The sequence below is a fragment of the Nyctibius grandis genome, chromosome 2 (genome assembly GCF_013368605.1).
Source record: "Nyctibius grandis isolate bNycGra1 chromosome 2, bNycGra1.pri, whole genome shotgun sequence".
NCBI classification, from domain to species: Eukaryota; Metazoa; Chordata; class Aves; order Nyctibiiformes; family Nyctibiidae; genus Nyctibius; species Nyctibius grandis.
The window spans coordinates 57,487,739-57,776,096 of record NC_090659.1 but is presented as its reverse complement, the minus strand read 5'-3'; the positions used below and the strand labels follow the sequence as shown (position 1 = coordinate 57,776,096).

General features: G+C 39.9%; 2 protein-coding genes across 4 annotated transcripts; one reads left to right on the top strand and one right to left on the bottom strand.

Annotated features, from left to right (window-relative positions):
- Nucleotides 1–30,630: 30,630 nt before the first annotated feature.
- On the bottom strand, nucleotides 30,631–92,002 carry TUBGCP3 (tubulin gamma complex component 3). Of its 2 annotated transcripts, none has more exons than XM_068420321.1 (22): nucleotides 91,845–92,002; nucleotides 79,419–79,526; nucleotides 77,506–77,573; nucleotides 74,084–74,161; nucleotides 73,235–73,452; nucleotides 66,494–66,666; nucleotides 63,838–63,956; nucleotides 60,483–60,608; nucleotides 56,643–56,711; nucleotides 51,729–51,861; nucleotides 50,330–50,496; nucleotides 48,201–48,311; nucleotides 47,690–47,798; nucleotides 42,596–42,785; nucleotides 41,171–41,306; nucleotides 40,300–40,368; nucleotides 39,367–39,502; nucleotides 35,521–35,609; nucleotides 35,255–35,386; nucleotides 34,735–34,875; nucleotides 34,037–34,153; nucleotides 30,631–31,775 (listed from the first exon to the last, which is right to left on the bottom strand). In XM_068420321.1, the coding sequence occupies exons 1-22, from the start codon at nucleotides 91,918–91,920 to the stop codon at nucleotides 31,617–31,619; spliced, it is 2,724 nt and encodes a 907-aa protein (XP_068276422.1). In that variant the 5' UTR covers nucleotides 91,921–92,002; the 3' UTR covers nucleotides 30,631–31,616. The 2 variants fall into 2 exon arrangements, with proteins under 2 accessions (XP_068276422.1, XP_068276432.1); XM_068420331.1 differs by lacking the exon at nucleotides 30,631–31,775 and adding an exon at nucleotides 32,519–32,577.
- A 46,801-nt stretch (nucleotides 92,003–138,803) lies between these two features.
- ATP11A (ATPase phospholipid transporting 11A) lies at nucleotides 138,804–273,961 on the top strand. 2 transcript variants are annotated; one of them, XM_068420528.1, is made up of 30 exons: nucleotides 138,804–139,319; nucleotides 200,410–200,532; nucleotides 211,242–211,331; nucleotides 212,469–212,549; nucleotides 213,393–213,500; nucleotides 219,313–219,441; nucleotides 219,924–220,027; nucleotides 222,875–222,925; nucleotides 225,166–225,230; nucleotides 231,361–231,442; nucleotides 232,732–232,882; nucleotides 234,077–234,274; nucleotides 236,892–237,065; nucleotides 238,495–238,658; nucleotides 238,946–239,017; nucleotides 240,745–240,818; nucleotides 241,067–241,170; nucleotides 242,902–243,083; nucleotides 243,781–244,032; nucleotides 246,539–246,713; nucleotides 247,949–248,051; nucleotides 248,309–248,454; nucleotides 249,433–249,492; nucleotides 250,860–250,987; nucleotides 252,756–252,891; nucleotides 258,681–258,746; nucleotides 259,070–259,173; nucleotides 261,020–261,185; nucleotides 263,145–263,233; nucleotides 268,398–268,463. In XM_068420528.1, exons 1-29 carry the CDS (start codon nucleotides 139,281–139,283, stop codon nucleotides 263,220–263,222), a joined length of 3,405 nt encoding a protein of 1,134 aa, XP_068276629.1. In that variant the 5' UTR covers nucleotides 138,804–139,280; the 3' UTR covers nucleotides 263,223–263,233; nucleotides 268,398–268,463. The 2 variants fall into 2 exon arrangements, with proteins under 2 accessions (XP_068276629.1, XP_068276620.1); XM_068420519.1 differs by lacking the exon at nucleotides 263,145–263,233 and having other exon boundaries at nucleotides 268,398–273,961.
- The last annotated feature ends 14,397 nt before the right edge of the window (nucleotides 273,962–288,358 follow it).

The window sequence follows — 288,358 nt, the reverse complement described above, 5'->3', positions numbered from 1 at the left end:
CTCCTCCTGGTCTTTGTTCAGCTAGACTAAGCAAGCTCAGTGCTTTAGGTCTCCTCTTAAACACACAAATTCTTTATCATCCAAGATCCTCCCTGGTCATATTTTAAAAAAGTAGACATAGAAACATTTGCAGTTACTGCATCTTGTTTCAGCAAATGTGTTTAGACCACAACCACCCATTTAGGTGTTCCAAGGGATTTGGACAGAGCTTTCCCTTGAGTTAGATCAGATACAGGCAGGTTACCAGGACCAGGGCAGTTCTGGGTGATACGCAGCACAACTGCAGGTGTCTAGACAACCTTCAGGACAAAGACAGATCTAAGATTTTGATGAGGAACAGGATTATTTTAGGGTTTTTAAAGTAATACACCTCGAGTCTGCTTAGAAGTCCTGCTGACGTGGGCAAGACAAGAGTGGGCAATGTTGTCATCATCATCTGCTGAACTCGCAAATTCCCAGGGCCCAGCTTTGATTCAGAAAAGCATTTAACACATACTGGAAACCATTTCTATTCAGGAACTGGCAAGCAAGCTTGCCCCAAGTACAGCACTGCAAAATAGCATCATCCAGCTGAAGGATGTGGCTCACAGAACTGGTCCCTCCAACCCATTACCTTTCTTCCGAGGAGACGGGAAGGCTGCTCAGAGCCACAGGCTGCCTGACATCCTCTTCTATGCCCACATGCAACACGGTGGTGAGGCAGCTGTGGATACCTCCCACCTAACTGCAAGCTTGAGATGCCCTGCATTAGAAACCCCCCAAGCACATCCCTCCTCCTGCGCTGCAGCCCTACCTCTGTCCAGCTGTACGGCCGTTGATCCACACTTGGACCCCAGCCTGTGGGCTGACGTTGGCCTAGCCTCATCACCACAAATTTCCTGATGACCTGGGCTCCGGAGCAACCACTATTTTACCAAGCCCTTCTCTCACTCTGCCAGCACTATTGAGCCCTGGAATTGACTGAGGATGCCAGAGGTTCTTCAGTTTCCCAGGGGAAAGCTGATAGAAGCTCAAGGTACCAGCTTGTAGCTGTGGTGCCTTCCAATAAAACAAGACAGGAGATATGATTAATTCATATAATGTATCAAAAAATTCCTGATTTTTGACATGGCTAATCTGCCCTAGTGACCCTTTACAAGCCTTTGCACAAGGCAAAAGTAGAAAGGACACTTACATAAACTGCACGAAGTCAAGAAATAGAAACTAAAAAAGCCAACAACAATATATCACAAACAGCTCAGTAAATAATAGTGCAATTTTCCTAGCTAATAGAATGGTTTAACACCTGAATACATTCACACGCCTGATTAAACACTAACAACATAAAACCTTGAAAGAAGATTATAAGTTGTAATATCTCTCTGCAAATAATAGCATATTAGCCACCATTGCATACTTCTCTAATTACGTCCCTTTAATTCTTTTCATCTGGAAAACAGTTCACATTATAATAGTCAGCATCATTTGTGTTTTAAAACAAGCGATTACTTTACATGCAGTGTATACTGCCAAATTGCAGGTCTCTTTCTGTATATATCTAAGTCTACTCTCAAAGTTAATAAAATCAGTAATTGCTAATGCAAGCTATCTTTAACTTGGCTTTCTATGAAAAAATGTTTAAACTTCAACAAACTGTTACTCCCTGTCCATTGGACACTTTTCCCAGGCCTTTTTCCTTTTTCTTACCAGATGTCGCCAGGAGCATGAATTATACCTAACAGTGGCGTGCTCACGTTTACCAAAATGCATGAGCCTGCCCAGATCCACGTCCATACAGCTTCGTTTAGCTTCTGTTCAGTTGACTTCAAACAAGCTTGGGGTGGCTTGGAAAGAAATGTGGGAAGCCATAGCCTCTGGTTTCAGTCACAGCAATCTCCATTCACCACCTTTTCTAACGAATCACCTCTATCCCTTCTCTTTTCTATCCACCTCCAGCTAGGCAGTTCACTGTCTCTTCTTGCTGGGACATTCAACATCTGTAATTTACTGACCTTCAGGCCTGCCCTCCTGCTTGAGTTACCTGGAAATCCCCAGCTAACTTGAAAATCCCCGAGTGAAGCAAGAGAAGAGAGCCCCTGCAGATTATTCTGCTCTGGAGATTTAGCATAGTAAACAAACTTTCCAACCCAACGGCAAAACACTGGAAAGGTGTAACTCAGTGCACGGTAGCATTTCTACTGCTGGAGCTTTTTAAGGACAGGATAAACAAGCATTTCTCAGGAACGGTCTGGCCATACTCCATCCTGTTTTAGTGCGCGGGGTGAGACTCCATCATTTGCTGCATTTCCATGATTCCTTCAGAGCACAGAGTGCTGTGGTAAATGAAGCCTGGGGCTGAGTTAGTACAGCAATTTATGTGTTTCAGAAGGTGTTCAAAGTGAGGAGGAAAATCAGCCCGATGTTTTTAAAGCATGCTGTTTGAAAAGGTATGATACCCATTCACAAAAGGTAGCCTAGGTGGAAGTATCTGTTAAGAACAAAGGTAGTCTACTTTGCAGATAACTGCTTTCTCTTTTCTTCTTAATTTTGTATTCTAGCTATTGAGGCATGTAAAATTGTGGTCATGATTTATACACCATCATAGAGGGAAGACTGTATTTTAAGATTTCTCCATGCTCTTCTAAAACACCATGTACTGGCTATTTACTAAGACAGACCAAGGATGTTCTGGACTAGTCTTCATAATCAATATGGCTAATCTTAAGTTTCTTATCAAGAAAGTTCAGATAGGTTTGATTTATATGACTTTTTCCCTTTCACTTTTTTGACTCCTAAAAGTTTACAATTTGTAGGGTCTTTATTGTCAATCTATCCACTAATATACCACTAGTTCATTTACTAATTTTCCAGTGGGTTTCACAGCAAGGTATTTTTAAACTACTCCCATTACTGAGCCAAAATCAGAAATGACATCTCTACTGTTTCTAGTGATCATTTTTCCTAGACTGTAAACTCTGTCTGGGGTGGATTATCCAGTATTATCCTGATAGCACCGCACACACCTCTTACCAAAGAGCTCTTCATTGTCTTAAAAAGCCCTATTGGACAAAGTTTCATTGGAGATAGATCAAAAAAAAGACAGAGGAGGAAATGTAAAGCTTGACAGATTCATGAAAGAAGTTAACACATTTTGGTGGCCTGCAAAAGGGAATTGAACCTGACTCTAGTCTTCTACCACCTCTACATGAATGTGAACAATTATCAAGGGAGACAAATTAGCTAGTTTTTCTCTCTTTCTTACAGAGAATGATGGATAACTACTGCTAGTTTATTTTGCATTTTTGTTCTCTTGTGCAGAGCTATGGGTCTGTACAGAGATGGTGTTAGAATTGAAAAGCAGGCAATACAAAAGTACGAATGAAAAAAACAATTGAAAATGTAGGAGAAGGCCTGAAAATAGTTGCCTGGTATAAACTCACACCCAGCACACACCTCAGGAGTAACAACAATAGCTAACTGAGTGCTGACGCTGTCTGCCAGAAAGCTGGTCTGCCACAAACTTGCAGATGCTCTAGATTAGTAGGTGAGCATTTTATTGTTGTTATTATTAAAATAGGTAGGTACAAAGATAAGACAATTATACCTACAGGACCCAATGAAAATGTACATTTTTTTCACCTTTTGCTACCTGCTCAGTTGAGATCTGTTTTAAGCTTCACATTTCTCTTAAAAGCTCTGGATGAATTTATGTTGACTGCAACCATCTTAACATTTATCAGAGTAAGCATAGACTATGTAACAATGTACAGACTTCTTATTTAGTGCAGTAACTGAGGACGGGGAGAAGGATGTTCTAGAAATGTCAGTGTTGGGCTGGAAGGTGCCTCAAGAAGTCATCTAGTCCATTTCCCGCGGACTGCTGTGAGATCAAGATGGGAATTCCAGGCGGACATTGCTCAGGCATGGCCATAGCATATACAAATGAAGCGACAGTAGGCAGGAGTTTGAGATCGAGTGACCTACACCACTCCAGAGCAGGGTTCAACTCAGCTGTCCTCACCAGCAGTCCACAGTTTGCCAAGCTGGTGTGTTCTCAGAAAACTAACTTACCTAAATTATTTTAGGAATCTTTTCTTTACAATTAGCCTACAAAGCTTTTATGGCAAACTAACTTCTTGACAACTTCCCACAGGACAGGACAGGACAATCATCTGTCCTTTTAAGTATCGCAAGACCGCTATCATGGTACTGTTCCTTGCTTACCTCTTTCTTGAAGTCCAGGGTGCAAAGCCAGTCAGAGTATTCCATCGCTATCTTCACCAGCATTTTCCCATGTCTTACAATCGATGTTTCTTCTAAGACAACCCAGAATTAGGAGCTTCTGGAAGAAGATCATGTCACTGATTCAGATTAGGCTTCTGATCTCCTGGAAACCCATGATCCCTCCGTATGATGTTGCTACTTCAAGAGGTAATCCCTATTCTCCACATCTGTGCATTGATTTCTTCTTATTACATGTAGTGTTACACACTTAGCATTGAATCTGTTCTTTTTTTAACACGAGGTCATCTCTTCAGTTCGGCATAATCATTCTGGATTATGAGTCTGTCCTCCAGAGTGCTTGCAGACTGCCCCAGATTTCATCTTGTGAAAATTTTGTACTCATATATTTTCTTTCAGTATTAAGGCAGTTAATTGAAATATTGCATGAATGTTGGCTGTGAATAACCGGACAGTTTAAAAAAGCTCTGTATGACTTCAGCATAGGAAAGCCTACAATGTGTATCTGTTTGTATAGCTTTATGTAGTCATATGAAGCATTTAGTTGCCCTGACCATTTTCAGCAAATTCTAGAGCTTTTCAAGTTGCACTAATTAGTAGTCACTGACAGAGACAAGATGTATGCGAACAGCTTCCATGGAAAAACTCACCAGGAAGTTATTAAATAATAGCAGTGGAAAGGTTAAATGGCTCAGAAATCCTCAAACATGTTAAACATGCTGAGTACTCACATCTCAGTGATCTGATTTTATTCTAGATCTGCAACCTGCTCAAGGCAAGTCTGTACCCTACAAGAAATCATTTCCTAAACAGGTCTAGCAAAATATTGGTGTCTCAAACATAGATATTTAAGACCTGTTCAAAGCATATTGTTGTGGTTGTGGCTCAGATGGTTCCTGATGTTGCCACTAATGTTTTCTTCTACATCAAAACTAACTTTAAAATATATACCTTGAAGACATATACGTTCTTGCTTTTTTGCTGCACTCACTCGCACTTGTGCCAAGGTTGCTGGTAACCTGGATAAGCTCCAAGGCAGATGACTGAAATTACCTGCATTGAAAATAAATGAAGACAAGAGGTTCACTACACCATCCCAGCGATCTTTGTCAGGACTCTCTGCAGGACAGGGCAAGTACCCTTGCTCCGCCACAAAGATGGCAGAACCACGAGGGTGACAAAGCTTGCACTTGCTGCCAGAGCAAGCATCATCCACCCCTGGTACTGGGGGAACAGAAATGCCAGTGAGAATTAAGCTTCCAGCTGGACCCCTCATAGTCTTTTAAAAACATCATCAAGGCATGGAATCAGAAGCACCAAATACTAACCAAACTGAAAAGTAGGATTAATGATTCTTAGTCTGGGTGGTGTACTCTAGAGCCACAGCTGGGACCCAACCAGAGCATCTGCCTCTGCAGAAGAAAAAAAAAAAAAAAAAGAAAGGGCAACCTTTTCCCTGGAACAGTTGCTCCATGGGAGTTACCCTGGGTAAGTGGCAGTGGGAAGAGTCAGCAAGCAGACCTTCAGTGTCTGAACTGTACCACTCAAAGTCTATTCATTAAAACACAAAGCCTCCTTGGCATGTTAGCAGCTTCAGTTTTATTAAACTTATTCCTTACAAATAAGCTGTGGAAGAAATGCAGAATAATGATATAAAAAAGCAAATATACATATATATATATACACACACACAGTTTGTTTTTCATACATATATGGCATGCTTCCCTACTCTGAAGGTGGATACCAAGGGAAGGCAACAAGGTAAGAGCAAAAACATAAGTAGTCACTATTCACCCAGTGAGGATTTGAGCACCACTTCAAACAGGTAGAATCTCTTGAAATGGGTGGGGGCTGTTGCATGCTGGAAGATTGTTTTGCACATAGAAAGGCTGTGGTTAAGCCTACAAACTCTTTCGTGAGCCCTGCTCTTTGCAGCTGTTACAGGCAATGTCAGAGCCCTGGTTACAAAGCAGTTGCACAAGTGTTTATGTTCTTCTCGTTCACTTATTAATATATATTTTTTCCCTAAGCTTTGCATTCTTGCCTTCTGTTTACCCTCCCGCATCGCAGCGGTGTGGCTGGCTGGGATGCATTTTAGGCACCCCTCTGTGGAGGCAGTCAGGACCCCTTGCCATCCCCGCTTCCCCCTCGGCCCCTGCTCAGGGGGATGCCCTGAGAGCAACCAGCCTGGAGCGCTCGGTGGGTGCCGCAGCAGTTGGTGTGGGGCTGGTGAGGGGGTCACACTGCTCCCTGCCACCTGGTTGTTGTAAAATAGAAGCGTGCCAGAGCGTACGCTCACTGCCCGACTTGCACAGTGTTTCTGTTGCAATTACGGAAAAGGCGCAGAGTGAAATCAGCGTGTCTGACAGAGTGCTCGTGTGATGCAGCTGTATCCGTTCTTAATCCTCTGTTAATGCCTCATCAAAAGAGTACTGTACTTTTCGTTTGTTTCATTTACCGATGGTCAGCATACTTGGAAGCTATTGTTGTACAGCATTGCAGACTTTTTACATATTTCTCTGGTATTGTTCCAAGTTATCGTATACGCAAACGAGTCAATTGGTATGCAGATTGTCTATCATTAAAACCATTTCAAAATCAGCTTTCTCATTGGTTTAGTGTTGGAGCTTGCATACCCTTCCGGCATGTAATGCGTTGTTCTGCACGGGTACGGTGAGGTGGTTGTGTCAACCTCACGTGGGACTGGTCCTGGTTTTCATATTAGCAGAACTTCCGCTGAATTCAAGGGAAATCTTCCCTGGGGCCAGGCATGCAAGTGGCGTCCTCGGCTTACACTGCCTTTTCTCTGTGAACTGCATGGGCTACACGTGGCCACATCGGTGGCTGTGCCTTTCCCTCCTCTCCTCCTTTATTTGCTGAGCCGTGTTTTGACTCCGTGTCCAAACGCATTTATCTAAAAGGTTGCAAAAGTTTTTCCCAGCTATCTTGGAAGAGGTGTCAACCCCAGAGCTGTTCCTGGGCTTTCAGAAGGTGGCACATCTCCCGCTGCTACCAGCACTGCCTGCGCCAGCAGCTGCCCCACTACCGATGGTACTGAACCTGCATCATCATCCGAACACATCCAAAGTTCACGCACACCCATGGTGGAGTGTTCTGCTTTGGTTTTACTATTGAGTTTCAGCTTCGAGCAAGAAGTAGTGCATCAAAAAAATGAAGGCCACTTGCCTTTTCTATTAATTATCTTCACAGAGCTATATCGTATTTTCTCTGGGGTTTTTTTGGCAGTTCGTATTCAGATATCACAAACCCTTGGTGCAGAACCTGGATTCACTCATCTACAAAAAATATTTTAATGACTTTTATGTGAAAAAAAAATTATTTTTATTTGCAGCTGCATTGTAGATGTGTCAAATGGCATAAAAGTCTTCTCTTTAACAAGTGAACTATATAATCATAATCAGAATAAAATGAAAGTAAAAATTAAAAACTACATTTATATAAAAATATTCAATGACAGGAAATGTTCATTTTAACAATGTGCAATTTATCAGAGGGTTTAGAAGAACAGGAAATGCAGATATACAATTCTTACTAATACTGGAGGAGAGCTGAGTTAGGGACCATCTGTACAAACCCAGTATTTACAAGTCTACGGGACCTGATGAGATGCAGCTGAGGGAGCTAAAAGAGCTGGCCGACCTCACTGCAGAACAACTTTCTATCATCTTTGAAAGATCATGCAGGTCAGGGAGTCCCACACAAGTAGGAAAGAGCTAATATTATGTTCATCTACAGGACAAAAAGGAAGATCTGGGAAATGACACAGCAGCCAGGCTCACTTCTTTCCTTGGGAAACCTGTGGATTGATCCCTCATGGAAAGTATTTCCAGGAAAATGAAGAACAAGAAGGTGACTGAGAAAAGCCATATAGTAGGTGATAGCCTTCTGTGATGAAACAAGTTTCTTGGTAGATGAGGGGAGAGCTGTGAACACTACCTTGATTCTAGCAAGGCGTTTGACAGCATTTCCCAAAACATCCTTGTTGACAAGCTGGAAAGTTATGGACTGGACAGATGGGCCAGAAGATGGAAAACTGTCTGAACTGCTGTGACCAAAAGTGGTATTTAATGGTTCAAAGTCAAACTGGCAGCCTCTCATAAGTGGAGTTCCTCAGTAGTCAATACTGGGTTCAACACTACCCAAAGCTTTACAGACAATATGGATGAACAAGTTTAAATGCACCCTTGCCAAGACTGAAGACGACACCAAACTGGGAAAAAGCCACCATACAGATAGACCTCAAACGGCTGGAAGATTGGGCCAGCAAGAATTGCACGAAATTTAACAACAATAAATTTAAAGTCCTGCACCTGACAGAATAATCCCAAGCAGCACTACAGGCGGGGGTCTGACTGGCTGGAAAGCAGCTCTGATGGAAGGACCTGGGGGGAAGCAAGCTGAACATGAGCCAGCACTATGCCCTGGCAGCAAAGGCGGCAAACATCCTCCTGGACTGTGTCACCAAGCACACAGTCAGCAGTTCCAGGGATGTGATTATTCCACTCCTGTTGGCACCTAGAATATTGCGTGCAGTTTTGGTCCCCCTAATTCAAGAACAACATTTAAAAATTGGGGAGGGTCCAGTGGAAAGCCACAAATATGATTAGAGGGCTGGAGAACATGATATGAAGAAAGGTTAAAAGAACTGAGTTTTCTCGGCCTAGAGGACAGAAAGCTCAGGATAGGTCTAATCACAGTCTTCCAATACCTAAAACAGAGTTATAGAGGAGATGGAGGTGCTCTCTTCACAAGGTTGCACAGAACCAGGATGAGAGACAATGGATGTAAGTTGCTTCAGGAGAAATGCTGTCTGGATACAAGAAAAAACCTTTGTTGTGAGAACAATTAAACATTGAAATAGGTTGGCCAGTCACATGATAGAATCTCCCTCAGTAGAAATATTCAAGATTCGTCTTGTCAGGGCCCTGGAAGACTTAACTGAAGACTCTGCTTTCAGCAGAAGGTTGGAGCAGATGATCTACAAATCTCTTTTCCAACCCAGACTTTTCTGTAATTTCTGTGGTTCCTACCACAGTAATGCTAAAGTAGCATATAAGCTATGCAAAAAATCTAAGTTAGGCAAATGAACAGCCACTAGAAGTATCATCTTATGTGACTGAATGGAAATACACTCTTGGAGTTTGAAACCACTTCCCAGCATCCCCTGAAAAAGAATAGCATTACTTAAGGACAAGGCTACGTGCACTAATCCAGATAGCCAGTCACCATAGAGATTCTGTCTGGGAAGATTCTCTTTTCATTCCTGTGGGGGGGAATTAACCAAAATGGGCACATGCTCATAACATACTGTGAAGGCTGAAGAGGTCGTCACTCATTAAACTAGGAATAATGCAATATAATAATTCCATAAACTTGGGATGTTCTGGTCAGTGAGAAAGTATTGGCCAGTCACAGTAATTGTGACACTACACAGAGCAGAAGCTGTGCAAGTGATTTGCCCTGTATGACGTTGAATAGCAAGGTCACCCGTGTCTCGATGTTCCAGCTTCTCTTCCAGCTGGGTGTGCTGCTTCCCACACTCTCTGTTGCTTGCAGAGTAGGTGGTACCACGTGGCCCTATAGCACTTGAGACACGCTATGTCAGATGTCAGACCTTTGTAGTTCTTGCTTTTTGACCTCAAACACAGACCCATTTCTTATCACAAGATTACATTTTGCTTACACTCCCAAATACCCACTTCAGAATCATTTACAGAGAGTCTTGTGCCATCTTGCCACTCTATTGCAAGCATTTTCACTGGTAATAACTACTACATGCCCTTGCAGTTTCATTAAGTAACATATTTTAGGATTTGCTTCTCTGTCACAGGGGTCTTCTAGATGTACGAGTGGCCCATGACATACCTCACATACATCCCTGCTGCTGTCAGTGTCCACACTTATGTTGTTATGCTATTCCTGTAACTGAGGAAACCAGTACACCATCCCAGGACCATCAAAGTATTCATAGGTATTCTAAAATTTCCTCAATATGACACTAGGTGAAAGTGCAGTCTTCTCAATTTCAGCGTTGCAAAGGCATGTTTAATGCTGTACAATTTACTAAAGTTAATTTATGTTGGGAATAATTTCTGTACTTATTTGACTTGGGGTAACTTCATGGTAAAGTAATAAAAAGCTATTTATTTGAAAGAATAAAAATTTACTTTTAAATATTTTATTCAGGTGAGATTGAACTTCAAATGTTCTCTTAAGACACTTAAAGAGCGACTTATGAAGATACAAAAGCAAAACATTCTGAAATGCCAGCTGAAAGGATGGAGGAGTTATTGTAGCAATTGGGGACAGCACGATGGGTTTATTTCAGTCTGTGTGAACTTGCAAACCTGAGTTTTTAGAAGCATGTATGGATAAACCGCTTACGCAGCGGGAAGGGGTTGATCAGACCCACGCTCCAGTGACACTCCATGTCACGCTTTGTGTTTGCTGGCAAGCTGCAGAGCTGGTCCAGAGCCTCTTCTGCCAGTTCCAGTCCAAGCTGAGCCCCAGAGGCTGTTGATACCCCAGCTTTACAAAGACTGCTCAGAGTTGTGCGCTGCAGACTTTGGTATCCAGTTGTCAGCATCTGCTGAGTGTCTTCGGCTCATGCATGAGCCCCGCCTGCAGCTGGGCAAGTCCAAAGCAGGAATGATGTTGAAAACAATACTGGCTGCCCTTTCCCAATGCAGGAAATCAGGTCACGATGCTGACTCTGCAGGCATTGCTGTCGGTGCTTAATTTTCAGTCTGCAAACTGTTATGTGCGTCATCACTGGAAGTGTTCAAAGTCATGTGGGCTGGGGCTTTGAGCAGCCTGATCTAGTGAAAGATGTCCCTGCCCATGGCGGGGGATTGGACCAGATGAACTTTGAAGGTCTCTTCCGACCCAAACCCTTCTGTGATTCTGTGATTATATAATTGTGATGGGATGAATGTGGCACACCGAAGTGCACAGGGGACTTGACGAGGGGCTAGCTCCTTATTAGCTGTCACAGGACAAGCAGCCTTCCAGTCGCCTGAGTGAAGAATGATCTTGGGCCTCAGAGAAGATGCATGACCAGGTTTGGATTGCTGAGACTGGCAGACTTTGCCTGGCCTGCAGGCAATCTCCCAGCTCGAACTGGAGCAAGCCAGGCTGGCTCAGTCCCCTTCTTCTCCACTACCTCTGAGGACCTTCAGCAACATGTCCGAGCAGGATGCTACCCGTGTGCCTGCACTGTGTGGCCCAGTTTAAAGAATCTTGCCATGTTGGAGAAGTGATCCCCCACTGCTTTTGTGTTTCCATCTGCTTTTGCATTTGCCGGGACCTTCACACTTCTCAGATGTGTGGCTGTCAGAAAGCAGTGGTTGCTGGAAGGAAATATCCTACCCATTGCCTCAGTGTGAGGGTCCGGTACGAGTAAGAGAGGCAGTCATTGCACAGAGACACGAGCGGGCACCGGTGGCTCACCAGGCTGGGTCCTGCTCCATGTCCTGTCCCTGTGCAGGTTACTGCCTGCCAGCCTTGCTCTCCTTTTAGCTTCTAGCCTTGTCCCTGGGAAATGAGAGTGTTCAAAAGCTGATAAAGTGAAGGGAAGCATAAACTCATGGTACAACTGAAGACCTACATTTTAGTAAGCATGCAATTACGGCAGTTCTTGACTACTGAAACATACTGCCAACAAGATATATTTTTCCATCATGGCTTCCAAAGACCAAAGTCAAAATAATAAGCACCAAGACACTTTCCATTACTTTCAACTATTTCTTTTTTCAAGATTTACTGATGCAAGTCAGCTGTTCATATAATATGATTTGTCAATGTGGGGTTTTTTTTGTCGCATCTGAAGAAATCTGTTAAAAATAGATCCCCAATTCAGATCATACTAAAACATTGGCTCTTAGTTGCAGAGAGACTGCCTCTGTCATTCATCGGTGTCTGGGGGAGAGATGTCACTCTTTGGCATCACTGTTTGTGGTGCAGGTGGTGGTTAGAATGCCCTTGGGGATGGTTTGCTACTGTCCCTTGAAGGCAAAGTTTAGCCCAGACTTGAAGCATGATTTGTGGTCTACTGCATTATATGGACTAGTGGTTATTTATACCAACTCTGTTGGATTTAAGAGCCATTTGTATTTTCCCAGCAGATTGGATACTACATACTGGTTTAAAAGGGTACTTGCAGAAGCAGCATCTCTTGCACAAGTAATGTTTTGTCTTTTGATTTGTGTTTTAAAGTATCATTGCATAAAGGGAAATGATGATTTATGTTCCGAAAGCACTCTCTGCCCTGGTGTCAGTTAAATTCATGTCAGACAAAATCTTTTCAAATGAATCTTCCTGATGATAGAGAAAATGGCAGTAAGTAAGTTGTACATGGGCATGTGAGTCCTGATGGTGCACTTCTCTCTCTGATGGAAATTTCAGCAGTGGATGGATGCTGAATGCTAGCAAAGTAGTTGCACCTAAACCGTCTGTCTGAAAAAGGAGGAGTAAGAACTAGGGCAATCTACCCTTTCTGTTCCATTTCTCCCTGACAGGCCTGAGAGGAGAGATCTGCCCTCTGATTCTCCAGGCATTTTGAAGAACAAGGAGAACTCCTTCTCTGTTGCCAGCCAGCAGCCTCCACTTCCCTATGGCAGTGGAAGAAAGGGGCTGCTGGGAGTTTTTGCTAGCTCTGCCTAGTCCTAAATAAAAGCAATTAGATCACGTCAGTGCAAGGAGCAGCAGCACCCAAACAGCACCCAAACACACACACAACATACAAATGTCAATTTATGATTTTCAGCTCCAATACAGCAACCCAGCAACTCTGGAGCCTAGCATAATTCTAGGCACCTTCTGCTCCTCATCATCTCTTGCCTACTGTGGTGTCCAACCTCATTTCAGGTGTTTAGCTGTGATATCCAAGCTAAATGGTCACCAGAGACACCATCTAGTCAATGTGGAAAATAGTCACCTCCAAGTGCAATTCACCCCAACTAAAATACTGAAGAAGTTGTTCATCTTCCTTCTGTTTCCAAGGTCTTTCTGCTTGAAATATTCATCACATTTCACTAGGCAGTAAGTATTTCCCAAGGCCATCCAGTTAAGACTGCTTGCATACTAACATGCAGACTAACAAATGAACTGAGTCAGTGAACTTCAGTTTGCCCTTCCTGCCTATCTCTGTGCAATGTAGGACTGTGTAGTTAAACTGAGTCTTACCTAATGCCAGAGAGGTACCATTTTGTCCTTGTGGTCCTGTATTTCTTAATTTGGTAAAATACAGATATTCTCAAGCTGGTTTTGAGCACTTGCTTTGGGGCTTATAGTTGGGTTTTATTCAGCTGAAAGACAGCAAACATTTTTTCTATTGCTATATGACCTCAGCTACAGAAATACCAGGGCAGATTTTTTTTGTTGTTACTGAGTTGTTTAGAATACAGGGGAAAACTCCAGTAAGGCAAAAAATCAGAATGAGCAATCAGAATGAGACACTGCACAAAACTGATGGTCTATTTGCTGCATTAATTTTGAAAACCGGCTGTGCAAATTTGGTTTCAGGATTCATCAAACAGACCCTAAGAAAACACTTTACAAATTAAAGCTCACTAATGGGTCTAGCTGAGCAATATTTTTCAGCTGAAATGTGTTCTGCAGAACAAAGAATGTTAAGTAAGTGCAGTAATGCTCTTATAATAATAATGCATAAGCATAAAAGCATATTATACCTGATTCCCTCATGTAGCACATCTTCAGTGAGAAGTGTAGTTTCTAGTTTGTAGGTAGTAGACTATGGAGAGATGGGCAGGAACAGTATTTATTAGACAGTGGGAGGAAGAGTCCAGTGGAAATGCTGCTTATCCCAGAAGTCTCCCTCTACTACATTGACATCTCTTTGTTTATACTCCTTCTTTTTCCCCCATAGAAATCAATTTTGAAGCTGATTATTCGTTGCCAAAGTAATACAGTGTGTTGGGTATAAATGGCAAGGGGCTGGCAGCAAAAGGGCTGCAGAGGCATCCAGCCAGCTCTAGTGGACCCACTGCTAGCCACAGCTGAGCCCATCAGGCAGGTTGGTCGTGCCGTGGTGATAATATGTTTAAGAAAGGACAAAAAACACTGAACAGGTAGAGCAGTAAAAAAAAAAGGTGAGGAACAGCCCTGCAAATACCAAGGTCAGAAAAGGAGAAGGAGGAAGTGCTCCAGGCACAGGAGCAGATATCCACACTGCAGCTCATGGAGGGAGGACCCCACACCAGAGCAGCTGGATATTCCTGAATGAAGTTGCAGCTTACGGAGAGCCCATACTGGAGCAGAAGAAAGATGTGGGAGGAAAGGATCAGCAGAGAGAAACCACTATGTACTGACCATAAACACCCCCCCTGCACTGCTCGTTGCCTGGCTGAAGGGACCGTGCGTATCTGCAGTGGTAACAAGGGCAGGAGGAGAGGAGTCTGAAGTGAAGAAGTGAACCTGAGCATGGGAAAGGGGGAAGGAAAGGTGTTGTTTTAATGCTTGACTTGTTGTTTCCTACTACCCGATGCAGTAATTAAATATTTATTTTCATAGAATCATAGAGTCATAGAATGGTTTGGGTTGGAATGGACCTTAAAGACCATCTAGTTCCAACCCCCCTGCCACAAGCAGGGAGACCTTTTTAATTGGCAATAAATTAATTTTCCCCAACCTGAGTCTATTTTGCCTGCAACAGTAATTGGTAAGCGATCTCCTTGGCTTTATCTTGTCCCGTGAGCTTTCTCTTTTCTGTTCTTCCTATTTTCTCCTCCCTCCATCCTGCTGAGGGGGTATGTGAGTGAGTGGCTGGGTGGGAGTTTGGTTGTTAGTCATGGCTATCCCACCATGTATGGCTATCACGCTGGAATTAGCCTAACAAACCCCCAAATTTTTTTTTTGTGAGCCAGAGTTAGTGTCTCAACTTCCATCCACAGGGATTATTTCTGGGGATGCTAATTCAGCAGCAAAGATCCTGTAGCAAAGTGAGTACTTTAGGTCTGTGATGTAGCAAACTCTTAAGGATACTAGTTATTCTTTAAGAAACAAGTCAACCCAAGAAAAGGAGTATTATAAGGTCTCTAACTTATTTTGTTTTTAAGAAGTGTTGAGAAGGGGAAAGAAGGCAATATCAAAATAAGAGATTGCATAGAAAGGAACAAAAAAGCAGGAAAGAAGAGATATGGAAAGAAGAATGAATTAATGTGAGAGTGGAAAGGATGGAACTTGTTACTGTATTCTCTGGATTTGCAAAGCAAGGGTAGTGCTGTGTTGAAGGAATAGAAGTTGTATCAAACTAGGTAGGAAAAGAAAGGTATTTCCTCATTTAAAACTGTCAAAAAATGCTTTAAGGGGCAAATGCTGGCCGAGGGTAATCATGGCTTCATGTGTTCCTGTGTGAACACAAGGAGGGAAGAAGAGAAACTTATCCTTCAGGATGATGTTGGCATAGGAACACATACCTGTAGGCTTCTCATGGGAGAATTTCTTTTAACAGCTGTGATGTGTAACCATTAAAGTAATTCAGTGGCAGATGGGTCTTTCAGTGGGAGTGGTGGGGAGAAATGGCATTCACTGCTCTGAGGGTCAAACTCATAGAGTCATAAAATCATAGACTATCCCAAGTTGGAAGGGACCCACAAGGATCATTGAGTTCAACTCCCTGCTGCTCGCAGGACTACCTAAAACTAAACCATATGATTAAGAGTGTTGTCCAGATGCTCCTTGAACTCTGAGTCCACTGATGGAAGAAGGTCCTTTAACACAGCAGTAGCAATAAAACAGATGCACCAGCAAGCTCTTTCAAGGTCTTTCCTCCTACAGCCTCCCAAACTAGATGATAAGGTCCCCTTTGGGGTAGCAGCTTTGAGAGAGAGCCCAGACTGCATGTCCAGAGATAAAAAAACATTAAATACAACAGCAAACTTAAATCATTAGCAAAGCTTGGCAACTATCCCTAGGATGTTGAAATTACAGCTCTCCAAATCAGTGTTTATTAAATGCCCAGTTCCTCACTGTTTAGTAGGAAAGCTTTTAGCACCTGACACAGGAACGAGATCTGTAGGAAGACAGAGATTACTTCCTTCTGTTTGACCCTCTCTATAACTGCATGGTTAGACTGTAAGGACAAGGGGGAATGTGGCTGCATGTCACAGAATCAGATCATTAAAACAGTCAAAACTGCCATAGCATTAAAAGCTGTTCTAGAGACAGTCTACAGAAAGGCACCACAGCACATTAATTTGCAGTGACTGGGAAGTTCCCTTTGTTGCTACTGAAATCAAGAAAATGTTGCTGTTCCAGGATTTTCGCTCATTCAGAGACATTAACAAAGTGAAAAAGAAAATTTCCTGTCAATGTCAAGACAGATTACACAAGATTACACAAGAATGTCAAACACTCTGTGAGATTATCAGCAATGTAGGATCTCCCCCTCTAACATATGGATTGCATGATTCCCTCCAGGCAGGAGGAACACAAAGACTGCAGATCATAAAGACGTATGAAAACACCATACAATAGTCTCTAGGGCAGCCTTTTGTTTCGTATTGGTTGGGACAATGTTGACTTCAGTAGTTACTTCATTGATGAGAAGAGAAAACAGTCAGTTGATTCCCTCCCACAAACATAATTCTTTATTAGATGGTTGATATTAGCAATTGTTTGTAGTTATAGTATTCACCACTGAATTCTGGAGTGCGATGTTAGCTGTTAATAATAATCTACTGAGAGCTTTGCTATAAGGTTGTTTTTTTTAATTGGCCTCTTAATTCATACCGCTGAGTGTCCTTTTCTGAAAAATTTTTATTATTGCAGAGGACAAATATTAACTAATACTGACACTGCCTATGAAAGAAAACAATCAAAAGCAGAAGAAAGCAGACAAAACTCAGGAATATAAGCAAAAAGAGGATGTGATTGCCAAACAAAATACAAATCTCCACAATAACTGCAACTACCCGTGACTGCCAGCAGAGGAATCCTAGGGCAATGGTATGGACTCAGCAGCTTCAGAAGAGCAGCCTGCTCATGAGACATCCTACACTAACTCAGCATCAAAAACAAATGATGAGAAGACCAGAACTTCTGCAATTCTACTGTACCCCAAAACCTTGAGCAGCTTTCACAAATACCTGTTATCCACAGCTGCTGTTCAGAAATGAAAACTTACAAGAACCATAGTGCCTGCCTCACAACAGTGGAGAAGTTTTAATCTCACTTGACCATTTTAGTACTAGTCATTTTGTACCTTGAAAGCTTAGCATCTGTAATTTTACCTGGTGTGATTATGGCTTGGTCCTACAAGTGCTGAGGAAAGTCAAGTGTTCTTTTGTAATCATACTAATGAGGAAAAAAAAAGGTTTTCTAGTAGGCTTGGGTACTTGCTGATATTAGAACTAGTTGCATATTAAGAGCATCTTAAGTAGTAGTGAGAAATGAACTAAACAAATCTCCCTTTTCCTCTCCAAAACAAATATGTCTGGCTAAAATGGAGCACATTCTTGGTGGCTGCAGTGATTTCTGTCTGGGTATTTGGATCCACCAACACAGAACTTGTTGCAAGCATTGGCTATATGAGAACAGTTGGCAAAGAATAAATATTTGAGGCTCCAGAGACACTTCTGCAACAGTTACAGTAGCACATACAGAGATCATTAAATTATTTAAACATGCCTGTAAATGAATATTGAGTTTTTACAAATGGCCAGAGCTGATGTGGCAACACAATTACTGTGACAGTGACACACAGAAGGTGCCTATACTGGAGAGGGAGACAGTCACCTACCCTTCAGGATGTTTGCCAGAGGTCTGTAAACGCACTTTGATTTCCAGAGTCAGCTGACTTTGGCAGTTCTTTAAACCAGAATCCTCTAAATCATTCAGCTTTCGCTTTGCACACAAAACAACACTTGCCTCATGGACCAAATTTTTTTTGGATGAAATGATGCCTGCAAGTGTTCCCATGAAGCTGCATTGACAGGTCCCTTAAGTGGAATAGAATTAAAAACTTTACATGTTTTATTTCACAGGAGTGAAGAATTCATTTTCTAAAACATGTCTGACCTCATAACTGTAGTTAGTGAAGCCAGAGAGTTGCTGAAGTGGCTTAATAAAAATGCAGGGTGTTAGTAAGTTGGGAGAGGAGAAGAGTGAGAAAGAGAAGGCAAAAAAGCCTGACTTCTGCTTTAAAGGAGAAACATATCTCTTACTATAGCTAAAATGAACAAAACTAGACCCCAGAATAGAAGGAGAAGTTAAACTTTCTGAAGTCCATCCCCAAGTATCAGCTCAGGGAAGCACCAAGCAAGTCCCAGGAGCTCATTGCAGGAGATCTCCAAGGATCAGGGGAAGAGCAGAGGGCTGTACTGCTGCCAGAGGGAGGACGTGGCAACAATTCAGTTAAAGCTAGCTTAGTGAAGTGAAGAGGGGGCAAAATGGAGGGAAGGGAGTGGGAGAAAAGACAAGACAAACTCTCTTCATTAAACAAGGACAACACCTGCAAGTGACACTGAAAGACACAACAGTTTGGTGTTACAGGTCTCCATCTTCTACATAAGTCACAATCAGTTTTATAAAATACATTGCCATAATGGGTGTTTTCTGTTGCAAAACTGGGAAATTTACATTTTATCTTGCTAAAAATAACTGCTCCCAAGCAAAGATCAGAATCTCAGCACAGCTTACCTAGGTCAGGACAGAGCTCAGCCATCCTGTAATGCAGGTGAGGAAGAAGTTACCCTATGGGCAGAGTGAGCAGGCTGGTGTAGGGCAGGGCTCTCTCTTAGTAGTAAAACTGCTTACTCAACCTTAGAGGTTGACCTTTGACTGCTTCAGAAGTGCCAATTTAGCCTAAGTTTATACTATGCCAGACTTTTGCATCATCAGTGAGCTGCTCCTCCCTGGCCTAAATCAGCTACTCAGTGCTGAGAGATTGCCCTCCTCTGTGAGACAGCAAAATGACAGACAAATCAAATGGACTGGCATTGTAAATTGCAGGTTGTATCATCCAGATTCTTCTGGTGAAAACTACAGGGCATGTTATATTGGAGCTGGAAGGAGGCAAAACAGTTTCTTTGCCTCAACTACAGAATCTGTAAAGTCTTGGTCAGCAAATTTGTTTCAAGGGATTGGCAGCCTGCTAACAAGTTAATCTGCCCCTTTTGATTTTGATTTAAAAGGCTTCCTCTTGAGAGTGATATGTCTAATTGTGAGAAAGAAAATGACATCGCAGCTGAATCCCCATTTCCCTCACCCTCTGCCACCCCCGTCCCCAGGACTCGCTCACCTCTTGAACTTTCATTCTTCTCTACAGGTCCGTCCAGCTTACACCACATGGTGCAACTGAAAAGTATGTGCCCACCCCACCTGGGAAAGGCAGGTTGTCCTGCAGGATAACCTACTGGGGAGCACTGCTGCCACCATCAGAGGTGTCAGGATGTCCAGAGGGCAAACCTTTTAGTCTGGACCTGAGAGTCTGAAGCATCATCCTCATGAGAGTTCACCTCCATCATGACTCACAGCAGCCTCGTCTTCATGGCAGGTACCTTTGCCTCCTGGGGGGTCAAGCAGAGTAAAGGAAAGGGCAAAAAAAGGTCACAGACTTAGTTTCTTTGAGGACAATTGTTAACTAATGAATTGTATGCAACTGCAATCATAGATAATTTTAGTACTAAAGCCTTGTAATGGGTTTGTTTGCTAGAGATATCTCTAAACCAACTGCACTCCAAACTGGAGGCTTCTCCTTGCTTACCTTGCTCATAAATCAGTGTCTTTCAACTGCAAAAGACAAAATAAGTGCTTGAAAGATAACCGTAGGTTTTTTTTTTTCCTAAGCTTGTACTTCTGGAACATAATATATGGATACTTCAATTACCTGATACAATGACAACCTTGCAAACAAAAAAAAAAAAGGATTGCCTCCCCCAATATCTGGACAGCAATATACAAATATTTACAACAGAAAAATAGGCAAGGAAAGAGAAATAAAGTAGTCTTGATTACACAAGCCATTTTCTTTCTAACACATCAGTTTTCGAAAATAAACTACATTTTCCTTTGATTATATTAACTTCAGTTCTTAGGATATTTCATACACAATAAGGTCACTCCTGCTTTGCTTCTACAGTTTGCTCCTATACAGTAGCCGTAGAATTTGCACATTAAATGACTGTGATTTGTAATATTAACCTTGAAAACAAATACAGAAAAAAGTATGGAAGGTTGTCATAAATACATCACAGTACTGAAAATGAGCATAACTACATGCTTTATATAGCTTCTTAACAAGAACATTAGGTCTGAGTCCAAAACTCTTGGCTTTAACCAAAGTGTTATCAAATAGAACAAGTATATATAGAAAAAGAATCCTATTTTCTTGTTAAAAAAGGAAATGGTGCTTTCTTAAACAAAAGAACATGTGATTTCCTGGACACAGACCCAAGTTATAGTGGGGAGAGCTCAGAAAGCTCCAAATTAAATATCACGTTTGTAAAAGGATGATTTAAGAAGTTGATTGGAAGAGGTTCAATCAGCCCATTTAGTTTGGTAATTCTAGAAACATCAGTGTAAAAAACCCTACATTTTTTGCTTTCTGCTATACAGTGTCACACAATCACATGACTGAAAATGTTGCCTGCAGAAATGGTAGACACCAATCACGCACAATTTGGTTGTATTATGTCAACACTGATTGCATTGTCCAACAAGAGGTTCAACATCCTTCGGATACCGAGGTGCAGTCCTTAGCAGTTGTTTCACATATGTGAGCTTCGCCTGCCTCTAGTGCCCAACGATACATGAAGCCTTGGCTCTCTCACTTCATAATGTTCATTGAAGTCCAACCTAAAGATAAGAAAACTAAGGCTTTTGTCAGAACTGGTTGTCAGCAGTTTTTATCTTCAAACACCTGCCATGCACTTCAAAGTCTCCAGTGCAAACAGCTCAGGCTTTTAAACCACCCCTCCTTGCCCTGCTGGCACCTTCCATCTGCCCAAAGGCTCCCGGGCTGCCAGAGATCTGCCCCTGCACCACTGTCCCAGCCCTCCCAGGGTAGCCCCACCATGCCTAGGAGACCAATTCAGGACCCAACCCATGCCAACAGGAGACTTCACCTTGTTTCCACATTATACGTACAATGCAGGCCAGGCCAGCATTAGGCCACTGCTTGCTTCAGAAATAGGTGGTTGACATAGGTCACACAGCAGCAAGTGGCACCCTAAAAGAGCAGACCATCTGCCCAGTAGGGCAGTCAGTGCTGCTGACCCAACTGACTTCTACCAATTTAGAGCAAATCCCAATCACAATCTAATTATTGCTAACAGCTCTTAAAAAAATGGGCCCAACTTTTCCCAAGGAGGGAGAAGTGCAATATTTGGACCCAGATGGCGAATTTCTCACAGATTTCAAGTCCTCGTGTCAAATCCCACCATCACTACAGCCTCCAAGAATGGTCATCAGTGTTTTTTATCTGGGGACACTGTTCTCTTTTCCATTAGACCTGAACATGAAGCGCTGAGCTCCTTTTGACAACGCAGCAGTTTGTTCAGCGAGGCTACAGCTTAGCCAGGTAGAAAATGGAATTCTTAATGATAGAAAAGGCTACAATATAAATAAAAATATATGGCTGTTACGAGCCCCAACCGTATCTTAGGAAGCTATAGTACATAAAGAGCACACATTGATACAGAATTACACTTCATCTGCTCTTCGAGTAGGAACTCATAATCCATATAGGAAACCCCTGAGGATCCCGGCCTATGAGCCCGGAGCTGAAAATGTGTCATTTGCAATTCTCCGCTGTCCTCTAAAGGCTGTTTCAGGAATTTCAGCCTCGGAGTTTGAAGAGCAGATTGCTTCTGCTCCCTGCCCATGTACTAGAGCGCAGGTCAGCGGGCGGAAGAGAAGTGGGAGGTCTATGCAGAGCTGCTGCTGGGGCTCTGCGAGCCACTACAAGAGATGGGTCTAACCAGAGCCACGGAGAGACCATGTCTGCAAGGTGTGTGACACCGCAGCGGCAGCATCGCTGTCTCCGGCAAGGGATGGGATCAGCAGGATTTCTGTTATTCTGCATCCTGGTACAGTTCACTCGGCTGGTGAGGCTTGGAAGGCCCTCAGCATGTCCAGGCACCTGCTGTAGAGAGCAGCGTGCATCCAAAACAGCTTGCCAGGACGAACTTATAAATTTGATCTTGTTTGCTACCTACCTACTCCTTTATAAGGTGCTCTTGAGGAGTTCTTTATTTATAAAGGAGAAAGGTCAAGCCTTAAAATAAGCCTACAATTATATAATTGCCCATTAAGAAACCCTGTAGTTTGTCACAAGTGCCCGTAAACAACTTCTACGCAGCTGTTTCTTCTGAGTCACTTACAATATTGCCCTTTAATGGTCTTAATTAAGGAAATGGTAACATTTATTCTTTTCTTATACATGCTGGCTACCATCCAATGACTCTTTTGGTAATTATTTCCTATTCTATTATTAATATCTGTTTTGCTCTTTTGGTTTGCAGGAGCTTTGATTTATGTTAATTTCCAAAACTTTTTACCTGTGAAATATTGGAACCTGTACACACGTTCTAGGATAAGTCTGGATCTGACAGATACCATTCGTCTGCTGCTCCACCTCTCGAGCTGCTTTGCCACTTTTCTCTTAGAAGATGGGACATCTTACCAGTAAAGATGCCTCTTCACAATACCAAATCTGTTTTTTCTTGTTTCTTTGGTGTCCCCTGAAGACTTTTTGAAAATGCCTATCTGTTTCTTTTGCCCATAGGGGCTTATAGAGTAGATGTAATCAACTAATTGCACCTGTGGCCAATGAGGTGACCTGGTTGATGGAAATATAAAAGACCTGGAGTATAATGCTTGTAAAGCCTGTACCATATAATGCTGGAGTACAAAGGCAATCTGAGTACAGGGCTCTTCAGCATCTGAATGCTGTTAGGAGGGCACTCGGGGCAATTCGGAGGGAGTGTTTGTGTAATGCTGTGGTTTATGATTATTTGTTCATTTATGGCTTTCTAAAGGATCCACCTTTCTTGCAACTCTTGACTAACTTAATCTGTCAAGAAAAGTGCATTAATAACATCATTTAAACACTCTTTCCTAAATGTATTAAGGATCCCAGTGCTCCCCTAGACCTTTGAAAGGGAGAAATGAGGCTGATGGGGGGGAAAAACCAAGGTGAAAGTGAAGTTGTGACATGACTTACTTATTGTCAGAATGTATCCGTCTTCTTTATTTCTCAGTCTTCTTTGAAAACAAGAATGATGAGAGGTTTAGGAAGTAAAGTCACTATACATTTCCTCTTCAGTTGTTTTGGGAAACACTGATCTCCAACTGTTCTAGCAACTACGTTGCAAATGGCTCTCACAGAAGCGCAGTGCTTGTCTTGTCTGCAGTGCTTATGAAACCCATTTTCTGTAGTGTCTAGTACCCTGTGAGGCACTTTGGAGAAAAATGGTGTTGGCTCTTCCATTCTGTTGTAGCTGAGAGATCTGTATCATGTCTTTTTCTTTAGCAAATAAAATGACATAATAATTATATTCATAGTGGTCTACTGACACTTTTATTACTTATATGCATGTATAATATATATGTACACACATCTATGTACACAAAGAGTATAGATTTTTACTGTGTTAATCTCTTTTACAGGATAAGAAACAAAATATTTCAGTTTATTTACAGATGTTTTAAAAATCTGGATCCCAGCTGTCAAAAATATAGTCTGTTTTTATCTTAAACTTTAGTTGTGTTAGTAAAGTTGCAATGAGTAGCAATTTTCCCACTTTTCTCATTTATCAAATACCATTTTCACCCCCCCCATTTTATATTCTCTTTATGCTTTCTGTTCTCCATTAAAGCGTGCAATTTTACTCCTCTCCATCTGATGGTTAAAGTACTTGTTTTCTAGAGAAATTTTATTTTCTTCATTTTCTGCCCATTATAATATGCTCTTATTTTTACACAGCAGGTTGTTAGAGTTCCTATTTGCCTTTTTAGTTGCTGTTGTAAGCCTGTCTGTAATTTCCCTCTGCTTCTTTACGCCCTTCAGCACCATTTATTAGAAACAAGAGGTAAAACTCAGTATAAATACCCTCTTTTAAAGACTGAATGCAGTGCCTTGTTAGAAAGCGAAGCAGAAGACTATGTTCTTTGCCTCTCTCTTGGCAATTTTTGGAAAGTCTTTAAAGTGCGACGAAGTGGCCTTGGCTGGTTTGGGGAATACCTTGTTCTTGTGGCATGACTCTCAAATGAAAATAATTGGCTTTCATTCTCTGTGGCACTGGAAGATTTCATACACAGGGTAATCACCTTACGACAGCTTTTTCCTATCATATTGTTTAATATTCAGACTGATGGTAACAATCACTCCAATTGCATTTTCAATACTCTAATGTTTAGCTAACTTAATTGCTGTTCTGCTGACTTCTGGAGGAAAACATTTAACAGAATTTGTTCCACAAAGAGCTAAAGTAAATTAACTGTGCAGTGATAGAAATTCCACCTCCTACACTCCTCAGATTTTTCTTGGCATGTTTTACTTTCTCTGCTCTTTCCTGAGGATCTCTCTGGATCCCTGCTCTCTTCTCCTCTGCCCTTCTCTCCTTTTGTGGGCGACTATCCATCACCTTGGTTTCTTTAACTTTTCTGACCTCTGTATTCTCTCTGACCCCATACACTCTGCTCATCTCTGTCCTTTCACCTGTACTCGAGTCTCTGTTTCCACTTGTGTGGAGCTCAGGTTTTGGCCCAATGATTTTCTGAGAGAATGTACAATGTTGGGTGGTTAAAGTGTATTAGCAAAAAAGCTAACTTCGGGACAAAAAGAAGGAAAATAAATACTGACTGAGGCACCCTTGCTGCTGTGAAAGAGAGTAGGTATCAAGTTAACCCTTAGGAGTGATTCTGATGCCTTAAAGACTGCATCACTCCAAGCTAACATAACATAGTTAAAATACTATGTCAGGAAGCCTGGCTTAACACTTTAGAGACACTGAGTGGTTCATACGTTAAATTTGTAGTATTCCCTGTCAACATAAAACTAACATATTTTCATATTATTTTAAAATTGCTGTTCAGCAAGCCCTCAGAGTGACAAATGACTAGTTAAATCAATGGCTGGAGAGATATTGCACTCTGAACTACTACAGACAGAAAGAGAATATCTTTGGCTCTCTATTGTTATCCTTGGCACCGTAAGTAATTTTGGTTTGTTAAATTGGGTAGAGCAGGTGATGGTTCCAAAGCCCTTCCAGAACCATACAGAATTATTCCCTCTGCCTTCTGAAACAGCAAGTTCTTGTATCTGTCCCCACTCTACTTAAACACGTTTGCACATCTCTTTCAGCACTCCCAACTCTTTTCTCCTCTCACCAATCAGTAGAACCTCATTAGAGGTTAAAGTGATATTTTAAGTTTGAAGCAGCCAAAATGTTATTTTCAAAACTAATTAGGCCCTTCTGAGACATCTCTGAGCACCTTCACGTGTATGTGAAATATGCTCTGTCATCTCTGAGGCTGCTCATTTAGGTGAAAATTGAAATGAGTACCAATGTGTACACCCACAGCTGGTTTCTAAGGTCAGCATTAGGAAACATGCATGAAATGTCACAGAGGACTCTTTTAAGTCTAGAAGTTTTAAAATAAGTTTCAATTTTCTGTCCAGATACCCTTTTTTTCAATCATTCATTACCTTTCTATGTTTAGTGTGTTTAAAAATGTACATGTGCACTTGAAGAGTGTCTTTAATACTGAAAATCATTGTTAGATGTGGCATACTGGAAGTTACACTTTTCACACTGAAAAGATAATTGGCCGTTCTTGATAGAAATGCTATTTTAAAGGGTTGAAAAAAGTTCTTGTCCAAAAAACGGACATCTTACATATGTGACAGGAGGAAGATAGAATCTTTCCACAACTAATTTTAACAAAATAAATCATGTATATTTTATTTTTTTACAAAGAAAAGTATCCTCCTATGTAGAGTTGAGAGACCTTGGCATTTCTTCACTGCATCTGGTATAAGAGCAGAAAATCCGCAGGGCCTTGAGTGAAAAACAGAATCACTAAAATAAAACGAGACTATGATCATATTCTGTCCTTGATCTCCTACCCTAAACCTATTACTAATTCACTGAAAAATACATAATATCATGGGCTTCTGCATTTCCTCGTTGATGTTTCTAAGATACTAAATTGCATCGCACTGTACCCTGAGGCAGACAAGCTGCTGCAACTTAGAGAGGAAGATTAAATTTTCAGGGGCTGTTTTTTAATTTTTTCTTCTTCAGAGTTCATTTTGGTTAAGATAGAATTTCCATGTCAGTTACAGGAACAAATATCCCTCGTAGCTGAAAAGAATAAGACATAAATACTTTCCAGTTCTTTTCCTTTTAATTTATTTATGATATTGGCAGCACCGCATGGGTAGCCCTTCACCCCAGAAGAGTTTTGCCTATTGCATGACATCCTAAGGTGGGTGATAATTTTATCCTCAGTTTCTGCATTTCTGCTTTTTACTGCAGTTTCTCAGAAATCTCTTTAGGCCTTGGCAACTCTGAAAAGAAGGGGGCCAAGCATGTAGGGTCAGTTAGCGATGGCCCCGGGATAGGATGCAGAGAGCAGGAGGAGCTGGGCCTGCTTCAGCTCGGAGATATGACTGCTCAGGCCCTCAGCTTTATATTTTCAGACACTGTAGCTCCAAGAGAAAAACATTGAAATTACCAGCCAGAAGCCTCCATTACGTACCTTACAAAACAAAGAATAGACTTGAAAGAGTAAATATATTGTCAGGAATGATAATCTTTAACATTGATTGTAGTAGATACGCAGTTCAGTGTTAAAAAATAATGTAAAAAGGTAAAACTCCTATGTTTCTCTTTAGAAATGCACCTGAACAGTGCTGCTGCCACCCACTGAAAGATAAGCCTTTCTGCAGTCGCAGCAGAAGGAGGCTGTCAACTTTTATAAGAAGTACGCACATTTATGTAGAATTCAATATTGGTCTCCAGGCGCAAATATAAGATGATTTCTCTCTCACTTTTGTTAGGAATTGCTGAATCCAGTAGTCTGACAGGGGCAAGGCTGCCACAGCTCCACAGCCCCACGTCCAACCAGTAGCAAGGCTCAGGATGCATCCCCCATAGGCACATGCACACTGAGCACACATACACACCACATATCTATCTATCTATCTATACACATGGTTGGCTGCACAGGTCAGCCCAGACACACAGAGCACTCACATGAACACAGGCAGCACCAACAACCTCATCCTGCTCCCCTCTCTGGCTGAGCCGGATGGAGGTCCATTAGTGGGAGACACATATATATTATATATTATTATATATTATTATTATATATTATTGTGCAGCACCGGACGGAATCTAGATGGATTTTCCTGTGATGCACTGCACAGGTCCCATCCGTGGAGGGTTTCCATTTTCCCACGCCCTGCTGCGCAGCATGGGCTGGCACGGGGCACTCTATCAGGTTCCCATACAGCAGCTGCTCATGCTGACATTCAGGCTGCTCAAGCCCCCGGTACGAGGCCCAGCAGAGAAGACACATCTGTTCAATGTCACTAACTCCTTGAATACTGCAAGGCTCGCAGTACAAATGCGCATCTCTCCAGTTGCTGGGCTCACACACACAGCCCAGCCAGCAGCTGACCCCTGGACCCTCTCTCGCCTTTGGATACGTACATCCTCTCACTGCAGTGTCTGCAGTTGCTGGCACCACAGGCACACCTCCCACCCGTGATCCCACTCCAGTTGCTGCACTCGGACCCCGATCACACACACCCAGGAAAAGGGAAAGGGATTTAGCAAGGAGACAGGACAGCCTGCATCGATTAGGTGAAGGGCAAGGCTAGAAAAACATACTGACCAGCATCCTATTTACACATGACCAGCCCTTTTTAGTTATCTTACTATTTTCCCACTCTTTCTCCTTCCAAAATCACCTTTGGGTCACCTGGTTAAATTGCTGCTGAAGACGAGAAAAGGGTGAGTTGGTTTTCCCAGCATTCTTGGCTGGATGGCTGCTCCGCACAGTGAAGCATTTCTAGGGACAGCATCCTGGAGTGCAGTTCGCTGTAGGCAGCACTGTTAGCATTTCAGTTATGAGAGCTTTATAAAATTGGTCTCCTCCTTCATATCGACAAAGATCCTTTCACGAAAGCCATGCTTTGTGTTGCAGAGAAGCAGCATTAGATCATGCAGACAGTGCTCCAAAGAGGGAAGACCCAGCTGCAGGTGAAGGCAAAGCATAAATCATCAAAAGGAAAAAAAATGGCTGAAATTGCCATAAAAATTGAAGATGACATCGCTAGCTCCCATCCACTGCCAGGGGATCTTCCAGCAGAGCTGGTCCAGTTACTCCCTGTCAGGGATTCAGAACCTTCCCTCCAGTCTGGCGGTTAGAGGGGGTCCGAGAGTGGTGATGGCTCTTCCCCAGGTACAGGCACAGGCAAAGCCATCTCTAAGAAAGAGAAAAGAATGGATGCCATTGCCTGAGAAACTGAAGATTTCAGGAACAGTTCCCATCCACTTTCAGGGGAACTTCCTGCAGAGCTGGACAGGTTATTCTATGCCTCACCTTCCAAATATTTATCGATGCATTGTCATAATTTTCTGCTCTGGTTTGAAGTGTTGGTGCTCTCGTATAATTTATTATGACAATGCTGTTTATAATATAGTTATTTCCAAGCTCAAATGAAGATTTGAAGTATTTTTATTGCTCAACTTTTGATCAACTCTCTTGATGAGAATCTGGCCCTAGCAGTATAGGGCCAACAGACGATCATGAAGATTCATCTTTTTGTCTGTATATTTTTTTCATTGCTCCATCTCACTTGAACAGGGGTCACTGGCTTCCTCAAGCTATGCTTGTTATACCACAACTGATCGGTTTTAATTGTGGGATCAGAAGCTACAAAAAACGTGTAGATTGAAACAAACATGACAGCTGCTGGGTTAGGGGATAAAAGACTGGTCTCCACCCACCAAGGAGCACCGAGGACAATGGCAGGTCCCCACTGGTCCACGTATTCTGTGCCTTGCGTTCAAAATGTCCCCCTCAGCCTGGCCGCCAGTTCAACTCCTGCAGCAGTGAGGAATCTTCCTAGATCGATGGATTTCTGCAGAATCACCCCAAAACGATCATTCCCAGCACAGCCACTACTGCAAGTTTTCTGCATACTGCTGGATTCATTTTAGCACCAAAGGGAACTAAACCTTCCTCTGGAATTTGTCCTCTGGTTCTGACATTGATGCTGCCTCTCTGGCCTGTGGATTGTCTAAGGACACACAGGATCATGCAATATGTCTCTCAAGGCAATGGCCAAAAGAGTGCCCGTGCAGCCCATTTTTTTTCCCAACTATTTTGGCCAAAACACAATCACATAAGCTTTCTAGTTCTTTCAGACTTTACAAGAACAATACTCTCCCACCACACCCACAAAAACAGAGTCCTCCTGCCTGTCAAGTGATTTATGACCTTGTGATGCCAAGCTCAGTATCCTTCAGCTTTCCTTTGGCACACAGAATATCACTGGCTTCAGGGTCTATATCTTCTTACAGCTGAAACACTGCCTGCAAGTACTCCCATTGGGGTAGCTGCACTGGCAGGTCCCTTAAGGGCACAGGGTCAAAAGCCTTACATGTTTTATTTAACAAAAGCAAGGACTCCAAGGCCTGCACAATAATGGAAAACCTGGTGTTCGGAGGGCAAACTCTCTAGTCCAGGGCTGCAAGTCGGTGCATCATCCCCACAAGAGTTCACCTTTGTCACGACTCACAGCAGCCTCGCCTGCGTGGGCTGGCACGTGCCTCTGCTTCCCAGGGGTTCAAGTGGAGTAAGGGCAAAAGGCAAAAAGGGCCACAGATCTGGTTGATCTGAGGGCAGCTGTTAATTAATGAATTACACACAACTCTCAGTATAGATAAGACTATTACCAAAATCCTGTATAGAATCATAGAACCATAGAATGGTTTGGGTTGGAAGGGACCTTAAAGATCATCTAGTTCCAACCGTCCTGCCACGGGCAGGAACACCTTCCACTAGACTAGGTTGCTAAAAGTCCCATCCAACCTGACCTTGAACACTGCCAGGGAGGGGGCATCCACAACTTCTCTGGGCAACCTGTTCCAGTGTCTCACTACCCTCATGGTAAAGAATTTCTTCCTAAAATCTAATTTAAATCTTCCCTCTTTCAGTTTAAAACCGTTTCCCCTCATCCTATCACTACATGCCCTTGTAAAAAGTCCCTCTCCACCTTTCCTGTAGGCCCCCCTCAGGAAATGGGTATAATGGGTAGGGATCTGTAAATCCATACACTCCTAACTTGAAGCTTCTCCTTTCTTACCCTGTGGAAAAATCATCATCTTTCAACGACAAAAAGCAAAACACTTGTTTGAAAGATAATTGTGTTTTTATTTTTCTAAGCTTGCACTTGTGGAACATAATAAATGGCCTGATATAATGACAACTTTGCAAAAGAAGAATCTCCCTCTCCCCAACATCTGGACAGCAATATATAAGTATTTACAATGAAAAAATAGGGAAGGGAAGAGAATGAAGTCAACATTAGCCAAGTCAGTTTGGTTCTACACATCTGATTTTGAACATCAATTATGTCATTCACTTCAATCTTAACCAACACTTGCCTTTCACAGTCCTGAGGCTTTAACTTAATTTTTTAGATCTTATGTGCAATAGATACACTCCTCCTCTGCTTCTGTAGTTTTCTCCTGTACAGTAACCATAGAATTTCCCTATTAAATTTTTTATTTCATTTTTTTAACTTTGAAAACAACAAAAGAATTAAATATAAGTTTATGTCTCCTGATACAAAGTTTCTCACACAAACACACCACAACACTGAAAATCAGCATAATGAAATGCTGTATAGCTTCTTAACAAGGACATTAGGTCTGGGTCCTAATCTGCTGGCTTTAACAAAAGCTCTCTTCAAATAGAACAAGTACATATAGAAAAAATAACCTTCTTATTTTCTTGTTAAAAAAGGAAATGGTGCTTTCTATAAACAAAAGATGCGATTTCCTTGACACAGATATAAGTTATATTGGAGAGAGCTCAGAAAGCTTTAAATAAACTTGGCATTTGTTTAAAAGGATGATTTAAGAAGTTGATTGGAAGAGGTTTAATCAGCCCATTTAGCTTGGTAATTCTAGAAACATCAGTGTAAAAAAACCCTACTTTTTTTTGCTTTCTGCTATACAGTGTCACACAATCACATGACTGAAAACGTTGCCTGCAGAAATGGTAGACACCAATCACGCACAATTTGGTTGTATTATGTCAACACTGATTGCATTGTCCAACAAGAGGTTCAACATCCTTCGGATACCGAGGTGCAGTCCTTAGCAGTTGTTTCACATATGTGAGCTTCGCCTGCCTCTAGTGCCCAACGATACACGAAGCCTTGGCTCTCTCGCTTTATAATGTTCATTGAAGTCCAATCTAAAGCTAAGAAACCGAAGGCTTTCATCAGAACTCGTTGTCAGCAGGACCAAGAACTGCTGGACGATTCCCTGAAGGAGAAAGAAAAACCCAAGAGACAGCTAAGAAGACATCACTGATGTGTTTTGTGCAGGGCTGCCAGGTGGTGCCCAGGCCTGACAAGGAGGCAGAGGGAATCCAGGAAAGGGCAAGCACAAGCATTTATACCCAATTATTAGCAAATGAGTTATGCTGGATCCGTTCTTTCTGCAAAAACCCAGAGCTTCATTTTATCTTCAAACATCTGCCATGCACTTCAGAGTCTCCAGTGCAAACAGCTCAGGCCTTTAAACCACCCCCTCCTTGCCCTGCTGGCACCCTCCATCTGCCCAAAGTCTCCCAACTGCCAGGGAGCTGCCCCTGCACCACTGCCCCAGCCCTCCCAGGGCAGCCCCACCATGCCTGGGAGACCAATTCAGGATCCAGCCTGTGCCAACAGGAGACTTCACCTTGTTTCCACGTTATACATACAACGCAGGCCAGGCCAGCATTAGGCCACTACTTGCTTCAGAAATATGTATTTGACGTAGGTCATACAGCAGCAAGTGGCACCCCAGAAGAGCAGAGCACCTGCCCAGTAGGGCAGTCACTGCTACAGACCCAGTGGCTAGACTCTACGCACTCGGCACGTGGAAGGCATGCTTCTGGAGCCCATCCTCCCACTCAGCTCTAGTCGAGGGACTGCAGGAGCATCACAGCATGCAGGAAAGGAGAGGACTTCGGGAGGATGGGAAGACTCACTTGAAGAGCTCATTCCTGATCTCCACTAAACACTAATGCAGACATGCCCATAACTAGAGCACCCCATTACTTCCAAGGCTGGCCAGGGAAGTCCTGCATGGAAAATTCATAGTCGGGCTCAGCAGGAATACAGTCCACGCAGGCAAAAGCTACATTGCCAACTTGTAGCAATCCTGTAAAGCACACAAGCTACAATCTACTTACAGACTACACTTAAAGAATTTGGCTCCATTTTCCTCTGGGAGGGAGAACTGCAATATTTGGACCCATGAGCAAATTCCTCCCAGATTTTTAGTCCTTGTGTCAAAGCTCAGGATCTCTACAGCCTTCCACAAAAGCCACCAGTATTTTATAACCTGGGTTATGAATACTATTCTGTTTTCCTTCAAATTTCCACGTGAACTGAACTCTTTTGACAATGTAGCACTTCATCCAGGGTAGCTATAGCTTGGCAAAGCTATAGGCAATACAGAAATGGATCTGATGCAAACCACCAGAGAAAAGGACTGAAAAGTGCTCTGCACGTGCTGTACAGGTGCGAAGTCACAACTATAACAGCTATAAAGAACCAATTGTACTCTTACAAGGTAAAATGAATGTATGGATAACAACCCAGCAAAACAACTTTAACCTCATTCATTTACCTAGGGAAACAACGCATGCTTACATGTTCAATATTTGTCTAAATGTGTATTTATGAATATTAAAATAAGAAAGAAAGATACAAGAAATATCAACAGCAAGAAGGAAGAAAGCGGGCCCTACAGCTTTAAGCCAAACTCAGCATCAACAACTTTAAAAAATCCTAACTTCAGGCATGCCAAAGGTGATAAATAAGAGATGTTAAAAGGCACACTACATGACACCAAGAGTATCTCACGTGTCAAAGTCAAAAGATGAGTTGGGGTAGGGTTTTGGTTTTCAGTTGACCCGGGGTCTAATCCTGAAAGGCTGCTGTGGCACATAGTGCTGTGTCCCTGCCTTTCACTGATTTCTGGAATGCCTTCCCTGAGATCTAACAGCTGATTTTCCTGGGGAATGGAAGCTTTAGAATCAGATATAACAAATTAAGACAAATCCAGAATAATTCCCATCAAAGATGACAGCCTGTACATGTTCCCTGAAACAGATTACCCACTGCTCATCTCAGTGTGCTTAAAATCAAGTTTTAGGCCCTTAATAAGGACCCTTTCTGCAGTCTTTAACAGCAATGACTTGCAAAGATGGTGAGAAGAAACGGAATGCAGAAGGAATTATATTTTTTTTTTTCAGATTACACCAGAAGATAGCTATTACTTCCACTACTGGAGGAAGGAGGACACTTACATAAAGAGACTATTCCTCTTTGTCAGGGGAACATACATGATCACAAAACCTGCTGTCTACTGAGGAACAGTGAATACAGGCTTCTAAGTAGAGAAGCAAAAAATGAAGACCTAGATCCACAAACTGCACACATGAATACATAAGTTACACCTACTCCATATCTGAAATGGATTTTTATGTATCAAAGCTCAGCATCCATATTTAAAAAATATAATCTAAGGAGCACCTGGTAAAAGTGAGTGAGTATTCGCAGCTGTGAGCACATTTTGGGTATTGAGTCCTGAAATTCTTTCATCCTCTTGCTCTCTTCTTCATCTTCTGATGCAGTTACACCCCACTTGCCCTACACAGAGACCAAATGAGTTAAGAGGTCAAGCATCACATGACAAAAGTTGCTAATTAGGCCATCTTCTGCCTGGCTAAACCACCATATTTATACTACCAACCATTGCCATAGAAAGACAAACATGGAGCCTCTAATACAGAAACTATCAGTCCCCTTGGTGGTTGTACTGCACACAAAAGAAACCTGAGATTAGCAAAGCAGGCGAGCCTCACACCAGCACTGCACGTCCCACAGACTGACAGTAGGGAGGCAGTCATGGAGGTATGGCATTTTTTGCAAAAGGATTAAGAATATTAAAGTCTTTTCCATTTCCTTCACCTAAAACAGCCCTAAATTTCTCATCTTCCAAAGCCCACTGCAGATTCTATTCTCCTAGAGGTTTCGGGCAAGACATAAATGAAGAACACCATTCAGCAGTTTTATTTGAATTCACTAGCTACTGCTGATGACTTTTACATTTGTCCCAACTACATTTTTTGTCTTTGCTGTACCTCTACATGATATCTAAAATCCTCCATGTATCAAAAGACAAGTATATCTGCCTCAATTTTCATGTTCTAGTAATATCCTTACTGTACCTCAAGCTCACGCTGTTTTTTCCTCTCTTCAAATTGCAACCTCAGCTGCAACTCCTCCAAAGCAGCTCTGTACATTGCATCTTGGGCATTCTGGAGCTCAATGATCTGATCAAAAACAGCTCGAAGCTGGTTGAGAAGTACCTGTGAGACAGTTAAGCAACAAAACAATGAAACAGTTGTACAGCAAAAGAGTTTAAAGTTACTACCACTCTTCAGAACATGAGTAAATTAAATCTTTTTGCACACAGCTGGAGAGACTGTTTTGCAAAGCCCTAAGTCAATCGTTGCATGATCACATAGCTTCTTAGGACCAAAAGCAACTGACCCACATTGTAACAAGTTTTACAATCAGCATTGGTCACTGTGTGTGGGGAGCACGTACATAGCCTTATATCAGAGGTCTTATATCAGAGGAAAAAAAGTGACTTTTCCCCTTGCTCCTACAACATAAGAGAACATGGTTCCTAACGCATAAGCCAAGATCACAAAGCTACAATTTAATGCAAAGGAGAAGACTCACCCTGGAATCACTATCCAGCAAGCACCGAGCTATGATTGTGTCTAGAAAAACTTCATGAGCTGCAATGATGTGATCCAAGTCCTGTGCTTGTTGGACCTTGTTCCAGAGTTCATCCCACGAACATTCAAGCACCTGGAGCAATGATTCAGGATTGGGCTGTTTTGATTTGCTAGATGACAAGCTCTTTGAAATTTAAGACACACAACACATACAGAATATTAAAAGTACTTCATTTTTAAGCAACTAATTGGGTGGATAGAGTATACCTCAAATGTAATGTAATACTGCATTTGATGAATGAAATGGACCATTTCTGATGCCAGAACGTGACACTGATGCAGCACCCCAGAAAGCTCTGTAAAAAATCCAAAGAGATGGCATGTTAAAGACTGCAAGGACAGGCAGAGCCATCAAACCAGCTTTTTTCTACCAAATTCAATAGTTCATAAAACAGCCACTAATCTTGGAGGGTAGCAGCAATACTGGCTGGCAACAGATGAGCCATGAACATTGCACAATTAACTCCTAGAAAACATGAGCCAAAGTGACACTGACTGTGTGCTCAGACAGTGCCAGAGACTTGCTGAGTATCACAACTGAAAAAGACCCTCTCAGTCCCAAGAGACCAAAATAATGTTAAATGTCCCATGCATTCTTTTGGTTGAAAATCTGGGGCCACAGATTTGCAGTTGCTTCTGGGGCCTCTCTTCTCTTACCATTACCCTTCAAACCACAGACAGCATATGTTCCATTACTTAGCTACAGAGACCATAAGAGAGGGTGGCTGTGACAGGAGGTAGGGAATTTGTGGCTCATGTGGTCCAGGTTCAGTTTCCTGATCCACCGCAGAGACCCACAAGTAAGTTACTAATGGCCTCAGCTGCTCACCTGTAAGAGAAGGTACCTCTGTTGCAGAAGGATATTTTCAAGATGACCATCAACTGCAAAAATTCTCTGGAATGAACATACTCAGCCTTCTGGAATCAGGCAGATATCCAGACATAGGAATTAATTTCTAAAAAGCTGCCAAAGTAATTTGCCACTGCAGACAAGCTATGAGACTGCTACAAAAGGAATTTTACATTTTCTTATCTTGGGATGTTACAGAACCATCCAATGATCTGAAAGATATTACAGCAAGCTACTCTGTTCTTCATTTCTTATGCCTTTGTAGAATGACTATCCCTAACATATTATGTTATTATATGTCCAACATATTATGTTGGACACCCACAAGGCTATGGGCCCGGATGGGATTCACCCCAGAGTAATGAAGGAACCGGCAAATGAACTTGCCAAACCACTCTCTATTATCTACTGGCAGTCCTGGTTACTGAACTACCTACCGGCAGCTCCAGTTCCAGCTGACTGGAAATTAGTAAATGTAACGCCCATCTACAAGAAGGGTCGGAAGGATGATCCAGGGAACTATAGGTCTGTCAGCCTGACCTCGGTGCCAGGCAAGGTGATGGAACAGATCATCTTGAGTGCTATTACACAGCACATGCAGGACAATCGGGGCATTGTCCTTGGTGCTGTCTCTAGGCACATTGAGGATAGGGGGATCATTAGGGGCACTCAGCATGGCTTCACCAAGGGGAAGTCATGCTTAACCAACTTGATAGCCTTTTATGAGGACATAACCCGCTGGATAGATGATGGTAAAGCTGTGGATGTGGTCTATCTCGATTTCAGTAAAGCGTTTGACACGGTCTCCCACAGCATCCTCGCAGCTAAACTGAGGAAGTGTGGTCTGGATGATCGGGTAGTGAGGTAGATTGTGAACTGGCTGAAGGAAAGAAGCCAGAGAGTGGTGGTCAATGGGACAGAGTCCAGCTGGAGGCCTGTATCTAGTGGAGTCCCTCAAGGGTCGGTACTGGGACCAGTACTATTCAATATATTCATTAATGACTTGGATGAGGGAATAGAGTGCACTGTCAGCAAGTTCGCTGATGACACAAAACTGGGAGGAGAGGCTGACACACCGTAAGGCTGCGCAGCCATTCAGAGGGACCTAGACAGGCTGGAGAGTTGGGCGGGGAGAAATTTAATGAAATATAACAAGGGCAAGTGTAGAGTCCTGCATCTGGGCAAGAACAACCCCATGTACCAGTACAAGTTGGGGGCAGACCTGTTGGAGAGCAGTGTAGGCGAAAGGGACCTGGGGGTCCTAGTGGACAGCAGGATGACCATGAGCCAGCAATGTGCCCTTGTGGCCAAGGCCAATGGCATCCTGGGATGTATTAGAAGGGGTGTGGTTAGCAGGCCGAGAGAGGTTCTCCTCCCCCTCTACTCTGCCCTGGTGAGGCCGCATCTGGAATATTGTGTCCAGTTCTGGGCCCCTCAGTTCAAGAAGGACAGGGAACTGCTAGAGAGAGCCCAGCGTAGAGCCACAAAGATGATTAAGGGGGTGGAACATCTCCCTTATGAGGAGAGGCTGAGGGAGCTGGGTCTCTTTAGCTTGGAGAAGAGGAGACTGAAGGGTGACCTCATTAATGTTTATAAATATGTAAAGGGCAAGTGTCATGAGGATGGAGCCAGGCTCTTCTCAGTAACATCCCTTGACAGGACAAGGGGCAATGGGTGCAAGCTGGAACACAGGACGTTCCACATAAATATGGGGAAAAACTTCTTTACGGTGAGGGTGACCGAACACTAGAACAGGCTGCCCAGAGAGGCTGTGGAGTCTCCTTCTCTGGAGACATTCAAAACCCACCTGGACGCGTTCCTGTGTGATATGATCTAGGTAACCCTGCTCCGGCAGGGCAACTGGACTAGGTGATCTTTCGAGGTCCCTTCCAATCCCTAACATTCTGTGATTCTGTGGCATCGGGGCCAGAGAACATGGATTCATGAAATCAGGTCCTGCTTTACCAACTTGGTCTCCTTCTATGACCAAGTGACCCACTTAGTAGATGAGGGCAGGGCTGTGGATGTAGCCTATCTAGACTTCAGTAAGGCTGATAGACAGCCGGCTAAACATGAGCCAGCAGTGTGCTGTAGAAGACTGCTCTATGGCAAAGCATAAGAAAGGCTTTCCAAAGCAGGGGGAGGAAGGAAGACAAACCAAACTTCCTTCTGAGAACAAAAGAACAAACAAAACCCTAGGAATGGGAGACAGCTCCAGCCTGAAGACCCTCAGGTGATGAGAATAAAATCTTTTAACTGCACTGTAGTCTCAAATGGAATGGAAAGCAAGAATGCAATAGACCACTGGTTTTGAGTCAAACAGCACTTCTTTGGGATAGCGAAATGACAGTAAACTAAATCGTATCTCACAGAAAGAGAAAGGAAATCTAGTCATCCCATACAGTTCCAGAGATCAGCCTTGTGCACTGGAACAGACTTTACATGAGCTTGTTTCCCAGTGACCTTCTGAGACAAAGGTGACTGCTTCCACCCACCAAACAGTTCCTAATTACAAAAACATAAATATATCTCTGTAAATATTACTATGCCACAAGGAAGTATAATCCTCAATAGCTATTTTTTTACTGAGAGAAATGTAGCTAGGTAAAAAAAGTCAAGACTAAGCCAGTACCGATGTTCACAAATATGACTATATTCTCAGCTGAGAAGTAGGGTCATAAAATCCCAGTCCATTAAACATACACCAGAGCCACTACACTTAAGAGCTCTCCTATTTCTTCTCAAACATCTGTTTCTCTTATCTTAGCCTCTTCTGTTCTTAGCTAAACAAAAGCACAGGGAATGAGTAAAACTAATAAATTCAAAAGTGTGCATGTGTGAGACTTACTACTTTCAGTACAAGAAAGAGGGAGACACAGGGTACAGATAGGAAGGCATCAACAAAGATGAATAAAAGGGTGGAAGAGTAACGGTCTCTTTCCAGAGACGTGATGCTTCGTTCGCTCACTGCTACAAAAACTCACAACCAAGGATTAAGTAAAACAAACAGGAATCCTCAATTTCCAATAATGTTATTTTATCTTCACCATCATCTACCATTAAACAGTCAGTCAAGAGGATCAACAAAATATAAAATTAATCTGTCCCAACAGACCTTTTTCCCCCTCTTAATACAGTTTAATATAAGACACAGTCAGCTAAATCCCGTTTACAGGTATGTCATTCATTTGGGCCTCCCTCACCTGGTATACTTTTCAGCAGCTTTGCATTGCACATGTGCCCTTTCCATATATCAGTAAGAATATACTCCATTCGCTTTGCTCTCCAAAGGAAATTAAATACTCTTAGATAGTGGCTCATGCACTCACGCGTAAATACCTACAAAACAAACAAAATATCAGTACAAATTTAATAGACATACCGTGTGTTCTGAAGGACGAAGAACCTCTTCACAGTCCATCGTATCTGACCCATGCAGTTTATTGGTAAATATTGTCAAAACAAAATCCCTGGAAACCCCAGAGCTTTTGGGAAGCTCCTCCCTCAAGGGCTGAACTGAGTTACCGAACATTCAAGTAGGCACAGGGCACTGCAGGAAGTGTAAGAAGGGGTGAACATGACAAAGCCTAAACATTTTGCTCTTTTCAAATTACATATGTACAGGAAAATTCCTTCTGCTGGTCAGACTCACATTTTGATGTCCTGTTTTTTACAAGTTCTTTATAGAGGCTAAATGCATTCTGATCAATAGTACAGCTATTTTCTCAGTAGTTCTAACGAACACTACCAATCAAATTTCATTTAGACAGTACAAATAGGTTTTCCTCAAATACATTCTTCAGTTCCTTGCAAATTATCCCAAATTAGCAGCTACAGACTAATAATAATGAAAGAAGAGGAGCACTCCATTTATTAAGTACTTGCTAAAACCTCTGCTGAAACAAATGAATTACTGATTTTCTGTAATGACTGTTTTAAATGTAGCTTTTCAGCACTCACAGTTAGTTTGGCTCAACTGCTTATACAGTGGGTGCATCCTAGATGCCAAAAAAAAAAAGAAGTCTTTTCGATCTTACATTTCAGAATAAAAAAAAAAAGTTATTTCAATAAAAAAATATTTTGCAATTCAATTCAGTATCTGAGACATGTTCACAGCCAGCAGTGTATGACATTACCGTTGCTATTGGCCCATCAACATGATAGTCTAAGCTGAAGACATCCCATCCAGTGTCCCCAGGCGATACCTGTATTAAAAAGATACGCTACTTTCAGTGTCTAACCAGAGCATACTAGTGCTGAAGAGCAACTCATGCTTACTCTTCCATTCTCCACAGCCTATGAAAAAAAAAGCATCCACATCCATACTGGATAGGAGTTCCTTGTTGAATGTAGTAGATTAAGCAAAAATGAACTGAAGTTTGACGCAAGGGTGAGATTCATCTCACCCAGATGTTGATGTTTGTAACGTCAATGCTTTTCCATTGGAGATAGTAAAGGAAACGAAGGGAAGGAAAAGCTTCTTGGGCAGGACTCAACTTAAGGTACAGACTTATTTCAGACGCTATACACTACATTGGTTAACTCTCACCTCTGGAACTGGAGCTTTCTTACTAACTGAAGTTTCTTACCGGAGCTCTCCCTCATGAAATGCACTTTCATTGCTTCACTCTTTGTAACTACTGACGACAAAGAGACCACCCCCCAGATTCTTGTAAGAGTAACAGCAGTAGGAGGTGTTTGCAGAATCTCAAATCAGGGCCACCAGTATCAATTACTGTTAGACCCCAAATACTCAACTTTGTATTGTCAATGAAATTGCTGAAACCCACAGCTTGAAATACAAATAGACAATAGGCAGGAAACGGGAAAAGAAGAGAAGACTTATTAAATGAGGTTTACCCAATTCAAAGTAGACTTCAATGGAAAGCGTGAGGGAATGTATTTACTACATATACATATGAAAATTTTGTTTCATATAGATGTCTGCATGTATACACACACAAAAAAAGGTATGTTTCAGGTCAGAGTCACCATGATGCAACAGACCTCCAGAAGTCGAACATCCAATCGTTTGAGAATCTCAGGATTATCAAATTGGGCATTTGTAGCCCTCACTGCCGTTTCAAGGATTCCAGTTAGATTATGCTGATACAAGGTTGTAGCTGGTCGTGCAAGCTCTGGCCTGGTGATAATGAAACAAACAGTCACGGCATATTACTGAGATATTCTGCAGTAGCAATTTGGTAGTAACTGCAGCGAACAGTGAAACACTTTTCTGACAGACTTTCAAAACCTCTCATATTACTCTTTCAGACTTTACCGTGAAAAAAATCAATGTGCAAGAGATTTCAAATTGTCTACTCATGGGCAACTATACACCTGAACATCAACATGCAGAGTAACTTTATCCTCATTTAATGCCAGTAATTTGAAATTACCAGGATTGCTAGCATAACTATTCTGTAATTTGAGTTGCATTCATATCTAAAATGGGGCAGATTACATCATTAACACATCAAATCAATGATTTCATTTCAGTTTTGAGTGGCTTAACCGATAGCCATCTCACGGGCTCAGAAGTGCTAGCAGAAGCACATAAATCCACTCCCTCTATGTAACTTGAACTTTCCAAAGAGCTGTAACACGCACCTTGCATGTAACAAGCACGTTGCACTACTCCTCTCCCTCATGATCAGTACTGGAAAGCCCCTCACTACTTCTGCCTCAAATGTAATACTGACTCCACAAACTAACCTTATTCTGCTTCACACTAATTTTCACTTAAAAAAGCATGGTCGTGTACAAATAGTCACAATGTTGATTTTGATTTACAAACAAGTCAATGGAAGCTCTATTACAAAGCCTGCCTTCTAGACCAAAGGAAAGCTTTGTAAAGGACATTTTCAGTAGACTAAGTTTCCTCAGTAGCACCAGCATGTAAAAGCGGTGAGCTTGCAAGCACACTTTAAGAACTGAAACTGATACTTGTGTATACCTGAGTGCTTGAAACAGAGGCTGGTGAGGTATCAATTGAATTTTTAAAAATGCATTGCAGGGTTTTGACACAATGCTTTGGACCAAACATCTCCAAAATACAGAAGCCTAACATTCACAGTAATGCTAACTAGTGGCATCAAGAGCAATAGGACTTTTCTGTTTAAACTTGCTGACAGGAGAGAGGAGAGCTAACATCCTTGAGGCTGTCACAAAGTCAAGTGTAAAGATACCTATGTTAGTGCAACTTTTCAAGACATTGTGAAATCGAACTGTATATACTTCTTACCAAAAGAATGAAGAACAAAGTTTAAGCCTCAGGGTCAAAGAAATTAAACCCAAACCAGAATTTAAAAGTTGTTCAATGTGAGTAATAAGATAAAGGGTCCTCTTCCAAAAGCAAAACAGTTTCTGAGCTGATCATGCACATTTGCAAGCATCAGAAATTCAACATAATTACCCTTCCCACTCTCTTACTTGAGCAAGTCCATTAAATGCCTGATAAAGTCTCCTTGACCAAGTAGTAAGTAGCGTCTCATGGCCTGCATGTGTTCTAGTAAATTGTACTTCTTATTGAGAACATCCAGCAGGTATTTGCTGGTCTCAAAATAAGCTGCATCAATTTTCTCTTGAAATGCGTTTTCCAGATCTGTGAACAAATCAGCAGCTAAAAAAAAAAAGAAAAAAAAAGTTAAAATGAAATAAGTATTTTTCCAAAACTGAGGCAAACAAGCTTTGGAATTGATCCACTATATTACACATTTGGCATAGCCAAAGTGAAAGCAAGTCTAAAGCAGCCCATACTTCAACATTATTACTTTTAATCTGTGCCCAGCTTGTACTTTCCAATAAGAGCTCATATTCATCACTTTGACACAGAAAGTGATTTTTTTTATCTTGCTGAAAGACTGCAGTTTACAGAATCAAATAATTTGAAGGAGATCTAAAAGCTCAGAGTTAGGGAAAAGCTTTGTTGGGGGGGACCACTTTCAACAATTTTTAATTACACAACTATTGCTCTAAAGGTAAAAAATGAAGATCGAGGTACCAAATTAGTGTAAGACAGTGCACTGCCTGCTCCAGGATTAGTTTCAACCTGTATTGACAGGAAAAAATAAAATGAAGTTTCATGTTGTTCTGATGAGATTCAGCCTCAATTAATAAAATGCTTTTAACTGAAGAAACAAATAGTGGTTCTAATAAAGAAGTCACTCTTTAACGAGGAAAACCTCACAATGTCTGGTGCAATGACATTCCCCATCTTTAGACTCACTCCAGCACCTCAATGTCTGTCTTGTAGTGAGGGGCCCAAAACTGAACACAGAATTCAAGGTGTGGCCTCACCAATGACAAGTACAGGGGGACGATCACTTCCCTAGTCCTGCTGGCCACACTATTTCTGATACAAGCCAGGATGCTGTTTGTCTTCTTGGCCACCTGGGCACACTGCTTGCTCACATTCAGCTGGCCATCGATCAACACCCCCAGGTCCTTCTCCACCAGGCAGCTTTCCAGCCACTCTTCCCCAAGCCTGTAGCGGTGCATGGGGTTATTGTGACCCAAGTGCACCACCCGACACTTGGCCTTGTTGAACCTCATGCAGTTGGCCTCGGCCCATTGATCTAGCCTATTCAGATCCCTCTGCAGAGCCTTCCTACCCTCAAGCAGATCAACGCTCCTGCCCAACTTGGTGTCATCTGCGAACTTACTGAGGGTGCACTCAATCCCCTTGTCCAGATGGTTGATAAAGATATTAAAGAGAACCGGCCCCAATACTGAGCCCTGGGGAACACCACTTGTGACCGGCCGCCAACTGGATTTAATTCCATTTACCACGACTCTTTGGGCCTGGCCATCCAGCCAGCTTTTTACCCAGTGAAGTGTACACCCATCCAAGCCATGAGCAGTCAGTTGCTCCAGGAGAATGACGTGGGAAACGGTGTCAAAGGCTTTATTAAAGTCTAGGTAGACAACATCCACAGCCTTTCCCTCATCCAGTAAGTGGGTCACCTTGTCATAGAAAGAGATCAGGTTACTCAAGCAGGACCTGCCTTTCACAAACCCATGCTGACTGGGCCTGACCGCCTGGTTGTCCTGTGCACGCCCCATGATGGCACTCAAGATGATCTGCTCCATAACCTTCCCTGGCACTGAGGTCAGGCTGACAGGCCTGTAGTTCCCCGGATCCTCTTTCTGGCCCTTCTTGGAGATGGGCGTTACATTTGCTAACCTCCAGTCAACTGGGACCTCCCTGGTTAGCCAGGACTGCTGATAAATGATGGAGAGTGGCTGGGTGAGCCCTTCCGCCAGCTCTCTCAGTACCCTTGGGTGGATCCCATCCGGCCCCATAGACTTGTGTGTGTCTAAGTGGCATAGCATGTTGCTAACCATTTCCCCTTGGATTATGGGGGCTTCATTCTGCTCCCTGTCCCCGTCCTCCAGCTCAGGAGGCTAGGTACCTGGAGAACAACTGGTCTTACTGCTAAAGACTGAGGCAAGGAAGGCATTAAGCACCTCAGCCTTTTCCTCATCCTTTGTCACTATGTTTCCCCTCACATCCAACAAAGGATGGAGATTCTCCTTAGTGCTCCTTTTGTTGCTAATGTATTTATAGAAACATTTTTTATTGTCTTTTATGGTAGTAGCCAGATTAAGTTCTAGCTGGGCTTTGGCCCTTCTATTTTTTTCCCTGCATAGCCTCACAACATCTTTGTAGTCCTCCTGAGTCACCTGCCCCTTCTTCCAAAGGTCATAAACTCTCCTTTTTTTTCTGAGTTCCAGCCAAAGCTCTCAATTCAGCCAGGCCAGCCTTCTTCCTCGTCGTCTCGTCTTTTGGCACATGGGGACAGCCTGCTCCTGTGCCTTTGAGATTTCCTTCTTGAAGAAATGTCCAACCTTCCTGGACCTCTTTGCCCTTCAGGACTGCCTCCCAAGGGACTCTGTTAACCAGGCCTCTAAACAGGCCAAAATCTGCCCTCTGGAAGTCCAAGGCAGCAGTTCTGCTGACCCCGCTCCTCACTTCTGCAAGAATCGAAAACTATCATTTCACGATCACTATGCCCAAGATGGCCTCCAACCGTCACATCACCCACAAGTCCCTCTCTGTTTGCAAACAACAAAGCAGGGCACCGTCCCTCATTGGCTCACGCACTCACTCAAGTAGGGGTGTAGCATGTGTAAGGCAGTACCTATGGCTGAGGACACATGGACCAGTTTCAGCTTCTTGTTATCCCAATGTTCTGGTTTGGCTGGGACAGAGTTAATTTTCTTCATAGCAGCTAGTATGGGACTATGTTTTGGATTTGTGCTGGAAACATTGTTGATAATGCAGAGATATTTTTGTTCTCATTAAACCACAACCCCAAGCAGAAAAAAGCCTTTCCCCTCTCCTTAGTACTGCTCCTTGCCTTGAGGGAAGAGGCCTGCCCACAGCCCTTCATCTCTGAGACAGGAAAAGTCAAGTTTACATGTGTAGCTGTAATGTATCATCTCTGTAAACACTCACACCAGCACAGGCAATGCACCATCCCCATCTGACATGCAAAACTATTAGAAAGGTTGCTTACGTTAAAAAGCAAGAGGCCTAGGCACAAGTTTTTAAAGCTGTGCAAAATCATCTCAGGACACCATGAAAGGCAGAAATGGGTCCAGATATTGTCAGATGGCACAAACAAGGAGGACAGGATGCATTTCCAACACCATTGACACAGAATGTTCATTCTGGATTGAATCGGTAAAATGCCTTAATTAGAAATGCAGTTTCGTGCAGAATTAAGGCAGTGCAATACTACGAGGTATTTAGGCTGCAGACCATAAACTCAGCACACTGCAGATATAGTGGACAACATCCATTTCTAAAATTACACTTCTGTCTGTAACTGGTATTCTCAGCACTTAAGATAATGTACTTGCTTTGAAGTTCTCATCCCCTACATAACAGGGAACCTGTATTTGTGCAGATCTTCCATTCAATCAAGGAGAGAAAAACAGAAGTGCAAATTAAAAAAAAAAATTGCAAAAGCATGGCCATAAACACTGCGTAAAGTGGTGAAAGTACTGTAGCCAAAGGATGTTTTCGCCTTTTTCAGGAGCAGCTGGAAAGACAATGGTTCAAATGCATTTGCAGCCCTTATTCACTTAACTCAGACCCCTCTCTGCACTCTAAGCACATCTTTGACTAGGCAAGCACTGTTCATGGTAGAAAAATCATATTATTAGATGAAATATTCTTGCAGACGTGAAGGGGATTTTATTATTACAACACCTTTCATGGAGGTAACTCATGCTAAAAGTCCATGCTGCGAAGAGTTAATATAAAAATCTAATCCAAGGTTAATCTGGAGAAAATAAAAAAAAGAAAAAAAAAAGATAATCCTACAAAACTAAGCTTTGAAGTTACATATAATAAAGTCATAACTGAGAACAGGAATATAGAAAACATATTGTACAATAAGATATCAAAAAGTGCAAAGAAGGATGCTCTCAGAAAACTAAGTAAAGAACTTGACAAAAACCCCAAATGTTTAGACAATTCTTCTCCTAGCAAAAGCTGGATATGCTAGCAAGACACCACTATACGTCTAAAAACTATGTATAAAACAGCATCAGAGAAATTATCCCAGTGATCTACGTCTTAACAATTGACTCTTTGGTATACTAAATGAGTTGTAAAACGAAGTAGAAGAAGTAAAATACCACCTTCACCAGAAGGAAGCAAGTTGTCCTTTCTCCCAGATGTAACAGCATCCTAAGCATTACCTTACCTTTTTTGCTAAATATTTACACATAAAGTCTCCTTGTTTTAGATGTTTATTATTTGCTGTCTTTCATCATAACAATGCTAACTTCATTGCAAAGAATATGCCACCAAAGAATAACCACAAATGGTATATAAGCTCTCACTCATTAAAACTGAAATCCCTTCTAAATAGAAAGAAATCAGCTGAGGGAATTCTGATAGTTAAGCTTTGGTTTAATGCTCAACAGCTGGCAACTCCAGTTCTAAGTAATCTTCAAAAAGAATTTAACTAACTTTCCATGTACTCAGTTTTCTTTGTACATCTTATATTGGTAGAGTGCATTTACCAAAAGGCTTCTGTCCTGCCTGTTTTTACTGCTCATTCTCTTATTTACAACTAACAGCTTATTTATTATTTTTTAATCACAGAATTAATTCAGTATTATTATGGAATCATATGATTAAGTATATTTGATGAGAAGTCGCAAGCCCTAAATTCTTACTGCACCACTCAAGAATATCCTTTCCCCCACCCTATCCCTCCCAACAAAAGTCAGCTGAAAGCAGGTTGATCATGCCTGGTTTCATTCAGAAATCCAATACATTAACAACCATCCAGCAAATCTATCAAATTAAGAAAAGAAAATTACATATGTGCATCTTCATACATCTTTTCTAAAATGTAAATATCCATTAAAACATCTATATTTTAGGGCAGATGGGACTTTTGTATTCCTTTCCACCCCACTATCCAACATGTCAGTTTACAGTCTAAACCACATATTGTACAGAGCTCAGTTCAAAGGGAAGAAGCTGACTAACAGATACTCTACCATCTTTTGAAGACTCTGCAGACTTTGCCACAGCAATCATCTTTGTGGATGGAGTCTGATCATGACAAACTTGATGCAAGAAGTTTATGGATTTTCCTATTAGGAGGACCTGAACACAAAAGGATATTTTTTTTGGAAGTGATTTAGATATAAGAAAAAAAGCAAAAATGAAGCAAAGCCACCCACAACCACCAGGACAACAGGATATTTTGCCATCTTTCTGTGCTCTTAGCTTCACAATCCCAATCACAGCAATGCAGAACTTCAAAACTAACACAAAAAGGTTTTAAACACAAACTTCTTTTCCTCCCTTGACATCTCCCTAAATAAAAGTTTATCAGTTAGAGAATGGAAAGGAGAAACAGTCTTATAGTCTTCCTCAGCACGCAATTTTATTAATGTAGCTATTCTTAAGATGATTTATTGTTAAATTTGGTCTCTATTTTCTTAATGGAAATCTAAACAACAGTATAGGGCCAACAAACCATCCGATTAACTTCTGAATTCATACCTTTTTTGATTGCTCCATTGTAATAAAAGAAGGGATCATTGATTTCCTCAAAGTGTATTTGTCATGCCACAACCGATCAGTTTTAACTGTAGGATCTGAAGCTACAAAAAACTGTAGATTGAAATAAATATTAAAAACAAAAGATGAATGTAAACTTTCTCCCTTTGTGTTTCATTTCTGTATTCAGAAAACTGTAAAAATATTTATGAGTTGTTCTTTTAACTAACTAAAAAAGGAAAAAAAAAGTTCATAGCTAACATGCAGAGTTGTCCTGGCAATTGATATGTAAATTGTATCTTAGAGATCAATATGAACTCTGAAGAAAAAAGTTAAAGAACAGCTCAAATAATTTAATCTCCTCTGTACGTTATGAAGCCTTGACTACCGCAGGGTAAAGTACAATGTACTACCTGTAAAATATCCACTAGGAAATACAGAAGCATATAGCATTTTTGAGGCAATTAGTTATACAGTTTGGGTAGGAGATAAAGTTCACAATGTAAATATAATATGCTTTTATTTTACTGGTTCTATCTTCACTCAAGCCCTTTTGGATTTCTTCCTATTTTAACAGATGCAGAATTGCAGAAAAAAAAAAAAAACACCAAGAAATCCTGCAATTGAACCGGTGATCAAATGCTAACTTCTCTCAACTCCACACAAGAATACTTTCATTTGTAAGAAACTAAATCTAAATTATTAGTTTTGTTAAAATGACTTGTGGAAGGATTCTGTCCTCATCCTGTCAAACAAGACATCCATTTTTTGAACAAGAACTATTTTTGCTGCCTCCGAATACTATTTCCACGTGAATTGTCAGTTGTCTTTGTTAAAAAACTGTCTGCAGTATGAAAATTGTAGCTTTCAGTATACCACATCCAATAGTGATTTTCTGTATTACAAACACTCTTACAGTGCACGTGTAAATTTTTAAACAAAGAGTTGAAAGCTAATGAATTACATAGAAAAAAAAAAAAAAACAAAAAAAAAGACAACACCTCATAAGTGGACATTAGGAAGCATTTCTCTACAGAGAGGGTCGTCAAACACTGGAACAGCCTTCCTAGAGAGGTCAATGCTCCAAGTCTGTCAGTGTTTAAAGAGGCATTTGGACAATGCCCTTAACAACATGCGTTAACTTGGTCAGCCCTGAATTGGTCAGGCAGTAGGACAAGATGATCATTGTAGGTCCCTTCCAACTGAAATAGTCTATTCTGTTCTAAGTTTGAGGGGCAGCTGGAAAAAAAGTAAAGTCTATTTTACACTTCTAGCCATGAAGATTCATAGACATTTCACACAAGTCTCCTAATGCTGACCTTAAAGATCAGTTGTGAGTGATACCTATACTCTTTTTCATTTTGACCCAGATGGACAGTTTCAGAAAAACAAGACAGCATATTTCACACTTAAGTTATTCAGATGTGTCTCAGAAGTGCTCAATTAATTTTTAAAAATTATTCTTTGGCTTCTTAGAATCAAAAAAAATATCACTTTAGCAAGACTGTACTGATTGGAGACAGGAAAAAGGAGTTGGGAGAGCTTAAAGAGGCATAAAAACATTCCTAAGACAAAAAAGGGCAGTTACTAGAACTTGCTGTTACAGAAGTTAGAACAAGTAGCTCTGGAGTTTCTAGAGGAACTCTGGAACCATAAACCTCTTCTACCCAATTTGAGAAACTGAAGTTATTTATGAAGCTGAGGATAACAGTAGGTAGTCAGAGTAGAATATTCTGAACTTTATTACAAATACAAGGCTTGCATTCTAAACAGTCACAAAGAACTCTGCATATGTTACTATCATTACACTAAGCCAGAAAAGAGAGAGATGACTTTGTCTCTCCTCAGAAGCAAGCATCTATTGTTAGTCCACCATTCTCCCTCTACTAAACAGACCCAGGATATGATTCATTGAAGACAACATACTGCATCATTGCAGCCTCCAGACATCACACTGACTGAATCCATTAAGAGAGTCACATTTCCTGTTGTTATTGTATGTATTACTTACTCATATGTTATACATTTCCATCACAGTCGACTTTTCAAATTCTCCTCTAAGCTTCTCACAGATTATACTCCCACAAAGCAAACGAACAGAGACAAAATATTTACTGTATCGCATACATTACCTCATGGTATGTATCCTCCAGCTCTCCATCATAAATCCAGCGATAAAGGAAATTCAGTACAGGATGGGACACTAGGCCAAGAATATGCTGAACCAGAGATCTCATGTAGGGATCTCCTGTTTTAGTATAGGCATGAACTGCTGAGGCTAGTTCACCCCCTTTTCTCCCTGTAAGATCATAGAGGAGAGGAACAGAAATGTATGAAGGAAAAATACATACATCACAGTTAAATTAAGCAGCCTTTGATTTTAACTAGTCATATGTCACTCAGAGCTTGCTGAACAGCAATTCTAAAATGTAGCAAATGTACATTTTTTAATGTTGACAGGGAATTCCTGTGTTTTAAGGCATGAATCATTAATCTCACTGAAGTATTAAGCACAGTTCTCTGACACTGTATTCTGTCTACTTTACGGTAGCTTGGAGGAATGCAAATTTCAAGGCATCAGATTATACAAAAAGGTTGATTTTATGCTGCTTTTCTTCCCCACCACCCCCACCAGAAGAGCACTAAGAGAGGCCTTAGTATGTTTTCCTTCTCTCCTGTACTTGACTCTCAGATGTTTTGTGTGCACAGATACACACAAACACATCTTTCCTGCTTCTTGGTTATAGTCCTCCCCATAGGTCCTTTAGGCATTATTTCCTGTCTTCTTGCAATTGAAAGGTAAGAGGCTGTCAAATAAAAATAAAAAAAAAGATCTAGTACTTGTTTTGCTGTTACATGGCACAGCTTAAAGGTTTGTTGCAGCACAGGCTGTAGCATTCAAAATTTTCATGAATATCTTAAAAGTAAAGCTCACTTTTTTTTTTTCAAAATTGTTACCAATTCCGATAATCAAGGGAAAACAGATGTTGTAAGCTTTTTTGGTTAAGATGCTGTTTTCCAAGGGCCATAATCTACAACACCACTCCTCAGCATTTTCTTGTGCATTGCCAGCACAGCCATGCACTATTTGCAGATTTGTAAAGTTTCGTGGTTTCACATGAATCTGCAGACAAGTTGCAAATGACTCCTATATGCCATCATATAGAGAGGAATAGCATAATACTCATACATAGTGAAGAGACTAAGCCAACCATTTCATAGTGTATTAGTATTTTTTTTCAGTGTAGCATTCTCTGAAAGATGACTAAAGCTTGAAAAGTGTGTGCTTAAAATTTGAAGGATTACTCAAGTACCTTCCAGTTTAAAAAAAAAAAAAGAAAAAGTGTAAGTGTATCAAAACAGCACTATAATTCGTCAGTTTTTTGCTTAAACTAAAAGAGAGAGAATCCTCTGGATTAGCTACCCAAATTTTCTAAAAAAACATAACAGTAATATTATTGATATCTGGCATGCACAACCACTCAAAGTTACATAACTTCCCCATAAATATTAAATTCACGTTAAACAGACCTTGACAGTGATCAACAAGTGCTGCAAGGGTCTTTAACCTTATTTTAGGATCATATGTCCAGACTAGGAGACGGCGAAGTGTTAAACTGCTCTCAAGTCCCAAATTCACGCCCTGATCATCTTCCAATTGCAACTGATCAAATTAGAAACAGAAAGACATATCAAGGAACAAAACTGGCAAAACTGAAGCAGAACTATGTTTCACAATTTTTGTTCTAAAGTTAGCTTTTCACTAACACATTTGAAATACCCAGTATATATATTCTCTCATAAAATCATTCAGCCAAAACCTGAGAGCCACACAAGTGGAAACAGAGAATCAAGTGCAGGTGAAAGGACAGAGGCAAGCAGAAGCGTAATAGGGCAGACAGAGCACAAAGGCCAAGAAAGTTAAAGCAAGCAAGGTGACAGATAGATAGTCACAAGAGGAGAGAAAAGCAAAGGAAAAGAGAGCAGAGATCCTGAAAGACAGCAAATACTGGCCAAAGAGATGCTCAGAAAAGAGTAAAGAAAAACATCTAAAGGAAAGGAAGGGTGTAGGAGGTAAAATTTCTATTACTGCACAGCCAGCTTATTTTAGTTCAACATGGGACAAATTCGGTTCACTGTCTTCCTCCAGAAGCCATCAGAACTTGTTAGGTATGTAGTGAGATTAAGGAATTGCTATCACTGAAAAAAACATTACAAGCTATAAGAAAAACCTGTCACAATGTGACTACCATCAATCTTCCAACACCATGGAAAATGAAAGCCAAATATTTGCAACTGAGATGCAAATGCACATCTCATACAAGTACAGATGGGGTAAGCAGGACAAGAACACAACCAAAGAATACAGAAGCAAGTTCCTAGAGCAGTCCCAGCAGATAAACTCTTAGAAAATATGCTCTGTTTCCTGCATGCCACAACCAAACCACTCTGTGCTTCCACATCTAGCACATTTTTTTTGCCACATACAGGTATCAGACTAGGGTCATCCACATTAAGATCAGCCTTAAAGGCAGTTAAAATCATTACCTTCCGGATGCTCCTGGGTCCATGGTTTTTTTGTTTGGAAATCAGCAATAATAAGAGACATATATGAGCAAGAACTGTCCTTTGACTTTAGGGAAGAGATTATACACTTACATCTTCACCATGGAAGTGCATTTTTAAAGGGGCTGACAACTTGAAAACAGTCTGCAAGGAAAAGACCTGAAAAGCTCATGGAATAGTACATAGTACACCCAGGAAGACTCTTTCAGAGAAAGAGACATGTTTGGGTGAAGCTCTGAAGATGAAATATAAAATTATAGAGAAAAAGACAACACAGAACCCTTTGATGAGATTCCTGTTGTATATTACTATGCCTGAACTACTAAGTGGAACTGCAGCTAATAACTCCTAAGATGACAGCCTGTACAACCTCCTGAATATAAGGATGCAACATGCACTCAGTTCCAAGACAATCTTCTACTTCTTTTCAAGCAATTAAAATGTACAGTTTTGTAAGAAAGTCTTTTTCAAAAAAAGCAGATTTTTTCCATCACTTTTTATTTTAAAATTGACAAGTCACGAAGCTCACCTCTGGGATAACCTGGCACAAGCCTTGAGAATGCTGTCTTCCTTCTTTAAGATTTCTGCTCCATCAATTGTAAACACAAGAAATGCCATCCTCTGTCAGAACCCTGGCTAGATGAACCACTGCTCTATCTCCAGTGATGACAAAAGAAAGTGGTGTACAAGAAGAGCAAGCAAAAATGACCCCTCCGTCCCCCTTAGGCTCCTTGCACCCCAGCTGCAGCATTCAGGATGGAGGCATCCTTGCTCAGCCCTTTTAATAGCAGTTTACAGACCTGCCTTCCATGAATTTGTATAACCCCTTTCTCAACCTATTGATACTGCCTTTTGTCGTGACATCCTAAGGAAACAAATTTTGGAAGTTGGCTACTCTGTTTTATACCAACCTCTTTCTACTGTCACAGAGTGCCTCCTTTGCTCTCGCAGCCATTCACCAAAGCACACAACTTTGTGTTTTGCTAATCCTTCGTTAGGTTGGAAGCCTCAGCCACAGCTCCCCTCCACCTTTTCCTCTTCAGCCTCAAGAGACCCAGCCCATTTTCCCTCTTCCCACACAGCAATTGTCCCATGCTCCTGAGGATTTTAGCTGACTTTCTCCCTCCTTAGTCTCCACCTCCCCAACGTCTGACAGGCTGCCATCAGGACTGCACACGGTGTTCCAGCGTCACACTGACACCTGCTGCCATGTTCCCAGTGCCCACTTCCCTGGCATCTAACTGCACACCAAGTCCAGCAGTGCAGACAACCACCTGTGAGGACACGAAGGTTTTTCCCAAATTGGGCCTGCTGATCACAAGTTTGGCACTGAGGAAGCATGCATTAGATTAGATTAGTTTTCCTCCAGATAAAAAACCTTGTACTTCCCACACTGGGGCTCCCCAGCACCTATTTGCTCACACACTCTGTTTCATGCTGCTCCTTGACACACACAGAGCATCCGGAGTATCAATGTTAGCGAGCTTTCACTGACAGACTGGGACTTTTTGCTCTGCCTTACCTTCTTCAGATCATCAACATCAACTAAAACCAGTGCTAGCACCTATCTTTGGTGCACACTACTGACCCTTCTCCATCCTGCAATGTGACCTTGTGCTTCCCAGCCTTCAAGTCACAAGAGAATCTCTCCTCCACTGCTGGGTCTTCTTCCTTTCTTTCACAGCCTTTGGAGAGGAATCTTGCCAGGGGCTTCTTGAAAATCCAAACATAATGTGCCTCTGGAATCCCCTTCAGTCAGGTGCTGAGGGACATCCCCAGAAACTCCAGTCTGCTAGTGCAGCAAAACTTTACATTACAGACACTGTATTGACTGTTCCCTACCAGAATGCATTTAATCAAATATGCTCAAATACAATCACGAACCCTAACACTGGAGATAATCCAGCATGGAACATGATGAGCAACAAGAAAAGCAGTAAAAGGAAGACTGGGAAAAATGTGGGTGCAGCTACTGAATGGTGCTGGGAAAGTGGCAAAAGGAAAATGGAAAAAGCTGAGGTACTCAATGCCTTCTATGCCTCGTTTTTTTGGTAAGATTTGTGATTGGGAATACCAGACATCACCTGAGATCAGAGGGGAAGTCTGGAACAAGGGAGACTTGTTGGAGTGGAGAAGGATCAGGTTAGGAAACATTAAACAAACTGGATATACCGAAGTCTATGAGACCTGATGGGATGCACTGATGAGTGCTGAGGGAGCTGGTCAGTGCCACTGCAAGGCCACTCTCGATTATCTTTGCAACATCATAGCAATCAGAGGTGGTTCCTGACGACTGGGAGAAAGCAAATGTCACTCCACTCTTCAAGAAGGAGGATCCATAAAACTACATACTAGTGAGACTCACCTCATTCCCTGAGATGCTGACAGAGCAACTAATCCTGGAAACCATTTCCAAACACATGGAGAACAAAAAGCTGTTCTCAGAAAGGAAAGCTCAAGGAATGGAGGAGGAAGGGGGTCACTGGTGGTGATGGAGTTTGTCTTCCCAAGCAAGCGCTAAGTGTGCTGAGGTTCTGCTTGCCAGGAAGTGGCTGGACATGTGCCCGCTGATGGGAAGTAGTGAATGAATTCTTTACTTTGCTTTGCTTGCACGCACAGCTTTTGCTTTCTCTATTAAACTGTCACTAACTTGATGGACTTCTCTTTTTGCCTTCCTTCTATTTTCTCCCCATTCCCCAAGAGACAGGGGTGAGTGGGAGGCTGAGTGGCTGCTGGCCAGGGTCAACCCACCACAAAGGCAAATGCAGTTTGAAAATAAGTGATGCCAGAACTTTCCTTTCGTTTTCCCCTTACATGCTTCCACTTCCACCAGATTAATCTCTTCTTTTAAAGGTTTAGTGGAGCAGGAAGGGTAGAAGAACCTGCATTTCAAAGAAGTCATACATATTTTCAAGATCAAGAAGTTTTAGAAGTTAGAATAAATCAAAGCTCCAGCAAACCAAGACTGCAAACGTATTTTGGACAGAGCAGGAAATAATTACAAAAAGAGTAACTGAAGAGTAACCAGGAAAAAGAAGCAAAAAGTATGCATGACAGGCATTCCAAAGACAGGTATGTTAAAGAACTGCAAGTGAGTCAAAAGGAATAGATGCTTTGAAAATGCTTACAGAAGCCTATGACTTAAACTACATATTTTTTTAAATCAGAATCTTAAATGGCATTTTAATTTAACTTTCTCAGAACAAATTTTTCTCAATTACAAATAATGACCTCCTTGAAAGTCCCACATAAAAAAGTAAGCAGAAGAAAAAAAAAAAAGTTTAATTCTTATTTTAGAGCTAGCATCTAGGTGCACATACCTATAAATATTTGTGAACAAACTGCAAGATTATCAGCACTGAGTTGGTCTACACATCAAAGAAAAATAATAAAACACTGAAACATCTTACTCTCTCAATACAACGGAAGGGACAAGGAAAATGCACAAACTGCCCCACACAGAACAAAAAGTTGAAATTGTTGTTACTAGCTGCTGAACCATGAATTTCTTGAAATACAGAAAGATTTTTTTTCTCCCTTCAAAGATGTGTCATGCTGTTCAGGATTTGAATTAAAGATACCACGCAAGATGAAACCGACAAAAATGATGCAAAAAAGGGACAGAAGCTTAGAAATACACATTATATTCCTTGCTTATGTAATACAACAAATAACAGGGAATTTCTAAGAGAAAAATTTCCATTGGTACATACATCCAAAGAATAAGAAATGTATAAGTTACAGAGAATTGTGTCCACTGTCAACAGAAACTGCTGTACATCCTTCCCTTTCTAAAGGGATACCTAGGTACACCTTTTAGGAGATATTCAGGTAACGTAAAGTAAAATAAGATAGTTAAATAAGAACCACTTAACTTACCTGAGAATGTAAAACAGAAAGAAGTCGGTAGTATTCTTTAAGTTCCTGATGTAAGGCTGCACAAAAACTCTGTAAGAGAAAGAGGAGAAAAAAAAAATCAGGAAAAATCCTTTTGGTTTAATCTAGAATAACTGTGAAGGTAGTTAGAAATTTGCTAAAATGAATCACGCCACAAGTTTCAGCACAAAAGCCAACTCTTAGAAAACTGGCCAACATACAAATGCTTCCCTAACAGATGTACAGACCTTTTCCAAGAATATATGCACATTTTCAAGTGACTTTCTGTTTCTTACCGTCTTAATTCTAACAACAGATTAAACTATGACAAGCATAAGTCTCCAAATAGATGCATCATCTCAATAAAGACATTAATAATTACCACAGGGATGTGCAAATCATAATGTGACCCAGAAGAAATTTTCTTTAATAATTATGTAAAATACAGTATGTAGTAAAGTAACAGAGTTTCAACTTCAGCAAGGTCTCTAATACAGAACATAGAAGTTAGGCAACCATCATTATATTTACAGTACAGACTATATGACATGAACAAGAAAACATAATGCTCATAAAAGAATCCTCCCAGTAAATGCTGCTGGATCAAGTACTATAAATTTTTGGCCTTTTATCAGTTGACAGTCGTATACGATTCTTCACTTGACATGGAAAAAATGAGTAACACTATGTATATCCCAAGAAATCTGTAAAATGTGCAGAAGTTAACAGGCCTGAACTAAAGCAAAGATTCCTCTTTGTAAAACAATTCTAAGCACAGCTACTTTGCGTTGTTTAAAAATAAATAAATAAATGTAGGTTTTAAAAATAATTCCTGAAAGAATACTTGTTTAGTAAACGATAGGTTTCCATGGCTGGGGGTCCTGAGGTTTTGCTTTGTTTTTGTAGTGTTCTTAACCTAACATACAGACTAAAAAAGTTTCTGCAACACATTTTCTAAAACAGAATCAAAAATATGTCTCATTAATTTGGGACTTTAAGCACTTTTTTGGTTTTTGGTTTTTGTTTTTTTTTTAATCTTTGTTTGTTTGTTTTTTTGAAGACTACTTCCGTGCACACACACAAATTGTTCAGAACTGATTTCTTAACCAATTCTCAGCTAATGATTTTGATATTTATTTTAACGGACTTTTTTTTAATAGGAAATTCCCCAGGACTTTCCCCTCAACCCCTTTTAAAATCATCACAGTCAAAGTAATTTGGAAAGAATAAGGAAAACCTCACACAAGAAGAATCTGAGAGCTTAAAGTAAAGTATTTATTCACTAGAGTGTGCACAAGGGAGAAATCATTACTACAAGCACAAGGAGAAAATAAATCTTCTTTCCTGCTAAGAGCCCTATCTGCTAAGAGGCTAAGAAGCCTAGAAAAAAAAAATCATTAATCTTGCCATTGTATCCTTTATAAGGAAAGAGGGTTCCTTTCTTCAACTCAATGTTATAAACTAGAAAGAAATTTGAAATTCATTTTATTCCAGAGGCTACTGAAGGGTAAAAAAATATCCCCTTACATGTAACCCCACTTTTCATTTCTTCTCACTTGCTTCTTCAGTACATTTTTGAACCTATTATTAAAGTAGCACTTGCCAAGATAGAGGGCAGAGTAGAATCTCCAAGACAACATTCAAAGGCACTATATATTTACTCAAAAAGTGAGAACAGTAATCACTGACTTTAGTAGCCAAAAGGATTTAGGATCTAACTGGACATCAACTTTTCAGAGAAGCTTTAGAAGTTAAAATTTACATCCAGTGCCAATTCCTGCATTACAAACTACAGATTTTTGTTTCCCAAACCGTTATGGAAAACTGGACATTATCCTTGAATTCTGATTTGGTCTACAGCAAAAGAGAATTCAGGAAGGAAACAGAATGCTTGTTGAAGACAAAAAAAATTTAAATGCCCACTACCTCAACTTGCCTACAGGAAAGCTGGAGAGGGACTTTTTACAAGGGCATGTAGTGATAGGACAAGGGGTCCTATCCCGTGGTGAGACACTGGAACAGGTTGCTCAGAGAAGTTGTGGATGCCCCCTGCCTGGCAGTGTTTAACGCCAGGCTGGATGAGGCTTTGAGCAACCTAGTCTAGCGGAAAGGTGTCCCTGCCCATGGCAGGGGGCTGGAACTAGATGATCTTTAAGGTCCCTTCCAACCCAAACCATTCTATGATTCTAAATGGGTAAAATGTCAAAATATAAGGCAAGTTATATTTCATTGCTCATTATTCTTTTTGCCTTCTGAGGACAAAGTAGAACTTAAGATACTAAGCAGCAAAGGTAGAAGAATATAACGTTAAAGTACAGTATATTGTTATACCTCTACTCCTAGTAATTGCCAATACCTGACATTTTACATGGTAAAAACAGTCACCAGAATCATAATAAAAGAGGTGACAGACATCTTATCCTACATGTGATTTAAATACGGGGTTTACGCAAGCATTCTTTTAAAACATTAAGCAAAAGATGCTTTAGAATGCACATATTCTTGTGCTAAATTCTTAATGCACAGTGTGAAGCACCTGAAATTGTCAGCTATAAAAGCCATGAAGAGCAATGGTACATACTCTTTTTGCCCAGATACTGATAGCAGGAGTAGAATATATGTTTTTATTTGTACACTTATGTCCTATAAATATATATAAGTGCTTGCCTGAAGCAAAATTAACAGCATTAGAGCTATGCAGATTCAGCTAACTAACTGCACAGCCTTCTGCACAGGATCCGAAACCTGCATATGGTAGCTAAGATATTGCACATTTAAATTCACTGAAGAATTAAAGTTCTTCCCTTGCTATAAACTTGAAGATTAAAGCCAGAGACAGTACAAATAAGCATAAGCAGGAAGCTACTAGATAAAGAATAAGAAACTTCACCCAGATATAAGGGGGAGAGTCTGAAGAAAATGCATACAGTAGCACTACCATATAAAACATGGAAATCAGCATTGGATCACTAGAAAAATAATTATTTATATGTAACTAAATGGGTTACTAGGAATAAGAGACAGAAGGGAACAGAATAAAACATTAGAAAAGTAGGAAGCACTACAGTGTCTCTACTGACCTCTTAAGAAAAATTAGATTGAAGGGAGAAGCACTTCAATTTCTTGGTAGATTAGGTAGGATGTTATGGCTAGAGGCAAGGATAACATTTCTGTCGAGTCAGAAGGGATAATATCCAGTTTTAAAGAAGGAGCAAGTGAGAGGAAACGGGAATGCCTTAGCAGTAAATGTGGTTTTGGGTATTACAGCAGCTGTGAAGTTACTGTAGACTACAAATCATGATGATGAAACCTATAAAAACAAAAATTGACATTCTTTTGATGCTGTATTCAAAAGAAAGGGCAGAAGATAATGGGGTATTTGCATTTTATGTAAGTTAGTGCAGTATTAACACATGAACATCAACATTATCTGACAAGAGTGTCTCCTGCATAGGTCACCCTAACAACTGAACTGGTGATTAATTAGCTCAGAGATGCCACCATTCCATTTAAGCAATGCTTTTGTTTACAAACATGCATGAGCACTTAAAAAAATAAGAATTTTTAAAAAGGAGATTAAGAAAAGGAATCTATGCATGTAACTTTCCAGCTACAAATGACGGAGGCAACTCCTTCTTACAACCAGCAAGAGTAAATGCCTTTCCCTTGCCTTCAGACTATGACCTATACCAAAACTGGCAACCCATAAAAGGAGTAAACCAAAGGATGAACGATCCAAGCTCCAAAGTTCACACATCATTCTAGTACTACATTTTACTCAGTAGTTTCTAAGGGAAACAAGATCAAAATACTGTAGCAAAATGAGTTTTTTAGCTGGCCTACCTGTCCGACAAGTCCAAATGCACGATCCAAACTCCTCTGGTCTGTGTATTTTCTTATTTTATTATGTAGCCATCCCAACTCTGCAAGTCTGCTTGTAGTATCTCTGAGAGATTTGGACAAGCTCACCTACAAAGTTAACAGAAACAATGACTTGCAATTTTAAGTCAAATCTACCATGCCAATACTCATTTCTTCACAAAAGCCCCTCTTTCTCATAAAACAAGACAGTTCAGCAATCATTTTACATTCTATAGCACAGATAGGGCAAAAAAAAGCAGGCAACCATGTAATTAGCATTACATTTATACACATTAGTGTTGAAAAGGCAGCAGCAGCAACGAACTACTGACAACTTTGTGATCTTCCCTTTTGGAAATCTTAATGTAACAGTATTCACACACTCTTTTTTACATTCGGCAATTATGGCAATAACAAAAACGTCTTCAGAAAAGAGGAAGAAATCTGAAATTTTATGATGTAGAATCACACTTCATCTTATCCTGATAATCAGCAAGACTGAAAATATTACAGCTCTAGAAGAGGAGCCAATGACTGAAACTAATGAAGAAATTTAGAGAAAATAATTAGTTACTACTACATGTGAAACAAACCTTTAACAGAAGACAAATGACCCAATGCCAGACCAGGTACCAGGAATCAAAACTTATAGAATCCAAATTCCAAGTTTAAGTCAGATCCACCAGTAACAGCTTTTATAGGCTATTTAATCATGTGCCCCTCTGAGCTCTTCTGGTCTGTTTCTACTTTTGTTACACCAGGTATCTCACTTCACCCTGCAAGCCTGCCTTAGTCCCAACACCCTATTTAACTACTACTACTATTTGCATACGAAACAGCACATTTCTTTCTTTAAATTACCAATGCGTAAGACACTGTTCCTCTTGTTCCGACTTGAGATTTGCTTCTACCGTATTTTGTCACATTACCTAAGAACACCATCATCAAGTTTTCAAAATTTTATTGGACCAAGAAAAACAATCAATCTGACTGATTGTTAGGCCAAGAGGCAGAGATTGACTCTTGCCCACAGCAGTTGGGCCTATCCCACCTCTACAGACAATTTTAACTTGGAGAGACAGCTGGAACAGTCCAAACCAAAGCAAGGAAGTGCATTAACAAGCTAAACAGATTGCCAAAGAACTAGAAATCAAGCTCATTCATTAAGCCTTTTAGTTAGCAGTACAGGCATTCTCCAAGATAAAAATCAGGTACCGAGTGTGTTTGTTAGCCACAGCAGTGTGGGCTTGAACCAGGCAGTAGCAATCGGTTCTAAGACCAGAGTTCAGTCCCCAGCCTTCTTGTTTAAATATACAGGCACAGCTTTAACTTCTTGAGCAACTTCTACAGGATAAATTCTAGCCCCAAGAAGCACGACTGGACACAGAAACTCTGTCTGCAGCTAAAACCAAAAAGATGACATAAGAACTATTCAGAATTTTGCAACTGCAGAATGCTTGGTGAGCATTAAGTACAATACACATCTGCTGGAATCAAATGAGGAACAAGTAAAATTGGCTTAGTGTTATTATATTTCTATCTCTTAGATCAAATCAGAAGCTGCTAGTGCTGAATGTCAGCAACAGACCCAATATTAATGTTGACATTAGAAAACATTCCGGCAAGAATAACAGCTTGGAAAGTGTGTTTCTTTCTGGAAAAAACAGACCATGTACAATGACATTTTCTTTGTGCAGCTGAGGGAAAACTACATGTTTTGACTACTTTTTTGCCTAACGTGCATCAACACAGCTAGAGGAGGTATGATTTTGGTCCTTGTTCATCAGAAAAAGTTCCATCTGCAGCTCCAGTCAGTCAAATGATTTAATCTTCACTGAGTCCAGTAGCTCAGTACAAGTGCCAAAAAGGAAGAAGGACAGGAAGACAAATGACTTCACAAAAATAACTGAAGACACAAAGCTGTCAGGAAAAGGCATTATTGACCACAAACCATCTGAATAATCAACCTCCCTGTATTAACAGAATTAGGAGTTCAAACTAAAACAGGTTTTCACCTCAAACAAGCCTATCTGATATGAAAACTACACTGAAAACTAAGGAAACCCATAGTGCAGTTTTGCAACCACTGATTAAGTTTCCTCCACATTCTTTTACAAAAATCTGTTATGCTACCTTTCCCTTGCCATATATAATCTAACTTACATATGGAACACAATTAACTCAGTGCAGGTGTTGAGGAATTACAAACTTTGCAGCATCTACAGGTGCAGAAGATGACATCCTTAAGAATCTGTTTATTAACAAGATTTAACTGATTTAACAAGATGTAAGTTTTCCATTTTTCCTTCCACTGAGCAGCCCTAAACGTCATTGTAGAGTTACAGGGGGAACAACTATACATTTCTTCTCCGTAATAACAGCAAAAAGTGAAAAGGAAGTTAGTTCAGTTATCATCATAAAGATAATAAGCCTGCTGTGCTCTTGGCACATGAAATGGCCAAAAATCAATTCCTCACCATTTCAGGACTATGTCATATTGTCATAGTATAAAGTTCTTAATACAAGTGAAAATTGGAAGCACTGTCTTTCCATTTGAACAAGAACACAAAAACCATTTAGCAAGCTGAATCTGAACTGTGAAGCAGTACGGTCTAAATACTGAATAAGGAGAAAATGCTAAAGTAACTAGTGCCATTTCTTTGTTCTTTGCTCAGCTGACCCAATCTCCCCCTTGGTTTTTTTTTTTCCATATTTCAAATATGCTTAACATCTCACCTTAAAGCCAGATCTCTCTCTCTCTCTCAGGCTTCTCCCATTTCTCTGCCCCCTATTTGACACTTTCCTTCAAATTCCTGTCAGCTGGATTTTCTATCAACAACAGGAGTTGAAAGCGCTCTCTTCAGTTCTATCCCCAGTCCTTTCTTGGGTGATCTGCATAATCCCACCTGATCACTTGTAAAATATAATCAAGCCCATAACATTAAGTGGCTAGCATCCATTCCACATCTCGGGCTGTTAAATTTAGTCCAATAATAGTGTGGTCAGATGCCTGCATGTGCTTTGTATTAATTCTTATACAATGGGGAGGGAAAATGATGACAAAAATCCTCAACTTCAGCCATAACTTAGGAGTCTTTGTACTGACTTAATAGTTGGGAGTCTATTCGCATCTTGTGAAGTCTTTCTGGGAACCTAAATCTACCCAATTAATTTTAAATTAGTACTGTTGAAACTACTCTGTTGTATTAAAAAAAAAAAGCTGGGGGTGGGGAGTAAAGACTTGTGATAATATCTAACTTTTTTTACATATTTTTCATGGCTATTTTTTCCCTACATACCCCTGCTCACATATGAAATACAAGTCACCATACAATACCTTTCCCTCCACTTTATAGCAATTTTCAGAATTGCACATTTTGATGTTTTTGCCATCTATTCCCTGGAAGACATACAAAACATCTCTTACAAGGTTTGCTTCAGTTATTTCAACAGAGCCTAGAAAGAAAAGAAAACAACCAGTGTTTAGATTCATTGGGATGATCAGTTTTGATTACAACTTCAAAAAGCTATTTAGAAGCCTAGCCAAAAAAAGAAAAGAGAAAGCCTGTGTTTATAACCTGCAAAGAAATGTGTTAAGTACTCTTAACAGGACTTAAGGAAAGCCAAGAATTCCCTTTACCTGCCTCTACCGATACCTGGGATCCTCTCAGAGCAGGTCAGCTCATTGACACAGGACGTGTTATATTTTAACTAACACTCCAGCCAGTTCTTAAATTTGTTATCTTTTCTGATTCAATCACCACTATAAGTTCTGAGGCAAGCATCATAACAACTTTACCTTTCTTCAAACAAACAGCTGAAGTTGTTAAATGGGACTCACAGAATAATCTCTTCTACATTCAGCTAGGAAAATAACAGATTTAATCCAGAAGGAAGAGCTGCTTGTTTAAAATTGGCTTTCAATCACATATGCCACTGTTCAGTGAAAAGATGATCAAAACCAGACTGCCAGCTGTATAACAGCTATGGAGCTGGCAAACAGAAAAGTGTAAATACTGTTTCTGAAGACAGATATACCTTTGATTCAGTAAAGCTTTTGCTATTGCAGCATACATTTTGCTTCTGGCTCATATCTCTAGTTAGAGGCTAGATTATGTTTGAGATTTAGGATATTCATTGATTTAAAAGAAACAGAAGACTGAAAAAGGTGCTGTGCAAGCCACTGCAACTACTCCCAGCTTTCATGGGCAAAACAACACTATCTGCTTTTGTAACTTCATTTAAGATACCAAGAATGAAACAATTTCAACAATGAGTACCAGAAATTGAGATGGTACAACATGCTTCTCCCAAATGTGACAGCACTCTTACTCTCATCAGTTTGCCTCCCCAACAATCCACTTTCCCAGAACAAAACCAACCACAAATAAATGTTATTCTTATTTCGGCAAAAATAGCCATCACCTCAAGCTGGTGTTTAAAACTCAGACTCCCCTCCTAATATTAAGATGTGCATGAGAGCAGCTAGTCCCTTTTAGGAACTCTTAGTGAAATGGTGGAAGATTCAAGTGCACATTTTTTTAATTGGTAAATAATACAACAGATATTAATATCAGCCATATAATGCTCCTGATTATACTGTCTGTGCAAGCATAGCAATAAGAAAACTCCAATTAACAGAAACTAACTTTAGAAAAAAATCCCCTTTTAATTAGTTAGAATTTCATATTCATATTCATAGAAATATATCTTCTTGACAATACCCTTTTATATTCTAAATGCACTTCTATTTCTACACCAAGTGACTACATTTAAGACTACTGTCAGTCCTTATACCCATCCCACATAAGAATCAAGAGTCACAGCTGCTGGCTGACTGAATGAAACAAGTGTGTACTGCTCTTTAAGGGAGTTAATACAACAAAATAAGAGGCAGTGCTAGATTTTATGTATTTTTATATATTTTTCCACATTTATATGTATTAAATCTATCATGTATATAAAACTAATATATGTTTATAAATATATTTTTTATATCTATCTACGTGCATCCTCTCGCACATCAACAGTATTGTTAATTAGGATCTAAATGCCAAATGTGGCCATCAGATATCCAGTACAACTCTGATCTGTAAGCAGTTGTTTTGTGCACTGTTACTCATAAAGATGCAGGGGCTGGCAGACAGGCTATATTTTAGCTTTTAACTACCCATACTTCTTTATATAGGAGTTATTAAAAAAAACTCAACATGAAAAACCAGATCTCTTATCTTTCTTTGCTAGAAAGTAACAGCACTGTATGATGACAACATCTGCCATTAGTTCTCTTATTCAGAAAAGTCTCTCACTTCTACAGTAAAAGTAGAGCAGGTTGAAACAGAGATCATCTGTTAAACAATGTCTCCTTAGTTACGCTTGTGTAAATTCAGAATAGATCCTCTAGGCATCAGTTTCAAGTTTACAGCCACTTAATCAAGGAAATAAATTCGTAGTATTTATCTACTTTTTATTTTATTGACAACACTGTATGTCAATTGCTCTAAATACAACCACTGTAAACAGTGTGCTAATTTAAAGAAAAAATAGTTTTAAGAGCTCTATATTCCAGTACACATTTTCAAGTTTTGAAACACAGAATCACAAATGGATGAGTCTCTTTCAACAAGTTCTATTCCTTGAGCTCTCTTTCTGACTTTCTAAAAGCAGTAGCATCTTCTGATCATCAAAAGCATGATCATTACTCACAAACCACAATCACTTGATTCTGACAAACGCTGCAATGAAGTCAGTCTTTTAAGAAGACATTATCAAACCAATCATTGCAAAAATAAATTAACAACCAGCCAAAGAGATTGTGGCCAAATATACTAGTCTTGCATATTTGCTTCTATCATTCTATTGAATACATTCTACCAAAATACTCCTCAAAAAATTCAAAATGCTATAAAACTATTTCAAAATCCTTAAAAAATAATGGAAGATATAGATAACAATTGTAAAAAGTTATCTTTAACAAATGCATCTTTGCTCACCACTTGTATCTCCTTCTCGCCTTGACCTTGGCACACCACGGGAGACAGCATTTGAAAAGCCTTTTGAGGTAGTGCTTTGTAAAGAAGGCTGGCTTGCAGTCAGAGTCCATGCAAGACGTGACCCTAGTTGCTGACGGAGGCAATCTCCAACACCTGGAGCTTGATAGGATTGTCTAGAAGGACAAAAGGAAAAAACACGTTTAAAAACTTTGATTCTATACCCTTCACCTGGTTTGGGGTATGCAAATTTTGAAAAACGCCCCAAGCTCGAGTTTGTCTTTTTGTGGATGTTTTGTTTGTGGGGGTTTATTTTTTTGTAAAGGAGCCTTAAAAAAGGGTGCAGAACATACAAGCAATTTATTGCTTCCTATAAGCCTACATTTGCAAAAAAAACTGTAGAAAAGACAGGAGGTATGAATTTCACAAATATGATCTCGTATCAAAGAATGACTTTGTTCACACTGAACTGTGTAGATATGCTGAAATGGATTAAAAGTGAAGTAAACTATAATAATAATAAATAGTCATAACAAACAACAAATATTTAAGTTTTGTTATTACTTCAAACTGTAGTTACATGCCAAAGAACTAAAGGAAATTAGAGAAAGAGGAGAAAGTTCACTTTCCTGCTACTCTACTGTTTGGGATAGTTTGTATCAAGTGCCTGAAGATGTGATCAAGGAGGGAGCATCTAGACAAGCTCCAATTTCCCTCCGTCTCAAACTTGTAAATTCTTCTCACAAAAATAGCCTTAAACGTGAAAAATGTTGACTAGAAGTTAACTTTCTGATTACTTCTGTATCATGATGATAAAAAAATAAAGTTGAAAATCTTTGCAAGGGATTTTTGCTGCTGATCATTCCCCCCCTTCTGCAACTAAATATAAACATCTGGAAATATACACATATTTAAAAAAAAATAAAATAATTTCACAAAGCTGTGAAAGCACAGTTGCAAGGAGAGATGGAACAAGATTGCAACACAAATGTCCATGTAAAAAAAGTCAAGGAATGCCTTTCTTCTCTCAGCCGCCACATCGTAACTGATGGATTGTCACACATTGTATTTATATGATTGTAGCTAGTGAACAGGAACACAGCCTGCCAGACAGAGCAACTCTGCTGTGCTTAGCATTTTTAACTCCTCAACGAGAGTAAAACACTGAATTTAGGCTATTACACTTCAAGAAGAATGTACTCTAGAAACAAAGGGAAACACATACAAATAGAAATTCAGGAGGAATGAAGCTCACAGAAAGATCTAATTTGGGTCGCCCAGCTCACAGACTACAAGACCAAAGAGAAAGCCCTGAAATTGCTATAAAATTGAACAGGTCTGAACAGGTCAGACCAAGAATATGTCAGGAACAAGGTAGGTTCTGCCGGTATTTTTAAGCAAGCAGATACACGAAATAAGCTTAGTGGCATACCTTTCTATACTGTATTAGGATTATAGAATGGTTGAGGTTGGAAGGGATCTCTGGAGATCACCTCCTCCAACCCTTCTGCTCAAAGCAGGGTCAACTAGAGAAGGTTGCCTCGTGCATTGTTCAGTCATGTTTTGAATATTTGCAACCACAGAGACTACACCACCTCTCTAGGAAACCCATTTCAGTGTTTCACAACATTCCCCCAAACACACCCCATCTCACTGCAAAAGACCTTTTTTTCCCTTATGTTTAACTGGGATTCCCAGTCTTACAAGTTTTGCCAATTACCTCTTGTTCTTTCCCTGGGCGCTACTGAGAAAAGTCTAGCTCAGTCTTCTCTACTGCCCTGGTCAGGTATAACCACATTGGTAAGATTCCCTGAGCTTTTCTTTTCCAGGCTAAGCAGTCCCAGCTCTCTCAGCCTCCGCTCATATGTCAGATGCTCCAACCCTTTAGTTAGTTTTGTGGTTCCTTCTCCAGACTCTCTTCAGCCTGTCTTTTTTTTGGTACCATAACTGGACCCAGTATTTCAGATGTGTCCTCACCAGTACTGAGCAGACAGGAAGGTTTACCTCTCTCAGCCTCCTAGTGATGCTCTTCCTAATGCAGCCCAGGAGGCTGTTGGCCTTCTTTACCACACATTGCACACTCATGTTCAACTTGGTGTCTACCAGGAACCCTATGGCCCTTTCTGCAAAGCTGCTTTGCAGCTAGTCAGCCCCCAGTATGTATTGCAGTATGGGGTTATTCCTCCCCAGGTCCAGGACTTTGTTGAGTTCAGGAAGCTCCTGTCAGCACATTTCTGGAGCTATTGAAGTCCCTCTGAAGAGCAACTGAATCATCTGCTTTATCAACCACTCCTCCCAGTTTCATACCATCTGCAAAATAGCTGAGGGTGGACTCTATCCCATAAGGCAGGATGAAGATGTATAGGATCCAGCTCCTGGGCTACACCATTAGTGACCAGGCTCCAACTGGGCTTTATGATCAGTGACACAATTCTTTGAGCCTAGCACGTCAGCCAGTTTTCAGTGCACATCACAGTCACCTTATCTAGTCTGTATTTTATAAAGTCTGTCAGTAACGATGTTAGAGGTAGACAGTGTCAAAAGTCTTACCAAAGTTGAAATAAACAACATTGACTGCTCTCCCTTTGTCCACCAGTTATCTCATCATAGAAGGCTGTAAGATTGGTCAAGCATTTCTTGTCTGTGCTGTCTTTCTTAAGTCTGTGCTGACTACTCCTAGTCCCCTTCTTGTCCTTCATGTGTCTGGAAATGCTTTCCATGATTAGATGCTCCTCCACCACCTTCCCAAGTGTTGAGGTGAGGCTAACCAGCCTGTAGTTTCCTGGATCCTTCTTCTTGAACAAAGTAGCAACATTTGATTTCTTCCAGTCCTCAGGAACCTCCCTCAGCTGCCACGTTTCAAACATTACAAAGAATGGCCTTGCAATGATATTGGCCAGGTCCCTCAGCACTTGTGGATGCATCCCATCAGGTCCCATGGGCCCTTATCATCCTCTGCCAGGGGTAAATTAGGAGCAATGAAGATTTTTGCAAAGGTCTCAGGGTCCTGGGCTGGTCTTACCCGCACAGACCAAGGCAAAGAAAGAACCGAGTACCTTGGACTTCTCCACATCTTCTGTTACGACAGCCCCTGTCCCTTGAGCTGCAGGCCCATGTTTTCTCTCTCCTTCCTTTACTGCTTATGTACTTCCAGAATTCTTTCTTATTGCCCTTCATGTCCCTTGATAGATTCAACTCTAGGTGAGCTCGGGCTTTCCCTGCACCCTGGATGCCCCTCTGCACCTCCCCCTGCTTCCATCTTTTGTACACTTTTTTATGTCTGAGTTTTGTCATGAGCAACTTGTTCATTCATGCAGGCCTCCTGCTACCTTTGCTTGAATTCCTGCTTGTCAGGGTGGACCATTCTTGAGCTTGAAGGCGGTCATCCTTGAATATCAACCAGCTCTCAGGTCAGGCACTTGGACTAGATGATCACTGTAGGACCCTTCAAACTGAACTATTCTATTCTCTCCTGAACACCTCTCTTCTCCAGCGGAGTCTCTCATGGGATTCTTCCAAGCAGATGCCAGAAGAGGCCCAAGTCTCCTCTCCTGAAGTCCAGGGATGGGATTCTGCTTTCTGCCACACTTCCTCCTTTCAAAATCCTGAACAGCACCATCTCACAGTCACTACAGCCAAGGCTGTCCCCAGCCTTTGCCTCCCCAGCCAGTTCTTCCTTGTCTGTAAAAAAGTCAGCTCCAGCAAAGCACATCTCCTCATCATCTCCTCAATCACCTGTGTCAGAAAGTTACCATCAGTGCACTTCAGAAACTTTCTGGATTGCTCATTCCCTGCAGCACTCCCCCCGAGCAGATATTGTGGTGATTAAAGCCCTCCATTAACACCAAGGCCTGCAAATCTAAGGTTTCTTCCAGTTGTCTAAAGACCTCATCTACTTCTTCCTGATGAGGTAGTCTACAGCAGATGCTGACTACAGCATCACCCATGTTGGTCTGCCCTTTAATCCTAACCCATAAAGTCTTCACCAGCACCTCATCTGTCCCTAGGCAAAGCTCCATATGTTCTTGCTGCTCTCTCATGTAAACATTTCCTCTCCTTGCCATCCCAGCCTGTCCTTTCCAAAGAGCCTGCATCCACCATCTACAACACTTCAGTAGTACGAACTATCCCACCATGTTTTTGTGATGTCAGTGAGATCACAGGCCTAGTACTGCACATAGATCTCAAGTCCTCCCTGTCTGTTCCCCATGCTACATGTGTTACTGTTTAGGCACTCCAGCAAAGTTGTACTGATGTCCCAGAAAAGCTATGAGAACTTCCCTTACAAGGCTGTCCTCTCCCCATTCCTCATTTGTGTGCACACACCTGGGCAGACCCCCTTCTGCCCTGCTATGTTGTTTTCAAGGTCTCTCTTGACCACATCACCCTGCACCTTTTGCTTATTAACCTGGTCTACCACTTCCTCACTCAGTTGTGGGGCATAGTCCTCCCCCAATGTTCCTACCTTAAAGGTATCCTCTACTTGTGTACCCAAGATACTGACAGAGTCAAGTAAGTATTTGTATTGTAAAGCATATTAATAACAATAAAATCCAGTTGTGTGAGCACTGGTTATAATTTCCGTAATATGAATTCTATAAATCATCTCAAATACACTGTATTAAAAAAAAAACCCTTCAACTCAAAATAAAGCTGTGGTACTTTCTGAAAATGCACCTACTCTGATTTTGTGTTTGTTTCATGACTATTGGAGGTGGGGAGGAGAATTAAGAGACAAAAATATGGTGTTTTGCTCTCTTCCAGTTATGAGAAAGGTAAGAAATTAATTAAAATTTCCATAAGTCAGGCTTAAATAAGGAATTCGGTTAAATTATTTGGAGAGCAGCGTAGGGGAAAGGGACCTGGGCGTCCTACTGGACAGCAGGATGACCATGAGCCAGTAATGTGCCCTTGTGGCCAAGAAGGCCAATGGTATCCTGGGGTGTATTAGAAGGGGTGTGGTTAGCAGGTCAAGAGAGGTTCTCCTCCCCCTCTACTCTGCCCTGGTGAGGCCACACCTGGAATACTGTGTCCAGTTCTGGGCCCCTCAGTTCAAGAAGGACAGGGAACTGCTAGAGAGAGTCCAGCGCAGAGCCACAAAGATGATTAAGGGGGTGGAACATCTCCCTTATGAGGAGAGGCTGAGGGAGCTGGCTCTCTTTAGCTTGGAGAAGAGGAGACTGAGGGGTGATCTCACTAATGTTTATAAATATGTAAAGGGCAAGTGTCAAGAGGATGGAGCCAGGCTCTTCTCAGTGACATCCCTTGACAGGACAAGGGGCAATGGGTGCAAGCTGGAACACAGGAGGTTCCGCATAAATATGAGGAAAAGCTTCTTTACGGTGAGGGTGACCGAACACTGGAACCGGCTGCCCAGAGAGGTTGTGGAGTCTCCTTCTCTGGAGACATTCAAAACCCGCCTGGATGCGTTCCTGTGTGATATGATCTAGGTAATCCTGCTCCGGCAGGGCGACTGGACTAGATGATCTTTCGAGGTCCCTTCTTCCAATCCCTAACATTCTGTGATTCTGTGAAAATAACAGGGCTTTGCTCATTTCTGCATCCCTTAAGGTGAATTTTTTTCTTTTATTATGTTCTCGTGAGTCTTTCTGACATTAACCACAGTTTCTTGAGAAGTGATGTCCCTGTTGTTTTTGGACAAAGGCTTTATTTCCAGACTTTTTCGAAACAGCTATGCAAATAAGTACAGTCCTCACTTTTACAAGTTTCATAACATTCTGTTCACTTTTCCATGCTCAACTTCTATGAAGCAATGTATAGAGACATCCAGTTATCTATTACAGAATGACCGTTGAACCACTCCCTCTCACAGACTATGAACACATTCATTTTCCTTCCACGGAACACAGACTCTGTGCAGTGCATCTCTGTCAGGCTTTGTAGAGCTGCACGGGTAACACAACATGATATCCAATGGCACAAGAAGGGCCCAGATTTTGAGCATGTTACTGTCTTTGTTGGCTTATTTAACAGAGTCAATACTTGTGTCATCTCATGGCTTACAATGGCCAGCTTTTACTCATCAAAAATCTGAACTATTTGGTATTTAAATGTTTCTGTTCTAAACGTAGATTCATCTTGGTATGAACAGACACTTGCTGAACAGTAGGTGTTTTAGGATTTTTAATCAACTCTTGCATACATTTTTATTCCAAAAACACCCATCCACTCAAGATGTAAGACTGCTCTAGTACAACAGCCAACCACCTGTGAACATGCCTAAAAGAAAGTCAGACCATGCAAGAAAGGTCATCCATTTGAAAATGGAGGATGTTAAGTCTACTAATTTGACACTGGCTGAGGAATGCTTTGTAAAAGGAACTTGAGTGAAGACTCTAAATCCAAGGTGTTTACAGAAGAAAGATAAAGACTATTTTAAAGGGTTTCAAATACTCAGGAATTTGGAAGAGGACTTGGCACTAGAATCCAAAAGAGTGGATCCAGTAAAATATCAGCTGTTCAGCAGATAGCTAAGATAAATTTAAGAATGGATACACCTGGCCAGCCATTTACAGCTTCATATGGTCACATAACAGTATTTGATATTCAGAACTGTTCAGCTAAGGAACTCAGTTTCTATGCACCTACAGTGGTATTTCCAATGGTATACAAATGTGAAGGGTGTAGGAAAGAAAAAGAAGAAAAAGAAAAAAAAAAAAAACAAAACCAGATCATCTCTAGTCTTCCCCAAATTTATTTCTAAGGCAGAATAGTTTCATTTACCCTGGAAGGAGTGACTGTGGAGTTGGCGTTGGCCCATTCAGGGCATACAGGCTGATACTGCTGATCCCACTGCTCCCCATGCTGCCAGAACTCTGGGCAGACTGAGCACTGCGGTCTTGGTAATTCAGTGGAAGGCTTTGAGGCCTGGCATAGTAATAGGGGGTTGAGTGAGCATCCCGTGGCAAGGCTTGAGCAAAAAGTGTGGCATAACTTGATACCTGAAAAGGAGAGGATTTGAAAATGGAAGAATAAAAAGTAAAGATTCGCGAGTTGCTTTAAGTCATGTCTTTAGTTAACAGGAGTGTAATATTAAAAAACGCAAAAAATAACTGAAGACCATGCTTATGCAAAGAAAACTTTGTTGTTACAATTATAATGACTAAAAAGCAAGTCCCTTACAGTCATCAAAGTACTTTTGGCAAAATAGCTTTTTTTTTTGCCTGGAAATTGTCATTAGCAATAGCTGCAAAAAGCACTTTGGTGCTAGCAGAGCTGCAACCAAAGGAGGAATTTTGCTTTCCCTACTCCATTTCAAACTTATTAGCATGTAAGCAGACACTACACCACCAAGAAGAAAGCAAACAAAAACCCCCACCCATCTAATAAAGTCACAACTTCGGCTACAAACGTTGGACAGCTCATAATTTTACACTTACTTAGTATAAAAAAGTTACACAGAAAAAAACTGCAGAATTGTGTCAAGTGTGTTCTTCCTTTCAGCCTCACACACAACCACCACAAGCACATCTGAGGTGTTGGTTAAGTCTGGATAGTGACTCTTAATGACAGCTAACATAAGTGACACACATTCACTGTTTCTCAGAAGTAAACAAAGGTCTCCTCACCTACCTTGTTAGACTGCTTACGTGGGTCTTCACTAAGGCTAAGCAGGAGGTAGAGTATTGACCATTTGTTTTTCAAAATGCCCTTTAAAAAAAAAAGATGAAGACAAACAAAAATGAGTTTGTTTTAATTAGATAATAATGGATTTTTTTTAATTATCCAGCCTACTAACATGTACACATATAAATCAATTTTCCACACAAATAAAACCAACTCAGAGCCATGTTCATGAGTAAACTGGGAACGTGCAGTGCAGCCTCTGTATTGCTAATTTTATGAATTTTCTCCACTGTGTGCAAATCATGAACCCTCACCTGCTCTGAGATCGGCAAGTACACTCAATTTAAAAATCATAGCTACTAAGAAAGAGGTTTATACGGAGCTGAACTTTTACCAGCATTCCCACACACTCTCACCGTGTAAAACATCTCAGATGTGGATGCAACTCTAAGATAAAGGTGAAGAAGGAAAACTTTTGCTACAATTTTAAGCAAATAAATAGCTTTTCTTTATTTTCCCCTTCAGTCTCCTTCACGGGGAAGCTTCAAAAGTTTGACGGTTTCAATTTCTATTACTTTAAATGCCATTTAAGAGAGCTACCAAAATTTTCACAGCTTAAGATAGAGACACTGTTAACGTGAAACTTCAGGGATATACAATATAGTCTCTAGCAAACAGACAAGTCTACAGATACATACAGACTATTAGAATAACACTCTCGGCAGCTTTAGATCTTAGCAGAAAGCTTACCAGCAGAATTCAGAACAATGCTAAATCCCAAGCTACAAAAAGAATACTTTGGAGAGAAGAGTTCCGGCAAATACCAGAATGTTTTAGATACGCATATGTTTCTAGACATGTTACTCTGTAGTTCTGGGACACTAACAATTGTACCTGAATTGATCAAGGACACAGAGCCTTATAACGGAGATTAAGTAGTGGAGTAAGTCAAAGAAACTCACACAAGTTCCCTCATACACGTATGGTCTAGAATACTAAGTAATGCTGAATATAAAGTAAACTTTAGTCACATCAAGATTCAACAAAGATCCCATCCCTTATGAAGCAATGTAATTCAGTGCTATCAGTCTTGCAAAAAGTGCTTTCAAGGTCACTTTGAAATTCTCTTTTTTTAAACATATTTCCTTTCTCACCTTTTTCTACTTCTCCTGTTTCTCTGCAAATTGTGCATTTAGTGTGTATATGTTACATGGTATAAGAACTTTGGCCATAGAGCGTTTCTTTCTTCAGGACAGAGCCCACTAACCAAACCTACCAAAGCTCTATATTATTATATGAGTAGGAGGAGACATTCTATGTTATTTTGTAGAGCAGAAGTCTATTATCTTCTGCTTTGATCTCAACAACAAGCAAAAGTAGAGGTATTGCATCTGTTTCACATAACTAATCCAGCAACTCATTAACAACTGGTGAAGAAGGAGCAGCAACATTACTGCTTCTTCTGCTGGCCTGGATAGAATAACTCTCATGGTTTGCTCACCTGGCAAGTTGCCACTAAAATAAGCACTGACCTCCTTTTCTCTTTAGAGTAATTGATGAATGAAGTCAAAACAGACTCACGCAAGCTTTTTTTCTTTCTCCTAGTTGCTTTCAAGAGAATTGCTGGAGGAAGAAAAAGCCTCACTGATTCAGAAAATGTATATTCCTTTCATGCCCTTCCCTAAGGCTCATGGGGAAAAGAAATGACTGTCCATGATTAGTAATAAACCTAACAGCAGATAGAATAATAATTGGAAGAGTGAATTTTGAAGAAAGCAGTACTCAAATGATACCATTTCATGTGCACAAGATGCTAGCACAGAAAAAAAAAAAATAATGTCAAAAGAACCTCAAACATCTGAGCAGGCAGCAAAACATGAGACAGCTGATGTAAGCTTGTATTACCTGTTCAGAAGAACAGCCACACTGATACAAACACAGACAAGGCATTTTGTTTCAAAGTTTACAGCCATCATGCTCTGCAGCTATGTTGCTTGCCAAATGCAATGGTACGGCAACATAGTACACAAGCTACAGAAACACGTTCCAGAAAATCTGTATTAAAAGAATAAAATCACAGGGTGTAATACAAGCAAGAAGATGCTGAAACCAATGGCTGAGGTCATTGGAACAGGTGTATGCAAACTAGTGACACTGGCTTCACTGTACAAATGCAAATAACACACAAACGTACAGGATAAGGAAAACAGGAAGAGTTACACAGTAACTCCAGCTCCGAGCACTAAGAAACTAATGAGTAAATTAAGTACGGATGAGGGGAGCAGCAGAACTGAGTTCAGACTAGTCATACTCTCCACAGAATCACTTTTTTGTACTCTTAAAATCTCAGTATTATCCTCTAAAACTTAGCCACGATCTATACATAAATTCATTAATAAAAAGCATAAGAACAAAGAAAAACTTTTCTCCTAAATACAAAGAGCAAAATAAGGACAAATTTTCTGTTATATAGAAAACATCATCTTTTACATCAATTAATTTTTGTTGTCAAAAATCAGGTATGTGCAAATAGCAGCTGGGAATCTTGTTTTATTACTGCTCACCATATTCTACGTTGATAAATACTCAGTTTTATGAAGAATCCAGAACAGAGTAGCAGCAGTCATTTTTCACCTTCCTCCGCTAAATTTCTGTCCTCGCATCTTTTCCCCCTTTCACCTAATCCATGTTCCTGCATCGTGGGCTTTCTATATGCTAGCATCTTTTGTCAGAATATCAACATGTGATATTCTTCGATTAACACCGGTGCTAGCAGAACCAAAGTCAGCAAACCCTTAACCTTCAACATTAAAGATGTGGAGCACTTAAAAATTCAGAAGCATGAGGACTATTAATAAAGTCAATATACTTGCAAGGCATTGCTGTAAAATAAACGACGAGAAAATTCATCAGTTTAACATACTAAAAAAAAAAAGAACACTTCTGTTTTTACAGAGTTCCTTCCTTCACATGAAGTGCCCGTTCGTGTAACTGTACTCAAACTAAAAATGTATCCTTTATTCTCTTCTGATTTACAATTCAAACCAAATTAATTTCTAATTAATAGCAAACAGCTCATAGTAGAAAAAAAAGGAAAAAAGTAACTTGTAAACTTTTTCACAAAAATTAGAAAATGGTTGAGGTTGGAAGGCACCTCTGAAGATCATCTTGTCCAACCCCTCTGCTCAAAGCAGGGTCTACAGCAGGTTGCCCATGACTGTGTCCAGTCAGGTTTTGACTGTCTCCAAGGATGGAGACTCCACAAGTTTCCTGGACAACCTGTTCCAGTATTCATCCATCCTCACAGTAAAACAAACAAACAAAAAAAAGTTAATGGCCTGAGCACTCTCCAAAACCACACTATAACATCACAAGGATGTATGTGGATGCTTTTAGTTTCTTTACTCTTTAGACATTTAATACGTTACCTGTGAACTGAGTTTTCTGTAGAGTTCTGAAAACAAAGCAGCATCTGCTTCCCTTCTTTGTCGCACAACTATTAAAAAAAAGAAATACAGATTAACAAATTGAAAGAAGGATAATAGTCATGTCTGAAATTTACACGTGTGGTAAGTTGGAAAACGTATCCAATAAAGCGTAATGATGCTTTACTGTTTCATTCTATTTATTCACACGGTTTTGCCTGTTTGCCTGTTATCTACATTCTAGCCCTGAAAATTCTTGCATCAGAAGTGATGCAATGTAAGTACTTTTTTTTCTTAGAGCAATAAAGGTATACACCTTCTAAATAAGAGCCCTTTTAAAGTCTAGTCTGCCATTCTGTAGGTTTAGGGAATTAAAACATAACTGAAAGCAGATATGGGTTAAAGAATGCTATACACCCCTTCACAAAACTAAGTGTAATTGTTCCTATTTTAGGCAATAAAAGCAAGAAACAAAAAGTAGTAATGCCACTTGCTCAAAGTCAAGCAGAATTCCAAGGTCACGTAACTTTTATATACTAAGAAAAATAACAGTCTCAATCACTGCCAGTTACATAACAGAAGTCTTTGCTCAGAGGAAAAATATCTTCAAGCTTTAAGATGTCTTCAGAAAATCAGTGTTACATCAGGAAGAGCCATGTTAAAAAAAAAAAACAAACCAAACCATCTGAAGAATAATAAAAAAATTGCTGTTAAGTGTTAGAAATGTTAATTAGCGTCAAAAGCCACTGCTAAGTACATTTCACCAAATAAGTCACTTCCTGCACAGTAATTCCAAAATAAATGTAAAGTTCGAAGGATATATCCAGTCACTTGTTACATGACCACTAACATCAGCCTACAAGCTGAATGTAGGGAGAAGGAAGATGAGGGAGATAGTCCTCTTCAAAACTCCTGCCAATAGGCCCAAAGAATATATGCTGTGCTGCCTAGTACTAGCCAAAGCATGTAGAAACTCATCAGGCAGGAAGTGTATACTGTAGATTCCAGTGTTTTGGAGCTGCATCTAGAGGAATTCTGATGGGCTTATTTGCCTATCAGCAAGTCATGGAAGCTCTACATTAGCAAAAAATATACATGTACTTTAAAACAGTTACAACCACTGACTTCAGTTACACTAATTCAATCTCCCTGACTGAATATTCAAAGCTCAAATATGAAGCTTTAATTAGCATACTTCAAGCAACTGTTTCTGGACATTCTACTGCAGAGCAGGTAATCTGCTGAAAGCAGTATTTGGCTTTTCAAGAAGAACGCACCACGTCTCCATTGGATTCACACAGTTCAACACTTGACTCAGAGCAGCATAGACCACAACGGAATGTAACTGCAACATAACTTACACTGTCACGGTCTAATGTTTTGGTTTTGAGAAGGTGGTTGCAGATAAACTTGTAGAGAAACTGAAGGCAAGAAACATCAGGTAAGTCACATAAACAATTCCATCAGTTCCCAGGATGCTCTTTCAGCAAGTTTCACACAGGTATTCATGAAGTCAATTGTGCCCAAGTATAATATTTCTAAAGCGCGCATCACAAAAATATCAGTCTTCTAAAAAGAACTATGAATTCGTAAAGTCTGAGTACTATTAAAGTGAAAGAAGTGCAATATTACTTGTTCTTTATTTTCATGGTGGCTAAGATATAAAGGAAACGGCAGCAAGGGAAGTCTGAGTTGAGCATTCAGGAAAATCTGAGCTGTGAATACAAACAGCCACTCAGAAATATTAACTATGGAATTAATGGAATTTCCATCATGAGATTTTCAGGGGGTGAACATTAATAACAGATTAGATAACTATCTGTGAGGCAGAGTTGTCTCAGAAGAATGAACTGATCAAATAACTTCCTGAAGAACTTCCATGTCTATTTCTAAGATAGAAACAAAGATGCACTTACGCTCTTTCTTGATTTTCTCCGCTACAAGAAATTCATCCCGTTCAACAGTGGGAGCAAAGTTGCTTCCAATAACTCTCACTGCATACTGAAACTGTTGAGCTGCATCAGCTGAAAGAAGAAACAAAAAACTCTCTCAGTTAAGCAGAGTATTAAAGTTCTGTTAAAATAATTTTTTTAAAAGTTAGACATGAGACTACATTGCTATGGCTGAATCTGGCATAAACGTACCTGGCTTAGATCAGATAACGTTATACTGTAATCCTTCGACACACTTCTAACCAGAGGGCAGTGAAGTCCAGTTTACCCATGAGCGTATTATCAATGCCATACTTCAAACACACTCACCTGCATGTGCTCTGCAAAATAACTGCACTGAAATCTGTGAATAAGCCTTTCCCATTCCATGCTGATGGAAGAGACGCTTAGGCCTATCCAGTTATTGGAGAGCATTAGCACACTGCAACTGGCTCTGCCCTTCCCCACAGACTGAAATGCTGCGGGACTTGGCACAAAGTCACACAATTCAGCTCACGCATAGGAACAATACAGCCACGTTCTCTCACCAGGCACCCAGACTGGATTATTCTACCTGTGGATCTTTACTCAGATATCCACAACAGCTGTTTTACCAGTTTGTATGTTCTTTCTAGGTGTTCTGGTTTTAAACCAGTTCACGTGGTTTCACCACTTAGGTTCAAAGCTAGCTCTGAGACATTGGCATCATATCCCAATGCATAATATGGTGTCACGGTTTAAACCTGTGGCAGATGCTCTCTGTTAACCCTCCCCCCCGCCCCAAAGGGAAAGGGAAAAGGGAGAGAGAAAATTGGCCTGGTTTAGGCCAAACCAGGACATTTGGATACTAATGAAGAGGTCACAAGCCAGTGACCTCCCTCCACCGCTCCTTCATCATCCAATAATTCTATTTTTAATATTGTTACTGAATAGTATTGTTTTAGTGCAAGTGTCTTGGCTTTCTGGGAAGATTAATTCTCTGGTAACGCTGCGATAGGGCCAGCTCAGTATTAATGCTTCTACAGCATAGTCATGTTCCCATTTATTGACCTGAAAGTCAATAAACGACAACCCTACAGACATGTCGAGTGCCCTTACAAGTGCAAAATGTTGGATAAATTTCTACTCCTCATATACGGATAACTGTAATAACATGAGGGGAAAGGTACGTAAGAAAAAGAAAGTGTAAATGCGTGGTGTCAGCTACTTGAATCCTTACACCTCCTCACTCCAGGAAAAAAAAAAAAAATCTAAGCAATTCTGCATATTAAGTCTGATTTGTATACAACAGTTTTGTGTCCAAATGCATCAGACTCCTCACGTATTTTATTTAGTCAGTTAAGTAGCCAACTTTCAGAGAAAATTGTAGAATAACACAGCAATGGTTCAGCAAAGGAAAAAGAAAGGATGCTGGCCTGGGCAAATATGTACAAAAGGAACAGAAAAATGGAATAAGGTAAAGGTCCACTAGAAGCAGAAATATTTTAAGCATTGAATCATCTATTAACTAAAATTTACAATTGAAAAAAAATCACCTGGGAGACACTAGGAGTCAGTTATTGACTAAATGCATGAAAATCTCCAGAAATTTATGGAAAGGAGAAATTTGAAATCAGAATATACTACATTCTTTTTGAATGCCCATTTATGACTGTCTTGTCACCACCCACTGGTCCTAATCTACTAGAATACAATTGTAGACCAGCAAACATTAACCAGTTCACACAAGCAGTACTTCATACAATCAGGAAAAAAGTCTGCTCAGACAGAAGCATTAATATTTAATAGTATTTGACAATATTGGCCTACAAAAGGAGGAAGCATATTGTTCTACTTTCAGGGAAGAAAATGCCAATAGACTACTACAGACTACTGTAAGGTCACAAATCCGCATAATTTAAATGCCTTCCAGAAAGAATAGCTCTACTGTTACACTAAGGAACCTCTCATTTGCAATAAAGACTTGAAAATATAAGTATAAAATAATCTAATAGTTCAGCTAGCGATAGCTTAAACTGAACTAATGAGCCAGGAGGGAAGAGTTAAGTATGAGGAAGTGTTTCTGAGTAATTCTTAAGTATAATGCATGTCATTACATAAGAACTCAAGATTTCCAGCAGTATTCTGCAAGGCCAATTGAAGTCAAATATTGGCACTAAGTTATCCCAAGCAATAGTAAGAGTTTTATCTTCCATTAATTCCTCAACTGTGTACCTGCAGCAGTTAGGCAAGAGCTAGGCTTCTCTAGTAATTCTCACATTTTTTGGCACATTGTTATAGTGACTCAACGTGAGCTACAAACTAAAAATAAAATTGCTAAGAGTTCCAGATCAAGCATCTTGGATGAACTAAAGTCAGGAGAAGGATCAAGGGTTGATACCAAAGTACTTTATCAGTTATGACATGTATCTAGAATAAACAAACAACTTTCTCACTGATATTCCACTAAAAAGCAGGGGAGAATGGATCTCCAGTAAACTAGTTAACAGTTATAGAAAAATATAAAAAGAAAGAAGCAATTAAAAAAACATATAAATAGATATCTTCTTAAAAAAAAACCAAAACAACACAGATACACACACCCCAACCACAACAAAGCCACAAGAACTTCCCCCTACAGTTCCTCCTCACTCATTAGATGCATTATCCTGGTTTTCTAAGAAAAATTATGTTCTGAAATTAATTTCTATGTCCACCTGCACCACTCTATCCCTTAGAGATTGCCCTTTAACTTTTTAGTATTTTTTTAAAAATATATTTGATAGAGGTCTCAGGGATATCAAGTTAAACAGGTTTCATAGAAGCTGGGGACTGGTAGAACAAACATTCAAACAACTCTCCCTGGGGAAGAGAAGACAGAGAAAGCTCAGCAGTTAAGTATTCCCTCTGGTCGGCCAGCACAGAAGTAGCAATATCAGGTACTGCCTCCTGCCCTCGAGCACGAAGAAATGGGGACCTGGAGGAGGAGAGAAGAGGAATTTCTGAAGAGAGCTACAGGGAACGACAGTACAAGCTGGCAGTATTGCAGCTGAGGAACGCAGAGGTTTTACTGAAGAGAAGACTTGTGGCACAAATCCACAGGAAATAAAGACATATTTAACTACACTGAACGAACTTGTTTCCTATACACTTATGATCTTGCAGTACGTCACAGTATGTTGATCTTATTAAGACTGCTGAATAAGACAATATGTAGTTGATTAAAAAAAAATAATAATTCTGCTATGTCCAGACAATTGAGCATTACTCATTCAGCTGCTGCTACTAACTTTTCAGTATATGCTATGATGTACACTGTGATTATCAGCAAGTCTAATGCTTGGAGAAAAAAATAAAAATCAGAGCATTAGATTTTATTTATTTACACTGAACAATAATGCACATTTTTTTCCACGTAAGCAATGCTGTATTTACTGTGTTTATTCAATTTTTAAAAATTCTTTGGTTTCTGAACAAAATTTTTCATATCAGTGTTTCAAAAATTTAAGTGCTATGTTTCCTCTCTGTTGTTCCCTGTGGTTTTGGGGGTTTAGATTAAATTCAAGTGAACCAAGAACCACACAAAGAGAAATCAAGTGGGTTTACTGTCTTTAGTCACCTGATGAGATAATTAAAAAATCCAGCAAAGAAAGATGTGCACAGAACCTCTAGAGACTCTCAGGAATTTAATTTCTCTGGAAGAATTGACTCAGAAAGACTGCTATACATTGCCACAAGTTTGGGTGGGGTTTTTTTGGTTGATGATGTTGAAATAGGGATTTACCTCAAATAACAGAAGAAAATTATGAACTTTACCATTTGTGTGTTTTCCAATCTGCCTCTGACACTAGAGCTTTTAAAAGACTACCTGTGCTTCTAGTTCTGTGGTGCAAGTGAATATTGATGGCAAGACTGAGAGACAAAGAAATACATGTGAAAATTTCTGGACAGAAACCTTGAAGGTTTAAACTTAAGTCCTCAATCTACTAAAAATCACAACAGATACGTTATCAATAGTAAGTAGCAGGCCTTTTTCCTGCAATTGGGAAGTCTTAAGAAAGATATATAAACTTCTATAATAACCTTCTATTTCAACACCGACCATAGCAAGACTAGTTAAAGCACAGAAATTTAGTATAGTCTTTTCCATACCGCCCCAACAAGGCATCTGAGAAAGATCTCTAGTTGAAAGACTACAATTTCATAAAAAAATTTTGATTATTAAACCTCTTATACTACTGACGACATGGAACAAAGTTATCTGCTCTTTACACATACAGATTTGCACCAGCAATTCAATAGCATCATAGCAAGACTGCTTTTATATTATATTTTATTCAAATTTTTGTGTTCTATTCATATCAAGTCCAGCTTCTCTTTTACAAACAAAACTCCCTACTGCGTGAATTTCTTCAGCTGATTATTTCTTGTAAGTCTGCAAAATAACTCCAGTACCTAAAGTGATTAAACATAACTTAATACAGGTACCTGTCAGTAAAATAAAGATGCACATGATTTATAACTAAGACACATTTAACTGCTTCCCTCCTCAAAGAACAGCCATTATGACAGCAGGCAGCTTAAAATACACAGCCATGTATCTACGTATGTGTACATCCTTCTTCATCAAAAAGTGATTATGGCATGAATCTATTACATAACAGCAAGCTCAACATACCTGATGCATGAAATTGATGCAGCTGTTTGCGGGGTAAGGGGGGGAACAACAGTGATCATGACTTGTTTTCCAGAGTCTGATCAGAGCAGTGAAGGCAGATAAAGACAGCCACTCCCCCCTCAGACTATATCCCTTAAGTAATACACACATACATACACAATTAATGATACTGGTAAGCAGCCATACAGCTGAACAAAGAAACAGCACTTGTGAATCACCAAAAAAAATTTTAAAAAAATTTTTAAACCCCTCTCCTTTGAGTAGAGCAATCAATAATTCAAAGATCCACCCAGCCATTCACACTTTCCCACAAACAAAGCAGTATTAAAATTGAACTACTTCAGAAGTCAGACTGCAGCACTTTAAAGCTGCAGGAAATACAAGTGTAGCATGTGCAAAAACTATAGAAGCAATGCACAGGAAGAATCTGGATGTAAAGAAAACAAGCAGAAATAGGACAAAAGGTGAAGTTTAAAGGAAAAGTTCAAAAGACAAAGAGACAGACGATATACTTCCAAGAAGCCAGTATTTCAGAGGAAATGCTGAAATCCAGCAAGTCTGTTACTAAAAAGCAGCTTCTAACATTACCTATAATTTAAGGAAGTGAACTCAAATTCAGTTTACAGTCATACATTTCTTTCAACACCATCAGCTATGAGTCTGTTGAAGTTTACAGAGGAAAACAAAGTCCTGGAAACCTAAGTAGTAATTGAAACATTGTTTCTAAACGTTAATGTATCACAATTGTGAGAAACCTGGTTTCCTGGAAATAAGACACTTGCTTATTTTAAATTTGTCTGTAAGCATAATTTTTCAACTACAGGACAATTCTAAAGAAGGCTTATCTCAACCAGACAGTAATCACTTACTTTCTTGAAAGACTTCAGAGATGAGCAAACTCTCTCCTCTATCTCTTCTTCCAGTCAGCTGTTTTCCAGCAAAACAACAGTTTTGCTTTAACGCAGATGCAAAATTATTGTAAAAACACTCTAAACTATGTTCAACGCTCTACATGTGGCACTGACCAGCTAACAACTACGGCTGCGAACTACTCGGACACCAATGTTGCCATCTAACACGTGCTGAAGAAAAAAAAAAACAAAACCTCTTTCCTGTAACAAAGTGTTTGCTAAACACCTAATGTGCTGCTGTTGGAAAATTGAGCCTGGAAGAAAAGCTGTAAAGCTTGAGAACCTTCTCACATATACCATGAGCAGACACTGAATTTGTCAATACGGTAATGCTGCTGTATCTTCTCTGTTTTAACTATATCAAAACTTCTACACGGGTATGAATCATCACCAGGAAAAAAAAAAGCAATCGCATTAAAATGATCTCATACTGATAAACTAAAATACTAATCTAGAATGCCACTAGTGTTACTATTTCATTTTTTAAGAGAATCTACACACATTGTAAGCAAAACTGCTTGCTCCTCTAGAAAATATTGTGTTTGAGAAGTGTAATTCTAGGACCAGTGCAGTTATGAACTATTCCTGAAAAAAAAAATTTTTGCATCAGTCTTCTGCTTTAGTCAACTATCTTAAGCTTCTCTGTTGTAAGTTCACTTCTTTCAGAAGGGAAAATAACAGTAAAAACACATTATAAAATGTAAATGTAAAAATATTCTGTTCATGCAAGTTTTTATTTGAAGCATTTTAACTTTATTCTTAACTAACCACCTTTCCAGTCTCCACACTCCTCTCCTACAAAGGAAAAAAAAACCCAAACAAACCCACAAAATAAAACCCAAACCACACATGCTCCCATGCCTTTCCTTACTTCGAAGTTGTCCACAAACTTTGAAGCACTGCACAGGACACATAACTATTCTTTAATTTTGTTAATATTGCTGGCTTTTGTTGTATTGTCAGTAAACAAATTTATTTGAGGAACATCCCACTGGACTATCAGCAACTCAGTCACACAATCTTCTCAGAACTTTCCCCTCACTGTGAATTTTTGCCTAACTTGTCACCTTTGCATTTGCTTCTGTTACTAGCATAGGTAAAAAGACCTCCGTTCCACCTTCTGAATGAACTCTGTGCTTCCCCATCACCACGAAAATTTAAGATCTATTCCAACAGTTCAGAGCTTTAAAAAAAAAAATTTAAAAAACCACACACATGACAATAACAAAACCCCCACCAAGATTACAGAGATTAAATTAAAGCCATATTATGGACTTCAGACTGCAAACTGCTCTCTGAAGACTGAAATACCACTTTCGAGAGCATGTGCACCTCCAGGAGCACTTTGGCACACAAAAATCTTTTTAGGATTCAAAAACAAATAGGTGTAGCTTGAATTTACAGCAATGCCATTTGACTCCATCAGAGGCACTAAGAGTTCTTACAACCGACAAGCTTGTACAGCAGTCTACAAAGTCTCTAAGAATACCAAGAGGTTTGTGAAAGACAGCTAAGAACAAGCAGCTTTTTGTCAGAACGATTAAATTCACTGTCCAAAAGGAGGCACGCAACCCTGAGTAACTGCTGGAGTTCACAAATAAAGGAAAAAAAAAAAACCATGGAAATTACTGCACAGACAAGCAAGCTCTCTGCAAGAGAGGTAACAGTGTAAAAGTGAGGTGGATAGCCTGGATAAACACAAAGATCAAAAATGCAAAACTAACACGCTAGTTCTTAGACACTATGAGGACATGAGGAAGAAAGAGGTCACCAATGGCAGCAACTGCAGAGTGCAGAGATCCCCAACTAACCGCAGTGGGGGACCGCAGACGCATCACGCCATGGGAAGCTAGCTTTAAGCCCTTACTTGAGAACTGGCAAAAGCACAGGAACAGAGAGCTTTCAAACCTTAGTTCTACCAAAAAGAGTTGAGGTAGAGTTTGGGCTTTTTTTTTAAATAGACTTCTTCCATGTAACTCAGCGGATTTTGTGAGGAATTTCTCAGAAGCAGAGCAGTTTGCAAAAAAATAGTAACTAGGTCTATGTGGCTGACTGATTTTGGAAGCTAAGCGAATGGTCTCAAAAAAGTGGGAAGAGAGAGAGGATAGACCCACCACTGGGAGCCTCTGCAGTCACATTCCATTACAGCACAAATGCACTTCAACATAAATCTTTAACTAGTTGGGAAGGTGAAGGCCTTCTAAGACCATCACAGACAGAAGTACAAAAATCCCCAGCAGACAACAGGCTCCATCAGGTTTATGGAGGACTTCAGGCACGGGGTCGCGGGATGTAGACACAGATGCAGAGTAAGACTGCTCATCTCACATCAGCATTAAGTGCATTATTATGATACAGACATTATATAAATGGAATCCTTCAGCTCCTTCTGAAGCCATAGCTTCCTCACAAACATAATAAAACACAAGTGCTGAAAAGGAACATAGCCAAGTAGATCTAACCTTCTGAAGTACAAACTCATGGAACATACAGGCAGGAAAAACCATTAGATCTTCAAATCTCAATGCCCTTCTATTATTTACCCATAATATTTCACCCAGTTACATCAGTATCTTGTATTTTACCAGAGCACTTATTCCAGGAAGGTATCAAAAGCTAGGATTTCAAGAAATTCACAGCCAGCTAAGTACACCAATGGTTAAAGATGGCTGTTTGTACCTAGTTTTACCTTGTAACTAATTTTTACTAGAAATTTCTCTAATAAATTTAAAGATCTCTTAAGTACCTAAGCTTTTTTCCCTAAACTCTGTAGAAGTAATTGAACATTATAAATTACTTTCCAAAGACTAAACTGATAATACTTGTAAAGTCTGCTTCAAAAAAGAGACAGTGTATATACAAAGCAGCCTAACTGCATCAGGACACAAGAAGGGGGGAAGCTGCATGTAGACCACTAATCACACACAAATACCATACTTCAAACTTACCCTGCACTGATAGGAAATTAGAGTTACAAGCCTGAAAAACAACAAGATAATAAATGACTTGTCTAGTGATTTCCTTACCACCTATGGACACATGCATCTACCTCAACACACAGGATGCTGGTACTAACAAAATTTCCTTATTGCCTTTATTTGTTCCTTGGACATAGAGCAACCACCATACACACCTTTCATAACCGAGATTTCTTTCAGACTTTTTGATTTATCAGTCTCTACGCGCTTTAAATCAATAGTTGAGCTGATGACAAACTAACATACTACAGCTGACTGTTTCAAGAGAAGTCTTATGTTAGAAGGGTGAGCCTTCAGTGATAGAGTCCCCCATAACAAGAATAAAAAGCAGGGTAACGATGGGCTTCCTCTTTGTCACATGCATAAAAATATGGGTGATGGTAAATGTGGCAGACAACCCACATTATTTTTTTTTTTTTAAGTTGTTACTTCAAACAAGTCCTCAGATAACCCACAAGTGAACAGTGGGCTACAGGTTGCATGGAGCAGCTTACCAAGATTTTGGGCAAAATTTCCCCTTTCATTAGCCACACACATACATAAGGCATTTTAGTTACATGAGTAGAATCCCAGCATACAGGAATAGGTTCAACATTACTTAAAAAATAACGAAGATCAGAGTTCTCTTCCACGTTTTCACATGTACTGCTTGCAAATAAACTTAGTATTCCAGTCAGAAGAGATGGAGATGTATAGTAACTATGGCTTCAAAAAGAAGGCTAGATCGAAAGTCGGTAGAAGTGAGCCACCTCTCCTCTATACTCATACCTTGATTGGTAACGCAGAGGTTTGTTTCTATTCCCATGCTCTTTTTAAGTTTTGTATCACAGACCTAGATAAGGCACTCAATACCAAGAAACGAGCTTAGATTGAGTTTAGATTGCAGCCCCTTTCAAATCTAAGAAAAAGAGTCATGAAGAAAACAGGATTAGGCAATATAGAAATAATGTCCTTAACAGAGGCCTCCAATACTCCAATAAAGCAAGACAATCTCTTTTTCAATTTTTCCCCCCTTTTTTTCTTTTTGGAAGCAGAACTAGCACAATAATTTGAGATTTCTGGTAGCAGAAAGTTTGAAGTGCTCTTAAATAAGAACATATATTAATTGTATTATTAAAAAGTTTCCAAAGAATGTCAAAGGCAAGAAACAGCTTTAAAAGCAAAGATATAATAGCACCTTAGAATAGTAGGCTGATGTGAAATACCCTTTAATATACAGTTAAACCAGTTGCTAAAAGAAATGTGTGGTTACATAAAAGCACAAGAGGTATTAAACAGTTTAGAAGCTACCACTGATTTGGGGGGAGACAGTGGAAGAGTAGAAACTTGCCACATTCTGATAAAATCTCACACCAGGAATTCCTGTCACAGAATTATTACAGACTGGCAATTCTAGAAATGGGAAATTTATGGCCTTGCAGAAGACTTAAACATGCAATGGAGAGGGAAAAGATTTTGGAAAAAAACAAAACATAGCAATCAACAGCTGTTGATCATAGAATCATTTAGGTTGGAAAAGACCCTTAAGATCAAGTTCAACTGATCAACAGAATGTTTCTATGAAGGAGTCCCTACTCAACATTTCAGTGAAGACAAACAGATTCCAACTTCTTCCCAACTCTTCTGAGCTTCTCAGATGAATCACAGAATCATAAAATGGTTTGGGTTTGAAGGGACCTTCAAAGGTCATCTAGTCCAATGGGCAGGGACACCTTTCCCCTAGACCAGGTTGCTCAAAGCCCCATCCAACCTGGCCTTGAACGCTTCCAGGGAGGGGGCATCCACAGCTTCTCTGGGCAACCCGTTCCCATGTCTCACCACCCTCACAGTAAAGAATTTCTTCCTCATATCTTGTCTAAATCTACCCTCTTTTAGTTTAAAACCACTACCCCTTGTATTATCACTACAAATCCTGGTAAAAAGTCTCTCTCCATCTTTCTCATAAGTGTCCTGTAAGTACTGAAAGGCCGCAATAAGGTCTCCCCGAAGGCTTCTCTTCTCCAGGCTGAACAACCCCAACTCTCTCAGCCTGTCTTCATAGGAGAGGTGCTCCAGCCCTCTCATCATCTTCATGGCCCTCCTCTGGACTTGTTCCAACAGCTCCATGTCTTTCTTGTACTGGGGACCCCAGAGCTGAACACAGTACTCCAGGTGGGGTGTCACAAGAGCGAAAGGGCAGAATCACCTCCCTTGACCTGCTGGTCACGCTTCTTTTGATACAGCCCAGGATACGGTTGGCTTTCTGAGCTGCGAGTGCACATTGCCAGCTCATGTCCAACTTTTCATCCACCAGTACCCCCAAGTCCTTCTCCACAGGGCTGCTCTCAATCCTTTCATCTCCCAGCCTGTATCGATACTGGGAATTGCCCTGACCCAGGTGCACGGCCTTGCACTCGGCCTAGTTAAACTTTCTGAAGTTCATACGGGCCTACCCGTCAGGGACCTGTCAGGGTCCCTCTGGATGGCATCCCTTCCCTCAAGCATTATCAGCTGCACCGCTCAGCTTGGTGTCATCTGCAAACCTGCTAAGGGCGTACGTGATGCCACTGTCTACATCATTAATAAAGATATTTGACCAGCGTAAGTCCCAATACATACCCCTGAGGGACACCACTTGTTACCAATCTCCATTCAACATTAAGACATTACTGCAACTCTTTGGATGCAGCCATCCAGCCTGTTCCTTATCCATCAAATAGTTCATCCATTAAACCCCCATCTTTCCAATTTAGAGACAAGGATGGTGTGTGAGACAGTGAGGTGCTGCCTCCAATAGATGGAAACATGAAGTTTGAGCGAGACACGTATATTTGCACTTTGTCATTAATTTTCTAGACTTCTAAGATAGCAGTAATTCACTTACAGGCCGTGTTTTAGTCAGTTTGAACCCAATTCTTTACAACAGGTCAATACTCAAAATTATTAGTTACTCTCATGGAAATACTTAAAGGTAACCAGGAATGACTTGTCAGAAGAGAGTGGGATGGAGGGAGAAAAGAACGCATCAAAGACTTTACAGCCACTACTAATAAGAAAGCAAGCCATCTCTCATACAAGAAAATAGATACAACAAAAGCTATGGCATGAATCTGTCTGGTGAGCAACGCTTATACACAGAGCAACTTAAAAAGGAGACCTAGAAAATGTACCTCTTCCTTTCCACCCTCCAACTGCTTACTAAAAACAGAGCCTTTGCCTTGATTGCAACAGATAGAAACTTACGCAAACAGGCAAGAGATTCATTCCCTTGCTGGAGGATGGAGCAGCAAGATTCATTTCCTTGCTGGAGCAGCAGCAGGATGCAGAGGACCTGCAGAGGACCTAGCGGCTGTCAAAGGCTCCACCTGAGCAGAAACCGGAGGAAGGCGGCGATTCCCGAACGTCTACACGAGCCACCTTTTGCCCCAAACACCCGGGAGCGGAGCCCCGCTCCCCACGGGAGGGGAGCGTCCTTAGGAGCCAGCCAAGCGCTCCGGGGCAGGAGGAGGACACGCCGCAAGCCCACCTCCCGCCACAGCGCACCCACCGCCCGCAGCTCCGGCTCACGGCGCCGCCGCCACGCCGGCCGCCAGCAGAGCCGCCCGGAGGCCCGAGGCCAATCGCCCGGACCGCTAGCCCCGCCGCCGTAACCCGCGCCGGGCCGGGGCGGGCTCCAACACACTCCCCGCCGAGGGGGCGAGGGGGACGCCCTTGGCGGCCAGCCTGGCGGGGCCAGCACCTCGCCCCCCCCCGGCACCCCCTCGTCCCCCGTCCCGAGGTTCGCACGCCCTCCTCGCCCCCTCCTGCACCCCCGTCCCCCCCGGTCGCGGGTCCAACGGCTGTCGGTGGGGGAATGGCGGGGGATGGGGAGGGAGAAAGCCGTTACCTTCGCTTTTGCCCAGAATGCGGCAGCAGAGGTTCTGCAGCAAAACGTTGGGGGATTTTTGATCCGGAGTCGCCATCGCCGCCCTGGAGGTGGTATGGGGCGGTGGGGGGGGAGCGAGCGGCAGAGCTGGGGGCACGGCGGGATGACAGAAGAAGGGAGGAGAGGAGGCGCCCCCAGCTCAGCAGCGCAAGGACCCGGCGACACCTCCCGTTCCGGCCACCGCCATCGCCCGCCGCCTAAGGCGCCATTTTAACAGAACCCGCCGAAAGCCGCAGCGGCGGCAGCCCCAGCACCCACAATGCCCCTGCACGCCGGGCGGCATCGGAGCGCGCCGCCACGAACACGCTCCGCCGCGCCGCCGCCGCCGCCGCCCAGAGGTTCCGAGGCAGGCGCCGCACCGCCCTCCCCCCGCCGCCCAGCGCCGCCGCCGGGCCTGGCGCAGCCCGTGGGGAGGGCACGGAGGGCCCCAGGGCGGCCCGGGCGTCCTGAGGCAATGCGGCCGTGACCAGGCCCAGGCCACCGCTGCGAGGCCTGCGATGTGTGGCCAGCCCTGGCAAAAAAGTCCCCCAAATTCCCCAAAATGGGAATAGAACATTACAGAATCACAGAATCATCAGGTTGGAAGAGACCTCTGGGATCATCGAGTCCAACCATTGCCCTGAAACCACCCTGTCAACTAGACCATGGCACTAAGTGCCATGTCCAGTCTTTTCTTAAACACATCCGGAGATGGTGACTCCACCACCTCCCTGGGCAGCCCATTCCAATGTCTAATGACCCTTTCTGAGAAGAAATTCTTCCTAACGTCCAACCTGAAGCTCCCCTGGCGAAGCTTGAGGCTATGTCCTCTTGTCCTGTCACTAGTTGCCTGGGAGAAGAGGCTGACTCCCACTCCACTACAACCTCCCTTCAGGTAGTTGTAGACTGCAATAAGGTCACCTCTGAGCCATTCCCATTCTGGAACAGCTTTCCACGTTTGGAAAACGCCCTCTCACCTGTCACTCAAAATCCTGGGGAGACCAGGCTCACTCGTTCCTCCTGACAGAAGAGCAAGTTAGGCGCAGCTGTGGGGTGGCTGCACTTGCTGTAATTCTCTGCCTTGGGGAGTCATGGCACACCAAGGCAACTTTTCCACACAAAGTAGTTACAAATCAATGCGGATCTGGAAAAATGTGTGAAGATCCCCAACCCACATCCCCCCTGCACTGCTCTGCCTTGCATCTGGGTGGCCCCACTCCCCTGCAGAGGTCTCCACCTCCAGCCGTCCTGCTGGGCCTCTGGGTAGAGCCAAGCATGGCTGGCCTGCAGTGCTGTCGGTAACCTGCTCCTCAGGCCTATCACCCCCTAACACAGACACTGACTTTCGAAGATGTCTGTCTTCTGTTTCTTTGATTCAGTAAATTTATGCTGGGTCCAGCCCAAAATACATAATTTGGGAATAATTATCATAGAATCACAGAATCATAGAATGGTTTTGGTTGGAAGGGACCTTAAAGATCATCTAGTTCCAACACCCCTGCCACTGGCAGGGTCATCTTTCCACTAGACCAGGTTGCTCAAAGCCCCATCCAACCTGGCCTTAAATACTTCAAGGGAGGGGGCATCCACAACTTCTCTGGGCAACCTGTTCCAGTGTCTCACCACCCTCACAGTCAAGAATTTCTTCCTAAGATCTAATCTAAATCTACCCTCTTTCAGTTTAAAACCGTTACCCCTCATCCTATCACTACTTGCCCTAGTAAAAAGTCCCTCTCCCACTTTCCTGTAGACCCCCTTCAGGTACTGGAAGGCTGCTAGAAGGTCTCCCTGGAGCCTTCTCTTCTCCAGGCTGAAAAGCCCCAACTCTCTCAGCCTGTCTTCATAGGAGAGGTGCTCCAGCCTTCTCATCATCTTCGTGGCCCTCCTCTGGACTTGCTCCAACAGCTCCATGTCCTTCTTCTGTTGGGAGCCCCAGAGCTGGGACAAAGTACTGTGGGTGGGGTCTCACAAGAGCAGAGCAGAGGGGCAGAATCACCTCCCTTGACCTGCTGGCCACGCTGCTTTTGATGCAGCCCAGGATTCGGTTGGCCTTCTGGGCTGCAAGCGCACACTGCCAGCTCATGTTGAACTTCTCATCAGCCTGACTTTTCTTCCTGTGCTGCTGGAGCCCTGTCTAACCTACCTCTGCTCTGTCCTGTAAGAGGTGGTTTGAAACATGGCAGCAGCCAGGTGGGCTTGGTGCACCGCTGGCTGTAAGCAAATATATTCCTGCTGTGCAACACCCTTCTTTCTGGCAGCCGCAGTTGGCTTCATTAACTCTCTGTAGCCATGATTTTTTGTGTATGCATTCTAAGGACACATACATGCAACCTTTCATTATGGGAACATTATAGATGTAAAAGATGGTTCATCACTAACATTACTGGTAGAAACTAATCATGATGGCAAGCCAGGAACTGAAATTCATTGAGGATGTATTTTTTTTTGTTACTTGGAATATTGTAGTAGGACCATCATAGTCTTACCACTCACATTATAACTTTTCAAATCCTAGTGGTGCTGTCTTTAGACTCTTTTAAGAAGTAAAGTAGAAGCCCATATTAATAAAGCTATCAGAAATGAATCCCATGTGAATAATTGGGGGTTGTAATCTGCATCTCTAATAATTCTGAAAGACTTCAAAGATGGTGTGACTCTTTTATGCACTGAGCAGCAGAAGAATCTCTGTTCCATTCTCCACCTGAAGCAAATGCAGTTGTTCTTCTACAAAGAGCTGGTGACTCACTGCTGCTGATGGTTGCTTCACATTTAGATTCCATCATAGAAGGTATTAATCTATCAAGCAGCAAATATGGTTGCTCACATGGGAGAAAAAAACTTTGGCAATAATATCTGGAACAGTGTTGCTTTACAGTATCTTTAAATTCCAAGGGAATCCAGTCACTCACAAATATCCTGTTACTGTGGATATTACTAATTCTTTCTGGTCATGCTGGCTGTTATACCTATGGCAATTGTGTCACCGTTCTGAAATCAGAACACATTATGGAGCAGCACAATAAGAACATGCCATTAAAATGGGCTCGCTCGTGTGTGCCTGCAAGCAAAAGTACAATTACTAACCTGAGCTTTTCAACTTCAGCAAAACCCCATCCAACGTTATGCTTCTGAAGTAGTGTAATAGCTGACCGTTCTGCTACATTACTGGGAATGTATTCTTTCATTTCTAGCCTCTTTGTCCTAAGGAAATGAGGCCTATCCAGTTATTCTGTGTGTCAGTGCCTCCTCGTAACTGCTGGATCTCTTCACCAATTTTAAACAAATTTAGTAGAGGGATAGAGTTCTTAAGGATATTAACTTCATAAAAATTTTAGGGAATTCAGTGGCTGAGAGTACTAAAGTCCAAGTTAGTGCCCCCTTGAAAAGACAGGTAAGGAGAACTTAGTTGTCCCTATTGTGACTGCTGTTAGCAAACCAGCTGATTGGTAGGCACTCCCTGGACAGCTAGGTATATACACCTAGCTCTGAACCAGCTACAGTATCAACTACTTCTTCCCCAGCCTGATAGATGAGTGATGCAGGAACTGAAAGTGTAAGGGACAGAGAGCTCTGGAAATAATCTGGAAAGTAGTCAGAAAGAGGCAGGAGGGATGCAGATTGCTGGGAAATAGAGGAAACTAAGCTTCATTAGTTCTACTGCTCACAGATTTCCTGGCTTTTTTCTTAATGAAAAGAATTAATCCCACAATCCTGTTTAGAAATGCTAATTCTGATAAGGCAGGTTGCTAACATATGCAAGTTATGGTGGTTTTACCAACTCCAGAACAGCTATGATTGCTTAAATCAGCTTAAGATGTCCCCTAGCATTTTTATGGACATAAAGAATCATATCTTAATTTATTTCATTTTTTAAAAGCCAGAAAGAAAAAATATCAACTATTTTTTCTTACTGTGTAGGTATAAGCTTAGTTCACCTTGCTGCTTGGCCTCTGAGCATTGGACAATGAAAAAAAAGTACTTGCTGTTCAGATTTTTCATAGTACAGACAATCCATCAGTTAGCATTGTTAAAGGCATGCTTTTAAGAGTATGACAGTGACTTACAAGGAATTCAGTTTATCCATAGATGCTTGAAGAGACTCGTGTTCAGAGCTGCTACATAAAGAACATATTTCCGATAGTAAATAGCTTTATAACAGAAGAACGTACAATGGGATCCAGCAGGAGATGGAAGATGAAGTTTGCCAAAATAGGGCTAGAAAAAATTATGGGTTTAACTCAATAACGGTATTCAATCAGTAGAGAGATACGTTTAAGAGCATGGCACTTTCTCCGTATCTCAAACATTTTAAATCTGTTACAGGCCTAGTGATCAGATACAAACTGACACAGAAGCTACCGAGTTGTGTTTATGTTGTGCACAAGATCAGGCTGGAGGGCGTCGTAGTCCCTTTTGGTCTTAAGCTTTCTAAATCTAAGCAATAAGGTTCTTTCCCTTATAAAAAACCTGAAGGTTAATTGCTTTGCCTTTCTTAACTCCTTTATGGTTATGTCTACAAGGCACAATACCTTAGATAGCTCTAGCTGTTGGTGGGACATGCTAAAAACAGTAGAGCATCATGCTGACACCTCCGACATTTCACTGTGCCAGGTAGACATTTTTTTGTGTCATATAACCAATGTCAAGAATTACAGTGGCTGGAGACAGTGGAGGATACTGTTTGTGCCTTACTTAGCATATGGCAGCCCTGGAGGAGCAGCAGCTGGGTCTCTTCTGGCTCCAGCAGCGTTTGGCTTCTGTACCTAAGCATATATTTTCCACACAGGCAACCCTATAATGGCCTAGAGACCTGCTATGCTGAGTCTGCAGTATTAAAAGGTTATTAAAGGTGCCCACAGATCTAACTTTTGAAAGGTCATATGTTTTAGGATGAGGTGTTGTGACTTGCTTTCATATAGATGTTTTCCCTGTGCAGGAGTAGGGCTCAGATGAAGAAAGAGTTTGATCCAAACTGTTTCATCCTCCTGAGTGTGTTAGTTCAGCATTGCAGCCTACTTGTAACTTTCACAGTATTATTACCACCTCTCTGTTTTCAAAACTCTTAACTTAAGCTGTTCTTCTGTTGATTGAGGAGCCTGAAGTGTGTTCCATAACGCCATATATCTACAGAAAGTCCATTGAATTGACATGTATATCAAAAAAGAAACCTGTGTTTTGAAATACTTAAGAGATGCCAGAAACTATGATTTAAGCTATAAAAGGGCAAAATTAAGGACATTTTCATTTTTTTATTTTGGATTTTTTTTTTCAGTATTTGCAGTCAAATAACAATTTTAGATGACTAATACTAGCTATCCTATAAACTGGAAGTACTACTAATGTTTTGCTTCTCAGAACTGTCTTTCTTCTGGTGGTGCCTCCACTGTCTGATAAGTTTCATTTTTATCAGTCCAGTACTTCTTAGCGATAAACAGAATTCCTGTCCAACATGAAGATATACAGACACACACATTGAAGCCCACTCAATATTAAATGTTATTGACTACACAGGGATGGACAGCATTATATATATCTTTCTAATGAATAGTATAACTACAGCCAGCAAACAGGCATTCCAACAAGCTTGGTAAAACTACCTGACATTTTCTAAGTTCCTGTGTTGCCTGTAGTATCACAGTTATGTTACATATATGGAGCTGCAGTAAAGAAATCACATCAAACCGTCTTCTACCAGAACGTGACTTGGTGAAAATGTTTTGCAAGAACACTTCTGTTTTGTCAAAACCCCCCAAAATACTGTCAAAATATTGTTGAAAGTTAAAGCCACTTTGTGACAACTATTTCATTTTAAAAAGCAGAGTGATAATTTTGGAAGGGAGCCTAGAGAATGAAGCTCTGTAATAAAACTGAGTTAATATTTCCAAATATATGTTTCATTTTGTATACAACATCAGCTTTTCTATAGGAGTTTTGACCATGTCTGGCTTCAGTATTTTAGAGCAGAGGCTTTTGATCTTTCTCAGCCCTAGACAAAGGAAGGGGAAGAAACTATCAAAATAAGACACTAAATACAAAACCAGTATGTAGCAGACCAATCAAAAAAGATGTACTAATGTATTTGGGGGTTGAAGTAGATCTTTGAAGGTCCCTTCCAACCCAAACTATTCTACGATTTTATGATTTGTAAGGCAATTATTTCTATAAATGTGATAATATCACTAGGCAGAAGTAACTCATTAAACATAGCATAAGTCAATAACAAAGCTTTACAAAGTGTTGCAATACTGTGCAAGCAGGAATGACAAGGTAATGGGAGTTTTTGGATCAATTTTCTTTTTTTTTTTTTTGGTAGTGGTGTTTTAGCTAATTTCACTACAAAGCAATAGGGTCAGAGATTTTTTTAAAAATTATTTTATTAACCTTACTTTGTTTACTCATTTCCCCAGATGCATATTTCTCATGCCAATAGCAACTCTCACATCTGTGTGAGCTGAAAGCCCCAAGGTCAAGGTTTGGGTTTTTCCTTATATCACAGAGGAGAAGAAACAGCAACCCGCTGGCAAAGGAGGAACCAGTTCTTTCCATGCTTTTGTTTTAAATGTTGAAAATATTCATATACTGATAAGCAAATGTCACCTTTTGTTTGTATTTGAACTAGCTGTATTTAGGCAGTTTTCTGATAGTTTACTGTTCAAGGGATCAGTCTGAAGATTTCATTCTGTAATGCTTTTTAAAGTGCTTATTGATTTTTCTGCTCTCCTGTCAGTGTTTGGAGAGTTTTTCTGATTCATTTTTTTCTTTCCAATGAGCTAGTTGAGAAAATGACGAAACTAGCTATATCTCTAGCTGTGTTAAATATATAGGGTAAACAATTTTTAAAATAGAAGAAAACATTTTCTTTCCTGCAGGTTTATTTTGACTATAGCAGTTAGTCACTTTGTAACAGTATATATTGTACTTTCAGACAAATATGACTGTCAAGATAACAATGTCCCCTGCAGAATACACCTTGAGCTTCATCATTCTACAAATACTGGAAGAAAAACTGCTATTCACTTTAGTGAACCATCATATTCATGAAGATGATCATCCATCTCCTGAAGTCCACTTCATACCAGCCTGAGCTTTTTTCCATTACAATTCTTGAACATTACTGACTTCATTCACAGTATTAGGAGGAGTCTGTGCATATTACTATATATTGGTAGGGAAAGACATAAACAAACTTCAATCCATAGCTGCCTTAAGAGAACAAGAACAAGAGCTGGGCCTTTGCGAACCGCATGAAGTTCAACAAGGCCAAGTGTAAGGTCCTGAATGTGGGTCAGGGCAATCCCAAGCACAAATACAGGCTGGGCGGAGAATGGATTGAGAGCAGCCCTGAGGAGAAGGACTGGGGGATGATGGTTGACGAGAAGCTCAACATGAGCCGGCAATGTGCACTTGCAGCCCAGAAGGCCAACCTTATCCTGGGCTCCATCAAAAGCAGCATGGCCAGCAGGTTGAGGGAGGTGATTCTGCCCCTCTGCTCTGCTCTCGTGAGACCCCACCCACAGTTCTGCGTCCAGCTCTGGGGCTCCCAACAGAAGAAGGACATGGAGCTGTTGGAGCGAGTCCAGAGGAGGGCCACGGAGATGATGAGAGGGCTGGAGCACCTCTCCTATGAAGACAGGCTGAGAGAGTTGGGGCTGTTCAGCCTGAAGAAGAGAAGGCTCCAGGGAGACCTTCTAGCAGCCTTCCAGTACCTGAAGGGGGTCTACAGGAAAGTGGGAGAGGGACTTTTTACTAGGGCAAGTAGTGACAGGATGAGGGGGAATGGTTTTAAACTGAAAGAGGGTAGATTTAGATTAGATCTTAGGAAGAAATTATTTACTATGAGGGTGGTGAGACACTGGAACAGGTTGCCCAGAGAAGTTGTGGATGCCCCCTCCCTGGCAGTGTTTAAGGCCAGGTTGGATGAGGTTTTGAGCAACCTGGTCTAGAGGAAAGGTGTCCGTGCCTGTGGCAGGGGGGTTGGAACTAGATGATCTTTAAGGTCCTTTCCCACCCAAACCATTCTATGATTCTATGATTCCTGCCTGCCTGATGATTTATATCCCATGTATCTAAATTCGTGAATATGGTATTTTTCTCTGCTTCCGGCATTAAACTGTTGAATAATTTTGCTATACCTGGTTAAAAACCTACCATATTCTATTAAGAGGTACAATAAATTGGTCTAACAAAGTGACTTTTAAGGCCTGAATTCACAAAGGGATGTAAGAATACATGTTCCCAAGGCTGTTAAAACATTGATGGGTTTTAGGCTTGTAGATGTCTTTGTGAATCCAAGCCTACATTATATGCTCCCAGATGCTCAGATTAGAGGATGCTATAGAATTTCCAAGTACAGCTTATTATTACCCTTGGTGAACTGGTAGCAATAGAGGGGCTATAGACAAAAAGAGCAGCACTGGAGCTACAAAGATTTGCCGATTCTTAGGCGTATGATGTAGCAGGGGAACCACGTTTGGTTCCTAACTGCAGGAACGCTTCCTTGTCCTGTGGCAGGTAACTTCTTTTGTGTTATACTATTCAAAGATTTCTTAAATGTAATAGCTGGTGGATTAGTAACTAATCTCAACACTTTCTCCCTCCTGGAAATCTGAGGCAGTTAAAAGCATATTCCAAGAGAGTCAGGCTCCCAGAGACAATCATATAGTAACTGGAGCCTTTGAGAATGAAGTTTGTTAACTCTATTTCTTCGGTTTCCTCTGTGTAATTAGATCAGCTCTTAACTGAGAGCCTACATAGACATATCCCGTGTTTCCATTTATAATAACAGTCAGATAACACGTTCCACCTCAGGATGTCCAGCCCCGTACAGTTATCTTTAGTATTCTCTGAGGCAGAAAAGGGTTAGAATCCCCATTTTGCACAGAATAAAATACGGAAATGTGGACAGGCACAGATGAAGCATTTTACCCAAGGTTAGAAAGGAAAAAACTGCCCAGCCCAGGAATATAACCCAGATCTTCTCTTTTTCTTGTACTTTAACCACAGAACCATCTTTCCTTCCCACTTAGAATGCTTTCAGTGTTTTTAGATGCTGCAATTATCCTTTGACTGCTTTCTATTTAAAGACGGGGATATCTACTCAGCACATCTCTAGAAGGCACAGCAGCAGCATACATTTGTTATGAACAGATTGTTCAGGTTTCCTAAACCTCAAGAAAGAAGTCATTATTATCTTTCTAATGACAAAAGCATTTTAAAAGTCAGAAAACCTTCTTCTCCTCAGTATAAGAAAAAATAGTGAACACTATATTCCAAATAATTTAGAAAGAATAGGTCTTCTCATGAAGATTGCAATTCACTGGATTATGATTACAGTTATTATTGCTCTAAGAACGAAAGAGTATAACAACAGTGGCATAATCTTTGTGTAAAAGTCTTCTAATAATCTTGTTTAGGAATATCTTTTCTCCAAAATGAGTTGCTGGTAATTTGAAGAAATGAGATTTGCCTTCAGTTGTTTCTGATTTTTTACAGAACTGAATAGCAAGGATTATTGTCCTGCCTTATACAGACACTATGAGACAATGAAATATGCAATCAAATAATCACACAAAGCAGAGCCCAGTCCAGGATACTGTGCAGGTTCATTTCTTTTCCCAGTCACTTCCTCTGCTGGACAGAAACACAACAAAAACCAGACAGAACTGTTTATTAAACAGTTAAGATGGAAAACATTACACTGAGTAATTCCAACACAGTCTACTTCACTGAATGGGGAAAGAATTTCAACAACAAACCTTACATGAGCTAGTACTTGAAAAATCAGTGTTAGCTGAAAATCAGAAATTTTCCTGAATTGTCTAACATAATGTGAGGTATCTGCATTCAGTTATGGGCACCTTAGGATTCCAGGTGCCTAGTTATGTTTCCCTAAGAGAAAGGTAGTCATGTTTATCATGGGATGACTTCACAGTGTCTGAAGCTGTTGGGAAAAAAGAAAGTCTGTAGCTGTGTTATTACAGACTACCCTGCATACGTGAGCAGAAGTACTGCCATGCATTCAGCCTTGGCTCAGCATTCTCAGTGTCCATTTGCTGTTACTACGTAAGGCCCTATGTTATAGGGAGCTATAGCAATTCTTTATCAAAAACAACACACCACCACCACTGCATTTACCTAGCCCATACCTATTACCTGTGTTGCACTGGTGTTGACTCTTTAAAAGGTTAGGTAAGTATGAGAACATACATGTTTCCTCATGATGTATCGCAGTATTACAGCCTTACTGGCACTTATCCATTGACATTTGCTGCAGCACATCTATAGAGCCTCCTGCCAGCTGCCCAGGTGGTGCTGGTGGCTCCAGAGTGCAGCATCACTCACATCTGAGCCCTGCACTTTGCGTACTTCTACATGGAAAGCAGGGCATAGGGAGGAGGGTACTGGGTGCCCAAGGCTTGTTCCAGTATGGAGTTGGGAACTTGGAGGCGTATGCTTGTGAGAAATGACTCTGGGTCTTATATGTCAATGGAGCTATAATTCCAGATGACAAAATCCACATATCTTCATGCAGAGTAGTGGAAAGAAGCTCTGAGGGGGCTGTTTGAAAAAATTAATGTAATAAGGCAACTATCTATGTTAATAAGTACTGGCTCAGCTAATATATTGTGTGCATCTGCTAATCATAAATTTTCTCACTTTTTAATCATTTATTACATTTTAAGGATAAATTAATCATTGTTTGGAAATGGGCCAAGTTGTCCAGAGAAAACTAACATTTCTAAAACTACAACTTTCAGCTGGAAATGATGGAAAGAGCAAATAATCAGCAAACATGGGATTGCTGATGTCTAAAACCAAGTTGGTCTTCTATAATGTAATTTAATAAAAACACGAGGCCATTTGGCTGCATGATAAGAACAAGTTACAGGCTGTTGGGAGAGATGTCTCCTGATGAGCTCTCCAGATTATATTTCTATCCAGGCTAGCTTCAGAAGATGGAGCTGAACAACTGCAACCTGAGAACACCAGAGTACCAGAGCAGAGAGAGAAATGGGACAAGGTAAAACACAAACACACAGACGAGACATTTGGTAAAACAAGCTGATCTGAATCTAATATTCTCCTGCTGTAGAAAACAGAACAACACTAAAGCAGATCAGAGCTCATGTCTGATCACACAGAGACCTTTTCTCTGTTTGACGTGGGAACTTACCGGTAAGCTGCATTACAAACCTACTGCTGCTTATCAGCATGAAACAGTGAAATTGGTAATGTTAGTATTAGTATTGTTGTAAGGAGGATGGCATAAGAATGTAAAAGCAGGTTTATTTAAATATACCCAGCTGAAGTTATCTGGCCAGCAGAGAGGAGGAGAGCTTCAGTTAGCAGGACCACGTGGTTTTCCTCCAAACACTGGAGATCCCTAGTTGTGTGTCTGCAATAACAGAGGGAAACGATGCGTGCGTCCATGTGAAAGGTCGGGCAGGTCTGATCTTTCGGGCCTTCAAAGATCTACATGCAAAAGTTCAGAGGGCCTTGTAAAAAATTGTTTGAAATTCATCCGCATTCAAGGAACCGACGCCAGGTGGCACCACAGAAGGCAAAGCAAATTTAGCAAGTTATTAAAAAACGACTCGTGCTCACCCAAGCAACCTGCGCTTGCCCCGCGGGGATGCTCTGCCAAATGCAGGGGCACTGTCTCAGTGGTACTGCCCTGCCGGGGGCCAGCATCAGCTACGTTAGCATTTATCTGAAGTAGCTCTTGCAGATCAGCAGAGATGAAAAGAAGAGCACGTACCATCTACTTAATAAAGGCCCTATATGATTTTTTTTTTTTTTAATGCACTTGAAGAGGGCTGCTTAGTTTTGCTTTGCCGTTACAGGATGCATTAACTGTTCACCGCATGTTCCTGGTTTCTGCCTGCTGTCTGAGGCTGCTGCTGTTTGTGCCTACTCTAGAGACAGTACAGACTTGTCCAGACACCAAACTGACCTCCCCACGCACACCCCAGGGCACAGGCTCTTCCCAAAGCTTTTCCACTTCTGCTCAGGTAAACACCCCTGCAGCATTTTAGCTCTGCAGGTTTGCACTTCATCATCTCAGCTGTTAAAAAAAAAAAAAAAAAAATGTGTGGTGCATCAGTCAGATGCCTTTCTTTCCTTTCTACTGTTGTTCACCTAAGCGAGGAATATGAGTCATCCCCTCATGACTGGCCCAGAAGCTACATCCCCTTCTTTTCACCCAGCAAGTGAAGCTGGCCAGACAGAGCAGACTGAAGACCAGGAAAAGTTCTGCTTACAGTGAGACTGCCTCAACAGTTGTAGAAGAGTATATTGCAAGGGGAAAAGGTCTTCCATCTGCACAGCTTGCTCAGGGCTCTGCATTACCCTGCCTCACCAGCCAAATCACTGCTTTTAAGGCAAAAGACAGATTTTGTGCTGATCACTAAACACCACAACACCACCCAGGGACAAGGGATATAAGAGCATAACAAAGCAGGTCATTATACAAAGTGTGTTACTCTCAGTGTCTCTGTAAATAAGTACATGGACCACTTTGATGTACGTCTTCAAAGATTCGATACAGCTATGATCTAGTTTAGTATCGTTAGTGCCCATCCACTGTATCACCCCCCAGCACATGAGAAATGTGGAGATGATGGTATCCCTCTTCATGCGTCTTCTCTTCCAAATCTTCCCCAACCTTCTGAGCAAAATCTCTGATTTACAAATACCAGATTGAACACTTCAGAAATTCATAAGAGAATAGTGAGTTTTCTTGCACCAGGAGCGTGGCTCTTTGAGCAGTTTTGTCTATGTGACTCTCACTCTTGTGGCACTAGCCCTCCCATATTTCTGAGGGCTTGACTTGACACACTGCTGCTGGACCACACATGTGCTCTGCATGCCCTTGCGTTCTTCTTCTCCCTGAAGGCATTAAATATGGAGCAGTGTCATCTGCCATTCCGTTCTTTTGCCACATGTAATCCAAAATAACAGGACTCTGTAGCAGTGGGGGAGGAGAACAGGTTGTGAAAAGAGAACGAGCACAAAAATAAAATTTGAAGGATTAAAATTTGTTGAGAATCCAATGAACTGTCAGTGCTGTTTCAGCAGGTATCTGAAATTTCAGCTTGTGACATCAGTGCTGGTCAGGAGAGACAATAACATTCAGAATTTAAATATCAAGAGGATGTTCCATTTCAGATGCTAAGAAAGGGTTTGCAGAAGACAGATCTAACTATAGAAAATATAAAACTTACACCTCCTACATCTGTTTCCTTAGATGCCTGATGAAATGACATGCTGCTTAGACTGGGTTGAGCCCTTGAGTCTATCGATGCATCATGTCCCAGCCCTTTGGAGATCTGCAGGGGGGCTACAGATTTTTTTTTTTCTCCTAGATAAACAAATTCCTCAAGTGTACCAGACGACATGACACTGTCAGGCATGCCAAAGGAACTCTGTCAAATCAAAAAGGCACAATGTCACATTAGGGTGAACAAGACGAGGTATGCAGGACACCTGCTTTCACTGCTTTGGTGCATGAAAGCCTGAGGTTGAGATGATGACCTTCAGGACATTCTGCAAGATTCAACTGCTTACCCATCTCTTTTCTGCAGGTGTGAGGAAGGGTCGTACAATTTATTTCACATGTTTTGTTGAAGCTGGTAATTTTTTGGTGTGTGTAGCTCATCCACAAGATGAAATGGGTCTATGAAAAGTCAAAGTGTATCATTGCTTTCAGATGATGAGTTCCATCTTGTAATTCATAGCAAATTTTTTTCGCTAAAGGTAAAGATATAAACCAGAAGTGCATTTTATAACTTTTGGGCTATTATTCAAAAATTTCTTTTTGTCTTATGCCTTTTTGTACATGTTTCTTAGAAATATGAATGAAATTGTGAAAAGTCTTGATAACATATTGGAATAGAATTTTAGAATCATACTTAATATATTTATATTTTTACTAATAATAGAAATTAATTTGAATAAAAGCAGAGAATTCAGTGGGCTGCTGTTACTTACATTAATCTATAAGTATTCAAAAGTGGTCATAAATTCCAGAAAAATCATAAAGCTTAATACAAATAAGGAAATTAATACAAGAACCTAATGTTAAAATGCATTATTTATGATACGCTATATTTTTCCAGTTTTGAAAGTGTATCATCCAGTCAAGAGGCAAAGTACGTAGCTTAGATGATTAAGTACATATACCAAAGATTGGACATCAAAATATAGAGTATAAGAATATTCATATATTGAGGCCTGTTTGGTAGGGAAAACAAAGCATAAATACTAAAGAAAGTCTTTGATTTTACAGCAAAATGATCAGGATCTTCCAGAGCTCATTGCAGGACAGCACTAAGAAACAGTTAGCTTCATTAATCCTACATTAAAGAAAATTAACATTAATTTTGGATAGGTATTTTTCATCATTATTCACTCAACCACATCATGCATTTTTGAAGGCACAAGTGTATTTAAATGGGATATTTCACACAGAATTAAATGCACATGTCAATTATGCAGTCCTTCAAATATCTTACGTCAGTATAACTGAGATCAATTTTAGGTACAGCTGTCAGCTAAAGAAAGGAATCAAAATTATTGACAGGGTTTACTTTATAGTTCATCCAAGTTCATTTTCCATTGACTTTGTTGTCACCTGTGCATCGTTGCTGCTTCTCTTTTCCAGAATAGACCTGTTCTGTTCCAACGTCTTTTGTGCTGTAAGATGCCATCGTGGAGCCTCAGTGTTCTTTCCAGTAAACAGATTCCTCCAGCTCAATAACACTTTTCTCTTGGTTTGTTTGATGAGGCCGAGGTCAGGAAACAAAAGGATTTTGTTCTCCTGATACTGGATATTGCATTGCTAGAGTTGCTTTCAGCAGTCTATCCTGTTCTCCTATTTCAAACTTTGATGAAATAAAAACACTCCCACTGTCATTCGCAGTCACATTCTCCTCGCTGGTATCCTACAGCACTTTTCCATGCAAAATGTGTTCTTCCCTGATATCGATTTCCAGAAGTTCAGCAGGAGTTTTAATAATAAATGAAATAGGATCTCTCTGGCCTGTACCAGAGGGGAAGCGAAGGCTGTGCAGAACTTCAGACCTCCTTTGGTTTCAGTTGCTTCCTCCCTTTTGTTTAGTGACACACATTTCACAAAGGAATACAGACACCTCAGCCACCTTCTCCACCTTCAGCCCATGCAATTTTAAAGGCACTGTTAGGCTCTTTACCTCCCCTTATCATGGAAATACAAGCTTTCAGGAAAGAAGTAGAACAGACAGATACTGGCAGAAACTATTTAGTTATCTTACCATAATCTGCCCACATTCAATGGTCTCGAACTCAGAGCTCCAGAGTGTGGGCACGTGCTTCCGATACAGCCCAGACCATACCACACCACAGAGAGGCCCCAGCCTGTACTTGTTATCTAACTTTCTGTGATATCTGATTTGCCAAGTGCTTTTTAAAAATGATGGATCCAGAAGAAATTATTTTCATACCGTGAGTCCTTGCCAACAAACAGCCAATAGAACCAGACTTTCATTACAGTGATGCCCAAAATGATACCTGTAATAGTTTTAAACAACATTTTAACTATATTTCATGTACATTTCTTAAAAGACATAGCTTAATGCTAACTGAAAAAACAGGCAAGGGCAACAGCACCAACCACAGCATTTGTACTTTGCTTTAATTTTGTAAACATTTGAGAATAAAGAACGATCACGATACAATACTTAGTTTCTCTTCACAAATACCATCTTCTTTTCCCATTACAGTTTGACGATGGATTACTGTGCTCTCTGCTGCAAGTAATCTTTGATTATATCCTTCTATCAGCTAAGTGCAAGCAAACCCTTCCTTAAAATACTTGCCAGGAACTCTGGCCAGAGAAGCCTCTGCAGCAATCATGTCAGACTTAGATCCATGCTAACAGAATTGTGCAAGGCAGAGCATGCATTGCATGCGTTGTATGCATTGTATGCATTGAGGAACAGCTACATGCATCTCAGTAGAGATCACAGAAACACGTGTAGTTGGTCTGTATCTAGACAGCACAGGCATTATCACAGTGAGCTTCAGCAGCAACACTCATGCTTCCCACAGGCTAAGCAGTGGTCACATCCCAAACTGTTGATATGGTCGAGGACTCTGACAGCAAACTTCCCTTACATTCTGTATGGTTCTGCTGCAACATTATGTTGTTCATGACATGATCAGGACAAAACAAATTTAAATGAACAGTTATGATGATCCATTACCATTTTCAGAACTTTTAGAAAAGACATGTTTTCCCGTAGACTTTTTGTGACAAAACAAATTCAGAATCTTACATTCCCCTGCAGGCAAAGACTTTCTGGCTGAAAAATCTGCCTGGCTGCCAACTGGAGAAGCTGGCAGGAAGGAGAGGAACATTTTAGTTCCCTTTTATTACATACTATGTCCTTGTGTTAAGTCTTGAGATCTGCGAAGCAGTTGGAGAACATGTCCTTTTAGAACATTATCAGCTTCTCCATCACAGGATTTCTGCTCTTTTCCTTTCACCTCTACAGTTGAAGTAGTGTTAACCTTTTACACACATCAGTATATAAAAATGGTGGATAGGTTAAAAATAATTTAGTTTTTCAGAAATCTGAAGGCACAAAAGCAGCCTTTTGTCTTTCCCAAACCTTTCTTTTGACATGCATGCTAACCCATAGTGTAAATATCTCAGCATTCAACATCACTAGAAATGTATTTCTTCTTGTGAATTTTCAGACTGCATTGCTGAGTAAAGTAGGTGAAATGTTATTTTAAGATCTGAAATGATCATGTTCTGAAGAGCAGTTGTGTGCATGCATAAGAAAAAGCAAAAAAGCTGACCAATAACAATACCATTGCAGATAAAAGCTCAGGAAGGAATTCTTTTGTCAGATCATCCCTGTAAAAATAGAAATACATTTTTCTGGATATGTATTATTTTGTTATTTTAATTATTTATATATCCTTGTTAAGTTTCACTAATAGGAAAAGTAGGCAAGAATAAGGACAAAGAGTTAAAAGATCTTTAATTAGAGGTCACTGACACACAACTTCTGATGACTCAGACAAAAGATGAGCAAGTTTATTTACTGCTAGGAAGAGGTTCTCATCTGTCTTGCATAGTTGAGAGCCATCCTTGCAAAGTCCTTGGCCATTTTCCTGGGAATGTACAGCTGCTGCCGTGAAGACTCTAGGTACATACCACACAAGTCCATTTTAACTTCTTATGGCACTGGGACTCTAACTCATTTTGTTTCACAGTCTACATTTAATCCTGAATGAACTCCATGGACTTGAGCATAGTTTTTCTCACTCATGCAAAGGATGGGTGTGGCTCATTCTGTTTGACAGAAATTCTGCTATGACTTAGTCCTCCTGTAAGGAGCACCTCTGAAGATATACATGTGTCCTGGAGTCTCCACTTCCATTCTGGGCCCTGCAGATGTTTCTCTTCTGCAGCTTGGCCCTTGCTGCTCCATGATGGTACTGATTAGGGTCCGGTCACTGGTAGAACAATGCCATGGTTACTCCAAGGACAGAGAAAATGCTTGCAAAAGTGATTCTGAATTATATGCGTGCTTGTATTTGCTGGGAATCCTTTAGAAAACAACCTTAGAGAGGTCAGAAAGACACCCCCATCCCCCTCCCCCAGCATTATGAAAGCAGCATCACACAATGTCAATCAAATATAAGTGTATTTCTGGGATTCCTACAAACTGTTCAGCTGAAAAACTATAGTCACATTTTTGTCTTGTCAGAGCCAAGAAAAGACTGGGAGAAGTATCATTAGGCTTTAACAGAAAATGTTTTCAGAAAGTGTTTTCAGTAAATAAAGACATTGTTATAGATAGGCTTGAACTGTCATGATGTGGCTATCTGTTGTACAGACATTTTTTTTCCACTAGCATGATGAACGCTGACAGTGCTAATGGGATAGGCTGTGAAGAGAGAAGAAAGGACTTATAAGTCCTTTAGCCCATCCCAATAAATCTGCCTCTGACAGATGATAAACAGACAATCTCTAACTTAAAGAATTAATAAACTACACTGTAAAAATGCTTGTGTATTTACAACGTGCTCTGCTTGCATCTGCAAACAGAGCAAAGTCAAATAATGATTCAAACTGCCGACAGAAGAACCTTTGCTTAAGTCTTATTTTGAAACACATCTGAAAACAGTCAGTACCAGCTAGGATTTCTTAACTCCCAGGGGTGGCAGATAGCTATTATTAATGGAAAAGATGAGCTGTGGCAGAACCATCTCTTAATATGGAAACACTGATCCACATTCCATTAATTTAAAATGAGAATTGCTCATATAGAATGAAAACGTCCTCCTCCAGCTGCTACAAGTCTGAAACTAATAAGAAACATTTTGCATTAAATTAATTCTGAACATCTTCCCATGACTATGATAGGATCTTGAAGGAACATATATCTATTTTATATATTTTGGAAGAAGATATGTTAAATCCTCTTCTGAAATATGTATTCCTTCCTGGCTTGGCCACACACAACCCACCCACACGCTACTCCAGGCCAGTTACATTGCACAGAAATACTTGCCTTGTTCTGAAAATACACAGAAAAAAGCCTGTCAGTGAGAATAACTGCATTTTATTATTAAAATCTAGAAGAAAAATGTAATGTGTCCTACACATTCCTATATGATGATCTAGCAGAGTTCTTCCTATACGATGATCTAGCAGAGGTTTTAGGTTTCTGTCCTTAAATGTAAAGATATAAGTAACAACAATTCTGAAGTTTGGAATATTTTAATATTGTAATGCATCAGGGTTAACTTAAACAACCAGTACGGTTACATTTTCTGAATGACCTTATTTAAGGTCACTGTAAATGTGGTGAAACTAGTTGTCAACCCAGCACAGATGACTTGTAAGACAAGGTGGAAATTCCCCAAAGGACAAAGTTGTTCTTTTCCACTAAAGGAAAAATTCTGCCAAAGCAGCCAGTACGCACCGGAGTTTCCCCAGGTTAAATACTTTATACTCTTTTCTGAAAGAATAGCAGTACTGCAGTTAAGAACATGAGGTTCTAGCTCTCTGTTTCTACAGGAGTCTGTGGAACCCAGCGGAGATCCTGCACTTTTCTAAGAGCTATAAGCCTACTTGTTGCTCTTCTATCCAGAAATACAGTTCAAAACTATCAGCTATCCACTATAGATATCTGCATGACTGCATGCCTTTAAGAAGTTCCCAGTGTGGAAAAGGTATCAAAGGAAAAAAATGCAGCATTTGGTAATTTTCTGGACCATTCTCCACTGTGTACCAGGAAAAAGATGAAACACAGTCTTTTTCTCCTTTAAGACCATACTCCCACGATAAAAATTTTTGCCAAATACAAATCAATTCAAGGAGTTAATTCGGACTTTGGAAAACTAGATTTAGTCACTTAGAAATTCCTGTCCAGTTAGTCCTTCATAGTATCTTAAGATTCAGTTCTTTATGTTGGATCTAATTGCCAATAAACCAGTAGCAAAGTATCCATATTTCAAAGCAGAAAATTCACAGATTCAATATATAGGATTATTTTGTAGTTCTTATAGTTCAACAGTTCCATACCATCAAATTGAATACATATTACTGAATTTATTGAAGTCAAATGAAGTTGATCATAACTATTACTACCCTAACTGTTATGCCTATAAGTTCTAGCAAGGAGGGGAAACCCCTTTTTGGCCCTGTTGCCATAGAAAGTCAACATTTCTTGCAAAGGGCTTCTAGTCCTGCAAAGTGCTATCTGAGTGCTCAATTTATGTTAATTGGACTTATTCATGTACTAAACAGGGAAAATATGTAAGAGGGGAAAAAAGAACCATATCATGTTAATATTAAATTATTATCAAGATTCATCTGTTACGTTACTGGTGGCTGTCACCAGTAGTATGTGTTAAATGATTCTAAGCAGAGCTATGTCTTGAACACTTAATTTAATTCCTCTTCTATATTACATTTATGATTTCCTAATCACCTTCACACAAAGGCATTACAAGGGTCAGCTGAGATGCTTCTTTGACATAATGTGTATAAAACAAGTATGCTACTGTAACTCTAACATTATTTGTATTCCACTTTTAATGAAGATTTCAATGACATATTTAAAAGACATGTAGACGTGGTGCTTGGGACATGGTTTAGTGGTGGACTTGGCAGTGCTAGGTTAACAGTTGGACTCGATGATCTTAACGGTATTTTCCAACCTAAATGATTCTATTCTATGATTCTATGACTTGATTACAGCTAGTAGCATTCCAGGGTGGCTCAGCCTTACCTCTAGGAGTTACAAAGATTTACAGTGATTTTCTTGGACTGAGTTAGTGTTTAAGCTAACCGAGATTTGAAGTTTCTCAGTGCAAAGAAATAAAAGCTGCCCTGGGATGTCAGGAAGGAGAACTAACTTGGGCAGAATTGTATCATAAGTAGAATGCCTTAAATCAGGGCAATAACTTGAAGCTGATCTGTAAAACAACTTTTATGTATGTGACATAGAAATATATAGATCATAAATCTGTATGTTCGTATGCAGCTCAGTGATATAGGACATATATCTTTATGATACACAGGAAAACAAGATGTATATTAGGAAAAAGGCTAAAGTGGCAGATATCAGCTAAAAGATCATGTAATAAACTGATATTCAGCATGAATTAAAATGCAAGATAAAAAATTCTCCTTAAAATACAGTTACAGCAGAGCAAATATTTTAAAGACTGCTCTATATAGTACTCTCCTTTAAATACTTGAATAGATATTCATATGAGATTACAAGTGAAAATTAGTACTCAGTTAAAATGCATGGTCAAATTGTCATTTGTCATTGCATTATTATATAAAATAAATTAGCAGGCTCTGTTAGTTTCACCATTTTGGCATAGCTTTCATAATTCCTAGATTTTTTTTAACTGCCACAGATGTCTATAGAATATTATGCATGCTAGGCAGCTGCGTATCAGCTGTAGTGGACAGGACAAAAACTTAAGTAATTTTAGCGTATTAAAGTAAAATTATTAAAATTAATTAATTTTGTTGCATTTGCCATTGTGTTGGATTTCAAGTCTTTTTAACAGGTATGACCAGTTTTAAAAAATATATCCAATAAAAGAAAAATAATACCATTTTTCTCTCATAGATGAGGAATTCAATCTTTTTATCTTATTAAAAACAATATTCCAAATAACCATGTTTATTTGTCCTTAAAAAAACTACCACTCTGTCAAATGTCAGTTTATATTTGATAGTACAGGACTAACCTGGCTTTAATAAAGAATTATATTTTATATTAGATACAAAACTTAATTGCACATTACATAACAATAGATGGGATTACTTCCTAATTTATTACATATAATAGCTTTTCAAATATAATCCTTTTCAAATATTAGGTAAATAAGCTTATCCATCTGAAACATGGCTGTTTTCAGCCTTTACAATGGCCCAACTTATACACTCCTAGAGCAACAATATAAATTCTCTCTATAAAAAAAGATTCATGATCAGTATATCAGATAAAATCACAGAATCACAGAATCACAGAATCACAGAATCAAGATGCCTTGGTCCAAGACTCTATAGCAATACCCTGCTGTGCATATTATGGAGCTTCTATCATGTTAAACTGTTTTTCAATCTAATCTCCAGTGATCTAAATATCTATTGACTTCTGAAGTAAATAGAAAAATCAGTGCTGACAGCATGAAGTTACTTTGAAATTGCATTTAACCTGTATTTACCCTGTAGGTTTATACCTCCTTGGGATTTAGCTTCTTCCAAGGCAACAGCAGGGTAAATATGACAGACTTGGTCTTCTAATCCCAGCCAGGAAAGCAACCCAGGAAATAACAGTTTTTAGATTTCTCTCTTCCATAACTGAAGACAGGGAATTCCATATTCCTAGTGCTAAGTGAAGACAATATTTCCTCTTGTACAAAAATTGGATGTTAGACTTGATTGTGAGTAGGGATGCATTTTTGTAAAGGTGCAGGAGAAAAAAATAGATACGATGAGAGGTTTAAAAGCAATACTTTTCCTTCTCAGTAATTAGGACATCAATATATGATTAAATGTATTTACCAAAGACTGTAAGAATGTTGACCTAAAATGCCCTTAAACTGACAAAGACTAAGTTTGTCGCACAGAGACTGCTGAGCAACATGCACATGCACAAAGAGTTATTAGCAGGGGCAATTACTTGCAGCTGATGGCACACATTAGCTCTGATGTTGAATGTTACTTTTTAGGAAGGGGAGAGTGGAGAAGAGGGAGAAAAATAGTTCCCAGTGGCCAGCTGAGAAAAGAAGGTATGGCAGATCCTCCGATGAGCACCCTCCCCTGGACAGCCGGTACGGCCCACGATTCCGCTTTCCCTGCAGTAACGTTCCAGGTGACCTCAGGACCTGCCCCAGGCCCCATCAGTTGTTTCTGCATATGACGTTGTCAGCGCTGATTAGGGCGCGCATTGAGTGCTGTGTGCTGAGCGGTTGGTAAGCTTTGTGCAGTCAATCATGGGTCTCCTTGCGTCAGCCAGCCGCTACAACCAAGCAGTGGGAGACAGGGGCGTGAAGGGGTCCATCTTAGCCAGTGCTGGTCACTCCCCAGGAGAACCTGCCAACCACCACAGCAGCGAGTTTGCTGGGGTGAGGCCGCGGGAATAACAGCATGAGAACAACAGTGTGGGGTAACCAAGGGAAAAGGACGGAGGCTGTGGGGCAGCTTGGGGGCAGGAGCACACAGCTGGGAGGGAAAGGTAGGGTCCAGAAGGATCCACAGGAGACACTTAGCAATAGAAAGGGGAAGGCACCTAAGGCACTGTGCAATCCTAGGGAACATAGATCATGTAAGATAACACAAGTCACTTCCAAAGTCTCTCTCCACATTGCTGCACATTCTAAGGCTATGAGCATGAAACATTTTTACATCTGCCTTACATGATATAATATATATGAACTCTTCACAAACCACCCATGGCATCCTCTACTGCACTGAATTCCTACTGAATTCCCAAGTTCCAAACACAGTCATCTTTCCATGCCCCTCCCAACCTCAGCCAGAGGCGTGCCCTCTTTCTGTCTACCTGTGCTGCAACCAGGATACCACAACACATTGTCTTTTCTCCCTAGATTGAGCAAACTCAGCACCTTTACTCAGAGGCATAAAGAACAACTAACACCTGTCTGTCTCTTCTAATTATATGCTCCTGGAAGCGTCAAAGAAACTACGCAATTTTGTACCCAATTTAAACTCAAGTAATATCCTTGATGCAAACACCATCCATGGTGTACACAGCAAATACATGGCAAGACTCCTACCCTATACTTCCTACCTCTTAAATCAGAGAATAGATCTTTTTGTTTGGGAGGTCTTAATGGATTTTTCTTCCATTATTTTTCTATACACTTTCTTAATCCTTCTTGATTTTTTGAATCTAAATTTTTGGTCTCTGCATCAGCCTGTGATGATTATTTCCACAGTTAAATTATACACCTTGTGAAAAGGTGCACTTTGAGCATTATTTTGAACTTGCTGTTGGGTAATATAATCTGCTGCCACCTAGTTCTTGTGTCATGAGAAGATAAGGAAAAAATCATTGTTGTCATGCATGATTTTTTAAAATTTTTAATACTCAGTCTTCTGTCATGCAAGCTGAAGTGTCCTAATCTGTTTTCACAACCTTGTCCACACCTTGGATCAACCCTGTCATCCTTCTCTGTATCTTTTCTAATTCCGTTATACCCTTTTTGAGACGAAGGAACCAGAAATGCATAATGTATTCAAGCCTATTTAAAATACACTTCCAGACGTATTAGATGAGTAGGAAAAGGTACAAACATTGCTGAGAACAAATCAGTAATTCCACCTTTCTTAATGTCTTTTACAGTTTCAGGCATATTCTAATAGTCTCCTGCTTAGGCACAATATAAAAGGGATTTTTCCAGTAGAAACTAAACTGGAACTGACAATAATTTTGTCTCTCTTCCCGCTTCCTCACTGAGTATTTTCTTGTTGTGACAGATTGGTACTCCTTAACAAAATGGCATCGTTCAAAATGATTCCTGGTTCAATGAAAACAGAAGAGTTAACAGCCAGTTCAAGTTGTTTCTTAGACTCATGTTCGTATATTAAATTAATGTACTTCAGAAAAATAAAAAATTTTTATGAGACAGTTCAACATGGATGATCTAGGTGTCAAAACATAAGATTTGAGATGCCAGAGTTTGTTTACATTTCGCCTCAAAGACTTCTTACATAATCTGTAATAATTCATGTGGAGACAAAATCCCAAAGGAGTTTAGGGCCTGCCTTCTCTGTGACCTGGTCTGAATCACACTGTTTACATCTATACTATCCCATAGGGCAGAGAGTGGCCGGAATAGTTTTTGACAGAGTTTCATTCCTTTATCTGCCCAGCTCAGTACTTGGCCTGTGACCACCTTGTTCACCTGAGCTCTGGGTACCTACAAACCCCACCTGCCTGTGCCACATGTGATATAGGGCCACTGCAACTCCTACAGTAGCCACAGACTTGTTGGCCGATGTGTCCGTTCTTGATCAGCCACACAGAGCACTGAAAAGGGCTGTTGCTGAATACTGTGATGGATTCAACCAGGACGCAGTGATGCCAGCGTATCTGACTGCACTTGAGGTTGCAGTAAGGCCTGGCCTAGTTGTACTTTTTCCCCTGATCTGCCCTACAGTTTACGTGGGGCAGGGTTCAGCTTGATCAAACAAGGTGTCTACGGTAGAAATGTTTGCATATAAACAGGTGTCTATAGTTCAGTTAAATCAAGAAGCCAGTATGGTCAAATGCATGCTGAAGAGAATTTATCTCATCCTAAAGGAGGCACATTTGGTCAACTGAAAGCCTTCCCGAGTTCCCTGCTTGCACTGACTAGCTCTTCAGTGACTATAGTAGGAGTTCAGACACGTTGTTCAGGTGGAGATTCTTACACTGCAGACAAACTTAAAGCTAAGTCAAATTGCACTTGCATTTAAATAATATGGAAAGTCTGGGCTAAAATCAAGACATAGGACAACATATGAAATACACCATGGATGCTTGTTCTCAGTTTCCTTTGGCAAGTGAGGAGAAAAGTATTTTCTCTGCCTCACAGTGCTGTTCCAAGACAAAATACATTCCAGGCAATGATACAAAAAGATTCAAATATTGTGTACCATTAAAGTATCTCTATATGTAAAAGGGACAAATATTTTAATAAATCATAGAAATTTCTAGTTTATTTTCTCGGTGTTTGTGTGTTAAATAAAAGCTAATATAATACAGATTTGGATGAACACTGTTGGTTACCATTTATTGATTTTGCCATTAAAAGCCTATTCTGAGGCAGCTACCATAGAACCTAATATTATGGTGTTCTTGCTTGTCACTATTAGGAGAGACAAAGCTAGCAGTCTAGCAAATTTCAATACATTCTTTAAAGTATTTTTAGTATAATATCCTGTGTTAGTGCTGGTTAAACCCTTATTTATGTCCTTTAGCCTATGCTCTTGTAACAAGATACGAAAGAGAGAGCACTTTTTTGTCTGTTCTTTCTTGTCTAATGCCAAGTGGGAGACACCAAGGTTTAGCATATAAGGTTTTAAGATTTAATGTTTTAAGGTCTAACCCTCTTAGAAATTGAGTGCTGTTTAACCCCTGAAACTGTTCTACTTGTAAATCCAAAATACAAGAGTATGATTCAAATGGTTTGCTCAAGAGAATGCTTATTAAAAGACTGAAAATCTTGTTAGTTTAGAAGAAACAGTAAGCAAAATATACCTATTCTGAGCTCCTTAACAATTGAGTAGGTGGTTAAAAATTTGGATAATTTATAACACAAAAACATTTATCTTGTTTCCCTGTGTCTTTCTCTTGGTGCTCTATCAATTAAAAAAACAGTCTTTTAGGCAAATTTCAGACTTAGTATTCTCATTCCCTAGGACATCTAGTATCAACCAAAAGAAAAAGCATATGGTCTATGGTATCCAAAGACCCTCATGTCCCAGCCTGTTATACTCTGTGAATAATTTTGAAGATGAACTGGTGAGAGACCGCATCACCATATCAAAGGTGTCAATCAAAGATTCTTCAGAATTTTGGTAATACAATGTTGAATAAGAAATACCATTTGGGTGAGAAAAAGGTGTCTAGATTATTTTTATCACTGTGTCTTTTGCATTCTTGCCCATCTCTCTACTCAGGGTCCTCACTGCCCTTCTATAAGCTCTGGACAAATTTCCCAATTTCCCCTCAATAAAATCAAAGGTTTTAGGGGCCTCTTTGATCTTGCCTGCACCTGGCTGAGCATAAAAGAGGAAATGTTTTGGATCCTGATTTGCATGTCAGCTATTCCAGCATGACATATCAGACAGTATCAAGCTTACTCTGCCTTTGAAGCAACAGGATTTGAATTTTTTTCATAGTTTAACTAGATATGAACTGACAGACTAAAGTCTGTCACAGCAGGGCAACAGTTATAAATGTATATAGGATATAAATGTATTAGATCTCCTCTTCTTATTTGTGCTTGGAGTGTCTGGCCTGATTGGCTTTAAGAGTTCCTTCCAGCAGTACCTTACCTGAATTAGCATGCAGCGGTGTGCCTGACTTCCTTCTGCCTTACACTGGAGCTTTGCTGGGAATAGCAGTTCCTAGTCCTGCTTTTTCAGGCAACCATTTACACAATTACTCTTTTCCAAATTGTCTGTGTGAGAGGACAGAGATCAAGAAAACGAGAGAGACTGGCTCTCACAAATACTAGGCTAATGACAACTCTGACCTCTCCTGATTTCCTGTAGCCTTCACTGGCTACAGTCCATGATTTTCCCTCTCTCTGTCTGGGCTTTAGGCTGCTGTGTCCCATGCTCAACCTCAGTGACTTCAGCCTTTCTAACATGTATTTGGTTCTTCCAGTTTGCTTTTCTCTGGAAAAACACAGAAGTACACATCATCTTTAGCATTTATAAGTAATGGAGCATGGTGGGAAAGCAAGTAGGTGAGAGAAAAGTAAATTTTAAACTAATGAAGATTTTGCACAGGTCATAGGTATCTTCCCACATGGGGATCCTTCTGGTCTACATGTTTTCTACATCCTTCAGTCCACCCCCGTGCTCAGACCCCTAAGGGTCTGGTCAACATAATATCTTTCTCAGCACATAAACCAATTACCTCCCTACAAATGTAGACCAATAGAGCACTGGAAGAGCATTAACCCACAACAAAGTCAGTAATTGCATTAGTAGCTCTTTTGGTTTTCTTTATTAAAACTAGGCATATTTAGTTATGGTAAAGAATACTTGTTAAATTGCTACTTGTTTAAGCAAAAGTGCGAACAGACATACAAACCTGATTAAATTCCAGGCAAGGATTGTTACCCTGAGTTTCTTGAAGTGTCTCTGTCCTTTTATGACATCAGTTTAAACCTGGTAAACATATTAAATCATACCCTACTGAAAGAGGAATGATTTGGAAAGGTCAAAAAGTTTAAATTACAGCAAAAAAAAAATCAAAGGAAATGCCTGAATAGTATGCAGAGCAGTGAAGATACTCTCGTTTTGCTGGCAGTACCAACATATTTTTAAATTGGTTTCACCAAGCTGTAGTTTGGCTGAACAAGCAGAAATTTCTGAACTGAATTCCGTGATCTAATTTTAGTCAAACATGGTTGAAATCCAGCCATATACATGAAGCACAGCCAAAATTTGTGGGTTTGGTACATCTGGACTCGTGGATTCAACATAAGACACTACAAAATAAGTTACCTTGAAGGAAATGGTCCCCTAATAATCCTTTCTTGAACCTTAGTGTCTAGGGTATTAGAGAATACAGAAAATGTGGAAATTGCAGCTATGTACTTAGTTTGAGCCTGAAATCTGTAGAAACAGAAGCAAAACTGGATGCAAATATTTCCAGAACAATGGACTCACTGACAGAAAAAGATGAGCAGAAATAGGCATGTTTTCTAAAGTTGCACAGAAGGGAAAAGAACGAACTGTCCTTTACACTTACGCATTCACTATGTTTTTATGTAGAACAATGACTTTTAAAATGTATTTCCTCTGGAAGAGAATTGCTTTTATGATTGCCTTATCCAATCTCTGAAATCTTCCCTGATCCAGAGATTTTTCATAAAGGAAAGGACCTCAAATGAGATGGCAGACAGAAACTCACCATAATGAAAGTGAGTTCAGAGGTTCAAAAAAGATGTCTATTCCTGATCCTCCCATCTTCTTCAGGAAGACTGACCACCTCCACCCTTCAGAGAACAAGTTACTTTCAGCTCTTTGTATCTCTAGCTCCAATCACTAGCAAAACCTTGGTAGCATCACAGATGGAAGCAAGGTAAAAGCTTGTAAAAGCAAGGAAATTTTGTTTGTCTCTTACCTGTATGCTATAATATTCTTATCTGACAGCCAACATGCTGTTTAACTGCTTATCATTACACCTGTCTCTTCTAAACAGGACTAGCGTATTCATTCTGGACAAAGCACGGTAGCATTTTCCAGTGATCCTTCTGTACCAGCAACATCATGCAGGATTAATAAAATTCCATTTGTATTCCTAGAATATTATTATAGAACTGACTCTTTCTCTTTTTATTTGCTTTAATATATAGATGCATTTTTAATCTGCATTTGGCCTCTGCCTATCACATAAGAATCATCACAACTTTAGCATCAGATTTTCTAGCATACAGTATCAATTCTGATGGCATCCTATTAGCACAAAGAACAGTTTTTCCAGGGACTGTAGTGCCTACTAGATGCCAGAAGACTGTTTTGCTTTCTTAGTGTTTCCTTCCATCAGAGATCTACTTTCAGTAAGCGATTCTCTAAATCTGGCCAAGTCCTTTAAAGTTTCGTTGAGCTTGTATTCCTGGCTTTGTAATGCTTCTCAGGGCTGTGATCTCAAACTGAGAACATCCTAGAAAGTCACTTCATTCCTTTTTCCACTGCAGAGGCAGTTTTTTATTTATAATCATTTTTCACAAATAGGATCAAATGGTCCTTTGAAGCATTTCTGGAATCTCCTTTCTTGTTACCTAACAATTCAGATGATTTTGCTAATACAAAAGATGACTTCTATTGGGCAGATTTAGGGAAGTTAAGCCATTTTGAGATATCTGATTGTCCCTACTTCCCTTTCCCCTCCCATTTCAGTTTACCACTGTAGGTTGTGACAGGCTAAGACTTTCTCCATCTGTTGAATAGAAGCTAAGAAAGAATGTAGCATGGTATTTGACATATTCTGCAGCTGCTACAACTGGAGTCCCCAACCTCCCCCTTGTCATGTTGGTGCTGAATCCTGCCCTAAAACAGATCACTAAAAAAGTAATCTGAGTGTGATTGACATCAGATGATGATATTGTTGATATCTACCTATCAATCAGAAACAATATACCTCTAGAGTTTTAAATGCCACATATAAGTGAGAAGAATGCTATTATGCTGCTTTACAGTTATTTGCCTCTTATCATTAAACCCATGCAAAGTAACTGAAGTCTGCAGGGACACACCTCCCTGTTTGCAATGAATAACAGAATCATAGAATGGTTTGGGTTGAAAGGGACCTTAAAGATCATCTAGTTCCAACACCCCCTGCCATGGGCAGGGACACCTTTCCATTAGACCAGGTTGCTCAAAGCCCTATCCAACCTGGCCTTAAACACTTCCAGGGTGGGGACTTCCACAGCTTCTCTGGGCAACCTGTTCCTGTGTCTCACTACCTTCACAGTAAAGAATTTCTTCATAATATCTAATCTAAATCTACCCTCTTTCAGTTTAAAACCGTTACCCCTAGTCCTATCACTACTTGCCCTTGTAAAAAGTCCCTCTCCCACTTTCCTGTAGGCCCCCTTCAGGTACTGGAAGGCTGCTAGAAGGTCTCCCCCAAGCCTTCTCTTCTCCAGGCTGAACAACCCCAAGTCTCTCAGCCTGTCTTCATAGGAGAGGTGCTCCAGCCCTCTCATCATTCATAAACATTCAACAAGGTTGAATGTTTATGGGTGAAGATCAGGGGGAAGGTCAGCAGGGCGGACATTACGGTGGGAGTCTGTTATAGACCACCCAACCAGGATGAGCAGGCGGACGAGGCGTTTTACAAGCGGCTGTCAGAAGCCGCCCGGTCGCTGGCCCTTGTACTCGTGGGCGACTTCAACTTGCCGGATGTCTGCTGGAAATACAACATGGCAGAGAGGAAGCAATCTAGGAGATTCCTCGAATGTGTGGAGGACAACTTCCTCATGGAAATGGTAAATGAGCCCACTAGAGGAGGGGCCCTGCTTGACCTGTTGTTTGTGAACAGAGAAGGACTAGTGGGAGATGTGAGGGTCGGTGGCCGTCTTGGGAATAGCGACCATGAAATGTTAGAGTTTTCGATAGTGGGGGAAGTAAGGAGGGGCAAGGGTAGAACTTCTGCCTTAGATTTCCGGTGGGCTGACTTTAGCCTGTTTAAGAGGCTGGTGGACCGAGTCCCTTGGGAGTCAGTCCTGAAGGGCAAAGGAGTCCAGGAAGGCTGGACATGCTTCAAAAGGGAGTTGCTAAATATTCAGGAGCAGGCTGTCCCAGTCTGTAGGAAGACAAGCCGTTGGGGAAAAAGACCGGCCTGGTTAAACAGAGAACTTAGGCTAGGACTTAAGGAAAAAAAGAGAGCCTACTTGCTCTGGAAGAAGGGTCAGGTAACTTGGGGGTCTATAGGGACGTGGCCAGGTCGTGTAGGGAGAAGATTAGAAGGGCCAAAGCTCAATTAGAGCTTGATTTGGCTGCTACAGTCAAAGATAACAAAAAAACCTTTTACAAATACATCAACAGCAAAAGGAGGGTCAAGGAGAGCCTCCACCACTTGCTGAATGAGGAGGGTAGTGTAGTGTCAGGGGATGAGGAAAAGGCAGAGGTGCTCAATGCCTTCTTTGCCTCGGTCTTTAATGTCAAGACCAGTTGTCCTCAGGAGACTCGGCCCCCAGAGCCTGAAGTTAGGGACGGGGGGCTGTGTGAACCTCCCGTAATCCAGGAGGAGACTGTTAGTGACCTGCTGTGCCAGTTGGACACCCACAAGGCTATGGGCCCGGATGGGATTCACCCCAGAGTAATGAAGGAACTGGCAAACGAACTTGCCAAACCACTCTCGATTATCTACCGGCAGTCCTGGTTAACTGGAGAAGTTCCAGCTGACTGGAAATTAGCGAATGTAATGCCCATCTACAAGAAGGGTCAGAAGGATGATCCAGGGAACTATAGGCCTGTCAGCCTGACCTCGGTGCCAGGCAAGGTGATGGAACAGATCATCCTGAGCTGCCATTACACAGCACATGCAGGACATCGGGGCATCGGGGCCAGCCAACATGGATTCATGAAAGGCAGGTCCTGCTCGACCAACCTGGTCTCCTTCTATGACAAAGTGACCCGCTTAGTAGATGAGGGCAGGGCTGTGGATGTAGTGTATCTAGACTTCAGTAAGGCATTCGACACTGTCTCCCACAGCATCCTCCTAGACAAACTGGCTGCCCGGGGCTTGGATGGGTGGACTCTTAAATGGGTTAAAAACTGGCTGGATGGCCGAGCCCAGAGAGTGGTGGTGAATGGGGCAAAGTCCAGCTGGCGGCCGGTCACTAGCGGTGTTCCCCAAGGCTCAGTTCTGGGGCCGGTACTGTTCAACATTTTTATAGATGATCTAGAGGTAGGGGTTGAGTGCACCCTCAGTAAATTTGCAGATGACACCAAGCTGGGTGGGAGTGTCGATCTGCTGGAGGGTAGGAAGGCCCTACAGAGGGATCTGGACAGGTTAGATAGATGGGCCGAGACCAATGGCATGAGGTTCAACAAGAACAAGTGCTGGGTCTTACACTTCGGCCACAACAACCCCATGCAGCTCTACAGGCTGGGGGAAGAGTGGTTAGAAAGCGGCCCGGTGGAAAGAGACCTGGGGGTGCTGATCGACAGCTGGCTAAACATGAGCCAGCAGTGTGCCCAGGTGGCCAAGAAGGCCAATGGCATCCTGGCCTCTATTAGGAATAGTATAGCCAGCTGGTCTAGGGAAGTGATCGTCCCTCTGTACACGGCACTGGTGAGGCCGCATCTTGAGTACTGTGTCCAGTTCTGGGCCCCGCACTTCAAGAAAGATGTTGAGGTGTTGGAGCGAGTCCAGAGGAGGGCGACCAAGCTGGTGAAGGGTCTGGAGGGTCTGTCCTACGAAGAACGGCTGAGGGAGCTGGGGTTGTTTAGCCTGGAGAAGAGGAGGCTCAGAGGTGACCTTATTGCAATCTACAACTACCTGAAGGGAGGTTGTAGTGAAGTGGGAGTTGGCCTCTTCTCCCGGGCAACTAGCGATAGGACAAGAGGACACAGCCTCAAGCTTCACCAGGGGAGGTTCAGGTTGGACATTAGGAAGAATTTCTTTACAGAAAGGGTTATTAGCCATTGGAGTGGGCTGCCCAGGGAGGTGGTGGAGTCACCATCTCTGGATGTGTTTAAGAAAAGACTGGACATGGCACTTAGTGCCATGATCTAGTTGACAGGGTGGTGTCAGGGCAACGGCTGGACTCGATGATCCCTGAGGTCTCTTCCAACCTGTTTGATTCTGTGATTCTGTGATTCTGTGATCATCTTCATGGCCTTCCTCTGGACTCGCTTCAACAGCTCCATGTCCTTCTTCTGTTGGGGCCCCCAGAGCTGGACGCAGTACTTCAGGTGGGGTCTCACGAAAGCAGAAGAGAGGGGGAGAATTACCTCCCTTGACCTGCTAGTCATGCTTCTTTTGATGTGGTCCAGGATACAGTTGGCCTTCTGAGGAGCTGTTGGCTGTCCTGAGGATCCCCGGACCCCTGAGGCCCCAGAAGAAGTCAGGATAGAGGAGGAATCTGTCTTGGTTGATGAGGGCTGGGTCAGGGACCAATTAAGCAACCTGGACGTCCATAAATCCCTGGGCCCTGATGGGATGCACCCGTGGGTGCTGAGGGAGCTGGCAGAAGTCATTGCTAGGCCACTCTCCATCACCTTTGCTAAGTCGTGGGCAACGGGAGAGGTGCCTGAGGACTGGAGGAAAGTGAATGTCACTCCAGTCTTCAAAAAGGGCAAGAAGGAGGACCCGGGTAACTACAGACCGGTCAGCCTCATCTCCATCCCCGGAAAGGTGATGGAACAACTTGTTCTTGGTGCTGTCTCTAGGCACATCAAGGATAGGGGGATCATTAGGGGCAGTCAACATGGCTTCACCAAGGGGAAGTCATGCTTAACCAACTTGATAGCCTTTTATGAGGACATAACCCGGTGGATAGATGATGGTAAAGCTGTGGATGTGGTCTATCTTGATTTCAGTAAAGCGTTTGACTCTGTCTCCCACAGCATCCTCGCAGCTAAACTGAGGAAGTGTGGTCTGGATGATTGGGTAGTGAGGTGGATTGTGAACTGGCTGAAGGAAAGAAGCCAGAGAGTGGTGGTCAATGGGACAGAGTCCAGTTGGAGGCCTGTGTCTAGCGGAGTCCCTCAAGGGTCAGTACTGGGACCAGTTCTATTCAATATATTCATTAATGACTTGGATGAGGGAATAGAGTGCACTGTCAGCAAGTTCGCTGATGACACAAAACTGGGAGGAGTGGCTGACACACCGGAAGGCTGCGCAGCCATTCAGAGAGACCTGGACAGGCTGGAGAGTTGGGCGGGGAGAAACTTAATGAAATATAACAAGGGCAAGTGTAGAGTCCTGCATCTGGGCAAGAACAACCCCATGTACCAGTACAAGTTGGGGGCAGACCTGTTGGAGACCAGCATAGGGGAAAGGGACCTGGGGGTCCTAGTAGACAGAAGGATGACCATGAGCCAGCAATGTGCCCTTGTGGCCAAGAAGGCCAATGGCATCCTGGGGTGTATTAGAAGGGGTGTGGTTAGCAGGTCAAGAGAGGTTCTCCTCCCCCTCTACTCTGCCCTGGTGAGGCCGCATCTGGAATATTGTGTCCAGTTCTGGGCCCCTCAGTTCAAGAAGGACAGGGAACTGCTAGAGAGAGTCCAGCGCAGAGCCACGAAGATGATTAAGGGGGTGGAACATCTCCCTTATGAGGAGAGGCTGAGGGAGCTGGCTCTCTTTAGCTTAGAGAAGAGGAGACTGAGGGGTGACCTCACTAATGTTTATAAATATGTAAAGGGCAAGTGTCATGAGGATGGAGCCAGGCTCTTCTCAGTGACATCCCTTGACAGGACAAGGGGCAATGGGTGCAAGCTGGAACACAGGAGGTTCCACATAAATATGAGGAAAAACTTCTTTACGGTGAGGGTGACCGAACACTGGAACAGGCTGCCCAGAGAGGCTGTGGAGTCTCCTTCTCTGGAGACATTCAAAACCTGCCTGGACGCGTTCCTGTGTGATATGGTCTAGGTAATCCTGCTCCGGCAGGGGGGATTGGACTAGATGATCTTTCGAGGTCCCTTCCAATCCCTAACATTCTGTGATTCTGTGATTCTGTGATTCTGGGCTGCAAGCGCACATTGCTGGCTCATGGTGAGCTTCTCATCAGCCATCACCCCTAAGTCCTTCTCTTCAGGGCTTCTCTCAATCCATTCTCTGCCCAGCCTGTATTTATACTGGGGATTGCCCCAACCCACATGCATAACCTTGCACTTGGCCTTGTTGAATTTCATGCAGTTCGCACGGGCCCACCTCTCAAGCCTGTCAAGGTCCCTCTGGATGGCATCCCTTCCCTCCAGCATGTCGACCGCACCACCCAGCTTGGTGTCGTCGTCAAACTTGCTGAGGCCACACTCAATCTCACTGTCCATGTCACCGACAAAGAAGTTAAACAGCACTAGTCCCAATACCGACCCCTGAGGAACGCCACTCATCACTGGTCTCCACTGGGACATCGAGCTGTTGACTGCAACTCTTTGAGTGCGACCATCTAGCCAATTCCTTATCCACCGAATGGTCCATCCATCAAGTCCATGTCTCTCCAATTTAGAAACAAGGATGTCATGAGGGACAGTGTCAAATGCTTTGCACAAGTCCAGGTAGATGACATCAGTCACTCTTTCCTTATCCACCAAAGCTGTAACCCCGTCGTAGAAGGCCATCAAATTTGTCAGGTACAATTTGCCCTTAGTGAAGCCATGTTGTCTGTCACCAGTCACCTCCTTGTTTTCTGTGTGCCTCAGTATAGTTTTCAGGAGGATCTGCTTCATGATCTTGCCAGGCACAGAGGAGAGACTGACTGGTCTATAGTTCCCCGGGTCTTCCGTTTTTCCCTTTTTAAAAATGAGGGTTATGTTTCCCATTTTCCAGTCAGTGGGAACTTCACCAGACTGCCACGACTTCTCAAAAATGATGGATAGCGGCTTAGTAACTTCATCCGCCTGTTCCCTCAGGACCCGTGGAAGCACCTCATCAGGTCCCATGGGCTTGTGCACCTTCAGGTTCCTTAGATGGTCTTGAACCTGATCTTCTCCTACAGTGGGCAGTTCTTCATCCTCCCAGTCCCTGCCTTTGCCTTCTGTGACTTGGGCGATGTGGCTTAAGGACTTGTCAGTGAAGACTGAGGCAAAAAAGTCATTGAGTACCTCAGCCTTCTCTGGAAGTGCTGTGCAATTCCAGGCTGTTTTGATTTTAAGATAAAAATGTCAGGACACAAAAACTCAAGCATGATAAATCAGCTGCCTCTTATGTGCCTGCATCAGATGTATGAACAATCCGCTGAGATCTGAGGGGAAACCATGCCAAATTTTCTAGCTTTCAATAAAAAAGCCTTGGCAGCCTATCAGTATAGGAAGAATAACATGCAAGCTTATTGAAAAAGGAAAGGATATTTCCTCAGAAAGCACTTTTTTTACCTTAGTCATGGAGGAAGTTCATTGTCTCCACCTTTTCCTGGCAAACTTAGCAGGCTACATAAAAAAGAGATGACATGCTATGTTTTGTCAGTAATGGCTCAAACACCTAGAAACCATATATTGTGCAGGATGTTATGCAGAACCATATCACTGTATCACAAAAGGAGGAAAATTGCTGGGCAAAAAGGAAGCACAGTTATGCTTTTCTCAGTGAAAATAATACTTAAATAAAAGCAGCAATCAGTAGTATCTATTTCAAGGAATAATGATGATGTATTTGGAATAAGAGCACCTTTAGAAATGTAATAAAAGTAGGGTGGTCTCATAATATCTGCTCTTTGCTATTCTTTGCCCACTAATTAATACACAATAAAAATACAGGCTTCTAAACTAGGCTTTCTAAGGCATTTGTATAACATTATTGGCATACACAGCACCCCAATAGTTCTTTAGGCCTTTGAACATGACTATAGTTTTATTACTAAATGCTATTGTCTTGCAGTAATCAATAAAGTTATTTCTACAGTACTTTGTTTATGTGATGAACATAAGAATAAACCAACTCAATACTCATATTTATGGCAGTTTCCAATTTCATGCGGTAAAAATGCCCTTTCACTGTAAAATAAAATGTTTCTTAAAAAAAAAAATCCCATCAGAGTACTTCACTGACTCTTGCTGAAGTCCAATTACCTGTTTACTTTCTGTATAAACACAGCTAAATATGTCCGGCTGATATCAGCAGACGCACAGCCGTGAGATAAAATTTTGTTTGTTTGCTTTTTAAATGTTTCTGAGTGTAACATAGTATTCCCACAGCCTTCTTTTGCTCACTGAGGATGAGACTGAATAGCAAGTACTATGACTTAACAAATGCTTTTATTTTCCAGGGTTTCAGTGCCATTAAGGGCTTGTCTACAAACTACAGAGCTGTAATGAGGCCATCCAAATTCTCTTTACGCTTACTAGCTTGGGCACTGGCAGCACTCTAGTCATGAGACAACATGTGTTGCTTCTTTACTAAAATTAGCTTATATGTCCCATAATTCTAACACTTTAGGGATATGTAGTATAATGTAGTAATACAGTTTCAGCTACCACTGTATTCCAAGTCTTTTTTAGCAGCAAGTTCTGCTTTATGAATAGGGTAATGCATATATATATGCATTGCATCATCCTGTATATATGCTATACATACATATATGTAATGCATCAGTCACTGGGTTATGCATTGTTAGAAAGGTGCCATGATTTTATATCACCATGTGTGTACATATACAGTAACTAGTACTAAAGAGCCTCACTATAATAAAAATGTTAAACAGAAAAAAGGAGTTTTTATGCATGTGGCTATGTACACATTCATAAATAATTAGGTCAGGAATTAATTGATAAAATAAAGAGCTATCAAATACCCATCCCTCCTCTGTTCCATCTCCTCCCTTCCTCTTATCTCTCTTCTCTCTAGCTAGCAGTTAGCCAAGTCTTGGACAAATTTTTTCATAAGGCCCTCAAAGTAGTTTCTCAGAAATCCAAGAAGCCATTCAGATTGACAACGTATGCTGAACGTTAGGAGTAAATTCCTTTCAGTTACACCCATGCCAGCCCAATGACGTCAATGGGGCTACACAGTAGCAGGCAAAGATGGAAAGGGAGGCTAAGGCCTAAGTATTTCAAGGAAGGAATCCCTGACTCATGACCTTAAAGCATGGAAGCCTTCATAAATCCCTTCTCCCGCTACTGGATTCTTCCCTTAATATCTTGCCTTTGATGAGTAGCCTGAGCCACCTCCCCTTTCCAAAGGCAGGGGGGAGGGTACAGCAGGGAAGAGTGGAACAAGCTGACATTTCCATTACTCCCTTCTCTAAGCAATACGGAAAGCTAAGGCAGAAATTTAAAATTCTGCTGCATATGCGATTGCTCTTCGCTCATGTATTTCTCAGTATAGAGGAGGCAAAGTGGTCGCTAATTGATAGAATTAAATTTCAACAGCAGTATGAAAACATGAACAAATCCTCCCACATCCAGTTATAAATCAATACCCATTATACGACTCGTTCTGCCAGGATGATTAGTTCCAGAAACGTCACACACGCACATGCACTTCCCAGCTCAGATGTGTCAGGGCAGGCCTTTGCGATTCAGGACAGTGCTCATACTTCATGTGGCTTTGAATCACAACTGTACCTCCATGTATTGGAAAATTCAGCTACATTAATTTCTCTGTGGTAACACTGAAGATCATTTGTAATGGTGACCTAATGTAAGGCAGTAAACAATTATTTTAGGGAGCAAAAGAAAGAGGCATACTCAAGTAAGATAGTTTGTATTATGTCCTTTCACCTGAGGATGTTAAAGCATTAGTCGTGAAGGACACAAATCATGTACTTGCCACACTTCTGCCCTTCCCTTCCAGCACCAGCCAGCTTTGCAGAGGCAGTAGAATCAAAATGGGGCAAAGCAACAGTACCCTTGACTGCCTTAAAATCAGTCAACACTGAACAACTGCTGCAGGACTGCCCTAGAATACGTGTCTATTTATAGAGCATCAAATACTGTTGGTGGCACTTAATCATAGTATTTAGCTTACTACCAGATACATCCCTCTTAAATGGTTTCTGTTAGTATTATCCACCTCCGCTATTTGTTCACTACTATTAAGCATCAGTTCCCCTGGAATAATTCCCAGCTAAAGATATTTTCTTCTGTCCCACATTTCTGGACACTAGAAGGTCAAATCGCCTCTTTCAGCAGCCTCTGCCTGGGACCAGCAGAGACTTTCATCCACTGATGGGGTGGTAACTGTCCAATTTTCCTTGCCAGAACAGCCTATTCCAGCAAACAGATGTCCCAGGTTAGAATCAGTGTAATCACAAAGTCAGGAAAAGCTTTGGTTTGCCTAACCAGACCATAAGCCCAGTTACACACAAACATGAGTTTCCTCAGAACAAGTTATCTCAGCCTGCACAGACTTAACATTTCAGAAGAAATGGGCACTTTGCAAACCACGGCCTCTTGATAAAATCTGTCCCTCACCAGCCTTTTCACACTGTGTAGATGTTGTCGACTGGCTCTTCTTCCTACTCAGCCGTCCATCAGGTGGGTTTCCTGCTTTCAGAACTGACAGCTTTGGGAAGTATCATGACAAGGCATGGATGTTGTCACCACGGTTTATTAATCCTTTTCTAATTAGCATGAAATACATACACTCATTACATGAAATAAAGTAAGACACAGAAAAAAAACAACCTTCCAGTACAACAAAAGCACACATACTGTGTGGGAGCAAGTTACTTTCATAGTCATACAAATCTACCTCTGCACTCTCAGGAAGCTACAAACTTCCTCTTGCTTATAAAATTTCTGAAGAGACCAGAAGATCTCTGTCGCTTCTTAGACTTGCCATTTAATACTTCTGTCCATAGAGAATACCAGCCTCTATACCAGCCTGGCTCCCCTGTGAGCGGAACGTTATAGGAGAACATGGAATTCAAAATTCTGTAAATATATATAATATAGAGATATTTTACAAGTTAACAGGCTGTACCCTGAAGAGGAAAGATAAGACAATGAAAATGTTAATATAATTATTTTTGGCTTTTTATGCAACTAATTTTTATTTTATAAGCCCTTTCGTAAGGATGTAAAGGCTTGTGTTAGTGCATCTTTGTCAGGAGGAAACCTTCTCCCAAGAATTATTGCCTACTTAACTAAAACAATTTCTAGTAATATACAAATGACAAGTTGGAGCAAACTTGTAACAACAACTTTACTGCAACTACAGGCAAACTCCCGCAGAAAAAAAAACAGTGGCTGTGGCTGCCACACATTTCACAGTAAGTGACATGATGGAATCGAACGTTGTCATAGTTGAAAGCTTCAGGGATGTCATACACTTCATTGAGCCTGTCTACACAATGCTAAGTCTCACCATGTTCCCTCACAGCACCATGCCAAGCCTCTGCAGTGCTCAAGGAGATGAGCCAGACATAGCTGCAGTAAGGGAAAATATAGCAGCATCTTAAAAGAACTACTTCTCAGTTGAATAAGCTGTGGCCATAGCAGCACGTTTTAATATTTGCTACACGGATATGAAAAAGCCATGTATGGAGCATTAATATTGAAAACATTGCCAAAAATTATTTTGAAGACATTTCTTGGAATACTGGTATCTTTGTTAATCTGAGAGAAAATGCTTGATGCCTCTTGGACAAGGGAAATTAAAAAGGTGCGATCTGTGTCACTGTTATCTAGGATTTACCTACAGGAAAGAAAAGAATATGGACTGTATCCATCCTACTTCCATCCCTACTGCCCATGGGGGGCCATCAGGAGGCCTGGAGGAATGAAGAAAGGGCCTCCTCCCTGGCACCCTCCTCCCACCACCACTCCACCTCTGCTGTGTCCATTCCCAGAGCGTGAGAATGCAGCATCTAAGAATAACCAGGAGGGAGGGGAAGAGCAGAACGATGCAAAGGTACGCGGGCCATTCTCTGTGGGACAAGTCAGATTGCCCTAGACTGTGGTGCTGTGTCCCTTTCTTAGGCATTTGTCCTCCAGCTGGTTGTAACTTTCAAACTGGAAAATCTGATGACTGTGATCACTGCGTCATTTTTATCTAAGCAAAATGTTCATTTTTGTAGTGTTTAATATTTCTGGTGCTTTATGTATTGATTTGTAACTACTCATGCTTCCTAAATAAACAGTTATAAAACAAATTGAACACAGTCAGGAGAAAAAGCAGATATTCTTGAGAAACCCGAACCACAGCTTTTTGGAAGCCCAGAATGCTGATACTGCTATATTTAGTGTCTTATTTGGTGGGAAAGAAAAAACCACTAAAAGATTTCTTCCAGCTTCGATTGAATGGTACATCAGAACAACAGTGACATTAAAGTAGCCAGAAAGTTATATCCTTTTTATTTACTACCCTTTTGGAGGGTCAGCTCCTTGCTTTTCTTGCTAGAAAATATTCTCAAAAAGTATTTCCTAACTTGGAAGTATGTTATGATGAATACTAGTTGCACTAACTAGTCCATCTGGCTATTATCATGGCATATGATAGGAATTTTCATGTGCTTTTTTAAAAAGTAATCTCTCTTTTCTTGGTATTTGGGGTAAAAATAAGCAGCTCCAAGACATGCAATTTATTTGGAATTTGACAGTTTCACAGTGTAGAACTATTGCACAGTTACACAGGCTGATCAGAACAATGAAAAAGGTGAAAAAAGGTAAGTAAATGTGAGAACCAGATCTGTGAAGTGCTACCAAAAAATGAAATAGCAAAATAAAGTTCTGTCCCTTTAAGACACCAAAAATAAACCACAGTATCTTCCTCATCTAGATCCTGATACTGCACTCAGCTCTACAGTCACAGGAGTCTGACTGTGGGGAGTTCATTGCTGGATCGAGGCACTGAAGTGTAAAATAGAGACATAAGGCAAGACTAACATTAATGCAAATCCAAAGCAAAGAGAACACAAAGTTCACACAGAAGCAAGGACAGAATATTATTCACAGTACCTATAGATCCCAGCATTTTCCTTTCTTCTGTTTATTCGTTGCTCATTTGTATCATTTTTTTCTCTTCAGTTATGCATGGCTGCCACTAATGAGGTTTGTCACTATTCCAACAACAAATATCTCTGAAGGTACTTGTGTGTGGTGTTTGAATGGGAAAGCAGGTGAGTGAACGAGGAAGTAAATGGAAGATCACATTACTAACCATAGCAGCCAACAGGATTTCATCCCAGGAGAAGCTTCCTCTGGTGGAGGCTGGGTTTCTTTTTAATGAGTTTAATACATTGTTTCACAGTGATGGGGCAAGTCTTCCAAATGGTCCACGTGACAGGACCTTCTACTGCTTTGTGTCACTAGTAAGACCTTCCTGAATGCTGTGCTTTTCCTGATGAAATGGATTACTTTGCAGCAGCCAGGAACTGAATCTCTTGCAGAGATGTATTTGCTAACGACCAAGATTTCCTCGTGATTCATTAAGTTATGCATACACAGGTAATGCAGATGAACAAACCTTTGTTGTAATTGCAGAGAACTGCCTGAGCTGGCAGAAGATTGCAGCCAAATTATTTTAAGTGACGTGCATTTATTTGATTGTGTTGGATACTTAGAAGCCAAACTCTGTTCTTTTAGGGGATTTTGTTAAGAATCTATATAACAAAGGTCACCTTTGTTAGAAAGGATGTGGGAATTACATTTTGCCATAATGACAGTGCATTTAGCTTTTGAGTATAACCGAAGTTATGCATTATTGCTAGAGGTTAGAAATAGGGAGGTCAGAGAGTCAGAAATATGTCTTATTTTCACATGTACTTTCTGGAAAAAAACAGATCTAGACAAAGAATGTCAAGCAAGAGTGAAGTGATCTTCAGTCTTCAGTGCTTAATCCATCCTTTGGGCCACTCCACTTCTAATAAAATCATCATCACAGTGGTTTGACACTGGTCATTTTACTTGCTTTGGCTTCACGCTTTGGCTTCACCTTCAATGTTCTGGGCAGGTAAGTCCTTAGAGTACCACAATAACCATTAATTACATTCTTCTTCAAATGAAGTACATCTATCACAAACGCCAGGCAGTGAAATGTTCTTAACATAAAATAAAGACTTGAAAATTAGTGTTGGTATCTCTTTCACAAACAATATTCAGAAGGATCTGAGAAAATACTATTTGCAATAGATCAAAGCACAAACATCTGTTCCACTGTGGGAATAATTTCCCTTGTTAATACAAATTAACTAGTTTAAATATATGGTGTAGATGCAAGAAAGAGAAGAAGTTGTTCTTTTGATTAGCTTTTCAGAAATACAATAGAGGGAGAGACACAATTAAGAAGTGATATATTTGTAGGGGAAAAGCCAGGAACACTGCAGGATAAGCAATTTCACTGAAAGCATACACCAGTTTCTCAAGCAGATGAGCTGCATACAATTTTCGATCTCTGTCGTTTACCTCTCCTCACTGTTCTCACATATGCCCAAGTCAACTCTTCCCACTACAGCTTTTTCAAAAAGTATTTAGTCACTTTGGCCGGAACTACTACAGGTACATATAGTCACTGACATAATAGGGAGCAGGAATCTAAACAGACGCTAAACATCTTAAAATCTAGAACTCTAGTGCCTCTGATGTCTACCATATTATCAATGTATACTCAATCACCATTGTGCCTATGGTAATTGCGGAACTTCATTGGGGCCCAGTTTTAAATCCTGCCTTCCCACCTTCCAAAGCTGAGGTGGACTAAACCACAGAGTATCACTGCCTTGAGAAGAAAATTCAGCATGAAGGCAGCTGCTGCCCTTGGACCAGTCTCTCAACATTTTCACTGCAATTATGAAACAGGGTAACTCAATGAGGATTGCAAAGTAGCAGAAAATACAGTTGTACATAAGAAGAGTAAACCTTTTCCACACTAACATATTCACCTTGATGTCTAATGCTATTTTAAACAATGAGCGAGATGTACTAATATGGTAAGTACATCAGAAGGGATGTGAGATTCTGTGGTAAGTGGTAGCATCTAGAGCATTTGGTAATTCAGCTGGGCAGGCAGGAGTAGGCTGAGAGGCCAGTAATGCATCAGAAAGAATCACTCAGTAAGAACAGGAAGGAGAAATGGACAGCAATAGAACAGGAGGTCTAATCTGCAGTCAGAAAAGAAGCAAGAAATTTAGAAAAGACAGCTAGGTCATGGAAGGTACAGACAGCACACAGGTAATTTTAGGAATTTATTTTTAAAACGAGAAATGAGGAGTGAAATAAATGTTATGGCATATTCAAAGACAAAGATGATTAGTTTAATAAATTGCTTAAAAGTGAAACATTGCATAATAGGCAGAACAGATCCATGACCGATATGATCAAGGTTCCTCTTTCGGCTCGACTGTTAAGTCACAATGTGACCTTTAGCAAGTCACTTCACACTAGATCCAATAAAGGACTCAGGCACCTTAAGCCTGACTTAGGCAGATTTGAGGTACCTAAGTCTAAACGTATGACCTAAACACCCTGCTCAGTTGCGTACTGAGCGTCACTCCAAAAAGGCATATATATATATCTGCTGTTCAGTTCTCTCTGCACAAGCACTGCTCAGTCAGCAAGGGCGTGCTGTGTTAACTTTCAGTGGCCTACCCGTGCTCCTTCCTGGCTGCGCATTTAGGTTTCCTTTTTGTGGAAATACGGGCAGAAAGGACAACTAACACCGGCTGGGATTTCACCTCAATATGTGCCCGGGATCCAGCTGTGCTCCTTTCTCTCTTTTGTTGGCAGCACAGTGATGCGGGTACAACGGGAAGGGCAGAAAGACGCTGCTCAGCTTAGCTTGAGCAGTAGCCTGGAAATGGCAAATGCGAATCTGAGTGTGTGTGTCCCTTCCCCCTGCCCTTGACCGAAAGAGTGGTGAAAACAGCAGCCGTGGTCCCCTTTTCACCACCAGCCAACCTTTGCATCCACGTGGGACCTACACCCTCCAGCGGGCTCCAGGCTCTGGATCCAAGGAAAATGTTTCTTGAAGCCTCGTCTTGGTTACCTAAGCTGAGGAGACGACAAGGAGCTCAGAAATATCCCGGTGACGATCATGCTCAGCACTGAGCTGTTGTTAACTGTTAGCGGCTCATCAAGTGAGCTTCTTTCCCTTCAGAAACGCTCTATGCAGCACACCAAGCAGCGTCGGCACCTCACACAGGTTCTCTAATGGAAAAAAGGTGCATAGATATTGCAGGTTTTAACCTGTAGGAGTAATTACCTGCTTCTATGAAGAAATGACAATATGTGGAAAATACAGTGACGTATTCGGATAAGAGAAACTACTGAAAGTATTAAAAGAAAGTTTTTAAAAAGCAATTTTCTGCAAAATTTGAAAATTTGCTTTCATTCAAAATCTGGGTAAGAAGCAACGTCATTAAAGACATGGGACTGATTAAACGGCATGGTTTGACTAAAAATGGAGTAAGTCGTAATAATTTTACAAAATATGAATATTCCATAGATTCTTTGAAAATGGAATGGCCTGACAGAGAAGTCTCCTAAAAAACAATTAAAACAGCTTCCTGTTTCAGCTTCTCAATCTGTGTACTTTGACATCACTTTGTTCACAAATTAGGTTCCTCTGTGTTTTTGTAATAAACTAGTTCCCTAAAGAGTGATGATATGCACACAAAATATTATTTTAATATGTAATGGTTCATGTAAATAAACAGGTAAGAAAGTAGTTTTGTGTTAACTCATGCAGAATTGCTAATTTTGAGAAAAATTCCTGTTGCTTCGTAGCTCTTAATTCATCTTTCCCTTTCAGTTTCCATGATAATTTCTTGAAAGTGAAATGTAAATACAAAAACCTATGTTACAGGAGTGTTAGAGATGTCTGTAAATAGAGCATGAAGATGGAAGGTGCTGCAAAATGAATATAAATTATTAGCAGTAACTGAGATGAACAAAGTTGGGTTTTAGACCAATGTCACTTTAGAGTTTGGACAGCAACATTAGCTTGACCACACTGCACTTACTGTGCATTAAATTGTACATTTTGCAATCTAACCAGTAATAAAAAATGCTGAACATATATAATGCATCTAAATTAAAGGTGACCTGTAAAGAATCAGTCACATGTCCTTTCTCTTACTATTTATGTGATGATCTCAAATAGTGTAATCTCTATTTTTTCTGCATATGTATTATAAATTAAATTGTAAATTAAATTAAATTAAATATAAATTAAATTGTATTAGAAATTAAAGTACTCCTTGAGTTAGAAGATTTTATGGTGTCCAGAGAATTACTGAATTGTGCCAACACAAAATCAAAGGAGCAAATATTGCCCAGTTTTTGCCATGGGCTGGGCCATAAAGGACAGCTTACATGATTGCTGCTAAAGGGAATGGATTTCCATAAGTATAAAATGCTTTTGATTTTGTTTGCTTTTGTTAAAATTAACTTTTTTAGTAAAACATTGAAATTTATGGAATTAATAAGTTCCAGTTAATTTTGGGTAAAGTATTTAGCTTAAAGTCTTAGTTTTATATTAAGTTGTACAGAGTAATTTATAAATTATCTAAGACAAGATTGCTGTAAACCTGAGTGAGTCCTTTGGTATGAATGGCGTGAAAACACAACAGTTGAGGAAAACAAAGGTCTTTAAAGGTGTTCCTTCAGATATCTTAAAAAAAAAAAAGGGATACACTACTTCTCTTTGTGCGCATTTTCACTGACTTCTGCTTATCCAGTCACCTACGACAAGCCACGTCTACTCTTTGCAGGTTTATTAGGGCTGTCATGTTTAGGCTTCAGTCACTGAAAAGTGATTTCTTTAACTGTTTCTGCTGCTCTTTACAAACGGGAAGTTTCCACCTGTTCGGCTTCCAGATACAACGCTGCGCCTGAGGACCGCAGTCTGCTCCTAAACACCGCTCTCCCTCGGGCGCCGGGACGGAAGGGAACACGCGCAGGGTTGCGCGACGGAGATTTTGCCTTTAATACAATGTTGACCCGCCGCGTGGTATCCGTAACAGTTATTTAAACGTATTTGCGGTCTAACAAAAGGCATATCGCGCTCCGGCGGACGCCAAAGCCGGCGGCAGAGTGAGCAGCTCCTCACTCGGCGCACCAACGGGAGCGCGCCTCCCGTCCCAGCAGCGCCCGGGGCCCCCGGCGGGCGGGCGGGAGGGAGGGACACCACCACCTGCGCCCCGGAAGGGCGCGGCGGCTGCTCCCTGTTGCTCTCTGCCTCCTCCTCACCTTCCCCTCGCGTGGGGCGCCCGCCTCGCTTCTCCCAGCCGGCGTCCCGCTCCGCCGCGACCCGCCGGTGGGGGAGCACCGGCGGCAGGTGAAGGCGGGAAGGAGGCTTTTAAATGCTTTTCTCCTCTTGGCAGGCGTTGTGCTTCCCCCTCCTCTCGCCCCCAGGCCGTCCACCGGCACGGGCGACCCCCACCCGGGGAGCCGTTAACCGCCGTTACCGGCGGCGGGGTCCGAAAACCGCGCGCGCCGCCCTCTGTGGAAAAGGCGGGGGAGGGGGCGCCGGCGCGCGCATGCCCGCGCACTCGCCCGCCCCGCCGCCCCGCGTGACATGCGCTGCCGGGGCCGCCCGACGAGATCAAAGCGGGAGCGGCGCGACCCAGGCTGGGGCCGGGCCGGTACCCGGCGGGTCCGCGCGCGGGAAGGGCGGCCTCCCCCCTCCCTCTTCCCCCGCCCGTTGGATAAAGCCCTGGGCGGCCCGCGCGGGGCGGGCAGAGCAGCGCAGCGGCGGGGTGCGGGAGGCAGGCGAGCGCTGCCTGGGAGCCGGTGGGCTCGGCGGCGTTTTTCCTCTCCGCGAAAGTGTGGTGGTGGTGGTGGCGGCGGCGGCGGCGGCGACGCCGGGTGGGCATGAGGGGCCGTGGAGCGCCGCGCTGCAGCGGCGGCGGCGAGCACATGGTATAAGCCGGGAACGTCGGCGAGAGCCGGGCCGGGGTAACAGCGGTTTGGCGGGGCGAGCGCGGCTCCCTGCATGTGGAAAGTGAGGCGAGCCAGGGAGCCCGGCGGCACCGGCGAGCACCCGGCGGCGCGGTCCTGAGTACCCGGGCAGCGGCGGCCGCCCGCCCGCCATGGATTGCAGCCTCCTCCGGACCCTCGTGAGCCGATACGTGAGTACCGCCGGCTGGGCCCATCCCGGCGGGGCCCCCGCCAGCCCCACAGCCCGCAGCCGCCTCTGAGGAAGCCCTCTCCGGGGCAGCCCTCCAAGCGTAGCTCGCACCCCCGGGGGACAGGAGAGCCCTCGCCGCCCGGTGAGGCGCAAGGGAGGCAGCGAGGCTGCAAACAGCGGGGAGTCGTGCGATTCCCTGCGGGGTGGCCGCATCGCGCTGTGGCCCCGGGCTCGCAGAAAGGGCTCGGTCAGGAGTTTGTCGGTCCCATGACTCGCACGGCGGCCGGGGGAGCCTCGGGGGGCCGCGTGACTTTCTCTGTGAGCGGAGGGTGTAGCGGCTGTTAATGGGCTCCCTGCTGCCCTCTCCCCGGGTAGCTGGCTGCTGGGCTGTCCTTCGCTAAACCGGAACGGGTTGACCTAAGTTCGAAACACTAATTTACAGTGTGCTGCGATACGTAGTTGTCAGGGCAGATAAAACCTCTAGTGTTTTTTTTCTCCTTTCTACTTGTTACATGGTTTCAGTCAAGCTGCGTTTTGTGGGACTGCTCGATTTATACACACTGACGAATGGTCAGAATTGTCCCAAGTTTTTATAGATGTGCGTGGTAAGGTTCCAACGCGCTAAACTTGGTGTACTTTGGGGAGAGAGAGTTGTGTTGGTCAGCATGTGTTCCCTCACCCATACCGTCTGAAAAAGGAAATCAGTAGTGCATGAGAGTGGTTCCAAGTGTAGGTTGAGGTGCGTCAGTGAGTGCAAATCCGGTTTCATTGAACTCCTAACAAATGTTCACAGTAAAGGTTTTAGTAAATTGGCAGAATGTAAGTAAATGCGGGGCTATACAGTATTGGGTCAGGGACTGCCAATACTAGGGAACTGCAAATTTTGCTCTTGGGTGTAGAAGAAATTTTTAACAAGATGGGGAGAGGTAATTGGGATTTCCAAATACCTACAGCTTTTCCACCCACGTAGGAAGTACTGTGAGGAAACTTTAATGCTCTGACCAAGCAAATGTAAACACACTACACCCACTTTTGTGCATGTCAGGAGCTATCTCCGCATAATACAGGCTGAAGTCTTTCTTCTTTAAGTACAAACGAAGAAAAATAGAGGTGAAAAATGACTGTGGATTTTTTTTTTTCCTGTTTACAATAGGGTATTATGTGGGATGAGGAGAAAATGGAAAGGTGAGTACTGAAAGCAGCTATGTGTATATGAATCCTTAGAAAGTGGCCCTGAGGGAAGAAGGAGAATGCTCAAAATGTAAAGAGTTGTAAGAGAAGCAGTAGTCTCCGTGGATGTGCAAAGCTCAGGTGAACTGTGCTGAGCTGTTTGGAAGCAGGCAGGATCAGTGTAGGTGTAGTGATGTGTCGGTGCTGATCTAACTGTCGAATTCACTTCGAGATATTTTTTTTTTTATGTGCTCACATCGAGCCTGTACAGATAGCACATTCATTGTGCACAGAGTATACTGTGGTCTCTAAATCTCTTCTGCATAACATTGTTGCTAACCTCTCTTTTGAAGTAGGCTTAAGCATAAAATATAAAAGAAACAGGCTTGAGAGTTACTACGGTAGTTATTTTAAAAGATGAAGATATATGTGAGAAGACAGTATGTTGAAAATAAAGTGCTTGAGCTTTTGAGTTGTGACTGTCATCACTCTCCTGTACTGCTGATGAGAGTAATTCAGCAGCCTAAAAGCTAAATGAAACATAATTATATCCCATGTGAGGAAGTGTTCCTATTTCCTACATCGCACTACTTTCTATATTGTATGTATGCCAATAGGCTATGTCCAGATAGTTGCGTAGCTGTTCCGGGTTGCCTTGTATATTTTCACCTGTTGCTTCTTGTTCTTTCGCATTCCTTCAGTTTCTTAATTTTGAATCCTTTCTTCCAAGGAAAGATCATTTTGAAAAAAGCTGCTGTAAGTAAATTTGTGTTCACCATTTCAGTAAGGCCATTAACATCTGTCACACTGATGTCTGTATGTTGTGTGTTTTCCTTTTGGTTTTTTTTTTTTCATCTCCATGGTTCACTATTTTTGTACAGCTACAGCAGTGAAAATGAAGATCAATAGTTTGAATGCTGGGCCTGAAACTAACTGCCGTACAAGTGTAACAGATGCACGTGTCAGCAGTATTGCTCCATAGCTGTTCACCCAAGCTCTGTACACACCAGCTATGCCTCACAAGTGTAGATGTGCTTGCTTCTTTCCAAGGTGCTTTTTTTTAAAAAGGGAGACAAGGCAGTGACACTTACGCAGGAGAGTCAGAGAATGGGTACATCTTGTGCTTATATCAAAGTAGGATCAAGCTTTGGTTTAGTTAACATCTGTGCAGAAACTATTCAATGATTGAGGTCCTAGAACTCTGAATTTTTGTTTTGCAAGTTGTGTCCTGGACTTATTCAGATGCAGTTCCTTCCCAGGGCAGGCTGGTCTCTGGATTATCCTGAGGACCCTGTGTGATGCAGGCTGGAAAATGTTATTGAGATAGCTGGGAGCTCTTACAGTGGTATGGCATGATCTTGGGATAATAAACAGTTGCTGTGAGTTATACTAATGGACAGTTCTAATAAGATGGTTTCTAAGAGTTCTGCATAATTTCTTTTCTTTCCCTGTACTATATGGTGTAGGACATAAAGGCATAAGTTAAATACCAAGGTTATTCTCCTGATTGTGAAGGTCTGTGTCTGTGTTGTGTCTCCCAACTGCACCCCCCCCCTTCCCCGTTCCCTTACTGTTGTTGCAGTTGCTGTCCTGAAGCAATGCAAAATAGCACATATCTCCAAGGCCCTATGGAAGCACAACAGTGACCAGGTGCTGCCCGTTCAAGTTGAAGTCAGTTTCCTGATGAGCATTTTCAAATGTTTGTCTGCAGTTTTACCTGCGTTGGGTGTCCTCCTTGTATTGGAACAGTTCAGTGACATGGGTTGAATAAGATACATGTTCAGCATGCTAGTCATACTGTAGTTCATGTCTCTTCATCAAGAGCTGGTGTAGCCTCTTAGAAGGACAGAGGCAGTGATGTCTTTCTCTTACTAGGTTTCCTAATTGACATTCTGTTGTTCTGCCTCTTCATATGCATCTTGGAAATTTCTTCTTTTTTTTTTTTGTTGTTTTCACTTCAGCTCTTATTTCGCCTTACCATTACTGCAGCCATACACGATTTATAAGACTGGTGATAGAGAATAACTTTCTATGTAAAAGGCGTTCGTTTCACTGCAGCTCAGCTGATGTGAAGTTCAATGTAGTATTCTAAATGTTTTGTGATCCTTCAAGCTGGAATATAGCAATGTAGATTTTCTTTATTGCGTCTAATGAGGTTATTCTGTATATTTTACTGCTTCAAACTGTATGAGCTATAGTAGATGCATCTTTAAGTAATGAAATAGAAACATCCACTATGTGGAACCAGAGTCTGAATAAGCCTTCTATGATAAGATAAACAAGATAAATTTTGACAACTATTGTTTAATGTACTTTTCCAAATAATGGCTATGTGAGGGTAGCATGAAAATTGCCGGGGGGTTGTGAACTGTTTGTCACATACTCTATTAAAATATAACCTCTTTTTCTGGATGTTGCTTTTGCATCAGAAAACATGCTTCTCTGACTTCTCCTTGGATTGTTTGTGCATTCCCCAGAGGATGTGTGCTACCCCGGGGAGGGCAGCCTCACGACCTGAGAATACAGAAGTAGTGTGTACTGTCCTATAAGTGTCATGGAGAGCCTGCTGTGTGCTCATAATGAGAGCAACTTGTTAGCTTAATATTAAGCAGTACACTATTTAGGGAAAAAACAAACATACGATCATAACTAAAACTGTGTCAATACAAGATTAGCTTCTGTTTTGTAGCTAGATTATTTGGGACACTGTGTGGATGTCATTAAGCAATGTGTTTTGCCCATATAACTGCGGCTGCGTTAGTTTTCTCTGGTAATTTATTCTTACTGACCTTGGGACTTCTGAAATTCTTCCTCTTTATAGTCAAGAGATAGCTAATAATCTTAAAACAAGTCTTGATGACATCTTATTTTTCATAAAATATAAACTTACTTTCCTTAATAAAACATGTACATATGTCTTTTGTATATTCATGATAGCTGTTTATGGCTGAATGTTGATGTGGATATTCCTGAATATGGTGGATTTAAATATATCTTGGCAGTCTGGAAAAATGTCGCCTTTTAGGATACGTTTATTTGGACACTAAATGGTTGCTAAACATCTTGCAGCCTATGGTGATGGTCTGTTCTGTGTTTAAGACAGCTGGCCCTTATCACTAAATGCTGCTGCCCAGGTTGATGGCTTTGGGTTGTGTAATAAATATTACCGGGTCAGAGGTCTGTAATACTGAACAGTTTTGCCTGTATAATGTATTATATTTAGATACCCAGTCACTTTATTGCTTCTCCTCTTTCATGTTCTCCTATTATTTCAGGATTACAAATCTGGATGTTAAGTATTTGTTGCCTGTGTAAATATCTCTAAATGTGTATAGCAGCAGATAAGATCCGCTTCCAGAAGTGATTTATTACAGATCTGGCCTCTGGGAAGCTTCTGTCCTGTTAGTTCTGCAGATATTACTGAAAAATCTTTTTTTTTTTTTTTGGAGGTTGGAATAAATGAATTTACAAACAAATGCTTTATTTTTCACTTTTCTAGAAGTGGTTCAACTTTAATCATGGTTTGAGAGGATGATTGACTAGCCTAACCAGGAGGTGAAGCTAAGGCTTTTTAGCAAGTTCTGTACTAAATTTCATGGCAGCCTGTGGCTTTTGGTCATTGGTTTAGTCAATTTTGTTGTTTTTATTGGCAGTATAATACTAAAACTGTTTTCTAATTAGATTTCCTAAGTATTTTACTTGTGTGTAGTCTTAGTAGAAATAAATGAATACTTTTCTTTTTTTTTCCATTTATCTATCTGTGATACAGCAAAGACTGATAACTGTTTTGACCTGAAAGTTGGCGAAATAGCAAGCCTCTGTGCTCTGGTATTATTTGTGTCTAAAAAGACAGTCCCTTTATCAGATGCTTCAGATGACCTACTGTTTTTAATCTAAGTTCAGTTAATACATATGAAAGTGTTCTTGCATTCCAGTTCTTGCTTTTGCTTGTAGTCCTTCACCTTTCTCTACACCCTTGCAGATTGGTATCAAACTAGTGCTGTTTAGATATTTCTTAGTCAGGGTGCCTGTTAAAATAAACACCCGTAGTCTTCCTGGCTATCACTTCCAGTAAGTCAAAAGGTTTGTGGTGTTGTTTTTTTTTTTTTGTGGTGGTTTTTTTTTTTTTTTTGTTTTTGTTTTTTTTTTTGTTTTGGGTTTTTTTGGTGATTTTTTTGTTTGTTTGTTTTTGTTTGGTTTTTTTTTTGTTCCAGGGGTATAATTTCACAAAATCTTAAGCTGTTTTAAGTGTCATGTGAATGTGTTTATATACAGACTGTCTGCTAACTGTCCTGATTGTACAAAAGATATTCTCAATAGGAGCTATGCTCGTACTCACTGGTCAGCAATTACTAGCTTGCGTTTCTTAAGTGTTTGCATCTATCCCTGGTATGTAATGCATTTTTGGTATCTCTTGTGCAAGTCAGCGTGTCACAGGGTTTTCTTAAAACCTGAGATGCTTCCCATCTCCCATTTCTGCCTCGCTGTAGATGCCAGTTCTGGTGTGGAAGGTGTGACAGAGTGCATCTAACGGCATGAGTAACTTCCGAATTCCTGTTTCTGCAAGCACCATTGCTTTGTTATTCTCCTAATTGCCTTTTTTTTTTTTTTTTTTTGTGGGAGGGGGGAAGAGTCTGTATGGAGTGCTGCCTGCATATTTTTCAGCCTGCCATTTAACAAAGGCAAACTTTGAAAGCTTTACTTACCCCAGAAGTTAATTCTGCTGAACATTGAGTGTGGCTGACAGGATGTGGCGGTTCTGCAAATCTAACTAGTTCTTGTGTACTGGTAGTGACTACTGTTGTGTTCATTCTGGTTTTGTAATGTACTCTTAAGACCTTTCAGTATAATCCAAGGCTCAAAAAAAACCCAAACACCAGACACTCTCCTTTCCCCCATCAATTATTTATTGCTGAGGGGCAATAAACATGGAGAATTGCATGGGCTTTGTTTTTCCCCTCTCCCTCCTGCATCAGTTAGCTAATTTACACAAGAAAAACATTATTTCCTTTTTCTTTTGAGAATAAACAAATGAAAATAGGACATTGTGTATGTAAAACAGGTCATTTGCAGGAAGCCAGAGTACTTATTATAAGCTAGTTGCTCTTGACTACAAAATATTGCTTGTCAGATGCATCATCAGATGCTCTGATAGTAGAAAACATTGCTTTTGGAGCACCTAAATTGTAGAAGTATTTCAGTGACTTAAAATAGATCAAGAACTTTCAACCTTGCAATTTTTAGCATCAAAATTACTTGTCTCTTCTGAGATGAGAACTGCATAGTTGCTTTTGTCTTTTGATAGCATGTTTTTTGATTTTTTTTTTTTTTTTAATGTAGTTCTGCTTTTATGCCTTTTCTAAAGCACCACAGAGTATCAATACTGAAAGCAGGAAGCTTTTTCAGAATCTTTTTTGGGAATGGAAGAGGGCAACGTACAACATAGCACACATAGCTTAGCAACTCTCTTCATTTCTCATTCATCCTTTGCTCCTGTCATACAATAGTAATTGAAACAAGGAAAGTGGCAAGGTGGAATGGGATTTTCTAATGAGTCTGCTTTTTAAACCTGAAACACTTAGTAACTGGGCTGACGAGTAAAATGTTCAACAGGTATTGTAGCTGGCTACTGTTTGTGCCGTTGAGATGGGGATAATAAACTTGTTTAATCTAACTAGGTTTAGATGCCACTAGAAAACACTTGTGTTTTTTGAGGAGCTGCAGCGTGATTGATGGTGAGATGCCTCCTCCATGTCATGTGCAGGTATGACAGGGAGAGGAAGCAAAGAGAAAACTGTGCCACAGAAAAGACTGAGCAGATGTTTTAGCACCTGTTATGCAACTGGATTCAACTTTACTGGGGAGATTTTTTGAGCAAAATAGCCTGCCTCTCCTCATGTGTCTTTTAGTCAGATTCTATTTTTCCAGAATAATGCTTCTTATTCTACTGGTTTACCATTACACAGGATAATGTAGTATTTCTATTTGTATAATTGTCAAGGGACATTTCAGTTGAAGTTCATCCTGAGCTAGGAGGCAGAATGACACTAGAATGCTATTATCTTCTCTGCTATAATTGCCATGGCAACAGCTGCAGGTAGACAAGGCAAACTGAGGATTCTTTTTCTATATAATACAGACACTGCCTGGTTTTTTTTTTCTTCCCTCTCAGTAATGACTCTGAGAAGCCTGTGGCACAAACATGCTCTGAGTCATCATGAAAAGTGTTTTGTTTTTTTCAATTTAACTTTGATGTCAATTTTGTAAGTGTTGAGTATTTGTGATACTATATTAAAAATGCACTCTTTCTAGGAAGAAACTGGCAGCCTAGCCTGGATTGTTCTAGGAGACTGATGAGGTCAGCCAGTGGCTGGTGAGTTTGTTTGAAACATCACAGAAGACCACAAGCTGATAAGGCACCTAAATGTCTGCAGATTTGGATGTTAATTTCTGTGTGCGTTCACCTTTCCTTAGGACAGGGATGAGAGTATGACCCAACTCTTCTATAGAGAGAAGTTGTAAGGGTAGTTTAATGCTTTCAGGTAATAGAACTACTATGTCACAGGAAGAAAACTGGGTGTGGATATAAGCCTGTAATGACTGTGTCTTAGGGTTGTTTTTTTCTTAAGTGTTCTACACTGCTGCTCTCTCTGCTGCCCCCAGTTTCCCCCTTTATTCCTGCATCTGCATACATTCACGTGCAGATGTGTGCACATGTCCATCCTGAAATTGTATGCAGTTCATTTGGCAATGTCAAGAATTATGCCAAGATTTACCAGGGATCCAGATGTTTCCTAGTATTTTTTTTTAAAAAAAAAAAAAGGGCTTCATACTAGCTCTTCTATCTGGTTACTGAGGTATACTGAGAAACTGTGTTCGGGGATGCTTGTTGTTGTTTATGTTGTCATGGTAGTTACTGCAAGCATGAAAGCTTAAGAATTCGGAGATTTTGTAGGGACACTTTTCCGTTTATTCTGTTCTTCCCTATAGACTAACTTCCCTTTTTGAAATAGGAGACTGGTTAATTTGTTTCCTTCATTAATCATTAAGCTTATCTAGATATGGTGCAGGGTGAGGGGGGAATAGTGTTTCTTTTTGCTGGTGGCACTGACTAATCTCTTTGCTTCAGTCAAAAGAGGATTTCGTCTAACCTATTTTAAATACAGGATTAAGGACAATTAGGCTCTTCCTCTACTTCGCCACTAAGATGGGATGTTGTGAAATCCTCTGAAAAGCACATCTGCTTATATGCCAATAAAGTTTTGCAAAATTAATGTTAATAATCAAAATAGTTATATGCAGAAAAATAAATGTTGTGTATGAAGTACTTGTCTGAGGAGGATTGTGTGGATGAACTGGGGGGAGGGAAGGAATTGAACTGTTTTCCCAGTAGTTGTGTCTCATGCTTCTAATTTACATTGTGAAGTAGATGTATAGATGGACTGAAATGGATTTCTTGTTATCTGAATTGCATTAGCAACTTGCAGTTCATGCTTAGCATTTTACATAGCCCTTCACATCTTTTCACAATACTATTGTGGATCTGAATCAGCAGTGGCATTTGATGGCTGACATTAAACTGCTATACTTGTCAGGAGGTCATAACAAAATAAAACCATGAAAAATACTACTGTTATTTGAACATATATGATACGCAGAAGACAGTATAATGATTAATGTGAGGTGAAAAAATGGCTGTGTGTATTTTGGAGAAGGTTTGTCTACCTAATCCATCCTGTAAATGATAGAACTGACTGACTTCCATGAAGTGTGGCTAGTACACTGTGAAGCTACAAAGAAGATAGTTGAATGACACTTGCCTCTAAGAAATTGCTCTTGTAAGTTTATTACTAGTAGTTGTAGGTAGGTTACTGATAATCATAGTTTCTTTAGTTTTGTTTTCTGCAGAACACTACTCCAGAAAGTTCTATCTAATCTTATTTTTGGATGATAATACACCTGAAGAAGGGTGGTCCAGAAAAAGCTGAAATATATTTATTTCATCTTATTCATGAGGTGACTTGGAGTCAAATAAAATGTAATTTCTCAGACTGGCATAAATAGCATTTCCTGAAATGGGTGGAGTGTTTGGTTGTGGGGTCCCAAAGCTGACTTCAAGGAGAATTGTGGTCTTCTGTTAAAATACATCTGGTGTGTTTGCCTATGGCTTTGGCTTGATGATATGCCTTTGAATGCCTTCTGTCTTCAGACGTTTTAATCCTGCTGCCTCTTAGGCTATTATTATGACTTTAGCTGTACAGGTGGGCCTAGTATTAAAGTTTACTGGTGAGTAACAGAAATGGCATATCAATCACTGGATGTGTTTTGGGTAGAGTATAACAAATGTGGAGGAAATGTTCTTGGGAAAGTTGCTTACTCTGTGATTTTTTTTTTTTTTTTTTTTTTTGAAGGAGAAGACATTTAAAATTTAACTGCAATGAAAGCTCTTAAACAGGCTGCAATTTAATCTGACTATAAAATGTGCCTATGTAGAAACAGACTCTTTCATTATGTGAAATATATGTATGAGAGAGAATACTGCAAAGGTAGGCTCAAACAGTTTATTGACCAAGTCATAACCAAAAGAATAACTTTTATGCTGATGTTGGCATAAATATAATGTAAATAAGTTCAGGCTGGATATTTTGCTCTGGTCAGAAAGACTCCTTACACTATAAGCAGCTTTTGATTGATTAATGTTAGTGCTTTAGTTTAATGTTCAACATTTTCTCTGTAAACATAGGATGTACTGAAATGCTGCTGTTATTCACTAGTGTTTTGTGTGTGTTACAGAATAGTTGCAACTTTTCTAGTAAATTATGTGTAATTTCCTTTTCTTTGATTTATCAGTGGAACTACATTAACAGTAAGTGAGATCTTAAGAGTTATCTTAATCTTTCACAGTCTAGCCTCCTCACCACCAGTATGAACTTTGGAAAGCTTAACCTCAGTAAAAACCTTCTGTTCATCTAGGCTTAAAAAATTCAAAGATTTCTCAGGTAACCTCAAGTATTAGAAACATTGTCAAGTTAATTTAGTGTTTAAAATCCAATATATATATTTTAGAATGTCTTACACTGTCTCATTATTAAGAATGTTTAGTATTTTTATCTTTTTGTACTGGATTTTCAGCCAGTTCCTGACTGCCTTAAACTAAAGCAGTTCTAGGGGTTCTAGACAAATCCACTCTTTCTTGTTGATTTTAAGCTCTTTGCAGGAATGTATATCCTCTGCACAACACATATATAGCCACTTAAATATATGGCTGGTCTTTAATAGCATAGTGGGGAGGATGGGGACCAGGTGGGTTAAAGCTGAGATAAGAATTTTGTTTCATGACTGTCATTGAGCACAACTATGAAATTCTTTCACCTTCTAAGATTAAAAAAAGAAAACAAACTAACCCACAGGTTTATCATAACTTCACCTGTGAATGCTGGAGTATTGTTAATCTCTTAAACAGTGTTAACTGACTGTTTACTATTTACAGCTGTCAGGTGACCAGATGGCCTAATTTGGTAGGAGGTGCCTGTGTATTGGCACTGGGAGGGGAGAAACGAAGGGAAAATGAAAAAAGCTTTGTCCTCAGCCCTGAACTGCATGAGCACTTTAACATGATTCATAAATATATTGACTTCTTGATACTAGGTTTTTGTGTGACACAAGGATGTTAAACTTCCATACTTAATAGCTATAATGATATAGAAGCAGTAGGAAAGCTTCACATGCTTTTGTGAAGCAGTGCACAGTGAACATGGGCAGGTATAAACACAGGGTTATAAAGGGCGATCTGGACTGTGGTTTTGCATCTCCTGTCTCTTTCAGCCAAGGGGGTCTCAAATTGGAAAGGCTTATCTTTTTTATTTTTTCTTTAAAGGAGGGTTCTTAAGCCCCTGACTTCCTTCCTAAGAAATGAAAAGGTTACCTTGAGCATTTTTACTCTGTTAATGGTATCTGCTGTAACTTGTTCAAAGAGCTTTTAGGTCAGCATATACATAAAATAAGTTTTTTTAAAAAATTAAAAATTTTTATTTTTAAAATTAAAAAATGACTTGAGGCTAGATTTCTGCTGGGCATGTAGAATTAAAATATCAGTATTCCTTTGTTATTTTCCTGCATATAGCAAATGATAAGGTATTTTAAATGGAAAGTAATAATGCTTTTACACATGCATTTGCTTTTTTGTGTGTTAAAATGATGACAAAAGCCAAACAAAGTTTGGTTGAGTCATGGTTGTAGTTGAGTCATTAAGTGAGACAACTGCAAATGCTTCCAAACCTTTAAGGCTGATAAGACTGTAGCTTTGGCTTCTCTTCTTGCCTTCTCCCTCTGCCCCAAGTCAGACCACTTAATGCTGCTTATAATTACTTCTTTTTGCTGCAGAATAGCAGCTGCTTGGTTATGTGGCTTTTAGCTGATATTTGAAGAGTATTGTGATGAGGGGGAAAAGTGCCACTGCACTCTTTGCTGTCAAATTCATATCTGTGTCTTGGAGATGCACTGGGGAAAAGCAGGACTTGGGCATAGGGAGCTTCCCATCTGGCCCTGGGTGGGTAGATCAGCACAGGAGTGGAAAAGCATGTTTGTAGTGCTGCTGCTGGCCTCGGGCAGCTGCATCATGTCACTTCTTCCTTAAACTGATTATAGGTATGATCTGGACTTCTCTTCAGTTTCTCATAGTATGTAGAAAAGACCAAAGCAGAAATGTTAAGCAGGCTGATGCAGCGGCATATAGCTCTTGTGATCTTGTAAGAGCTGTCAAAAGGGACTCTTGTCAGTGGAGACAGGTTCACTCTTTCTCTTCCCTTCTGTTTTGGATGTGCTGTTGGCTTGTTGAGAGACATCTGTTTTATTTCGCTCTCTGAGTGACAAACCATTGGGCAATGAGAATATGTGGGTCCATTCTTAAAAAGGTAACTTGCTCTGGGTTTGAAGCTGAAATGGGTGAAGTAGTCGCAAGTTTCATGGTGACGGCAAGAGTGCTGCCAAGTGCGGAGGTTCTAGATTGTGCTTCTAACTGGCATGCAGTGACATCCCAGAGCAATGACTGATGAGTCAGGGCTAATTTGACAAGTTGCTGACATCCATGGAACACTGACTTGTTTTGTGGATAGCATCTGGCATCAGAAAAGGAGTAATTCGGAGAGGGATGGGAGTTAACACTTTATATAAATGTCAGGAAGCCTTACTATTTATGGAATGAGAAGCGTTTGGGGGACTACATACTGGAGGGAATGTTACTTAAAAACAGACCAACCAACCAGGAAATAACTCCAGCCTTTGCTCCCCAGACTAACCCTGGGATGTGCACTCTCTTGTAGCACTCGTGTGTCATGTGGCTCGACCTTCCCAAAGTTCTAAGTGCAATCAAAGCATAATGACTTGAGGGAAAGTGGAACAGCCATTATATGCTTAGCATTTCCTCCCATGTGTATATTAAAACATGTTTTATTGAAATAAGGATGCTAGCCAGCACAGGAATCATTTGTTAAGATGGTGAAAGCCCATAGCACCTTTAACCCTTTCACAGGCAACTGTGGGAGACTGGTAAAGGAAGGTTTCTTTTGTGTAGTGTGAAGGCCAGTGTCAAATGCTTAAAAACCAAGGTTTTCTCTGCATGAAGACAAGATGTACATGATCTCTTTCACTAAAGATATTTGGAATTAATTAGTTCTGAAAATAATTATTTAAACTTGGTATTTCTAAAACAGGCAACAAAACATCTGTTAATGTCAGACTAGTCTGAAAGTGCTTCATGCTTTTTGACTCTTTTCATAAAAAGTGACCAGATGATCTGGAGAGATCCCTTCTAACCTGCATTATTCTGATTCTAAAATAAGAACTGTTGACTTCTGCTGAATGTTAATTTAAAGAAGAAAATACTCCTGCCTCTTTTGCAGCTGTCTTGGTTTTAATCTCTGAGCAGATGGTAATAATAAAACATCCTAGTTTAAAACAGGCTCTGTGGATAAAGCTGCATAACATCTTAAAGTGATAACCCACAGACTCCACAGGTTATTATTTTGAGCAGTAATTATACTGCTTGGGATGTTTGTTCATTCATGCTTTAAGATTGTCATAATAGAGGTTCACAGCAACTTCCCTGTGTACATCTGCTCAGTGAAAACTACTGTAGGTGGAGCTGAGGCTTTAGTAGCTGTGGACCTGACCAGGTTAAAGTATTTTTCCTGGCTTCTGTTGTTCCAGTTAAAATAAAGTTATTCCAGTCAGCCTGTACCCAGTTATTGTCATCACTCCCTACTGGCTTTAATTGCTCATGTGGCTATTCTGAAACCTTTTTATAAAAATAAAATGGATTTTACTCAAACTACTGAGTAATTTGTAAAGCTTGACTGATTTCTTGTTCCTTAATTCAGATATTCATAATATCTGAGGAAGCCCTAGCCTTTTTGAAAGAGGATGATAGTAAGTAGGTAGGTGGGTAGGGAACTGCGGATGGGGAACTCTTCTGGAGCTTAAAGAGGCTACATGCCTATGACTTAATTTGGAAGCTGCTGATGTATAAGTGTGACCTGAGAGACTGGAAGAGAAAAGCTACTAGACTTTAGTTAGTAACAAAAAGTGTGAAAATGCTTGTGCCCTTGAGACTTAAGCTGGCTGGTCTTGGCTTTCATGACAAATAGTTGTCTCACCAGGGAGCACTGACTGACTGTGGGTGCATGTGCTCGGAGAAGTTATTCTGGAGCTGCACTTAGGTGTTGAAACTACATGTGTGTTCAGTTTGAGGAGTGTGGAAATGAGAGAAGGAAGATAGAAAATAGCGTCAACTCTGTATGTTTGTATAAACAGTCTTACTTATTTAATGCCATTACCATTAAAAAAATGGATCACAATAAATGACAGCTGTAAGCTGTTCTTGAAGGATGACTTACTGTGTTAAGAGCTGATGAGCTCTGAAAGGTTCTGAGGCCTTAAGTTGAGTAAAAGGTGGTGAAGATTATTTGACTGACTGGAAGGAAAGTATGGAAGTAAAACCGCCTTGATCTCAGTGTACCTGACTTATGTTTTCTTATAATAGTTTGGGGCATGTTAATGCAATGGCTTTCCATCTCCATTTTAAAATAGCAAAGAGACAAGGAAGGTGAAAGAATATTCCACATAAGAGAGAGAGTCCTTGGCTGAAAGAGAAGCTTGAGTGCTTAATACCGCATGCTTGAAGTCATGTGTTTGTAATGTGTCCTGTGGTTTCTGAGTTGGTGGCTGAGGGAGAGCAAGCTATAAATACTTCTCTATTCTCCACTTATGTGGTCAGTTGAAGCTTGCTAGAACTCTTATTTAGAACTTGACTGCTAAATTGGCAAATTAGGCCAGCTTTCCTGCTTCTGATTGGAGTTTGCTTTTTTTTTTTTTAAAAAAAAAAAAGGCAAAGCGAATCTACCAGCTTAAGTGGTTTAAATTGTGGGATGCACTTTTAAAAGATCCAGGTTCTAAAAGAGAATCTGGAAGCTTTGACAGATTGCTCCAGGAGGAAGATTTTTCTTCACCTGTTTGAAGACGACTTCTGAGGGATTAATGATGCTCCTTCCATACTGCGATCAGCCTTTCCATCCATTTACGTAGAACAACTGAGCTGTTGCTCCTTACTAAAAATGTTTATTTTGATTAGCAAATGTGTTAAAAAAGTCTGGTCTCAACTTGCATGGTTCATGGGTGTGCAGTCTGTTTGCAGTCCTTTAAAACACTGGAGATGTTTCTGAAAAGGCTGAAGTTCTGAGCTTGGTCTCTAGCTATAATTGATACCAGAAAGTATGAAGCCGTTGCTCTGGATGGTATCTAACAGTCTGTCCTGGTTTGGACTAGAACAGAACGAATTTTCGTTTCAGAGATTTTTTCCTCTCGGTTAAGTTTCTTCTCAGTAACTGCACTTTCTGAAACTAACTGCATGTTTTGCAGACAGTGTCTGCTTCTAGTGTTGATAATGCTGGAAGTTTATAGTTACTACTAAGGTAACGGCATGAATGGTATGCAGAAAGGCTCTTGCTTAGACTTATTCCTATAGAAACCAAGGTCAGTGTTAAATTCCTCACTATCTACAAGTGAAGAGCCGTAGAACGGTCTCACCTCTGGGGAGGAGCGGACAGGACAGGTGACCCAAAATAGGCCAATGAAGTATTCCATTCCATACATGTCATTCTCGGTTTAAAGCTGAGGGATCATGAGGGTTGTGCTTTTTTCTTCTATGGCCAGTGTCCGAAGAGGACTCTGTCTGTTTTTCTCCTGCCCTTGATGTCATTCTGTGTGGTCCTGAATCCAGTTCCCGTCTGTCGCTGAGCCCAGTCTGGGACTTCCTGGAGCCTTCCCTGCAGTGCCAGTAGTGTGATGATTGTCATCGGAGGAGCTTGATCTTGGTTTTGTATGTATTTGTATATATGTAATTATTTCCATTATTATTATTATACTCTTTTCATTATTATTATTTATTAAAACTGTTTTAACTTTCCAACATGTAAGTCTCCTTTTTCTTTTCCTTCCCCTTCTGGGGGGGGAAAGGGTTAATAGAGAGCATCTGCCATTGGTTTAATAGCCAGCTCAGCTTTAAACAGTGACATGGTCTCACGTGGCTTGCTAAGGGACTGTTTATCTAGCTTTGCTTCCCTTGCAGGTGGTTCAGGATGTTCTGTTCTTCGGTGCACTCTCTCAGAATAATATACTGGTCTTTAATCCCAGGCGCATCCTATTCCAGTGCCTCAGTTTCCCTTTAGTGCAGCCTCAGCCAATCTTACTATGATTCCTGTCTCTTCTGAAAAGCCTTTCTTGTAGGTCTTTTTCTGCTGAGGTCTCCTGGTTCATTGTTCCACAGTTATCCTTCCTGAGCCTGTATTCTTACGCCAGTAGGGTTTCTCTTCGGTTCTTTGCCCTAGTTTGTTTGTCTTCTCATATGTCTTCTCATATGCATCCCTTTTGAGAAGTTACAGGAAATGGCCTAGTGAACTCCAAATGAGAGCTTCTAGCCTAACAGAGAAATTGCCTCCCTCCTCCTGAGCAGTCTGATCTGGGTCATCTGATCCCCAGCTGAGCCAAGTCAGATGTTGCTGTGTGGTGGGCCTTATGTAGGAGGGATAAATTGACCCTCACATCCTTTGAAGATCCAAGTGCCTTTGGTGCTTGGAAAGCTATAGCCAACAAAACATGCTTTTGTTATCTCCCTCAAACTGCACTGAAGCATATGATTGGAAAGGATTATGCCATACTAGGATACTAAATATATTTTTCCATGACACTCTTATACTAAAAAGAAAAACACAGTGATAGCCATCTCCAGTAACGATGGGAGTACCTTCTCTTGGTGAACATCAATGCCAAAACTTTATTTTAGTACCATCTTTATTTTAGTACCATCTCAAGTCATTATCACAGAGAACAGTGCAGCTATCTTGGCACGCTGTGCTAGGAAGAAGTGCGGTTCCTGATTTAGTGGGTGCCTGTCTGATTGATGCATTTGAAAGTGGCAGTTCAGACTGGCAGCAGAAGAGGATCAAAAGCTGGTGCTGAGCACAGTAGCGATTAACTTACAGTACCTCAGGGCTGTTTCGTTCTTTACAATGGGGAAATGTTAGTGTGTTCACTCTCTGCTCTCAGAGAAATGGCTTGCAGAATGGTCAGTGTGCAGCCTGGTTGCTTGTTGCTAGGAAAAGGGTTAAAAAATAAAAGCATCTTTTGAAATAGGTGCTTGCTGTCCTGAAGCTGAAGGCCTTGAAACTTTGAACTGGCCTACTAGCTAGAAAGCAAGCTTTGTACCCGGGAGAATCACCTGAAAATGTTCCCAGCTAGCATTATTTTGGTCTTGTCCAGGTCTGTTTTGGAAGATTTTTGCTTATCTAAATAATGATCTGATGCTTAGGCTGGGAAGTTTTTGCGAGGGCACCGGTTGCTACTGCTTCGTGTCAAACAAAACTTAAAATCTGGAAGCTTGTTATCACAGGCACACTGTTTGCAGGAGACTGTGATACTAATATTGTCTTCTAACAGTTTTGTAGACAGAGCAAGTGGCTGAGGGAAGCCTGTTCCTTTGACTTCTTCCTGGAGACTCACTTGGAAAAATCGTTGCATTACAGTGTGTGCTGAGTCCTGCCAGAAACCATCAATTGTGGTGGTTGTTGCTGCAGTGCAAGCTGTAGCTCTGTTGATAGGGATAGACAGTTGTGCTTTTAAGTCTGAAAGTTGCAATGGGATTGCGAAGTCTCATCATTGTGCTGTGTGCCTGTTGCTTTGAGATATGGTTATGTGACTACTGCCAGGATGGCTATGTAAAAGCTTGGTGAAACAGTCTAAAACAATAGATTTAACATAATGTTGAAGCTTTCCTTTGGTGACAGGGGACGGAATGCTGAAGATAAGGTGTTACTTTAAGGCCCCTGCATTTTGTGTCATCTTATGGGTTGTCTTGTGGATGTTACGCTCCTAGTTAGATTTGTTAGGTTTGATTTTTCTGAAGGTAGAAATGTTGCTGGCAGAGGGGGATAGATATACTTTTATTGTACATGTGAAGTTGGTGAACACTTGTGACTTTTCTAGGTTTGTAATTACACTGACGGAAGGCTGTATGGGGAAACAAGTTGATTGTCATTTTGCTTCACTAAAAATGTTTTTACTTCATTTTTTTCAGGTAGTGACAAATGTCCATTTTATGGAAAACTGCTCGACGCATGTTGACCTTAAAGCAAAGGGTTAAGCTGTCTTGTGTGGCTGCTTTTTGTCCTGGAAAGAATCAGCAGTGAAAGTTAGGCTGTCAGCTTTATTTGCATTTCCCAGCTATTGTTCCCTTGCCAGCATCTTTTAAATGTTTTAAATGTAGCTTTTGTATTTTTCTAATGCATAACATTTGTATGCAGTGTTTCTTGTGATGATGCCAGAACAGCAATATAGTAAATATTTAATAAGAGTAGTAAAGATTTCTTGTCCTGAACGAGCTGAAGTCCTGATCTAAAGGAAATGAAATTGCCATTCTAAATTATTTATGAAATGCTGCATGTAACGAGATTGGGTTTGTTTGGTTTATGATAAATAGATGGCAGGAGTAATGGTCTCAGTTTAGTTAAAACATAAATGGAGTAGGTGGGTTTTAAGCATGATAAAAATCTAAGTAATCACAGTTTTATGGCTGAGGGTGATATATCTTCATCCAAGATGGTAGCTGTAGTACAAGTTGAATGTTGGAAATTCTCCTGTTGCTCCATACTTCAGCTGACTGCCACTTTTTTTAAATTTATTTTTTAATATGGTAGACATGGCTATCAACTGTCATGGGAACAGGAATTTCCCTTGTGATTTACTAGTATTTAAAGATGACAATGATTACTGATACAGCTTCAACTTCAGTGGAAGGGGAAAGTGTGTGAAGCAAGTGTGGTTGATGCTTTGAGCGTGCAGCTGCAAAAAGTACTCTTTCCTCTTTGTTCAAATGCAAAAGGAAAGTATGCAGACTGGTTGAGACTAGGGAAGGAGTGAACAGAAATAGTGAAGTATGTGGGGTGAAGGAGATCAAAGTTGTTACAGAAGGAAAAAAAGAAGTGTGGGTACCCCTCTATCTGGAGACATAAAGCTTGAAGCACAAGCCCTTGGATGTTTAGTTGGTTGAGACACCCTGTACCTGGCCCTTCTTCCCTTCTTCACTATTATTGTTCTGTTTTTGTTGCTTGGAATGAAGAGTGATAAAACTGAGGAGAAAAGTGAAGACTTCTGAAGGAGGTAGGAGCTCACATACTTCTCACAGCAAGGGCCAGCCATTTGAGGAGGTAGGTGTCTGCTGAGAATATGCTTCCTTTCAGTATTACTATTTTCTTAGGTGTTTGTGTTTTGTTTTCTTTTCTTTTTCCTAGGGACCACAGCTCTCTTCAGGGATAATAATTTCAAAACTAAGTGTGCTAGTGATGGGAGACATGTACTGAGATGGCCTTTACCCAGCTCACTGTGGGCTTTTAAATGTAATCCTGGTCTGGTGAGAAGCCACTGTAGTTTTTAGAGCATTAAAAAAGATAAGATTGCCTGGCAAACAAATAAGGACTGTGCCTGAGAGGAAGAATTCTTTTTTAGGTAAAAAGCTCAGACATGCTTTCTATCATGCCTCAACTCTGCAGTTTACTTTTGATGTTGGGATTTTCTTTTATGTATTATTATTAATTTCCTTTCTTGCTTATTATGCTCCAAACAAGAATGTAAGTTAGATTTTATAAGTTTGAGTGTATCTGGACTGAAGGCACATTATTTTCTTTAAAAATACATGAATGTGACTAGCAACTTCTAACATAAATTATCCAAATTCACTTTTTTGCAAATGGGGAAAGACAGATCCAAAGTACACCTGTCGAAGTTCAGCTCCATAAAACTGAAGTTCCTGCTTTATATTGCATCTCAGTGGGATTGCAGTACTGTCTCCCTTTGTTTTGCTTTAAAATGAACCCATTCTAAAGCCATTAGAGTGTGTGTGTATATCTGGCTGTCTGTTTTCCACTTCTGTAGAAGTGAGCTTTCAAAGCAGCAGTTCAAAGCACAGACATTATATTGCTCTTCAGATAATACCTCCTCTGAAAATGCTGATAGTTACTTTGTTTTATAAGTCTGTTATATTTCTATTTTGGGTAGGACAGGAAGATAAAATCCTTGCTATTGAGATTTTTTTTATTTTTTTACATTTTAGAGTATAACCTGGTCTTAATAAATACACATGATACTATGAAATAGTTTACAACAACATTAAAAGGGTTTTAATTATTTCTTTTTCACTTGATCATTAGGTTTGGCTTAAATATACTGTGGTTTGCTTCAGAATATGGTTGTGGGGTGTATTTAAGCAGTAGACATTATTAGATATAAGAAATACAATGAAATTGAACTCACCTTTTTCATGGTGATAATATCTTCAATAGAAGAGGCATGAAAGCAACTTTTGCCAGTGGTAGGCATCCTGCTGCCAACTCTTGATGTCTCTTGGGGGACTGAAATAGAGCCTGCTAGTTAACTTTCTAACAGTTGTGCATGCCATATCCTTAATGAAAAACACGATAGCAGATGTGTGCATGTTAATATTGTTGGACCTGGAAAAAGTTACAGGACTCACTTTTCTGTGTTCTGAAACATCCCATGGAATAGATTTGGCAACTTTAAGCTATGTCTTCTTGCGAGAATAAAGATGTAACTGTATACTGTGTGTGTATGTATGTGTATACACACACATCTACATATAAAAATATTTTTGTGGAAACCATTTGCGTGCTGTAGGTACCAAGGATGTAGATGTTCAGAGGAAGAAATGAAATGGGACCGAGAGATGCATCACTGTTCCTAGTCTCCATATTCCTCCTCTGAGTAGCCCTTCCTATCTCCCTTATTTGAATGCACCAGTTCTTGTGCTTCTGAAATAATTTGTCCTTCTGCCAAATAACAAAATGTGTTTGTGTGGGTTTTTTTTTTTTTGGGGGGGTGGGGTGGGGTGCGTTTCTTTAATGCTACCTCCCATGTCTACTGCAGAAAAAGCAAATGGCTTAACAAAACAGACAGCCAATTTCTGACTCATGTCTGGTTGAATCCACACTTGGTTTTTCCTGTCTCTGTGTCTGAGCTTCTGAGCAACCTGTTTCTTTCCTGCTCAAGAGCCTTTTATAAGCAAATATTTGCAGTTCTCTGCTGTCCTTTCCTGTCTGCATTTGGAGACCTACTCCTAGAAATCTTTTAGCATGCTCTGCTATGAGTTTGCTCTTTTGTAGGAAGGCTTATTATTTCCTCCAGGTTGGAGGAAAATCCTGTATCTTATATAGGAGCCTTCCTGTCCAGGGCTGCCTTCAAAACCCATTTACCACTTGGTAAGCTAGCAGCAGAATTGATCTGACTTCAGCACTTAAGTGGTATGCATTCTCTTTGTCAAGTTTTGAGTTTTAACCTTGAGTATACTTGTGATTCTTTGAAGTGCTAAAATAGGGTTGCGTGTAGGGACTGGAGTGTTGAAACTGTCTCATAAGATTGAGCCAAACATAAATTCCAGCAGTTTTGCTCAGATTGTATGCAGAGTAACTTCAGAATATGCTCCTCTCTTAGTGGAGCCTTTCCTTTTTTTTTTTTTTTTTTGATAAGGAGACTGATGTAAGAAAGGAACACTGAAATAAAGTACTATTCCTGCTAGCTTAGATAGCTTTCTGATGAAAAAAGCATCCTAGAGAAAGGCTGATGAAGCAGATTCTTACACAATGGTTAAAAGACAAGCTAGAAACAGGTTGTCCATTGAGCAAATGCTTTTCTTGTACAAGGTCTTAATACTGTTGAATGTTTTTGGTTGATTAGTTGCAGATGCATGCAGACTTTTATGTTGTCCTTGAACTCTCTCCATGCTTTCAGTGGTCTAATGTGGATGTGGGTCATGAACTTTTCCAAGTCTGATATAATAAAAATAATTCTCATGGAAAAGTGACAGGCAAGTGAAGAGCTGCAATTTGGTGTGGCAGAGAAGCAGGGAGAGTGTGAAACTTTAAAAGTGATGTAAAACACTCAGTTGTTTATCAGAGCATATAATGTTGTAGACTGGGACTACAATTTCATACTTCAACTATTTAAAATGTTTGAAGAATTAAACACTTGCCAGTGTTAATCAGTTTAAGTGTAAACTTAAATAAACCCAAGAGAATGCTTAGACCTGGTTCCACAGGTTGGTTGTCAGGACACTTATTGAAAGGTGCTGTACCCTGCATGAAGAGAACTCTTTCTGATATCTAGGAATCTGGAAGGTATCAGGAGTCAAGAAGTGTGAGAAACTGAGAGGTAAGCATTGCTTCTCTGGTTGTTTCTGCAGGAGTCCCTGAAGGCTTCTACTGTAGCAGTTTGTTTGAAAGATGCCTCCCTGTTGAATACACTGTAAAGTATGTTTTGTTCTCTTAATTAGCAATATTACTGTGTACTGCAGTGCTAACTCTGCTACTACAGAGATATTGGTAAAAGCCTAATCAGTAGGGGCAACTGCTCAGACAGTAATGACTTTCCTACAGAGCCATATTTATAACATAGATGACCTAGAGTAAGGTGACTCTTGGTCTGATATTGCTGCAGTAGAGGTGGAAATAAATGGAGAAGGAAGAAGGTGTTGCCTGTGTAAAGAATCAGAAAATATTTTCTAAAATCAATGTAAGGTTTCCTCCTCTTTGTATTTTCTGAATCTGATGGTATTGCATACTACCATGCCATTTAGTAAAAGGTAAATTCACTCAAGTATGGTTAAGTAAATTGTTTGAACTTAAAATTAAGCTTTGTTCATTTTCTTGGCAGTTACTGCCCTTTATTCAGTATTGCACTTTTTGAAAAGCTGTGTTTTAATCTCAGAGGCTAAATTCCTCACAATGTATTGTCATGGTACATACAGATGTTACTTTACTTCTATGTATTAAAAAAGAAAAAAAATCCCTTTTTACTGTAGAGATATTTTGAGATGTGCGTCTAATGTAATCTCTGCTCCTTGTGTGTACTTGTTGGAAGCTTTTATGTTGTTGTGCATCCTGTATGCTCCTGTTAAACATTGTGGATAAGTAACTTCATTCTCTCCATTACTGGCACAGCTTTCTCATCTCTTATGGAATGGCCTTCCCTTTCTGTGTTCTCCAGCAGTGATACTGTCTGTGAAGCATCCTTCCTTCTAACTAGAATTATACACTGTCTGAGTCTGCTTCAAGGGAAAAGTGTTGCTCTCATTTCTCCAGTCATCAGGCCTGTTACTGAGAAAGTGGAGCTTGACAAGTGTCTCCCAGTGGCAAGTAAACATCTGTTCATTGAAATTTTTGTTTTTGTATCGGAATCATTCTTGAATCTTTTTAGCTAAGACAAGTCTAAGCCACCAAAAATGAATGAAAGGTACTCAGTGGGGTCTGGTATGCAGTTTAGACTTCTCAAGAACAAGTTTGTACTGGTTTAAGCCCTTAAGAGTAAATGGCAAAAGCAAAGATTGAGGTATCACATCAGGTCATCTGAGCATCTTAAAGCTGAAAATGGCATAGAACTGATAGTTTTACATTCCCAAGAAAACCTGATGAGAAGGATGGCTAAAAGAACAAACTGTTAGCCACTTAGTTAGCAATTATGAAGCAAGTAGTTTTTGTTGTTAAACAACACTATTAATCTTCTTCAGTTTGGTATTATGGTTGCGTCACAGTTTGTGGACTGAATTGTAAGAAGGTAGCTATTAATATGCCTGGTTCTCAGAAGGATAAATTATCACATATACAGTTACTATCAGATGAATTAAAGCTTTTTAGAAACAAACAGATTCCCCCCAGCCCCAACAGAGTCCAATATGTAATTCATTTAATACATCCAAGAATTCTTGTAATTTTGACCTTGGGAGATTAGTTAGGTCAGTCCTGGGCATGCTTGAAGACTTACCGGGGAATTAAGTGCTAGTGAATTGCTGTCTCTGTTTCCAGATCTGGGTGAGCTGGACAAGTTTATTTCATACGCAATGTGAAAGCTGAGTTCTAGATGGGATAAGCAACTTGGCCAGGGTCCCTCAAACCTAGTGGCAACAGTGAAAACTAGAATTCACCCAGTGAATGCTCTCAATAGACAGGGCTTTCTGCTAAAACCAGTCAACTAAAATGAAGGTTTTAATCTTTCAGTGCTATCTGTTCTGCAGGGCACCAGCAGGTGATCTGTCCATTGACAGGACTGGCAGAAGCGATCCTGTGTGCTGCAGGGCAGGTGAAGCAGTGGTGGTAGTGAAAGCACTGTGGAGTTACTTGCCTGCTGTCACTTCCTCCCTGATTTCCATTTAACCATTAGCCTGGCATTAGCGCTGAGAAGTCTGTACTTTGAAGACAAGTTAAGAGAAAACACACATCTGCCTAATGTTTTAAAATTACTCTTAACCTGTGTTCAAGCTGAGATTTCAGATGAGCTGCAAGTAACTTAATTTTTCCTGTTTACCACTGTTGTTTACTTTAAAAGGGGCAGGTGAATTACACAGCTCAAGCTTAGGATGCCTAGTTCTGAATTGCAGGGTTTGAAAAGATAAATGATGTGATACTCTAATTGCTTATTGCACTGACATAAATATGTCAAAACTACTACACTATTCTGATCTCACATGTTCCTTTAGCTTTCAAGTTAAGTGTTCGCAGGTGAACAAAGTGCTAGCTTATGCGATAAATGCTTGTCTGCACGCCCACAGAGTAGCGCAGAGAGACGATGGCAGTTGGAGGTGCCTGAGTGGTACTTTGCCTGGCTATGTTCGGAGGCCTGTCCCAGGAGGCATCAGCCCCTCAAAGGACCATCTTCACAAGCCAGTGAAGGAGCACAGAGGTGAAATGAAAGGCAGGGAGAACCCAAATTAGGGACTTAGAGGAAAGGAAAACCCTGTCCAGGCCCCTCCCAGAGCTGTCCCAGGAGAACCTCAGCCCTAGTGTCCAGGAGTGAAACCCAGAAAGATGGGTCACTGCCTGAGTACCTTTTGGACTGAGGGGGAAAGAAGCATTTCAGGATAGCACAGAACTTGCTATGGGATGTTTAGGGGATGAACCAAAGGCAGAGAAGGGGGAGGGATCTAGGTCATTTAGGGAGGAACAAACGTGGGGAAAATAGAGGGATAAGGGGATAAAAAAGGCTGGTTGCATGTAAATAGAGTGCTTGTTTGTATGGTTACTGTCCATGCCCTTCACCTGATCAGTGCAGCCTGTCCTGTCTCTCTGTTAAATTACTTTTCCTTTTCCTGGGTGTGTGTGATGGGGGTCTCAGTATAGCAACTGGAGTGGGACCTTGGGTCCCAGGGTCCCCTGTGTCTGTGGCACCAGTAGCTGCAGAGAGTGTGGGCATGCCAGTGAGTGTGTGAGCACTAGCGAAGATCAAGCCTGGAAGACAGGTGTGTCTTTGTCTCTAAGGGTGAGACCATGGGAGGAACTTTCCATTGGTGGGACCAGGGGAATCCCACCAGCTGCCTGAGTTGGTGGGATCTGAGGGTCTCAAGGAGTGAGACCTATGCATATGTGTGTTCGTCTCTGAGGGGGAGACAATGGGGTTTTGGCTACTGGGGGACCAGAGGGGTTCCAGCTAGCTCTATGTGCGGACGCATGAGAGAGAGTCTGTACCAGCAATTAGAGCAGGACTATGGTTTTTGGGGCTCTTATATCCACATGGCAGCAACTGGAGAGACTGTGATCCTGGGGCTGGCTACTGGGTGGACTGCTGGAGGGATCCGCGTTGTACATATGTATAGGTGTATCCTCAGCAGTGGACCTCCATCCAGCTCAGACTAGAGAGGGGAGCAGGATGAGGCTGTTGTGCTGCCTGTGTGTGTTCAAGTGCTCAGCATGTTGATCTCTCTGGCCAACCATGGTTTATAAGTATGTGTGTGTGTGCCAACAGGGAGTGCGAGCTGAGCCTTGCTCCTGGTTGAACCGGGGGACTTGGAGCTGCAGCAGCCTCTCCTCTGTTGAGCTGCTGGATTCACCCCCCTCAATAATGCAAAGAAATATATAATGCTATACAACATCTGTTTGTCTTAAATTGTGAGACTATTCTTGTAAACTAATAAGTAGTGAAAAACACACCCAGAATTTTGTATCTTCATCGCTTTTATCATGGCTCACTAAACCTCAGCTTCCATTATTACTTGTTTTAAAGCTATGTCTAGTCAAGTGTATGAATGTAGTTCTATGAACTAAAATTATTTTTAAATTTAACTGCAGTCCTCCTGAAAGGAGCACTGCATCTGCACTGAGCATTTATATACTGAATTTAAGTGAGATGTTACTTAAGGAGATAAATTAACGTCAGACAAGTTGGCCTGTATTCTGAGGGTGCTTTTGTCTGAAAAGCCTCTTAGAAAAATCCCTTCCAAATGTCTTTTGGAATTTTTTTTTTTTACTTCACTGTTGCAGAGAGAGGTGCTGATGATGTTGACTTTGCCAGAAAGCCCATAGTATTGTTTTAAAAATTTGTATAGCAATAGATAACCCATCATATCTGCACTTTCAAGAAGCTGGCTTTCATAGTGTATCTGAGTAACAGTGGGCAAGGACTGAAACCCAAAGTGCCACCATGCAAGGTTGTGTACTTCAAATAACTCAATTTAGAGATTATTCAGGTTTGTTCTCCTACCTAATGGATGTGTTGCTCCAAGTGCACTTTTTTCCTAAATATCCTTTTAACATCTGCCTGGCACTTCACCTTCTTTATATTTTTGTTCATATTCATGTCAATGACTAGCATGTTATTAGAACAACAAAGCAAAAGCAGGTTATGTTGACTAAAGGGCAAGAAGAGATGATGTGCTTGCAAGATGTACACCTAGGACCTTAGACATCTTCCTGATTTGTTGATCTCCTTAAACTGTACTTGGTTCTCTGTAGTGTGATACGTATTATGCTTGGCGGTATGGTAATGCACAAAGTATTTCATTTTAACAAGTGTTGAGCACTTAGTCTTAGCAGCTCAACTGTAGCTTTAGGCAGAAAAAGAAACTGCAAAATGCAGTGAATGCTTATATGGAAAATAATGAAATTTTCCCTTCTCAAAAAATCAAGTAGCTGATTTAAATAAGCAAATTAAAGCAATTTCAAGCTTTTTCTTAGCTGTGTTTTATTTATTATAGGCTCAGGTGCAGGTTTTATATGTTAGGACATGCCGAGGTGTGTATGGCACCACCTATGCTTGTAAAGGTATTTTTTCTAAAGGAGGGGGGAGGAAGGACTACTCTGAGGAAAGCAGAAACTGGCAGGATTGAGCACAGTGACACAAGAACAATGAAGCTCTTCTAATTTTGAAGTTGAAGGCTCTGTTTGATTGCTTCCTAAACCTTTTAATACTCAAATATCTCTTCTAGTCACAATAGAAAGTCGAACTAGAACAAGAATGAAAAATTATGATCAAGCAATTTAATTCTGTTTAGCAGCATATTTATTAGAGGTAGTTTGCTACTTACGATAGTGCTTATAACAACAAAACCAAGAAGCTTCCAAACTCTTGGAAAAAATTATCATGCTTAAAAAGCTAGACAAAGATTCTAATTCTCTGTCCTTCTAGAAGCAATTATATATAATCTGACAAAAAATGAGCATACTGTAATCTAATATGTCATTATTAGTGTAATAAGACAGCTATTCCATGCTCTACTTGCTTTCATGCTGTTAATAAAAGGCTGCCACATTATATTACTTAGTTTGAGCTGTGACTTAAATTTTTCACCCTTCAAGCAGGCCAAATTCAGTGATCTGATTCCCACTACATTATTTCATATGCGAAGATGAAGTGACAGAATAGCTGCAGGTTATAAAACTGACATTTCAAGAGGATGCAACAAAAGGCATCAAGAGACTTTGACAGCTAGTGAACTACATCAAAAACACCTAACAGAATTGAAAGGTTGCACTGTAGTTCAATTTGATGTGATAATAAATGGAATGCCAGTATTTTGCTGTATTCTAACATTTTTATGGAAGCATACATCTAACCATGTAGAAACCATACCTGAGCCAAAATTAATTTGAGACTGTAAGTGAGGATTGTTGTTTGCAATATTCTTGCTTGTCCTTAGGTATTTGCTAACACCTGCTCTAAGTATAGCTGTTTTTTTGTCCGCTGTTTTGTTTTAACCATGTCTAGTTTTCTCTAGACTGTTAAGTGAAGACGAAGTAAGAATGTTTACAGCAATGCTGCTGCTAGTAATTTCAAGAAAAGTTTGAACAGACCTGAAATAAGACAGACTAGTGTGCAAACAGGTGTCTCAGCTTGCCATTGAGAAGGGTTAAGCAGTGATGACAGAAAAAGGGAATGAAAATCTTGAACAGGAGCCAAAATTGAGCAAAAGGCACGCCTCATGGAGGAAACAAACTTTTCAGGCATCCTCAGGAGCAGTCCTGGTAGTAGTGGAGAAGATGAATGCAGAGTGCTCAGTTGTCGCATGCTAGTGGATACACTGAAGTGGTTAATGAAAAACGTTTGGCTGAGAAGGAGCTGTTGTAAGGCAGTATTTGAGAGACAGTATTGGTAAATGAGGGGGTGCTGAGCTGTTAGACCAGGAAATTGCAAGGGGGCTGCATGGTTTTTCGGTGAAGAACTACTGAGAAGTGTAGGAGAGGGCAGTGAATGGGCAGGTGAATGAAAAATGCAAGGATTCCTTTTTAGTCCTAGGGATTGAAGAGGCACTCTACCTGTTGTCGAAATGTGCTGTAATAAAATGTAAAAAGAATACTAGTTTTATTGTAATAAATTTTTATCATTCCTGTAACTGAAAGCTGTAGAAGAAAAGTTTCTTTGGATAATATTTCACGGGGTGATGAAAGCCCAAGGAAGAAACTTTTGTCCCTTTTTTCTTGTTGCCCCTTTCCTGAATTTTAATGTATTAGCAAATTAAGTCCTCTTGAATGGCACACATAAAAATAGAAAAGCTGATTAAGTGCAGAGTCTTTTGTGCTTTTATCAAAATGCTGTGTACCTTTTAAAAAAAGGTAGTAGACCAAAATACCTGTTTTAAAATGAGCATACTGATGCTGTAAGCATTTTGAGAAACTTGATGGAAGGAAGATAATCAATGAGACTGCAGTATCTGTGTGCGAATATGTAGGAATTGCATTACAATTCCTTTGGTAGAAAGGTGCTGTATGATTAAAGAGAATGGGATAAAGTAAGGTGAGTTAATTGATGTGGACTGAAATATGCCTTAAAAGTAGATGAAGAGGTTTAATATTGTAGCTATGTTGTTGACCACATAATCAGAATACTGATGATTTTGTAAAATGTCAGAAGACATGAAAGAGTGTAAGGAAGAAGTTATGGTTTTATTTGTTCTCAAGAGGGCGGAGGAGGAGGAACAAATCTCACAACTGAAGAGACAACATTTTTTGAACTGTCAAGGATGTTCTTTGATCATCTGCCTCAATGTGCAAAGAGGAAATTTTAATCTTAAGCAATGCAGGAGGTTTGGTTCAAGATGTTACTCAGCAATCATCTTGTAAACATTACCTGTGTTGTACTGTTATTTGGCATACTTGTATGAACAAAAAATGCCACCAAATTTTTTTAATGACATATCCTCAGCCCTTCCCAAAAAACTTAAATAAGCCTCACAGACTTAGTGAAGCCAAATAAGAAGCAATGAAGAGGTGTAGCTGTGAAGCTGTCTTGCATATGTCACAGAGACCAGATAAAGACAGGAAATTGGAGACTTGGAAGTAATGTGTCAAAAAAGGGTTTAAAAAAAAAAGAATCTAATGGTTAAATAAAATTAAGAAAGCTGATGATAGTAATCCTTCAAAGAGAAGAACTCATATCTAAGAAAATAGGAGGAGGAAGAGAGTGGCAGATATAAAATTATAAACCGTAAGATAATATCCCTATAACTGACAGTGGGAAGCACGTGAGGAAGGCTGTAGTCTGTTAAGTGACTGGTATGTCAGGGAATTCTCAAGAAAGGTACTGCTACAGCAGACAAGCCACAGGAGTTCTTTGCAGTAGTTTTCACTGCGGAGGACTGTACAGAAATTCCCAGACTGAAGAGTTCCTTACAGGTGTGGACAAGAGGAACTGTCTTTTAATTAAATGTGTTGAGGGTGAATTGGTAACATGAATAGGAGGACATCATGCAGACCACATGATATTCACTGAAGTCGTAAAACAGCTCAGATGCGGAAGTGTCAAATTTTTTGTCATAAGTGTGTAATCATAGAATCATTTTGGTTGGAAAGGACCTTTAAGATCATCAAGTCCAACCCTTAACCTAGCACTGCCAAATCCATCACTAAACCATGTCCCTAAGCACCACATCTACTCATCTTTTAAATACCTCCAGGGATTGTGACTCCAACACTTCCCTGGGCAGCCCGTTCCAATGCTTGATAACCCTTTCAGTGAAGAAATTTTTCATAATGTCCAATCCAAACCTACCGTGGCACAACTTGAGGCCGTTTACCTCTCATCGTATCACTGAGGATGAGACCAACACCACCTTGCTGCAACCTCCTTTCAGGTAGTTGTAGAGAGCAATAAGGTCTCCCCTCAGCCTCCTTTTCTTCAGACCAAACAACCCCAGTTCCCTCAGCTGCTCCTTATAAGACTTGTGCTCTAGACCCTTCACTAGCTTTGTTGCCCTTCTCTGGACTCGCTCCAGCACCTCAGTGTCTGTCTTGTAGCGAGGGGCCCAAAACTGAACACAGGATTTGAGGTGTGGCCTCACCAGTGCTGAGTACAGGGGGACAATCACTTCCCTTGTCCTGCTGGCCACACTATTTCTGATACAAGCCAGGATGCTGCTGGCCGCCTTGGCCAACTGGGCACACTGGTGGCTCGTGTTCAGCTGGCCATCGACCAACACCCCCAGGTTCTTTTCCACCAGGCAGCTTTCCAGCCACTCTTCCCCAAGCCTGTAGCGTTGCATGGGGTTGTTGTGCCTCAAATGCAGGACCTGACAGTTGGCCTTGTTGAACCTCATGCTGTTGGCCTTGGCCCATCAATCCAGCCTGTCCAGATACCTCTGCAGAGCCTTTCTACCCTCAAGCAGATAAACACTTCAGCTCAACTTGGTGTCGTCTGTGAACTTACTGAGGGTGTACTCCATCCCCTCATCCAGATCGTTGACAGAGATATTAAAGAGAAAGAACTGGCCCCAATGCTGAGCCCTGGGGAACACCACTTGTGACCGGCCGCCAACTGGATTTAACTGCATTCACCACAATTCTCTGGGCCCAGCCATCCAGCCAGCTTTTTACCCAGCAAAGAGTACACATGTCCAGGCCGTGAGCAGCCAGTTTCTCCAGGAGGATGCTGTGAGAAACAGTGCCAAAGGCTTTACTGAAGTCCAGGTAGACAACATCTACAGCCTTTCCCTCATCCACTGAGTGAGTCATCTTGTCATAGAAGTATATCAGGTTAGTCAGTCCATCCCTTACATCAGGCTGTGTCTGCCAGAGGAGTGGAAGATGGAAGTGTGATACCATAGGGGCCTAGGAGGGAAGTGGAAATGGCAGTTTAAAAGAAGTAAGGTATCATGAAAATTCTGTAAACACGTAAATACAGTAAAGAGATTGTCTTTTTTAGTTAGAAGTCATACTTCACAAAGCAATTAGAATCCTTTGAGTGGGGAACAGGTATATGGCTCGTGTAACACACTTCGATTTATAAAAAGCATTTGATAAGACCTCCTGCCAAAGGCTTTTAAAGGAAGTCAGCTGTTGTGGATTAAGAGGAACCACCTCCTGTTGTATTAATAACCGGCCAAAAGATGAGAAAAGGGTAAGACTAAATGATCGGCTTCCACAGAGGTCTTTCCAGTGGAATCTTCAAGGATATGTGCACTCAGCAAACTCATACATGTTCTAGACAAAGGAACAAACTATTCTGACATTCAGCTAGTAGTACAAAATCACCCAATCCAAAATTAATTGTGAGACATTCAAGAAGAATTTCAAAATACAGAGAAACTGAACAATAAGTAGCTAATAGGATTCAACATTGCTAAATGCAAAGTAATGCATACTGCAGGAAGAGAATGAAGACAGTTCTACTCATATGGCTGCCTTAACTGAGTCCTAGTTAGCTGTGACCCTTTGGGAGAAATTTTGTTGTTATCGTGGGTAATTCTTTGAAGGCGTAAGCTTTGTCCTCAGTAGCTCTGAAAAATAGAAACAAAGGCAGAAGTGTTTAGGAAAGCAGTAGAAGATCACAGAATCACAGAATCAGTCAGATTGGAAGAGACCTCTGGGATCATCGAGTCCAACCATTGCCCTGACACCATATCAACTAGACTATGGCACTAAGTGCCATGTCCAGTCTTTTCTTAAACACATCCAGAGATGGTGACTCCACCACCTCCCTGGGCAGCCCATTCCAATGTCTAATGACCCTTTCTGAAAAGAAATTCTTCCTAATGTCCAACCTCAACCTCCCCTGGCAAAGCTTGAGGCTGTGTCCTCTTGTCCTATTGCGAGCTGCCTGGGAGAAGAGGCCGACTCCCACTTCACTACAACCTCCCTTCAGGTAGTTGTAGACTGCAATAAGGTCACCTCTGAGCCTCCTCTTCTCCAGGCTAAACAACCCCAGCTCCCTCAGCCGTTCCTCGTAGGTCAGACCCTCCAGACCCTTCACCAGCTTGGTCGCCCTCCTCTGGACTCGCTCCAGCACCTCAACATCTTTCTTGAAGTGCAGGCCCAGAACTGGACACAGTACTCAAGATGCGGCCTCAGCAGTGCTGAGTACAGAGGGACGATTAGCATAAGCTAATTGTAGCTTATGCATTACAAAAAGGGGGCAAACGTGTGCACCAGTCATATTTCTAGGCAAAATGCTTCATGAAATGAACACCTGATAATTCCTCATTTGTTTGAAATGCCAAAATGTGTCTAAGTAATTAGAAATGCTATTATTTTTGTTTTGTTTGGTGAATCTGACACTATACTGAAACACAACTACTAAATTGCTTCTGTTCCTTTTGTCTTTTTTTTTTTTTGTGGTTTATCATTTACATAGTAAATTACTTAATCCCTTTTCCTGCTTCAGTATTGTTAAAGCAGCTAATGTTGTGTAATGTGGGTCACTGGCTAAAATGATATATACGACTTAATTATTTTTTAAACAGAAGGAATGATGCATGAAGAGAAGATTGATATACTTCCTGAAAAGTAGGTTTTCAACAGTTTTTTGTCTTTTTTTTCATGCTTAGGGTTTTTTACTTAAGACATTGGATGCACCAAACAGTTGAGATTCAAACTCAAAATATCTTCCTATAAGGACAGAGTTTGGACTGTTCTCTTTTTTTCAGCTCAGAATAAGTCTTGGTGATTCTGTCAGTTTATGTCGCTGTATTATTATTATTCTTGGAGAAAGTAGGTTTGCATGACTTCCTGCCCATGCCAGTGCAGTGGAAATCGTCTGGAGAATTGTGTGGTTCACAGAAGGATTAGTATTTCACAGTTGGAGAATATCCTCTCAAAGCTGAAGTTGTCATTATTCTCTCATGTAACGTGTGGAAAGAATGTGGGTTCATATTATTTTGAGATAACTTCTAGGGCTCCTTTTTAAAATCAAGATATGGAAACATCAGTGCAAGTGGATTGCAGTATCGGTAGCAGTGCTTATAAAAGGAAAATGTGTTCCGTTGTGGCAGAAATGTTGCTATCTGTTTACTGCCACAAAACAAAAGAAGTCATTGGAAAATGACAGATAATTTTATAGGTGCTTATGGAATATGAAGTAAATACCTTATCAAACTATTGTTTGAGTGGCAGTGCAGTTAGCAATTTGTTAGTAGAGCATATATTTCTTAAATGGATTTCTGTCAGGAATAGAATAGCTTCTCTATTTGTGTTGTGTGTCAGTTCCATTTTTAATGTGGCCGTCATATTAATAAGAACTTTATTTCAGTGACATCTAAATGTGCCAGATTTAAATCAGAAGAAACACCATTTCTCAAAGGACTTCTGCCTGTTTTCCATTTTCCCTTTCATGACCTCTCCTTTCCTTCAGCAATTTTTTTCTCTTCATTCCAGCCTCTTTTGCTTTTGATAATTCAGTGATATGGTGCTATCTCACAGGTGTTACTGTTGCCTGGAAGGGCTCAGGAGTTGCATGGAAAATGAGAATGCTGGGCCTGCTGATCTTCATATGCTCAGAGCACACTTTTCCTCTTGAGATGATTCCCTTCCTCGACATTAATTCTTTTGGCTCATTCTGCGTCTGATGTATTTTTGTTCCTGTGCTCATGCTAACCTATTTTCTTTGTTCAGATTATATTTTGTTGAAGCTTGATCTGAATGTCACATCCATTTCTTCTTGTTTCAGAAGAGTGAAATTCTTCTCTCTGATGACTGTCTCTGATGAATAGTCATGTCTGAAGAGTGCTTAATGGTTCTAATAAAATTGGGCAGCATTTTGTAAACTTTGTCTCAGTTGAGTATGAAATAAACTTTTGTGGGAATTTTTTAAGATAATGTTTATATTTATTGCCATGTCCTCACAGAAAACTTTCTGTGTATTCTTACTGTCTTTCCGGCTCCCTTTGTCATACACACTGGTATTATGCCTGAGTTTTGGGTGCTTTACATGCATATGTTCATGTGTGCAGTTAAGACACAGTTTAAAGCCTTGTTTATCCTTCAGGGCATGTGCTGACCCAGCCACTTTGCAGAGAGGATGTGCAGTCAGCCTCACGTTAGGTAATCCTTTGGTGTAAAGCCACATTTCTTAATCTTCTGGTCCTTTTGTCCACTCATTTCCTATGACCCAAGAGATGTCTATCTTTCAGTGTTGAACACAGTTCAATTTCTGCAGTACGTGGCTCACTATAACCCAGGGAGCCATCAAGGATGCCTAGCTGTAAGACTGTTAGTACCATACTTGGTAACTGTTAAAAGTTCAGGGAGTGCTAAAACTTGAGCTATTGTTGCCTGTGGCCACTAGATGACCAGGGTTTGGTGGCCTGTGGATCAAATACTGTTACAAGCCAGGTATTTATTTCAAGCACGCTGGTTTATACCTCTTACTTACAGGTAGGCCATTATTATAGTGGAGGCTTGTGGGAGATTGAACGTGTTAATCTTGATATGACAACCCCCGAAAATGTTATCTATAGGTCTTTTAAAGGCTGAAGTATGTGGCTTTCCATTAGCTGTAGCTTAGTAAGTTTAGACAGGTATGCTATTTTTTGCTATGGTTTCCTTCACCAGGATAAACTGTTACACTTAGAAAATTCAATTACTACAGCACACACAAAATGTCTGCTCCAGGAGGCACCATCACCTTCTGAGGCAGAAGAAGCTTCTGTGCAACTGCCCTTGGACTCTCATTCCTTAGCTGTATCTTGGGGCAGCAGCTGTGTAGTCAGCAGCAGGAGCACTTTGTCTGTGCTTACTCCATGATACAATGTTGACTTGATCCTACAGGAGCAAGAACAGAAGTTGCTTCATTTATGTGTATTGTAGGCTGTGAATGCTCTAGCAGGGAATCAGGAGGGAATGACAGATTGCCTTACAGACAGTGACAACTGCCTTCAGGGTGCTTCTAGTTCGTCACCTTTTTAGCCCTGAAAATGTTCTGTAGAAATCCTATTGCAAAACTAATGTAATTACAATGTAAGTATAATTACAGGAAGATGTTTATGAGACTTCTGGCATCATGCGTCATCCACATATAGACACTATGGGGATACTCCCAGTCTCGGGCACTGTTTTCTTTGGCAGGAATCCACTGGTACCTTATGGATAGGCTTATATTTAAGCAAAGAAAGGCCATGTCACCTGCACTTGTTTTTAACCGTGGGCTTTGTTGTTCAGTTGTATACTGCCACTTGTCCAGGAACTTCAAAATCATTTCTCTAAAAAGGTCAGATTTAGCTTTGGTGGTCCTCATCACAATGGAGTATCCTTACTGGTAGCCAGTGATATTTTAATAACTGCAATTATTGTTCTGCTGCTTGAAAACTTGAAAATTCTGGGATTGTGCTATTCTCTTCATTTATTCTGCTGTTTTTCTTGGTATCTAAAGCTGTTCCATAGCAATTAGAAAAGGCTATACTACTTAGTGTTGAGATGGTTTTGAGAATGTAAGTAAGTGTACTGATCTTCAGCTTTGAGGCTACAGCTTGATAGGCTTAGATAATTGAAATAGGCAAAGTGTGAGCTGCTTCCATTTGTTTGAGGAGTACATTAGTTTTCAATTCTGACATGAGCAGTTCTATTGACTGCACAATAGGTATATCCAGTAAATACAGATGTATAGGTGTAGTCATATGTCTAGTTTATGCTTGTCAGCTAAAAGTCTCCTGAGATGGAAGAGCATTTTAAGTATAGACTAGAGGAGCAATTTGAGATGTTAGGTTTGGTAGAAATTTTCTAGTAAAATAGATGTGTATCAGGTGATTTTTCTAAGCTGTGTTCTGAAATACTCTCCATAGACTCTCGTTTCGTAAAGTGTCATATTATTCCTAGTGAATGTTTCTGTAACGAAAAATATTTTAGGAGATTAATATTTTTCCAGTGGAGAAAAAGTGCAGATTGGTGGCCTGAAAAAAGTGAGAGGGCATGTGTCTGCGAGTGAATGATTAGCAGTATCTCCCCTCCCCTGCCCCTTAGATGCCTTTTGGCTTTTATTCTTTCAGATAAAGTTTCGTATTTCAGACAGCCAGGATTTGTTTGTGAATGAATATTCCAGGCATTTTTGTCGTCATTTTATCAAGTTCAAGCTTAAGAATTGTTAGAGCTCTCTTGCCCTGTTGGAAAGTTTTTTGATTTCCACCCCGCCCCCCCCAACTTCACTTCATTTGGAAGCCTTCTTTTAATTTCAGATAGAACTTTACAGACAATTTATACACATCTGTTTATACGCCAAACTTTTACTGTTACTTACTATTGATTCCTTCTTATTCCAGTGTATTTTAGAGGACAACCACACCTTTTTTCACACTTGAATTTCCTACATTCCTAGAGTTTCCTAGACCAGAATGGGTTAGTTTCCTCTCATCAAAAAAGTTCTCTGATGGTAATTGATACAGCCCTGCTGTATGCTTGGTTTAGTTTGAGCTGATATTTTTTCAATAAGGAGGACCAGAATCATAACTGTTTTTTAGATCTCATCCATGCCTTGTATAATGACATCAGTCCAGCACTTTCTCTACAAGCAGCATGTCATCCTCTGGCTCTCTCCCAACTAACGAACTGCCAGTTTATAGCCACAACTCTTGCTGTCAGTCCTTAGAAGTGCTTCAGCGTCTACTCTGGCTGATTAAATTTTACCGCTTTTTTACTATAGCTTTCAAGGTGTTCTAGTACAATATCCAAGTCCTCTTTTGGTGCCCAACTTTGCATTGTCAACAAAATTTACCACTACTCTGTAAAACAGTTACATAGTTATCTGTGAATAATGGTGTGGGTGATCCTCATTTCACCCAGGCCCTAGCCCTGTTCAGTCCACTGCTATAGATGTAGCCTTTGTTTTGCTGGCCAGTCTGCGTGCTTGCCATGCTGAGTGTCCACCAGATGCATTGCAGCTTCCAGGCTTTCGTTATCAGGCAGTTCTCCACAAAAAAAGCACATTTGTTGTTCTACTCTGAATTTCTTTTGGTTCACTGTAGTAAAATGCAGGCTGTATTTCTCTTCTTGCTCTGGTTCAGAAGAAAAGATGAGAGACTTCAGATTCTCTGTGGAATAGGAAAGAAAACACACGGACAAAACAGTTCATGCAGGACTCTTAATCATTTTTTGGGGACTGATACAAAAATAACAGCTCATGCTACAGTGCAGCGTGTGGTCCTGCTGCTGATCTGATCTTGGACCTAGCTTGTGGTTCTGTTACTCTTTATTAAATGGTATCCTGTCTTGTGTTGACTCGCTCTAATAGCTAGTGGGAAGATTCTCAAGGTAAAGCTGTTCTTACGGTCAGATATTTTTGTCTTTTGTTAGAGTTGCATATCAGCAAAGAACAGGATGCGCCCGCTTAGTTGCAAGAACGCAGCGTGAGACTGACTTCTTCAATGGAAGCCTTTCGTCACTATGGATACAGAAAAATGCTTTCACAAGAGGGAGACAGTAGAAAGAAACTTTTAATAACTGAAAGGAGTAATATAAACAGTGGAAGAGCGGAGAAGGATTTTATTAAAATGGTGGTACTCCTCAGGGAAAAAGTTCTCTGTGTCACAACCTTGAGAGAACAAATATGTAAAGATGAAACCACGAGTAGTGTTTAGAGATCTTTTCATATGTCTTAACGAAAGAAACTGTTTTTCTCTTCAGATTGTGTCGTGTGCTTTATTTCCCTTTCCAGGTATCTAGGTTATGCTAATTTAAACTATATTAAAGATTGAGCAAGTGACACATTGCATAAGAGGATGCTGCTTATTGTATTATGTGTAGGTGACTTAACAGCTTATCCTATGGCTTACTTTTCTTTCATGAAAGAGGAACCATTTTTATTAATTGAAACAGTTGGGGTCCCCAGAGCAAGGGATGTTGAAAATACCTTAGACACTCGATTAACATAGATATACAAAACAAAGGGAAGCTTTTACAATTTGAAGAGTGGTAATGGCTGTAAGATAAGGAGGCTCCAGGATAGTCTCACTTAAGATGGCTGGGCCTTGGGATGAGGGGATGCACAGGAAGACAGAGATAAGGGAATCTGCAACCTCAAAGGGACGTGGCCTACCTGATCCCTAGACTGAGTGCGCGCAGAAGCAAGGGGTCAGTCAGCGAACACAGTGAGGAAGACTACCGGCCTTCATCTGAAGACCCCCGACGACCATGAGGGAAAACGACTGCGCATGCGAATGGACATATGCATATCTCTTGGCTATGTAAATGAGTTCTCGGAAATCCTATGACTATGTATAACTTTATGGTATACAGTCTCTGAAAATTTACCAAACCGGTGGAGCACTCATGGTGGATAATCCCCAGTGCTGCCCAGCGCTGCAATAAAGAACGCCTGCTTAATAACACACTCTGGTGTTATTGAGTTTTCTTTTGGACTCCTTACCCAGCCGCACCTCGCTTCCCACTTTGGTGAGGAAAGTTAGAAAGCAAGGGGGTTTGGAGATCTCCGATTTTTGTATCATAATAAAAGCCTTTTCTTCTAGAATAATCCTGAATAATTCCCAGCACATCTGCTTAGATCATGTTACTTTGAACACAATTCGGAATGACGCTGTATAGGAAACTTAAAACCCTGATTTTTCTCTTTTTTAACTTGACACTGTGTAGCACTATATTTAATATGATGATCTGGTTCAAAAGCATTCCTTTCTGATGCCTAGAGTAAAACCTGCAATATTTGTGATTTGTTTTTGCAGATGGATTGCTTTTTCTCCTTTTGCAAATGTTTGTTATGGATTTTTACATTAATGTTAGTAGGTATCTTGTTTGTTCTAACAAGTAAGTCTTATTATCTGTAACGGTGCACTGTTAACTTCTAATCTCTTATTATGCAATTATTAAAGGAGTACAGAAGCTGAAGTTTGAAATTCCACATGCTTTGCTTTCCCAAGAAGAAAAAAGCCAGCACAGTCCTGTAATGAAGCAATTTTATTTTGTGTTAACAGAGTGAAGGGGTAGAAAAATTCTTTCAGATTTCTAGTGGAGCAATATTTAGGAAATGGTCTATACACAATAAAATAATACTACATATCTTGAAATAGAGAGCACATGGGCTTGTGCCTTTTTAACTATAAGGCAACTGACTGAAATGTTATGTGGACAAACAAGTCTTATGAGTGGAGGATGGATTTGCTTGGGATGGTGACACAGCCTGCCAGAAAAAAGAACATTGCTTTTTCTAATAGTATCATTATATGTATGAAAATCAGTTACTACACTGTAAAAATTTTGGTTATGAATAAAATTTTCTCCTTTGCTGCTTCAGACTTGGTAGGAGTTCAACTGTTGAGGGAGAGAGAAATCTATTCATATACATAACAAGAGTTAAAACCAGAAATCTGAGATGCAAGTTGCTTTCCATCAGTACCAGTTAGTCATACTGAGAGAGTCATTTACACTTCTAGAGTTTTTTTTGTTTGTTCATGCCATGTTTAAATGAAGATTGTTACAGTTAGGAGTGATCACATGTTATGGAGAGGAAAAGTAACAAGGGTGGGGGGGTTGATGTGGTCTTTTTTTATTCTATATAAATGAACCAAGATGTGTAAGATTTCTGAGGTTCTTAAATACCTGACCTCAAGAGTGAAGTATTTTTGCTAATTGGTATGTGTCTTATGTGGAAGGAAGATTTTGGTGATAAAGAAAGTGGTTGCTAAGTCACTGTTCATCCTAAAATTACTTGATTTCTGTCTCTTTAGCTTACAGACTTAGATATGATATGGCATGAAAATCGTATCAGTTATACTGCTTGTTTTATGCCTTTGATGATATGCAGTGGAAAGCTGTCAATGCTGATTTGATTTGTAGAAATGGTATTACACAGCTAAGTTGTTCTGATGACCTCTGGTCCAGTAAGGAATGAGAATTAATATTGTGCCATTGACTGGCTTTACAGTAATTCTCAGTGAAGAATGATATCAGATTTAATTTTGTCCAGTGGTGTATAGATCCCTAGTAGAAGATAGAAGTGATGCTGATAGGCGTGAGGAACTTCTGAAGACTGAAGTGCTTTATCTGTGCTTGAGGCTACTTGTGGTTTTGGCTTTTCTTTGTTGTTTTTTCTGAGTTTATGGTAACATGCTAAATACAAGGACCTTATGGAAGCACAGACTAACACGTCCGTCCATCTGTGTATGGTAGATCTTTATTCTTGATGTGTCATGTAGAAAATGTTACCCGTGTTTTGTCAACTTCAGACACGTTTGTTATGCCTAACATGCTTCAGAACCTTTGAAACCTTAAGCAGAAATAGAGTCACTGAGCAGACAGGATTTGTGTCACAGTATAGTACTTAGTTCGACAAAGTCTGACAACCTGCTGAATTTGTAAGGTTAGCTGTGTTTTTGTGAAAATCTGTGGCCAAAACAACCTTTCCCCCAGACATCATCTCCTTTCCTGTTTTCTGCTGGATTTCTGTGCTTGAAAGTCTGATATTGAAGGTCCTCTGACCTTGGAAATTGGTCCACTTGAATTCTCTAGATCCTGAGCTAGGGAACCTTTAGATCCTGCTCAGAGGTTTGCTTGCTTAGCATACATAGTTCTTTTTCTGTTTTGTTTTGACTTTTCATTTTTCTTTAGTTGGCTGTTTGGTTTTATGTTGGATGTAGCTAAGGAAACGTTCGTAACAGGCTGAGCTGACCAAGTTATTTTTTGTTTTGAATGCCAGGCTGATGTGGTTATTATAGCCACTCTTTAACAGACACTGGATATGCAGTGTTGATTCTTGGCTATGTCTGGTAGTGGGAGAAACACAGGAAAGCCCATTTAGCCAAATCTAAGCGATGATGAAATTGGTGAGTTTTTTCCTAGGGGAAAAAAGGTATCATGTGTTTGCCTCCTTTCTCAGTAATTACAAAAGCTCAGAAATAGTTCTGTAGAAACTTATGTTGGGTATTGGTGTAATTCTAAGCAAACTGAAGTACCTTTTAGTGCTATTTTCTGTTCCATTCCTCTGAAGGGAAGAAGCAGCAACAGAGCTTGTGTGTGGAAGCACCTTTATGTTATCGTATTTGGCCTACAAGACACAGTGCTGACTGTAATCTTGGTATCTTGGTATTGAATGTCCATCTAGGGATGTTTACAGAGAAAGCTGAACATTTCTAGAGGGCTTGAGCAGGGAAATGGAAGTGTTTGGAGAGGGTGTGAGTTTCAAAATGTCCCAAAATGGACATCTGCTAGTCAATTTTTCAATTTCGGGGCTTGGACAAGTAGTAATAATCTCTTTAAACCAGCCTCACATAACTTTAGATTGCTCTGATTTACCTCACTGGAAGTAATTGTTGTAATTAGAGCTAACTTGCAAAAGCTGTGATCTGTTCTCTTTATTCAATACAGGAGAATGGGAAAAAATGAAAGTCATAGATTTGGCGTGTATTTTTTCATGTTACTTGCTGTGACTTGAAGGAGGAGTGTTTAATATGGGCCCTCTCATTTATTTATTAATTCTAAGGAATTACCAAGGTGATTTCTTTTCTTAGCCTAGCCTTGTTCTGTAACTTGGAGAATTTTTGAACTAAGATGATGGGACAATCCAATAAATGTCATAATTTGTCTGAATTTAATGTGAGCTCCCTGGAGCGGAACTTCTCAAATCAATAGGTTTTAGTGGTACTTATTTTTGAAGGAAATGGCACCAACCAGTAATGACAAGCTAGCAATAAAAGAAGAATAGCCTTTTTGGAGAGATTTCAAAAGAATAAGAGTATTCTTAGATCTTTTGGTGTGTGATCATTTTGGAGACACTGGAACTACTTAACTAATGTTGCAGAGACTAAAACAGAAAGCTGGCTAAATGTTGGCTCTGTATGAAATAGGAGAGATGTAAAACTTTTGCAAGATGATCAAAGATGCTATCCACAGTTAGATGTATAGTACTTTAAAATACAATATCAGAAGACCTTCAGGCTTTAATTTAGTGAGTTTCATTAGCTTGTGGCAATTTGACTACCAGTACAAAAGACAAAGATAATCATAAGAACAGTGTAAATGAATTTTAAAAGCCCATGAATGCAGGTTAAATGTGTTGTTTTAACAACTCAAAACAAGTTGTCCAATTGTCAGTTGACTTACCTGTGATTCTGCTTAAAGGAAAGGGCTTTGCAAGAGTAGTAGTTACTATTTTTTTTTTTTTTTTCCCAGATTTACCATGTCACATAGAAAGTGTTGAAATCAGTGCAACATCTAGTATTGGCATCACCTTTTTCAGATGCTGAGAGGGACTGCATCCTTTCCCATTATCCATTACTGTATTGATAGTTTAACTGATCCAGGGTATGAACTAATAGAATTTTGTGAGATTAACAGGGTAGCAATGTGGGACCAGATTATGTGTTTTGACTATTCTGTGTAACTCTATGCTAACTCAGATTTAATGGAATATGCCATTTGGAACAAAATTTGGTCCCATAGATGCAAGTCTTGTCAGGGACTAGAAATATTAATTTCACCTAATTTAAGGTTGCCTTGGAAAAGATTAATGATTACTTTTCATTAGCTGCTTTGCGACTTCAAACATTGTATGACTTTTGCTCAACATTATAATTATTTAAAAAAAATAATAAATGTATCTTTTCTGCTACGATGTGTCTGATTTTTTTCAGATAATACATACATTTGTGTACAAAGTGGGAGGGGAAAAATCTATTCTCTACAGCAAGGGAAAACGTCTGTGTCTTCAGAAGCTCAGAATAGCAAAAGAGAAGACCCTTTGCAGTATCTTGCAACAGCAAGAGGTTTTTGCAGCCATCGTTCCACAAAACTGCATCCCTACTGCAAGTCCATATTTTTTTGCAAAGGTTGTCTCCTTGATCTTTGTACTTCGCTACATTGGGGCCTTTTCAAGTAGATGACTCTTTTGCCAATAGACGGGGTTAGCACAAAGGGCACAGACACCAGGTTCAAAAGATGAGCTTACTTTTGCTTTAGTTTTAAAAGCAACAATAGACTAGTAAGGGAAAATAATACAGCAGGAACAAAACAAAGCAAGGTGATGCACCTAATCATTACTACATAGAATTAAGCATAGTGATTAAGAAAGATTCATCACCAATTGCCTTAATACTTTACCGTCATCCAGATCCGTAACATCAGTGGGGAGCCCCTGTTACAGTGAGGATTTGGGAAGAGCCTTTCCTGGCAATTGGGAGGTCCTGTGCAGTGCGTCCACTCATAGGTGAGGTCTCCAAAGTCACTCTAAGAGGGTCCAGCTCTTATGACTATTGAATAAACAAGCTCACATAACTTCAAATGCGGCGGAAAAGTTGGTTTCACTCTGTTAGATGCCACCCAAAGCCTGGCCAGGGCTCAAGGAGGAACTAAGGGAGCGTCTTTATCTATTTGGCTCTGACTACATGTACCCAGACAAGGCCGGACACTTGGTTTCCCAGCCTTGACAGCCTGCCTCTAAGCAAGGAAAGATAGATACGTTCTCATAACACGGATAGATTCTTATGGCTTTTCATTTTCACTAAGGATTATATTTTATCTAAGCTACCTGTTTCGTTAATAATCATGCATATTTCAGTAATAGTCAGATACTAATATTATCTAATGTGTGGTTGGAAGTTCATCTAGAGGGCAGCTTTAGTTTGGGGCCTCAGCAATTCAATGACTTTCCTATCTCCATGCCTCTAAATTAAATTTGAAATTCAGTAATCTCTACGGTACTATATTTTTGCAGAAATTCTTTGTTTGCTTTCTCAGCATCTTATGGAGATCAGACTAAGAAGCTTTCTTAGCTGATAGTAATCTTTGTCTTACAAGGTGTGGAATAAGGAGATTGTTTTGTGTGTTGCTGGACCTTTTGGCGGTGATGGCGGTGGCTACCGTGTGGCCATTAGCTACAGAAAGCCACTAAGGTGGCTGATGTACTGTCACAGGTGAGAATTTTAGCATGTCCTAGCAGTTTTGCACTGAAGATGCAGTTTTTCTGTGTCCATTTTCTCACTGAGAGGAAGAGGCTTTGTAAAATGAGTGTGCCTGTACACTGGCATTTGTCATGTGTGAGGCAGTGGTGACTATTTCATGGATGGCAGTGTTATTTGTGTGTGCCTGGGGCTGCCAAACAAGGGTGAGATCGCCTGTAGCGGGATCAAGGCCAGGGTTTCAGCAGATTCTGGCAAGTCACGGCTTTTTGACACTGTACAGCAATGGCTGCTGTTGTGGCCCCAGAGGTTAGGAACGGTTTTATTTGTTTCCTGTGTTCATCTGTAGTCTGGTCACAGTGATGTTACATTTTGTGTGTCAGGCCAGGTTTTCAGTAGCGCGTGCTCTCTGTCATGATGGCAGCTGCATGGGTACAGCAGAGGTGGAACTCAATGGTTTTGCCACACCTTCAAAAATATATTTTCTTGGTTATTTGTGTGTTTTAACATCAGGAAACTGAGTATCATATGAACGCAGTTCCTTCATCCAGATGTGTACACTTTAAAAACACTATGTCAGTGAAACCTGAATGCTTAGAAAAAGAAAAAAAAAAGCGTGCAGACGGTCTCTTGTAAGATTAGAGGTGGAAATTCACCTTTCTCATTTATTCTGATGGTTTCTTTGTCTTCCAACAGGGGATTTGCAGCTTTCTAAGAACCAGCTAGCAGGGCTCAGCAGTGCTCCCTGCCTTTTTCCTCACAGCGTGTCTAGTTCAGCCACCTCTCCACCCCTTCCCTTGATGCCTTTCCTGCCATTTTGGGAACCCTGCATTAAATTTCCAGCCAAGCATTGGCTTTCTTTTTGTGCTTAAAACCAGGGCCTAACAGACAAGGCCTTCCAGAAGGCTCTGAGGGGCCCCTCTGCCTGGCCTGGTGGTGGCCATAAGGTTGCCAGCCCAGGACAGCCATGGTGAGGAGCTGCTGCCTTCCCATGTGCCTGCCGCTCTGGAGGCTGATGCAGAGGTGGGTTTACCCTGTTGCATGTCCTCCTTTGGTCAGTACCTTAGCATGTTACTTGTTCTCCAAAGCCCTTTGACCTGTATGGGCTTTTCCCGTTTTTTATCTGTGTGTGGGTTTTTTGTTTTTGTTTTTTTTTTTCCTTTTTAACAGCTCCTATCTAGAATTAGTTTTTTTTTTTTTTCCTGTTGTAAGTACAAGAGATAGTATTGGGAGTTTAATGTCTTTTCAGATAGCAAAGTTTTTATCAGCTTTAGGATTCTTCCCAGGGACATGCAATTTTTTCTGCCTTCTATTAAGTAGGTCTAACCTCTTCAATATATAACCCTCTGCTTGCTGGCTCTTCACTTCTTTCATCAGTCAGTCTTCAGTTTAATTTGCTTATCAAATCCCATTGTGAATGAATTAGGAAAAAGTATAAAGTGTAGGTATTTCCCTTTCTTTGAACTGGAGAGCTTGCAGAACTCACCAGTGTGGGTGGCCCCTCTGTGTTGAGGTATACCTGAGGTACACTAAGACTGTGTTACCTCACAAGACATCGAGGCAAAACTCTGTATTTTTCGTGAGAGTATTCCTAACTATTGGATATTTGGCAAATCAAATGATGTATTAATCTTTACAATACTTAGAAATGCCTAGACTTTCAGACTGGAGATGCCAATAATGAGGTTGAAATTAAGGTGAGGAATTAAAAGGGAATGCTCAGTTTCATCTTGAAACCAAAATATTTATTAACAGATGAAATTTGGTTTTGTTTTTTTACCTATAAGGTTTCCAGCTAGCATCACACTTGAGGAAAATCTGTTCCTGTCTGTCCACTTTTGTATTTGTGCAGATGTATAAACAAAGCACAAAAGGATTTGTAAATAATATTTCACTTACCTCAAATAAGTATGTCACATTAAAATGGAAACATTAGGAATAAGCAGATTTCTGTACCATTAAGAATGAAACTGGTATACTATTTCTTGCTTGTTCTGGTATCTGCGTTGTAAGAAATCTGTTTAAATGGTTGAGAGAGTGCAATAAAAAGCCAAAGACAGCTTCTGAGAATTAGAAGGATTGCCTTACACTGATTAAATTGAGAGAAACATAGAAACTAATATTTCACTCCATAAAACCACAGGCTGCTGAGGTAGTGTACATTCCATATAATGGATAACCTGAAGGAAGTAGCATCACAGTTATGACACTGGTAAAATTCACATGCCATTTTTAAATCCAGTTCTGACTATTTTTTAGACATGTTCTCTGTTAGTGTATTATGATAGGAGATTTAAATACCTTGAGAGTTAAATCAATCTTGAAAATATTTGGGTTTCTTTAGATAACCTGTTTATATACTTACTATTCATCTATTCAGAATGTTTTCAACAGTGAAACAGTTTCAGGCTTCAATATAAAATACTGTTTGTCCTTGAAAGTAGTTCAGTCTGTTAAGCAAATAAATTTCAGTTGTGTCATGCCAGCTATTCAAGTTTATATTTTCTCCTTCTGTTTCTGTACTCTTGATTGTTTTCTGTGTGATGGGGTAACTAATTTTTTTTTTTAAAAAAAAAACCCAACAAAAAACCCGAAAAAAACACAACCCATAAAATATGCTTTTTTGTCACTGAATCAGCAATATTGATATTGCTTTCATGATTAACTTGAAAGTAAAACTAGTGATGGTGGAATCTTGCAGGAAGCGTTAATTTTAATGGACACTTCACCATAAAGTACAAATTTGGACTTCCTGGACCATTTATCCAGTTTGCTGAAAATGAGTTAGCAATGATTTTGGCTTTTTTGCCAATTAAAGTTTCCCAGAATAATTTGTTGGTCAGGTTTGTTTAACCCCTTGCTTCCATCACTAACTTTCCCCTCCGTCAAAGAGAATATTAGAATATAATTGTTGCCTAGTATTAAATCTGCTAGTATTGAAGTATGGAGACCCTTAAAATGGTCAGCAGCATATAATTTAAAATGATGATAAGGGGAGGGAAAACTAATTACTTGAGCATTAGTTGGAAGGCATGGGTTTCTGTTAGATGATACAAGTTTTCCAGCGTGAGTTGCTTCATGACACATTGTCCCTTCCATCTCTGTTGCCCACTTCCCTTTGTGCGCACACATGAAAGAAAACTTTGTCTTCTAAAGTTCATCCTATTTCAGCTCCCTGAGCAAATGCAGAAGAGTTCTCTCCAGGGGTGATACTATGGGGGTTTCTCTGCCAGGCACACACAGAGAAAATAGAGAATATGGTTGTAACATCTGTGTACTTTCAGTAGATCTGAAGCAAGCAGCTTCATCAGTTGGACATAAACAACACTGTTGTAGAGAAATGGTATTTTTATTGTTTGTTGGTCTTGAGTGAAACATTAGTTATTTCACAAGTAATCAAAATTTAGGTGTTTTCTAAAATAGCTAATTTTGATATTAAATTTACAAATTTGCAGCAAAGTGACTTTTAAGAATAATTACTACTATAGAAATCTAAACAGCTTTCAAAAAAAAACCACTACAGTTTTTACACTAGGTCACTGTAACTTTTATATTTGGGACGTAGGAAGCCTTTCTTACAGTATCTCCAGGTCTTTCAGCTGTAACACTATGGAATAAGTGAAAGCATGCAGTTGATTTTGTATTTCTTCATAGTTAACATTCCAGTGTTAGCACTGCTCCTTACAAGGACAAACCTTTGCTTTTATCTAGTGCTAGGGCTTCATTTTATAGTCTTTTTTTTTTTATATAGAATATATGGGAGAGAAGATACGGGTTCTAATGCAGATTATTTAACATGTGTGATTTTGTCAGGTTTTACAGTTTTTGCTTTGCTTTCACTCAAGATGTTGACTCTATATACAAGTGAAATCATGGGTGTTCTTTGACGGTATTTTAATTCTATTTCAAAAGTACAGTGAGTCAGGAGAGGATGCTGTGTATGATGTGTGTGTGTGTGTGTGCCTGCAAACAAAAACTGTCCTGAACTTGTCTCCAGAAAGTGTGTTTATAGCATATTAAGATTACTTAGAGATACAGTCCTCTGATAGAACTTCTTTGTTGGGACTTTAACACTTTTCATTTGGAAGGATTTATGTTAAGTGCAAATAGATTTTGGCATAGCTTCTATATTTTCCTATTACTCTTTTTGTAAATTCAGGTAAAAAATTACCCTGCAGGTGAACCCATTATCTGCTTAATAGACTTCTGTCAGTGTCCTCATAAAAGCATCTGGAGGTCTTGTTTCCAGAAGTTTGCAACTGAAGTCAGTTTTCTTTCTTCTATGATGTTACATCCTCACTGGAAAAAAAAAAAACCAACAAAACCAAAAAACCCCACAAAACCCAGTGTTCTTGACTGTTTGAATACTGTCCATAATACATCTCTTAAAGAGTTCTAAGCTTTCTTTTTATTCAAAACAATGGCTCATTTAACTCACTTGTGATAAAACTTGCCACGTAATATCCTTATTCCTTGTACATGCCAGAACTCATCAAACTGGTGTGAACTGTGACTTAACCTACCATTAGAAGGAAAGTCCAGTACCATTTGCACCTCACAGTGCCCCATAGACTGGAGGCAGTGGCTCAACCAAAGTAAAACGTTCCAGCTGCCACCAGATAACCTCTTGTGTAAACACATAATCAGCTTACATTAAGAAACAAAGTAATTATTTCTTACAATCAGAATACTTACTCCATTTGAGTTCAACTTACAATGTATAATTGACCCCTTAGGAGCCATGTGTACTAGAAAAGAATTAACAGGATAACTGGTAGACTCTTGATCTTTCTCTGCACTAGACTTAGAGCAGCTATTCACTTCTAGGGACATGGTTGTTGGGTATGGTAACTGATACTGCTGCTGTGGCAAAGCCTCATATGCAGTCATTCTAAAAAGTAAAATAAGTCATAAAAGATATGAGTTAATGCTGTGGGGTATGTTTGTCTAGGGGAAGAAAAGGGGAATTTTTTAGATTGCTAGAGTCCCAAGAGAGAGAGTTTTATGGCAAAAAGATACTCCATCACAAGCTGTTTTTAGGGGGTGATGTATTGTAACTACTTGCCTCCATCCCTCCCCACATCAAAGAAATCACAGCAGTAAATCAAAGCCTGGGAGTCGGTGCCTTCTCTTGTATTTTTATTTATGCTTTTGCTGCTGAATAGAAACCCGAGCATCAAAAAGGTTGTTTAACCTTTTCTGTGTCACTGAATGGCAGACATGTGGAGGTTGAGATTACACTTATCGTCTCATCCCAGACAAAGCTGCGTAACCTCCTGTGCCTCTATTCTCAAAATTATTGCAGCTCAGAATATATTAATCTCAATGTACAGTACAGTTCTAGACTTGATAGAAAAATCTTTCTTTAAAAAGACCTTTGCTTTCCTGCATGAAGGACACGGAACAGTTTTGATAGATTAGAGTGGAATGTGGACATTTTGTCTTCCACTAAAAGGAGGTACATGGAGCATCGAAAGCTTTGAAAAGCATGTTCCCCATGTTCTGTAAGTACATTGATACCAGTCTCATAGCATTGTTTAGGACCTTGCTTGCTGAGCTATAGATAAAAGCTGGAGTGTGTGATTTACATTTTAAAGTGGGAAGTTACTACAGTTTTTACTAAGATAAAATAATTTGTACCTTCTCTATGGTTGATCAAGAGATGGTCGTTGACACTACTGTGTATACCAGAACTTGACTTCACATGTGTTGGGCATACCGTGTTGACCTTACTATCAGCCTGACTGTTCCCTGGCTATCATTAATGCTTTTACTAGTAGTATTTTACAAGTGTGTAATGTCTACTCAGGATGGCCAGTCATTGTGGATTAACTTCTAGTACCTTACAGGTCACTGAGTATATGTTGGAAAAAAGAGGGGTTTTTTTTAGGTGTTCCTCACCTTTGTTATATCAGGAGAAGTTCCCTCTGAGTTATTAATGACATTTTGGTTTAAACTGCACCCAGTGTTCACTGAACTACTTTAAGATGGTAAAAACAGAAAGTCCATCCTTGATTTCCAGTGTCCTGTCTTGTTCAGTGATTAGTTAGGCATTAGAATTTCTCTGAATTTAGTTACCGAAGAATTTAGTTACAGAACTTCCTTTTCATAGTTTTAACTACTAAGCATTGTCTATTTTGATTTCTGAAGTTTGCTATTTAATTACTTGTATAATATATGTTCTGGACTTTTATAATTTTTTGAATAGCAACTGGCACTAGCTTCTAACTGACTAGTCAACTTAATTTCATTTATCTATTTTGTATTGTGAATAATTCTTGGAATGTTGCTTACATTTTTCTGAGACTATAAGACAAGGAGATAGCTGTAATGTAAAATAATCATTTTATATGAATATCTGACTTAAAATGCAACTAATAGTAGCAATACTCTTAGAGTTTACTTTTTATAAATAATTGACTGTTGCTGTAGAAAGGTTTTGTTCTTGAAATAAATCTTTTGATGTTTGTAGAAGTAAGAAGTTGTGAAATATTTATTGTACTTCGTATTGTTCAGTTGGAAATCCTTAAATCTGTTCTTTTGAGAGTAAAAGTAAATATTAAAAAGCTCAGTATGTCAAAGGAATTGTCAAGTAATATTTAATCTTTGTGGAATTCACATTCCTCAAGTGCAGTGAAAAGAAAAGGGATTCTAAAATCTTGCGGTTATTGGTGTCAAAGCTTTTTATGCATCGTGAGTAAACCTGCTCAGGTTTACTCGTGCTTCTGACATGAACACCCAAAGGTAATAAATATCCTTTATGCCATTTCGTAAGTTTAAAACTCTTGTTTTTCATCAGTATAGATTTTGTCTGAAGTCAGCTTTAAGATCCTGATGCCTGTGACTTTTGTAAAATTCAAAAGATCTTCACTATTATGCATGGGGATTGAATGGGATATTTCATCAGCAACACCTGTATGATAGTAGGTGAAACTGTAAAATACAATTTGCGAGCTCTTACTTAAATTGGCACATGACCTTTTCCCTCAAATACTTCAACATGTGGCATTGCGTTGCAGTGTTGGAAGAAGTAATAGATTAATATTTTGTATTCCTTTAGTGGGCCAGAGCTGTACTGGAATACTATTGTATAATTATGTAAGAATGTGAATTTTTTTGAAAGGAAGCTTTTCAAATGGCTCCAAATAAATGTTTCATTAACATTTATAACCACCTGTAGTTAGGGTCCTTTCTCATATCAAAGTGTGTGTGTCTGTTGGTGTTCACCAAACTCACTGCATAAAGTGGTATTTGGTGATGGTGTGCAGGAAAAAGTAAGGAGATGAAGGAAAATGCTGGGTGGCTTCTAATGATATATAATTAATCAGTTTTTCTGAACAGCCAAGTTATTTTTGAACTATAAATACAAGATTTCTTCAAGATGAAGTATAGGTATGCTGGGATTATGATGTGGCTTTTTAAGTAGCTCTCAAAACCAATTACATATAAAAGACAGTGAGATATATAATTTGCAAGTTACACTGCAGGGAATATGGCAAAATATAATTACTGACAGTAGACATTTGGCTATTAATATTGTCATTTTGACTAATACCAGGGCTTCCAGGCTGTTGATAAATTTACCAGTAGTGCAGGGAAAGCTTGTCATTTGTACAGTACCTGTTTACTTCTGTGTAGACCAATATGGTCTGGCCTCAGGGGGAATAAGTTGGAGACTGGAGTAAGTGAGCAAGATCTCAATTTTAAAATTTGTCAAAACATGACACCTGGTAATTTTGCTGAGGATTTAGGTTTTTCTCCTTATAGGTGTGGAAGACTAATAGTAACTACATTAGTTGTACTGCTTTCCGCAGCACCCGTGTGATAGTTTTTCTCTTTCATTTTTCTTGGGGTATTTGCTTCTGATAAGGTTTCAGCCCGACCTCAGGTATGTATGGTAGCATAGCTACAAACATACACTGGGAAGCTTGTGTTTTTATTTAGTTTTTGTGTAGCAAAAAAACCCAAAAAGGTGTTAAATAGTAAGTCACTGTTCATGAATAAATTGTAGTTCAGTATCAGCTAAGTATAAATAGATAAATATGTGAAGACATATAGAGATATAAGTGAGTTTACAATAAATATTTTGATAAATCTCCAGTACAAATACGTAACATAGGGACTAAAGCCCTAGATTATTATGGATGGAAGAGTTCATGTAACAACATTTGGATGTTCTTTGGTCACTGACTCAGTGGTCTGCAAGACCAGCGTTTTAAGAATTGTTAGACTTGTTAGAATATATGATGATACCACAAAGTAGCCCCACCTTCTCTCTGCCAGAATCAGTTTCACTAGCTCTGTATCCACTTAGGAATGAAAATCTTTTTAAACTCTGACAAGAATTGACCATCAGGACAGTGAGTAGTTACTACTTGCAGTAAACTTGTGTCATAGATTTAAATGTGATGACAAAGGTTATGAAGGAAGATGTTTTCTTGGTGATATTAATTGCGTTATATTTCCCTAGTGAAAGTAGGAATAGAGAGGTCTTCTGCTGAGGTGTGTGATAGTAGACTGCATAGTGCAATAGTAAGCTGTTTACTTTTTTGTCCATAGCTCACCAGAACAATTTGGAAACTGGCTAACACATAGATAAGATGTTTTGAAAGCACTTATACTAAGTATAAAGAAGCATATGAAAGCCCGTATCTTTTAATTGTCTTTGTTCTGGAATCCAGGCCAGAAATTTGACTCTTCCCCTTGCTTTTTTCGTTTAGGTGTAGCATGATTTTGGCCTGAGGGTCTGGCAAGTCTGCCACCATGTTGCAGGTAGGGTAGGTATAGTACAAAAATAGAGAGTTTTGTTTAGTGCTTGCTTAAAGAGCAGCACTTCTGAGAGTGAACAGAAGACAGGCAAACAAATTGAATATTGGGTTCATTGTTTGCTAAAATCCTTGTAGAAGGTGTTTTCACTCTGGCCAGTTCTCATCATGTCCACATGAAGGCTGATGGTAATTTACTGCTCTAAATTTAAAGCCTAATTTTATAATATGGCCCCTTTTGAATAACCTGAGGCTCCTCTAAGAGCACCACTTAGGAATTACTTCTGGTTGCATCTGATCTTGTCAATCTTGCCAATTCATATTGTCTCCTTGTCCATTAACTTGTGCGTTTGAAAAGGCTGAGAACAGGTATTTTTGCTTGATTTTTCTTAATAATTTAGTATCTTCATATAAAACAAATAGTATGGTGTATGTGTACTTTTATTACTCATTTTTGAATGAATGAAAACAATCTGCTGCTTGTCTCCCTCCATCCTCCTGTTTCTTTAGAATCTGTAAAAATTACATTTTTTTAAAAACTTCAATTAATTTTCTGACCTGAAAATTTTGATCTCTTTAGAAAGTTTCTTGATGAATTACTGCAAATAGAAGTATTTCTTGGCAACTAAGAGTAAAAAACCTCTGCATTCTGAAGTATCTGTACAGCTCTCTCTTCAAAAGCATCTTAACAGATACTCTCTGAGTTTGACTGGCACTGCATGCTAATCTTAGTGGTATTTAGTTGCCTTGCAAGAAATAAAATTGCTCTTGTTGTTTTGCAGCTTTTGTTAGCACCTAAGGAAGCTGTAAATTTTCTCCACAAACCTTAATTTCAGCTGTTGGTCTGGAGCTACTAGATATAAACTGGGTTTATAATTAATTTAAGTGCTAAAGCTGTCAAATATCATGTGCCTTATGTGACACTTTCCCTTCTAGCTGCTCTTATCACTTCTATTTGCAGTATAGGTTGTTTCTCATTTGCTTTTCTAATTGCAAGTGTGACACTCTTGAAAGGCTTTCCATGTAGCAGTTCTTCTTGACTGGGGCTGCAGAGACATGCAAGGAGGCACACTATCTCCTGGTCCCACTGGCAGCCAGGAGCAAAATGTGTCAGAACCAGTACAATGGGGGGAAGGAAAAGAAATGAAGCAAAAGCATTTTTGCAGCTGTCCAGTTAATCACATATTTCGCAGATCTACCTTTTTACCATCAGCCTGTGATTCCTTGAATTGGTTGAAGATTGCATGTGTGAAAGAAATAGGAGACTTTTATGTGTATCACTTTTATTGCTACTTTTCATGAAATAAACAGGGAAACTAAGCAAGATTCTCTCTCTTGAAGAGAAAGCACGAGCATCACAAAAGCTATACCTAATTGGCCAGTATGTCAGCAATATTTGGAGGTTAAATTGACCATTTATCAAAGATCTTAATCTTGCTTGAATAACTTAGGTTAGTTTTTATGTATTTGAAACAAAGAATTATTGTAACTTTTTTTAGGAGGAACACAGGTCACTGGCCTTGTCATCCGTGAAGTCAAATGATTCAGCCACTCAGGTATAGAGGATGTGGAATTCAGTTAAAGGTGATGCTCTATACTGGTAGTCAGAAAGGAGAATCGGACCGTCTACAAAGTGCTGTATTAGAACGTCCCTGTGCAAACTGATGGACGTGATTGGAATATAGATGTATTAGGATAGCTTCAGAAACCTTTTATTCTAAGTACAGTGCTCAAGGAGGCATGAACTGGAAGGGTGAGATAAATTTGTATTAAGTACGTATACAGAAATGTTACATATTTTACAAAAACTGGAATATTTGCTATTGTGTCAGAATGTTTGTTCTAACCACTGTGAATTACAGAACTTTACATGATTCCGTTGTCATATTTCTGCATTTACTCTTTACAACTTCAAGCAATTTCACAAAACTTCATGCAGCCTATTGCTATGAAGCCATTTCCCCTTCTGCCTGCATGCACAAGGCCCTTGCAGGAGAGGGAAAGAAGGATCAGAAAACCAGGATCCACCAAATGGCAATAGCTGTGGCTTGGTCAGGAAATGTACTTGTGGACCTAGCACCATTTTCTGTTGTTAAGTTATACCCGACTTTGCTCCTAATCACATCCCTTACCTGAGATTCATAAATAAAAAAAACTCCTTCGAAAGTCAAAGTTTATTATCTCCTTTCTTCTCCCTCTGCATATATATATATATATACGTCCAACATTGTGTGATTTGTAGGCAATTGTATAGGGAGAGTTTTATTTTCAAATGTTATTTCTGATGAAAATCACCATGCAAAGATTTAAAATGCATTTGCTGAAAAGAAATGCAGTAGTAAATGTTTTGCAGCACCAGTATAAGGCAACAGATCCCATGACAGTGACAGGTCCCATAGGAAATGTGTTAATTAGTCATAGGAGTTTCTGGAAGAGTGTTGTTCTGGGTTTTTTTGTGGTTGCCTCTGAAGTGCTGCATTTTGGTATTCCATTAAGTTAATGGTTTAATGGCATATATACATATTGCTTATAGGTGCATGAAATAATATACTTTCTGTTTATAGTACCTAATATTGAGGTAACCCTTTTTCAGATTATAAAACCTGATAGGGACTTTATTTGATAATTATAGGTTTGAATTATTTTATTTGTGCAATTCTATATTCATATGAAACATACTAAAACTATCTTAACAGCTTTTAAAGTTACATTTAGTCTTCATTCTGAGCTTGGTTCGTTCGTATGGAAGGCTGATATAATGCTGTGAACAAAAAGTAAATCTTAAGTGCTCTATATAGCTCTTAGTGAGTTTGCCTGACATTTAAAATCTTACTAAGATCCTTTAAGTGGACGAGAACTTCACCCTTTATCTCCGCCAAGAAATACATGTAAATTCATGAGATTTTTTGCAAAGTGGGGTATTTCAATTCTTAATCTCTTTTACTGGCTAGCAATTTCAGGAAATGTAGATTATTATTTCTTTAGAGGGATTCTGCCTTTTATGATTTATAGATCAGATTTACCTTTAAAAGGACAATGGATTTGATTGAGTTTGGAAAGGTTAGGTACAAATTTGCGCATTGTGCCATTGTTTGCATAGGGAGATGACTGCACATTTACCTGCAGAATGGTGCCGAGTCAAGTGTGAAAGAACAGGTACCCAGTACATCTGACAAATGAAAACAAAGATGAGATTATATGATCTCATGGTTTGGTAAATAGTGTGTAATAAACGAAGAAGACAGTTTGCTTAAGATATTAGAAAGGAGAATGAGTTCCTTTTTTTCACTTTAGTGAATTACAGCTTCCTGAGATACTGAAGTTGTTTCTTTCCACTGAATGAAATATTAGAACTGAGGGCATTTTTTAGTGCAGAGCTGTTCTAATGTATCCAATTAGATGTGGGCAAAATATTCTGTATGCGGAAGTTTATTCACACTGTGCACCATTAGTTCTTCGTGCAGAATTTGAGTGATAATAGCTTGTCAGTATCCGTTATCCTAAAACTTCCAAGTGATTGAGTGGCTGTGTTTGGTGTGCAATTTTAACAATGGTGCTAATTGCTTTATTGAGATCAAATAGTAGTGTTTTATTGAAATGCCAGGCTGTTGCCGAAGTCTGCCTCTACAAGTGTAAAGTCTTTCTGTGTGAAAGAACTTGAATTACAGCCTGGGTAAACAAGGCTATAGCTGATGCGGAGAATTCGTTGTTGTCAAATCTGTGGTTAGAGTGTGCCGTTCATTTATGACCCTTTCTTGAGAAAACATTTAGCAAAAAAATAGGAGAGAATATTGTTCAACAAAGTGTACTTACAGCCTAGCCAGGCAGATTTTAGCTGAGTTTTCAGCTGTACTTAATGCATATTAACTTATTTTAGTAGTGTTTGTTGTTTACATTATTTGGAGAGAGAATATAATCTTGAACAGAAGATTGTGGCTACTAATTATGCCCAAATTACTAGTTCAAGTGGAGAGTCAGGATATGTCATTCAGTGTTTCCATTGATTTCCAAACTATAAGTCAAATCTACTAAAAATACTTGGAAAGACTTGGAATCTTTCAAGGTCAGTTACTTTTCCAGGAGCTACCGCTAGCATCTTCCTCCTATCATCCTTTTCCTGTTGCCTGTTGAATACTAACCCCTTTGTCTTTTCAGGTAATACATTTTTATTTAAATTAAATTTAGATAAAAATTAACAGAGTAGCATGAAGGTGAATCTCCAGCTAGTTTCAGTTTGATTTTTAAATCAGAAAAATGAGCTGCCTGAATATTTGAACTCATGCATGCATTAAGGTATGATGCTGTTAAGTGACTGCATTTAGTGTTACGTAAAGATGACTTAGTCTTTTGCTGGTCTTTGCTTTCTGTATTGCTGACCCTGCCTGAAAGAGTAAAAGCTAAGTAATGCTTCTTCACTGATGTGCCAATGAAACACTACGTCCAGTACACTGAGCTTTATGCTATAAATAGAAGCAGATAATGCTAAGGTTTATTTCTGGTTTCTTGGACATATCCTTAATGGGCTTAAGTAATAGAACTTGAAAAAAAAAAAAGGCAGTGAATGTATTTCATTGTTCTGGCAGCAGCATCAGATTGCTTTTTTTGATTACCCTGGTGTCCTTCTGTAAATGATCTCTCACGTGCAATATCTGAACATTAAGAGAATTGTTGGATCAACGTGTTTGGCTTTGTAGGTTAGCATTACAAGCCATTCAGTTGGTGTGTTTTGATTTCTCCAAGTGGTATGCTTCCTGACTTGTAGTGCTGTTTTCCTAAAAGCATGTTTTTCTGCTTCATGTGAGTTTCCTTGTGGTTGTACTAAATAATGAATGCTGCTTTTTGCATTGCACTTTCACCTCTCTGAAAAACATAGCATTACTCTTCCCTGCTAAATTTTTACACTTGGACTGTGAAGTTTTGGTGTTTTGAAGTTGTTGAATTAGGTTAGTAAAGTGCATTTATTTTCTATTCTCTACTAACATATTGAAAAATAAAAAATGTTCTGTGCTAGCAGATAGTTAAAATTAAGTTAGCTATGGTTTTGTACTTCTGTGGTGAATTTATCAGTTCATGATAAAACTGGATCCAGTTAAGCTATCAGAAGAGAGTGCCTTGATTTTATATCCATGCTTATAGTAAATTTTATAGAGCCTTTTTTCAGGGATACGAGTTCCAGGTTGTGACATTAAGTTCGTTTACTTAGTGTTAACACAATACTCCAGGGCCATCGGACCTTTAAAAAACGGTAGTAATACAGAGGAATGCTGTTCAGAGTTCTGTCTTTTGTATTTCGTAGCTTGATAGGTAATTTCAGAGGACTGTTTTAACTGAGTCACGATAAAGATCAGTTTATACTGTGGAATTTAAAAAAATGCTTTTTTGAACGAATAATATCCTTGTCAAGCTGTCTTAGATTGGTTCATAATAAATATAAGAGAGAAATTGTCAGACTGGGCCTGTGTAGAGAGAAGGCGAAGCAGAGGGATTTCTTCTTGATGTTCAAAGATTCATATGTTGAATTCCCATTAGCCCTTTATGCAATCATCTCTGAACTCGGGCACTTAACTGTATCAGGAGTAATCTTTGCCTTGCTTTTATGTCTGGAATGTCTTTCCTAACAAAAAAATTAATAAACATTGTACAATATAATCTACTACTCGGGAATATCTCACGCTTTCTTGCATTTCTAGAAGTATTACTTGACACAAGTGTCAATAAATTATTTGTGTGCATTGTACATTCAAGAGCACTGACAAGGTAAAATATATTGTGTTCTAATAAAATCGTAAAAGGTACCACGTTTTGTTCTAGGCATAGAAGGAAGGTGGAAGTGGAAACATGTTCATTGCTTTACTTTCCTGGTCTTCAGAAGTGGGCTGAATGGCAGTGTGCTTTTTGAGTTGTGACAAGTCCAATCAGTGATATGGGAGGAGTTGTCTGGCTGGAAAATCAGTGTAATTTTTAAACTAACCCACATCCTAATTTCAGGTCTACACTGGAGGGATCTGATGTGTGAGAAATGTTGTATGTGCACTCCCACTGAGTCAGGGATAGTTAGGGAGTTTAGCAGAAGCTGTGACTAGGCCATTGGTGTGTCTCATGAAAGGCTGTCCCTTTTACTTCCTTTATAAGTAGTTTGTCTTCATATAGTATTTAAGTGGCTCTTCCAAATTACTGAATATTGAATAACATATTAAAATGGCTAAGAAAAACTTTGGTTTTACCTTTATTTTTTTTATGCCTAGTTTTGTAATTTTGGCCTTCAGTAGCTTCTGAACATAATGCCTTCATTTTTCTTAAATGTTCAAGAATTAGTAATGATTTAGGGTCCTAATTAAAACTAGTTAAAAACTAGTTCTGGTATAAATGTCTGAGACAGCAGAAATTGCTTTTCTTTAAGCCTCTTACTTCACTTTACATTTTACTTCATGACTACTCAGCTATTCTGTGGTTCACAGAATCACAGAATCAATCAGGTTGGAAGAGACCTCGGGGATCATCGAGTCCAACCGTTGCCCTGACACCACCCTGTCAACTAGACCATGGCACTAAGTGCCATGTCCAGTCTTAGGTTGATAGTCTGAGTGCAAGAGGTTTTCTTTCTCTGTTTTTGATGTCCCCTCTCGCCCCCAAGAAAGTCATGCACATGACATAGTTAATTGTTTTAAAAGCTTAACTGCTCCAGGTTTACAGAGTATTGCAAGGTTTTATATGTATATTTCAGCAGTAATTTATGTTGAATGTTTGTTCTTTGCCTGTGTGTTGCACTTAAGGCAGTGGCATAATCATATAGAAATGAACCAATGAAGAAAATGTTAGAGTGAATATTTTTTAAGTTTGAGAACTAAATTTTTTTTTTTATACTTACTGGACATGTCTGCACTAGTAAATGGGCCCAGAACTATTGACAGCAAGACTAGCTAGAAAAGAAAATACTATGTCTATATGATTAAGCTCTCTTTTATTGTCAAGAGCTGCACAGCTACATCCAGCTGCTTTGGAGAGTGATGCTTTGGCTGTGTTAACTACCAGACTGCTCCTGGTATTTGTTTGGTGTTAGTTTGCTAAGTAGTGGTCTGATAGTTCACCCTTAGAGACAGTTAAGCACCAGTGCCCAGGAGCACTTCCAGGACATATTAAATATACCAAATAGATGTAGCTGTTGAAGATGCAGAAAAGAAGCTTCACTCTAATATGCTTAATGGAAATATATGTAGATGCATCGTTACAACATGAAGCAGAGTTTTTGAATTCAAATTGATTACATATTTAAATATTTAAGTTACTCCAGACTTGACCTAATGATGATGTTAAAAGAGGTGATGCCTTGGCTTCTCTATGTACGACAAAGTATTAGGAATGTATTCTGTACTTGACAAATATTCTTCATACGGTAGATGGGGATTAGTAAGACTGACTAAGGGATGAGCATTTTGTAATCCAAGTCCTTGAAAAAAATTTCTAAATTAAAAACGATCTTTTTGTTTCAATGTAAACACTTTTCTACAGTGATTTGTACTTTTTTTTTTTTTTACAGTGAATTGGAAGCATAGAAGTATTCATTTTGTATAAGCTGTAGATGAGGTGGAGTTTCGTGATGAGAATATATGAACATTTTACTTTGACTCACCTACTTTTTTCTACTTGCAGCCACAGCTTTCATTAAATAGCAAGGGATCTGAGTTGACAAGCTGAGGTGTTTTCCTGGCAGTCTAATAGGCCCTAAGCTTGTTTGTGTTTGGGGAAATCGTTATTACTAGTCGGAGAACACAAAGTTTTGCTTTGCTGCCAATAAAATACTAAGTTATGGCTGGCTAGTCTTAAAAATGAGATGTACTTGTCATATATATAATGTTTTAATTATCATTGATTTTTATCAGGGGTAAAATGAGTAGCAACCGTGTAAACACTTACCAAATATCTAATTTGACTGAGAAAATCTTAAGCCATTCTTCTTTTTTTCAGTTATAAAACTAAAAAGTCAGAATAGTAATTTTCATGGATTTCCTTTTATTGCCTTAAGGGAAAGGGCAGTGCAATTAAGCGGGATTTTTGACAATTGACTTAGTTTTATGTGTTTTAGTGGTCTTGAGATTATAGAGAGAAGTGTGAGGGGTCACACACTGATGACTATGTGTTGATGATCAGACACGTGATTAGTTGATTCAGTGTGTGATTCATTTCACTGCAGAAATACTGAGTGAACTGACATGATGACTGTTTTTCCCCCATAGTGTGCTGGAGAAGAGAATTGGGTGGACAGTCGGACTATTTATGTTGGGCATCGTGAACCGCCTCCAGGCACTGAAGCGTACATTCCACAGAGATTTCCAGATAACCGAATAGTCTCATCAAAGGTAGTAGTATTTTCTTTTGTTCATTTACATAAATCAGCTGAAGTTATTCTTTGTGTGTTTGTTTATTTCCTTCAAGATTTTCTTCCTATACTTCCTGTGTTTTTCTCCTTTACCGTGACTGGCAGAGGTAAAATGAAGGTATCTCAAGTTTCTTCCACAAAAACTAATTGCAAAATTACCTCTAAAATGAACAGAAATAGAATGACTTTTCCAATGTTTACTTATAGTAAAGTCTGAGAGTGATACTGTGCTTTTCCACAAAGGAGTAAGAAAGCAATTTTTATTTGGGGCAACCCTGGAGTAAAGAAAATCATCCCAAGGAAAGACCACATCCTTTGTAATCTAAAGCAATACCTCAAAGTACTAGAAATAGTATGATCAATATAAGTGCTCAAGAAATGAAGCTATTTCCACAATAACAGTGCCATTCCCTTCAAAAGCTCATATTGACAAAACCCCGTAGAAATAATATTCTTTGTTAGATGCATACAAGTGAATCATTCTTAAACTCTTAGTATTGTGATGCATTTGTGCCCTTTAGAAACCTTCCAGTTGCCTCTCACTTGAACTAGTAAATCTTTCTGTAAGCTTCAGCAGCTTTTTGTGAGCAGTTGGGTTGTTGGTACTCTCCACCTGTTTAGACTGACTGGCTTGCTTTAGCCAAAGGTTTGCACTGCAGTGGCATGGAAAACAACATTTGCAGCTTATTGTATGACTAACACCCTAAGAACTTACAGTTTTCAATGTGCTTAGATTTTAATCTTCATGAGCGCACACCTTCAACCAATTATGAAATAATGAATTCAAAAGAATAGCTCCTCTACTGGGAAAACTTATTCTTGAACAGTGGCTCAGATCCATAGGCTCATTTTAAGAACGTCAGTAGCATTGTGATCTCAGGAAACTGAGTGCTTACCTTTGTGGATCTGAACGTTTGCCATCAGTTAATATAATGGCAAACCTGTAATAAACCCCACACTTTTCTCAAACTGTGTGTCATTTCTTATGTGAAATTGTCTATTTTACTACCTTCCTTCACTACTGTTTTTACTACTTTCTTTCTGTACTTCCTTCAAAGACAGTATAATAACAAACAGCCTAGTATCTGGGCATCTTTAATTAGAATATTTGAAAGGTAATCCAGTAAATTATCCAGATAGAATACAATCAGACTTGTACAGTGGGAAATCCGGTGCTCTACACATTAATTTGTATTGCCTTTTGGATTATTGAAGAGTAAATACATTTTACGCAAGTCTTTGTACTCCTGTGACACTTTTCATATTTTTTTCATCTCTTGCATCTCATCTGGGACATACGTAGATAAAGCTGTTTATACTTTTTGAAATAAAAACATGCTACTCAACCTCTGCAAGATGTTTGACATTTTTTTGTGATGATGAAATTAGTGAAAGTGTCAAGTTACTGTGCTTTCCAGAGTGAGATTTTTAAGTATGATTTAAACCTGGATTGAGCTGAGGATCCCTGCCAGCAATTAGTAAACGTGTATGCGTTCAACTAGTTCAGGAAAGAGACTTCACTATGTTTTTATTTGGATATAAAGCATGTTCACTTAAATGTTTCAAATGTTAAACTCTTTGAGAACTGTATCTGTAAACAGCTTTCCATAAACAAAAGGTTATTAGTGGAAATAATTTTTTAATATATACAATGTTTCTCAAATTTTCTGTTTATTGATTAAACTTCTCACACTTAAAAAAAAATATAAGTTGTCTTTGTGAAAGTAAATACAGTGGTGATATTTCAGGAGGGAACAGAGTTCACATAAGTGCTTTATAATATTGAACAGTTGCTTAGGCCGCTGAAAGCTCAGTTTTACAGTTGTCTTTATGTGAGAACTTTCTATGCTTTCTTACCTGTACTGTCCCTTTCAAGTAAACTTTATTCACATCCTCCATCCCACACAGCCTGGATAAAGCACCATTGTGACTTGCATTCATTCTGGTTCTGTAAACTAGCTAACTCTTAACCTTTCGCTCTGTCCTTGTCACATGCTCCCCTATGAACACTCTGGAGGGGCACCTACCACAGCTTAGGAAACATAGACGTAAGCTTCCTGAGAAATGTTCGAATGTACAAAATTCAGATGAGAAATCTGTAATTGTTAAAGTAAAGATACATGCACGCAAGCACGCTGCGTAATGTTACTTCAACCATAAAGGATATTTCCTTCGTCTTTCGTTGGGAAGACAGACAGTAGCTTTCAGCTGTGCTTTTATAGGTCTTTAATGCTTATATAAGAGAGTGTCTGCTTGTTCTTCAAGGATGAGGAACTCTGAACTCGCAAGTACAGATTTTACTAACCTAAGACAAACTGAATTTCTAAAAAGAGTAGTTTAAAACCATGAGGAAGCCTCATCAATTAGACTGTATGCTGCTGTACTAACATGTCCTGTCATAAAGCCCTGAAAAAGGATGACAACTTGAAATAACTAGGAAAATCTAAGGTTTATATTACTTCCTTCCAAAGGTAGACTTTACTGTGCTTCACTAGAGGTTTCCTGGTGTCAGCAAGATAATAATTTGATTCCAGTACAGAGGTTTATTTCTTGTATATTGCAGTGTCACTGTGGAATGAGGTTAATGCTCTGTCTGCTTAATGACATGTTCCTGGTCACGAAAAATTTTATCTAGACAGACCTTGGCCAGACAAAAATGCTCTTTTGATTTGATGTGTTAATTCAATTAGGATTTTAACAATGCATTACAAAAAGGCTGTGTTGAAATAATAAAAGGCAAAAATTTATGTCTTTTGGATTGTGTGTGCAGTTTGCTTATGTTCTAGAGGTAGTGACCTTTGTAAGGTGGATCCTTGTGTTGATCTAACTTTTAGCTGCTTCAGCTGCCTGGGATGTTAGCCTTTAAAGTAGCTGTTGTATGCCCTAGATTGAATTTATCATATGACAGTGATGCAGCATGGCAAAATATCAGCTGGTAGAAAATCCTGATGTTTCAAATGAGAAGAAAAAAGTAATTGAATTGGCAGGGAGGTTGCTTGCTTTTTTTTCTTTAAAAATTATTCACATTTTGAAATTATTTACTAATTGGTAGAACTTCTATGTCAAAAGGAAAGTAAGTTAAACTATGCAGCAGTAGCAGTTAGCAGAACTTGGTGGGAAACAACTTTTTTTCCTTCTTCTGAAACAGGATAACAAAAGGTTTTTATTTTTTATTAAAGACTGATAAATTGCAAAATAACTTCTTAATATGAAACTTCCTTAAGGTCTAAGCTTCATATTTTTGTGCTGGGAGTATCTCAGTCAGTATGCTAAACAGATTGTGTGTACATGCGTAGTAGTACGTGAATATGCCTGACCAGCTAAGAATTGCCAAAGGTCCATCTGGCACAGTGTGTTGTCACCAGCAGTAGATGCCTAGGGAAGAATGCAAGAACAAGTAAGCATAGAGTGATACTTCCCCTGAATACTCTTTTAGTATTTGTTGATCTGTGACTTAGCCATTTGTGAGCCAAAAGTGATGATTTTGTATTTAGTCTTTAATGGATTTCTCCTCTGTGAATTTCTTCAATACTTTTTGAGCCCATGTAAATTTTCAGAATACATAGTTAAGGCACAGTCAAACTGTAGAAATGTTTGCCAAAAGAAAGTATGATCCTTCATTTTGAAACTCCTATTTGCTAATTTCAGTTCATGTTCCAAGTCCTTGAATCTGAGAACAACTGTTATCCTGTGCTTATCTTCTTGATTCTGTTAATGGTCTTCCACCATATTCCTTTCCAGGCTCAATAAATTTAGTCTGTTCAGTAATTGCTTGTGTGGAAGCCAGTCCCTACCTTTTCTCAGATTTGGTCTGTACCTTTTCCCAAGCCAGCTGTAGAGTTTTTAAGATGGAGAGATGCACGGAGCATTCTTCGATGTATAGGAAAACTATGGATTTATAGTGGCATAATTATGGTTTTAGTTCTTTATTCATTTGTTAATAACTTCTCACATTCAAATTCCTTTTCCTGACATTAATCCAGTATCTTTATAGAACTGCTAGCTTCAAGGATCTCATTCCTTCGTAGACAGAGTAGGATTTGCATCTCCTGTTCTAGCTGAATCCGTGAACTGAAGACTAGTTGGATGTGTACATTTCACTCTTGAACAGAGGGGAAAGTTGTATAGAAAATAAAATCTTTTTTGAGGCAACAATATGGAGTTCTGTAAGAATATGTTTAATTACAGCTGCTTCTGCTTTTGACAACCTAAAGAATGAACCAGAAGAAAGAACTAAAAATTTCAGAGATGTGAGGATAGGAATAGCCCGTTGAGTGAGAGATCAGAGACTTCCTGGTGTGTCAGAGACAGCTGACAAACTCAGAAACCCCAGGAACATTCTGCAGGAGGACCGATTGTTTTTTCCATACCACCCATAGAGAAAACTGGGTTAGAGAGACTTACAAAGTCTTTTATTCTTCTCTTCAGTCTGTGGGTAATCAATACATTCTATTTTGCCTTGATGATCCTGTCTAGGTGCACACTTCTACTGTCATAGTTTCGTAAAGAGAAGTTTTTACAGCTACAAAAACCACTTGTGCCTGGGTCACTAACGTGACTGGAAGTAGTGGGGCCTAAGCTCACAGGAGACGATACTGAAGAGTAGAGGGATATGACTCTTAAGTGGAATGCAAGATTGAATCTACAGTGGATGCAGAACTGTTACTTGAAGAATTTGCACTAGAGTAAAGATATTTCATTCAAATTAATTTAAGATGAAATTATGAGATGCTGACTTGTACTGTAGCTTTATTTCCTGTTCTTCTTATAAAGAAGCAATAAGGTGAACTTAGATGGGAAAACAATACTATTATTAACTCCTGCTTTGAAATGCTGTACAACTATATTCATGTGCCAGAAGTGCTCCTGGTTTTGTTTCACAAATGATACTGTCTTCTGTTGTCTGCATGTTTCCTTGGGACTTCTCATCAAATACTGATCCAAACATTGATTTGCATGAGAATGGCCTGAAACAGTAATGCTGCATGTTAAGAATCCTATAAATTGCAAAGGAAACCTTAGCTGCCTTCAGTGCTAATCTGATTAATTGTGAGTCATCTCAGTCACAGTGACTAACAGTTAAATAAAGTAACTCTGACATGTTTCAGTGGATGTTGTTGAAATGTTCCTTTCTTCCAGCAGAAATTTGTGCCCTCGTAGTGTGCCTCTTCCCTGCAGCACTCACTCTTAGTGTCATTATAAAAACATAAAGACATGGAGGGGCTCTGATTTCTCATTTTGTTGCACATTTGGAATAAATGTTAATACTGAAGCTTAAAGGAAATATTAAAATGCCTCCACCAAGATGAGCCACTTGGAACCCAGAGGAGACCTAGATTGACACCTTTCCAAGGTGATGGAAGGATTTATCTGGCCTGTCTAGGGCCATGACATAGCAGTTTCAAGATGAGGAGTTCAAACACAACCCTAAACAATGACATTTGGGAGTCAAAAAAGCATCCAAAGCCCACAGTGGGAACTGGCATGGTGATATATTTGTGAAGCTGATAAATATTTATGTGTAGCATGCCATGTGGGGGCAGAGAGGATGAGTAGACACAAATGCATATGGGACTGGTACCAACACAGTGAATGTTGAGTGTGCCTTTTAGTGTGGACATACTGATCTGCTCTAAAAGCAGCTGTAACACAGAGCTCCCAGCTTGCGCCCAGGTAATCCACTGACTCACAGCCATCCTGGCTGAAGCAGAGGGTCAGATCTGACACTGCAAGTGTTAAATAGTAAGGTTTGCCCAGCCATGCCAAAGGAGCAGGAGCTGTTAGTAATGAAGAAGAGTAAATGGGCTTGATCAGCAGTCAGTCTCAAATGCTTCCGAATCAATCAGACTCGGTCTGGTGCCAGCTCAGGGACAGCAATACCTGTGATGGGATGGGAGTTACATGAGCATGCATTTCTCCTTCCAGGCACAATAATATACAGTTTTCTTCTGTGGACAACTGCCAGTGCCTAGAGAGAGCAAGGAAGAGCTGTTAGCTCTTGATGATCCTGCTCTGGGTGGGATTTCCAGGGCAAAGGCTCTATGCAGCCTCCCTTGTGTTCCCAGGAGAAGCCATCTGCCCTTCCCCTGACTCAGCCCAGGGTTCTTAGTGATCTTTTATTCTCTGCTAGTACTGCCCCTAACAGAGCCCTTAAGTTAGGTTTTTCGTATCACTATGGAGCCTGCATGCAGTGAGAGAGAAGTGGAAGAAAGGAAGGGAAATAAGCAGGACCAAACCCAACGCCAGGGAGGACAGATGTAATTCTCTTCACTTTACATGTGAGAAAGTGAAGCTTGCTCACTCTCACATGCACTCAGTCTTTTTTTCTGTTCTCCTAACTCTCTCTGTCACTTCTCTCTTTAGTCAGTCATCCTTGCTGTAAGTTTTTTTTAAATTGTAATTAGATAATCTTCCAGATGCTGGGGGACATCTTTGTCAGAGAAGTTCCTGGAGGTAATAGCCCCTTGTTGCTGAACAAGGACTACTAAAGATAGGCTTCTTTGTTTGCAGTAGAAATCCTGTTTTACGAGCAACTATTTTTAAGGAACTCTATGACAAAATACGTATGCTTGTTCATTCAAATGTGTAGGCAAAACTTGAACTAATTTCCCCAAATCAGTTTCGTTTTTGCACTGAGTGTACAGTGGCTCTTAGTCACGTGCAAAAGCCCTGCACATAACAGAGCTTACAGTGGTCCCAGTGATGCGAACTACCCTACATCATGCAGCGTGGAGAAACGGGGGTCTCTCCCTCAGTGGAGTGATAAACACTGTGCAGGTGGCCTGCATGTTAGTACTTTCATTAAAATATAGTTATTGGTGTATTTCTGCATTCATTCCAAATTGTCCTAAACTTTGCAAAGTGCTTTTCAAAATTTTGTGGATATTAGTATTCCAATTTTATTGAGCCATACATAAGCACAGAAGTCTAGGGTTTTTTGCTTGGAGCAGTTAAAGAGTTGAGACTGATTTTAATATATCAAAGAACATAGATCAGCTCTGCTACAAACTTCCTATGGTGATTATAAGCAAGTCACTTGAGAGATAGACAAGCCATACTCTTGACGCAGTTCTTAGGACTTCAGTTAATTATTTACTTCCTTTTTCACACCCTTTACTATAGTTTTCTCTGTCAGTTCTCTACTGTATTAGATTTAGACAAATTGTGTTTCAAAAAAAAGTAACATTTTAATAAATAAAATTAATTTTTAAGAAATTGTCAAACTTTTTATCAGACCTTTTTTAGGTATTCTGTTGAAGGGGGTAACTATATGTATGTAATGTATGTAATAGGTTGTTTTAATAGCATAATAATACATAAGGTGGTATTATATATAAAATGCTATTCGCATATATATACACACACACATACAGTCCAGTTGTTAAACTGGCAGCTTTTTAAGCATGTATTATCTCTTGGTAATTGATAGGTACTATAAAAGTCTGTATATTAAAATACTGAAGTCACTATGGACATGTTCAAGTTTTGTGTATGTGTCTTGATCTGTTAAAAGAAAAACACTGAAAAACTTAAAGAAGTGACTGCAAGATTATTGTTCAGCTTTTATCTGTTCTTCCCTGAATTTGTTATCCTCAAGATGGATTCTGTTTTGCAGAAGGGATGAGAACCAGCATAGCAAGATGTCTACAAACCAGGGCTGAAGCAACATAGTAGATATTTTTTGTCAGAATAGTTCTAAGCATTTACAAGAAACAGTGGAAAAGGTGAGGGAAAGGAGTGAAATCAGAGCAGGTTAGAAGAGCGGTGGTGACTATTTAAAACAAATAAGGTGTCAGAAACTGAGGTGTTGACAGAACTGAATAATGCAATATGGAGTGCTTTTTTTTTTTTTTTTACAGCTCTGGCTTTTGATGTCAAGTGATTATTTGAGAAACTCTCCTTTTACTTAAGAAAATATCTGCCTCTTAGGACAGAAAGAGAAGCTTGAAATGTGAACAAAAACTCTGGCATACAGATATAAAATTAAAAGGTCAAAATACAGTGTTTAAAAAAATTAAACCATTGTTAAGAAGACCTATTTTATATTTTTATTCATGGGAGCGACTCTAACAAGGAGGTGTTGGAGCGGAAAGCAACACGGCATTAGCAAAGAGGACTCAAGAATTAGTGAGATGGGGCAGGGGCATGAGCGGGAATATACTGCAGAGGTGCGCAGAAGTAGTCTAAGCACGTTATTACAGAAATACACCATCATTGCAGGTGCTATTATGATTATAAACGTGAGGAAAATATACTTGAATAACGCTGTTTTGACTCTAGATAAACTGATGTTACAGTTTCTTGCGCAGTGCTTCAGATGCATCTGTTCGGACAATGTGTTCATCTCTTGGATGAATACGTAACTACTACTTGCTGCCTGACATATTACCTCCTGTATGCAAAAGGCATGTATGTGCTCTGAGCTCTAAGTCTTTTGCAGCAATTGAAAAAGATCAGTTAAGCCTTCTCTAGCTTAAAAGCTTCAAGTGTGTAACTATTTGGATAACATTATTTCCTTCAAGTGAGTTATAGTGAAAAAAGGTAGTTAAATATACATAAACTGCTTTTCAGAGTTTACAAGGAGCAAGGCTAGAAATTATCTGAAGAAGAGAGATGGTATTAATTATCTGGGAACAGTGGTCTGATGTATTTAGCAGTATCACTGCTTGACAGGGACTGAGGTTGGAATATGAGGAGGATCAGATACTAAGGGTAAAGGTGAACATTCAACCCTCTTATAGATTGTTGTTTTAACTAATTTACTTGACTTCCTCAATCAGATGTTTTAAATATCTAGTCTGATGACAGACAGTATGCTGTCACCACACACTTAGTCAAATCAAACTCTCAAGATATTTAAACAGGAAGTTATGGCATAAGAGATGACGTTTTTATTTTATGGATGGTGATTTGGGGAGCTTTTATAAATCATCAAACTTTAACAGTCAAAAAAACCCCTTTAACATGGAAAAAAAACACTTGTTCTATCAAAAGAGCTAAACAGAAAATTGTAAACCAGAGATTTTACTGAAACCTGTATTCATTTTTTCTTCTCAGCAGGCAGAGATTGATAAAAAAATAAATGCATAAGATTAGAAAACAGATAATTTGCCTGATAATCAAAGTTAATGATGAAAATACAAAATTATTATCATAGAATAGAATCTATATTTTCATATATCACAACAGCAGCTTTCAATGATCAGGTCTGTTGTGCAAGAAAAAATAATCAAGTCTAACCAGTTCTATTTCAAAATCCCAAGATAAATAGCTGGGTAGGGGGCAGTGCAAGCAGCATTCCAGTCTGATAAGTATTCTGATTGCAAGACGAGAGCACTTGACTTTCTAGCTGTTGCATGTATGGCTGCTTGAGTTTTGGCTTGCTCACAGGTGATTTAATATTGAGGTAACTGTAAGGCAGGGTAAGTCTTTACTTGGGGCATGTTTAGAATAGATACTGATTTTTAGCACATAATAGAAAAAGAACATTTCATTCCTGTGTCTCACGCATGTCCAGGTTTTAACCCCCAACAAGTAAAAAGATTACGTAACAGGGGATGTACATACAAGTAAGGCATGCTTCTCGAGGGTCCTTTTCATCTGCAGATATAATAGAGGTATTTTACTTTTAGAGCTCTAGTTGTCTGTGCTTTTGGGGCCAAATTTGGAAGATGTCTAACTCATGGCGTCATTTGCGTATCAGAAAGTATCAGTGCAATCTGCCAAGAGGAGACAAGGCACGTTTGTAGCAGAGCAAATAAATTAGGAGAAGCTTCCTAGCCCGTCTCCTTTGAAATGAAAGTTACATTGGAGTTGTCATTTTATTATGTGTCAAATGATAATTTGGATAATAAGATGATACAGTGTTAGTTTTCTCAAGCCATTTTTTGCACCTTTTCATACAGTTTTAGCTGACATTTTTACATGCATTCCAGTAAGCAATCCTTGCAAATTTTTTTGGAGCTACAGAGTGAGTTGTGTAAAACATGTATGGTTGAACCTGCTGCAGGGCAGGGGAGGGGGCTGGATGATGTAAAGTCCTTTCTCTCTCACTTTTATATTATCTTTTTCCTTTGATGGTATTGCATTTTCTGTTTGCACTTTTATATAGTGTTTCTTATGTAATTTTATTGAACTTTAAGTGATTTGTAAGATCAATAGAGAAATATGCAGCCATTTACTCTTATTCACTGCTGTAGTTTATTTTGAGGAGTATCTTTGTGTCTAAGCCAAGGAACAGAAGAGGGGCTGACAACTTTTATTTGATCAACTTGCTATGACTGCGTAGTTAACTCTGAGTGCCGCCTACCTCCTCAAGTCATGCACACAAAATGGAAGTGAATTAAAAGTGCTGTTTGAGTTTACTGAGATGTTTTTAAAATCCATTGATAGCTTTAAACTGTTCTGTAACTAAACCTCTGAAGGAGCATTGTTGCTAGTCAAAAATCATGTCCGTCCCTCGTACCAAGACACTATCACAGTTCAGAAAATTGATATGATTCCAAGAGTACATGATTGCCAATTTAAGATTCCATTTCAGTAAATTATTAAACAAAGTAACAAAAATACTCCTGCTTCTTGTTTAATTTAATCTTGAATTGCAAATTATTAATTTGTTTGATTTTTAGAACATAGAATGTGAATAATACTTCCCTCACAAACACTGATAATCTGTGCATTTGTTTTCAGTACACGTTTTGGAACTTTGTACCGAAAAATTTGTTTGAGCAATTCAGAAGAATAGCTAACTTCTATTTTCTCATCATTTTCCTTGTTCAGGTAAGCTATCCACATTTTTTGATAAATTTCTGGACTCTTCCTGAAAAACAAAGGAGTTGAAAAAGTTTAAAAATGCACTGGTTTGATGACTGAAGAGGTAAATGGTTGAGTCTGGATAGCCTTTTACACTGATGATGTGACAAAAGGAGTTTTATTTCATTTCCAGGTTGTAAATGTGAATCTAACCTAAAGAGATATTGACACCATTGCTGGTTTGATGGCAAGACATCTCTTGAAAAAATTGAAAAGAATGAGTGCCATTTTTATTTTGTAATAAACATCCAGATCAGTAAAACCGTTGTTATAAATTATGTTGATGATAAACTTCTGTTAGTTTTGCTAAAGAGGTTTTTTTTAATAAGAGAATGATGCCTTGGCAGAAATTTTCCAACTGCACTGTCATCAAAGCCTGTAGACAAACTGGAATATAGATGCTTATACAGTGCTTGCTTAGGGTGGTACATAAATATTTCTTTTTGTAATTATTGCCTCAGATAACTAGTTTGCTACTTTATAGATGTCTTCATTCTGAACCTTTCACAATCACTTAAATGTGTTAAACAGTAAAAATCTTACTAAGTTAAGTGAAAAGATGTATTCGCACACCAGATTGTGTAGAAATAAAAGCTATGCAGATTCCCAAGACAATTTAGATTTTCTTATCATTTGAACTCCCTCTTTGGATTCTGCCTCTTTGTTTATAATTGCAGAAGCCCCAGCTCAGTATTTCAGGATTTATTCCTTGCACGCATAAGAACAGCTGTATTGTACAACACGTGAAAACAGCACCATGCTAATTTCTAACGCTGCTCAGTAATTTTCCCTTCAAAGCTGCAGCTTTCCAGTCTGGTACTTATGTAAACTCTTGCAAGCAAATATTTTTACTAGGCATTAACATCTGAATGTTAATGTGATCTAAATACAGTATTGTACCTTATTATAGCATGTAGTTATTTTTCAAAGTTTTTGATATAGTATATATTCTTAAAATTGCATTAAAGTACTGTTCTTTTAATTGAATTTCCTTGGTGCTTTGCAGCATTTTGGGGAAATGATTACTTGAAAGTCTTGCTTAAAAAATTGACTGCTTACATGCACAAAAACGTAACCAGAAAATACTTGTTCCTTTTGTTGCAGTTAATTATTGATACACCTACTAGTCCAGTTACAAGTGGACTTCCACTTTTATTTGTCATCACTGTAACAGCTATCAAACAAGTGAGTAATATAGTGAGCAAAAGTAAAACTAAAGAGAACATTATTATTTGTTTTGCATTTCAATTTTCCCTACTTTTTTTATATTAGACTGTCTTAGGGCAATGCCTAAAGAATGATTACAATGAGTTTTGACAGTTTTGTTTCTGTAGTTTAAGTAGAATTGGTTGCTATATGATGATGTCTCACAAATTCAACACGAGCTTCTAAATTATTTTATAATTTTGGTGTCCTTGTGTTCCAAGGAATCATTTACATTCTTGTGTTAACTCAGCACACTTCGACTTTTGTTTGTTTGTTTCTAAATAGCTGTCCACGTCCTCTTATGTTTCTCCATGATGACTGAAAATGAGTTTAGTAAGAACTACAAAAACTTACAAGATAAATTTGCTCTTAACGTTCCTTAGACTTTACAGCATGAACAGCTAATAAAAACTATTTTGGTTCAAGTCTTCAGTATATATTGATTATAATCTACAGTTCATAGCCATAGCTGCAGTGCTTTCTACAGATTAGCATTGAACAGATGTTACTGTATTCTCTCATTTTTAATGTGAAAATTATTATACACGTTGTAAGCATCCCTATTCATCAAAATGTCTTCATTAAAATACATAATTTTGTTGACTAATTGTAACCATGAATACTTTTTTTTCACGTATGTCCAACATGACTGTATTACTGACATGTATCACAATTTCATTTGTTCTAGTGAGAATGTTTTCTTTTTTTTCCCCTTATCTTGATGAAGGATAATTTTTTAATTTTTTGTTGCAAGCTAGAGCTCTTCTGCGTCTTTATAGCCAAAAGTGCGTTACTGTGTCATTCCATTTCACTGTTTTCTAGGGTTATGAAGATTGGCTTCGACATAAAGCTGACAATGCAATGAACCAATGCCCTGTTCATTTCATTCAACATGGTAAACTGGTTAGAAAGCAAAGCCGAAAATTAAGAGTAAGTAACTATGCCTTAACAGATTTTAGGAGTCAGGCTTTACTTCACACTTCTTGTAAAACACATTATACAGAAATGTAGTGTGATGATGTTGTAGCATTTATGACATTTAATGGAGATTAGACCTACAATACTAATTTTTAATTTAATGCCTCTGAATAAAATATTTTTAGAAGCTAGATACGTTTCTTCTTTATCTTTGCTTTGTTAACTCCTCTTATAACTGTTCCTTTCATTTTCTATTTTTTAGCTTGGAATTTCACTCATTATTTGTCTTTTGTCTTTTCTCCATTTTCGATCCTCTGTGGGTATGCATATCAATAATTTATTTAAGCCTGATTATGATAGTCAGTGCTACCAATTTGTCTGATGTATGCAACACATACGCATATGCATACATATACAACACATTCAGAATACTTCCTTCATTACCCATCAAATCACAGCCTCTTCATTAGCCTTCTGAATGCTGCAACATTCCCTTCCTGGTATTTTGAAGGTTGTTTTCAGAAATGAATTTCTGCTACTTTTTTTTTTTTTTATTCTCTCGTGTGAGGAGATTAACTTTTCATCATTATTCTCCTCAGAACTCAGCAAATTTTATATATATTTGTTTGGAATTTCCTTATTTCTAATATCTTTGTTAGGGATATCTTTTTGTGCTCTGCCTTGTTTGGCCATAAATGGCTTTACAGTGTTCACAGCCTTTCTGCGGTGACCTTCCCTTTGAGTGTGATAGCTTCTGCCTAGGGCTTCCAGGTTCTTAAAAAATTAAGACGTCACAAGCTGAGTATTCTCTGTGTGTAACTAGACAGTTAAATATTCCAAATAAAAATAATAAAGTACCACATAACTGGAGTTTGTATTCCATTACTTAATCTATTGGCCATATTTTCTCGATTTCTCCTCTATTCTTTGCCTTTCAGAGATTGTATTTTGAGCAACTAAATGATAGCAGAGACAGGCATAGGAAATATTTGCATGGGAAGGAATATCTGTATGTATGGGTAAATGGGTAAAATCTCTGACCTGTATTACTCAAGAAAACAGACTAGATCATATAAAGCTAGACCCTTCTGCACCTAAAGCATGTGAACATTTGACTACAGGAAGGATAAAGAGAATTGCTAAAAAATGAGGTTTCTTTTTCACAGAATCACAGACTGTTGAGGTTGGCAGGCATCTCTGGAGGTCATCTATTCCAGCCCCCCAGCTCAAGCAGGGCCAATGAGAGCTGGTTGCCTGGGACCATGTCCAGACAAACTGGCTGCCCAGGGCTTGGATGGGTGGACTCTTCGATGGGTTAAAAACTGGATGGCCGAGCCCAGAGAGTGGTGGTAAATGGGGCAAAGTCCAACTGGCGGCTGGTCACTAGTGGTGTTCCCCAGGGCTCAGTTCTGGGGCTGGTACTTTTCAATAGGGATTGAGTGCACCCTCAGCAAATTTGCAGATGACACCAAGCTGGGTGGGAGTGTCAATCTGCTGGAGGGTAGGAAGGCCCTACAGAGGGATCTGGACAGGTTAGATAGATGGGCCAAGACCAACGGCATGAGGTTCAACAAGAGCAAGTGCCAGGTCTTACACTTCAGCCACAACAACCCCATGCAGCTCTACAGGCTGGGGGAAGAGTGGTTAGAAAGCGGCCCGGCGGAAAGAGACCTGGGGCTGCTGATCGACAGCCGGCTAAACATGAGCCATCAGTGTGCCCAGGTGGCCAAGAAGGCCAATGGCATCCTGGCCTCTATTAGGAATAGTGTAGCCAGCCGGTCTAGGGAAGTGATCGTCCCTCTGTACTCAGCACTGATGAGGCCGCATCTTGAGTTCTGTGTCCAGTTCTGGGCCCCGCACTTCAAGAAAGATGTTGAGGTGCTGGAGCGAGTCCAGAGGAGGGCGACCAAGCTGGTGAAGGGTCTGGAGGGTCTGACTTATGAGGAACGGCTGAGGGAGCTGGGGTTGTTTAGCCTGGCGAAGAGGAGGCTCAGAGGTGACCTTATTGCAGTCTAAAACTACCTGAAGGGAGGTTGTAGTGGAGTGGGAGTTGGCCTCTTCTCCCGGGCAGCTAGCGATAGGACAAGAGGACACAGCCTCAAGCTTCGCCAGGGGAGGTTGAGGTTGGACATTAGGAAGAATTTCTTTTCAGAAAGGGTCATTAGACATTGGAATGGGCTGCCCAGGGAGGTGGTGGAGTCACCATCTCCGGATGTGTTTAAGAAAAGACTGGACATGGCACTTAGTGCCATGGTCTTGTTGACATGGTGGTGTCAGGGCAGTGGTTGGACTCGATGATCCCACAGGTCTCTTCCAACCTGATTGATTCTGTGATTCAGACAGGTTTTGAATATCTCCGTGCTGGGAGACTCCACAACCTCCTTGTGCAACCTGTGCCAGTGCTCAGTCACCCTCATAGTGAAAATGTGGTGGACCCTCCCATGTTTCAGGTTGTGTCCATTGCCTCTGGTCCTGTCACTGGACACAACTGAAAAGAGCCTGTCTCTGTCCTGTTTGCACCTTTAGCTGACACAGCGGCAAATGTCAGAACACCTTTTAAATTTTATTAAGAAAATGTTCTTTGCTAGTATTTTAATTGTTTTGTGTTTTTTTTCTTATTCTTGCATTTTTGTTTTTTTTGCAAATTGTTTGGATTATTAACTTCTGTTTTAATAGGCAGTTGTATTATAGATTGTTCCTGGCTTACAGGGTGACTTGTATTCCGTGGCTTACAGAGAGAATCTTGCTAGATGAATTAGTAAATAATAAGGATCATTCAACACTATGTTCTATGAAAATCGATGAGGACTCTTTTGTCTTTGAGTTGCACCTAAAAAGTCGCTTTCTGATGTGCAGATGTTTTCAGTGGCAACTTGAAAAACTCCAGACACGGTGGGCATTTTTTTCTCATGCTTGCTTTTGTAGTGACACTTTACTGTCAGGAGGGGTTTGTTTGCTAAACTGGCCTCCCGACTTTCTTTCTGGCCAGATTCAATGTTCTGAAGAATTCTGATTTTTCCTTTTATGGCATCTGTAGAGGTGATTAAACTTGCAGTGATATAGCTAATAATTAAATTAATGTTGTTTTCAGTGGTAAAGAGAGCTAGTAAAATCAAAATAGTTACATGGTGTTCTTACAGTTTGTTCTAGGAATAGGTGGATTCTCTGTCTCCTAACAGTTTATACAAGATAATTCCCTAACAGCGTTTTGCCTGGTTTTGGTTCTCACGTTGAGGCTTTATTGTAATTTACCATGTCACTGTCTTTCATGATTAATGATTTTGTGGGAAAAAGGCAGGTTCTCTTGAGGACACATCTTGGAAGAATAAGGCAAGTTGAGCAGTAGACTGGTCCGTCAGGCTCCACTGGTCTTTGAGATGAAGGCTTTGTATTGTTCAGGCTGGCTCCAGCCAAGACATTCACTGCCTCCAGTTCCAAACCTGCACCTTCACTGTCCCACTCCATATCTTCACTTCCCTGGATCTGCAGAATCATAGAATCGTTTTGGTTGGAAGGGACCTTTAAGATCAAGTCCAACCATTAACCTAGAACTGCCGAATGATACATGAGAAGTCATTTAATGAAAAGGAAATACATGAGGAAATTAATCCCTTCCTAATATTGAACAGCCCAAAACTTTTTATTATTGATCAAAAGTGCAGCTTTTATTTTTTCGCCTAGAAATGGAGTAGCCAATTATCATATGCTGTTTTAGTAAGTCTCCAATTTTTTTTCAGAGACTGAAAATTAGTGAACTGTACAGCTCTAGTGCTGCACTAGAAGTCGTGATTTTCAAAAAGATGCCATTGTTTATACAAAAGATGGAAAATTTCTTACTGAAGTTTCTGTTAATTTTCATACCTGATTGTTGCAGGTATGCTCAGCAACTTGCATTCTCCTATATCATATGTACAATCTGCAATTTTTCATTGCTATTGGTTAAAAAAAAGCCTTTTTCGTATCTACAAGAAGTTAAATCTCATTTATCATCGTCACCCTCGTTCTTCAATACATGTTAGTAAATCTTATCTAAGCTGTCAGAATTTTATTTTTAGATGTTACTATTGCTGATTGTTATCAGACTATTGCTTAACTAGAATTAACTGACTCCTACTTGTGAGGATATTGGAATTTAGCTTTATAAGTATATCACAAGAACAATGATTAAGCTGCATCTAATGATACTGGATTATGACGTAAAAGTATATGGAACAGATGTTGAGCTACTTGAAAAATTACAAAAATTACATATTGTGATGGGATTTTTATTGAAACTTTTACATTCTTAAAATATGTAGTATATCTTTGCCATTTGTTCTTTTTTTTTATATATTCCTTTGTAAAACATGACCTCCAAAAATGTATCAAAGGCTGTTTATCTCTCAATGAATAGTTTACAGTAATAATTTGAATTTATAGTTGGTTGGCTGTTCTGTGACACTCTCTAACATGCTGTAAGATGTTACATATGTTTACATGAAAAAGAATTAATTTGCTCACCATTAAACATGGATAAAAATTGGATGGACTTCTAGTCACAAATTCTGCTGAAAATGTGTTCCGTTTTCATTGGCAGACTTGGAATTCTTTGCTTTTTCAGCTGTCTCGAATTATAATATTTGGTGCTAGACGCTTATCCTCAAGAGCCAAGAAGAGTAGCTCGTATCTCCAGCTGTCTTTGAAACAGTGTTTTGTTGTACTTAGTCTTAAAACAAGGATAATATCTTCCCTTTCTCAAATAATATTGCAAAACTTAATAAGATGTCACGGTTTAAAGCTGGGCTGGCGATTAAACCTGCAGCAGACGCTCTCTGTTAACCCTCCCCCCCCCCCACCCGAAGGGAAAGGGAAAGGGAAAAGGGAGAGAGACTTACGGGTTGGAAAGTTAAAACAGTTTTAATAAACCTATAATAATGAAAAAGAGTATAATAATATTGGAATAATCAAATATATACAAATATATATACAAAACCAAGATCGAGCTCCCCCGATGTCAGCAACGTCACCACCGGCACTGCAGGGCAGGCTCCGGGAAGGCCCAGGCTGGGCCTAGCGACGGTCGAGAGCTGGATTCAGGGATGCACGGATCGGGATCGGGGGCAGCAGGAAAACAGTCGGAGTCCTCCTTGGACACCGGCCATAGCAGAAAAGAGCCAGAGCGAGCAAGAGGGGCGAGACCCTCGTGATCCCCCCGCTTTATACCGAGAATGACGTGTATGGGATGGAATACCCTCGTTGGTCAATTTTGGGTCACCTGCCCTGTCTGCTCCCCGCTGCAGCTGCGACCCCCCTTCGGCTTTTCACTTGTAAGCAGTGAGGAATTCAGCGGTGACCTTGGTTTCTCTAAGAATAAGTACAGCAAGAGCCTTACTGCACAACATCCCTACCGGTGCCTCAGCGATAACTACAAACTTCGAGCGTTATCAGTCCTGGAAGCAGACACTGTCTGCAAAAACATGCAGTTAGTTTCAGAAAGTGCAGTTATTTAGAGGAGACTTAGCTGAAAGTAAAAATCACTGAAAGGAAAATCGGCCTGGTTTAGGCCAAACCAGGACATAAGATAACTTAATAAGTACATGCAAAATGGTTATACTGAGAGGAAAGGTAGTACACAGTAGACCTCAGTCATTCCACAAGGTGTAATTCAGTTTTTCAGAGATATTTCTGTAGTTCTTTATTCCTGTGGTAAAATCCTGGTAAAATAAAAATTAATGAATTTTCAAGATATTTGAGTGAACCTAGGTTTTGGTTTTGACACCTGAAGTTTGGGCTGCTGCATAAATGATAAACACATTTTTATTTTATTGTGTTTTTTTTTCCCTAGGTTGGAGATATTGTGATGGTAAAAGAAGATGAAACATTCCCATGTGACTTAATATTTCTATCAAGTAGTAGAGGAGATGGAACATGTTTTGTTACAACAGCTAGCTTGGATGGTGAATCCAGTCATAAAGTAATAAAATGTTCTACATTTTCTTTTTAAGGCAAAGTTTGCATTTAATTTTTTACACAGATCACAATAGGACTTCATGTTTATGTGTGTGAGCAGATAGACTAACTTGTATAGCTTACATTTCTACCAGTTGACTTCATTTCTCTTAAAGGATCATTATTTTATGGAAAGTTTTAAAATGTATTTATTTGTAATTTTGTCTGTGTCCAGTATAGGCATACAGATTACAGAGATAATGGAGAAACTTTTTTTGTACATAAATGCTTTCATGGTGACCTGATTTGTGAGTACGTGCAAGGTACTTGCATATAGTGCAAGAAGATGCCCAATTAGGAGCATTTAAAGGTGCATCTTATTTGAACTGTGAGCTCTTATGTAAAAGACAGGAGATCTATTTCATGCTGAACTGAAATATATTTGAAGATTAATGTCTTGTATATCTGTCCTTTTTTATTTTGTTTACACCTTTTTATTCATTCCAGACTTACTATGCCGTTCAAGATACTAAGGCATTTCACAGTGAACAAGATATTGATGCACTACATGCTACCATTGAATGTGAACAACCTCAGCCTGACCTTTATAAGTAAGAAAGTAAATCTTAACTGTTTCATTTGAGGTATCCTAACAATAAATTGTAAGAGTATCATAATGAAAAGATACTGGCTGCATCTGGCTGGTTAGGGTGGGCCCCACTGTGAGCTTGAAATCAGGTTAGTCTTCCATCCATGCTCCTTTCCTGCAGGTAGTTCACTGATCTGCTCTAGGGCAGTAGTCTCCAAAGGGAGGTGCACAAGATGATCCACCGAGAGGTGCGTGATGAAAATTTTAGAACTTCTATTTATTTTTTTAATCTAATATTTAATATATTTCTTGACACTGGCACCCTTACTCAGTCTCTATGTCAGTCTCATGTCACATACAGTTTGCGAGGAGTCCCTGGAGGAAGAGAGGGTGTTCTACCACGCAGAGAGGTTGCCAGTGGCACCTTCACTCATTCCTTTGCTTTCAGCATATTGCCAAGTATTACAGTTCATGTGTACCTGGTTAAGTGGATTTACGGATTATGTTGTCTAGTTCTAACTAAAGTAACCCTCACAAAATGGTCAAGTGGCTTAAACAGATTCCTGTAAAGAAACTGCAGATTGAAGATAATGCAAGCTCAGGTGAACAACAAGAAAATGGCAAACACTTCTACACCCTAGTACAAGCTCTTCATCAGCCACATTACGAGGTAAAAACAATGCCAATTTAATCAGATCTGACAAGAAGACAGCCAAAAAAATTTGAAAGTACCAAGACTATTTGAAATATGGATTTACATCTGTTACCATTAATGATCAACCTCACCCTGTGTGCTTTGAGATGTTAGCTAATGATAGTATGAAGCTATTAGGATTAGCAAGACATTTAAAACCTAAGCATCCAGAACATGAAGAAAAACTTCTATAGTTTTTTAACAGTGTTTAAAGTCATGAAATACTCAATATTTTACAAAACTACTGTACAAAATGTTACTAAAAATGATAAATCTTTAGAAGCCTCTTTTGAGGTTTCTTTCTTAATAGCCAAAGACAAAATAACACGTACTATTGAGAAACACTTGTTCTTCCTGCCACAGTAAAAATAGCTGAAGTAATACACAGAAAACAATATGGCGATAAACTAAAATGCATTTTTTTGAGGGCAAATATTGTTGGAAGATGCATAGAAAACATTGCTTATTCCTGAGGTGTGGCGGTATCTCTTTTCCCTGATCTCAGTGACCAAGGAACTGGTCTAGAAATCTGCAAGAGAACAGTTTCTTTAGAAAACCGATTCCGTGAATGACTTGATCCTTTTTAAATACACGGCTCATGAAGTGAACATTTGGAAGTTGGAGCTTATGCCATTATAGATGGTGGAATTTGCTGTGACAGCTGTTGACACATGAATAATGAGAACCCTTATTGGTAGACAGCTTCTGTCTCTGCTAATTTTTACTTGACACTTTACCTCTCAACAAACCACAGTGGTGAATCTTTCTTTCTAAAGGCACATAGTCATTTTACGTCATGGTGCATCATAACAAACTGTACAGTGTCTTTAGATGTGGCTCTATTGTCTTGTATATTCTCTCAGCAGACGGGTTGCCGCTCCTGAGCCTGAGAGGCTCCCCCCTTCCATGTTAACAGACCCACCAACCTGCCACAATTTCCTCTGCCATCCAGAATGTGAATGTCCAGCTTAATCCCTTTTGGTTTAAGGTTGCCCACTTGGACAGTGATATTGCAAATACAGTGTACTGAGTCTGTCTGGAATGGGGTTAATTTTCTTCATAGCAACCCACATGGTGTAGTTTTTTTGATTTGTGACTAAACCAGTGTTGATAACATACCAGCGTTTTGGTTATTGCTGAGCAGTGCTTGCACAGTGTCAAGGCTTTCTCTGTTTCTCACTCTGGCTCCCCAGCAAGTAGGCTGGAGGTGGGCAAGAGGCTGGGAGCCAACACAGCCAGGACACCTGACTTCAACTGACTTCAACTGACTTCAACTGACTTCAACTGACTTCAACTGACTTCAACTGACCAGAGGGATATTCTGTGCCATATAATGTCATGCTCAGCAGTAAAACTGGGGGAGTAGTCTTCCCACAGTAGCTGTTGCTTGGAGACTGGCTGGGCATTGGTTTGTTTATGGGATGTAGTGAGTGGTTGCCTTTGCATCACTTGGGTTTTTTTTCCTTCGCTTATTAAACTGTCATTATCTCACTTTTGCTCTTCGAATTCTCTCCCCTGTCCTGCTGTGGGGGGAACGAGCGAGAGGCTAGTGGGTGCTTAGTTGTTGTCCAGGGTTGACCCACCAAATATTGATAAAATGTACTTGGAGGTATTCAGAGAAAAAATTGCTTTATTGGCTTCATGCTTTTGTTTTGTTTTTAACTCAGTTGTAGGTTTTAAGTTTTGTAAAGGGTAGTAATCACACTGTTACTTACCTCAGATAGCTTAGAGAATAAAATTTCTTGTCTAAGTAGAAGATTTATTCGTAATTTTATAATCTTCTTTATCTTTTTATATGCAAACTTTACATTGGCTTACTGTTCTGTGTATTTTTGTATCTACATGTTTTAAATATATCCATATGTATCTCTATGTTCTTGTTTACTTCCTGGGTAATCAGAGCATGTTTAATTGGAAGCTGTTTGCTCACTGTAAGAAATACTTTCTATAAAATACTTCTCAAATAATCTATTCTCACACATATTTTGTAAAGATTTTGAAAGTGAGAGTAATTTGCTGTTTTAAATATGTGTGTGTAGTATGTGTACATCTGTATATAGAGAGAATGACGTGTCCTTGTAATGTACATGTAAAAAACTGAAATACTGGGACATATATACATAAGAATACACAAATTAGCAGTGCTGTTAAACTACTTGTGTGTTTCCGTTGCAGATTTGTTGGTCGAATAAATGTTTACCATGATAGGAATGAGCCTACTGCAAGGTAGGGAAAATCCAGGGTTTCTACTCATGTAAGCATTTTTAGGGTTGAATAAGTATCAATAATGAGAATTACCTTTGTTTCACCAACGTTGTGCTGCATTGTCTTGATAGACTGTTTTTCTCTGAGTTTAGAGACTGTAATTTCATTTATCATAAATATTTAATCTTTTAATCAGTTAGGTTTCTCTTATGTCTTTGTTCAACTTCAGTTTTTATTTGATATGTATTTAATTTGTAGATTATGTTGATAGGATTTTGACAGTACTTTGATAATACTGCCCCATTAGCATGGGGTCTCGGTAGTGCACCAAATGGTATGAATAGTATCACTTGTGTATTTCTCTGATTTTTCTTATTCTTCTTAGAGACTGAGCATGCCAAACATCATGTTTAGTTTTACTAAGGGTGTTTGTACATTTGTGTAAAATGTCCACAATGTTGTATGCGTTCAGAAGGCAACATCCAGGGAAATGCATTTTGTATGTAGCTTAGGAGACAGCGATCTGTTACCCTGGGTCTGGCACTTAGAAGGGTCTGCCTCCTGTGCAAATTCATCCTGAAGTGAGTGCTGTGTGTTCTGCCCAAGGAGCAGTCTGTAGCCCAGAACATTCTTTGCCAGCAAATAGAGAAGAAAAATGAAGCAGTACAAATGAGGCACAAGTCTTTATTATGTCTTTTCTGCCTAGGATCTTCTGTCTACCCAGCAAGGAAGAGACTTGCTCTACCTGATTTTGTCAGGACCTTGCCACAAAGAGGCAAAGCAATAGGAGGGAAAGGCTTCTTGCTTGGGTGATATCTTAGAGACCCCAGCATGTAGGAAGTTACTCCATTCTGGCTAAGAGCCTGCCTAACCTCAGTGTGTCTGTAGATATGTGGTTTTCTATGTCAGTAAGCAAAGAGGAGGAGAAATCTGGCTGCTGGGTGTGTCAGTGTCATAGCTCCCAGGAAACACCTGTATAACTGCACTGCAAAACAGTGCAAAAATCTCAGTCACCATCCAGAGTGACCATCTCTCAGCTGTTCTGGGCTGTGTTCTTCCTGGGGTCCCTCAGATAAGAGGGTCAGGCAGAGCATTGGCCACATGAGCTGTTCTAGCAACAGCTGCCTACTTCCAGGGAGTAGGCGTCCTTTCCTGAGAATCCTACTGTCCTTTCCACATTGAGTGATGTATCCTGTAATAGTAGATTGCTACAGTCTGCTGTGAAAAGTCTTCTTTGCTTCTTTTACTTTAAAGATTCTTTTGACTAGTAAAGTTGGTTGGAAATGGACTTGGGTAGGAGAGGAAAGGAAAATAAGCAGAAAATACCTTCTTAATCTCAACAGCAATAGATTGATCTATGTATAACACTGTGAATGAGAAGAAAGTCTGTGGCATTAAGACTTGTATTCCTTGGACAGCACTGTTAGAGCAATTGGTATTTTATACTATATTGGGGTGTAATGTCTTATAACCCAAATCATTCATATAACATCACTCCACTGGTTTAAATGGAACTAGTTTCAGGTTTTACATCAGAGTTATGACCCTGGGTTTTTGTTTGTTTAGAGTTTCTTGATTTTGAGGGGTTTAATACCACAAGAACACTTTGAATAACATTCGAAAATACTGGACTTGCTTATTGTTTCTTTTCCATTGCTATAGAAAGAGTCTGACAATTCTGCATGCTGTCTGTCTATAAAGTAGTCCTTGGTTTTGCACTTACATGGTGATTTGTGTTACATGTCATGCTCCAAAATATTATTCTAAACTGCATGGGGATCCTTACATTAATTCCCCTACTCCTCAATAAATTATCTTTATGCTTTGAAATGTATACAGTAAGTATCAAACAGTACCTTGTATGCCATTTATGCTCAAAATAAAATGGAAGAATGTATTGTCCTTACTAAGTAATTCTAACATGCAGGACACTACAGTTTATATAAGCCTAAAAAAGACTTCAATCAGTATTTTCAAAAATAAGCACCTTACAATTAGGATGATGAATCTTTATTTATATACCTACATATGTGGTTTTTAGATGCATTAGTTTGACTTGAATTGTGAAATTATGAGCTTAGTTTAAGACGTCTATATATAATTTTTAAATTTGCACTTAAAAGCTTCAAATATTGCCTAGTAATTTTATTACACAAAATAAAAATATTTGAGTAAAACTAATTTCCTGTTTTACGTGGCTTCCACTAATGTCTGCTGTTTCTCTCTAAATGTTTGTGTTTTGTAATACTTACCTTTTGCAGGCCATTAGGATCTGAAAATCTGCTTCTTAGAGGAGCCACTTTAAAGAATACAGAAAAAATCTTTGGTAATTATTTCTATTGATTATTTAAATGGGCCCTGAAGTAATACACAAACATCAAACAAGGTTACAACCCTACAGTTACTACTGAGCATATGGTTTCTATTGAATCACTTGATTTACAACTTTTTTGTAGGGTTTACTGTTGCTGTAATTGCAGTAAAGTAACTATTAATGATGTACAATGACTATAGAGGTTTTGGGGAGGGGGATTTTATAGTTTAGTCTTCAAGGATTAGTGAAGATGGCTCAACTTCTTCATGTAAATATATGGCTTTTGACCAAGCACTGTGAATTAAAGCAGTTAATGAGCTTGTTGTAAAATTTTAAATCTGTTTTGCTCATTTGTCAAAACAGATACTCCAACCATACATAAATATGGCTGATCAAAAAAAAATCCAACCAGATATAAATATCACAGAATCACAGAATGTTAGGGATTGGAAGGGACCTCGAAAGATCATCTAGTCCAATCCCCCTGCCGGAGCAGGATTGCCTAGACCATATCACACAGGAACGCGTCCAGGTGGGTTTTGAATGTCTCCAGAGAAGGAGACTCCACAACCTCTCTGGGCAGCCTGTTCCAGTGTTCGGTCACCCTCACCGTAAAGAAGTTTTTCCTCATATTTATGTGGAACCTCCTGTGTTCCAGCTTGCACCCATTGCCCCTTGTCCTGTCAAGGGATGTCACTGAGAAGAGCCTGGCTCCATCCTCATGACACTTGCCCTTTCCATATTTATAAACATTAATGAGGTCACCCCTCAGTCTCCTCTTCTCCAAGCTAAAGAGACCCAGCTCCCTCAGCCTCTCCTCATAAGGCAGATGTTCCACTCCCTTAATCATCTTTGTGGCTCTACGCTGGACTCTCTCTAGCAGTTCCCTGTCCTTCTTGAACTGAGGGGCCCAGAACTGGACACAATACTCCAGATGCGGCCTCACCAGGGCAGAGTAGAGGGGGAGGAGAACCTCTCTTGACCTGCTATCCACACCCCTTCTAATACACCCCAGGATGCCATTGGCCTTCTTGGCCACAAGGGCACACTGCTGGCTCATGGTCATCCTGCTGTCCACTAGGACCCCCAGGTCCCTTTCCCCTCCTCTGGTCTCCAACAGGTCTGTCCCCAACTTGTACTCATCCATGGGGTTGTTCTTGCCCAGATGCAGGACTCTACATTTGCCCTTGTTATATTTCATTAAATTTCTCCCTGCCCAACTCTCCAGCCTGTCCAGGTCTCTCTGAATGGCTGCGCAGCCTTCCGGTGTGTCAGCCACTCCTCCCAGTTTTGTGTCATCAGCGAACTTGCTGACAGTGCACTCTATTCCCTCATCCAAGTCATTAATGAATATATTGAATAGTACTGGTCCCAGTACCGACCCTTGAGGGACTCCGCTAGACACAGGCCTCCAACTGGACTCTGTCCCATTGACCACCACTCTCTGGCTTCTTTCCTTCAGCCAGTTCACAATCTACCTCACTACCTGATCATCCAGACCACACTTCCCCAGTTTAGCTGCGAGGATGCTGTGGGAGACCGTGTCAAACGCTTTACTGAAATCGAGATAGACCACATCCACAGCTTTACCATCATCTATCCACCAGGTTATGTCCTCATAAAAGGCTATCAAGTTGGTTAAGCATGACTTCCCCTTGGTGAAGCCATGCTGAGTGCCCCTAATGATCCCCCTATCCTTGATGTGCCTAGAGACAGCACCAAGGACAAGTTGTTCCATCACCTTTCCGGGGATGGAGGTGAGGCTGACCGGTCTATAGTTACCCGGGTCCTCCTTCTTGCCCTTTTTGAAGACTGGAGTGACATTCGCTTTCCTCCAGTCCTCAGGCACCTCTCCCGTTGCCCACGACTTAGCAAAGATGATGGAGAGTGGCCTAGCAATGACTTCCGCCAGCTCCCTCAGCACCTGCGGGTGCATCCCATCAGGGCCCAGGGATTTATGGATGTCCAGATTGCTTAATTGGTCCCTGACCCAGCCCTCATCTACCAAGACAGATTCCTCCTCTATCCTGACTTCTTCTGAGGCCTCAGGGGTCCGGGGCTCCTCCAGACAGCCTCCAGCAGTATAGACAGAGGCAAAGAAGGCATTCAGTAACTCCGCCTTCTTTTTATCCTCTGTCTCCAGGGCCCCCACCTCATTCATCAGTGGGCCTACATTGCCTCTAGTGTTGGCTTTACCTGCAATGTATTTGAAGAAGCCCTTTCTGTTGTCCTTGAACTCTCTTGCAAGGTTTAATTCCAAGGAGGCCTTCGCTTTCCTAGTTGCCTCCTTACATCCTCTGACAACAGACTTATATTCCTCCCAAGTGGCCAGCCCCTCCTTCCATGATCTGTACACCCTCTTCTTCCACTTGAGTTTGCCCAGCAGTTCCCTGTTCAACCATGCAGGTCTCCTGGTACCCTTCCTTGACTTCCTACCTGTTGGGATGCTCTGATCTTGAGCTCGGAAGAAGCAGTCCTTGAATGCTAACCAACTATCTTGGGCCCCCTTACCTTCTAGTAGCCTGTCCCATGGGATTTCCCCTAGCAATTGCTTGAAAAGGCCAAAGTTGGCCCTCCTGAAGTCCAGGGTTGTGATTCTGCTAGCTATTCTGTTCCTGCCACATGAGATCCTGAACTCTACCATCTCATGGTCGCTACAACCAAGGCTGCCCTCAACCTTCACCTCTTCAACCAGACCCTCCTTGTTAGTAAGGATAAGATCCAGCAGCGCTCCTCTCCTAGTTGGCTCATCCACCATTTGCATCAGAAAGTTATCATCAATGCACTGGAGGAACCTCCTGGACTGAGGATGGCTGGCTGAGTAGGCCTCCCAGCAAATATCAGGGTAGTTGAAATCCCCCATGACAACCAGACCCTGTAATTGCGAGACTGCTCTCAGCTGCCTGTAGAAGGCCTCATCACCCTCCTCATCCTGATCCAGTGGCCTGTAATAGACACCCACAACAGTATCACCCCTGCCAGCCTGCCCCTTAATTCACACCCACAATCTCTCAACTCGCTCCTGATCCGCCCCTGGACAGAACTCAATACATTCTAGCTGCTCACTCACATAAAGAGCAACTCCACCACCTCTCCTTAGTGGCCTGTCTTTCCTGAACAGGACATAGCCATCCATGACCACATTCCAGTCATGTGAGGCGTCCCACCAAGTCTCTGTAATTGCCACTAGATCATAGCCCCCCGACCGAACACGGATTTCCAACTCCTCCTGTTTATTCCCCCTGCTGCATGCATTGGTGTACAGGCATTTCAGGGAGCGAGCTGAGTACACCGATTTCACCCTAGGGGGATGGGAGGCCTCCTGGTCTACCTCAACACTAGAGCATTGCCCCAGTGGTGCAAGCCCAGCTACTACCCCATCCCCCTTCGAATCTAGTTTAAAGCTCTGCGAATGAGCCCTGCTAATTCCTGTCCCAGAACCTTTTTGCCCCTACGACATAAACCTTTCCCATGTATCACTGTCACGCCTGGTGTCTTATAAAACCAGCCATTATCAAAGAACCCAAAGCCCTGCCTGTAGCACCAGTCTCGTAGCCAGGCATTAATAGAGAGAATCCTACTATTCCATCCCACGTCATCACCTGAAAATGGAAGGAGGGAGGAGAAAACAACTTGTGCCCCAGACTCTTTCACCAACCATCCTAGGGCCTTGTAGTCTTTCTTCATCCCCCTCAGACTACGGGATGCAGCTTCTTCCCCACCTGTCTGGAAGATCAGCAGGGGGTAGTAGTCTGTGGCCTTCACCAGGTTGGGGAGTTGCCTGGTGATATCCCTGATTCGGGCTCTAGGCAGGCTGCAGACCTCCCTGTGATGGGGGTCAGCTCTGCATATTGGGCCCTCAGATCCCTTTAGGAAGGAGTCTCCAACCACTAAGACTCTTCTCTTCTTCCTTGTGGAGGAGGTAGCTATACGCCTGTCAGGTTTTTCTGACTGTGGTGGGACCTCTGATATAGGTTGCCTCTCCACCACATCCCCATTGGACCGGCTGTATTCCACTAGGGCTTCATATCTATTGCTCAGAGGCACCTGTGGAGGCAAAGTAGGCAAGGAGGGCACTCACCTTTTGCCACGGCCATAGACTTGCCTCCACTCACTCCTCTCCTCTAGGTTATTGTTTTCCACCTGAGAGGGGCAGAGTACAGGGGTCCCTCGATCCTGGGAGCTCTCCGGCAGGTGCTCCCATTTTTGTTGCAGGGAGGGCAAAGCCTGGCTCCACCAGTCTATCTCCATTTCAGCCTCCCAAATGCCCCTAAGCCTTTCTGCTTCGGCTTGAAGCCTTTCAACCTGGCTTTGCAGCTGTGCCGCTCGGCCGAGCAGATCATCTACCTGCTCACAGCGCACACAGCCCCCTGACACCACAGGGACGCTGTAGCATTCCCTGCAGCAGGCAACCTGCACCATCGCCTCCTTCCGTGGGAGCTCTGTCTGGGTTCCCACATCCATTTTGGTCTTCTTCCGCCAGGTAGATACCATTGTTCTTTCACTGAGCTGGGAAATACCTGCTGGTGACACCCCTGGTTCACAGCTCCTTGGCACCTTCCTCGCCTTGTGCATTGGGAGGGAGTCAGCGCGCTCCCCAGTGAGCTGCAAACTGTTGCAGCCTCTCCTGCCCTGGGACACACCCAGTCACTGCTGACTCTCCCTCTCCCTTCTCGCCAGGGACTAGTCCCTGCCCTCCAGGAGGCTTTTTATCACCCAATCAATCAATCACCCAATCAACAGGGGGTGCTGTGTTTAAATCGCTTAAATTGCCCGCGGTGCCTCCAGCTACGCTCCCTCCTCTCCTGATTTGTTGCTGGGAACCTCCAGGTCTGGGGTGGGGGGGAAGCAGCTCGGGGCTGCTGCTCCAGGGGCTGCTGCTCCAGGGGGGGTCACGAGTACGAAAACCGCCCGGTTACAGCCCAATGCCACTCTCCCCCCGGCACTAACCTCAAGTGGCTGATCAAAAAAAAAAAACCCATTTAAACAGTTCCTGATCAAAATTAGACTTTTTGCTAGCCAGTGTGTTTTGTGTGTATGAATGGTCTTCATTCCATGTAAAATTTTGAATATTTTAGCAGAAATAGGAAGCACAAACTCAGATAATGTTTCTTGGAAGTTCTTCAAGAAAGCCTAGTGCGAGTAGTAGCTCATTCTAACAAGCCGCTCTTCGCTGGTGACAAAAGGGACCAGGATCCAAGTCATCCTCTATCATATACAGCTTCTGTACTCCCAAATAAGAAGATCATAGATAGCCATGAACTGCTTAGCCTGAAATACCAAACTCTTGCAACTTTTTCTCCAAAAAAGAGTGTAAAAAGTATATATTAATTTAAACTTGCTCTCTTTGCTTTTAAGTGTCATCTAAAATAGATGAACTAATATAATTAGTTTGTAGTAAGTATTTCTGTAAACTTCAGAGGATGGTTTTAAGATTTCTGTTAACTTATGTATCGGGTAGAGATGTTCCTAATATGAGTGTTTTTTTCTGGTCTGCCTAAAACATGCAGTGTTTGCCATTAGACCAGCACAATCCTTATGCTAAATTATTTTATCTTAGCAATGTACAGGTGTGCTGGTTTAATAAGTACTTTAAATCCATCTTTTGTTTACAGCCTCTTTTAGTTGTTGTATTTAATCTTCTGAAGTTTAGTCTCCCAATTTGTGTTATCAACAGGAAATTGGTAGTATCAAAAGATCACTCTTTTCACAAATTATTGAATTTTCTTAAAGCAAGCAAAATGGATGGCTGCCTTTTATTATTCTTGGATGTGTCCTGTAGTTTAGCCCTATCTGGATTTTCTTTTACAACATATAACTTGGATTCTAAAATTAAAGCCAAAAAAAAAAGAACTTAGAAATGCAAGGGGATTTATTCAAAACCCAACTTTGGTTTGGCTTTGATACATAGCAACATGTTAGCAATTGGGAACTGTGACTCTGAATGGGTTGTAAATGCTGCTTAAAACCTCCCCCTAAGTAAAGCCATTTCTAGTTTCTGAGTATCATCCGAATCTTTTGTTCTTTTTCTTCAGACTACAAAGAATTAAAGAAATGACAGAGAATAATAATCTAGTGAATTGTGCTTTTATTAAGTTACTGTATTGTTCAGTCTTCAGTAAAACAGGTTGTCTAATTTCAGGTGTTGCTATCTACACCGGCATGGAAACTAAGATGGCATTAAATTACCAGGCAAAATCACAGAAGCGATCTGCTGTAGAAAAGTAAAATTTCTAATATTTATTTTGGGTGTAGAAAACTGCATATTTGAATGATTAATTAAAGGGGGTGTGTTTTGTTTTGTTTTGGTTTTGCCTAAAGGTGTATGTTTCATTGATTTAAATTAAAGAAAGAGGTACAGGGACTTAAAATTTGCTTTTTTGTGTGTATCATTTTTTTACTTATAAATGAGTCATAACACTGTATAAACGAGGTTCTCAATACTGAATTTTTATTAAATATTTTTTAAAAGGCACCTTAATTAATGCTTACCATTTTAAGACATGATTTCTTTTGCTGTTCCAGAAAACTTTTCTTTCACTGTTAGAGTAAACCTACTGACAGTTTTCCAAGATTATGTGCTTCAATATCCTAACATTCCTTTTCATTGCAATTAAGTCTTGAATTCAGTAAAAATACCTCTTTTGATGCACTTCACTTTGGATCAACTGCAGTAACACAAAGCCTGTCTGTGGCAGTTCTTCCGTGGTTTAGCTAAAATTAGAAGTTCCATGTAGGCATATATGATGGGAAAGGAAGACACGGCTAGCCTCAAGGCATGAGCTGACACTGGTTGCTTACTTTTTTTAAAATAGAGGGGATTATTTTCTAGTCCTACTCTGCTATCTGAAATCATCAGCTCTGAGTAAGGTGTCCAATCTTGTGAAAAAAAAAAAGACGTCGTTGATTAAGGCAAGATATACTGACCAGCTGACAGCCCTTTTCTTATGCAGTGACTGAGCAATGATGATGTGTCTCTTTCTGTTGTTACTGTTTTATAACCCATGGCTTTTAGTTCATGCCCATCATTAATGTAAATATAATTTCAAATGCAAAGTGTTCTTGCTCTTTTTTTTTTTTTAGATCTATCTAGTGAGAGTTAAACCATTACAGCTACATAGCAAAATGTTCTCGATAGATTTGTATTCCTATGCAAGTGTTTATGTGAATGTTTTTATATTGGTTCAGGGAAATGGCATAAAAAGATCTTCAGATGCAAGCCTGGTTATTTGGTTATGATTCTGTCTATGCTATTGTTTTCACTAAAACACCAGGTTTGGTAGTGTGGCACACATGTTTTGGAAACAATTATAGCAGTTAACATTTTAAGTAGAAAATGGTACTCAATAATATTTTTTTTCATTAGGAAAACGCTCTAGAGAAGTTATTTAACATCATAGCATTGTTAGACTTGCAGCAAATGTTAGGCTGAGGCACAAGTAGAACATTTTTCAATAAACTAAAAATAGTTTATATGCTAATGGAATTTTTATTTTGCCTCTTGTTTTTTTAGATCAATGAATGTATTCCTTATTGTATACCTCTGTATTCTCATCAGTAAAGCGCTAATAAATACTGTCCTGAAGTACATCTGGCAGAGTGAACCATTTCGTGATGAGCCATGGTATAATCAGAAAACAGAGTCAGAAAGGAAAAGGAATCTGGTATGGAAAGAAATTAAAATACAGAAAAAGTTTCAGTAAACCCTTAATTTAGAAGAATCCTACTGAGAAGTACATACAGCCAATCATAAATTGTTGCTTTTTGTGCTAACAGTGATGATAATATATTTGTAGAAGTCTTGTGTATTAAATTTTTGCTCTTAAGCTTTATGTTTGAATTCAGCTGATGAGCAAATGTCTGTTGTAGTGTAAAAAGCCTCATGAAAGTCTTTTGGAGTGTCCTGTCATTGATGTGAATTACTGAAGAAATGACCTCTTGCAGAGAAATGCAGGGCTGAAAGGAATCCCAGAACTATTGGCAATCATATAATAGACGTGTGTTCAAAAGGATCTGCTGTAGGAATCTCTGTAAAAATACCCCTCAAAAGCTTAGCTTCTGTAAAGTCCTGTATAACTCTCTCATGAGCACTAGAGACCAGCAACAGAGTTGCCTATGTCCAGTGTCCTTACGGGAGCAAGGATGTAGTTCAGAATGGATACCCAGATGATCCAGAGTAACAAACTGAACAAATTTCACTAAATTCTCACAATCTGAAAAGGGGAAGATTTCCTTCTTTACCCTAAATGCATGATGAGCGCACGCTAGCCAGGAATGTTCTAGATTTCTCATTACCATCAGTAACTCTATCTCAGCTTGCCTAGCAGGTTGAATATACCTCCAACAAGTCTCCACCACTGAAAAAAATTGAGCCTGGTTATGTGCCCACAGTCTACTAGTATTGAGAGAAGGAAGGGAAACCCTTTATTTATTAATGAAATGCTGCCTGAAAGTTAGGTAATTTGGTAATCCTTGAATGAGTTACTGTAGTTTTATGGTATTTTTCTGGTAATTTGTGAATGTACATTCTGTTGTTTTCCTTGTTCTCATACAGGAGTTCACCACTCTCATTAGTTGCTCTAGAACTTTACAACAATGATGTGTAACTGTACTCTATACCTGTACATCTGTAAAGAAAAATACAAATTTAAAACAAAAAGATTTTTTTCTTCATGCCAAATTAGTTGTAATGTTAGACATCGTGAAGGTATACATCCTGTGCTGAACTGTGAGCTGTGAAAGGTGTTGCTTACTGTTTGAAAGTTATTAAAAAAAAATAATTTGCTAATGTATGTAGTTGTCTTTTGGTTTTTGACGGTACATGAAAAAACAGTATTTTCATCTTGTTTCTTTGGCAGTTTCTTCGAGCTTTTACAGACTTCCTTGCATTCATGGTTCTTTTCAACTACATTATTCCTGTATCCATGTATGTCACTGTGGAAATGCAGAAATTTCTTGGTTCTTATTTCCTTACCTGGGATGAGGAAATGTTTGATGAGGACACAGGTGAAGGACCACTGGTGAATACTTCGGACCTCAATGAAGAGTTGGGACAGGTAAATTTCATGGAGTGATAAAATTTTTAACTGTTTCTACCATAATTTTTTATTTTAAAATAGTCATGTCTTTTTTTTTTTTTTTTTTTTTTTTGACTGCCACTTTCATTTTCCAAAAGAAATTCTACGTTTAGTATTCTGTGTTAAGAAAATCATCACCTTGACACAGATATGCATGAATATTTTTTTGAGAAAATGTTTAGGATCTCTATTAATTAAAAATGTTTTCATAGGTTTTCAAATAAAAAAATAAGATGGTGTATTTCCTTGGTTTTGTACAGCCAATTTAGTAATTAAGCTTTTAGGGACATACATTTATTTGGATAAAAGGTGGTACCAAGTATTTTATTATTATGGGAGACAGTCAGCAGTCTCCCATGAGATCCTCATAGAGAAACTGATGAATTATGGTCTGAATGAGCAGACAGTGACGTGCATTGGAAACTGGCTGAACCACCAGGCCCAGAGGGTGGTGGTCAGCAGTGCACAGTCTAGTGGGACGCCAGTAGCTAGCAGTGAACACCAGGGATCAATGCCAGGTCCAGTCCTGATCATTAATGATCTGGATGACAGGGCACAGTGTACCCTGGGCGCCACCCAGTTGGAAAGCAGCTTGGCAGAAAGGGACCCAGAGGTCCCGCTGGACAGCCGGTTGAACATGAGCCAGCAGTGTGCCCTTATGGCAAGGAAGGTGAACGGTATCCTCGTCTGCATTAGACAGAGTACTGCCAGCAGGTGGAGGGAGGTGATCCTTCTCCTCTGCTCTGCACTGGTGGGGCCACACCTAGCATACTGTCTCCAGTTCTGGGCTCCCCAGTGTAAGAGACATGGGTGTACTGGAGGGAGACCAGTGAAGGGCCACAAAGATGGTAAAGGAACTGGAGCATCTCTCATGAGGACAGGCTGAGAGAGCTGAGACTGTCAAGCCTGGAGAAGGGAAGGTTCAGAGAGGATCTTACCCATGTATATAAATACCTGAAGGGAGGGCGCAAAGAGGATGGAGATAGGCTTTTTTCAGTGGTGCCCAGTGACAGGACCAGAGGCAATGGGCACAACCTGAAGCAGGTGTGTCCATCTGAACATCAGGAAACACTGTTTTAGTGTCACAGTGACTGTGTTGCCCAGGCAGACTGTGGTGTCTCCATCCTTAGAGATAACCAAAACCTGTCTGGACATGGTCCTGGGCAACCAGCTGTTGGTGACCCTGCTTGAGCAGGATAGGTGGACCAGATGGCCTCCAGAGGTGCCCTCTGACCTCAACAATTCTGTGATTCTCTTACAAAAAATAACTTCCTGCTACTAAATGTAAGTGTCGTCCCTAGAATGGGACCCTCATCAGTACTTGGCATTATTAGTACCAATCCAATGAACTAAATTTTGCTTCTACATTTTTGAAAGGTAATATACATTGTATTCCTAATGAAGGCTTTGATTGTGAATCCTTATTTGTGGTTGTAGTAAATACTGTCATAGTGATATACACGCTTTATTCCTTTCTTTATGTAACAGGTGTTGATCCTAAAGCAGCACACTGAATGAATAAAAAAGACCTTCACTTGATAGCATTTTGTATCTTGTATAAATGTATTACGAAACTGAATACAGGAGTTGAGATGAAAGAAATCCATATAAATCCTGTCCACTTTGAAAAAGCTGAATACGAGTATTGTGTCCACAGATAACAAACCACTGGAAGATTCGGAAACTTGCCTTTTCAGATTAATGAATATGAGAAAAGTCAGCCTAGGAGGAAAGTTCACATATTTAATAACTTCTATTACGACTGAGAGCAAAAATTTGGTTTTTATTTTGTTTGATGCACTTGATAAATGTTGAAGTTTGTTAAACAATCTGACTAATACTAAATAATTGCCTTACTTTCTGTGTTTAATTCCTAACCTTACGTAGTGCTCTCAGTTTATCAAATATATACAGACAATCTGTATACAATACCTGTATCCAATATCCAAAATTGAACTTGTGCCGATCTAGCTGTTCTGATTTATATTTCAGGTTTTGGTTTTATTTTTGATGTTGTTATCTTGAAATGCTGGGGCTTGTTGTAAAAGATAAAATTAATGAAAAATTCAATATTGAGACAAAAGGAATGTTTCCAGAGCAATAATGGTGCCCATGTGTATAACTGTATGTGCACGTTAGTTCAGAGTCCTCATTTAAATGAACATAATTGTAGTGGGGAATCCTGATACTACCCTAAGGACCGTTCTGACGGTATGGCCCATACATTAAATAATGATCCCTGGGAAATGAAATTTGTGTGCATTTTGTTTCCATAAATATCTGTGTTGCAGCAAGAAAAGACATTAAAAACTAAAAAAGAGCTTGAGAGAAGAGTGATAGTAGCTTAAACACATTATTTATATGTGTTATGAGGCAAAGATAGCTTTGCTGATACTGATGTATGATAACATCTTTCAGGGCCCACATTTCTGTGAAAGATGACTCCCAGAAGAACTTGTTGTCATCCTTTTTTGAAAGAGCCTGCCTAAGGATCTTTAAAGGAAGATGTAACCCAGTAATAATCTCAGTTTTGTAAAGAGACCTTGGAAAATATCTGTTCATATTCCTGCTGTTTTTAATTTGTGCTCATTTGCAGATTGAGTATGTCTTCACAGATAAAACAGGAACGTTAACTGAGAACAACATGGAATTCGTAGAATGTTGCATTGAAGGGCATGTTTATGTACCACATGTTATCTGCAATGGCCAAATTCTCCATGATTGTACAGGCATTGATATGATCGATTCTTCTCCAGGAGGAAGTGGAAAGGTATGATGACTCTTTCTAGGTTCTTGTTTTTTACAGTGAAACATGAAAATTGAACTGTGCGGAGAAGGGAATATTAGAAATATAACATCCTTAGGTTTCACTAATCAAAGTAGATAACTGCAGGAAATGCATCACAACGCAGACATTTTCCTTTCCTAGTTTAGAGTAAGATTTAAAGGCTTAATAGGAAGTTTCCAACTTACTCCAGCTGTAAAACTGAACTAAATAAAACCCCAAAATATAGAACTTTCTCTGGTTAATAGCTAAAGAAGCGTAATAGCTTGTTTCTGTTTAACATTAGCTACAATAGGGAAAGCAAGGCAGGAAACTCCTCAAGGGGGAATAGGAGTGCTCAATGCAAGCACTCACTTACTCATCACTGAGTGAAGATGTGGCCAGAGAATGCTTTACGATCAAATTAAATTACTTTTAAATTTGACTTAACATAGCCACATCTGAAATGTGCTGCACACAGCGTGTATGTGCTGTGGCTTTTTTGCTGTGTAAAGCAAAGTTAGTTGAAAGTTAAGGAGACTTCATGTGCCAGCTGATGAGCAGGGTGTAAATGGGCAGGATATTTATAGCCAAAGGATAATATATTTTTGAATATATCAATACAGTCTCAAACCGTAATTTGGCCATACCCTTCACTATGGCAAAACAAGGTGTCTTAAAATATGTTGATGTAATTCAACAGCCTTATGGCTCTCTCACCCATAGCCCTCAGAATGTGGTGCCAAGGTAGACTGTGTTTTATCTTGGAATTACAATGACACAGACACAGTTTGTATTGAACAGCACAGAAGAATAAGATTCAGACACAAAGGTACAGGTAGAACACAGCCAGGTATCCATGAAATATAAATCTCTTTCTGGTGTCAGAAGCTGTCATTACCAAACCATCTGAAACTTTATAGAAGTTGTTGGCTCCAGCTGCCAAAATGTCCACACCTTTTATTTTGTATAGCCCTGAGAGGTATTCTAGTTGTGTAAGAAATTGAAATCTGTAAAGCCTGTTTACACTTGTGTTCCAGGTGCTGCATCTCTTTGTCAGGACTCAGGACTCCTAAAATTGTACCTTGACTAGTATTTAATACAGGTTGTTAAAGTTTAAGCAAAAGTAAAGAAAAAAAACCTTTAGCCACATCTAGGCACTCAGAGGAGGCAAAAGATTCACACTGTCTTTTTTGGGCATCAGCAGCTTGACTTGTGTGGCGATGCTAGTAGCACTAGCAGCTATTAAGCAATTGTGTGGTTACCACTGGGGAAGACTTGGCTCCCCCTAAAGGGCAGGTGACCTGTGACACAGCCTTTATCTGATAATAAATAGTAGTGATCAGTGACATTGCTAACCTTCCAAGAGAAAAGTTTTCAAGGGAATACTTGAAAGTGATCACACATAATGACAACCATTCCTTTTATTTTTTAGGAGAGAGAGGAACTATTTTTCCGAGCTCTTTGTCTTTGCCACACCGTTCAGGTAAAAGATGATGATAGCGTAGATGGATTGAAGAAAAGCCAGCTCTCAAGAAGATCTTGTATATATATATCATCATCACCTGATGAAGTTGCTTTAGTTGAGGGAATACAGAGGTATGTGTGTAGTTAGGTATTATACTTTTTTAATCTAGAGATCTAATCACTGAAGTTCAAAATCGTTTTCAGCACAAAAATCATAACAACAAACACCAAATCATCTAGAGCTGATGATTTTCTTAACATACAGCCATGATTATTCATATTCATAAATCAAATAAAAACTGTTTGGGGTGGGTTTTTTCCCAGAATGTAAGCTCAGTCTTAAATCCTTATGACGTGCTTAAACTGGATAATTATGTATTTGTTGTATTTACTCTCTTGATGTGTGTTTCATTTTACAGACTTGGTTACACCTATCTAAGGCTGAAGGACAATTTTATGGAGATCTTAAATCGGGAAAATAACATAGAGAAGTGAGTGGTTAAAAATATAGCAAAACAGACTGAGTTTTTATTGATGTTTAATAAATCATTCTTTCCCTATACATTAATTTCTGATTCAGAAAAGTCAGAAATTCTACATTTTAGTAGAAAAATAAATAATCTATTAATATTTATAATTTTAATAGACGCTGTAGTTCTATATTTTCACTTAGTCTGTTAGTTTGACAGTATATGCAATACGAAATATTAATATGACAACAAAGGTGTGGTGTGTGGTTCATGACCTAATCTAATATTTCCTAGTAGTTTTAGGAACTATGGGTATTTTTCTTCTGTTGTATGGTAAATAATATTTTCTTCATGGAAAATGGTATGTACACAATTTGTTGTTCACAAATAATCTGTATAATTTACAGGAGGGTAATATCTGTAGAATAAATATTTATAGCTGGTTCAAAGAAAATTTAAAACAGGTACTGTTTTTTTGTTATTTTCCTTTGACATCTAGAATAAATTTTGTGGACCGTAATGTGAGTAAAATTTTCAATAACATTTAAGTAGTACAGCTGTTCAATGAGATGTACATACTTTTGAAAATGTTACCTTACACTTCTGTAGATGTCTACTGGTTAAGTCTATTGTGTATCTGGGTCTTCCTGCATGTGTACTCTGCTAACTAAACAAGGACTCTTGGACACGAATATAGGAACCCTGCTGTAATTTTTCCCCCTTTTAGGGGAATTTGGAGGATTTTTCCTGAAGGTTACTTTCACACTTCTGTGGCTTAACTCATGAGAACTTGAGTCTATATCATTTGGTGACTTACGAAACCACTATAATTAGGAATTTTCTCTAAAGTGCATCACAGTTTGTAGACATAGGCCTGATCCAGCTCCTTGTAACAATCTGTTGTAACTTTTAATGAAATAAACACTGTGGCCTTGCACAGGTTTGAATCCCAGGCTGTTGTAAGGGCTTAGAACTGAATGATTAATTAAACAAGCAGATCTATTTTATAAGCAAAATATTAACAGATATGAATCCTGAAATGAGTGGGATTGATGATTGGGATGCTTATGCTTGTGCTGGAAAAAAGGGGGGCTCTCTTAGATAACAGGAAATAGATACGAGAGTAAATGCTAAAAGTATATAAACTGATGAATGACACAAAAACAGTACAGCAGGAGATTGTGTTCATTTTTCCTCACAGAATGGAAAAGAAATGGGATAAAATCAAATCATAAACACAATGGCAATATAAAACAAGTAAAAAGAAATGTTTTTTCACTTGAATAACTTGTCAGTCAACACTTGAGCAAGATTCTTGAAATTAGGTGGGCCCTGCTGGGAAATAGGAATAGTCAAAATTAGAAAAATTTTAAATAAAGACTTCTGTATAAACACCTACGCATGTCAAGTTCTAAGGCTACGCTTAGATATTACAGGTAGGAATTTACTTACTTTATAAGCACTATAGTGCTCTACTGCAAGGTATCTAGTCTTCTGCTTAAATAAATTATATTGACTATATATCCATCTTGTGCACATCATGCAGACAAATTCTGTTTCAAGTAATTAGGAGCTAAGGGCCTCTCCTGTTTATTATTTGTAACCTGCTCGTTCCATCTTCCATAGTACTCAACAGAATTTTCCATGTTAGAAGTCGTGTTTTATTTGATATGCTCAGAGTCCTAATAACTGGTTTAGGGATCTGGGAAAGCGGAGTTGTTTAAAAAATAATTCTGTTTCTGTTGCAGGTTTGAATTATTAGAGGTTTTGAGTTTTGATTCTGTGAGACGGCGAATGAGTGTAATTGTTAAATCTTCAACAGGTAGGGCTGTTACAGTCTGTTTCTTTTTAGTCATTTTTGTTTCACTTGAATTTATTTCAGGTTTATCAAAGAGTTGATCGTTAATCACAGTCTGCATGCCTTTCTTTATAAAAGAGGACTGGGTACCAGCATGAGTGCAAATGTATAAAGAAGTTGGAAGAAATATTTTTGAAGACTTAGTAATTTGGATGTTTTTTTTAAGAAAGATGTATTTGGCCATTTTGAATTCCATATGCTGTCTCTTTTAGGTGATATATTTCTGTTTTGTAAGGGAGCAGATTCTTCCATATTTCCTAGAGTTAAAGAAGGCAAAATTGAGCAAATACGATCCAGAGTTGAACGCAATGCAGTGGTAAGATTCCGTTTTATTGATCTGTTCATGTGATACCAGTGTCAAAAAAACCCAAGTGTTCTGACCTCCTGCTTGATCTGGTAACAGATTTGTCTTCCCAGGCACCGAGGTTATTCTATGCCAAAGTGCACGCAGGCTGTATGGGTAGCAGTCTGTGTTACTCCCTCATTTGAATCTGTCTTCCATCTCATCTTCCAAATGGCAGTTGTGGTGAGAGATGAGTGCATTAGATATGCACAGCTGTATGTTATACCAGAGGTCATCAATTAGCTTTTTAGTATGGCACTGTGGTGGTTTGGATTAACTTTTGAATGAAAGAAAAGTGAAAAACTTCACTGAAAATCTCATCCCTGCTTTCAGTCCCCAGCGTTAGCTGTTGTGACTTGCTGCCTTTGACTGCTTTACAAGCTCTTAAAAGAGAAAATCCGTTAGAACAGTGTCGCAACAAATGCGCTGCTTCTGGGGAAACAGTGCAGTGATCATCCTTATACTTAGTTTTTCCTTGCTAAAAATGAGCTATGAACTGCCTGATCACCTTTAAAAGAAATTCAGAACTTGGTTTTACATAAAAGGTAGTATTTGAAGTTGTAAAATACTGAATTTTGCTGTGTCCAAAAATATGCAGAACCCATTGCAATGGAATATGACTGCCAGTCTTATAAATAGGATAAAATTTGCTGGCATCCAGTACTCAAACTGAAACCAAAGTATTATTACAGGTATGTGAAAAAATACCTACAGTGTTACCTGCTTTTGTTTTGAAGGGAAACTTCAAAACTCTTCGCCAAAGTGCTTTGCTAAGCTTTACTATATGAAACAGCTGTCAGATAATTACAAGCGAAGGAGGCTAATGAAACTGAAAGAAGTGTTTACATATCATATCCATCCAGTGTCCGTCAAGAGAGAAATCCGGACCAACAGCAGTTTCTGCATCCTGGATAATTCGAAATAGGGCTGGCTCTTACATACAGAAGCTTCTGAAAGAAGACACAAGCAGCCACATGGCACCTGCCCTAATCAATAGCAAGAGTCAGGGAGCTTTTTTAATACTTATCCTTCTTGGATTGGTAATAAGTAACTATACAAAGACCTACTGGATTAAAGTTTATGAAAATAAAGTGCCAGTTAAATGGTGTTGTGAGAGGCAATATATTTGAGGTGGCAAAGCTTCCTTTCTGTGTTATGCAGCTTTTTCCTGCCTTACACAGTCTATATACTCCCTTTCTTATTCATCACAGAGTCCAAAAGTCTGATCCAGTCTGAAACACCCACAGCTAAATTCTAGTTTTCACTTGGTTGAAATGGCACAGTTGGATTTTTGCTTTCAACACTCTCTATGATGTTTTGTCCCTGTCTCTGCTGCAGCACAGCATCAAAATCAGACTCTGCAGAGCTAGTATTTATATTATTGTTATTTATTCTGCCTCCTCCTGCCTAATACTACACATAGGGAAGGAAACCTTTACCTTGACTCTCCATTCCTTGGTAATCTTGTACTTCCAGTTGAGTGGCTTCCAGGACAGCACAGAATCAAGCTGACCCATGTTCTGGTCTAGAATATACTGTGCTAGTCTATACTATACTCACTTCACTACAAAAGTGGGTAGTGGGACTCTTCATGTTAATTGTAAAATCATTCAAATTTTTCAAATATTCCAGCATACACACCAGCAAGAAGTCTAAGAAGAGTTTTCTAAGAGGCATTTTGTTTCTTTTGATTACATTCTGTAGGAGGGACTGCGAACGTTGTGTGTTGCATATAAAAAGCTCACAGCAGAAGAATATAGCAATGCACAGAAGCTGCTTCAGAATGCAAAGTTGGCCCTCCAGGACCGGGAAAAGAAGTTGGCAGAAGTGTATGAGAAGATAGAAAGAGATTTTATTTTACTTGGTGCTACAGCTGTTGAAGATCGGTTAGTACATTTCTTAGTTTCTTATGTTTAGTGATGTTGCCAAAGTAGTTGAAGACTCTCTTTTAAGTCTTTTTCTGGATTAGAGATGCATTTGAAAAACCCTTTATTTGAATCATTTCCATACCCTTAGATTACTAAAGTTACATACGGTAACTTTGTAATTTAGTAAGCTAGTAACGATAGTTAAGTGTACAAAAATCAATATATTCAAGCCATTTACACGCGGTTCATGTGATACCTTATTGAACAAATTGTAGGGAAAAGTTTTTGAGGAAAGAACTACAAAATGTGTATTGAGGAAATGAAGGAAGACTCTTTAGGTCTTAAAAAAATCAAAACCTGTCTGTTAAAACTGGGAGGTAATTTTAATAACTCAGCAGTGGTGAACCATTTGTTGTCATTAGCTAAAAGCACCGAAAATGTTTTAATTGAAGTACTTGTCTGGGGAATGAAGCATATTGTCTTTTAGGCTATATAAATTAAAAGTGAAACTTTGAGCACTTTTAAAGTGTTAAAACTACTTACTTATAAGGTACTACTCCCCTAAACATTTTTAGATTCACACCTTGGGGAAAATTCTTAGATCTGATATTAATTCACATTTTTTGGTTTGGTTATGGAAACCTTTCAATAATGACCTCTGAATTTCTCATTTCCAAGAAATCTGTCAATGTATGTTGTCAATTGACTTCCACAGACTACAAGAAAAAGCTGCTGACACTATTGAAGCACTCCAGAAGGCTGGAATTAAAGTTTGGGTTCTGACGGGAGACAAAATGGAGACTGCTGCAGCTACTTGCTATGCTTGCAAACTCTTCCGAAGAAATACACAAATACTTGAGCTAACTACAAAGAAAATTGAGGAACAGAGTTTACACGATGTGCTTTTTGACCTAAGCAAAACTGTCCTAAGACACAATGGCAGCTTAACCAGGGATACTTTCTCAGGGTAAGGAAAAAGTTGAATTTTCAAGCCAGGAATGGGCTTCTGTGCATTTCGTAACCAATTAAATGATTGATTGATTACCTTAAGAGCAGCAACATACTATGCTTCAGTTTCTGTTGTTAAAGTGTGAATTATTGTATGGTAATTAAGTCTAAGTTTGTTCCACAGAAGTTGAAATTTTCACAGTCATGGGTCTTTATCTCATTTCTGGTACTACTTTCACTGTTAAAAGAAAAATCACAACTGATTGTAATTTTATGTTTTTCTGCTGCAAAAATATTTATTCTTGGAAAAAATGATGGTAAAGCAAAATACTGTTTCTAGCTTCTAAAAAGGAAGCAGATATGATATATTTCTGTAATCAAAGTTAGTATGTAATGTGACTTTCTTGATAAGACCAAGGTCACAGAGAGCCATATATTTATGGCCCTCTTTCTAGGGAAGATTGTGCTACATTTACAGACAGGTGACAGCGTAGCACCATATCTTCTGGTGTGCATACAAATGCTTAAAGTGCCCTAAATTATAAAGAAGTAATTGACTTCTGTGTGTTTCGAATATCCATAGAAGGATCAATATCGTGTATACAGCAGTGAAACATAACATGGAATAAGACAGAAAATGGCATTAAAAGGCAAAACCAGATATAATGTAAATTATGCCTCATGCAGGTAGTAAATTAGGCTACTTATTTGAAGCTTCGTAGCTGGTACACATTACTTCCTCTTTTTTTTTTCCACTGTAAGAACCCAAGACTTGAATTCTAAAACATTTTTATCATCTTGAGATGTTAAGAAGAGAAGTTACTGGTCTTTCAGACATAATGGTGCATATTTGATTTGTTTTTCTTTTTAATATGGAGCCAGCTAGCAAGTACATTTTATATGCATTTGTAGTAAGGGAACAAGAAGCTAAAAAGCATTTGTGATATTATTTTAGCAGAGAGTTTCTGTAACTCTTAGCCTGACAGCTTGAAACTCTGGGTCAGAGCATTTTTCTTAGCTCTCCTTAGACTTTAAAACCCATTGGTCTAATGAAGAAGATTTGTATATTTAGTTAAACAAATCATATTTCTCTATGTCATCTGTACCACATTTAGCTTAAGTCCCACAGGTCTTACAAGGTATATTTAAACATGTTTGTTTAACTGCTTGTGCAATGCCAATTTTCTAGACATTAAGACTCATCAGAATTCTTTGTCTTTGGCTCCAGAGTTGGGGAATGTGCTAAGATAGTAATAACAGGATTCTGCCTGGATGTTCAAATTCAGGCTGAAAATTTTTCACTATAAAAAGTCAAACATTCAGTAATTGCCTGAACATGACAATAATACATTTTTGGTTGATATCGTTGTATACTAATGGCATTGTTCTACTTGTGCCAACGGTAACAAAGTGCTGAAAATATCTGTGAACTGTTATTAAATATAGTTTACACTACTTTGTATTATTTGTCAAAAATAGCTTGTGTCCTGATAGTGAAGATGGAGATGCTTAAAATACATTAATATTAATAAATATGATGTTTTCCTCACAAACATTGGTCCTGGTGAAACCATATTTGTTGAAAACCCATGCACAGTGGTACAACCTTGGAGCACTGAAACTAGAGCACAAATAAACCTCAGTGTATGTTTTTATAACAGTCACTGCTGAGCTGGAGCCTGAGGCTGCTGTATAATGCAGGCAAATGCAAGAGTGCTCTGAAATAACTAGTTTGGATGCCACAAAAAGCTGCTCTTGTAGTGTGGACCATCTTCCCCCGTTGTTCAGCATATGTTATTGTGGTTAACTGTGCTTCATGCGACCACAGTTACACGTCTAGCAATGCCCAAATTATTACAGGTATACTGGTAATAGATTGCTATATATATAATAATATATTGTAATATTATAGGTAACTTATATAATTATTATAATTTAATATTATAATTACTGGTATACCTGTATCGGACTTAGACACCACAGTAAACGTGTAGGCAGTGGCCTTATATCTCCAAGCCAACAAGTCTCTCTTACAAAGCCTGGTTTACTTCCTTAAATGTAAACCCTTGGAAAAAAAAAAAAAGATTATTTTTCTCATCAAAGTAGATTTCTGAGTACCAGAGGCTTTTCTCTTTAACTTTTTTTCTCTATATTATGGAATGTGCCACAAAAATAACTTTATTCCTGTAACTCAGTTTACCTCACTGCAGTTCTCAGAGCCCTTTCAAACCAAACTTGAAAGGTCATTAATTATGCACTCATACTCACTGGTGAAGTCACTGAGGTATCAGATTTCTGTCTTTGAACTGGTGAAGCACTGAATATTTTCAACATAATCTAGAATTTTAAAATATCTTAAATAGTAGTCCTATACAAGGAGTTTCTTTTAGAACGATATTAATTTTGCATTATTCCATACTCATTATTTTTTCATTAATTAATTTTCACAGAAGAACTACTGCCAAATTTAAAATATGTCTGAGAATTTTACAGTGACTCTTAGTTTATATTTTGTCCCTGAACAGACTTTCAACTGATATGCAAGATTATGGTTTAATTATTGATGGAGCAGCATTATCATTAATAATGAAACCAAGACAAGATGGGAGCTCTGGTAACTACAGAGAGCTCTTTCTTGAAATTTGCAGGAACTGCAGTGCAGTGTTATGCTGTCGAATGGCACCTCTGCAAAAAGCACAGGTTTGTATTTCATTTCGTAATTGCTTGTTAGCTGTGCACATGTGTAAATATTGAAAGTTAATACTCTGTATGACTTCTTATGGTAACTTAAAATGTTACCATTCACTTTTGTATCTTCTAAAATCAAAAAAGCAAAAAAAAGGGAGAGGGGAGAATTTCTGCTGGCAAGCAATTTAGATAATGCTATGCTAAAATTGCACCCAGCTGTGCACCTGAATTTGATTTATGTACATATTGTGCAAATTTTATGGTTGGTACATGCTGATAAATGAACATATTTAATGAACTGAACTAATTGCTTCCTTTTTAACCTAACAAGCTTTGAATAGTCTACTATCTGTTGATACTACAAGAACCTGCATTATTTATTACTGTAGAGTGATATTTCTTCTCTATTTTTAACATAAGTGGGAAGCCAAGAAAGAAGAATTCAGACAGAAAAAATGTGTGCATTATCATTCTTAAGTACTTCTTGACTGTTGTATACTAGTTTCTATCCAGTGAAATCATACCCTTCCATTACTGAAAATCTTAATATGGCTGAAGAACTTTTAAAGGAAACAAACACTGGGACATACACTTCCTTTTTCATTTCAAATTGTCATGTCTTGTTCTCAGTGCTCAGGTACAGCCCTTATTAATTTTAACAAATGTATTTAGCTAGTTTTAACTGCCTGGAAGTTTTCAGAAATTTTTAGTTGCAGGTGACTTGGTACCAGATTTACAGAGTTGGTTATTTATAATGAAGAGATCTGAAGTCAAAATTTTGGACAGTTTTTATGTCAGTATTGTTTAGATGTATACAGAGTCCTATTATCTTACATAGAAAAAATTTCAGCACAGTTAAGAAAGCAGAATCTTTCAGTCTGTAGTTTCAGGATTTCTTTGAAATTGTACACTCTGTCTCTGGAACCCTTTTAATTTATTCATGCCCTTACACAGCATTAAGCAATCTCAACAACATCTTCCTTCTGCTTTTCCTTCCTCCTGTCCATCTCTCTCAAAATAGTTTGGAATTATTTGAAAAATGTTAATTTTATATTTGGAATGATTACTTTTAATATGTAGAAACTAATGTGATCTTTATGCATAGTAGTTGCATTGAGTAGTGCTGGTTTTGTGTCCCTTCAGAGAATTTCTTATATAACTGTGTTGGTCATTTTTAATTAATTGTGCACTCATGCAAAATAAGCAAACCATTACAGAGAGGAGGTTTTAACACTGTTTTTTTCCAGATTGTAAAATTGATTAAGTTATCAAAGGAGCATCCTATCACATTAGCAATTGGTGATGGAGCAAATGATGTCAGTATGATTCTAGAAGCACATGTTGGTATAGGTAAGTGTGCTTTTTAGAATATTAATTCAAGTGAAATGACAAAAAACATGTACTTCTTAAAAACAAGCAGTCTCAAAGAAGCAGGTTATACATTTTCTAGACAACTTCTAGTGAATTTACCCCAGGAATTTTATGAGATACAGTGGTGATCTCTTACTAGATCAATGTCATAGAATTATTGTATAATGTTTCAAATAGTTGTATCTTTGAGATAGTTCTTCAGTTATTAAACAGCTTCATCACTTTTTTTTTTAAAGGAATCATTGGCAAAGAAGGTCGTCAAGCAGCAAGAAACAGTGACTATGCAATACCTAAATTTAAACATTTGAAAAAAATGTTGCTTGTTCATGGGCATTTTTATTATGTTAGGATATCTGAACTTGTGCAATACTTCTTTTATAAGGTAGGAGAATGCTTATTCTAATTATATAAACCTCAAAAACTTACATGGTAGTATCTAACTATATACAGTTTGTGCAGTCAATGATACAAAAAAGCAGTAATTCCATAAAGAGATTTTGAGTGCCAGATGCAAAGCTGAAATGGGATTATTGTTTTTATCCAGGTCATGAAGTGAAATAGCTTTTATATAGATATATTCTGTAATCTATGGTATGTTTAAAAGCAAAATTTGCCTTGTCTTTTTTTTTTCTGTCTTACAAATTCCAACACAGACTGTTCTACCTATTTTCAGTACCTTCTGGGTTGTCTCTAAGGTTGCCTTTTAAATCAAGTTGGAAATAGTATTTGAGAATTTAGCATAACTTAATTTATGTTAGTTTCTAAATTCATTAGGATGGTGTAGGTGGAGAAATTTTATAATGTGCATTTATAATGTTTGTAATCTCCCTGTTTAGACAGTTTTGTTATGTCTAAATGTTGAGATGCAATCAAAGTTCTTTCAGTAAGCAATGGAAGATTATAGAAAGGAACCTTCAGAAGATAATTCAAGGTCTTATAGTTAGGAGAGGATGAAGTTTGGGGTCACAGCTAGAAACATTACGTTGCTGGGAACCATGCTGACCAGAGTATCCATGTTTGCTTATCACAATTTGTGTCCTACTGTGGATTGTACCTTATTTGCCTTGCCTTAACTGAGCTGTGCTCCTGGATCACAAAATTCATTACCCTTGAATTTTGAAACCTTGAAATTACTTTCAAAATTTTGAAGTTTGCTTTCAAAATATTTTAAGTATTTTTCTTAACAGTGCTACTGTAAGATGAGAATGTTGGTATTTAATGTATGCAACTCTTTCTACTGTTCCTGCAATGTTTACTGTTACTAGTGTTCTGAAACTGTGATATACATAGCTATAGCATTGTACAGTGTATAAATTAGTGCTTGTATTTCACTTCACAACTGTGTCACTTTGTCTTTCAGAATGTCTGCTTCATTTTTCCTCAGTTTTTATATCAGTTCTTCTGTGGGTTTTCACAACAGGTTAGTTGTTCTTTTTCCCTCATTGCCACATTTTGTCTATGGAGTTTTTTTAAAAAATAGATCCTTTAACACTGTGCCTGTACAGCTGAGAAAATTTCTAGGTTAGTTTACACGTTGTAAAAAGAAGAGCATCGCTTTCGGTTCATGTGGTTTTCAGTGTTAATTGCTGTTAAGTTACAGAAATCAATTTTATGAATTGTCGTGAAAGCAATGTCATTTTCAAAGTCAAAGAATACAGGAAAACAAAATTTGGAAATGGCAATGCAAAGCGAAATGTCTGATAGGTTTAAACTTCTTGAACATGGACAGAGGCAATCCTGAAAGATAAGTAATTGAACTAGTTGTTCGTTTGTAGAATTCAGAATGAAAATGGAAGAATAAACTAGTCTTCCCTGGGGTGTGCAGGTATGGATTGCAAACTTCTGACAAGTAGCAGCATTCTATTAGTTGAAAGGGAAAAATAAACAGGGAAAGAGAGAGGAAAAGTGAACTGCTACTCACCAGAAAAGTGCCATTATTCAGGATAGGATCCAGTATTCTCCTTTCTAAATTCTCATTTATTTGCTTTACCCCTTTGCTCTTGTCTAATTTGGGCAGAAAAATCTACCTGTTCTTCTGACTGAGGGAGCAAAAAAAGACTGCTGAAAAATATAGGTTTTTATCAAGCATTATTAGGATTTAGATACGAAAACATGTGTTGATGAAAATTTAGTTGTAAAATTTCATGTTCTTTTAAGCACTAAATATAATTCTGAATCAAAAAGGGAGTTTTGACAGTAGTTTCTATGGTATAAATGATCACCAAATAGGTTTTGGGAAATAACTCTCTTTTTATGGGGTGATGTAAGTTTGAGTGCTAATTACAATGATGATACATACATGGAAAAGTAGTTCTGAGGGGCAAAAAATCAAAGACGTGTTGGGGTGTTTCTTCATACAGCACATTGCAGTTACCCAGAGCTGAAGTACCCCCACTTCCTCCCTGCCTGTCTCCATGTTATATAGACATGGAGGAGATAATGGGGGTGGATGTGCCAGAGAGGATTTTCTGCCTCTACAGGAATCTGCTGTTGTTCAGCTTGGGTGGTCTGGAGTTGATCTTACAGTTGTAACAATAGGAGGGGCCGATATGTGGACCAGACTATTAAATCGATCTTTTAGTTGACCTTTTGTCCTCCAGATAAACGGGGTACAAGTGCAGAGTTGTGTCTTGTATTAGTTAGCAGCTGTTCGGGGATATTTGCCTCCATTCTGAAGGTATATAGTTTCGTTTTTTTCTGAAGAAGTTGACTCATTCATTTTGAATCAAGTGTCATGCAGTGGATCGTGTTTTAAAATTCGCTGATTTAATTATTTTCCATCTCCAGACTTTATATGATACTGCGTATCTAACACTGTACAATATCAGCTTCACTTCCCTTCCTATCCTCCTGTACGGTCTAATGGAACAACATGTCAGTGCAGACACACTCAAGAGAGAGCCTTCCCTATACAGGTAAAATTAATACACTATGCCCCAAGGTTTGACTGTTCAGTTATGGAATCTAACTCTGTTATAACTGAAGTCCTCAGGATTTCTGTAGAAGGTTGCAGTAGAATATCAGATAACACTGCAACAGAAGGGTTGAAGACCACATGCACAGTCTATAAACTACAATTGATAGACACATATTTTTACATGTGTATTGACATACTGCAATCCACACCATTCATTTGCTACGTTAGTGAGTGAGAGCAAAATAGAAATTACTGTTCTACAAATCAAAATATGATTTATTTTAGTACTCTCTATTTCCTCCAGCCATGGGGAACAGAAGTATTTGAAAAAAGAGAAAACATACTGTTTCTTCTATATATGTGCTTTATTCTGGAAGAAAAGAGGACCGAGTGGTACAGTGTTGTATCATAGGATGTATTCTGTGTCATGTCCAACATTGTCCTCTGCATATTGTTGACTCGCTTCTCCGCATTGAAATTGTGACTGGTTTAGACTCTTAGCCACTTGAAATACAGTTCTTGCCAATTAACTGCATGTGGTCATCTAAATTAGGAACAGTGCCCAGTTTTGATTCTTGTAGCTGCAAAACCAGTACATTTTAGAGAGTGGTAACAGTAGATAATCAAAGGGAAAATATTTTTGAGAGGTAATACTAGATGCCCAAAGGTTAATCAATGCAGTGATATATTCTTACCTATGAAATTGGAGAGGAATAAAAGATATTACTGTTGAAACCCACCCCTTCCCCCATTTTTATTTTCTTTTCTATATTTTAAATGTTTTCAGTTTACAAATGGTCATTCAGAAGACCTTTTTGGTTTTTGAAAGCTTGCAGAGGTTATTTGGTCAAAAACATTTGGGTTTTGATATCTAACAAAGTTTATTGCTAAGCTGTTTTCGGCAATAGTGCAGTTGTTCTGGGCCACATGAGGCTGTTGTTAGCCACATATGGTGTTGCACTGTATATTGGTAATCTGCGGGGAGAAAAGACTTCATATGGTCATCAGACAGTTTTTAAAGTGCATATAGTGAAAGTATTGGTTGGTAGTAAATGTTTCTGTAAGCCAGGGTTTTCATTTAACTGTGTTCTGATTTACTCTGATGTGTTTTATGATATACGCCAAGTTGTTATGTGCTCATTCTGTGAGCAAGAACTAAAGTTGTAATATTTAAATTTTTCTGTCATAAGAGAATGCATGCTAGTGAACAGTTCTATTGTTGACCAATCCCTGTATTTTTTGTGGGAAAACATTCAAGAAATCCAATTTGACCTGAAGCTTCAACTCAACTGCAAAATCCGTGTTTCTCATGTTCCACATAAAATTAATATTTTGTTTTGTTTCAATTTTCTGTATAAAAGTACCCCATGGGAAGTAAGCAAAGTCTCCAGAGACCTCTAGTGTTTCCATTTAAAATCCACAGTGGATCATAGCATGCACAGCAAATACTGGAAAACAGATACCTTCTGTAAAAAGATTGAAAAGGAAATGGGTGCAGCACATGGGAATTTGCCATACAGTTGAAATAAGCAGAATTACAGGCATTAGTTAAAAGGGTTTAGTAAAAATTAAATAAAAAAAAAATAAAGAGGAGATGTTCAGGAAGGATTTGGATGTAAAGTGGTAGACAGTTGTCATGTGGAAACGTGGTGGTTTTGCATGCAATCTCTTAATTGTTTTTCCTTCAAAAAACAGGATGAGTGATGTCATTTGTCTAGGCTTTTTGAACATGCTGATAATGAATGCATATATCTTGTTTTACACAGAGATGTTGCCAAGAATGCTTTGCTGCGCTGGCGTGCATTTATTTATTGGACATTCCTAGGAGTGTTTGATGCTGTGGTATTTTTCTTTGGTGCCTATTTCTTGTTTGAGAACACAATTGTGACCAGCAATGGACAGGTTAGTGTTGGATTTGATCAGTCAATCAAAGGTAATTTTTTAAATGTCAGTTATGCTATGAACATACTTTTAATTGTTTTCTTCAAGATTTCCAGCAGAGATAACTGTTTTATGAGTTATGGTGAGATAGATGGGTTATCTGCTTAGCAAAGTCTGAACTATGCAATAGGAATTCTGTGTATCAGTAAACAGAGGCATAGGACTAGATACAACGTAGGAGAAATATGTATTGTAAATTCAAAGTATTCCTTCAGAATTTACATAGTAACTTTTCTGTTTCATGCTTAACATGCATCTCATTAACATATCAAAAGACTCTTGGTAGAGTAGTTACGAATGATCATAAAAGAGCTTAAATATAACAAGCTTTTTAATATTTTAATTATTTTTTACATAGGGCAGCTTAAAATATTCTATCTCTACTTGCTTTGCAGTCACATGAATGCAAATTCTAAGAACTTCTGCATTTTATTTATTTTATCCATTGATATTTTGGTCTATTTTATTTGTGTGCTTTTTTTTTTCTTTTTGCTACTTGCTTCTCTTCCTATCCTCAGCTAATGACAGCCAGCACTAACATGGTAAGACTGTTGTGGATTTGTCATGATATCCATTTAATCTTTCACTGTTCTTTAATTAAACTGTTAAAGAGCAGTTAAATAATTCCTAGAACTAATTCAAAATATCACTTAAACCAATAGATAGAAATGTTCTTTATTGCTACTTTGTAAGTGCTTAAAATATGAAGAACGTTATATAGAGTATAAGGTATATTAAGGTATATGAGATGTGGTAAAGAGCCATGAACTGTAAAAAATAAGTAGGCTTTTTGCTTCCTTGCATTTTGTTATTTTGTTCTATGCTTTTCTGTGACATTTTGTTGCTGACTTTCTCTGCTATAGAAAATTTATTACAGTTTATGCTATAAAGTGCTTGAATGCCTTTAGAAAAGACCCTCAAAGAGAAAATAAACTGGGCATAGTTTTGTTGCCTATATGTAATGTACATGTTTGCTAGAAATACAGTATTCAAATATCATTAAATACCATCTTTGACATCTGTCAGGGAGATGAAATTCTATTGTTTTGAGAGAACACTTGTTAGAGCTTTTCGAAGGACAGGATGAATTTCCATTAGACATTAACTGTACACTGCAGCACTTCTTTTCCTGATATCATTATGCTCTCTGTTAGATGCTCAAAATTCTGCATCAGCTTATATTTACAGTCCTGAAAATTAGACTTCTCATACCTGTACACATTTTGTAAACTGTTTGTATTGCAAATATTCTGACTGGGTTCCTTTTTGCAATTTTAGTCTACTTCTGTTGCACACAATCACATTCTTCTTGATAAAGCTCTAAAGCCAGACTAGTGCCTAATTTCCAAATTTTGAATGTTTATATCTACAACTAGATACCCATGTTAATATTTGATGATAAATTGTGTTGTTTGATGAGACATTCTGACTCTTGAGTGTCAGAGTGGGTTAGAAAATTCATCGTTATTCAGCATGCACTCTTGTGAGTGTGTATAAAACTTACAGATATTGAGTTGCAATTTTAGATTTAAAGGCTTGAAAACGTTAGTGTTCAGGAATAGTCAGATACATACGTGAGTTCATACACACTTGAATGCTAGTTGGTGTTGATGGTTATTTCCAAGTATTTACATTATGTTCACATATGGAAAAAGTCAGTGAAAGATCTGAAGATTTGAAAGGTTTACTGCAACTATATTATTATGGAACAGGGAAAAGGTAGAAAGCAGGAAAGGGGATAAAAGGGCTGAAGGTAACACTAATACCATAAGTGATGTAAGATGATTCAAGTTAGGTTCTAAATTGTTAAAATGGGAGCTGAAGCAAAAATTTTGGAATTCTTCTTTCCCTCCAGAAATGAACTAATCACTCTTGTTGCAAAACTAGTAAAAGTTGAAGAAAGTCAGTGTCTTTCACTTAGATTGATGCCTGTGTCAGACTAAAATTTACACACCAGTAAGCTTGCTTCCAAACATAATCCACCTCAGCATTTGTCTGATTTACTAAATGTTTCTCAGCATTTAGAAATTTGTTTCAAACTGTTTGCACGCTGTAGAGTGATATTACTAGAATAATGGAGAAGTGTACTTGTAGTCACTGAGATTTACTTCATAAATGCCTGCCTCAGTCATTTCCTGGTAAATAAAACTAAGATGCCAAAGATTTATCTCTTATTAATTGTTATTAAGTTGTGATATTGCTTTGTGTATGGTGTTCCACTTTGGATATGACATCATGGTTGGTGTTGTAAAAACGTATAGTCAGAGATCAACTACATAAGGAAGGTAAGAAGAAAAGAAGGCAGTGTAGAAGTAATTGCACATTGTAAATGTTGTCCTAGTTTACCCACATAATAAAATGTGTGTCCTGTGTGATTTTTGTATTTTAACATTTGACACGGAGTGGATTAAATATAAATGTTAAGCTGGGTTCAGAGATAGGTAGGAGAAATTAAGTTAAAGGGAATAACAGAATGGGAAATACAGAACAGCAGGAAGGAAGAGAGGTGAGTAGAATGATGAGTTGGAACATGGAAGATCAACAAATACAATCACAGACTTATAAAACCAATGATTCACAGCCTGAAGACATGAGTAGTATCTTGACATATTTAATGCTGAAAATACATAGTGAGTTTTTGTAACTCACACTGTCCTCTGCTTAACTTTCTTTGTGGCAAGTTAGCGGCCTTATGGAATCTGGTGTTCCTGTGCTGTGACCTCATTTTCTGAACCAAAAAGACGGGTAGGTGAAGGGTTTGGTTGCAGCCCGATGCTTTCAATCTAGCCTGACAAACAGAGACAGGGGCGGGTTGTTTCAACTTTTTTATTTAACCTAGCAGCTTTTATTGGAAGTACGGACACATCTGTTCAGAAGGCGGAAACTTACACTGACACTAGGCTCTCTGAGAGATGGCAGATAGGACATGAGAGTATTGTAAAATTTAACTGCAAGAAGAAAGTCAGTAAACGGCGTAATATGAACTTCCTGAACCAGATTCCTGTCCAGTTTTAACTGCGCTGATTTTTTTTTAGGGCACACAAAATATTGTAGCGATGACATGACCCTATAAAATTATTATATTACATATCAAAGTAAAAGGTCAAAACGCTGAAGTTTTTCTTCACTTCATCGTGTGTTCTGTGCACTTGGTCACGCATTGAGTAATTTTAAAATAATGAAATGGTTATTCAGAATAATGACTTTCTCAGCCAATCATTTGTTTGTTTTTTTTTAAATGATTTTCCATTCCCAGTTGATCAGATTATCTCAGCCGAGTTTCCTACAGATTTTCTGTCTTGTGGCTGGCTGTGGTCTCGATTCAGAGTTTTTCCCATGGCAGCCCATTTGTGTGATCACTTTCCCATGTGGATCCCCTGTTATCTAATATTGGCTGAGCTCATATAGAATAATGTAGATGGGAAGGGACCCTGGAGGTGATCCAGGTCAGCTCCCTGCTTTGTGCAGGGGTAATTAAAATCAAATTGCTCAAGGCTTTGTGTCTAGTCTTTTTCAAGTTTTGAATATCCCTGAGGATGGAGATCCCATAACCTTCCTGGGCAACCTGTTCCAATGTTTTTCTGCCTTCATGGTGAGAACATTTCTCCTAATACCTAAGCAGAACTTTTCTTGTTGCTGAAGAGAGGTCTGTTCCAGTTCTTCATCTTTGTAGTTGTTCTTCAAATATTGGTGGGCAGCTACTAGGTTGTTCCTTAACCTCCCCTCCACCAGACAAAGGAAGTCCTTCAGCCTCTCTTCACAGGAGAGCTATAGACTGCTAACCACCTTGGTTGCCTGCCACTTGATCCTTTCCCCTTTTTTTTCACATCCCTCCTGAAATGAGGGGCCCAAAACTGGGCATGATGTTCCAGGTTCAGCCTCACTATGGCCGAGTAGATGGCAGTAATAGCCTTTCTTCAGTGGCCATGTTCCTCCTTATACAGCTCAGTTTGCAGTTTCGCTTATGTATAGAGAGAGGACCGTATAGGCTTGTATTCAACCTGGAGTCCATTGTAACCCCACCGCAACTTCCTTTTCAGCAGAGCCATTGCTCAGTTCCAATATACGGCATTACTCCTCCATAGGTGTAAAACTTTGCACTTTTCCGTATTTAATTTCAGAAGATACCTCTTAGCCCACTTATCAGATCAATGGAGGTCCCTCTGGATTGAAACTCTACCATTCATTATGTCAGCCATTCTCTATCTGGCAGTTTGCTGATGATGCTCTCTGTGTCACCATCGAGGCCACTGACCGAGGTATTCAACAGTATCAGCCCCAGTATCGGTCCGTAGTGTCATTCACTGGTTACCAGCAGCCAACCAAACATCAAGGACATTGATCACTAAACTTTTGAGTCCCATGGTTCAGCCAGTTTTCAACTCAAGTAGTAATCTATTTACCCAGCCCCTGCTTCCATATCTTCCAAATGAGAATGCTGTCCCAGGTCAAGTGTTAAATGCCTTGCTAGATTCAAAATAGATCACGTCCACTGCTCTCCCTCCTTAACCTGTTGCTCCCACAGTGTTGGCTGATACTTTCCTTCCCAAGCTTTGCCAGTAAATCCAAGGAGCAGGTTTTGCTCGTGAAGACTAATATCCAGAGTATTGGATACTTAAGTATTTTCTTTAACGCCTTCCACTAGGTTGTCTTGCCACTCCATCAGTGGACTTACATTTTCCCTTTGAAACAAGGATACCTGTAAATGTCCTTTTTGTTGCCCTCAACACCCCTCACTAATCTTAGTTCGAGCTGGGCTTCGTCTGTGATTTTGTTCCTCTATACCGAAGTAATGCTTGTATGCTACCCGTTTGCTGCCTGCCCATATCGTCATCTCTTGTACGCTCCCATTTTGTCTTTTTGACCATTGAGAAACATCCTGCTTGGCCAACTAGGTCTTCTGCTGAAATTCTGTGTCTTCCTGCAGAAGAGGATTCATGAGATCCCAGCAGTTGTCTCTTTCAAAATGCTTCAGCTCTCTTGGGCACCCTCCTCTTTCATGAGTGCAATATCCTGAATCAAACAAAGCCTCTTCTCCTAAAATACAGTGTCCTAACTTACGCTCCCAATGTTTCTCTGGATCCTGAACCTGGTTATCTCATAGCTGTTGCAGTCCAAGCAATCCTGTGACCATATTCACCACCAGTTCTTCCCTCCATCAGCATTAATGATCATTTCTGCTTACTTGAAAAGCTGGTTTTATTTCATTATGCAGGTGGGGAGAAAAATCAACCACAATTCAAAAGTGTTTTATCTTAAGAAGTATGTGGAACATTTATGTATTCAGGTGGCTTTGGTGATTATCATATTCTTTCTTGTACTGTTTCTCAACTGTATAACATGCTGTTGAACCTCCAAGAAGTTCTGGGATACCAAGGACAGCAGAGAAGGGAGATCAGAGAAAAGATGATGTCCAAGAAGATGGATGAAATTACTGCAGTTTGTTTGTAAATCTCAGTGATTTGTTAACTGTGTTACACTTGATTTTTCTTAAGAAACGTAACCTGTGAACTTCAGGCTGAGTGCATTGATTGTGTTTTTTTCCTGTCTGTATGAAATCTGAGGTGTGTACACACAAGGGCAAGAAAACAAAACATTTTGCACTGGATAGATCATGTAAGAATTCAGTGTTTTTGCTTAAGCGTCAGTTCCTGATACAAAGCAATACATAGCTTTAAGAGGTTTATTCTAGACAATTCACAGAGTAGTGGGCAATATTACCTATAACTGCTTTGGACCATTTTTTATAGATGTTTGGAAACTGGACCTTTGGGACACTGGTGTTTACTGTGCTTGTATTCACAGTTACATTGAAGGTAAGGTATCTGTATTTTATCCATTGAAACTTTCTTAGAGCTTGTTTTCTAGTTGCTGCTTACTTATATCAGTTTCTCTCTATGACCATACATTGTCATATTAATTTAAATCAGTTTAAATACAGATTTAAATTAGTTTAAATACAGATTTTGCTATCTGTGCCTTCTTAGCTGTGTTCAAAATTGAAAAATCTCTTTTAGCTAATTCTGTGTAGAATCCTTCCCTTTTTTCAAAGGGTGTCATTTTATTTAATCTCCTGCTGAGTATTCTGTTGCTTCTAGATAGTAATAACACCATATAATCTTGTTTGTTTTTTTCCCAGCTTGCACTAGATACACACTATTGGACATGGATAAATCACTTCATGATCTGGGGATCACTGGTATTCTACATTATCTTTTCTCTGCTCTGGGGAGGAATTATTTGGTATGAACCCTAATATAAATTGCATCGCAAATGTTATTTCAGAAACAGCTGTTACGAAGTTGTTATATATTTCACCTTTTTCTACCAAACAGAATTAAATTTAGCGTTTATGTATTGCAGAACTCCCAATAGCAGTCACATTTTAAACACATCAGTAATGGTAATTACAGAATGCTCAGCTCTTCTTCCACTGAATGGCTGCGAAAATATTCTTAGAGAAGACAACGAAGAGAATATCAGACCTCAGGCTGCCACTGAGGCTGTCTCAGTAGCGTCAGTCAAAAGCAGTCCAAGGGTTGGTTCAAGTAGCTGAGGCTGTCTGAGGCAAAATGTCACAGAGTAGGTCATGTCTATGCAGCTTGGGGCTGGCCACCCATCTGCTTGACTTGTCTTGGAGGGAACTAGCTATAGCAGGCTAAACTAGGGCCAGGGAGTGGAGCTAACATTGAAGTTGTGTGGATGACCAGGAGTCCTGTGTTTGAGCTCATTATTTGCCCCCTTATTTAGCAAAGTAGATTTACTGTAGATGTCTGAGTACCTACTTGTTCTACTGTTGGTAAGAAGCTTTTTAAGAATTAGTATAACTCTTTTACATAGCTGATTGAAAGTAGTGGTTGGTTTTTTCTATTAAAAATTCTGTGTACTTGAAACTGAAATTTTTGGGAAGGAGATCAAGGTGAAACAGGTTTAGATTCTTCCTCTGCCTGATTGCCATCAGGATCTTGAATTTGCATTTCTCACCTGTAGAGTGCACAGTTACAAGGTTATCTTTTCTAACCTCTTCTGCTGGAACTGTTCTACTGTGTATACATAAGTAAACATTTTGAGGGATGAGAGAGAAAGCAGAGCCTAACTGCTGCATGGTGATTAAGGTACCATTTAATTTGGAGTAAGGATTTGTATTTCAATGTGTCCTTTGCAAATGAGTAACCATCTGTCAACTCCTTGGATATTCAGTGGCCTCTTCTTTTTTTTTCCATAAGATCAGATCTCAGTTCCTTCTGCATCAAAATGAAAACAGTTTGCAAAAGTTATGTTTTCCCTGCTAATGTTTTCTAGCCAGCCTTGCTGTGTATTAGACATGTGACTATTTACATGCAGCAATGTATTTTAACTTGGTTACCTTTTTCGAATGCAAAGACTTATATCAGATTTTGGAAACTAGCAGGGAACTGCCCTACTGGTAGGTAGGAGGGCTTTACACTGCAGTGTTGCTACAAACTGTTCATCTTTTCTCTCAGCAAACATGGCCTCTGGTTCCCATTATCACACAGTGATGGCATTTTAATGACCACACAACTGCCATGGAGATATAGGGGAACACAGAAGTGAAGGCAGTGAAAGTGGGGGCAGATAAAAACGTGAAGAGGTTAGGGAGCATAACATGAAACCATAAGAGATGCTTAGGGGAGCTTGGGAGATATGAAAAAAGGTGTGGTCAACGAGCCTTACTCTGAGGATACATACAAATGAGTGTGCGTTGGGAAAGAGGAGGGAAGTGATGTGTGAGACACTGAGAAAAAAGGTGGAAAATATCTGGGGCAAGATAAGGAGTAGATGGAAGAGCATAAACAAGAATGTAACTTAGTTTATCTTTGCAAGGGAGAGGCAGCTTGGGAGGGAGGACAGCATGGTATTTCCTGCAGCCTGGAAGACAAGAGGAAGGTAGTTATTTCTAGTCAGCGCATGTTTAGATCTCCTTTTGAGAAAACGGGTGGATGAACTCCCACAAACTGGAAAGTTGAACCTGAAGTATTTCATTGCTGTCATGGTTTTTATATTTAACATTGCCAGTCTTTCTTTTGTGTCTTGAAGTGTAATATCTATTTAATCTTTTTTCTACTAGGCCTTTTCTCAATTATCAGAGGATGTATTATGTGTTCCTGCAAATGCTGTCTAGTGGTCCTGCATGGCTGGGTATAATTCTGCTCATAACTGTCAGCCTTCTTCCAGATGTTCTCAAGAAGGTTTTATGCAGACAGTTGTGGCCTACAGCAACAGAAAGGATCCAGGTAAAAATACTTTTTTGTTATTAAGTTAGTTTTTTGTATCACAAGTCTCTAATAATTAGACCTCTTTCAAGGTTAGAGACAAGATTAGAACAGAGGTTCCCCACCTGTGGTATGTATCGCTGATCGTATACCAGCCACTTCTGAGCAGTATGATGAAAGACGCTACCTGTTATTTACATGGTGGTATTTACCTGAATCATGGGGCAACCCCTGTGTCTCCATACCAGCAACCATGGGGAAATCAGCTTATGAGGATGATGGGAGACAGGTATATTGTTCAACATGATACCTGACTTGAGGAGATAAGAAGGGCAAGAGGATTGGGATCTTGGTGAGGGTAGGTAGGAGGCACTTACGTTGGCCTGGGCAGCAGTTGTTCCTGCTGTTGTGGAGCATTCAGAGACACTTCCCACATCCCTGAATTGAAGTAATTGTCTTTCATACCAAGTCATTATACTGCATAAATGAAACTCTAGTGTGGACATTTTAGCATTTACCGTTCAAGCTGAGCACAGTGTGTGGAAAACCAGCTAAAATAAGCTAAACTCAAACCGGTAGGAAGGGAGCATGTGATTTTATTGAAATCCCCTTCAAAGTAGGGATTTGCACAAGCAGTTGCAGTCTTATACCAAGGGACTCTTTAATTGCAGCTGTGTTTATTATTGAATAAATCTAGATTTTATACACTTAAAATAAATGTGATTAATATGTACTGTGTTGGTAAGGAATACGTAGTAAATTCATGCCAACATTTATGTTGCGTGAACCGTGCAATATAATAATTTGTTAGCAAACTATTTTGTGCTGATGCTGTGCCTGTTGCAAAAATACGTGAATTAAAACTTATACATGTTCTATTAATCATTTTTTCCTCTTTTATATTTCAACTACATTTTGCTTGTTTTGATATATTATCTCTACATAAATGTGCCTTGCTGTGCCAATGGCAAGAGTATTTTCAAATCTATTGTCACCTCTCTTCTGATAAGCCCAAAAAGAGAAACTATTGTGTAGTTAAAGACTTGCTCTGATGAGGCTGAAAGGGAAGTCAGGTTCTGTGGGACACATGGTACTACTCTGGGGCCAACAAACCAACCCCAATGGAAAATTCTACCTGTATTTTTGACACCAACGAACTTTCATATATTATGTATGTTAGAAGGTGAAGGACAGTAGAGGTGTTGAACCTGGGACTTCATGTTATTGCTCTTGCCCTTTTCAGCCCATCAACCGCCACTGTTAGGTTAAAATAATGAGTTGCCAGTGACTGTGTGTATAGTGATTAGTTAGCATTTTGATGTTTATTTGAGAAGATCCTTTGCATTAAGAGGAAAGGAATAAAGGAACTTTACTTCCCAGGAAAGTAAAATTTCCCCTTTGGCAAAGGTAAAAAAATCTTTTCTTATATCTGCAAAGTAAAACCCCTTGCCATTGTTTTATATTCCTTGAATATACAGTTGTGAAAATGCCCCACTTCAGGAGGACAGGAAAGAACAAAGCAAGCAGAAAAGCATTCCCAGGCAGATCAGCATTTAGCAGCTTTCTATTCCGATATCTTTAATAGATGTCTCTTTGCCATATATGCTACTTGTGGAAGAAGTTGATCTCAGTATAGGTTCTGCATGCTTAATTTAGAAGTCTAAAGGGTTAATGCAAAGAAATGAGCAAGCAAACAAAAGCCCCAAACAAAGGTGTTACCACATTTCTTACTGACATTGTATGTTGGTGCTGGAAAATGAATCGATTGTAAAGCAGACTTTGGGCTTAACACTGGCAATATTAATTTTTAAATATTTAGTAGAAAATCTTTGACTTTTAACCAGATATATCCCTTGTGTTTCTTCTTCCCTCTCTTTGTTTCTTCCTGTCTTCCAATCCGCTTTGTCTAAATAACTGCTACCTTGCTTTAAACGTAAATGATGTGCACGGTTACTTCCTACAATCTTCTGGGGAAATCAGACTAAACATCAGTGCCTTTCTGTTGAGCAGTCCACCATCTTTATGCTTTCTCAGACTTCAAGCAGTCTAAGTTTCTAATGGAACAAAAGGTGACTTTTTTCTGCCTTTCTGCATGCTTGGCCATTTCATTCAAAGGACAGTAAAAAGTTTATCATCAGAAGTTATTTACCGTACTCATTATCTCCATTTCTGATTCATGTCAACTATATTTTGAAGAAGAGTGCTTTTTAATATAGCTTTTTCCTTCTTCTGTTTATCTCAAAGTTCTATGAATCATTGTCACAATCTCTCACTATCACTATGATTTTTGTCACTGTTGTTACTGAATTTTACGTAATGTTTCTGCCTCAAGAATCTAGAATTCTTAGATCCACATTTTAATCATTGGTCTATCTGTAGGTGAATGCATGTCATGCTTGCATTGTACCTGAGTAAATGGAATAGTTGCCGCACAAAGAAGTGATAATTCTGATAACTGTGATACAGAAAATGTGGTACTGGAAGCCATTTAAGCAATCTTATATCTGCTCTGCTGTGATAGAAGAAAATCCAGCTTTTTTATTAATGAGTTATTTCCAGCATGCATTTTGAAACTGAGCTTTCTTTATATTCCATTTTATGAAATTCTGTGCTCTTTCTAGAAAGGAAACAACAACTCAAGTTCCAGAAGTGTATGACATTTAATTTTATGTAAAAGCAGAAGTGGTAGTAAATCTTGGCTTCCTTACAGTCTGCAAGAAAACTCCTTTTGACTTAATACTAGGAGACTGTTGGTTTCCATTGCAGATTTTATAGCTTAATTTCTTAACTGATTAAGATAAAAAATACATTTCCTCTTTGTTTCCCCCTTCAAAAATGTACAGTCAATAAAAATTACTGTAATTATGTAAGTCACAGGGAAAACAAAGCTTTTTCCACTATTGAAAATTCTGGCTAAAATTGCCTTTTAAGTGCCTTGGGATTGGTTTGAACTGAGCTTTTAACCAATTATTTTTAAACTTACTGCATTCCTATGAGCTATATTGCTTTCTTTGTAATAAAAGGGCTTCTGGAACAGTTGAAAATATTAACGTAGGACTAGTGCCCACCTCCCAGGTGACTAAATTAGTTCTCTTCAGGCAATAAGATCACATAAAGCCTTTGAAGCAATTCTTATGCTTCTAAATTTTTCAACTATTTGAGTCACTCCAGTGTGTGGTGGGTGATTATTTACCATCATTATCATTCAGAGGGTTTTTAAACATTCCAGATCTATTTCTGGGTTTTTTTGAGAGCGCTTTTCAGTGATATATACACACACACATATATGTATGTATGTGTCTCTATACATACATATATGTACATACAAGTATATGTATATATATGTGCATGTATATTTTTATATATATATACACACACATATGAACTGTCGTCTGTCTTTGGCTAAAACATTAATTCTGCAAAAGCTTTGGAGGAATCTGTTGGCTTTTGGTAATTTTGGTCAAAATCTGCTCATGTCTCATATATGTCCCAGTGATTCTTTGGCTCAATGAAACAAGCTGAATTTTGTGCTTTAACTGGAAATTGCACAGCTGTGAGGTTTCTTTCAGCCTTTACTTTTAAAAAGCAATAGAATATTTTTTAATATATCCAATCTACATTAATTGATTATATTTCCTTTTTCTTTATTCTTCTTTCATTAATAGCAGAAGCTTGGCAGCTCTGTTATAGAAAATATAAATTCACTTTAAATTATCCTCTTTTCATTTTTATAATTGTCACTTCGATTGACAGTGTTTCAGCAATCCCACATATTTTGTAGCTGAAACGCCAGGTGTTTTGATTCTGAGCTGTAAATAACTTCTATGCTTTCATACCTTTTTAAGACATATTTTTCTTTTTCTCTTCGCTTCTGACTTACGGTTTTTACTTCACTTCAGTCACAAGATCGGCCCGTCAGCCTTGTTATGAGATCTCCACCCTTTGCTGCGCTTGGGGAAATCCAAAGTGGTACTTTTGCCTGGGGAAGCCTCTCTGGGGATTCATCATTCTTCTGTTCCTCAATGGGCTTAGCTGCTGTTGAACAACTGCACAGCACTCTTAGAAAACTAGTCACCAGCAAACTGTTGCCTTTGTCATGTGTTGGGCTCCTCCTCTACGGAAAACAAAGAAATGGATCTTGCTATTGCAATATTTGAATCTCACGGAAGAAGTTACCTTGGTAACTCCCCTGCCCTCTCGCCCTGTAGTGTAACGACAAAGCTGTAAATCAGCCTTCATTAGCACTGGCGCCATCACCTCCATGTGTTGCACTCCCTTCAGTGTACCAGTTGTTCTGGGGAGTAGTGAAGTGGGACGTCCACTCCTTAATTTGGAATCGATTTGGCCTCATCATACCATGGGGACCTCTCCCATTCATTACAGGTTATTGTCAGATGGGCAGGACACACAGCCAGTGGTGCTTAGTCATGGTACAGTTAAGTGCTTTTGAGAGTAATTAAGTATTTTTAACCGAGTTTGAAATTGAACTAATAACATCCTCAGAGTGGCTCAAAGGATTAACCTCAGGATCAAGAAATAGAAACCTTATTTTACACTAGATAACCTTTCCTTTTTAAATCTATCAGAAAATCTGTCACTTTTACAGGACTTGCTACAATAGTTACATTTGTACCAAACGGTACAATTCATTCATGTTTCCCTCTTGTATTCAGCAAGAGTCTCACTGTTTTTCCTCATCCTTGCAGAAGAGTATGAGACATAAAACAGCCCTAAATGCACTGGCGAACAGCGATGGGCCACTTCTTGAAGGAAATCTTTCAGCTTCCGAGCCATAATTAGATCAAAGCTAGGTAACAGTACTGTACGTGTTGCCTGTTTGGATTAATTTCTATTGGTGAACTGTGCTATTTACAAATCAACTGTTTCCTCCAGAGTTTTTGATGTACTTTATCAATATTGATACAAAATCGTTATGTTTTACTTGGAGAGCCTAGTTTTTGCAAGAGATGTTCCATGCCACAGGTAAGATCTTTTGTCTCAGACACTTACACATGTAAGGCAAAACAATGAATCGATACACCCTATAGGTATTATATACCTATAAATACATTGTGTTATGTATAGATGTTGTGTAACATTTCTTCTGTAAGAACTGTAGTCCTTATGGCAGAGCGTACCCACATTACACCATGGTGTAAAATACATAAAGTCAGAAGTAATTCTCACACATTAGCAGTTTATCCATCATCTTTCATGCTCTTGAATATGTATATAGAACAAATGCAGACAGTAGGAGAGGAAGATTACCAAATTGCTTGTGAATAGGACCTTGGGTCAGGAGACTGGGGCTGTGTATCTGACAGTATCTGCCATAGTAGTGTGTTCTGTATAGACCAGTGCATCACTGCATTGCTGCCTTGGATCAACAGAGAAGCGTGGTAACCTTGCCAAATACCCGAGACAGGAGCGTGAATGGTGAGCTCCTAAATCCTCCAAACATTAGGGAAGAAGAATGAAGTTCTCTGCTTTATATCATGTCCTTGCTGCACCACTGATTACACAAACAAGTATAAGTAAGAAGGTGCACTTTTTACTCAAATACATTCCCACCTGGATGGCATATCTGCTCCAGGCCCTTCATGCTCTCCTGACCCCAAAAGCAGCACATGAGGAACTAAGTGAAGGTGCAACGTACCAATATGTAAAGAAGACAAATGCAATAGAATGGGCTGGTGTGGGCTGTAGGGCTTCAAGGTAGTTGAGAGGTGCTTTTGATTTACTTTTAATGACTGCTAGCCAAGTAATAGTAGAAAACCCCAGCTTTCTTGAGTCGCTTCAGGCATGGCAGATTGAAAGCTCTTGCCTTGGAGCTATGTGTAGAAAAAAACATTAATTTTTAGAAATACATATGGTAACTAAAATGCTTCACTTTCTAGCTGGAAGAGTAGGAAAAACAGTTACCATACAGTGTATGACTACTCCCTCTGACATTTCCAAAAGAAAGTCTGCTGATCTGTTACCTAATTATGTACATTTTTCTGTATTAATGTTGGTATTTGGTCTATATGTGTGTTTAAAAAACCCAGGCCTCACTGTTAGTGAGCAGTTTGGTATAGTTTGCAAACTTTTCCAAGAGTAACTGTTGTAAGAGAGCTGATTGCTCTTGGTTACGGAAGAGTAGTGTTTCAAGCTTGTGATTGGCATTAAAAGTATAATATTAAATCTCAGCCAAACTTCTATAAGCTACGTCATGAATATTTATTTTGTAATTTTGTCCCTTTTGTTCCTGTGTTGTTGTTAACAGGGAAGGAGGAAGGGGATGATTAAGAATAGAGGATTAACCAGCTTGGATAGCATTCATGGAGAGAGCGGTTGATAACGTTGATTTGAATCATGCTTATAATGCATCTATATCTTAAATGCCATCACATAATCTCCATACCTTTATACCTGGAAATTATATGTGCATTTAGTGAGAAGAATTCCATAAACTTATTGGGGAGAGTGCTGTGCTAATTTTCTTTTAGTTTATGCATATATTCCAGGGTTGTGTCATGTAACCATGGTGTTACTGCAGTCCTGAGTATTTCCTGAGTGGAAGTGCCGATTCTGCCAGTGTGTGGAGTGATTATGTGGTACAGATAAATTTTAATGGACAATTAGACCAAGATAGTAATGTGATGTGTAGTATAAATTGCCTGTATAGATTCTATACATAACATAAGCAAGTCCAAAATCAGATACTGCTTAGAAGTACACAGCAAGTGCATTAAACCTCTGGAACTTTCATCTAATAGCGCAAACCAACTGTAAAAAATTCCCTCTCTTCAGAAGTACAGGGCAAAGTACTTGAATCTGTTCTGTCTTAAAATTCCCCGTAAGAAATCCTGACTAAAAAAGTTCAGAGATAAAAAGATACACCAGGAGAGATTGCAAAATGAAATATAAACCTTATTTAAAACAATTCAACTTGAAAGCAGTCCTCTGTGTCCTCATCTGTTCTCTAAAGAGCCCATTATCAGGTTTAGAGATATGTAAAATTATGCCTGGTTCTGTAGGTCTTAATATAAAGCTAATCATGTTGAAAGTGGTTGATTGCTCAACAGCATGAGGGTTTATACCTTTACATGAAACAAATAGCCAGAGTGGTGATCTAGTGGAAGGCATTATTATACCAGGAGCACAGTGGCCCGATGAAGGAACACAATTGTAGACTTTCAGCTCCAAAATCATCTTATTTACTGTGTGGGTTTTTTTTTTTCCTTTTAACAGAATGCATCAAGGCATTGTCGGGAGCACATCTCAGAATTCACACCTCTTGCCTGTCTGAAGAGCCCAAGATACAGGAGCAGTGACTGCAGCAACTCCTCAACAAGAAGGTCTAATTCTCATTCTAAGAAAATGATGTTTACGCACTGGAGAGGCATTGATTATTCAGTACTTCCATCTGTCTTTGGCTATTCAAATAAGCATTGCCGTTCCAGTGCAGGCTACCGCTACAGTGGGTCAGGTTTGGAAACGTCTGTATGACAGAACACCAAGTCAAGCCTTTAAAAACTGTATTTTTGTTTATTTGTTTTTTCAGGAAACAAACATGTCACAGAAATATATTAAACTATACATGGCTTTTGCTGTCTGAGGTAATGTTCAGACAAACAGGATCAAGAGCTAGAAGTATGAACCCTTCCAGGCCAATAGGCCCCTTTTTATGTTTTGATCTACTGGAGCAATGAACAATCTGCACAGTCCGGTACTGTGAGACTGGTAGCACTAAAAATTCTCTTCATCCTGTGTCAAGACTTTTGTGCATTTACTGCTTCTGTCATCTTCAGTCATTTTCTTTGTTACTTGAAGTCTATAGTTTCAGTCAGTGACCTACATTTTGAGATCAACAGTTTTAATTTTCAGCCAGAAGCAATGACCTCAGTTATCTCCAATGAAAGTCTCTTAAAGCATATTTAACATGTGCTGTTTCTGATTTTCCTCTGTCCTTTTTCTTTCTTTGCTCTTTCTGTAGAACAAACTGCTGTTTCCTCTGTGCAAATCTGCTTTCAAGAAACACTCTCTAATGTTCACTTCCTTGTAAGTGGCCAAATCAGGGCTATGTCTGGTTTTCAGTTAGTTTTCCCCTGTAGAAAGATAGGCAAAACAATCCTTGTGTAGAGTATGTACACGCTAGATGAAGTCAAGTTGGCTGTTAAATAGGTAAATATCATCAATGTTGATACCTACTCAAAAACTGAATGTGAGCATTTTGCCTAGAAGTTCTTCGTGAATTTGTCAAAGATGCACATTACCTGGTGTTCCCACTTCCTATCCCCGTGACTGTAAAATATGCATAGCAGAAAGTATTATATATTAAGCTTTTTTTTGACACGTTTTATCCTTAAGAGAAGAAAAGCTGTTTTTCCAAATAGGCATCTTTTACTATCTGGATTCATCCTCTTAATTTTGATTTTTTTTGTGTGTATGGTTAAATAAATACTGACTAATGGGCTTGGTAGACATCTTACAAAGCACACAACTGTTAACTTTTGCAAGCAAACCACGAGGTGGCACATGGCTGTTTACTAACAGTTGAACCGTAGTTGTGATATACAAACTAGTTTGACTGCAAAGATTCAGTTTGAATTGCTTCAAAAATGACAGCCAACTTGCACTACTCTTTTCTCTGCTATGTTTATGTTACCTTGCACTAATTCAACTATTAGCTGTGTCCTTGTCTTGTTTCTTTAGTCCAGTGTTTTATTTTGGGGTGCAAAAATATCTGAAGGAGTAACCTGATTTCAATCAGTTTCAGCCTGGTGGTTAGAACTGGTTAATAACCATAGTCATTAACTACCTCTGGGAGGACATTAGCTAAAATATTGTTTCAATGTGAAAACAAAATATTTGGAATCAGAGCTGCAGCCTTTATTGGAAGACCTGGCCAAGATGTTGTTAGTTGTCTTTCGAATGGACTAGGGTGGCAGAGAAAAATTATTTCCCTTTTTGTGTTAAAAAAAAAAAAAACAGAGGCAAAATAGTTTACTTACTAATTTACGTTTTAATAAAAGAAAAATCAACACACTAGGAAATATTCCTCACAATATTCCAAGTGATTTTCACATTAAACAAACAGTGAAATATTATTCAAATGCCCTGAGACATGCAGAGATTGTAAAGTGAGTTGTGAAATTTTCAGTATACCAAAGATACGAGAATTTTTAAAAAGTCTAATGGTGAGCACCACAGATGAAGGTATTTTTACCATTTAACATGTAGCACTTTTAAGTTTCAAAGAATGTCCTCATCGCAGTAACATTTTGAAATACATACATATGTGCATGGGTGTGGGTGTGTGTACATATACTTGCCATTGCAGACTTGAATGTTGGTCAGTTAGAACCGTCCCCTACATAAAACACTGGTGTATATATTTTTAAAAATTAATATAGGCATAAATTTTATATCAGTAGCAGTGACAAATTTCTTGTGTGTAGTTAACAAATTATTTGTAATGTATTTTTTAGAAATCTTAAAATTGCCTTTGCACTGAAATATTTTTCATACTGTAGCTATTTATAAATCTGTTTTACGCATACATTTGTTAACACACCATTTCTATTTTTTTTAAGTATATGTTTTGAAGGCTTTTTTTATACCTATGAGTTTTGGCCACTTAAATTTAGCTTAGAGTGGAGTTGTGGCTGAATGTTAAAATTCTAATGAATGTCAAATTAGAAATATAGATAGGTCTATTGCTCTGTCAGTCTCACCCAAACTATTGATGTTTTGTTGGTATTTGTGACAGCGGTGATTAGAGCGCTGTACTTTCAGTGCTATAGTATTTCTGCTAGCTTTTTTACTCTATAAGGCCTCCTGCTTTTTTTACTTTTCTGAGTTCCATCTTTTAGCCTTAATAAGCAGATCTTTGCTTGATGTTTTTGAAAATGCTGCATTCCTGTTCTGCTTACTAACAAAGCAGTTCATTGCAAACTTCATGTAGCCCTGCACTTAGAAATGATTTACAATGTTATTCAGGCTGAAACACCTATAGAACTGCTTGGACAATTTTAGTTAATGTGTAATTTTTTGGAGGAGAAAGAATGCTTGAATTTAAGTGGAAGTTTCTGCTTTGATTTAGCAATACTTTTACCTTTAAAAGTTGGTATTGTTTGTTTGTTGAAATAGACTTTAATGGAAAAAACATAAAACATCAACTGGGTTTCACTTGATGTGCTTTTGCTTCAGTCCCCGTTACTGTTGCCATGCAAACCTACTCCACTGCAGCAGGCATTAACTTGGAGTTTCACTGTAAATGGATCAGATGATACAGAGATGAAAAAGTAGAAGTTAGATCAAAATGCATTAGAATGTTTTATTATGGATGGGACACTGAAAGGAGACAGATTTTTATGTATTAAAAAAAAAGAATTAAAGGGGAAAAGTATAGAAATCTATATAACTTCCTAACTTGCCTCGTTTAAATTGTTGCAGCTTTAACAACATAGTGTCTCCATAACTGCTTCTATAAATGTCTTGAAACTGGTAAGCGCTAACCAAATGTATGTGAAGACTTAGTATTTCAAGCTTTTACGCCACTGAAGTTCATATATTCCTGCAGTGGTTTGTGGCAAAAGATCTTTTTTTTTTTTACCATGTATGATAATTGTTTGTCCGGCCACTTGATGTAAAAGCTTACAGTTTACTTTCTTGCTTGCATTAGCCTGTTTGTCTTGACCCAACTGGCTTGCAAATACAAAAGGAAAAAATAGCTAACTGCATTGCTTTTCTTTTGGAAGCCATTGGGATCATCGTGCTCATGCTACTGTCTCTGTTGAAAAAGCTTTAATGGAAATTTGTGAAAGTATTATGAAAGTGAAAAAGCACGTGATTCTACTTTGCAGAATAATCTAAAAATCAGTTTATATAGCTTTAATTTTTTACTTTATGAAAATTCACAGAATTTTAATCTGCGTTGTCTCTGACATAAATTCTGTGCTATGTACACATTGCATTTTAAATCTCCTTTCATGATCTAATGTAAAGTAGAATCTGCAAAAGTTGCTGTATGGGGGCTGAGGGGTAGTTATCTGTGCATTAAACATTAAATATGTCTGTAGTCATCAGCACCAAATACTGATACTTAATTTTAATTGTACAATTATAGGTGCATTTATTTGAAAAATAAATGAAAAAGAAAAATAAATGAAAAGAAATCAGCCTTCAAATCTAATGTTTAGATTATCCAATACCACTTCATTTATTTGATTTGAAGAGTCAGTGTGTGAATACATTACTGTAGAGTTTCTTTTCACAGCTATTTTTAACTCTGATTTCTGTAGATAACCAAATATAACTTGTTTATATTCAGTCACATTTTGGATCCTTATGTAGAATATCTAAGCAGGAGACATGAATCTGCTTGCAATAAATATAAACATTCAAGACTGGTTTAAGTTTGCTCACGAGTAATTAAAATAATTCTAGTATGAATATGAGACAGTTTCATATTAGTCTGTAATAAAATGTAAGTAGATAACAGAAAATGGGATGAGTGTTTGATTCTGTTATTGCATATGGTTGTAGTCACATTTATTTTCAGAGAATATGTAGCCAGATAAAAAAAGCAAGCTGACAAACGGTAAATTCAGAGGAGACTGGGATATAAACAGTGTGTGGGGTTTGTTGCAAAGCTAATAGAAATTGCTACCAGTTCCTCCCGCACAGGTTGGATAAGTGCTAAAGTTCTTTCCAAACTAAACTCGTGAGCTACACAGAAGATCTGCATTTCCTTACAGTTCTGCTGTGCGGGGTACCCAGAGCTATGGCTCCTTTCTTTTGCAATGTTGGCAATTTAAAGAAACTGAATTAGAGGCAAAATCAACATGCCTTGCCGTCTGAGTTGGTAGCAGTGTTCACAGATTCTTACAAAAGAGGCTGAGTGCACAGAAATACCACCACTTTCTTTCATTTGGTGGTAAAATATTAGGGGACTTTCTGTAGTTTCAAAACCATTCCAGACTATCGAGCACATTGATGCAGTCAGATGGAAGGTATCCTAGACAGCCTCCCCAAAGCAAGTTGGAGCATTAGCTTGGGTGCCTTCCTCTTCCACTCTCAGGCTGTGTAGAAAGCTTAGGCGCTCTGTCTGTATATTGATTTCGCACTTCCCATAATAAAGATTTCAGAGTAATGGGTTTGTATTTATATGAACTTTTTATCCAAACAATACAAGGCTATTGTACCCGTCTCCTCTTTGGACGACAAGAAATTTTGTGTTTCTACTGAATGAACTTCTGGAGAAGGTAGTTTGAGGGCAAAAGGTAAATATGGAAGATGCTTTTCCCTTTATTCATACAGTAAAGTAAAAAATGCATAAATTGCAATTAGATAGAAATATTATTAAATTGAAACTGTTTTAGGAAAAAGTAATGTGATGATGCATCTGGATTTCAGGAGGAACACAGTCGCAAAAGGAACGGATTACTGCCTAAGTAGACAACTTTATTTTGCATGTAAAAATATGTTTACTTATTTAAAGGAAAAAAAGGATAGAAAGTCAATGGTTTCTGAACAGTATTCTAAATTTAATATCTTATGTTTTCCTTTAGCTCTTTAAATTGTGCTCTTTTAGTAAGTTGCATTGTAGAATTAATTGAAAACTGTTTCTTATATTCTACAATGGGGCTACATTTTTTTCTGCAATATATGCAATATTGCTGTATAAAATCTTCCCTGAAGGTTATTTTGATATGAAGTGAGATAGGTTGGAGAGACTGAAGTTTTTTGGGTTTGTTTTCTGCGTATTTGAATTTCCTCAGGTGATACTCTACATGAATTTAAAAATAGCATTTGACCGTTCTAATAAAGCTTTGTTGTTGTGTGTTTCCATTACGCATACCTACGGGTCTTTTCATTTTAATTTCATTCAAATGCTAAAGCAAAAATCATGGCCATTCAGAGGCGTCATTTCTGTGAAGTGACAGGACAGGGATAAAAACAAATATAGCCATTAACTCATGTCGTTAAACAGGACAGTTTATCACATGCCTCACATCCCCCATCTAGGTTTAGATGTATTTATCGGAAAATTGCAGCGTGTGATCAGTTCTTTTTTAACTGTTGAGTCTGCAGTAAATTAATAACAGTGACTCTTAATAATTTAAGTGTTTATTTTCCATTTAAAGGAGACAAATAGGAGTAGTATTCAATTTTAAACCACCAAAAGGTTCATTTGTTGTTTTCCATTATTTCAGTTAAAAAATCTCACAGTGCATTAAGCTTTTAAAAATCCATACGATGCAGCGTCCTGCTAGGCTCAGAGGCTCCCTATTCAGATTGTATCAGGAGAAACTGTTAACATCCCATCTCCTTTAATGTGGGAAAAACTGATGTGCTTCTTGTTCCTAACAAGGAAAACAAGTTTAACAGGTACACAAAAAGCACATCAACACTTAGGCTGAGATTTTAAACATATTTTGTAAAGATACTTCGCGCTGAAATGTTAACCAAATTGGAAAGCTAGATCTTGCAACCTAATAAACACTGAGTTGTAGAAAGGAAGGAAAACAAATCCTGATCCAAGGTTCAAGACCATCAAGTGGTATGCTGATTTTTATTTCAGAAAATGCTTCCAACCAAGTAGCTAGCCTAGAAGAGTATTCTTCTAGGAAGTGCTGAGCAGCTTGCTTCTAAGGTGATTATAAACTGCATAGCTAGAGAAAGTTGTCAATATTAGTTAGGTTGAAGTCTAATTGTTTATTTCCAGCTACTAAGAGGTACTGTGTTCCCTTTTATTCTGATAAAATTATAGCCCAGAAAGGAAGACCTCACCTCCTAAGGGATTTCAGGCACAAGACCACAAAGCTTAACACTGATGCAGTGATACAGCTCAGTAACAGTTGGGATTCACTTGGCTTTTAAGTGAGGAGTCTTAGCAAGTCCAAATTAGGTATTAGTTTAGCCCAAAAGCAGTGTTTGTACATCATTGTGCTGAAAGGAACTGGTTCAGATGGAAAAAAGCTGAAGATCCTTCCATTGTAGGTTGTACTGCAGCACGAGTCAAGCTTCTCTCCGTCCTCTTGGGTAAGGCCCACAGCAGGTGATTCAGAATCCACCTTCCCTGGATGCCCAGGACTTCATCGTGCTTATGTGAAATGCCCAGCTGCCTGACACCCTCTAACCTCACTAGGTGTTGATTAGAGCAGCTGCAGAGACAGTGTACTTGCATCCATTGTCGTACATGTCCAGAACAACAGAACATGTTTGAGTCCAAGATGATCTTACTCCTCGGTAGTACTGGTCTATGTATAATATAGTAGGTGCTTACTGCAAACACTTAGCTGTTCGAGATAATTGTGGGACTTCATTTAAAATCTAATTTTTGTGTGGTATAAGTTTACATATTTGTTCCCAGACTAGAAGAGATTTTATTTTTCTAAACAAGTATTCTATTTAGTTACTTCTTTTTTCCATTCTGAAAACGGCAAAACAAGGAAACAAAAATCCACAGCGTTACACTAAAATGAGAGTAAGGCTGATCAGCTTCACCCCATTTTTTTTTTTGAGGTCTCTGATCTTGTTTCTTTGTCACAAAACTAAACGAAAGGTGACTCCCAGTCTCTCTCACGTAAAACATGAGCTACTCATGGAATATCCTGAGTTGGAAGGGACCCACGAGGATCACGGAGTCCAACTCCTCCCAACCAAGGCAACCCAAAAGTTAAAACCATAGATCTAAGAGTGTTGTCCAAATGCTTGAATGCCAAGAAGCTTGGGGCCATGACTGCTTCCCTGGGAGCTTACTGCAGTGCTTGACCACCCTCTCCATGAAGAATTTTCTAATGTCCAATCTGAACTTCCCCTGACGCAGCTTTAAGCCGTTCTATCGTGTCCTGTCACCAGACACCAGAGAGAAGAGATCAGCACCTCCCTCATGAGGTAGTTGTAGACAGCAGTGAGGTCATCCCTCAGGCTCCTCTAGGCTGAACAAACCAATTATCCTCAGACGCTTCTCATAAGTCATGCCCTCTAGTTCTCTCACCATCTTTGTTGCCTTCCTTTGGACACATTCTAATATTTTACATCCTTATATTGCGAGGCCCAAAACTGCACGTGGTATTCGAGGGGAGGCCACACCAATGCTGCACTGTGTGCAGTCTGATGTGCTGACTGAGGGATAACAAAGAGTTTGAGGGAATTTGGAGAACAGCAACTGCTTCGACCGGCCAGCAGGAAGAACTTAAAAAAAAAATGAACATATACAGGTAAGAGATGGTTAGTTGGGCACACACATTTGGGTAAGTAAAAAATGTGCACCTGCAAAAAAAAAAGCTGTGTGAAATTGAGAATTGTCCGTCTAAAAGAGTTTGACTAGGGTTGCAAACATTAATGCCTTCTCTTCTCCCTGTAGGCAGGAAATGGGATACATGTTTACATCTCCTGTTTCTTGCCTCTTATCTAGTACCTAACATGCTGGGTACCTCCCTTCCCCCAGAAGTATTTTAGCACTCCATGCTTCATCCTGAAAGAAGGAAACCATTCCTTCTACGCTTGAGCACAGCATAGTCCCATATGGGGTAACAAGAGCGATCTCTCTTTTTTCATGCTGTCTCAGAGAAGCACTCAGGCAAACCAGCAGATCTGGAGCAATATGGTCACCACTACAATGGTTACTGCCTTGGTCACCTCTATACAAGAAATATTTGAACGTGCACACAAACACCACAAACCACCCACTCCACCCCACACCCTGGTGTGAATTTCATGTGGGAGATAATCTCTCTCTTACCTTCCTCCTGCATCCAGCTCTCCTGCTTTTCCCAGGTCTCTTTCTAAGCAAATTAAGACTCAAAATAAGCTCATCCATCCTTTTCTTTACTAAAATTGTGCATGTTTTGGAAATTAACCCTCTCCCTATTGACTTCATTTATGCTAGTGGCTCCAAAAGGATGCATGGTCTTATGGGACTTTTTCAATATATTTTTTCTTATAAAAAGTTGGGGTTTGAAAATATTGGGGAAAAGGAATTTTTAACTCACTGAGTTTATTGCAAACTCCCTGTATCCTACAGTTTTGGCTTGAGTGACACATTACCTGACCACTCGTGTTTGAGGGTCTCCAGGGAGAATTTTTTTTTAAGAGTGATAGTATTTGTAAGACAAGAGAACAGGTCCATTTTCATATACATACCCAAAGATTTGAAGGTAACATAGACAGCGAGTGGCTATTTAAATTCTAAACCACACCCTCCCCCCAAAGTCTTATCCATATCTGAAAGATCCATTTCCCTCATACTGCTCTGCTTCTGCATCAATCATCATTACATCCTTCAACTAACTTTGGGCAATATGCCACTGTCCTGAACCTTTCCATCATAGCCTATCTGAATAATATTCATGCACTCAACTTCGGCATCTTTAATTTCCAGAAGTGGTTCTTGAGAACCATCTGCCAACTCTGTTACCAAATAGGTATGAACATTGAAATACAGCAAGTTGGGAGATCATCTTTATTTTGCTGGCAAGTAATCTGCTCATTCGAGAAGTCTCGCACTCTTACTCATTGTTTAAGAGCTGTTGCTATTCCAGAACAGTAAATGATTGGTTTCTAGAAGGTACTCGTGTTTTTCATGAGGTTAATATCCAGCTACCCTATGAACTTTTTAACTGCTTCAGTTTATGAAGATTTACATTCCCCTTACATTTTGCGGAGATGCATGCTTACCAATTCTGATTTATCGTAATTAATTTTGTATCCAGGTATTGAGCCAAGACAGTATGTTTGGAATTCTAATGATTTAGGGAGTAAGGTGGGTGTTGTGCAAAAAACCCAGACCACCACTGCCAGGCACTATAGATCCCATGATACTCTTGTCACTGATCTACCTTCTCATCTATATGTGGACACTACAGGTGTTATATTAAAATACGTTGGCTTGGGAGTTAGGAAAGTTAGAGTAGCATAAAAATAAATTTCACTAATACACAGTAGAGTTCAGGCATCCTCTCACATGGATTGACCTGTCAATCTGATGAATGTCCAATTTGAACATTTGCCTGCAACTCAACTTTTACATTACTGTTTCAGAGACATTTCATCTTACTGCCACGTTACACCACTCTTCTAATAGGGTTCATGGGTTGCAAATCCATTTATTCTCCACCACCACACTGGATGTAGTCAAAACTAACACACTCTTCCTTACTATTATTTTTACAGAAAGTCCATGTTTTTGTCCAATCCCGAACAATTTCTTCACTTAACTATTGGTCTTCATCATTACGTTTCAGCTGTTTCATGGTGCACAGCCCAAAACTCTGATCTGCAGTTTGTGTTCCCTACAGAGCAAGACAGCGGCACATACGCCTTTGAAATCCCTTCCTTACATACTGCAGACCAAAGCACACCGTGTTTCTAGTCTCAGGAACTTTTCTGCTCTCCTCCCCCTCTCTGCCTCTTCTCTGCATAAGCCAAGGCAGGAATTAAGTGGGAGCTGTGTATTTGAACAACTCAACACCAAAATATGATCCAAGAAGCCAAGCGTGAGCTTCAGGTTCAGGTACTGACAGCTGTGCGTGTACAATGCAGGTGTCTAAGCTCCCATTACAGCCAGCAGAAGATATTCTGTTGGATGGTACGCTGAGAATAAGAACAAATAGTACCTACAATGTATTTTTAATCATGACATTCAGCCCAGATCCTTTAGTATGTATTGTATTTGTTTGGCAGATATTAAAAATGTATTTACTATCTAACGGTACTGAAGAGAAGCACAGTGAACTCCATTAACGATTTCAGTTCTTTTTTAAACTCTTGGGAAAGCCAAGAAAAAAAAAAAATCAACTAGGAGGGAAAGAAAACACACATGGCAAAGGATGTTTTGCATCCATGCCCAAGAAAAAAAAAGACAAAATATTCTCAGTGCCTTCTGTCACTATGACAACATAGACACAGAGACACGCAAAATTTGAAACATGAATAGCAAATGGCTCTTGCACAAGCCATTAGCAGGATAGACTTACAGCTTCATCCTCCCACACGAGTTTTGTTGCTTGTGGCTGTGTCCCCAATACACAGATTAGGACTAATCTTATTTAGCTGGCCAGGTCTGGACCTTGCAGCCTGAAGCTGTGGGTTTTTTAGGACCTAAGCATCTTTAGAGTCCCAGGTAAGTCTCCCTCACCAGGGAATCTCCCTCCTTCCATTTAGATGTATTCCACACTCAGGGTTACAGGCGGATCTCCCAGTCCTCCCAACACCTTTAACGGCTGTGGGACTGCTAACAAGAGGCCTGGCCTGACTCATAACCCTGAAAGGAAGGAAGGGAGGAGAGGAAAGAGAATCATATGCTCCACACACCACATATGTTCTACAGGCACCAGAAGTTGGAAGAGTCTGATTCTGTGCCAACCACCGAGGAAAACAACAGGAGAGATCTTCCATGGCCACTTCCAGCACAAATTTGCTAGAAAGCTCACATATTTGCTAAATCAACGTACAGGAAGATGCTTGCCCTGTAGATTTCCCCATGCCTGTAGGAAATCACCTTCTGTCTCTTGACAGGCCTTTGAAATTGCGTTGCTCAGGGAGAGCCGTACCCAGCTCTTCCAGGCCCTTTCTGGAAGCTCTGCTATGCAAGGTACCTAGGGCAAGCATCAGCTGCACAAACACTGCCTGCTTTGTGCTGCTAGCACTTTCCACGCGGTGTTGGTTCAATTAGAATGTAAAAGCACAGAAAAACCCTTTCTGGATTTCAGAAGAGTTCGGCGTGTTTAACCTGCCTTTTTAGGCAATATAAATGAAGAGTCTTCCTCCACGTTAGCTACAGTTTCCCTTAGTCCCTGCTCCTGTTGCTACAGATTTCCTAGTACCTTCCAATATCAGCTGATTCCCTGCAGATACTGTTCTTCCTGGTTTATTCCTCTTACATCTTAGACTGGAGTGTATCTTCGCATTTGTTCCAGTGACTAGCTCAGGGAATCATGGCAATAAATGGTGGAAGACTTACAATGAATGACTTCATCTCCAGAACCCTGTGTGTGCTTGCACAGGTTGTGACAACACGTAAGAAGTCTCCCATTCTACCATCTGGTTTTAAAGCCCAAGCCTGTACACTGCTTTTTGATCAAAATGAGTTCAGGAAGGGCATCAAAGAGCAGTTGCTGTGCACATTTCTTTTTCCTTGTAGCTAATCATCAGCTTTATTCCTAGTTAATGCACTTATCTGAGTGTCTTGTCCATTTGACTCCTCCACAAGCCCTCCTCCTTTCAACGCAATCCCATTCATTACGGCAATCATCCTGTGTTTCATCAAGAACTCTGGTGAGCACAAAAGGATCATCCAGCCATAACAAGCTGAATCTTCAGCAGCGCCCTTCTGATAAAATCTCAGTTGCTATAGGCTAAAAGGACTACTATGGGCCATGCTGGTAGAATAGAATAGAATCATTTAGGCTGGAAAAGACCTTTGAGATCCCAACCATTAACCTAGCACTGCCAAGTCCACCACTAAATCATGTCCCTAAGTGAAGGAAAGGGGAAGTCGAGGGCGCGGCTCCTGGGTGCTGGGCGACGGTTCCGGAGTAACGACACAATCCCAATATGAGTATGGAAGTTCTCCGTTTAATGATTACACGTACATGATATATATAGACCCTAAGCAGAGAGCACACTGATCACGCACCAAAGCCCGCGTTTCCATTGGTAAAGCCTTGCTGTCCACGCGTACTAGTAGCATATATGATTGGTCTACAAATTTAGATACACAGAGCGATGAGCACCCCCTCCCCTTTTCCTGTTTCTTTTATCTGTTTGTTACAGCTGCCAAGTCCTTGTTTTGTTGCATTTTTGCAGTGTTCAAGGAGAGTCCAAGGTGACTCGCTCTGGGCCTAACTCTTGCTCAAAGCCTGGACTGCTCAGACTGCTCAGTGGCATGAAATCATGCCCCCTCTCACTTAACCAAGCCTCCACACCTAAGCACCACATCTACACAGCTTTTAAATACTTCCAGGGATGGTGACTCCACCACTTCCCTGGGCAGCCTGTTCCAATGCTTGACAACCCTTTCAGTGAAGAAATTTTTCCTGATATCCAATCTAAACCTCCCCTGGCACAACTTGAGGCCATTTCCTCTGTCCTATCATTTGTTACTTGGGAGAAGAGACCAACAACCACCTCACTACAACCTCCTTTCATGTAGTTGTAGAGAGCGATAAGATCTCCCCTCAGCCTCCTTTTCTCCACACTAAACAACCCCAGTTCCCTCAGCTGCTCCTTATAAGACTTGTTCTCCAGACCCTTCACTAGCTTCGTTGCCCTTCTTTGGACTCTCTCCAGCACCTCAATGTCTTTCTTGTAGTGAGGGGCCCAAACTGAACGCAGTATTCGAGGTGTGGCCTCACCAGTGCCGAGTAAGGGGAACAATTGCTTCCTTGGTCCTGCTGGCCACACTATTTCTAGCACATTCAGCTTGAATTTTCAGCCATAGAATAACCCTGAAATCAAGAGTCTTTCTATTATTTATGGAGAGACTGTTGTTATTTTTAGTGAGTTCTTAGGATTTGTATTAAGGTAAATATTTCATACCAGAGGAGGAGGAATTTCTGGAAATACTTTACACCATCAGAAAGCAGAGTATGATTGCACAGTGTCCCCTGAGCCTAAGAGTCATGTTTGTCAATGTTCATGGTGTAATAAGAAGACAGGCTAGGTTTTCTGGTAACATATTTTGCTCACATCTTGCAAAAACATGGAATTGTGGAGCTTACCAATGAGGTTCTCTAAAGTCTGGTCTCCTCCTTATTCCACTTCATCACATTTGCATTATATTTGGCACTAATAAATCTTTCAACCCAGTGCTTTATTACACATATCTCAATTGCTCTGATTTCTTTCAGACTGCCTTTGTTTTAATCAAAATTGGTTTACATAATTCACTAATTATTACCACAATTATAAAAAAGAGAATCATTGTCAGTCTAATTTAAAAAAAAAAGATTAATTTTGCATTTCCTCTTCCCTGTGGACAATCATTACTATTTTATTCTCATCACATTTCAAAAATCTTCCTAACATACTCTGGAGAACTTCTCCAAATAACAGCTTTGAGGCTTAATTTCCTGCATATTTTTTCTCAGTAGATTACTTTGACTTTACAGGCGGTTTCTGATGCTGTACAAGATGTGGCTCAGACCAGTTGCTCAATAAAGAAAGGTCTCAGATATTTGATAGACACAATTCACGTAATCTCTCCCTGAAAGCCAACATGTTGTCATTTTGTAGCCCCTTCAGACTTCATGACTGGCAGAGACAGGTACAGCTCATACTAAGAGAACTTCCTATAGCACCGTAGTTAGTTCTGCTCTCACTTGAAATACGTGCATGTAGAATCACACCAGCCCGCACAGGGTACGCAATAACAGTTCCCTATTTAGGTACCTTTGTACACCTCTTCTTACTCCTTACAACTGAAAGTAAACGTGTATTCTCAAGTGTTCCTCTGGATAAATTTGGCAACAGGCACAGAGCACTAGACTGGGAGAAGTTAACTCCTGAACTAAAGGCCCTTCACTGAAAATACTGTCGCCCGTCTTCCCAACCTGACTCCGAAAGCACAGGTACTCCGGCAAGTCTCAAACACCTTGCGGAGTTTGTCCATTCATAGTCTGCAATGTCTGTGTAATAGGTGAGCATGTCCAGCACCTCAGCATTTGTTAGATCCTTCTGGGCTTTCTCATCCCAGCTTCTGTTTGAGCTGAAAAGTTTAAAAAAAAGAAACAACAAAAGAACCCCCATATTTATTTATAGAACTTTCACACTGACAGGGCACCAGAAATACACCAGTACAAATGAATGTACATTCATTTGAAGGAGATGCTCCATGGTACAATTTTTGCCAGAGCCATAATACTTTGTTGGTTGACAATTCTTAGGAATCCCACCCTACTCCTCCTATTTAGGATGGATATCTTAAGATATCTCAACCTCATCGCAACCCACTTTTACCTTCAGCTGTTGTAATGTGAAAGCGCACATTTACTCTAGTAGTTTACTTACTTACTTTATTAATTTCTCCAGGACTCCTAAATACCACCTGTTCTTGACATTTGCTTGAAACTTAACTGCTTCCCTACTGAAATTCATCCCAGCTTCTTGGCACAGCCAGAACAAGGGTATTTTCCATGGAATATAGCATTCTTATCAAAGCCGATGTTATATGCATGAATATATTTTATTTAATGCAGAAAAAATAACATTTGTGAGGAAACAAAAGACAGGCTATTCGTAATAAGATAGATAGATTTCTTCCATAAATTCTGATACTACTAGCCAACACAACCGTATCTTCTTCTGAGCAAAGATTTCTGCAGGAATCCTGCTTGATCAAAAAATGCTCAGATCTTCTTGTCTGACCTTCTCATTGCTTGAAACCAGCCAGTGCCTAAGGTTCTGGTTTGACACAGAACACAGTGAGGAGCGCAGAAGTCAAAACCCTCATGTTTCTACTAGCAAATAAAGCAGGTCAGGAACTGTCCTTTGGCACGGGAACCAGCTGGCACAACATGGCTTGCATACGCACAACTAAACTCTCTTATCTCCCAAAATAGGTCAGCTGCATGCAGATGGTCTGCCAGGAATGGCCCCTGGCCCACACCAACCCATGAGCTGTGCTGGGAGTTGCTTTGGAGACTGCTGGTTTGCTAGGACAGAACCACGCTGGGGACACCACCACCAAGGAAATAGTATGGAGGATAACCACGTGCCATGGTTTGAGCCTGAACCCTAGGTCTGTTTAGTTTACTGCTATCGGGTAGCTATAGGGATAGAGATCAAAAAGTGCCAGCAACACAAAGCAGAACTGAAATCTAAATTGTATGTTTTGTCGATGTCTCCCTTGTGCTTCATAGACTGTTCTTCCAAAGCTATTTTTGACAGTCTCTCCAAATTAAGGCATCCTCTCTGCTCTTTCATGTCATCATTAATTAGCCCTTTTCCCTGGACAACCAACAAGATCTTTTCAACCAACACTGAAAACACTCTTGTACTGAAAAAAAAATAGTGACTTATCTGGATTGGCCCTTTCTCTCTGCAGGGTCCCCAGTTTTGCAGTGAAGTGTCTCAGGGTCACTCTTCCCCATGGCACACTGCAGCACAGGGTAACTCATGGAGAACAGAGCATGGCTGCTGCTAAGGCGACTTGATTACCTGCTTGCACCTCAGGTTCTGTTCGACCTGCATTTTGGGTTAAGCTGCTCTAAGAAGCTGCTAGATACTGAAACTGTTTCTGTAAGCCATTTCCTGACACTACCTTGACTTACGGGGCTTTAAGAGCATTTCAGGTAATTAAGACGACAAGTGTACGCAGCAATCTCTGTCATCTGATGTGTTTCTAAAAATCAGATGCCTTTCAAGAAAGAGAAAGTGCAAGAAATACGTGGTAACCCCCCTTTGTCTTCGGTCCTGGAATATCATTCCTGAAAAGTTTAGTTCCCAAAACCTACAGTTCGCTTATCATGAATGTAAACCACCACTGTTGCAGCAGGGATGTAGAGAGTAGTGTGAAAGGCTCCTGACTGCCTGAGAGGAGAAGGGATTGAGAAAGTCTGTGCAGTCAGTTATGCACACATCTTGGGTGCTTCCCCTGAAGCACACGCCTTCTCTGCAGCACCTGTTTTCCACATGTTTATACGTCTAGCACACAAAAGCACACACAGTGCACTGTTTTGCTTATAGGCAGTTTTTACCATTCAGGGATACCCAAATAAGAAAGCAAATACCCATTGGTGGTTGCTTTGTTGTTTGGGTTGTTTTTTTTTTTTATAATGGGAAAACTCTCATTCACCTCCAGCCGTTCAATTGTCTGATGAAGATCATAGAATCATAGAATGATTTGGGTTGGAAGGGACCTTAAATATCATCTAGTTCCAACCCCTCTGCCATGGGCAGGGACACCTTTCCACTAGACCAGGTTGCTCAAAGCCCCATCCAACCTGGCCTTAAACACTGCCAGGGAGGGGGCAGCCACAGCTTCTCTGGGCAACCTGTGCCACCTGTGCCAGTGTCTCACCACCCTCACAGTCAAGAATTTCTTCCTAAGATCTAATCTAAATCTACCCTCTTTCAGTTTAAAGATGTAAACACAAAAAGCGCTGTTATCTTTATACACACATTCAGGTAGAAGCAAAATAAAATGCCAGAAGCCAAACACCGACATACCAGGAAATGTCAGAATCGAGCTGCGAAACTTTCCCGTGGCTCACCCAGCTCGTACCTCTGCGCCGTTACTTTCTGTTGCCATAGTTTCCCAGGAGATGAGGTGATGCTCCTACAGGTTGTAACCGCTTTCCGGGAGATAACCGCTTTTCCTAGAAAAAGGCCCGCAAAGACCCTAACTCTGATAGTTCTCCCCACCGGGTGAACACCTGCCCTCTGTAACGCGGGCTCACGGCGGTGCCTCACCACCCTACTGCCGCCGGGCAGCCGAAGCAGCCTCTCTGCAGTCCCTCACAGCAAAGCCCGCCCAGCCGCCGCCCCACACGCCCCAGTCCCGGACCTCCGGCCCCTGTCGGTGGCCGTGAAGGACAAGCGCAGTTCAACCCTCAGGTTAACGGCCCCCCCCGCCCCCCAATAAAACCGTTACGGGGCCGGCTGGGTGTGGCGCCAAGTGAGGCGTTGCCGCCGACCCCGCCCCAGCGGGGTCCTAACGGCCGCAAGAGCCCCAACGAGGGGCCCGGGGAGGCGGGAGCCTTCGCAGGTCGCCCCGCTCCCGTCTTGTCGGCTCAGGTTGTCGCCCAGGCGGAGGCCGGCGGGGCGGGCTGAGGCGTTACAGGTGCTCGAGGGAATAGCGGCCGGCGGGCCCGGAGCGGGGAGGGGAGGAGCGCTCCGCTTCGCTCCTCATCCTCGCCCCGCCACACAAAGGGCCTCTGGCCACCTCCCCCAGGAGCACGCACGGGGTGGGGGGTGCCGGTGCTGGGGAGAGGAGCGGCGCCCTGACAAAAGGCAGTCCCTCTCCGTCCTCCCCCAGCTGCGGGTGGGGCCCCGCGGCGCCTCCCCCGCTCTGCCAGCCATCCCGCCGGCCCCGGGGGGAGGTGCTGCCCCACTCGTCCGGGCGAGCTGCTGAGCTCCGGCGGCAGCGGCCACCTGGTCTCCGGGCAGGGCGCCGAGGTGAGTGGAGGCGGGCGCCTCGTGGCCCGCGGGCAGCACCGCGCAGCCCGCCCGGCCTCCGCTCGCCCCCGGGGGAGCGCCACCATCTTGCCCGGGGCAGCGCTCCCCCCGCGGGAGGAGGGTGAGGGAACCCCCGGGCAGGGGGAAGCCGGCTGGGCAGAGCCGGGCCGCGCCATCCGGGTGAGGGGCGTGCGTGGGGGGGGCGCGCCCTGTGCTGCCGGCGGCTGGGCTCTCCTCACCGGGCACCAGCGGTGGGACTTCAGCCTCGGCCATCGGGACTCCTCGGGAGGGGGGGGGCGGTTCTCTTTCTTTCTCTCTTTTTTTTCCCCCCATCTCAGTTTCGGTGGCGATAAGTCACCGAGGAGGAAGCGAAACAAAGGCAAGCCCGGTAACCTGCCCGAAAACGAACGAACGAATGAATAAAGAAACGCGGTGGGCGCGGTGGGCGCCGCGGGATGCCCGCTGCTGCCTTGGGTGGGGGGCGGCGGGGGCTGCCCCGCCGTGGGCTGCCCTGCGCCGCGGTGTCCGAGCAGGGCTTGTGCTGCTGGGTTTGTAATAGATTAATTAAGCATCTCGGAATTACAGGAACAAAGCGGTCCCCTGGTATGAAGAAGGTGTTTTAGATGCGGGGTTTTGTTGGCTGGGGTTACCTGCAATGGTTAATCACACGGACTGTAAAATAGGATGTTTCTGCCGCTTGTGGTGTTTATTTACTTTTTGTATTTCACTGGGGCTGGGCTATTAAAATAAATTAGCCAGCTGTGTTGTCTGTAGATTTGTTGGGTTGGTTTTTGTTTTTTTTTTTTCTTATGTTTCTTTTTGTATTTACAAAAGGAAGGAGACTTAAGTGTTTGCAATTTAAAAGCCAGGAAGAAAGGTTTGTTTACAGATATTTTTAGCTGAAAACCTTGAAAAAGAATGTAAAACGTTATCTTGATAGACTTGGCAATAGATTTGTTCTTGCAAACCTTTTATTTCATTTTTAAAGCCAGTCTGATGTAGTGATTTCAGAATGACTGAGAATGTGAATTGTAAAGGCTTAGAAAGCAAATAAAAATCAACCAAATTTATTTTCTAAAAAGTCTCCTATATCTTGCCTATTCATGACAATCTTCTAATGCTTTTCGGAGTTTATTAGTACACATACAGCCTTTCTGGTTTGGGATTGAGCACTCTCAGCACTTGTTGATGCTGCATGCCATTTCTTGTGTTTTGGGCCTGGCTGCTACCATGCCACCCTCTTTTCTGTCCTTATCCTTTCTGTAGGGAGGTCTGGGCCACATCCACATGCTTTTTTTTCCTGTTGAACTTTGAAATTACTGTGTTTCAGATGGCTTCCAGAAGTGATATGCTTCACTGATTCAGGACTGGACTACACAAAAGTAATTAGAGAAGTTACGTGAAAAAGCTTTGTTTTAATGACAAAGATGTCTGTAAAATCAGTCTTGAAGGCAGCCACCCGTGTGCACTGTTGAGGCTTTGCGGGAGTTTCAAAATAGATACCAGGTTTAATAACCAAGAGTTTCAAGTAGATGTACATTTTTTGATACAGTGCTCCTTTCAAGATGAAAGTTGTTGTTAATTGCTATTTCTAACAAAATTACCCTGCTGAGTAAATCTTTAACAACTTCATTAGGAAGTGTTCAGCATGGTTACTTAACAGAAAATTAAATATCAAACAGATCAGAAGAGAACTTACCTCTTCTTCCCTAAAGGATCTCCTTTACCTTGTACTTACGTTCAACATATTCCACAGGCAGAGGACGTTAGTGATGCTCTCCATCTCTGTAGACGGACAGTAGGGAAGTTTTATTGAGCCTTAGGAAGCCTCAGCCCTGCCTTTTTTTCCCCCGTGTGCAATATGGTAAAAGGCTGAATGCTGAAGCTACGAGTCTTGAGGGTTTTTTTTTAATGGGTTATTGCAAAATGCTTTTGATCTGCGACAAGCTGGGGTCGGGAGGGAGGAGGAAGAGAAGGGACTTGTGGAGTGGATGTTTTGTGAGCCCTTTTGAAACTGGACACCTATTATATGTTTGTCAGCAAGACGGTGGGATGAAGTGACCCAAGTGATCTCTTGGAGACCT

What these genes read in the sequence shown, in the direction of transcription:
- TUBGCP3 (XM_068420321.1), bottom strand. Translation starts at nt 91,920, where the DNA reads ATGGCGACTCCGGATCAAAAATCCCCCAACGTTTTGCTGCAGAACCTC. An exon ending in GCGAGAAGGAGATACAAGTG is followed by an intron (nt 63,957 to 66,493) that starts GTGAGCAAAGAT and finishes TTTTCTTTCTAG; the next exon opens with GCTCTGTTGAAATAACTGAA. An exon ending in GCTATAAAGTGGAGGGAAAG is followed by an intron (nt 60,609 to 63,837) that starts GTATTGTATGGT and finishes TTAACTTTGTAG; the next exon opens with GTGAGCTTGTCCAAATCTCT.
- ATP11A (XM_068420519.1), top strand. Translation starts at nt 139,281, where the DNA reads ATGGATTGCAGCCTCCTCCGGACCCTCGTGAGCCGATAC. An exon ending in GAGTTGAACGCAATGCAGTG is followed by an intron (nt 241,171 to 242,901) that starts GTAAGATTCCGT and finishes TACATTCTGTAG; the next exon opens with GAGGGACTGCGAACGTTGTG. An exon ending in GCTACAGCTGTTGAAGATCG is followed by an intron (nt 243,084 to 243,780) that starts GTTAGTACATTT and finishes TGACTTCCACAG; the next exon opens with ACTACAAGAAAAAGCTGCTG.